General features: G+C 41.0%; 5 protein-coding genes across 13 annotated transcripts; 3 read left to right on the top strand and 2 right to left on the bottom strand.

Annotated features, from left to right (window-relative positions):
* The first annotated feature begins 509 nt into the window (after positions 1-509).
* LOC132781115 (protein FAM228B-like) lies at positions 510-30,165 on the top strand. Of its 4 annotated transcripts, none has more exons than XM_060785093.2 (11): positions 510-732; positions 6,852-6,968; positions 7,823-7,921; positions 11,147-11,251; positions 12,538-12,657; positions 13,830-13,901; positions 17,884-18,081; positions 25,615-25,632; positions 27,586-27,673; positions 28,000-28,144; positions 29,972-30,165. In XM_060785093.2, the coding sequence occupies exons 1-11, from the start codon at positions 607-609 to the stop codon at positions 30,162-30,164; spliced, it is 1,281 nt and encodes a 426-aa protein (XP_060641076.2). In that variant the 5' UTR covers positions 510-606; the 3' UTR covers position 30,165. The 4 variants fall into 4 exon arrangements, with proteins under 4 accessions (XP_060641076.2, XP_060641069.2, XP_060641084.2 ...); XM_060785086.2 differs by having other exon boundaries at positions 25,558-25,632; XM_060785101.2 differs by lacking the exon at positions 13,830-13,901 and having other exon boundaries at positions 25,558-25,632.
* Positions 30,166-32,810: 2,645 nt separating this feature from the next.
* Positions 32,811-120,876, bottom strand: ITSN2 (intersectin 2). 6 transcript variants are annotated; one of them, XM_060785196.2, is made up of 40 exons: positions 120,780-120,876; positions 106,123-106,193; positions 103,250-103,342; positions 99,330-99,393; positions 95,626-95,789; positions 94,110-94,310; positions 92,230-92,326; positions 91,884-92,026; positions 90,385-90,448; positions 88,045-88,182; positions 87,865-87,950; positions 84,979-85,241; positions 83,814-83,963; positions 82,434-82,574; positions 80,290-80,377; positions 78,384-78,523; positions 76,390-76,470; positions 72,970-73,106; positions 72,136-72,590; positions 70,304-70,425; positions 69,905-70,083; positions 68,798-68,939; positions 67,872-68,077; positions 64,248-64,312; positions 62,571-62,737; positions 60,338-60,383; positions 60,129-60,250; positions 59,234-59,330; positions 58,198-58,389; positions 49,326-49,447; positions 48,199-48,305; positions 47,044-47,227; positions 45,114-45,212; positions 43,859-44,026; positions 42,330-42,542; positions 41,661-41,782; positions 39,053-39,135; positions 37,363-37,446; positions 36,859-37,032; positions 32,811-34,909 (listed from the first exon to the last, which is right to left on the bottom strand). In XM_060785196.2, exons 2-40 carry the CDS (start codon positions 106,151-106,153, stop codon positions 34,752-34,754), a joined length of 5,388 nt encoding a protein of 1,795 aa, XP_060641179.2. In that variant the 5' UTR covers positions 106,154-106,193; positions 120,780-120,876; the 3' UTR covers positions 32,811-34,751. The 6 variants fall into 6 exon arrangements, with proteins under 6 accessions (XP_060641179.2, XP_060641171.2, XP_060641187.2 ...); XM_060785188.2 differs by lacking the exon at positions 120,780-120,876 and adding an exon at positions 119,730-120,025; XM_060785204.2 differs by lacking the exon at positions 120,780-120,876 and adding an exon at positions 119,265-119,287.
* Positions 120,877-126,207: 5,331 nt separating this feature from the next.
* On the bottom strand, positions 126,208-134,478 carry MRPL19 (mitochondrial ribosomal protein L19). Its single transcript, XM_067469262.1, has 6 exons — positions 134,370-134,478; positions 131,774-131,891; positions 131,561-131,679; positions 129,487-129,621; positions 128,476-128,657; positions 126,208-126,602 (listed from the first exon to the last, which is right to left on the bottom strand). The coding sequence occupies exons 1-6, from the start codon at positions 134,461-134,463 to the stop codon at positions 126,375-126,377; spliced, it is 876 nt and encodes a 291-aa protein (XP_067325363.1). The 5' UTR covers positions 134,464-134,478; the 3' UTR covers positions 126,208-126,374.
* A 12,096-nt stretch (positions 134,479-146,574) lies between these two features.
* On the top strand, positions 146,575-203,913 carry EVA1A (eva-1 homolog A, regulator of programmed cell death). The gene is made up of 3 exons (XM_060785123.2): positions 146,575-147,428; positions 194,165-194,333; positions 202,846-203,913. Exons 2-3 carry the CDS (start codon positions 194,261-194,263, stop codon positions 203,208-203,210), a joined length of 438 nt encoding a protein of 145 aa, XP_060641106.1. The 5' UTR covers positions 146,575-147,428; positions 194,165-194,260; the 3' UTR covers positions 203,211-203,913.
* Positions 203,914-209,096: 5,183 nt separating this feature from the next.
* Positions 209,097-231,826, top strand: SPATS1 (spermatogenesis associated serine rich 1). Its single transcript, XM_067463208.1, has 6 exons — positions 209,097-209,393; positions 214,053-214,188; positions 214,283-214,410; positions 214,640-214,801; positions 221,347-221,409; positions 231,175-231,826. The coding sequence occupies exons 1-6, from the start codon at positions 209,348-209,350 to the stop codon at positions 231,210-231,212; spliced, it is 573 nt and encodes a 190-aa protein (XP_067319309.1). The 5' UTR covers positions 209,097-209,347; the 3' UTR covers positions 231,213-231,826.
* The last annotated feature ends 9,444 nt before the right edge of the window (positions 231,827-241,270 follow it).

The following is a 241,270-nucleotide window of genomic DNA, read 5'->3' as shown; positions in this document are numbered from 1 at the left end:
AGCCCGAAAAAACCCACAAGAACCTAGTGATTCCAGCCATGAAAGCCTTCGACAATACAATACATCAGATATTTACATTACAATTGACAATAGCAAAATGACAGTTATGAAGTAGCATATGGTTTTGGGGGGGGGGGCAGCACAACATGAGGAACTCTCTCAAGGGGTCGTGGCAATAGGAAGGTTGAGAACCACTGGCTTAGAAGAAGCAGGCTGGGCTTGCGCGCGCGAGCGGCTCCCTGAGGGTAGGTCAAGGCCTCAGTGAGGCGGCGCGGAGGGATACAGCAAGCTTCTCCCTTCCTTGTGCTGAACTGTAAGAGAATGAGGGCGAGGAAGAAGTGTTTACATTTCACAGCACGTTTTGGAAGAGGGAACCTTGTGGGGTCAGCTCAGCTTTCCTAAGCGAATGAAAGGAAAGAGGAGGGGGACTTTTTTCCTTGTCCTGGCGGAGGGACACGGGGAAGGGTCTGTGCTGCGTCCCTGAAGTGAGCGGCTGAGCGCGCGGCGGAGGCAGAGGGAGGGCGGAAGGGGAGGAGGGCGGAGGGCAGGAGAGGAGGAAGAGGAGGAAGGCGGCCAGGAAGATCTGCCTCCCGCCCCGAGTGGGCCATGGAGGCCTCGGGGGACGACGGCTGCGGCGGCGACGAAGCGGCCGAGCTCCCCGAGGGGCCGCTGACCTCCACGCCCAAAGAGTCCCTGCCTTCCTCCGAGCCCCCTTCGGAGCCCCCCCGGCGGGTGAGTGGCAGGCAGGTAGAGAGAGAGAGAGAGGAGGGGGTAGGGAAGCAGGCAGGCAGGAAGGCTCTCTGTTGCAGGCCACACGCTGCAGGGTGAGCCCAGCTTGGCCCCCACATCCACCGCCATAGTGAATCCTGGGCTTTGTGAGGTACATGCAGTCCCCGAGTTACACACACCCCACTAACAAACGACTCACAGTTAAGAACAGGGCTGAGACAACAGGAAGGGAGAGAAATCTACCCCTAGGGAGGGACATTTACTCCTGGAGGAAAATATGTCTCCACTGAAGCTTTCTCACCAATCCTTGTTTCTGCAACAAGCCATGTTTTTCAAGATCCAGTTATCATGGGAACAAAACAGTGTGGTGAGATCTTCTGAACAGGGGCACACACAGAAAAATAAACACCACATGGGTGTTAACCCTTCCCTATGCTATCCAAAGCTATCTATCTAATTTGGAGTTGCACTTTAAAATGTACCTGTTTTGATTATTGTTATTATTAAACTTTATCTGTACCCCACTAGCATCTCCCGAAGGACTCGATGTGGCTTACAAAGGCCAAGGCCTCAACACAACAACATAACAAATACAACTCAAAGCAAATCAAAAAACATAAAGCAGTAACAACAAAACATTACACCATAACACGGTAAAAACTAGGGCCGGGCCAAGTAATGGGTACAGATTAAAAAGTGCGGGGTGTGACAGGTGGTATGTTGAATTTCAGGGCAAGTGCAATGTACAAAGAATTTTAAAACTCTAATAAAAGTGCTTCTGCCATTTACTCCTGGAAGAGTTATCAAAAGGAAAAGATGTCTCCACTGAAGCTTTCTCACCAATCCTTGTTTCTGCAACAAGCCATGTTTTTCAAGATCCAGTTATCATGGGAACAAGACAGTGTGGTGAGATTTTCTGAACAGGGGCACACACAGCAAAACAAACACCACATGGGTGTTAACCCTTCCCTATGCTATCCAAAGCTATCTTTCTAATCTGGAGTTGCACTTAAAAATGTACCTGTTTTGACTTCCATACCAATTCATCTTAAAAACAAACCTACAGAACCTACCTTGTTCGCAACATGGGAACTGCCTGTATTATAGATGCTTCTAAATGGATTGAATATATTCCTTTAAAATTTGCCCTTAAAAGAGTTATTATTATGGGAAAAGGTGTCTCCAATGAAGCTTCCTCGAAAAGTCAGTCATAGTCATAGAATCAGAGTTGGAAGGGACCTCATGGGCCATCCAGTCCCTTGCCAAGAAGCAGGAATATTGCATTCAAATCACCCCTGACAGATGGCCATCCAGCCTCTGTTTAAAAGCCTCCAAAGAAGGAGTCTCCACCACACTCCGGGGCAGAGAGTTCCACTGCTGAACGGCTCTCACAGGAAGTTCTTCCTCATGTTCAGATGGAATCTCCTTTCTTGTAGTTTGAAGCCATTGTTCCGCGTCCTAGTCTCCAGGGAAGCAGAAAACAAGCTTGCTCTCTCCTCCCTGTGGCTTCCTCTCACATATTTATACATGGCTATAATATCTCCTCTCAGCCTTCACATGCCCAGCTCTTTAAGCCGCTCGCCATAGTGCTTGTTCTCCAGACCCTTGATCATTTTAGTCGCCCTCCTCTGGACACATTCCAGCTTCTCAGTATGAGAGCTCCGAGCGTTATGCACATAAATGATGCTCCGAGCGTTATGCACATTCCGCAACAGTGGTTGTGAATAAAGGAAGGGGAGAGTGGTACATTGAGGGTGGGAATATAATAACAACAACAAAAACAACAAATAACAAACGGTAGAAGAAGAGAAACATGCACTGGTAAATTATGTGAAAGGCAGTCAGGAACCAACATTGAGGGTAGTCAATAGCAGTAAATTGCTTCAAGTGCAAAAGTCAAAGAGTGAATACCATTTCAAAGTGCCCTTTTTGAGCGGTGATGGCAGGAAAGTGAGGTGAAATATGAACACTGGCATAGATGGTAAAACAAACCACAGTGGTATTAACTCTTCCCTATATTACCCAAAATATAGGGAAGAAACATTAACAACCTCAGATATGCAGATGACACCACTCTGATGGCCGAAAGCGAGGAGGAGCTGAGGAGCCTTCTAATCAAGGTGAAAGAAGAAAGCGCAAAAGCCGGGTTGCAGCTAAACATAAAAAAAACCAAGATTATGGCAACAAGAATGATTGACAACTGGGAAATAGAGGGAGAAAACGTGGAGGCCGTGACAGACTTTGTATTTCTCGGTACAAAGATTACTGCAGATGCAGACTGTGGCCAGGAAATCAGAAGACGCTTACTTCTTGGGAGGAGAGCAATGTCCAGTCTCGATAAAATAGTAAAGAGTAGAGACATCACACTGGCAACAAAGATCCGCATAGTCAAAGCCATGGTATTCCCTGTAGTCACCTACGGATGTGAGAGCTGGACCTTAGGGAAGGCTGAGCGAAGGAAGATCGATGCTTTTGAGCTGTGGTGCTGGAGGAAAGTGCTGAGAGTGCCTTGGACTGCGAGAAGATCCAACCAGTCCATCCTCCAGGAAATAAAGCCCGACTGCTCATTGGAGGGAAGGATACTAGAGACAAAGTTGAAGTACTTTGGCTACATCATGAGGAGACAGGAAAGCCTAGAGAAGACAATTATGCTGGGGAAAGTGGAAGGCAAAAGGAAGAGGGGCCGACCAAGGGCAAGATGGAGGGATGGCATTCTTGAAGTGACTGGACTGACCTTGAAGGAGCTGGGGGTGGTGACGGCCGACAGGGAGCTCTGGCGTGGGCTGGTCCACGAGGTCACGAAGAGTCGGAGACGACTGAACGAATGAACAACAACAGCAATATTACCCAAAGCTCATATATACTGTGATATCTTGACAAGAGTTTGCTTCATTCAGTGTTTGAGCTCTTATCGCAAACACATTTATCTCCAAGTTAATTTTCTCCCTGAAGTGCTATTAACCCATTCCGACCCCTAAACACCCTCTCCCATTTTTGTTTACATGTTTTTAAATAGGAACATGTGCTTTATAAATGACAAATTTATTGTTGGACTGGATGACCCACAAGATCTCTTCCAACTCTATGATATAATGTATTTCATAAAATCAAGGAACAATAAATGCACATGGAACAATAAAGAAAGATGGAATTGGAAATGGTAGAAGCAGAAAGTTGTGGCAAGGAAGCACATTTGAGGCAACAAAACGTGTGTTCGCCAATGTAACAGCAAGGCAAAACCTGCACATTCACATGGAACGATTAAAAAAAGAAAGATCAACTTTTAAATGGAAGCACAAAGTTATGTCAAGGAAGCACAAAGCAGAGGTTAAAGCATAATTTTCATCATACAGAACTTATTCCAGCCTCTCTCTCTTCCTCTCTCTCCCTCTCCATGAAGCCAATCGTATCAGGAATAAAAACCACACAAAATCAACTAGCCCCGAGTTCTTCAAAGCAGAGAGACAAAGGCACGAGGCACAGAGGCTGCTTCCTTGAAGCCCTAAAGCCCTGTACCCTCGTACTAGCGCTCCCTCTGTCACTATAGCTCTTAACTCAAATGCTGCTCTTATGCTGAGCAACAGCTCATAATTCAAAGTGCTGTTCTTATGTCAAAGCAAAACACAGACCTAGCGACAGCTCTTAATTGAAAACACCATTCTTACGTCAAAGCAATAGTTCTAAATTCAAAATGCTCTTAAATTAGGATGCTCTTGAGTTTCCACTGTGTGTGTGTGTGCAGAGTAACACTGAAAAAAATGTCCCTGTTTCAACTTACAAACAAGTTCAGCTTAAGAACAAACCTACAGAACTGACCTTGTTCATAACTTGGGGACTGCCTGTCTTGAGCCTCCCTCCACGTCTGAGAGCCTTGGGGCCACAGCAAGCTACATATCACAGGATCCCAAATGGGGGAGAGAGCCATGGCAGTTGTGCAACAGCTGTCAAACTGCATTCGTTCTGCGCTCAGTCTGTCCATGCTTGGTATTTGGCTGTAACTTTGAACCAGGTTGAAGTGAACGCAACATGGTGTACTCCAGAGTCACTTTGCATCGCTTCAGGCTAGAAAAGATGACAGAAAAAGAGCAGAGCATTCCAGATATTTCATGTTGATAGCACACTTTTTAGTCAGGCATTTCGCAACACAGTGATTCAGAGGGGTTCCTTATAAGAGATATGGACACATACATAAACTGCCATGACATGGGGGCACAACATATCTCATGAAAAAACTTAGTTTGTATTTTTAAAAATATACAATTTGTAATATAGCATTTCCAAGATTTTTGTCATTTCGTTTCTGCATAACACACCTATAGATGGCAGCCAAAAGCTTTGCTCTAGCTTCTGCCAATTCTTTCGAATGTATACAGTGCCTGTTAAGAATTGCTCATCAACAATAATAATGACTTTCCAATAGTTTTTTTTCCTATTGAGAATTCTGAAAGTTATCTGGAAATGTCAAACATAGTGAAGGAAGTGTGTATGACTTGCCATTGCCCCTTCTGAGAGTTCAGAATATAAAATTCAAGTAGGATTATCAATCTTTCCATATAGCACCTTTTGCCAATGCCAAGGCATTACATATAATGGGATATATGTTGACACTTGGGGTCCCTCCACGTAGCCATATAACCCAGAATATCAAGGCAGAAAATCCCACAATATCCGCTTTGAACTGGGTTATCTGAGTCCACACTGCCATATATTCCGGTTCAAAGCCAAAAATGTGGGATTTTATTCAGCTGTGTGGAAGAGACCTTGATTGCAAGTAAGCGACATACTTACATTTTTTTAAAAAGCACAAAATAATACAATATTTATATTAATTGGTTACTTTAACAATTGAAGCATAGTCATTGCTAACCAAATATTTGATCATGTACTCCACATGTTCTTTCTTCTACAATACTTTTCTCTTTTAGTGAAATCAAGTCAGCTCTTTCTGGCTCTCACTTATTATGATCATCATATTCCTCACTTTAGTTGAAATCCTACCACAAGATAAATTCAGTTACCAAAGTATCACACTTATATGGCAAATCTGAATTAATGCTTAGAGAGCACAGCCCCAAATATTCAACTGTCAGATATTGAAATCCATCAAAGATTGAAGGGTCAAAAGATTTTGCCATTTTTGAAGCAGAAATTGGATAGTATGCAGTTGCCGATATCCTAGTCTCATTCACTCAATTATTTTTACCATTTTGAAAGCTGAAGCATTGCTGTTGCCCTCTCGCCCCTTTCCTTGACATTTCAACAGGAAGTATCCATCATATCTGTAGCTAAATCTATTGTTATTCTTAACTAGAATAGTTCCACTGAAATGAATATAACTTAATTATGATGAATCAATTCCATTCATTTCAATGGATTACCTCTAGTCATGTATTTATGACAATATTTCTACCCTGTCCTCCCTCCCCATATAAGAAAAGATATCTGAATGGCATTTGAGTGAAGTGTAAAAAAATTAGGTTGGGTTTGTCCGAGTGATGGGAATCATGAGACTTGCTCAGTGTTGGTTGACAGCATAAGCTATGGTGAAGACTTGACTGGTTTAGTTCATGGTGATTCACTTATGAGGGCTTTTACATCAAATTAGCATTTGAGAAGAAGCCAGTTCAACTACATCAATCTGAATATTTTCCACATCCTGCAGCATTAACAAGCACTTAGTGGTATAAGGAAGTATGGAAATTGGCAATAAATGATAAGCTGACATGTATATTAAAAGTTAAAAGAGGTATATGGAAACAAAGTGATTTTGATGGTGTATGGAGAAAAATTATTGAAAAGGGATTAAAAAAGAAAGAAGGAAAGCTACCTTTACAAGAAGAATTGAAATTTTGGACAGATGATATGTAAAAGCTGTGGCTTGGGAGGAGGTAGGGGAGCACAGCGGTGAGGGATAGATAATATGTATGAGCAGAAAAATAACATTAGATGCCAAAAGTTAAAGTATGGTAGGTTGTATTGAATAATATGTATCTGCTGTAAAATAAACAATATATAACAAATGTATTGAACCATGATAAAATAATAAAAATATTTTTAAAAAAACAAGCACTTAGTACTCTGAATTATTATTACTTAATTTTGGTTGTATTAATGTTTTTCAGACCGATTCATCAACATCCTTAAGTAGCAGTAGTGAGAGTTCGGGAGAAGAATGGCTTATAAAGGTTTGCTGTCCAGGAGCACGGCATCGATATCGCAGATATGCTAAAAACAAAAAAGTAAATATTGTTTCACTAAGTCCAAAACTAGATAAGAGTGGGCAGTCTGTGTGAATGCCTAATGGGCTACACAACTATTTAACTATAACTGTTTGCTAAATTGTCCAAACATATTTAGCATATAGTGTGCTTCCAGGTTGTCTGCATCTCTCCTGTCCTATGTCCATTTCACTGATACAAGAGACTTTAACATCTAGTAATGCTTGTGCACACAGTCAAGAAACATAAACAGATGAAACCACCATCTTATTTTGTTGCAAGAATCACACTTGAACATCTCCTTAATAGCATCTTCAACTCACACAAATGGTCATGCCTATGTGCAGAGCTATGAATCTGAAACATTCTAGACTGAGCTATGAGATTTTCATAAGAGACGTACACTCCTTTCCACAGCACCTGAATGTGTGTGCCTGAATACATTTCCCTAAAGTTCCTGCATGTCTACTAGCAAAATGATTGTAGATGTAGTGAACAATGATCTTTCTCACATCTTTCTCACATATTTTTGCATTTGGAATCACCCAGTGGAGTTGAATGATTAAAGATCCAGTACAGATTAAATAAATGTCTGCTTGCATAATGTATAGTTAAACTGTAAATTGCTACAAAATATAACGATGGATATCTGTAAAAATGGATTGTAGGTAGATTCCTGAAGGATAAGACTACTAAAGATGTCCAGAAATTTTGGGAGCTGAAGTCCAAAACACTTGGAGGACCAGAATTTGGGAATCACTGTTGTTAAAACCATTTCTGATGCACATTGTTGTCCCTGAAGCATGTTGATCAGACAGAGATGGCAATGAGACATAGTTTCAGATGAATTTTTTTCTTACTTCACCTTGATACAGCGAATGCCATCACATCAAAAGGCGGGATTACCAGACAGTTTAGATGTAGCAGATGCTTTAACAAAAGCGAGAGAATGGATGCCTATTACATCTTACAAGGTACACAGTCAAACCTTTTCTTGAAGTTTTGTATTTAAAGGTGAGGCGTTCTGTTTAGTGGTCATATGGATCTTAAGGAGATGCTGCTGGATTTTATGTGAATAGTAATATTTATTTGTAACCTCTTATCTTGCAAATTTAAAGATACACAGGTTTCCTTTTTTCCTAGCAATTCCTTTGACAATTCTTAGCATTTTTCAGCGTGTTCTTTACCCCAAGAATATTGAATGAAATTGATTTAGTTGGAGGGTTAGTGTCGAATCTTGATAGAAATTACAGGGTTAATTTTCCTTTACAGTGCTTTTCAACCTGTGGGTTTCCAGGTGTTTTGGCCTTCAACTTCCAGAAATCCTAACAGGTGGTAAACTGGCTGGGATTTCTGAGAGTTGTAGGTCAAAACACCTGGGACCCACAGGTTGAGAACCACTGCTTTAGGACAAAGCATAGTTAGTTAATCTGTCAGTCTTTATACTCCCTGCGTTGGGCCATTGTGTGGTCCTCTGTTAGGCTGAATTTTTTAAAAAATTAAGCAAATGAAAAAAAATGTGAATGTTTTGTATTGGACATCTCTTGGTGGGTAGAGAATCAATACATTTTATAAATAGAAATTTTAAAAAATCAACATTAACTCTGAAAACAGATGTCAAGAAGGAATTTGAAACCATCTTAACTAAAATATAATCTACAATTCATTCATTATTCCACTTGTGTTTTGTGAAGATAAATTGAAGTGAACATGTGGCATAGGTGACTTGAAAAATGCATTCATGTATGAGGGTGTACAGTACTAATTCCTTTTTTCAGTTCTGTTAGGTAAATTTCCTTAGAGTTTGCTTTGATAGAGACATATAGAACTGTGTGGATAAATTGCAGCTCCTTAGATGTTTTGAGGGTGCAACTTATATCAGCACCACAGCACAAGTGTGGAATGCTCATGTCACCTGGAGTAGGGTTAGTTCATGTCCCTAATTATAAGGGGGATCCCTTCATGAGAGCTGGAAAGTTTGTCCCATATAGGATGGGAAATTCCCCATTTTTAAGATTGAAAAGTGTTTCCTTTTAGACAGACTGAAGTTTAGACAGGATCTTCAAGTTTTGGGATCCTTCTAAAGACAGAATTGAATGCATTGTGCAATTTATAAATGTAGATGATGCGTCAGATTTACATGGCCAAGTGAACTGAAATTGATTTGGTATTTAGTGACCTTCTGATTGTTAACTCTGTATGACATGACTAGTTGTTTCTTATTGCTATTTGGAAATCTGCAACACTAATATGGAGGATTGCACTTTGCTCATCTCTGGTTTAGAACATCTGTTTGCCCAAAGATAATAGTTCAACTAAGAAAATATGGGGAATCAGGTGAAATCCTGCACTTTCCCTTCCTACTTGAAGGTCTCTTAAATACTATTTGAATTTTAAATTGCTAAAAATATTTGTTCCTCCTTTGGTGTAAAATAAAATCCAGAAAATAGTAAATAATAACAGGTACAGTTGGCCCTCAACTTTGTCAGTCTCTTTGTCAGTGTTGATGAGGAGGTTGTCTGGTTTGCCTACTCTGGAACATGCAACATATAATTGTCCTTCTTTAGGGTCCCTTTCAAATCTATTATACTATATTTGTGTGTGTATGTGAATCATAAATATCTATGCCTATGGCTGGATGGCTCTTTGTCAAAAGGGCTTTGATGATGTTTTCTTGCCCTGGTGAAGGGAATTGGACTGGATGGCCTTAAGTATTTGCTCTTTGATTGTAGGTGAACTATAAATCCCAGTAACTAAAACTCCCAAATGTCAAGGTCTATTTTCCCCAAACTCCATCTCTGTTCATATTTGGGCAAATGGAATATTCGTGGCAAGTTTGGTCCAGATCCATCATTGTTTGAGTCCACAGTGCTCTCTGGATGTAGGTGAACTACAAGTCCCAAACTCAAGGTCAATGCCCGCCAAACACTTTTAGTGTTTTCTGTTGGTTATGGGAGTCCTGTGTGCCACGTTGGTTCAATTACATTGTTGGTGGAGTTCAGAATGATCTTTGATTGTATGTTAACTATAAATCCCAGCCACTACAACTCCCAAGTGACAAAATCAATTTTATTAGTGATAGTCACTCCTTGAGTTAGTAGCTGTCTTGTGGCTAAATTTGGCATCCAGTGGTTTTTGAGTTATGTTAATCTCACAAATGAACATTACATTTTTATTTATATAAATGATCAAACTTCTTATTTTGTTCAGTGAGACATGTATTTATGGACATGCGAGCATGGCAAGCATAGATAGCAAAACTGCCCAGAATGAGTGGTTTGCTGGTTCAGTCACTTACTATCTTTTAGGGTTTATTGTGATTGTTACAGATAAGCAAAATTAGTATGCTTTCTCAGTTTATGGGATGTTTCTGCGTAATTAAGGACTTGTTTTGCCCCAATTTATCTACCTTGCTGTAGAAGATAAGAATTGCTGAGAATGAGTAAACAACATTATGACCTCAATATGTTTATTTCTTGGAGAAAATACTTCAAAATTCTAAAACACCCTGTTCAACATATATCTTTAAAGACTTTTTTTTCTGATTTCTTCATCTTAAGCTTTTGTTTAAATCATAGCTTCCTATGTATTTACTGCTGTTGTGCCACCTTCTCTAGTGCAGAACACATCATTAGTCCCATTTAAAAGCAAGTATAGTTGCCAGTTTTTACCCATTGATTCTGCATCTACTGAGTCAACCACCCACACCTTGAAAATATCCCACCCCCCTTAAAAAATCCAAAAAGTAACCCTGGATCTTGCCATTTTATAGAAGAAAAACAATTTTACTCTCCTATTGTATATGATGGGACTGGAGCATCCATACATTTTGGTATCCATGGCGGGCAGGGGGTCTTGGAACCAGATTCCAGCAGATATCAAGGGCCCTCTGTGAAGCAAAACTGGCAGGTTGGAAATAACAGAGCATGTTGGAACTGAGAACAGTTACCATAGTTCCTATTATGATGTAACACTAGAACTGTTGTGTTCTGATGTACAACATCTAACTGTTGGCTAACCATTCCACTTGGTAGAAAAGACAAGACACTGCGTTATTAGGAATCTGATAGTTGGTTTTAGCAAACTGTAGTCTGAAAGTGTGTCATTGATGGTTTTTATTCATCTCGGTTCTTATTTTTGTACATTCTCAACTATTGTAGTGTGGTTTTGTTTTTCAAATTTAAACATCCTTTTACTAGGTGCACCCGGGAGTGTCAAAAAAAGAGAGTTTAGATTTGCAGTGGCTTATAAGACTTCGTTGTCCAAGGGCCCTAATGGAAGAGATGACGCCGGAGGCAAAAGAAGTAAGTGCCAAGGGTGGAAAAATATTAATTGTTTGGCAGTATCACAAAATATAATGTAATATATTTTTTTATTAAAACCTCAAGTGAAATGAATTGATTCATACATATAGCAAAGTTTCTGACAGATAACTAGATTTTCAGCATTTGAAAAGTTAGAAAAGTTTTCTGGCTTCAGTCACCTTTAGGATTAATATTTCAGAAACCTGATCTTTATTTTTTTTTAAGATGGTTAAGTGTAGAGAGTAAGATTACTATATCAAGTTGTGTTGGTATTTTGAAATTACCTTGTTTACTTTGTGCCTAATTGGTGGGATATAAATTATATGAATGAGTTATCTGGAAATTGGACTCGGTTGAACTTACTGCTGAACAGATGTAAGCTGTAATAACTTATTATGATATTATGTTTTTAGATGTATTTGTGTATTGACTTTCTGCTGTTAGCCGACCTGACTCCCTCTGTGGAGGTCGAGAAGACCGGGGTATAAAAGTTTTAAATAAATAACATAAAATATATGATCCATAAACCATAAATAAAGAAATTGGTATATTAGTGATTTGTTAGATCAAACCCCTTGGTTGTTTTAGTTTGAATAGTGAAAGGTATGTGTGCCAAGTTTGGTTGAGATCCATCAAGCCATGGAGGATCCTTTGTGGTACAAACCAAACTACCAACTGACATATATACATACATACATTGACTTTTTTTAGGCTGAAAAAGCCCCCCTTGGCTTATAGTGGAGTCAAAGTTATTTATTATTTTACTCTCTTATTATTATTATTTGTATTACATTTATTATTTTATTCTATTTGTTGTTATTATTACATTTATTATTTTACTCTATTATATTTTTACTCTATTATTACATTTCCATTATTTTACTCAACTACTATTAATTTTTATATTTATTATTTTGCTCTCTTTATTATTATTCGAAGGATACGTAAGTACATTTACATTGAAGAAGCTTAGAACAATGGTTTAATCAGAGTTTAACAGTCTTATCTTAAATATTTTATGTAAATATTCAGAAACATTTAACCTACAGATGCCTCAATTAATGTAATTTTATTGGTGTCTATTATTATTTTTGAAATTTACCAGTAGCTGCTTCCTGCCCTCGGCTTATACTCGAATCAAAATGTTTTCCCAGTTTTTGTTTTTTAATAAAAGTAGGTGTCTCGGCTTATATTTGGGTCAGCTTATACTTGGGTATATATGGTATGCAGTTTTTAAATTGGGATATAGAATATGAAGCATTCATTGTACCCCCTCCCCTTCCAAGTCTCTTCCATCAGCCTCTACATCCTTAAGCAAATCACCAAGCAAGACAAGAAGTTCTCCGCCTGAAAAGTATAAAATTTCAGAGAATTGGCTGACTCAGAAACGTTTTTCCATTGCGCAGGTAAAACTGACTTGGGAACTGGGGTAAAAGTAAATGGTTAATACCGTCAACTTATGGGGAGAGAGAAAGCCATCTTGACAATGTTTTTCTTTGAGTGAAAACCCCAATCCACACATTCTTAAAGGGCTGATGACCACCTCATCGTTATGAAGGCATAAATTTTTTGAGTTCCATGCAATTTATTGATTGTGTTTTGATTTTAAAAGAAACCTAGTTCCTCTTTGCTCTGCATAGGGGTTTTTCATACTGCAGTTGTTTTTTTTAATAATATATAATTAAAATATAGTTTTATAAATCATTTGGGCTAAATGTGTATGCATGTAGGACTGATAGCTGTTCTACCACTCAGAGAAAGAAAGGAGCTTTATAAGTGAGAGGGACTCCATCCTGGAAGTCCCAACCACACTTATTGAAGATATCGTAAATGTGAATCTGAAGCCAATGATAGCTGGCACAGACCAGCAGAAATGCTGGAAAAACCACCATAGTTCTTTTCCTACCACTATTCTACCTGGCAAAATAGGGTTGGTAGCATGGCTTCAGAATATGAGCAATAGTAGGGGTTTTTAAACCTTGTTTTGTTTTTGATTTGATGATTTTGTGTATTTGTACATCTGTTTAGTTACACTGATGCAGCTTTAATAATAATAATAATAATAATAATAATAATTATTATTATTATTATTATTATTTTCTAATCTGAGTTACTTAACTTTGTATGTGGTCAGAGCCTAGCAAAGTACTTAGGTATGCTCACAGGGATTATACTGTGCTGTACTAAAATTTAAAACTTGAAATTGGGATATGCAAGTTGTTTAAGAGTATTCTACATATTAATTAATTTTAAATTAATTAAATATTTCTTGAAGCATGTTGACATGATCCCCCATCAAAACAATTTTCTTTTAGTCTTCTAGGTAGACATTTCACTTCCCATTTAAATGTTTCCCATTTATGTTTTACCATGAGATAATTATCTAGATGTTATGCCATCCCAAGTTGTGCCATCCCAAGACCCATTATTCTGTATCAAAGAATGCTTTAAACCCTATTTTATTTTCAGCTACTTCTTCTCAGTCATGGAACTTACTATATCATAGAGTGCAGATCTGCTTATTAAAATAATTCTGTTTTTATTAACCAGTTTACAGATTTTATTGGTATTTTATTAGGCTCTAGTTAATGAAAGACAGGATATGGGTTCTACTCAATCCCAATTGGATAGAGGAAACTGCTTTGTCAGGGTAAGAAAACATAACATTTATTTGCAGTATGCCTTTCTGAACATTAAGAAAGTATAGATATATTTTAAATGATAAATGTCTTTTCCTTTTCTATTTCATTTTTCTTTACAAATTTTCTTTTGCTAGTGCTGTCATAAATTTGGAGTAAATTCACTACTTGTTAGCCCATTATGGGATAAAATAGGCATAATATTAAATTCTCAAAAGCATTTCATATGCCTGATTTTTAGTAATCAGGTAACCATGGAGGCTTCTTCCTTCAGGCTAATAAAAGCGGGGAGAGAAATCAGGACCAATTCCAACTCTCATCATGATTTTTCTACTGTATTAATTGTAGCTCCCTGCCTCCCAGATGCTGTTTAAAGAACAAAAATTGGCACATAAACTCTTAGGACCAGAATGAGACATTTTGTGTCTTCCCCCTGATATAGGTTTTGTGGCAAAGTCCACAACACCTAGACTTGTAATATAGGCATTCTTTCCCGTTTTCACCCGAATAGTTGTAAACCATTTTCTCAAATGGTGGAAAGGATTGTTTGCTTTTAACCATTGTAGTGGAGCCCCTGGTGGTGCAATGGGTTGGACTGCTGACCAAAAGGTTGGTGGTTCAAATCCAGGGAGCGGGGTGAGCTCCCGTCTGTCAGCTCCAGCTTCTCATGCAGGGACATGAGAGAACCTTCCACAGGATGGTAACACATCCAGGCGTCCTCTGGGCAACGTCTCCAAGTCACTCCTGAACAGAAAAAAATTGTAGTATTATTTAGTTTTACCCAGTGTGATGGGTTAAAAATATCTAATAAGTTTTCAACAAACCTGAAACCATGTCCTTTGGTTGTAGTAGGTTAATCCCATGGGATGGGGATGAGAATTCGTATTGGGACCATGAAATATCCACAATTTACTAAATACAAATTTTAAAATTCTCATACATGGCGATTAAACAAAGTGTCTTTTGACACCTTCAATATGAAAATGTTTTATTTTGGTGAACCATCATGGATTGCATCCCACTTCTCTGGTGCATGCAGTGTTGCCTTCCTGGGCAGATTATTACTGTGTCCATGTTTAGAGGGTTGCTAAGGGAGCATGTAGCAGATATAATCAATGGAGAGGGAGGTCCTTGTAATGCACAGCCTAGCAACAATGATGAACAAACAAGAGTGTGCTGGGAACATCTAACAGCACTGGTATGGGCACCCCCTTGAAAAATTATTGTCATTTCCAATTATGCCCTTCTGTAATTGTAGTTAACAAATCATCCAATTTTTGTAGAGCTTGGAAACATTACTCTAAAATCTAACTGATCACCGCCAGCATTATTTAAACTAAAGTGATTTTTGAAGCAGCTCCCAATTTCAAAAACAGTGAATCATGCAGGATATTTCTGGAAGCATTGGAGGTAGTGTTACTTCTTGCCCTTCATTGGAATTAAGTGGGCATGTAAGCATTAAAGAGGGATTGCAGAGCTTTTCACCCAAATTCTCTGCTATCTGAAGATTCTGTGCCACGACTCTGCACAGGCGTGGACACTCTGTATGTGAGTGCACAGATTGCCATTCCAAGAATATCTGTATCAAAGAATGCTTCAAATAATATCTGTATCAAAGAGGCGAGCTATCAAGTGGCTGGAATTGTTTTGTCTATTTTCAAATAAGGGTCCCACATTGTGCTAGGATTCTGCTGCTTCCAGTTCCCAATTATTATATTTATTTAAATTTTGATATCCTACCTTATATCCAAGGATCTCAGAACCAATTTAAACAAATTAAAGAAATTTAAAAGCGCAATAAATAATTTAAACCAACAAAAAGTTTATTAATTAATTTGACAGTTTAAAACCACATTCACCTTGCCTAGGCCACTCTTGCTCCCCCTGGAGCCTCCTCACCCCCCCCCCCACAAACAAAATTGTGCTTTTTGAAGCTCTAACCTACAACTCTATGATTCTGTGATTCTATCTATTACATATTCAAATCCCCAATAACTAAATTTAGTTGGTATTTGGATTATATGGCAGTGTGGACTCAGATAATCCAGTTCAAAGCAGATATTGTGGATTATCTGCCTTGATATTCTGGGTTATATGGGTGTATGGAAGGGCCCTTAGTTCTGTTACATCATGCTGCATTATATTCCAGGGCCCTTCCACACAGCCCTATATCTCAGAGAATATCAAGGTAGAAAATTCCACAATATCTGCTTTGAACTGGGTTTTCTAAGTCCACACTCAAATAATGTGGGATTTTCTGCCTTGATATTCTGGGATATAGGGCTGTGTGGAAGGGCCCCCAGAGAGATCTTCTGTTATTGAGCAGAGTGTAAAATAGATAATACTGCTTGGATTCTGACCAGTTAGTGGGACAGTGCTCTCCAGTTGTCATCCCAATCCAAAATCTCAAGCGTCATCTAGCCTCTGAAATCACCACCATCATCATTCTTATGTGATAATGGTGCATCCTAAAAACCAAGTTGTCCATACTTTCTGTACAACTATGACACGAAAGATATTTTAACGTCAAGGTATAAATATTAGAGTCTCTTAAGTTGAAGTAGAATTTTGCATTATTTGAAGATTCTATTGTTTGCTATTATAATGTTCCCTTTTCGGCAAGGTGGCTTTCCTGATATATCATTTGTTTCTCGTTAAGAACACTCAGTCTTGTATTAGAGATGCATTGCATGTTGGAAATGTCCTTTGAAAGCTGTTTCTATGTAGCAAATAATGTTTGCTCTGTAAAAATCATATCATTGTTACCATGTAGTAAATAATGGTTACGTAATTTATAAAAATATTTCTATAATTCTGCTTTATGTCACTGGATCTCAGGAAACGTAAAAGTTCAATCTACAGTTGGTTCAAAGATCTGCTAACGGGAGCCAGTTACAGGGAGCAGTCAACCCCCCTGTTTAAACAGCTTCACTGGCTTCCAATAAGTTTCTGGTCCCAATTCAAGGTGCAGGTGATCACCCACAAATCCCTAAATGGTTTGGGACCTGCCTACCTTCGCGATCGCATCTCCCCTTATGAACCTGGGATCATCTGGGGAGGCTCTGCTCTCGCTTCCATCACCGTCTCAAGTGCGGTTGGTGGGGATGAGGGAGAGAGCCGTCTCGGTGGTGGCCCCCCGGCTTTGGAACTGCTTCCCTAGGGAGATAAGACAGGCCCTAACCTTGTTCTCCTTCCAGAGAGAATTAAAAACCTGGATGTTCCGTTGTGCCTTTGATTAGGCAGCTTCATTAGAGCATTATCTTGACCTATTCTAAATCCTGCACTTTATTCCGGCCCTCCTGTTGTTCCTCGTCATTTATTTAGGTTACATTTGATCCCTAGTCCCTGTATATCTGATCTCTGCACTTTCCATTGGCTCTTTTAAGGAATTATTGCATTCATTGAGCCTGATCCCAGCTATGACTTAACCTCAGCCACCTTGTTTTTATGTAGTTTATGATTGGGTTTTGTTTTATTATTTTATTGATTGGTTTTAATGTGTTTTATTTTATTTGTGATTTTGGGCTTGTCCCCTTGTAAGCCGCCCCGAGCCCGTGGGGAGATGGTGGTGGGGTATAAAAATAAAGTTACTTACCTACTTTAAACCAGGCAAGTTTACCCATGCCTAGTTTAAACACATGATATTTAGATTTTGTTACAAATACTTTAAAAACTAACACATATTTAAATATTGAACAAGAAAAGATTTTGAGTCTACAGTTTCTGCCATTATACTGTCCAAATAGGTATCTATTTCATCTTTTCATTTCCCTCTCTCCATTTTATGGTGAAACAAACCTAACATTGCTGTCTCTTTGAAAACATTTTGTTCATGCAAACGTCTTACATATAGGAATGTTATTATGAGTTAACCATTGCTTCATTTTATTGATTAATAGTCTGCCTTTTTAATCCTCTGCAACAACCAGTGATACTGATTGTTTCATTTGTTCATCAGCTCCCTGTCTTTATAATAGTCTCTCTGTCAATTAGGAAGTAGACAGGTATTTGAAGCACAGCGATTTCTTAGCCTTAAGGAGGAAGGAAATGCTGTACAAGAAATGGTTTGAGAATGTTTCGAAACCACTACACCAGAAAATTCAGGACAAAATTGACAAGAAGTCAAGTGAAGAAATAGAGGAAAGAAAACGAAAACAGCTCTCCCATTACTTAAACCACTGTAATAAGAAGGTATTGGTGAAAGAAACGTTTACTACTCAAATACATTTGGAGGGCTCTTAGGAAAATACTGGGCTCTTTATTCTTGGTCAAGATTAGGACCAGTGTTAATTATTTGCAAGATTGATAATTATGTCAAAAGCAAAGATTTCACAAATTAATTGTTACTGTCTGGATCATAGGGACTAATGCATATGTTTGTGTGCATGTATGTGAAAAAAGTGACTTCTAGGGTCTAGTCAAGAATTTGATTTGCTTTCATGAGTCCTGACATAAAAGATCAATTTGCACCCTCCCAAAAATATTGTGCTTATCTAGCTATGATAAAAAAAAAACAACAACATCCATTGTGTATTGTCATGTAGCAATCTATTCAGTAGGAAACTAGATAGGTTTGTACGCTTCTTTGGAGTATTTTAAACAGAGACTGTATGACTGTCTTTTGGGGATAATTTGTGCTTATTCTGCATAGCAGGGGATTGGACTCAATGTCCCATGTGGTTTCTTCCAACTCTATGATTCTAGGTCATCATTTATCAAATCTTGTAAACCATCTTCATCCTCTATGCTAAAATTGAAAAACAATCTTGTAGTCATCGTTCAATAAGAAAATATAGCTATAGTTTTAGAGACGGTAACATCACAGATCCTATTTGGTATTATAATTAATGTTTGCATTATACTTAACTTTGGGGCCTTTTTAATTTTTGAGATTAAATTCATTGTCTGTAGCAATGGTAGAAACAACTGGTTATTTAACCATTTACAGGCATTGGCTGATAGACCATCTGGTCCAGGGACCTTCCCTACTTTAGTTTTCTTAATAGTTTTCACTATTTTGCAACATTAAGGGCATATCTACACTCATCTCTTAGGCCAATGTGTGATTTGATAAATCCTCCAAGGACTAATCGTTGCACAGGGCTCATCCGGGTTCACATGAGCCAGAGCTGCTTCTTACCCTGGATTAACCTAATTCGAAGGTAACCCCAAATTGTGAAGTAGGATTCAGGTTGTCCCCTCAGGAACAGGACAGTCCAGACAGCTGAGACTGCTTCCTAAGTAGAACTGACTACAGTTGTTTTGACAGCCATCCTGCACTCCCTGGCTCATGTGACCCGAGGGAATAACTCTCCCCTCCTCTCCCCTTCCCCATTTCACTGCTGGTTACAGCAGTGACTGGGGCATCTGTCTTACTCTCTAGAATCATAGAATCAAAGAGTTGGAAGAAACCTCGTGGGCCATCCAGTCCAACCCCCTGCCAAGAAGCAGGAATATTGCATTCAAATCACCCCTGACAGATGGCCATCCAGCCTCTGTTTAAAAGCTTACAAAGAAGGAGCCTCCACCACACTCCCGGGCAGAGAGTTCCACTGCTGAACAGCTCTCACAGTCAGGAAGTTCTTCTTCATGTTCAGATGGAATCTCCTCTCTTGTAGTTTGAAGCCATTGTTCACAAGCCTTGTAGTAGTTCCCATTATATATGAAGGAGGCAGAGGAGGGAGGTGGGAAATCCCCTCCTCTCCCTTGTCCTAGCCTCCTTAGTAAGTCATGGAACCCACCAGGTGGTTCCATTGCCTCACATCACCTCTGATCAAGCCTCTATCCTCTGTTCCAGCACTCTACACAAGAGTTTCTCAAACTGTGTTCCTCCAGATGTTTTGGACTTCAGCTCCCACAATTCCTAACAGCTGGTAAGCTGGCACCTGGAGGAGCAAAGTTTGAAAACACTGCTCTACATAGGGTTGTTGTGCGTTTTTTTGGGCTGTATGGACGTGTTCCCACACCTACCTCCAACAAATGAGTTATTTCCTCGACCTTGGACATTCCTTAGATATATAAACTCCATTTTCCTAGTTTCCAACAAACCTCACAACCTCTGAGAATGCCTGCCATAGATGCAGGCGAAACATCAGGAGAAAATGCTTCTGAAGCATGGCCATACAGTTTACAACAACCCAGTGATTCCAGCCATGAAAGCCTTTAACAATACACTGCTTTGCATAGTTTTTTAGAGGCTGTGCAAAAACATTGTAATTTTACTTCTATAATTATTCTCACTAGAAGCCCAAATAATTGAACTGGCTATTGTATTTTAGACATATATGAGACAACATGATTCATAGGAAAATATAATGATGGTCAACAAAGTAGAAGGAAAAGAGGAAGAAAGGTCTAAGGCCCCGTCCACACAGCTGAATAAAATCCCATATTTTCTGCTTTGAACTGGAATATATGGCAGTGTGGACTCAGATAACCCAGTTCAAAGCAGATATTGTGGGATTTTCTGCTTTGATATTCTGGGTTATATGGCTGTGTGGAAGGGCCCTAAGCATTGCTGTTGGGGACTGTGGTTTATAGGGGTCTTTCACTGATGGTAGTTAATAACAGATAGAAAGCAGTGTCTTAATTCCTGCTCTCTTGTAATGAAAATGCATTGGATTTTTCTTGCCTTTGTGATTAGTGGGGAAGAAATAACCCTTCCTTTCTTCCATATGCCTTTATTATGCCACCCTGAAGTAAATATTCATGGTAAGTTCTAATATGGGTTGTGTTCTACTTGGTAAAGGTAATGTGTGGCCCAAGCAGTTGAATAAGTCATTGGAGATTGAGGCACTGCATGTGTGTGTTTATGTTCCTGTCAATACAGTCTGTGAACCAGGGAGTGTGCTCATTATACTCTGAGAAAAAAAAATAGGTCAGTGCCACAATTTAACAAAATACTTCAGCATTATCTGAGTTTGAATTGAGCATTTGAGGGCAATACATCTGATCTGAAATAAATCAAAAATGTTTCTTTCATGGAAGTTTGAGTCAGATTTTCATCATATGGAATGAAAGGTGGTTGCAATTGGTGAATTGGGGGACACTGTCATACCCCACCCCAGCCCCGTTACACCCTTAATTCATATTGGTTCTGAACATTTTTTTTTCTAAAATCATGTTATGAGAGTAAAGAGCTTACATAAATTTATTTATTTCTTCAAATGATTTGTCTACTTCTGTAGCAATGGGTTGTGAATATGACTGTGATAGCCACAAGCCATCTGTGAACAATTGGAAAGCAAACCTGCATATTTATATTAAATGAGATGGAAATGTTAGTGTGCATGCAGAGCAAACAGTTGGACTATAAGATCTCACTTGCATCCTCAGTGAAGTGCATGGAACTGGATAAGTGAAAGATGGGGAAAAACCCACACAATATTTGACCAGCGTATACATGGTTGGAGTTGGAACATGAATATTTGGTTTCTTTTTTTAAAAAAACTTTTTATTATTATTTTATCATGGTTCAATACATTTGTTATACATAGTTTGTTTTACAGCAGATACATATTATATATTATGGATATTTGTTTTCAAGTTCATTGTGCATCTCAGAGGAGATTGCTATTCCACAGCCCAACTTCCTGCATGTAAAACGGGAATAATGCCTCACACGACTGGTAGAAAAGTACTCTTTTACTAATGCTGATAGTGAGATTATAGATATGTGAGTTTTTCAGTCTGAGAGGGCAATGAATATATAATTGGTATTTGTTTTAGGAATGAGGCAAGAATTTGAAGTATGAGGATTATGAGAGTAACTGCTCAAATGCTTGCAATGGGAAATGATACGAACACAGAGAAAGTGAAAAAGAATCCCAGTCTTTTTAATTATTATATCTATTTATGATTATATTTATGATTAATAATAATTTATTATTAATAATATATTTTTATTATTTTTATTATTTTATTTTAAATTATGCTTGCATTCTCAAATTCTGTTCTGGATGCTATATTTTATCACATTAGATACCATACTCAAATTGTGTAGAATGCAATATGACCCTTGTACCTACAGGACCAGTACTTGGAGTTGCACCTACTCATATCTGACCTAATAAAATGGTTGAGTTGAAAGGTTTTAAATGGAATATAGTTTGGTTAGAGTTAAATAATTCAACTGACAGGAAAAGAAAGGAGTCCAAACATCAATTGTTTATTGGCAAACAGGGATTAATGTATTCATGGGTGGGTTGCTCCTCCTGCCATCCCAGAATTATAATTCACAATACATTCCAACCTTCTCACATGTAATAATCCCAAATTCTGAGTTGGTGTAGACCTGTGGTGTTCGGAATGAGTCATGTTTCCAAACATGTTTCCAGTGTGAGGATGTACTTCATGCATCTTTTCCTTTGCTACCTTTTGTAATAAGGGAAGGGTGTACAAACCATTATTGTCTTTCATGCATAAGCTGTCCTATATTGGACCTCATTTTGTACTTTTCTATTCATGTATTTGTTTTCTATTTTCACTGTCTCTTTCCTTCCATTAGGCTCCTTCTGGATCTCCATTCTCACTTTGTGTGCTCCTTCCTCCATTTCACTCACCCTTTTCCTGTCCTTCTCAAAGCTCTTTTTTCCCCTCTTTTCTCCCTCCATTTCCATTTTCTCTCCTTTCTGTCTCCCCGTCCACATATCCACCAGTGGTAGTTCTCCCTGCAGTCATGCTTCCTCCTTCTGTTCCGTGTCACTTCTTTCACTTGCTTCCCCCATTTCCCCCTTACCTCTTCACGCCTTCCCTTTTCTTTCATTCCCCCTTCTTACAACTGTCCCCTTCAGCTCCCTGTGAGCCCCCAACTGCTCTGCCAGACCTCTCCCCTTCTCCCCCGCAATCCCCTCCTCACCCCTCTGCCTCTTACCCTTCCGCTCCTCACCCTTCTTTGGCTGACTTTTCTCGGGACTCAAAAGAACCTCCAGCTTCTGAAGAGGAGCCTTCTCGTGATTTCAGTGCTTACTTTTCCCATAATCCCTTCTTCCTTCCTGTACCTACACCGATCCAGTCCTTCAGAAGGTATCAAGCTCGGGAGAAGAATAGTGACAGCGTTAAATACCCCTGAAGACACAAGATGCTTTGATTTCCTTCAGTGCCTTAACCCATAAACAAGGATCAGCTTTTCTACAGTACAGACAAGGTTCAGGTGCTCATTATAGTGGTTCTCAAGTACTCAGTGAATGTTACTGTTGACTTGGAGGAAAGATCTTCAGGGTCCAGTGCTTCCTGCACCCTGTTGTGCCAGCTCCACTGGCTGCCGGTTCAATTCCGAGCACAATTCAAGGTGCTGGTCTTAACCTACAAAACCCTATACGGTTCTGGTCCAGTGTATCTGTCCGAACGTATCTCCCTCTACGTCCCACCTCGGAGTTTGAGATCATCTGGGGAGGCCCTGCTCTCGACCCCACCACTCTCACAAGTGAGGCTGGTGGGGACGAGAAGCAGAGCCTTCTCAGTGGTGGCCCCCCACCTGTGGAATTCACTCCCGGGGGAAATCAGAACAGCACCAACCCTCCTCTCCTTCAGGAGGAGGGTGAAGACATGGCTGTGGAACCAGGCCTTTGGGCAACCAGGCAATTAGACAATGACAACCAAATAAGACAATCAGATGTGTAAGATCGGCAGGATTGTCGAAATAGAACCAAAACAGACCTTTGAGTTAATTGTACACTGATGGGTAGGAGGAAGATCCAGGTTTGTATTGTTTTTACTGATTTTATCATTTTACTGATTTTATTGGATAATGTTGAATTGTGGGAATTTGTACTGTTATATTTTTTGTGATGATTGTTTGTGTAGCAGGCGTCTAAGTGCGCCTTGCAGCTGTAAGCCGCCCTGGGTCCCCTTCGGGGTGAGAAGGGCGGGGTACAAGAACCCCAAATAAATAAAATAAATAAATAAATAAATAAATAAAAGGGGATGTTCTTGTTGTAGACTTTGCATATTGACTTTCTAGTGCAATATTTTGATTCCCCTTCAACCCTGGGAAAGATGTACACTTCATAAGACCACTTCTGAGAAAGTGTATTTAGTCAGTGAAAGCTTGTGCTACCAACTTCTTTCCATCTTTAAGATGCTGCAATGTCGCTTTTCATATTGATATTTCAGATCAACGCAACTATGTCTTTTGACTTTATAAAACTATAAGCTTTTTGGAGGAAGAACACCACCATTTTTGCTGTCATTTGGGGTTCACTCCTTGTAATTGTATATTTAATGTAAGAGAAATAAAAAGCAAATTAGAATTTCCAGACCTTGGACTGAAATACCCCCTCCTATATTGAAGATGTCTACACCTGCAAGTACATCTGGTTTCAATGTTGTTCTTAATATAAATGCCAAGGACAAGAGAAACCTGTGAATTGTAGTTTACCGGGGTGGGGGATAATTTGTTGCTGGAAACTAGCTCACTCCATTTAACTGCTTTTCACACAGTTTGTTAATTCCAAATGACAGATGATCAGAGAATAGGTAAAGATAAAGGTTGTCCCCTGACATTAAGTCCAGTCGTTTCCGACTCTGGGGTGTGGTGCTCATCTCCATTTCTAAGCCGAAGAGCCAGCGTTGTCCGCAGACACCTCCAAGGTCATGTGGCCAGCATGATTGCATGTACTCTATCAGAGGATAGAGTTGATATAAAAGCATACTATATTTTCTCAAATAGCATGTTACAAATTATAGATTTCTTTTACTGTGCATACATCAGCTGTGTCCCATTCTTGGGGATGTCAATCTGGCTAAAGTAATACGTGCTTTGGATCGCAAATGAATTTGGCATGTGGCTGATTTTGGAAACTGTTCAGAAACGTCTGGAATCCAAAAGGCTGTGTCAGACTGCTGGTTGCGGTTCCTTTAAGGAAATGTGTAATTTCACAGTTGTCGAAGGCTGTCATGGATGGAATCACTGGGTTGCTGTGAGTTTTCTGGGCTGTATGACCATGTTCCAGAAGCATTTTCTCCTGAAGTTTTATCCACATCTATGGCAGGAACCTCAGAGGTTGTGATGTCTGTAGGAAACTAGGCAATTGGGTGCCATAGATGTGGGCAAAATGTCAGGAGAGAATGCTTCTGGAACATGGCCATACAGCCCAGAAAACTCACAGCAATCCAGAATATAAATAAATTAGGCACTTACCCTTGAGTAGTGTGCATATTTAGCATTCAGAATGTCAAACCTTTTTACCTATGCTTTTTCTTCTGGAAAATTTCTTCTGAAAAATCTGACAACTGACACTGTTTCAAATCCTTATTGCAATATGTAAGCTGGACCACATTGTTCCCAACTTCAGCTTTTAATAACTGAGCATATGTCTTTAAAGGCTCATAACCTAATTTGGGACTTATTGCCCTCAAAATTGCAACCTCAATAATGCTGAAAGTAATAAGTTGATTTGTGGCTTGATTGTGGGATTTTCCTTTTTAGTAACAGTTGTTTAGCAATTTGAATTATCTTTTCTCTTCAGTGCTTCCCCAAGAAGTAGTTTAAATACCCTGCATTAAGGCATTGTGGGGATAAAATACAGTTTCACTAAATTTGAGATTGGCAAATGTTTGTGTGTTGACTATTCATTTAGGATGTTATGTACAGATACGAAACATTTATTTGTTAAATATTGTTAAATTGCACTTTTTCTTGATTTGTCACTTTTTCTCCTTAACCAGGGTGTTGTATCTTTAGAAAATTATAATCCTTCTTCTTACGATCCTTTCTTCCTTAAGACTCCAGATATTTCGAAGGTAGGAAAGCCAGTGTGCTCTTTCTGGACTAAATATTATTGTTGTTAATTGTTAATTGCTTATATTATTTTCTGTATTTGTTGCCAGTTGTAAGCCGCCCCGAGTCCCCTTTGGGAGAAGGAGCGGGGTATAAATAAAGCTTGTTGTTATTACTGTTGTTGTTAATACAGCAAGAATTGTATTGTTTGCTTAGCCATGTAGACAGAGCATGCAAAGGGATGAGTTTGAGTTAACAGTTTTTTAAAAATTAGATAGCAAAGACACTGGATTAATTGGTGCTTCAGAGATTTCCCACTGACCAACAAACCCTTTTGTTGCCACCCCATCAGCGCACAGGAAACCACACCAAGGATAGAATATCACTCAACAGCTTTGCAGAATGGGGCCAACTGAGGTCACCCTCGAAAGTCCAGTCAACCAAAGCTTATATGTTGAACATTATATTTATAATACAAAGTTTTCCCTTTGTTAGCATTCAAAGATCTTGATCAGTTGTATGCAAAATGATTAATATTACAATCTGTACATTATAAATCAGGATCTGTGCATACTTATTGTAGATACTCAGGTAACAAAAATTAATGTCCAATCATAATAGCAGAGGTGGGAACATCCTTATAGAAATGAAGCCCTTTCATCTATATATCAGGGTTCCCCCCCCCCCCCCCCAGCTCTTTCACTGTCATATTTCTCCGGGGTTTGGGAATGCATGTGGTTCCATATCTCTAAGAGTATATTCCTTTCCTCTGCGTGGTCCTGTGAAATGCATACATATGGGTTTTCTGCACCTGCGCAGACAGTTTCGGAACTCTCTAGAATCTTAAAAGGGATACTTTTTGGCGGTAACTCCGCCCATGCTCCTCAAGAGTATATATATAGGCGAGGCTGCCACTCCAGTTCCTTCTTTCCGCCGCAATAGCAGCAGTTAGGAACCTCTCTTGTTAGTTAGTGACTAGCTCTTCTCTATTTTGGCCTACTTCTCTAAATTTTGGACTTGACTCGGAACGATTAGACTACTCGTTGACTCCCGCTTTGGACTTGCCTCTTCCAGTCTCACCAGTTGATTTCGGATTGTCGGACCTACTCTATCAGGCCTGTTATCCCCTTCTTTGGGGCTTTAAGAAGTGCTCAAAATGTGGTGGCAACTACCCCGACACTGCTGGCCATTCATTCTGTCTCCTATGTTTGGGAGAGGGCCATGCGGTGCGCTCCTGCACCATCTACCAGGCATTCACCCCTCAAGCACGTAAACATAGGGAGATAAGGCTTAAAACCCTCCTCTACGAGCAGGCTTTGCTTCCCCCACCACCCAAGATTGCTAAGAGGGCGACTTCTGAGCTTCCTCCTGCCGCGGCGTTTTCCCTGACCATTCCCGATGCAATGGGGCCCAACTTACCTTTGTTAACAGCAGCAAGAGCAACATGGCGTGGAGGCGTCTAAGGCCCCGAAACCCAAGAAGACTAGGCCGTGCGCTTCTTTCTCCGCCCAAGGAAAGGCTGCCCAGTGCACAAAAAAAGCTGGAAAAGGAAAGAAAGGCGCTCCATCGAGCCCTTATAGGCAAGGAACTCGCAACCCCCCTCCAGAAAACCCATATGTGTGGATTTCACAGGTACCACTAGAGGAAAAATGGTTACAGGTAAGCAACCCATCTTTTCTGTACCTCATTGTTTGAAACTGGAATGCCAAGGGGCTCTTTTGCTTCTGGCCTTGGCTGGTCAAAAATTAACACAGAAACATGCCCCCCTGTGTGTGTATGGTATTTTCAGCCTAGTTCTAGCAGTATCATATTCCTCTTCATGGAGTCTGTGAAAGATGCACATACCTGCAAATGTTTTTGGCCCTCAAAGTATAACTTTTTTCATTTCCATATATTGTATCTAAGATTTCTTGCTAATTTGATGTTTCGATGGGATTTTGATTGCAAAAGCATAAACTTATGTTATATTTTAATAGGTATCAGTTCCTCCTTTATGCGATCCATTGTTAAAGGAAATACAAGACAGATACCTTGAAGCCGGCATTATCCAGCAATGTGAGACAGGTAGTCTGTAATGCTTACTGCTTTCTACAATTGCATCAGTGAAGCATTTAGTATCCCAGAATTCGTATGTGATTGCCTGGGAACCTTTGCATTTCTTTCTTTTTTTTCCCCCCTTCTCTACTTAGTGTGAACAAAAGCATGAGCATGCAAACCCTGCTTATGAAAGGGCATTACTCAAAATGCTATAAAGTGCCAGTGATGTGATGGATGGGTGGAGTGGATCCAACTGGGAGGAGTGGATTTGGGGGTTGCCTTTAATTCATCATCAGATCACCTGCTTTAGTTTTTGAAAAGACTTCTGTTTTCATTGTTTCCACTTCTTGCAGGAAGAATATTATCTGCCAAAGAGATGAACGAACTCCGTAAGGCTGAGCTGCCATTGCTTCCCATGAGCCGACAGCTTATGAGTCCAATAGAGTGGCTGAAAATTCCCGCTAGATATATGGATAGTGAAATTCGTCTGAGAAGCCAGTAAGACATGATAATCTTTTAAAAGGAAGTTTCTCCTTTACGTGGTATTTCTCAGAGGGGGTGGCGGCATAGATAAATGTGTGTGTCTTTTGTGAATGGCTGCTTTCCTGATCATGGAAGAAGAGTTTATTGATGGCAGATGAAAATCTGAGATGTTTGTCTGTGAAGATCAGAAGCATAATTGTATGAATCCAAGCAGTTTGCCTAAGCCCAACACTAACTAGTATCAGGCTGACAACTCCTTTGCAAAACTGGTATATCAGTATGGAAAGTGGCAAAGGCTTTCATGGCTGGAATCACTGGGTTGTTGTGAGTTTCCTGGGCTGTATGGCCATGTTGCAGAAGCATTCTCTCCTGACATTTGACCCACATCTATGGCAGGCGTCCTCAGAGGTTGTGAGGTCTGTTGGAAACTAGACAAGTGAGGTTTATATATCTGTGGAATAATGTCCAGGGTGGAAGAAAGAACTCTTGTCTGCTTGAGGCCAGTGTGAATGTTGCAATTGGCCACCTTGATTAGCATTTAATGGACTTGTAGCTTCAAAGCCTGACTGGTTGCTGCCTGGGGGGGAGTCCATTTTTGGGAGGTGTTAGCTGGCTTTCAGCAAGGAATGCGGAAATTCCAACCAATGGCCTGCGTGCAATCCCCAGGATTTCCTAGGTGTTTTTTAGGGAGTTCTCTTAAACTCGTCCAGTTTCTCCTCATTGCAAATACAGGATGAATGTTACTGCCAAGAGAGGGAAGAGAGGAGAGATTGTATTGGTAGTCTGGATTATTCTTCTCTGAGCAGTGTATTATTTCAAATGGGTTATGACTGGCATCCTGTTCGGGACAGAGGCATGCCTAAGCTTCCCTTATACCTGCTCATGATATATTATGGTTCCGTTTTGTTTTATAAAGTTTACTCTGTATGTTTTTATGCTGGTAATCACAGTGTTTTACCTTGTTTGAAACCTCCCTGAGTCCCCTCGGGGAGATAGAGCAGTATACAAATAAATTATTATTATGATTATTATTGTTATTATTGTTATTGTTGTTGTTGTTATTATTATTATTATTATTATTATTATTATTATTATTATTATTATTATAAACACAACAAGATGAGTCCACAGCAGACAAGATCACTCTGCTGGCTGTTGTATTGGATCACACGTCAGACACTTCCCAAGTGTCTAGGACTGTGTGATGTATCGGCGAATAATGTGTGCAGATCCCAGTAAGGTGGCCTTCTGCAGCTGGCAGATGGTAATTTTCTTGGCGCTGATTGTGTTTAAGTGCAGGCCAAGGTCTTTAGGCACTGTACCCAGTGTGCCAATCACCACTGGGACCACCTTGACTGGTTTGTGCCATTTATTTATTTATTTATTTATTTATTTATTTATTTCTGGGTTGTGTCACATGGGGAATGGACAACAGCAATGAGATCTCCAAATGACCCAGCACATCTCAGCACTGCTGTCATATGTTTCCATCTGGCTATGAGGAGATGCAACTCCCTTTGCTTTTGATTATCTACCAAGCAGATTTGACACATGTTCTAGGACAGGCTTCTTGCTTTTGCCAGAGAAGAAACATTCTGCAGGAGAGAACTTCTCTTACCCATCCACACATAGTGTGTAGTTTAACTTGCTTTATAATACAAAAATGAAAAAAGGTTTTGTTTGATGTAAAATGGGAACTGAAAGTTAATGTTCGAATCTCGACCAGCTGCCATTTAGTTTTGTCTTTTACTTTTAGTGTTAACACAGTATCAACACATGTGCAACACTGATGCCTGGCATTACTAGGCAGCATTCACCATTTGGTTTTTATTCTTTTCAAAGGCGAAAAATGGTCCCAACAAGAAACCAATGTTCTATGGATTTCAGAAGCTGGGGCGATCCATCCTGGGCTTCAGCAACCAAAAGAAGGATATCTGTCAGGAAACCAGACGGTGGCCGTGCATCCACTCCTATGACAAAACAAATACTGCTTGGTTCATCGGGTCGGAAACCACCAATAAAATCCGCTTCCTAATTGTCTTTGTCCTGAATTCTTTACATAAGTCATAAAGCTAAATAAATCTAATAACTCTAGATTATTCAGAATGGTGCACTGCGTAAGTACAGGCAACCCTTTTTCAACCCTGTACTTTTATTTAATCAAGAACAGAAGATTGAGATATTGTAAACTTTTGCACCAAATTATTTTGTATGTTTAACAGCTTCCTTGGCTGCAGTAGTGTGACTATTCAAACTGATTAGCAGTTACTTTCCCTGTGTGTTCATGTGCAAATAGTATCACAAACCTACTCAAACCAAAGAAAGCAAGCCACCAAGTCCTATTGGTTCATGATGAAGAAGACTTATTAATCTAGAAAGTTGTCAATTATGAATGCAACACTTATGTCTCGGAATACTGAGAGAAGAAAAATTACCTACAAAAAAAGTTATTGTCCCTGGAGTACACTTCCCCCCTTGTATGAAGACCTTTTTACAACCTCATTTCTTTATGAGCTCTCCCTCGCAAATCTACTCCTCTTTTATCTCACCCCGAGTTTTAACATTTTATCTTGCACATGCATCTCGCTCATTGTCATTGTGATTGTGGATATTGCATTTGTATATTGCTTATTGTATTCATATGTTTTATGTATTTTACTGTGTTGTTGCTTGTGTTTTAGTTTTTATTTTATTGTAATTTGCTGTTAGGGCTTGGCCTCATGTAAGCTGCCCTGAGACCCCGTTGGGGAGATGGTGGCGGGGTATAAATAAAGACACATTATTATTATTATTATTATTATTATTATTGACACAAAAACACTGTGTGTCACAGCAAACGAGATCTGTATGTTGGATTTTGTATCACAAAATCACAAGTCGAACACTACCCAAGTGTCTAGGACTGTGTGATGTATTTTCGAATGATGCGCACAGATCCAAGTAAGGATTTTGCAGTTGACAGATCGTGATTTTGTCGATGTTTATTGTTTCCAAATGCCGGCTGACATCTTTTGGCACGGGAACGGGTGCGCCAATGATGACTGGGACCACCTGTACTGGTTTATGCCAGAGCCTTTGCAGTTCGATTTTGAGGTCTTGATAGCAGCTGAGTTTTTCCTGTTGCTTTTCCTCAATGCGACTGTCACCCGGTATGGCAACATCAATAATCCAGACTTTTTTCTTTTCCACAATCGTGATGTCTGGTGTATTGTGTTCCAAAACTTTGTCAATCTGGATTCGAAAGTCCCACAGTATTTTTGCATGTTCATTTTCCATGACCTTTGCAGGTTTATGATCCCACCAATTCTTTACTGCTGGCAGGTGGTACTTGTGACATAAGTTCCAGTGAATCATTTGGACCACTGAGTTGTGCCTCTGTTTGTAGTCCCTCTGTGCAATTTTCTTGCAACGGTTGAGAAGATGATCCATGGTTTCATCAGCTTCCTTCACAGTCTGCATTTTGGGTAATCTGCTGATTTTTCAATCCTGGCCTTAATTGCATTGGTTCCAATGGCTTGCTCCTGGGCTGCAAGAATCAGGCCTTCTGTCTCCTTTTTCAGGGTTCCATTTGTGAGCCATAACCAGGTCTTCTCCTTGTCAACTTTTCCTTCAATCTTCTCAAGAAACTGCCCATGTAAGGCTTTGTTGTGCCAGCTGTCAGCTCTGGTTTGGAGTGTAATTTTCTTGTACTGACTCGTTGTTGTTGTTATTAGAAAACCTACCCATTTAGGTCTGAACTTGTGTACATTATATATATTCAGACAAAACCCATGACACAATTTGGTTAAGGCTAAACTTTCCTCTGAAATAGTATCTCCACAGCGAGAACAGAACTCGTATAGAAAATGCCCGATGCATTCATCCAGTTAGCCTAACATCTGCACTTCAGTTATTGACCACAGCCCTCTATCAGAGAGTGAGTACAATTCATGGCAATCAAAACAAGGTCCTAGTATGTTACTGATTTTGAAGCAAGATGTCAAGGACAAGCGGTACATTTCCGAGTAAAAAACTTCTATCTTAAATTGCAGTACTTAGATGACAGCTACACATAAAAGTGGAATCCAAAGGCATCGGCTGAAATGAAAGGAGATTCCAAGTCAGTTTTGCAATACATGTTGTTTTACATCTTTTCCCCTATTTAAAGCAACTAATACATTCTTCCTATTAATCTGCCACCAAATGAACTTTTCAAGCTTTCACGTGTATGACATGGCTCTTGATCCTTTAATAGTACAGTTGCGCTGCTGAGCTACTGGCAGCTGTGGTCCAAGCAATAATGGCAATGCCAGATAAACCACCATGCATTTGTAAGGGTCAAAAGAGAAAAGCTATAAGGGAAGACTGTTACCTGCTAAATTAAAAACAATCCGGTTGAACTTTGGAGTGATAAAAACCCACAATGGCTGTGCACTGTTTCTCAGGAAAGCAACTGGACTACCCTTTTCTCTCTGGTTCCGAAGCTGTCTGCTCAGGCACACAAACTACCATATGTGCAATTCACAGTTGACCACAATGGGAAATCTAACTTTGCCACATGTTGTAGACCTCTGGGAGCAAACATTCTCCTCTTCCATGATGTGTCAGTAACTGTGCCAGTTGCAATGAGGAAAAACAAAATACACAACTCTACTGTCCTTCAGGAATTGTGAAGCTATATTCACTCTGATCTGCCTTGTGATACTTGGATTTCTCTACACACACTTTATTCTGTAGTTGTCTTCAGTTGACACACAGATGTAAATAATCATGTCTTGTGAAAACAGTAATAAAAGCAGCCTTTAACATTGGCAAATTGAAGCAAGCCAGTTCTTGCTTGAGAAATAGATTAAAGTTTTATTGAGATTCCGTCCTAACCATTGTCTCAAACAACTGAGTCATCTCTTACCAAGAATGTGGCAGTTCAGAGAATGGACGATCTTAATTCTGATTAAAAATAAAAATCATTTTCAATTAGTATTAGAAACATGAATCATACAACACACGTTTCCATCCCAGTTGGTTTTGTAATCCTGTTAAAACATACTAGGTATGATAGCTCTTTAGGGACACATTGGCGCATCTGCGGTTTTAAATTAAAAGCAGCTCTTAATATTTGAGAAGCAAGTCCAACATGCACATATTTGGGAGCTTTCTGACTTAACCGCAACAATGACTGTTTTCAACACATTTCACCTAAGATGCTTCTTTTGGAAATTTTGCTTAAATAAGTAGCTGCACATAAATAAGCATTTGCACTGGATATATTTGGGGCTTTTACACAGGAGTTTCTGACTTTTTGACTTGAAGAGGAAGATCTGGCTTGTTTCATATTCACTTCTATAAGATCCCATGAGACAAACATGGTAATATATATTTCTCTTTTCTTACTTCTTGTATTCGAATGATTTCATATTTAGCATACAAAAAACCCTGTAGAAAATCATTGATATGGATCTTTAAACAAATTACATCAATACGCTTATTTTGTCTGCTATACAAACCTAAGTGCAACTTTCTGTATTCAAGGGTCTTTGCCTATGAAAGGCTTTCAAGGTGCGCGTTTTATGGGTATTAACAAAATCTAGAATTGTTTAAGTTTTTTGTACATATATTTTACAAATAATGTGAAAAAATACTCATATCATTGCAGATCACATCTCCTTATTTAAAGTCACCCCCCTTATTCCTTCTCTCCATAACCAGGAAGTGATTATAAAATAGTTAAATGAACTTTGAGGGGAGAAGGAAAGATTAAAGGTGCAGCCATTTGGTTGTGGGATAATGTCCCAGTAGGGGCCAGAGATTAAACTGGACCAGAGGGAGATGGTGGGATCAGACGAAGATCTCTTGGGGAAAACGTGTTCCCTCCTGATGTCCGATCAAAGTGGATGGAACAAATGGGCTCCGGAGCCCTCTTGCCCATAACAGAACCCCTGTGATCCCAGGGAAGAGTCTGTTCAGCCCCTGGAAGGAGAGTGGGGCAAGCAAAGCTTCATCCCTCCCTTCTGCAAGTATCCAGCAGGACTTTGGAAATGTGAGAGCATTCCCACTGAATGACAGGGTTTGCTGGCCTGCTGTGTTTTCTCTACCAGTCCAAAAAGAACTGTAGTTTCTTTTCCTCAAAATAACATAGCAGTGTTTCATAGAACCCGAAGTGCTAAGATTTCAGTATTTATTCCCCACAATTAATATCCTGAGATCAGAGTCAAACAGATTATTTTTTTTCCAGGCAGCAGAGGAAATAATTCTAGCCCTGAGTAAAACCTATTATTCAGTAATCAAAATAATAACACTTTAAACATTCTTAAATGCCAGCTTCCCAATACTCCCTAACACATCTGCAACTGGAAACATTGGCATCTGCATTTGAAAATTCCAATATCAACATGGAAAGGCAGTGTACTACACTCTCATATATACAGTACAGTACATTTTACATTGCATAGTTTGTCACCAACATAAGCACACGCGTCAAAGAAGTACGGGACAAGTGACCAGGCAAAGCAATTATGTGACAGGAATCACACTTGGATATCCGCCTGATAGGAAGAATTGTTTGTAGAATGGTTTCCGCTGGAATGAGAGCAATCTGGTCCATTTTTGTGGGTTCCAATGGAGACAAAGCAGTTTTTCTTCTTCTTCAAAGGAGAGTTTTCTGGTCAAACAGCTGCAGATCAAAGCGCACCCAAACTTCTCCAGTTGGAACCTCATGAAGGAGTAAACGTTTAGTTGTAGGACCCTTGCTTTCTTGCTCTGTTCTGATTTTGGCTACTGGAACTTCTGTGCGACCCAAGAAGTCTATTTAACAAAGAAAACCCATGAATTAAATCAATAACAGCACAACCATTGGTCTGATTTCTATTGCTAGTCTTACACCTGAAGTAGAGCCAGGATTAATGCATCACCCTTATGCATTCTGGTTCTAGCTGATTTGAAAGGAGTGATTATCTTATGTTATGGTTAAAAAAAAGCTCACTCTAAGTGATACAATCTAATTGTCTTCTTTCAGTTTTCTTCCTTTTCTTAAAACAAAATAATTGAGTTGAAAGAGACCCCAAGGGCCATCTAGTCCAAACACAGTCTAAGTACCTCCAAAAAATGCCAATCCAGTCTCGTTTTAGAAAACTACAGAGCTGAAATCTTCAATGACTGCTCTCAATCTTTATATAAATAAAAATGTAATGTTCGTTTGTGGGTTTAACAGAACTCAAAAACCACCAGAAGAATTGACACCAAATTTGGACAGCATACACCTAACAACCCAATGTATGTCTTTCACTCAAAAAATGATTTTGTCATTTGGGAGTTGTAGTTGCTGGGATTTATAGTTCACCTACAATTAAAGAGCATTCTGAATCCCTACCAACGATGGAATTGAACCAAACTTGGCGCACAGTTCTCCCATGACCAACAGAAAACACTAGAAGGGTTTGGTGGCCATTGACCTTGAGTTTGGAAGTTGTAGTTCACCTACATCCAGACAGCACTGTGGACTCAAACTGATGGATCTGGACCAAACTTTCCATGAATACTCCATATGCCCAAATATGAACACTGATGGGGTTTGGGGAAATAGACCTTGACATTTGGGAGTTGTAGTTACTGGGATTTATAGTTCACCTACAATCAAAGAGCATTCTGAACCGGGATTGTGGCGCAGCTGGCTGAGTGTCAGCTGCAGTAAGATCACTCTGACGAAAAGGTAATGAGTTTGAAGCCAGCCCGGGTTGGAGTGGGTTTCCAACCAATTGTGTAGCCTGTTGTCGACCTTAGCAATCCGAAAGACAGTTGCATCTGTCAAGTAGGAAAATTAGGTACCACCTTAAAGTGTAGGGAGGCTAAATTAACTAATTTATGAGGCCATAAAAAAGACTCCAGCAAGCACTCCAGCAAAAAGCATGCGGGGAATGCGGAAGTACTTCATCAGTGTTGTAGATGGACCGATGAAAGCGACAGCTTCCCTGGTGGCCAGAAAAAGTTAAATAGCCTATGTCTATGTCTATGTCTGTATATGTTGTATGTCAAAATTGGCATTGAGTGTTTGCCATATATGTGTACATTGTAATCCGCCCTGAGTCCTCTGCGGGGTGAGAAGGGCGGAATATAAAAGCTGTAAATAAATAAATAAATAAACCCCACCAATGACAGAATTAGGGCAAACTTCCCACACAGAATCGCCATGACCAAGAGAAAATACTCAAGGCCATCCAGTCCAACTCTCTTCACCAGGGCAAGAAAACGTAATCAAAGCCCTCCTGACAAAGAGCCATCCAGCCATAGATATAGATAGATAGATAGATAGATAGATAGATATGATTCACACACAGAGAGACATATAGTATCATACATTTGAAAGGGAGCCCTAAAGGGCAATTCTATGTTGCATGTTCCAGAGTAGACAAACCAGACAATCTCCACATTAACACTGACAAAGAAACAGCGAGAAATGTTGTTTACCACAAACATAAAGACATTACATATATTAGAAACCCAACACTTTCCTATTACTTTATTTTCCAGATCAGCATACTGGGCCACCGCAATGCATGGCAGGGGATAGCTAGTCTCTGATATATTTCTAATCAGAAAGATTACAGTAATGGTGGTAAGAAATATGGGATTTTATGTCCCTGATTTCTCCCAAAATTGACAATTAACATTGGTAGATTTTTGCTATTGATTTCCAGTTACCAGCTTGGGTCAAAGAGTGATAATGTTCATCGTCATTGACAAAATGCTGCACATACCATCAGGTGAGAACTGATCCCTGTCGAAGACGGTGATGCACAGCACATCTTGATAAAGATCCTTGATGAAGAATTGGCAGTTAAAGTTCCATTTTGGGTTCAAAGTGTCTGGCAGTGTTCTCGTGGTATAGCTTTGCGATCCCATGCTGATTTCACAGTATGGGTTGCTTTTTCCTTAACATAAAAAAGGGAAATTGATATATGAAACCTTTATTTTAAAAGAAAATAATACAAGCAAACCAACTTATCAGTAAAAATGCTCAATTTCCAACAGAGTTATTTATTTTTTTTAGCGTTCACTTTACATAGTGTTAACTCTACCTTCAGTCTATTCACAATACAATGAGAACTATTTTGTTAGTTGTATGGCTGCTCGTTATATATCTTTTTCTCACAAAATTGTTCTTGACATCGGCTATTTATAACTTGAAATTCTGTATCTCTCGGTTAGTTGAAATTGAATTATTTTGCTAAACCTATGAAGATCCATCCGAAAATTATTACCATTTGATTTGCATGCTTTTAACTCAGTTGCTTCAATTACATTCACCATCAAGCGTCCTATTCCTGAACTCTTCTGTGTGCGAGCTGAAAAAGAAAGTTGGAACTAATTAAAAGCTTGGAATAAAGATGGAAGCTGGCAGGAAAATACGCAGCTCAGGGCTTCTTAAACTTTCCCACTGGGATCCCTTTTGGTCAGAGAAATTTTTACGTAACCCCAGGTATATCTATATAAATAAAAATGTAATGTTCGTTTGTGGGATTAACATAAATCAAAAACCACTGGACAAATTGACACCAAATTTGGACAGCTTATACCTAACAACCCAATGTATGTCCTTCACTCAAAGAAATTGATGTTGCATTTGGGAGTTGTAGTTACTGGGATTTATAGTTCACCTACAATCAAAGGGCATTCTGAACTCCACCAATTATGGAATTTAACCAAACTTAGCACAAAGGACTCCCATGACCAACAGAAAACACTAGAAGGGTTTGGTGGGCATTGACCTTGAGTTTGGGAGTTGTAGTTCACCTACATCCAGAGAGCACTGTGGACTGAATATTCCATATGCCCAAATATGAACACAGATGGAGTTTGGGGGGGGGGGGGGAATAGACCTTGACATTTGGGAGTTGTAGACACTGAGATTTATAGTTCACCTACAATCAAAGAGCATTCTGAACCACACCAACAATAGAATTGGGCCAAACTTCCCACAGAGAATTCCCATGACCAACAGAAATGCTGCCTTAAGGCCATCCAGTCCAACTCCCTTCACCAGGGCAAGAAAACGTAATCAAAGCCCTCCTGATAAAGAGCCACCCAGCCATAGATATAGATAGATATATATTATTCACACACACAGAGATATAGTATCATAGATTTGAAAGGGACCCTAAAGAAGGACAATTCTATGTTGCATGTTCCAGAGTACACAAACCAGACAATCTCCCCATCAACACTGACAAAGAAACAACAAGAAATACTGTTTACCCACAAGCATAAAAAAATTACATATATTAGAAACCAACACTTTCTCATTACTTTATTTTCCAGATCACCAAACTCTAAAATTACAACAGCAAAACAACAGAAGGGAAACAATCAGGGACATCTAACCACCTCTCAACAAAAGATTGTCCCAGGCACTAACAAGCCACAAAAAAGGCACACCAAACAACTGCCAGGGCATCAAATGCTAATCAAGGTGGTCAGTTGAAATATTCACACCTAACTCCAACAGACAAGAGTTCTTTGTCCCACCCTGGTCATTCCACAGATATATAAACCTATTTTCCTAGTTCCAACAGACCTCACTACCTCTGAGGATGCTTGCCATAGATGCAGGCAAAACGTCAGGAGAGAATGCCTCTAGAACATGGCCATATAGCCCGAAAAAACCTACAAAAACCCAGTGATTCCAGCCATGAAAGCCTTCGACAATACCTCCTGTTTATATCATTAGTTTTACTTTCTCTGGATTAAGTGGGAAAAAAAGAATTCAGCAAGAATCCAGGGTTTCTTTACAAGTCAGAAAATGTAATTGTGAGTCAGAGTATCTGGCAGTTTGGATTCAGACAAGAAGCAGTGCTAAGAAACCACTGATGGATCTTTCCATGAAGACTGGGATTCTAGCAGTGTTTGTGGTAATCTAGTTTTAATACCAAGCAAATAATAATAAATCAGCACCTTGATAAGCCTTTTCATGTTTCTTCTTTTCAGTTTCAATATAGTGTTCAGATGCTCCTTTAATTTTCTGGACCCAGGCAGTTCTGCAAAAGTCAGGAGTCGTGTTAATAACAAAACACAACACACACAACAGATTTATATCCATTAATTAACCATTTAAATTAGACAAGGCCGCCAAAAAGATTGGAATGCTCCCAAGATAAATACAAAACACAATGGAAAGTACTCCGTACACTATTTTGAACAATGAGTCAGCGTTAAGTGCAAATTGCAAAAGGTAACTAGGAAATCCAGTAACAATTTAAAACAATTTAGAAATGCATGAGTGGCTCAGGAAGCTGGGTGTGTTTAGCTTGCAGAATAGAAGGTTAAGTGGGAACATGATAAGCCATGTTTAAATATCTGGAAAAAATATCAAACTAAATATGGAACTGGCTTGTTTTCTGCCTCTCCAGAGACTAGGGGTACATCTACACTGTAGAAGTAATGCAGTTTGACGTCACTTTAACTACCATAGATCGAGCAAACCTTTATTTGGCCATCTATATTAATAAAAATGTAATATTCATTTGTGGGATTAACAGAACTCAAAAACCACCAGATTTGGACACAATACACCTAACAACCCAATGTATGTCCTACACTCATAAAAACACTGAAAAGCACAGTAGAAGGGACTTAAAAAGTCCCAAAAAGCAAAATGATGAAAAGCTAAATGACAATACAGAAAAAGGGAAGAAAGACGGAGGGAAAGGGAGAAAGAAAAGAAAGAAAGAAAGAAAGAAAGAAAGAAAAGAAAAGAAAAGAGGGAGGGAAAGAAAGAAGGAAAGGTAAAAGGAAGCATGGAAGCAAAGAGAGAAGGAAGGAAGGAAAGAGGTAGAGAAGGAAGAAAGGAGGGAAAGAGGGAGGCAAAGAAAAGGGAGGAAGGAAGGAAAGTTAGAGAAAAAAGGAGGGAGGAGAAAAGAAAAAGGAAAGAAGGAAAGAGGGAGCGAAGGAAGGGGAAGATGTAGAGAAAGAGGGAGGGAAGGAAAGAAGGAAAGAGAGAAGGAAGGAAAGAGAGACAGTGGAAGAGAAAGAAAAGGGGGGAAGGAAGGAAAGAGATAGAGAAGGAAGGAAGAAGAGAAGGAAAGGAAAAAGGGAAAGAAGGAAGGAAAGAGGGAGCGAAGGAAGGGGGGAAGATGTAGAGAAAGAGGGAGGGAAGGAAAGGAAAGCGAGAAGGAAGAAAAGAGAGACAGCAGAAGAGAAAGAAAAGGGGGGAAGGAAGGAAAGAGAGGAGGAAGGAAGAAGAGAAGGAAAGATGGGAAGGAAGGAAGGGACTTAAAAAGCCCCAAAAAGCTAAATGATGAAAAGCTAAATGACAATACAGAAAAAGGGAAGAAAGAGGGAGGAAAGGGGAGAAAAAGAAAGAAAGAAAGAAAGAAAGAAAGAAAGAAAAGAAAAGAAAGAGGGAAAGAAAGAAGGAAAGAAGCATGGAAGTAAAGAGAGAAGAAGGAAGGAAAGAGGTAGAGAAGGAAGAAAGGAGAGTAAGAGGGAGCGAAAGAAAAAGGGGGAAGGAAGGAAAGTTAGAGAAGGAAGGAAGGAAGGAAGGCGAGAGGAAAGAAAAAAGGGAAAGAAGGAAGGAAAGAGGGAGCGAAGGAAGGGGGAAGATGTAGAGAAAGCGGGAGGGAAGGAAAGAAGGAAAGAGAAAAAGGAAAGAGAGACAGTGGAAGAGAAAGAAAAAAGGGGAAGGAAGGAAAGAGATAGAGAAGGAAGGAAGAAGAGAAGGAAAGACGGGAAAGATGGGAAGGAAGGAAAGAGGGAATGAAGGAAAGAGGGAAAAAAGGAGAGAAAGAGGGGAGGTTGGCCACAGCAACGCGTGGCAGGTACAGCTAGTTTTAAATAAGATACATCATTTTACTACGCAATGATATGTAACAGAACTTGAGCATCCATGGATTTTGGTTTCCACAGGGAGTCCTGGAACCAAACCCCAGCAGATAACAAAGGTCCACTGTAATATATGATGTATTTCATCTCATAATAGTCGCACCCCTATTTTTTCTCAGTTGCATATTTTCTTTTTATTCACTCTTCCTTTCTTTTACTTGTACTGTTTTCAGTATTTAAAGATTCCTCGTATAATAGTTGCACTCTTGATTTTCTGGGAGGGACCCACAGTTTAAGAAGCAGTGCTCTTGCCTAACAACATGCACTCCCACCCAGTTTATTGACTTACTCATTTTAGATGGCACTGGACACCACTATGTGCCATGCCTTCATCTGGATTATAAGATTATTTCAATTTGTCATATTTTTAAATACTGGAAAAGCTAGCAACTTGGTGGCCACTACGGGAGACTTCTGTGGGCACGCTGCCCTGAGAATCCCAGCTATAATAAAATCCAGTTCTATGATAATTGGAATCTATGGGAAAATACCATTTTGTCCTTTAATATAAACTCATTATGACACAATGTGGAGTTCTGATGGCCACTTCTATGACCAGGTTGCATAGGAACCTTCCAAAATACACTTCTGGGCTTCAACCCATGTTCCTCAGACACCTGTTTTTCTAAGCCGTCACCCCAAGCTCCCCAAACATCTTTTCGACAACAATATTTGGGCTCACCTCTCATTGATGCTGTCTGTTTTGAGCGTGTATACTCTATCAATGTGGGAGATGTGGAAAACTGGTTCGTCACTAGAAGGGTCAGTTGGCAGTTTTACTAAGACTTCATTTAGAAAAACAGGCTAGAAGAAACAAAGAAGAATTTGAATAAACTGAGCCACAATGATGATTACATGAACTGTTTCTCAAATGGGCAAGAATGGGGCAAGAGTGAAGGAAGCAACAGAAACAATACAACTTATATGATTTAAGGTGATTCTCTAAGCAAAACTTAAAAAATAAGAGGGGATGAAATCCAAAAATTACTCATCAAATCCAAAAATTATTCATAAAATAGTTGTTAAAGTGTTTTGATACGGCTGATGGGCTAATCAATAAAACATACTACTACTAGTAGTCACGTTTAAACATTAGTTGTCAAAGATTTTTGTTGTTCATTCATTCAGTTGTTTCCGACTCTTCGTGACCTCATGGACCAGCCCACACCAGAGCTCCCTGTCGGCCGTCACCACCCCCAGCTCCTTCAAGGTCAATCCAGTCACTTCAAAGATGCCATCCACCCATCTTGCCCTTGGTCAGCCCCTCTTCCTTTTTCCTTCCATTTTCCTCAGCAAAGATTAATGGCTGTCTATTACTTGGCAGTCTTATTTGACTGTTTACTTCACTCACCCCTTTATACATTTTGAATTGCGAATTGGATTTTGGGCTGAAAAGTTTGTCTGATCCAGTAGAGACAAATAGCTTGACCATATAGGTGAGTAGCAGGAAGTCGTTGAAGAGGAAGCCATAGAGTTCCTTGTTGCTCTTTGTCTTATACAGTTTGCCACTGTACAACAGTTTCCGTGGCCCCAAGCAGTTGGTCAGGGAGTTGAAAACCAGTTGCTAAATGGGAGAGAAAACCAGCACACTGGTGTCACCTTGCCATTGCAAACCATTCTACTCAAAAACAAAGTTAGGCCCAAATGCAATTGTTCATCCCAACTAGAGTAGACGCATCACATTATCAAGAAATTGAAAAGCCAACTTTTAAGTAAGTTTAATTCACTATGGCTAAAGCTTTTAGTCAGATTTAACTATTGGCTTTGATCCTAAGGCACGTGAGTAGGGCAACACTCCTCCTTTCACTTCTCCGTTCTATTGCTTTATAAAAATTCAGCTCTTTTAATTAGATTCCTACTGATATCAAAATGTTAAACCTTCCAGCTGTTGTTTGCACTATTGGCAGACTTTGAGCTTCACGGCTGGCTAATAATAATAATAATAATAATAATAATAATAATAATAATAATATATGTATAACCTGCCCTATCTCCCCAAGGGGACTCAGGGAGGCTTCCAACATGATAACAAGCAAACATTCAATGTCTATATAAACAAAAGCAAAAATTTAAACAGAAAAACAGTACAATACGTCACACAGTGGATTAAAATAAGCAGGTGCATCAAATAATTATCATTAAATAATCATTAAAACAATTAAAACTCAATTGAGGTAGGATGTCAACACGTTCCCTTTCCGGATACTTTGAAGCAAGAGAAGAACCTCTGACTTTTGTTTGTCTGGGACTGGATCTACACTGCCAAGTAAAATCCAGATTGTCTGTTTTGAACTGGATTACATGGCAGTGTAGACTGAGGGCCTTTCCACACAGCCCTATATCCAATAATATCAAGGTAGAAAATCCCACAATATCTGCTTTGAACTGGGTTATCTGAGTCCACACACAGAAAATGTGGGATTTTCTCCCTTGATATTCTGGGATATTGGGCTGTGTGGAAGAACCCTGATATAATCTAGTTCAAAGCTGAGAATGTGGACTATCTGCATTGATAATATGGATTATATGGCAGTGTAGAAGGGGCCTGAGAGAGAAGTTAAAATATGCAGAAGATTGTAAACAACCCCTTAAAACAATTACTAAATCTTTCCCAGTTTTAAATATGATTTGTTGGCACACTTTGGGCTGTTATGGCACACAGATTTAAACAGTATACCTATGTGAGCCTAGAACAAATTGTGAGACGTCAGCTATTCCTTATAATTAATTGCATTTCTCATATTAAAATTACCAACTGGGGAAAAATATACAGACTGTGTTGGTGTCATTTAGTGCTTTTAAAACAAAAGCAATGAAAGCCATAACCATAGAATGATCATAGAGCGAGAGGGTCTCAGCCAGTGCCCAGCCACACTTTACCTCCACAAGGCCTTCACATTGCACATGGGACTGCAGCCACTCGAGTCGGTCAGAATTTTCCTTTTCACGCACCCCTTCATTAACCTGAGAGCAAAGTTCTTCAGCACAGTCAAGGGCTAGCTTCAGATTATTGTGATCTGGATGTGTTTCAGATGAATTTTCCAGAATCTTGTTTGGAAAAAAGAGCAAATGAAGGTTGTAATAAGTCTATATAAATAAAAATTTAATGTTCGTTTGTGGGATTAACAGAACTCAAAAACCACTGGACAAATTGACACCAAATTTGGCCACAAGACACCTACTAACCCACGGAGTGACCATCACTCAAAAAACTTGATTTTGTCATTTGGGAGTTGTAGTTGCTGGGATTTATAGTACACCTACAATCAAAGAGCATTCTGAACTCCACCAATGATGGAATTGAACTGAAGGTGGCACACAGAACTCCCCTAACCAACAGAAAACACTAGAAGGGTTTGGTGGGCACTGACCTTGAATTTGGGCGTTGTAGTTCACCTACATCCAGAAAACACTGTGGATTTGGACCAAACGTGCCACCAATATGCCATATTCCCAAATATGAACACAGATGGAGTTTGGGGGAAATAGACCTTGACATTTGGGAGTTGTAGTTACTAGGATTTATAGTTCACCTACAATCAAAGAGCATTCTAACCCCACCAACGACAGAACTGGGGAAAACTTCCCACACAGAACCCCCCTGACCAACAGAAAATACTTAAGGCCATCCAGTCCAACTCCCTTCGCTGGGGCAAGAAAACGTTATCAAAGCCCTCCAATCACAGATATAAATAGATATGATTCACACACAGATGTGAATATATATATATATATATACACACATACACACACACACGCAAACACACATATAAACAAATATACACACACAGCATTATAGCTTTGAAGCATTATAGCTTTGAAAGGGACCCCTAAAGAAGGACAATAATATATTGCATGTTCCAGAGTAGGCAAACCAGACAATCTCCACATCAACACTTTATCGTCTTTATGTTACCCACAAACATACATTACATATATTAGAAATCAACACTTTCCCATTATTTTCCAGATCACCATACTGGGTCACAGCAACGCATGTCAGGGGACGGCTAGTATAGTATAATTCTAAAGAAAACCCACTATTTAAATGTTCTTAAGTATAATTACAGTTCTCTGCGCACCTTAGTTTCTTATTTCAGTTAGCATTTTAAAGAGCAAGCAACTGGATACTCACGCTCTTAATGAGAAGTGGATACCGAGTAATTCTCTGCATAGGTTTCAACAAGAAGCTGGAGAGTGGCATTCCTTTGCAACGAGGATCTGATGCCAGTTTCTGCAAGTTAAAGCAGGATTTTTAAATGACACGGTGGCATTATTTGTACTGATGTCGAATTCTTAAAGGAATGGATATTGGATGCCTGTCATATCTATAGGGAACATGACACTTGAGAGAGAAGGGTGCATTATTAGATGGATGAAACAAACACTTTGTTTTTTCAAGATGTGAAGCAAGGCTCCATTAGATCCAGAACGTCCTGGATCTATACACACACATACAGTTGGAATACAGACCAAAGAAATTCCTCACAAGGAGCTCCTTCCCAACATGACTCCTTAAAAACCATTCAAATGCTAGGGAAGTGATATAATAATAATAATAATAATAATAATCTATATAAATAAAAATGTAATGTTCGTTTGTGCGATTAACATAACTCAAAAACCACTGGATGAATTGACACCAAATTTGGACACAAGACACCTCTCAGGCCAACAGTTGACCATAGCTCATAAAAACACAGCAGAAGAGACTTCAAAAGCTAAAAAACAAAAAAAATACATTACAATGCATGCACAAAACCACACATATATATATATATATATATATACACACACACACACACACACACACACACACGCAAACACACATATAAACAAATATACACACACATATATACACACAAAAACATATATACACAGACTAGGCCACAGCAACGCATGGCACGGGATGGCTAATCTATATAAATAAAAATGTAATGTTTGTTTGTGGGATTAACATAACTCAAAAACTACTGGGCAAATTGACATGAAATTTGGACTCTACACCCCCAACAGACCAATGAGTGACCATCACTCATAAACCTCTCCCAAAAAACAGCAGAAAGTACCTAAAAATCCAAAAATGATAAATGACGATACAGCGCATATACGAAAACATCCCAATCTGTCCATATTTCCTATTTCCTATTTTTAGACTGCAACTCCCAGCAATTCTCCAGATAGATAAGATATATATATATATATTAGATAGATATAGTTAGTAGGTAGATAGATCAATCAGGAGGACTGCTGGGAGTTACAGTCCAAGAATAGGTAGAGAAGGAAGAAAGAAGAAAAAGAAAAAGGGAGGGGAAGGAAGGAAAGAGGTAGAGAAGGAAGGAAGGAAGGAAGGAGAGAAGGAAAGAAAAAAAGGGAAGGAAGGAAGGAAGGAAAGAGGGAAGGATTGAGAGAAATAAAGGAGAGAAAGAGGGGGGGAAGGTTGGCCACAGCAACGCGTGGCGGGTACAGCTAATAATAATAATAATAATAATAATCTTTATTTATAGCCCACCACCATCTCCCCAAGGGGACTCGGGGCGGCTTACATGAGGCCAAGCAATACAATACATCAATATACAAAGAACACAGCAATAAAATATCAAGAAATAAAAGTCCAATACAAAAACCATTACAAATAACACATCAAACAAAATAAACTCGCAGCAATTAAAACACAGTAATAAAAATTGCAAGCACATCTTTAATATATGGGAGCACATATTCCCAAGTCTTGGTTTCCAATTTAATAACGGTGATTATCAGAGATATTGGAGCCGGCAGGACTGCTGACTGAAAGGTCGGCGGTTCAAATCTGGGGAGCGGGGTGAACTCCTGTCTGTCAGCTCCAGCTTCTCATGTAGGGACATGAGCAAAGCCCACAGGATGTTAAAACATCCGGGTGTCCCCTAGGGAATGTCCTTGCAGACTGGCAATTCTCTCACACAAGAAGCGACTTGCAGTTTCTCAAGTCGCTCCTGACATGGAAAACAAAAACAAAAACAAAACAGAGATATCTGCACCCACCCCTTTAAGAGAAAGGTTTAAGAAGGAACAGAATAGCATACTTTCATATACTCTTTGAATTCTGGTTCTTCGTCTGTCTTTTGCTGCAACAGGGTGGCCCCGTTAAGCTGGCAGCTGCAGAAGCGGACATAGGCTTGCATGTGGGACAGTTCAGCAGCCAGGATGTCCCCAATCATCTGCACAGGCATCTTTTCCCCTCCTGTTTTCTTACGAACTCGAAGGGCTCTACAAGTAAAATAAAACAAATACAGGCATAGTGGCTCAATTCAAGGGCTTTCAAAAGAATCAGTAAAGAAACAATGTATTGTCAAAGGCTTTCATGGCCAGAATCACTGGGTTGTTGTAGGTTTTTCGGGCTATATGGCCATGTTCTAGAGGCATTCTCTCCTGACATTTCGCCTGCATCTATGGCAAGCATCCTCAGAGGTTGTGAGGTCTCAGACAGCTTCCTCAGATCTACAGAGATACTTGCAGGAATACCCCAGCAAGCAAGAGTCCAAAAGTGGCAGGCAAAAATCCAGAACCTCAATCCACGGCTGATACCGGATGAGAAACTCTCCCCAGGGAACAGAAGAATGGGCGACTTGGAAGGCACTGAACAGACTGTGCTTTGAGACTATGAGCTGCAGAGCCAATCTTAAGTAATGGAGCTACAAACTGGAATTTGCAACATGCAAGTGCAGAGAAGATCAAACCACAGACCACCTACTGCAATGCGGTCTGAGCGCTGCCACATGCACAATGGAGGACCTTCTTGTAGCAAAACCAGAGGCACTCCAAGTGGCCAGCTACTGGTCAAAGGACATTTAGGATGATGCCAAGTTTATAACTTTCTTTGTGTTCTTAAATTTGCTTCTGACACAATAAATAAATAAATAAATAAATAAATAAATCATTTTAATGGCTGCATTTCACAGAAGCTATAATTTCTCGATGTTATTCAAGTATGGCCCTGGAAATCTCTAGTGTAGTCCCACATAAAGAACATTTTTCCAAGTCGAGCTGATTTAGGAAAAGTAACAGCTGATGCAGAGGCGCTTGTCATCTCCACTGCCATGCAGGAATCCAGAGATATCAAAAGATCAGGTCAGTCCAGGTTCCCAGATTCTACTTCTGATCTTTCACAGGGAGTGCAACCTTTTTTGGATTGAGAGAGCTAATGGGACAAAATATAATGCAACAACGGCAGCACTTACTTCAGCAGTTTTGTATTTGACATGATGAGCTCCTTCCAGTTGACAAAGATTAACCCCATTTCAGCTTCTGAGAGACAGCCTGATTCAGTCATTTGTTTCTGAAAAACCTACAAAGCAGAAAGACATAGAAGAGATGGAACCCTAGCAGGAGACGGACAAAAGCAGAATCTCCCAACTCATAACCCAGTTTTCTCCCATAATGGAAATGATGCGCAACCAGGCATGCATAGATTTTTTTCAAGAATACATCATGAAAAACCAATTGCTCTCTCCACTACTCTCTCTTTCTACACTGCCTGCAGCAGCAAAATAATCGTGTTCAGATGTGCAGCAATTGTATCACTACCTCACCCACAGCACTGACATTTACAAGATATTTTTGATGAACTAGAAAGCATCTAGGGCAGTGATTCTCAACCTGTGGGTCTGTGGATGTTTTGGCCTTCCACTCCCAGAAATCCAAACAGGTGGAAAACTGACTGGGATTTCTGGGAGTTGTAGGCCAAAACACCTGGAGACCCACAGGGTGAGAATCACTGCTGCAGATGAAGATGAGAACTGGAGACAATGTGAGGAAGATTTTGAAGTGACTGGATTGACCTTGAAGGAGCTGGGGGTGGTGACGACCGACAGGGAGGTGTGGCGTGGACTGGCCCATGAAGTCACGAAGAGTTGAAAACGACTGAACGAATGAACAACAACATTCTTCATACCTTAAACGCCTGGGAAAGATCAAACAAGAATGTGAAGGAGATCTTAAAAAACAAAAAAAGTAGCTCAGAGGGTCAATACTATAAAGATTTTTTTCCTTGTCACAAATATTGTCAGAACCGAAAATGTATCTTTTGTTTGGCCACATCTTGTTACTTTCTGTGTGGCAGCAAATGAGAATTCCTACAAAGTTACTTTAACAATTGTATGTTTTTAAAAATCAGTGAGTGGTGACCTAATTTGTCCTTTGCTTAAGACATTTGGTAAGTCTTAGAATTAAAAAAATATTCTAAATTCTATGCATTTTTGTAAAAGATTGCCTTGCATAGATTATCTCTGAATAAAAGATTTCAATACTCAAAAAGGGATGACAGGTCATATTTTATAAATAACTTTTTTGTCCCCTCAAATCTCACCTCGACAACAAGTTGAAGGTCATCCATGTATTTCTCCTCTGTTTGGATCAATTCATGTATGTAACCCTGTCTTTTCCTTTCCATGGGTTGCATTGTGTCGAGGCTTTGGAGATCAGCACACCCTACAAAACAGTACAAACAAAACATGTCATAACATGTCACCGAGTTGCTGACTTAATGCTAAAAATATAGGCTAAAAAGATATCATATCCTTTGATGAATACCGGGAAAGACGCTGATTTGTATTGTCTTTGTTCATATTTGCAGCAGACAGAGTACATACTTCATGAAGCTCATAGGAAGGGCAACCAGAAATGTAGAAAATGTGGGTGTGATAAGTGCAATGCTATGATACAAGAACTTTATGGGAAGTGTTTATTAAAATCTTCTTTATATCATGTTAGTATAGGATGCTAGTTTAATAAACTGTCAACTGACTACTGCAACGCGCTCTAGGTGAGGTTGCCTTTGAAGACTGTTTGGAAGCTTCAAATGGTCTAATGCGTGGCAGCCAGATTGCTAACGGGAGCGGTGCTCCTCTGTTGCGCCAACTCCACTGGCTGCCAGTTTGCTACCGGGCACAATTCAAAGTGCTGGCGTTAGCCTATAAAGCCCTAAACGGTTCTGGCCCAACTTACCTGTCCGAACGCAACTCCCCTTATGAACCATCTATACGTTAAGATCGTCTGGGGAGGCCCTGCTCTCGACTCTGTGTCACAAATACGTTTGGCGGAGACAAGAGACAGGGCCTTTTCAGTGGTGGCCCCTCGCCTATGAAACACCCTTCCCAGGGACATTAGATCATTAGATTTTTTCCCAAACAAAAGTCAAAACCTGGCTCTTCAAGCAGGTGTTTGAAAAGGTAGTGTAACAGACATAGGATTATGGAACAATTGGACTATGAGATCGGATTATATTTTTATCTAGGAGACGAAATGATTTTTTTTTTACTATTGTTATGGTTTTAATTGATATGTTAATGTTTTTAAATGTTTTAAATGTTTCTTATGATGCTGCTGGCATTGAATTATTGCCTTGTGAACCGCCTCGAGTTGCCTGCGGCAAATAAATAAATGTAGCAAATAAATAAATAAATAAATAAACATTATCAGTCCAACAAAAGACTGACTTGTTTTCCCATTTGAAGAGCAGTCTTTCACTGAGGCACCTATAAGACAAGTGGCCTTTTTAGTGGTGGCACCATGGCTGTGGAATACCCCCTCCAGAGAGGTTTGCCCATTCTTATTTTCACCTTCCAAAAAGAGCTTAAAATTGCTGTTTTATTTAATACAGCTGGAGGCGTATTAAATAAAATAGCAATATGTTTGAAACTGTTATTTTCTGCTTTCCTCTGGGTGACAGAGGAGGAAAAGATCAGAAAGAAGGGGGAAAGGCAGGTGTCTTGGTAACAGGAGAGAAAACATAGCGGTGCGAGCTTATAGGCTCTATCTACACTACATTATATGGTCAGTTTATACTCATATAATTCAGTTTTACTGCATCAAACTGCATTATATGACAGTGTAGAAGGGCCATAGCTGCCAACTTCTCAAATGTCCAGCTTCCATGGATGACTGAGAACTGGCAGCCCCCTCCTCCTGTCATTTCTGACTCCTCTTTGTGCAAACACTGTGGAAGTTGCATGAGTTTAGTTGGCTTTTATGTAAGTCACGTGTAATATAGGATCCTGGACAGAGTTCTAGGCTATACCATTTGAAATTAATATTTTTAGAATAGTAAACCTCCATAGTCATGGGGGATATGTTCCTGAACTTTGCATGGGTACATGAAACCATGGATAATAGCAAACCTTACTATTTTTCAATGGGACAAACAACAGAGTTATCAAGAAGGGGATGTAGTTTATATAGGAGGCCCTGAGCGAATAAGTGAAATCACAGGGAAGCGAAACCACGTTCTGCATAAACAGGGATTATATTATGTATCAGTAGTATAGTAAAGGTAAAGGTTTTCCTTGACATTAAGTCTAGTCAAGTCTGACTCTGGGGGTGGTGCTTATCCTCCATTTCTAAGCCAAAGAGCCGGCTTTGTTCATTGACACCTCCTAGGTCATGTGGCTAGCATGACTGCATGGAGCACCGTTACCTTCCTGTCAAAGCAGTACCTATTGATCTACTCACATTAGCATTTTTTTGAACTGCTAAGTTGGCAGAAGCTGGAGCTAACAACAGGAGCTCATCCCACCCCGCAGATTTGAACTGCCGATCACCACGACGTTCTTCGCGCAAACATGCATCTGCCCTTGGACTTTCCAATCGTTTTGTGAGGAGAATTCTTCATTATGATCTTCATTTCCATCCTTACAAGATGACAATTGTGCAGGAATTTTCCGAACGTGACTTCAATTCTCGGAGGAACTTCAAGGTTCTTCTCAAAGTCGTTCCTGAGGACGCTATTGTTTTTTTAGTGATGAAGCCCATTTTCATTTCTGTGGATCCATCAACAAACAAAACGTGCGCTACTGGGCTGACAACAATCCTTGAGAATTGCATCAAAGGCCTTTGCATTCACCTAAAATCACAGTGTGGTGTGCAATTTCCTCAGCTGGAATTATTGGTCCCTGGTTCTTTGAGGAAATTGAAGTCGCAGTGACAGTGAATTCGGACCGGTATGTAAACATGTTACAGGAATTTTTTCCCCATGGCTAGATGGGTTGGACTTAGGGGACATTTGGTTCCAACAAGATGGTGCAACTGCACACACTTCAAGAGCATTGATGGCTATTTTGAGGGACCACTTCCCAGAGCGCCTCATCTCAATTAAGGGCGATTTGGAGTGGCCGGCCCGCTCTCAAGATTTGGCCCCTTGTGATTTTTTTCTATGGGGTTTTTCCCTACAAGATTTGAATACCAACATCCAGGAAGAAATTGCCAACATAACGCCTGCTATGCTGGCATGAGTCATGACAAATGCCAGAAATCGGTTTACTCAGTGTATGGAGAATGGGGGACGTCACCTACCTAATTTGATCTTCAAAACTACGTAAAACAAAACTTTAGGTATGCGCCTACATTATAAAAAAAAAATCTGATTCATAAAATGGGTTTTATTAAGTTTTGAAAAAAGAAAGTTATGCTGCTGCACCGTGTAAAATCAGCATTGAATGTTTGCCATATATGTGTTCTGTGACGTGCCCTAAGGTCCCTTCGGGGTGAGAAGGGCGAAATATAAGCACTGTAAATAAATAAGTAAAAAAATAATTTCTCCTCCCGAGAAGGTCTCAAACTGTCTTGAAGAGCTTTGGGCTTTGTTTGAATCTGAATGTATGAAATTACTCCCAGAGATAAACCCAATTAGGCTAATCATGATGGAAAAGAAATCACACACACATATATTCTTCTGTGTGACCTTTTAATAAAATACGTTTGCATAGTTATTTCCAGTTTTTTTAAAAAACAACAATGACCTCATGCGCAGCATTTGCTGTGTTTGCATGACGAAACACTGATGATTATTTCCAAACGTTTAATAAGAGAAAGCCCTAAAACAAAATGTAGATTAAGGCAACATTCAACACTATGATATGTGAAGAGTTAAATTTCAATTACATTAAAGCAGCATTATGCTGTAGCAGCCCAAATCACCCACTACAACGAGAGGTCTGTCAGCATTCATGTAACAGATGGATCAAAAGCAGCTCACAGCTGAACTGGATAGAAAAGTAATATAAGCCACAAGATACTGTTTGGCAAATACTGTGATATAATAAAGCAATCAGCAAATCACAATTTGTTGGTGTGATTCACTATATTTTTTTTTATAAAAATCAACAAAATTTAATTGTTACATTTCTACTTGTAAAGAAAATAGTTTAGTATTTTCTTTTTGCTGTTTTCATGACTTAAATATCACACAGTCCCAAGCAAGCTTATGTGTTCCTTAGAATGCTTAATCACATTAGATGTTAATTTCTAGGTTCATCTAAAGAACCGAATGCCTAATTTCCCCCTACTCTTGTGAGAGTCTCATGACTATCATTCTAGAAAAATAATCCTATTTCTGGAATGGGGAGCAATTTCTCCCCCCAAATGATTGTGTTAAATTGCCTCGATTATATACTGTAATTCTCTGTAGTTGCATGAAAATGAGTCTTAACCGCACACAAAAAGCTGCAAGAGCAAAGCCATTCGTATTTAAAGCTAAAAACCACAATTCAGAGAGGCAACATATGCACACCTGAAGTCTTAGGATCATATACTTTTGGCTTCTTGTTTTGGACAAGCAGACATTCATGCCAAACAGGAAACAATTTTCGGGGCTTGCAGAACTGCTTGGGATGTGTGCCATACATAGAGGCAATTGTTGGGATGCTCTGATTTGGGGCTTGGCGGGGAAGGAAGGAATATCCCACAGGGAGCTGGTTTAGTTGTGTGCACACTTTTCTGGAACTTGCCTTATGATACAAACATATTCTCTAAGTTGGGACAGAACTTTTTTTATAATTTTGCCTTGAAATACAACAAGCATGCCCTCTCAACAACCAGTGTATCATCTAAAAATGTTTAGCTGGTTGCTGCCCAGGGGATCCTTTGTTGGAAGGTGTTAGCTGGTCCTGAACAATACTCCAAAAACAGGGGAATTCCAGACAAGAATCAATCAGGGGCAGCTAACACCTCCCAACAAAGGACCCCCCAGGCAGCAACCAGCCAGGCCTTGACGGTACAAGGTCATTAAATGCTAATCAAGGTGGCCAATTGCAACATGAATACTTGCCTCCAGCAGACAAGAGTTCTTTCTCCCACCCTGGACTTTCCACAGATATGTTAAGCCCAGTTGTCTAGTCTCCAACAGACCTCACAAACTCTGAGGGTGCCTGCCATAGATATGGGTGGTACGTCAGGAGAGAATGCTTCTGGAACATGGCCATATATCCTGGAAAACTCACAGCAACTCACTATTTCAGATTTTATTTGTGCAATATTGTAAAACGTAAAAATAAAAGGTGTGGGCCCAGATGGTGTTTTTTTAGTGGCAAAGCAATACTGATGCCACGGTATTAACAAAAAGTAAAGATATTTTGTTAATATCCTTATTTCCAGCACATTATAACTATATGAGTTTTGTAGTTGTCCAAACCTAGATTATTACGGGATTTCATAAAGATTTAGTTTACATGTCACATCTAAAACTTATTTTGCTCACCACATTGGAGCCCTTGTTTAATGCAAACAATGTGATTTGCTACTTTGTGCATATATTAACTTTTCAGAGGAAATTTTTAAAATTTTGTTTTCCATCCAATATTTTTCAGAGAAGAATGCACTAAAAGGATCACTGAATAAAGGATGCAATGATATTATTTTTTTAAATTGAGTTATAATGGAAATACGTTGCGACAAATCCAGGCCAATAAACCAATAAACAAAAACAAATTAGGTAAAGTTTTTCTGGTTATTGATGATGTACAATGTTTTAAAATGATTGTGAGTTGTAGTTTTTATGGTATTTATGGTATTTATGTTGTTAGCATCCTCTGATGCTCATGTGAGGCCGCACTGAGTCCCCCTTGTGGGGAGAAGGGTGGAATATAAATATATGGAATAAAATAATAATAAATACCAAAACTCTAGTAATGGGCTAATTTCAGTTTTGAATAATGTGCAACTCACTCATGTAATGTTCTGTTTTCACATTACTGTCCCAAACATTGGATTGTCAATTTTTTTTGTTAAGATGGTACATCACAATGGCAGTCAATGACAACAGACTAGCAGACTAGTTTTTGTACTGATGTAGCATCCTGGCATCAGCTAAAAGTCCTATTATGTGCAAAAAGAAGAAAAAGAAAAGAAGTGTGGGGGGGGGGGGGGGCGGTACTGTCAGGTGAAGGTTGAGCTATTCACTAATACTGGTCATATATTATTTTTTGAGAAATGATCACAGTAAAATACAAAGAAGTTTAAAACTTCATTCTTAGCATGATGTAGGCACATAATCATTCTGTATTGCACAATCCATTAGATAAAGCAATCCATTCAAATACACATACATCCATCTTATTTAGGTGACAATCTCAAATACTAGCAGGTAAGTGCCAAGGACCACAGTGGGATTTACCACCGAGTAACGTGTATAGGATTGAATTGTGGTCCTATACACATTTGGTAGAAGATAAAGCCCCATGAAAATGTGACTGAAGAAACATTGTGCCTGGGATTGTATGCGACGCAAGAGGCTGAACAAAGTGTTTCATTGGGAGCACAGTGTGGCCTAGACTCTGCTTTCTATGAGTTGGGAAGGCCTCTCTTTCTGAAGGATCAGGGCTCACGGGAAGGGACTGGGCATTAGAGGAGGAAGGGATCAAACTGTCACAATCTGAAAGATGGACAGCAAGGTGTAGGGGACTTTCAGACTTTTCCATACACAGCTTTGACCACAAAAAGCTTGCCACAAAACCAGATTTGGCTTGCATCTGTTCCGTTTTAACACACATCTGTAGATGATCTAAAACCCAGAAGACACAGTGGCAGCATAAAGTGCATAAAAAGCACATAGGATTTGATTTTATCTCTGCACACCTCTCCCCCCGCCCCCCGCCCAATTACTGCCACTGTGGTTGTAATCATAAATGAAGTGCATTGTGAGAGATAGATATATAATAAATCAGCAAAATAAACATATGGTGCAACATCACGAGAACAGAACTGTCCATGTAAAAAGTACCAATAGTAGGTCTTTGTGTGTCTACAGTTGCACCATGTCAAGAGATAACTTGACAAGGACACTAATCATTCATCACTGTTCCTAATAAAGGGAATAGAAGAAACCGTAATGGAAAGTGCAGAAAGCCACACAAAGACCCACTAAGCAGTTTGCAGAAATTGACTGTAAATTTACAGCACAGAACCAAATTTGAAGTCTTGAGTGGATTTAATATTGAAGCGAAGCCAATGATTTTTTTCAGAGAGGTCTGAACAGGCTGTCCACCCTGCCTCCATGTTATAGTCAAACTTGGGTAGTGGGTCTCTGAGGTGCTTTCACCCAGGAAGACAACATTGGATCCTTAAAAAAAGAAAAGAAAAAGAAAAAAGACAAAGAAAATTAGGAATAAACGACACAAAGAGGAAATGTAAGACAGTAAACTTCTTATTAACAGGTTTTCTTGAGAAATCTTGATGCGAGAAATTCTAAAATCCCTGGTTCCAAAAGGAGGACTTAAATTTTTTGTATCATTGGCTGCTGTGACATGTATTCTCTCCATTGGGAGTTGGCAAATAGGCTGAGCATGCCAAAAAAAGAAGTGGGGTGGTACATTTCAGTGTGTTATCAAGGTTGCTTTGCTCTTTCTCAGTGTTTGACTTTATTTGTGAAAAAGGCAGGTCCCTGCACTTGAAGAGTTCCTTATAATGCGATGCTGTAGTCCAACACAAAGTAGAACTTTCCACATTTTCTTGTATGACCTGTTGTTTTCCCCCCCAGTACAGATTGTTGGAAATATCCACTTGGAAGTGAGAATGTACCGATCACAAATATGCTAGCAGAACCTGCACACTCAGGATCCTGACACATTGAAGTGTTTATAGTAAAAATTCTAATTGTAGCTCTTTGCTACCTGAGTAGCAATTTGCTTTTCAGTGCCTTAAAGGCTGGCATACAATAACTGATCACAGGCCATAAAGCAGAAATGTGGGGAGACAGTTTCCAACAGACCCCTCAACCTCTGAGGATGCCTGTCATAGGTATGGATGAAACGTCAGGAGAGAATGCTACTGGAACATGGCCATACAGCCCAGAAAACTCACAACAACCCCGTGGGAAGACTGTTTCGAATGATTTCAATGTTTATTTAATGGAAAGAGAACACTAGGAAAGTAATTAGTGGAAGTTACTGTTTAAACATCCAATTAGTCATTGCAACAGTTACAGCTTTTATTAAAGGAATGATTTTTTGTTTTTGTTTTTGAAAAGTATCTAAAATTGTTCGATTATTTGAAAATTTCTGTGGGCTTGTAGTACAAAACATATTGTTTTTCAATTGTGTGTTTTTTGCCTCAACACTAAAAACAGAGCACAGGGCAGCAGCATGAGATTCAGCATGAAGAAGCACTTAAATCACACAATATATCTCCTCCACACCTCAGTGATTATAAAAAGAGTTATATAAGGAAGACTGATTCTTATTATTCCTTTTCTCTAAAAGAAAGAACACAGTACAGCTCTAGTAAGAAGTTAGCAGCCAATCTGGGAAACATCAGATGTATTTAGGCTTTGTGTGCTACTTTTTAAAGAAATACCAATGTTCAAAGGGGTAAGTATCATGTCTACAGATCAGGATTTAGTGCTACATCTCTGCTTAATCAATATTTTTTAACACAAATAGTGATTTCTCTTTCCGCCTGCGACCTGTTGTAACTCAGGGAAACTCTCAGAAGGGAAAGAATCCTTACCATTAGGATAGAGGAGTATGCTTTTGGTCATGAAAATTAAGGACATGGAAAAAAGCCAAGAGAAATCTTTTGTCTCAAAAATGTTCACATATATCTGGTTCTAGAGTGTTCAAGTGTGTTAAACATGTCACAAGATTGCAAGTCCTTATGCCAGGTTGTGCTGCTCAAGAGTGATAAACATGTTGCAATTTGGGAAATACTATCAACATCTAAGGAAAGCTGCAAGGTCCAACTAGAATACAGATACATTTCATTTTACTGAACACGTGAAACATGTTAAGATATTTTTAGTGATCCAGTGGCCACCTTGACTTTTTTAGTTGAAAAAGTGGGAAAATCTATGGATTGAGACACTTGCAAATATTCAAAGGGTAAATTCAAGCGATGGAATTCTACTATACCAAAACCAAAAGGTGCAAGAGGAAAAAATTAATTAATATTTGACTTAAAGCCTTTTCACTTACATTGCTGGCTTGGATCAGAGTCTGTGGTCATCTTCACGTAATTGGAAGGAAAGAGGCCAGAAACGCCATTGATTTCCCCTTGCCACCAATCCAGATCATCTTTGTTTAAGACATTAATAAGCTGTCCCTTGGAGAAGCTGAGCTCATCCTCATTGTTTGCCAAGTAGTCATACATTGCTATCACTTGACATACTGGAAAATAAGGAAATTGTCACATTACATTGCATTATTTAGTAGCACCAACATGCCAAACATTGCTTCACAACTAGAGCTGATTCAGGAAAAATGGGTGCCATTTCTAATTATCGCTTTCCCAATTCCAGTGCTGTAACTGGTTAGAATCATATAACATTATGTAACAAAATATGAAAAATGTTCTGCTCCTGGTTTGAAAGTGTTATTTCTTGTATAATTGTGTGATACTTAATTTGAAAGTAGTTGTTATACTGCAGAAACTTCATTTCTCTGGCTGCCACAAACTATGTAGAATTGGTTGACATTTGATGAGATATTAATTGAGAAACAATACCAAAATGTGCTGCAGAATGTTCCGCAAAATGTTTTTGCAGTTCCATATACTTTTTCCATATTTATATGATAGAACAATCATAAAATGACATTTATACCCCAGGAACAAAAATCATGTTACATAGTGTAATGAATGACTAGCTTGCTCCAGGTGGAGATTGCCTTTTGAAAACCTGCTTATTGTTTATATATACATGGTAAAAGTTTCCCCTTGATGTTAAGTCTAGTTGTGTCTGACTCTGGGGGAGGGGGGGGGGGGTGCTAATCTCCATTGCTAAGCCAAAGAGCTAGTGCTGTTCGTAAAGATCATGTGGTTGGCATGACTGCATGGAGCACTCTATATATGTAGGCAGAGAGGAAAGGGTCTTTTACAAGTTCTACATTGAAAATAATCTACTTCTTTTGTTAAAAGTAGCTATTGGGGTAGATTTGTATAATGTATACAAATGTATATAATGTATTTTCCCCTAAATCTAAGGAAAATATAAGTAAGCTTTCAGATACTCACCTGGGACAGCAGCAGGAGGAGTCTTTTCACTGCTTGGACCTAAAAGTTTCACATGAGTAGCAGGAAACCATCCTTTTTGTCTTTTTTTCCCTCTAGCCTGCAAAAAGAATTTAAAACTGTCATTAATCAAAATGCAAATAATGAGCAATCCTCATTAAAACACTAAAATAAACTTACATTCCTTACTACTACTATGTTGAATTATATTAGGTGATAATCCACACAACACAATTATAGTGCTTTGATTCCACGTCAACAGCCATAGCTCTGTTCTCCTTTCCCTGTCGTGAGAATGGATTACAGACATCTCAGTATCTCACCAAATTAATAAACCAAGGAAACAATAGGGCAGAGCTATGGAAATCAAACTGGCATTAAACTGTGGATATAGCCTGAACTGCAAACTGTAAGTGACATTGAGAGGACTAGATATTTAATAAGAATGTACAAACTCATTTGAAGGCAAACTTTCTATATATAGTATCATGAAATTGGACACTGGACAACAAAAGATACTGAATGTCGTTGTAGAAAATCTACATCTGCAAAATGGTAGCATATATAGAGATCATTCTTTCCAACCTTGAATGTGTTCTAGTAAATATAAATCCTTCAAATCTGCAGTTAACTAAACCTGATCGTGAGGTGGGTCTGCAGAAAGCTATTATATTGAAAGGTAGGTGTAAAAGGATTAAAATGTTTGTTTTTTGCGAGTAACATTAACGATTTTTGAACTTTATTTCAAAATGCCAACAAACACTTCCTTTTAAAAACTGTCTTGTTTTTACCCAGTAAAACAACCACAGAAAGCCACAAAGACATATTATTTTGTTAATGTGGAGATATAAAATGTTTATGAATATGTTACCAATAAGTAAGAATCGATCTCTGTTACCTGCAATTCTCCTTGCCACCACCCACTAGAGTTTTTTTTCAAAATTAGTATCAGCTGTCCGGGGGCAAGGCTCAGTTGCTCTGCTCCTGATGCAGTATAGGCTGTGGTAACCTGAGCAATTTCTAAAATAAAACATATAACAGTGAAAAATTAATCATTGCCAAAGACAAGCATACATACATACACACAATGAAATGTTCAATACTCACCAGGTTTTCTACTTAACGTTCCTGTTTTGCTAGCAGTAGCAGAACTCTACAACAAGGAAAAGAAAAATCAAAAAGAAATGTCAGAAGAGGTATAAAGTAAAGGTAAAGGTTTCCCCTGACATTAGAAAGGGTGCTAGTTTGAAGCCCTGGGTCAGCATGAGCTGCCGACTATCAAGCCCAGCTTACTGTTGACCTAAGCAGTTCGAAAACAGCTTGTGCTGTAATTAGAAAAAATAGGTACCATTAAAACAAGTAGGGGAGATATTTTATTACACCATAAAAAAAGAAAAAAGACCAAAAAATGCTGGTGACCAAAAAGGAAGGAGGACGTCCTGATGGCTCTCTGTCATAGAGAATGGAACGACAGCACCCCCTTTGGCTGGATTTTGAGCACAACCTTCCAAGGCGCTGATGACAACACTATATAACATGCCTCCTTTCTGTCTGTTCTGTCCTTGTCTGTCCAAGCAGCATTGCATGTTTGCTGTATATGTGTACTGTGATCCGCCCTGAGTCCCCTTGGGGAGCTAGGGAAGAATATAAATAAAGTGTTGTTGTTGTTGTTGTTGTTGTTGTTATTATTATTATTATTATTATTATTATTATTATTATTATTATTAGAAACAACAAGATGAGTCCACAGCAGACAAGATCACTCTGCTGGCTGTTGTATTGGATCACACGTCGGACACTTCCCAAGTGTCTAGGACTGTATGATGTATCGGCAAATAATGCGTGCAGATCTCAGTAAGGTGGCCTTGGTAATTTTGCAGCTGGCAGATGGTAATTTTGTCAGCGCCAATTGTGTTTAAGTGCAGGCCAAAGCCTTTAGGCACTGCACCCAGTGTGCCGATCACCACTGGGGCCACCTTAACTGGCTTGTGCCAGAGTCTTTGCAGTTCGATCTTTAAATCCTCATATTGTGTTAGCTTTTCCAGTTGTTTCTCTTCAATCCTCCTGTCACCTGGGATGGCAACATCGACGATCCATGTTTTGTTTTTTAACACGATCATAAGGTTAGGAGTGTTGTGCTCCAAAACTCTGTCAGTCTGAATTTGGAAGTCCTAGAGGAGTTTGACGTGTTCATTTTCTGTAACTTTTTCCGACTTGTGAACCCACCAGTCCTTTGTCGCAGGCAGATGGTATTTGTGGCACAAGTTCCAATGAATCATCTGAGCAACGGTGTTGTGCCTCTGCTTATAGTCTGTCTGCGTGATCTTCTTGCAACAGCTCAGGATGTGATCTATTGTTTCATCTGCTTCCTTGCAGTCTTCATTTGGGATCTGTCATAGACTTTTCAATTCTGGCGTTGATGGCATTGGTTCTAATGGCTTGTTCTTGGGCTGCCAGAATCAGGCCCTCCGTCTCCTTTTTCAAAGTTCCATTTGTGAGCCACAACCATATTTTTTCTTTGTCAATTTGGCTCTCAATTTTTCCCAGGAACTGTCCATGGAGAGCCTTCTTTCGCCAGTTTTCTCTTCTGCTCTGGATTGTTTTTACAGCATTCACTCTTTGTCTTTTGCACTTGAAGCAATTTACTGCTATTGACTTCCCTCAATGTTGGTTCTTGACTACCTTTCACACAATCTGCTGGTGCGTGTTTCTCTTCTTCTCTCGTTTGTTTCACTTGCACAAGCCCTCTGCCTCCTGATTTTCTGGGCAGGTAAAGTCTGTCGGCATCACTATGCAGGTGTAATGAGTAGTGGATTGTCATCGGTTTTCCTGGTTTTCTGTCCAGATCATCCAGCTTTGCTTGTGTCCTGTTCACAATCCCAGGAGTGTATCTAATGACTGGGATGGCCCAAGTGCTGATAGCCTTGATCGTATTTCCGCCATTAAATTTGCTCTTCAAAACCTTTTTGACTCTTTGGATATATTTTTTGCTGACCACATTTTCACATGCCGAAGCTTGATATTATTATTATTATTATTATTATTATTATTATTATGGAAAAGCAACTTTCCTTTTAAATTTTGTTCCTGTTTTCAAGGTGCTACCCCAGAGAGTTTCCCTTTTTTAGAGGATAGAGTTTCCCTGCATAGATCCTGTTCCACTCTCTGCAAGACTAGCAGTCCTATTGGAGCTGACTGCACTAACCACCTGAAGCAAAGGAAAGCTGTTCCAGTCTAGTGTCACATGCAGGTCTATCTAGAAAAGAGGCCCATTTCTGTTTTGGGATACTGCACCTCCCCTCTCTGTCCCCCTCCCCCCCAAAAAGCAGGAAAAACGTACATCCTGATCCTTTGGTTTGACATAGTTTGAAGGAAAGATCCCAGTTCTATCACCAATGCTTCCAGTCCACCATTCTCCATCTTTCTGAAGGACTAGAATTTCTTCACCTTCAGCGAATGTTAAATCACCTGGTTCAGAACTTGTGTATGAATATAGTGCTATATACTCTGAAAAAGTAAAAAAGTAAAAACAATTTCAGCCACCTAGCAGAACTACTGTATATATGATCGCTTTTACCCTTGAAGTGCCTTTTAAATCCTCAAACTCAAACCCATCAGTTTTTTCAGGAAAAAAATAATGAAAAGAATTGCTTTATTTTTTACTATCTTGAATAAAAGCAATGTCAAATATTGTAGCCATCTACAATTTTTTCCTTTGTAATTACTTAAAGTCAGACTCTGGAAGATCTTGGAATAAAATCAAACTCACACAACTGGACACATGTGGATTATTCCTTCTTTCCACAATCCTATAAAGACAGTTCTAAAGTTTTCCTACTCAAACCTCCTGAATGCATCAGCCCCAACTCCCATCCGCCCCCTAGTGGCCAAACACTGTGCCCATACTCTATTAACTGCAGTTTCAATTTCTCTCACAAAACAGATGTCTTATCTACACTACCTTCCCCAACTGTACCAAGCCTCCCTCCCCCCACCTCCCTTCTTTATGGCAGAGAATCAAAGCAGCCAATCCCTGGCTGATATGGATGATCCTGACATTTAAATAAGTTTAATAGATATGTAAACCAGGATATGTGTTAAGAATGCATGCAAAATTGCACTATCGTGTGGCTTTTGGTGCAGGTATTATCAGAAAGATACGCAAGATTCTGTGTACTATACTATGCTTCACACCTACAAAACTGACATTTTTAAAGAAGTTTTATTTCCTACTCAAGCTGCCTTAAGGTTGTCAAAAGCCACTAAAGAATTCCACTAGAACTGGTAAGTTTGGGATTATGTGATATATTGCTCTCTTTTCCTTGATTGAGATGCCACATTCCTTCTATCTGTGGCCAGTATTTTCCAATCATTCATACTTTTTCACCATTTCTTCTCCAAACTCTAGGCCGTTCCAGACAGGCCCTATATCCCAGGATATGAGTATATGTCCTCCCCCCCCCCCCCTTTGTGTGAAAGCTTGATTCCACAACCCCCGCTATAATGAGCCCTCTTCCGCAAATAACCTGCTTCTAATTTATCTCACCCGAGTTTTTAATTAGTTTTTCTTTTAATTATTACATGTAGCCCGCCCATTGTTACTGTGTTTGTGCTTATTGTAATTTTATATTGTTATGCATTCACATGTTTTATGTAATTATGATGTTGTCGTTTATTGTTTGCGTTTTCGGTTCGCGTTTTTGGTTTTACTCTGTTGTAATTTGTTGTTTGGGCTTGGCTTCATGTAAGCCGCCCTGAGTCCCCATCAGAGAGATGGTGATGGGGTATAAATAAAGATGATGATGATGATGATTATTATTATATGATCCCAGGTTTTCTGTTTGAACTGGATTATATGAATCCACACTGCCAGATAATCTGGGATAAAGAGATAATCTGGGATCATATCCTGGGACAGAGTGCCTATCTGGAAGGACTCTATTTTATTAAAAACTTAGGGGAAAAACTCCAAACAATGCAAAGGTTAGGGCAAAGATTCTATAAATATAATTCTTACCTTCTCCTAAAGTATATGATGGCTTTGTAAGTTTCTTATTTATAGCTGCATAAACAGCTTCTGGCCTGCAGATTAAAAAAAAAGTTATTTTGGCCATTGCAAGATACAGTGTTTGCTATTCAGTGATATGTGATTCAAAACTTACAAAACACAATCAATCCACAGAAACAATAACAAAACAAAACCAACACAATTTGCGGTTTATGGCTATCAACAATCAACCCTAGTGTCTTCCCACACTCATCTGCTAATTCTTCTCCTGATGTGCATATATGTAGGATACTGAAATTTCCCACTTCTAATTAACATGAGCCACAGTTTAGTATGTTATTCAAAACCCAATCTATGATTAATCTTGGTTTGTTGAAACAAGCTAGTTTTATAGCCCAAGAAAATCAGAATTAAGATCAACTGAAGACTATAGTAGGGGGATTCCGCACTGGTTCCACTGAAAAAGAATTTCACATGAGGGTGCTTAGTTTGTAAACTCTCCTCCCTCTCCAGTGGCTCCTATAGACACTATTTTGTTAGCTGAATTCTTCCTAAAAGATAAGAGGATCTTCCAAATGTCCTCTAATATCTCAGTTATCAAATCCACTGTTATTCAGCTTCCAAACTATTAGCTAGAAGACCTCTAGTCTAGAATGAACTAAGCCAGTGGTTCTCAACCTGTGGGTCCCCAGGTGTTTTGGCCTATGATTCTCAGAAATCCCAGCCAGTTTGCCAGCTGTTAGGATTTCTGGGAGTTGAAGGCCAAAACATCTGGGGACCCACAGGTTGAAGACCACTGAATTAAGCAGTCTGCAACATGGCTGGAATGAGAGGCCATGAGTAGCGAGCCAATCTGGAACTAGTGGGGGGCTCCTGTTTCGACATTCTTGACCTTCTGGATGACTCTGGGGATCAATAGAAGAGGAAAAGGGAAACCAAAGAGGTCTTGCATTACTTTTTAAATAGTATGTTCTACTCAAGTGCCAGTATGCATGTCACAAGCATCAATATTGATAGAAGTGGCAAAAACACTCATGAAGGAGGAAATAGTCTAAAGAAGCATCTGCTGATACTGTAGACCTGTCAGGAGAAGAAAAAACAAGGGAGGCCACTATGTGCCTCACTTGGCCTTGCCTCAAGACACACCAAAGGATCCCTGCTAGAGAAATGCTTGAAAGACTCAGAAGATGACCTAGGAGACTGGAATATAAGCACCCCATTCCTTCTATTACAACCCCAGAGTACTGCTGCTGCATTTTTCCATTTCGGAAGGAGAGTTAGCATAGGCTGTGTTTCTACACTGGGGCGCATGCTCTTTGATCTCAACTTAAATTATGTGACAACACAGGAATACTATATGCTCCTGTCAAAGCTAAAGTCAAGTAAGGGAGAGGAATTCTGTGTGTGCTCTTACTTGTGGAGCTAGATTTTCCCAGAGATGTCACCTCTACTGCCTCTTAAGGAATGAATAGCACATATGAGGGGAAAAACAGCCCCTACCTGAACCCTGGTTGCAGGAAGAAGATATAAATGATATTGGGCCCCAAAAAAGAGAGGGGGGTGGGTGACTGTGGGATGCCTGGGTTCTTACCATCCCCATACTGGTGTTAGTACCAGTGAACTCAGTTCTCTATCTGCCAATAACAGTGGGAGGGCAGGATCACTGCTGTCCTACCCTCCCGTCTTCATAGTCCTCAGTGTACAATAAAGATTAGAGTGGAAAGTCATCTTTCTATTGCTGTAATAGCTACTGGACCCAAACAGATGTGATACCTTGACTTACGAGTTTAGTTTGTTCTGTGACCGAGCTCTCAACTCAAATTAATCTTATGTCAAAGCAGACATTGAAATCAATTGAAATGCTATTACTCAATTCCAACCCCACAAAAACCATAACATTTCTGATATTTATTTTTAAAGAAAAATGTACTTTATAAATACCAAATAATGTATACAAATTAATAATAATGCATAATAAAAGAGAATGTAAAGAAATAAGCTGGATTTATTAAGACTTCACTTAAACTTCTTCTTGTGTGCCACTTTAATAAGCTTCATGGGATGTGCTTGAATGCTAACAGGCACTTGGTTCAATGTCTTGACTTCATGATTTATTTTCAGGAAAGGTAAGGGAAGCTCTCTCGGGATAGGAGCAGGCAGAACTGGAAGGATAAAGGCCAATAACTTAAGTTTCCTTTTCCTGTTATGAGTGGGAAACTTCAGTAAAATTCTCCTGCAATGATCAATTAGACTGACAGGTATCTGTGTAACTTGCCTATTTTAATCAGGATACAAGTTTACTGATGACAGACTCCTGGCCCCTTGGCTTTCCTACAATCTCCCAAAGCCCTGGGATTGCAGCCAGACCACTATTTTTAGGCAAGGAAGGCTAACTTTATTTATTTACAGCATTTATATACCGCTTTTCTCACCCCGAGGGGGACTCAAAGCGGTTTTTGATTGTATTAATCTTTTAATTATTGATTTAATTATTTTAATTATTGATTGTATTAATATTTTAATGATTGACTATTGCCATATTTTATTGATTTTATTGCTCTTGTTACCTTTATATGTTTGGGTTTTTAAGTATTACTGGTTTTAAGGTTGTTATGTTGTATTTTATATGTTGTATGGCACCATCATGTGCTTGTGTAAGTTGCCCTGAGTCCCAATGGGAGATGGTGGTGTGGTATAAATAAAAGATTATAATTGTTTTGTCGAAGGCTTTCATGGCTTGAATCACTAGGTTCTTGTGGGTTTTTTCGGGCTATAGGGCCATGTTCTAGAGGCATTTCTCCTGACGTTTCTCCTGCACCTAGCTCTAGCAGAGAAGAGCTCTTTGCCCCACCTCAGCCATTCCACAGATATATAAACCCATTGTCCTATTTTCAACAGACCTCACTACCTCTGAGGATGCTTGCCATAGATGCAGGCGAAACGTCAGGAGAAATGCCTCTAGAACATGGCCCTATAGCCCGAAAAAACCCCACAAGAACCTATTATAATTGTTGTTGTTGTTGTTACAGAAATAACAGGAAGAAGTTTCCTGGCTGCTCCCTTAAAGCCCTGTTGAGGATGGTGGGTGGCATACTCTTATGCAAGCTCTTAACTCAAACATTGGATTGCAATTAAAAAAAAACATAGATCAAGCAACAGCTCGTATGTCAAAAATGCATAAGTTGGTTAACTTGTAAGTCAAGGTTTCATTGTATACTTAGATAGGGTGTCGGGCTTTGCCCCAAAAAACCTGCCTATATTTTCTTCTATAATGTTCTGTTGTTCTCTAAGTTGTGTTGGGTGGGAGGTGTGAACATAGCTAAAAATCTTGCAAGACAGTTCTCTGACTGCCAGAGAGCTCAACTCAACTCTACAACACTGACATTAGGCTGGGGAAGTCTGGGAAATTAGGGTAGCTCCTCCTCCTCCTCCAGTCCCCTGAAGAGGAAGAAACTATGAGACCCAGCTTATTGGTTTGAATGCAAGACTAATCCCCTAAGTATGGAATGCCCTCTGAAAGACAGAATAAATGGCCGCACCTCTGAACCAGCCTCAGTGTTCAATTTATATTCTACACTCTCAGACATACTTTAAAAAATGTATTCACTACCAAATTTCCACAGCCTTACTTACTCCTCCCTTTGGCATTCATTTCCAGGCAAGATCTTTACATAGGATTTGGGAAACCATCCTCTTCCTTCGTTTACTTCTCCAAACCACCAATTTTCTTGTTGCTCCAATACTGTTATGATATCATTTTTTGAAAAATTCAAGTGGTTATCTTTCTTTGCAGTCCAGGAACAAAGTGCTTGCGCTTTTACGTTTTCTACAACTTGGCCCTAGCAAAACACAGCCAATGAACAAAACATTAAACATTATCTCTGCAATTTTCTGAATACATCCAGCTTTGTCTTCTCAGCTAGGATGATGTTGCTGCTCCTCCACATTTTCTCTATAAAAGACTACAATCTTTCCCTCCGTATATCTCAAGCTGTCTCTACACTTCTGCCACTATCTTACGAACATGGGAACCGTAGTTCCCCATATAATATGGATAGTTGACAACTATTTTCAATATTAGATATCCTTTAGAAAACAGAATTTCCAGTGTACTATCTGTGCACTGTTCTCCCACTTTCCATGTGAAAACATATAACCTTCTATACATTTTTTCTTTCTCCTTAACTATATTTTATTTTTGTCTGTTTATATTAATCAATAAAAATTATTTAAAAAAACAAAACATAATTTCCAGAAACTCCATTTTATATTCAAAGGTAATGTTTTCTCCACTGTTTCGCGTATTTGTTTAAGCTAATAAAATATTGGCAGCTAATAAAAGGAAAAACTGGTACAGTTCTGTTGTAATCTGTCTGAATAAGAGCAGGGGGAAAATCGTTCCCATGCACTAATAATGGTTAGCCAGTTTTAGAGCTGTAGACTGTAGGTCTTTATATGAAAGCTCAACAATTGATTTCTTATGGAATACATTTTGAGGTAAGAAGAACAAATTACAAGGGTACAGAACCATAACATGCTTTCCTCTCAGTAGAACATACCTGTCCATGGATGGGAGAAACAGATCCTGGGGATGCTGTGCGAGTAAAGGCAGATTTTTTCTGCCATGTGTTAACATTTAAACTTGAGAAAGGTATATTTTGATAATCAGTTTCTTCTGTCGGCTTACTTGGTGAAGTCGATCTGCAAGTTAAACAGACATAGAAGTAAAACTATATCTTCTAATATCAAAGAGTGCTGTGTAGAAGATGAAGTAAGCTTGTTTCCTACTTTCCTACAAGAAACCTTCTTAAGATTCTGAGTAAACACTAGGAAGAACTGCCAAACAGCAAGTGAACAGGACTACTTCAGAAAGTGATAGATTCTTTGTTGAATGTTTTCAACCACTGGTTGAATGTGCATCTATTAGAGATCCCTTATCTGTGGATTCCTGCACTGGCAAGAGTTCAACTACCTGACTTTTTGGGATCCCAGTGATACTCAAATGCTGGCATGATTGTGCTTCATGAGTTTATAGCCTCTCCATCCCTTTGAGTAATTTCAGATCAATCCCTGGCTTTTAACCACAGTATTATATCATTTCATATGGAAAGGAACACAAACTCTATCAATGTGCAGGTGAGTCATGAGAATCATGGATTTTACTTCTTAGTATACAAAATATAACTAGAATACAATTAAAATACTTCCTCATTTTTAAAATTACATAGCTGCTGTATAGCTATTACAGGGCCCCTGGTGACGCAGCAGGTTAAACAGCTGAGCTGCTGAACTTGCTAACCGAAAGGTTGGCGGTTCAAATTTGGGGAGCAAGGTGATCTTCTGCAGTTAGGCCCAGCTTCTGTCAACCTAGCAATTCAAAAACATGCAAATGTGAGTAGATCAATAGGTACCGCTTCTGCGGGAAGGTAACAGGGCTCCATGCAGTCATGCTGGCCACATGACCTTGGAGGCATCTACAAACAACTCTGAGTCTTTAGCTTAGAAATGGAGATGAGCACCACCCCACAGAGTGGGACATGGCTAGACTTAATGTCAGGGAAAACCTTTACCTTTACTTATAGTTATTACAAAGTATTCTCTAAAAAAACACCAAACTGTATATAATTTATGTTCAGAACGGTATTGGAGGTCTAAGCATTACTTACGCCACGCGAACTGAGGCAGCAGGTAAAGATACTGTTGGAGGAAGTAAAGCTTTCTTAGCCGGTGAAACATTTTTTCCTTTTTCAGATACTTTTTCTACATAATTACTGGGAAACCAGCCAAAACGCTCCTGGAAACTCCCATACAACCAACCAGGTTCTCCTTCAGTTTTCTCAGTAACCTGGGGAAAAGCAAGACATTATATACATATAGTCAATGAGAAACCATGGATTTGTTAACAAACAAAACGTTATCAATTCTTTTTACATTAATCGTTGTTCTAATTCTTTATTTTAGTCTATGTCACTTCAGGTATATTGTAGAGAAGAAACACAGCTTCTTTTCAAAATAAATACCCTGTTTATTTTTCAGAAACAATCATCCCATCACCTGTTTCTTACCTGAATTATATCTCCAGTATTGAAACTGATCTCATCATGATTCCTTGCTTCAAATGGATACAATGCTCTGTAATTCACAAAGCCACCCGATTTCCCAGATTCTGAGGCATGAACAGGATGACCTGTAAGGTTGAGGAAGAATAATGGCTAGATATTCATTCTACTTGTGTTAGCGAGATTTTTGTATTTTATGATGCTTTAATTTTTTGTTATTTTGTTTATTAAGTTAAATTAGGTTGCTTTTTCCATACTGTCTATGTGTTTGTCTTGATGTAATTTGTCTGTTTTTCTTTCTGGCAATTGAATGTTTGCCCTGAGTCCCTTCAGGGAGACAGGGCGGTATACAAATGAAGTTGTATTATTATTATTATTATTATTATTATTATTATTATTATGAAATAAAGCAACAGTAACATATTTAGGATTTGCACATGTGGATAATCCTGGTTAATACAAAGGCTGACTTGACCAAATACATCAACTCAGTGCACATTATCTGCTTTGAATCGAATTACATGAGTCTACACTGCCATATAATCCAGTTCAAAGCAGACAATCTGGATTTTTATGGAAGTAGAAGGGGCCCAATTTATGGCCATATGTAATAATTACTGTATGAACTCCTGTAAAAGTCTAACATTTTTCATCAGAAGATTCACAGAAGACTGGGCAACTTGGAAGGTGCTGAACAGGCGCTCTGGCACCATGAGAAGCAGAGCCAACCTTAAGAAATGGGTCCACAAAGTGGAGTCCATGACATGTGATTGTGGAGAAGTGCAAACCACAGACCACCTACTACAATGTAGTCTGAGCCCTGCTACATGCACAATTGAGGACTTCTTATAGCAACACCAGAGGCACTCCAAGTGGCCAGCTACTGGTCAAAGGACATTTAGTATAATGCCAAGCTTTTAACCTTGTTTGTGTTTTAAAATACACTAGAACTGTACCCCCAATTCGTTTCCGACATGATAAATAAATATATCAGAAGATGGACCCAGAAAACTTGGATGAATGTATCCATGGATTAATGTAAGTACTATATCTAAACTTTTTTTTTTTTCGAAAAAGGAGCCCTATGTAAAGATGAGAATGTAATCCATTCCAGGACAACCTACGAGAACCACTAACCCACTGAATTCCATGTCTGGACTTTTAGAGTATTTGGGTGGGAAAATGGCAGCAGCCCATAAAAGGAGTACTGAGAGAGTATAGGGCATTAGTACTACTTTTAGATTCTCTCAAGATGGACAAAGCTTTGCCTTTTGCCACTGTACTCAGACAAGGGGATTGTTCCTTTTTTTGGTAAGAGTTAATATTCTACCTTTATTTTTATGAATTTAGGATCCATTCCCTCCTTTGAGTAGTGGCAAAAGGCTTTTTTGAATGTCTGGGAGTGGAAATGGCAGCAGTCAGGAGTAGCCTCTCCTCTTAGGGTAGCATTGGTGCTTTCCTCTCTCCATGGAGTGACTCTCAACTTATCCAGTGGTTATATCCATATTCTAGCCCCTAACCCTGATTTATATGAGGATGACTTATACCCGAGTATATACGAGTAACTAGAAACACCTAGCAACACATTATAGACACAATGCAATGTATCTCAGCCAGGCATCTGTAAAAGAAAGACTAAGAGGCAGTGCAGGATCCCACTGGTGAAGGTAGTAGGGAGAGGGGTATATATTATTTATACCTATGCTTCCTCCCTTTTTGAAACTCCAATAGCAGGAGCAGAAATCCATTTAATGAAGGCTCTGTCAGGGAGTCTGAACCCGGGATTCTGCATGACATTTAAAAGTAACCATATGTAAACAAAAACATGGGTGCAATACCTTCATGCTTAAATGGTGATTTAAGCAATTGATTCTTAGTCTCTGTGAGGATGTCTGTATTTCTTTCAAGTAAGTTTGACTGAGAAATAGCCTTTTCCGACTCTCGCAAATTGGCTGAATCTTTTCTTTTCTTCTCTTCATCAAAGTGCTTATGCCTTTCCTCGACTTCTTTCGCAATCTTTTCCTGTCTTCTTTTGTCTTCTTTTTGTTTCTGCTTTTGCTGTTCAGAATCTCTCAGAATTTCGGCTTCTTTGTTCCTTCTTCCCACTTCAGGTTTCTCCTCTGCCAGTTTTTGCTGCTGGACCTCTCGTTGTTGGGCAGTTGCATCCTCAGCTTTTTGTTTTTCCTCCTGGAGTTTTTCTTGGATGCGCTCTTCCTGTAATCGCTTTCTTTTTTCTTCTTCTTCTTTCCGGATATTCTCCTGCCACAAGTTCTCCTTGTCCCGTTTTGCTTTTCTTAAAGAAGAAAATGGAGAAAACACTCAGTATATCAGAGCTTCATGATATCAAAGCTTAAAAGGAAGGCTGAATAGTAAAATTTGATAAGTACTATATAGATTTACTGTGAAGAGGTTCCATTTATTTATCTTTCCATTGGCATTGTAATGTAAAAGGAAGAAATCCCCCTATTAGTCTCGATCGAAGATCTGACATGTATTTCCTTCATCTGAGGTACACTAATTTGTATTTCCCAGTTTGAATTTTGTAGATTCCCAGCACAGTGGAAAGTCTGTAATATCCCATGTACCTAAGGATATCCTCCCAAGAATTTAAATGGGATCAGAGAGTGCAATGAAAGGGTCATTTCCAAGCCCACAATAGTTTAGCATATTACCGTGCAGCCTCATCCTCTATTCTTCTTTTCCGTGCAAGTTCATTTTTCTTTCTTTCTAACTCTTGGATTTTTTCTTGTTTGATCCTGTGAAGCTGCTCAAAGGCTAACTGCTGTGTGTTATAGGTTTCTCTCAGCTCCTTTTTTTATTTCAAAAAACAAAAAACAAAATAAAGTGAGTTTAAGGCAGACTGTTGCTCTGAGAAGCAAGTTTTATTATGCTTAGTAATCCAAGCTTTACTACAAGTCAATGATACAGTAAGACATGTAATGATTTAGGTAAACGGATTCAAAAATAAAAGATTTTCAGATATTTCAAAATTTCCATTTTTAATCATGACAATTACTACTAGTACAACTACAACTACTTTCTTTTAGTGGCTAAAGCTAAAGAAATATGGTGTAAATAATGAAATAAATTAGTAAACTTTCAGAATTTAAGAAGAAAAATACTAGAGGCAGGTTTTCTTAATCAGTCCTGGATTAAGCAAGATTGTTTTGGGAGTATCACAGTGAAACTATTTAAACATTTGAATAGACTTGATACTATTGATTCCTACTAGACTGAATGAATTCAAAAAATTTGCTTTCTTGAATATTTTGGAAAAATGCTTTGTAAATGTTTCCTTTCATTTATTTTTCTTCTTCTCTCGCTTGCTTGGTTTTTGCCCCTTTATCTAAAGCAGTGGTTCCCAACCTGTGGTCCGTGAACCGCCAGTGGTCCATAAGAATGAAAATATGGTTTGCGGCCTCATAATTACTACATTGTTGCCTCAAAACCATGTGGCAGCGAGAGCAACTGGTTTTGCGAAACCCTCTTATAGTGCTGAGGCAACAAGGATGTTGGGGGGCGGGGCGGGGGGGGGGGGATAGGCTGACTACCCACAAAAAATTACTACTACCACATCAGCTCTAGATTATTAAATATGGTTTTCTGTGGACAAGTATATGTTCTCTATTAGAAACTAGACCTGATGTGGTCTAGCCAATGCAATTTTATGAATTATTTTCTAGGATATAAATGCTGTAGTTTTCTTTATAAAAGCAGAGCCTGGAGTCTTTATGTGCATAATAATAGATTGAAACTGCTATTTAAACAAAAAAAAATTAAACTGAACACTTTAAAATAGCTCTCCTTTTATCAACATAACTTATTCTATTTATGGATTTTCTAAACCAATCTTCTTTTTATTGTTTGAATACATGTCATGACTGGACAGGACTTTGTAGATGGTCAAAAGAAATAACAACTGGCTACTGAATCAACAACTGATTCAAGTTTGCCTGAACACAGAAATTACCTGAATGCAAGCAGTTGGTCCACTTCTCCATAATAAAATAGCTCTATCATGTACTGGTTCATGTTATGCTATTATACTGCAAACATTTTCAGTAATCATGTAATAAATACTATATTATTATCAACAAGAAACATTTTCAAAACCATGTTATACAATAATTTCACATGATAACATTACATTTGTCTTCTGAAACACAGCAGGTACAAACTGCCCTTTCGTTTCAAGTCTAGGGATCTCCAATGCACTATGCCTATAGGGACCTCCTTTGAGAGCTGTCCAATCTCCTTCAATTGTTTTATTTCACATTTTAAAACAAATTCAGGAGCCAGATCATCTGAAAATTGCCATGTTTATTTATTCAGATTGGCATTGGATATTAACATGGGCCTATATGCTTGGAAAATGAAAATATTGGGCATCCACCTCCCAGAGGGGAAATTTATATATAAAGGTAGTGGGGGAAGAAGACAGTGGGAACTGAAGCTGGAAAGAGGGCAATGGGTGTGTACATGTAGAGCAACCCCTGCTCCAAAGCAAACAGTCAACAAGGGGTCCTAATATAAATGTAAACCCTTTGTCTCGACTTTGCAGTCTTGATTCTGTCCCTCCTCTTCCCGATCCAGTACCTGCAATTGGCACTGGAAAACAGAACCTGATTTTGTTTCAATGGAGCCCTCTCCTGCAAAGCAAAATGTCAGGCAGGAATCATAGCTAAATCCTGATCCAGATGGGGAGGCCCACACTGGGGAGAGTGGACATCCTGGAAAGCAAGTGGGGAGACCAGCAGAGTGGTTCAATAGGAAAAGAAAGTAGGATGCTTATGTATGTGTTTTGTGACAAGAATAATGGGTTTTCCAGTTGGGATGTGGATTCAAAAGAATGTTTGTTTCTGGCTAATATTCAGCCAAGAGCCCAAATGCACCTTCCCGTATTCAGGTTCTTGGCTGAATATTAATCCTTTAATTTCACCAACATGCTTTCTGTGAAAAGTTTTTCTTTCAACCTGTCGAACTTATCACATGAACTGATTTGGATATACTTTGTCCTAGCCAAAAATAGTAGCGATAGAGATTTATCCACAGATGAAATATGTTGAGGCTAAAACAATAAAAGCACAACAAAAACGAATTGTGGCAAAAACATAGCTTCAAGCTGATGTTCCAAATATTTAAAACCATATTACAGATCTGGCAATTGACAGGCACACAGAAAATATTGTCTTGGGTGTCCATAGAGAGGCATATTTAGTCTTAGGCCAGATAAATATTTCAAGCCCATTATGTTAACAAATGCTTTCCTTAACAAATGCTAAAGTTTTCATTAGGACATCAGTACTATCTGATCAAAATCTGCACCATAACCTTACTATTCATAGAATTCTAGAGATCACAAGGGCCATCCGGTCCAACCCCACCATGCAGGACACATACTGTCAAAGAACACACACTGTCAAAGCTCCAGCCGTTCTTTAAAAAACCTCCAAAGAACAGACTCCACCGTACATTTCATTTTTTTCTGTCTAAGTGTAGTATCCTACATTTCTCCCTCTTGAAATTCATTTTGTCTCTTGTTTTTGTCCCACCCTGGTCATTCCACAGATATATAAACCCTTTTCCTAGTTCCAACAGACCTCACTACCTCTGAGGATGCTGGCCACAGATGCAGGCAAAACGTCAGGTGAGAATGCCTCTAGAACGTGGCCATATAGCCCGAAAAAACCTACAACAATCCAGTGATTCCGGCCATGAAAGCCTTCGACAGTCTTGATTTCAGTTGAAATAGTAAATTGTTAAAGATGGATGAAAATCTTTGTGTAGCATGAGGAATTTTTAAAAAATATCTAAAACTGATAACAATTAAATACCTAAGAAATGTTAATAACTTTTATATTATTCTTTTTATTCCTGCTTCATTAGCGAATTTAAAGCATTCAGTAAGCAAACAGAGTTCAAGAGCAAGCAGAAAGGCAAAAAAAAAAAAAAAAAAAGAGCATGCTGTTCAGTAATGATTATTGCATTAGGGAAGTTTTAAAGTTAAGCGCCAAAGATTTTGTTTAAAAACACAGACTCAGAGAAAACAATGAAATTATTAGAAGCAAAAAGGTCAAAGATTAGAAAATAACCTTAAGTAAGAGGAAGAGGTTGTTGAGACAGCTTAGCAGACACAAAAGGCACTGAAGAACAGAAGCATCCATTGTCTCACACTGTAAGATAAGTCAGACAAAAAGCTGTTAAACTTTGTACTACATTTGTTATACATGTCGGGAATCTATGATACTGCACTGGATCATTTTGAAATGAAGAACTGGCATGTCACATATTAATCATGCTAGCCCACTTTTAATAAAAGAACAATCAAATCTTCCATCTTACTTTATCAGGTATATAGGCTAAAAATTATATCTTTTCTAGATAGAACTGGCCTTCGTATTATAGGTTAGGTCTTCTTTCTCCTAAAATGCATTGAAGGGGTGGCAGTGTTGCAATACCTGAAAATTGGAGGGGAAGGAGAAAGAGGCCAGGACTCCAAGTAAATCCAGCCACCTGAGCCTACTGAAACATTCCTCTTGTGCTATTTTGTCTTATACTGTGTTATTGAACCTCTATGTAACACTGCCCAAAAAATCACTTTCTCATCAAACAGCATTTCAAGTTTCATTGGTCTCCAGAGAAAAGACAAGAGCAGTCACCGCACACTTTCCCACTTGCCCCAAAGCAGCAGATCTCAAGAGAAAGGGGTGCTGTGCCTGCCTAGCTGATAATCCATGGGTGTTTTGAAGGGCTAGGCTCCCCTTGCCCCCCTGGCATTTCAAGATCAGGGGAAAAGCAGTTAGCTCAGGCTGCCAGTCACCTTGCAAGGTGCTCAGATCTTGGAGCAAAGCAAAGAGCTTCCCTTTCAGCTACACTGAGAGGCTACTTACACATTAGTAAAAGGTGTTGGTGATTTGGATGCAAAAGAGAGAATGAGAGGCAAGGCAAAAACACACAGGCAGGCAAACCTACATTTGCTCATTTAGGTTCATAGTTGCAAATTTAGAGATACCACAGTTTAAAGTGAAATATAATACATTTCACCATAGTAGACTGTGAGAATTGGCTTTTTTCTCAGTTTGCTCTCCATGTCCATCAACATGTATTGCATGTTGATGGACAGTTTCAAGCCCTGTCTGTCTTTTGTTATGGTTCATCATCTTTGAAAAAGTAGCCCCTGGTGGCGCAATGGGTGAAACCCTTGCACAGGCAGAACTGCTGTCTGACAGGTCAGGGGTACAAATCCGGGGAAAGCGGGTTGAGCTCCCTCTGTCAGCTCCAGCTCCCCATGCAGGGACATGAGAGAAGCCTCCCACAAGCATGGTAAGACATTAAGCATCTGGGCATCCCCTGGGCAACGTCTCTGCAGACGACCAATTCTCTCACACCAGAAGCGACTTGCAGTTTCTCAAGTTACTCCTGACACGAAAAACAAATCTTTGAAAAACACTTGGACTGGGCAGTCCTTTTAATAAACACACCAGATTATCTCTATGTATCTATTTTTGTTCTGAGCGAGGGAAGAAATTATTAAGAGGATAGGACATTTCGACCAGCTTCCTAAGTGATAGGATTCTTTCCTCTAGACTGGAAGTAAGAGTGTGAGAGATGGAGATAGTCCTGGGCAAAATGTGTAAGCCATAAAGAAAAAAGCACAGCTGCCCTGATTTTTGTTAAGTGGTAAAGATGGTGAGAGAAATAGATAGCTTTGCTTTACGTATTACTATTATAGTGGTTAACTTTCATGAAATAAAGGTGCTTAAATATATATAAATAACCAGGATTATTTCTGCATATCCCACAATTCGTTTCGCTTCAGAGACACAATATACATTAATACTTACTTAACATATAAAACGTCGCCCAGACACTGCCTTTCAAATTGCAAAATAGTGACAGAAACCACTCTTTATACTTTTTTTAAAACATCAGTTAAGGGGAACATTGGCTTAGCCTCTGAACAGCATGAATGAAAAGATGTGGGAGGCAAGAAATGCTCTTTCATGGAGGTTCACTTGCAGAAGCTACTGAAAAAGATCTCATAATTTGAAACTTGATAAGTTGGAAATATGAATCAAGACTTTACCTTGAGCTGGCTATTAAAAGTATCCATTTCGGAGAGCTTGGAAGCCGTTTCTTTTTCTAGGGCATCGAGTTGCTCCCTAAGTCTTTGGCATAATTCTTCTTTCTCTGAAGACTTCTTGTGCAGTGAGTTAAGATCTGTTCCTGAAGATGAAAGACACATTGTTCAATGACCACATTTGCATACAAATCTATTTTTTCTTCAATGCTCTTTTGCAAAAAATAACAATGTTTTAGATCCCAGCTCATGAATTCCTGAAGCAATCATGTCAGCTAAGCACTATAATTGATCAGGGACTCTAGACTAAAAGTTGGGATTTGGCTAAATACACTCAATTAATCCAAGAGTGAACAGGGATTCTAATAGAGATCATAGTTAAATACAAATGAACAAACCCTAAAACATGGAGGTGAGGAACAGTATTCAAACCAAAAGGACTGAACTGTTTTTTTTTCTAGATCCCAAAATGAGTAGAACAATCCCACTGCTAGCATGTATTTCCAGGCAGGAAGCAGCAAGGCTTTGAAGCTGCAAGGATATTCAATGCTAATCAAGGTAGCCAACTGCAACATTCACACTTGCCTCAAACAGACAAGAGTTCTTTCTCCCACCCTGGACATTCCACAGTTAAATAAACCCCACCTGTCTAGTCTCCAACAGACCCCTCAACTTCTGAGGCTGCATGCCAAGGTGTGGGCAAAACGTCAGGAGATAATGCTTCTGGAACATGGCCATACAGCCCAGAAAACTCACAACAACCAGTGATTCCAGCCATGAAAGCCTTCGACAACATATTTCCAAATAGATTACCAAGACCCAATTTGCAAAGGGACATATGAATACGTTAACACAGGCACATGTGCAAGCTCACACATACACAAACATGCACACATAACACACATATACCTCTTTCTTAGGCCCCAGCTAAATTGCAATATATTGCGGTTTGCAATTAAACTGCATTATGAGTCAAACTACACTATTATGGAAGTGCAGGTGGGACTTTACACACAGTCTCCTGTTGGGATTTTTTTCCTTCCAGAAGCCTGTCAGTGAAGACTTATCTTCTATCACAGTCTCTGTTTTGGGAAGATGGACACCATAGAACAAGACTTTCCCCACTTCTATACGATGGTCCTTCAAGCATTTAAAGAATGCCTCCTCCTAATCTGTTTTCCAAGAGGTCATTCTACAGTTTTGGGGCAGCCAATGAAAAGGTCCTCTGGGTGACGGTTGCCAGTCAGGTTCTGGCTGGTTGGAGTAAATGCCCCTCATAAGACCTACATGTTCTAAGGCAGGGGTCCTCAAACTAAGGCCCGGGGGCCGGATGCGGCCCTCCAAGGTAATTTACCCGGCCCTCGCTCAGGGTCAACCTAAGTGTGAAATGACTTGAAAGCACACAACAATAACAACAATCCTATCTCATCAGCCAAAAGTAGGCCCACATTGCCCCATTGAAATACTAATAATTTTATATTTGTTGGAATTGTTCTTCATTTCAATTATTGTATTGTTTTTAAGTGTTTTTGCACTACAAATAAGATATGTGCAGTGTGCATAGGAATTCTTTCATGTTTTTTTCAAATTATAATCCGGCCCTCCAACAGTTCAAGGGACTGTTACCTGGCCCTCTGTTTTAAAAGTTTGTTCTAAGGGATGGACTAGATGGGAGAAGGTCCAACCTCAGAGCTTTCTTTTCTATATTCAGATAACTATTTCACGGTTCAGCAAACTAGTTATCCACTTTGCTCTTCTGATATTCCCACAATTGTAAACTCCAACCCTTCCTTACTCTTTCTCAACCTTTTATCTTCTTTTCTCCTTCCTATGCTCTCATGATTGCTTAAGTTTCATTCCAGTGAACAGAAGAAAACTTGGGAAAACAAAACAAAAATGTATATGTACATACTAGAGGAGTTGTCGAGTTGCATGTGATTTAATTTCTCATTTAGCTGCTGTTTTTCAGGAATAAGGAGGATCAACTTGTTCTGATATTCCTGCAGAGTTGGAAGATAAATTTAAAAGGTACATGAGCATAATTTGTATATGGTATCACTAAACTAATTGTATAATGCAATCTGAAGTATAATAATAATAATCATCATCATCATCATCATCCCCATCATCATCATCATCATCTTCTATTTGTATACCACTCTATCTCCCCAAGGGGACTCAGGGCGGTTTCTAGCATAGGTCAAACATTGCAATTACAGACATAAAAATATATAAGTAATCATTATAAACAAAAACATAATACTATAAAACAGTCATACATATTTAAAATTAAAAATCAGTTCAGTCCTAATTACACTGGGCAAGCTCAGTTTCCTATGGCCAAGATTTGAGAGTGGGCCTCGATAACTATGGGAGGGCTGGGCTAATATAACGAAGTGAACTAGGGCCAGGGGAGTGGATAAAGTGCAAGCATGATCCTGCATGATGGTCAGGGTGGGACCTAGAGATATTTATTTCCAAGGCCTGAGGCACAGATATGAAAGGGCTGGGCCAATAGGAAACTTAGGGCCGGGGAAGTGAGTAAAGTGCAGAACAGGACCTTAAGTAATGGTCAAGCTAGTGCTTGGGGCTATTTTTTTCCAGGGCCTGCTGAATAGCTATAATAGAGCTAGACCAGGTCAAGGTCAATGACATAGCAGAGGGCCAGGGAATTGGATAGAGTGCAGAGCGGGAACCTAACTGTTGGCCAGGGTAGGACCTGGGGCTAATCATTATCAAAACTCTGCTGGAACCACCAGGCCTTTAAGTCCTTTCGGAGCTTGCCTTAGCTCTCTGGGGAGGGCCACCACCGAGAAAGCCCTTTCCCTCATTCCCACCAACTGCACTTGAGACGGTGGAGGGAGCAAGAGCAGGGCCTCCTCGGAAGATCTAAAAGTCCGTGCCAGTTCATAGGGGGAAATGCGATCGTGGGGATAGGCGCAATTGCACAGCAGTTCCTCCCTTAACAACAAAAATGGTATATATATATCTGTTTGTATGGTGGAGGGGCTTAAGCAGGGAGACTTTAGAGCAGTGGTTCCCAACCTTTTTTTTTTTTTACCAGGTCCACTTGACCAGGGACCAGTTGACTGGAGACTACTTTGACCAGAGACCACTCTCCACCATTAGTACCAAAAGGGTTACGAATCAGTTTTTGGTCAACTTTAGATTCGGTTTGGTTATTTGAGGTGCTGATTCATAAAATTGCATTGGATAGACCACATCTGCTTTAGTTTCTGATACAGATCATATGCCAACCAGCCCACAGAAAACCATATTTAGTACGTCTTGGCACTATAAGAGGGTTTCACGAGACCAGTTGCTCTCATTGCAACGGTGTAGTAACAGTGAGTCTGTGGACCATATTTTAGTTCTTCCACTGGTGGTCCACAGACCACAGATTGGGAACCAATGATTTAGTTTGGGCTCTTACATTTTTCATCATGAAGGATGAAAAATGCTTCTTTCAAATGTTAGAAATTTTATAAAAGCAATTATAGACTTTCAGATCTTTCAAACACAACACTCACATACTAGTTATACTACAGTTGAAAAACAACACATATACAAAAAAGACTGAATTTGGGTGCTCTCTTTGGGTATTCTGCTGTATTTACATTTTTATGTGGATGTTTTAACAGAAGTAATGTTTCAAAAATCTGAAAAATATTTTTATAGCACAGACAGCACAAAGATCTGATTCATGGGCCAGTGATACCTAAAAAGGCTTTAGATCCTACGAATGTTTTGAACGTGTACTTGGTACCTTTATTGCATGTATTTCACTACTGCGACAGGATGCATCTTTTTACACAAGCTTTCAGAAATTGATTAATAATATAAGAAAGTTAAATTCCCCTCATGAAGTTGTGGTCTCAATTAAGCTGTAATGTTAATTGTGTCCTGTTTTCATGATACGTATCTGCCCTGCCCTGGAATCATAACCGGAAGAGTAAGCTATATATTAAATAAATACATACAGTTAGTTATATATATTAAATAAATCCATACAGTCCTTTACTCTCTGCCTAGATGTCTAACGTAATTATGACATACCTGAAGTTGTTGCTGTAGTTCTTTGATTTCAATAATTCCCAAATCATATTTCTTATCCAAAAGATCCAGCTCATTTTTATGGTTTTGCTTTCTGATTCGTACATCTTTCAGTCTCCCAGAGATCTGCTGGTGTTTATCACTCTACCGAGAGAAAAAAATCGGAAATATCAAACATCTAATCTCATAACATAAAAGTAATTCTCTATGGGAGCTATCACATCATCTTGTTATAGCACTATATGGTACTGCAACTGCCAAGGTGACAACCTGAGGGATTCTAAGATTTATAATTTAGGAAGGCACAAGAGCTTTGTGAGACTCTGAAAGCCCCATCTGCAAACTGCAAATCCCATGATTCCAAAGTGACTTGTTTTGACTCTCAGGGGAGACCTCTAAAGGTAAGATGACAAAACTCATGACTTATAGCTTCAAAAGAGAGCATTTTTTTCTGAATCAAAAGGAAACTAGATCCCAGTAGTTACAGCATAATAACTGCAGGAAAATAAGGGTGATGTCTGGAACAATCTTGCTGTAGTTGTGTGTTGTGTACATCTATTTATCCTTTTAAAACACTTATATCCTGCAGATGTCAATAAAAGCAAGTTTCTGGAAGTATTTGGAAGTGTTTTGGCTGAGGAAAAAGGAAAGGATAACCTTGCACTTATTCCCACACTTGGCTTAAATTGATATGTTTCCTATCCTTCAAATACTTAGTGAATAGTTAATGTATAATCATATCTCATAACTTTTTTTATCAAACTACCCCTACTTTTTCAATTTTCATAAGGCATGATTTTCATAGGCTTCAGTTTCGTTTGTCTCTCTTTTCTGGGTACAATTTGAGCTTATTAAGGTCTTTCTGAAACTCTGGTGCCCAGAAATGGGCACAATGTCCTGGTGAGGCCTAACCAGAGCAGAATAGAGAAATGGTTAGTCTTTGGTTTACTAAGGGCCCGAGATCCCTTGGACACACACTGCAGGCAAAGCATGTGGCACTCATCTTATATACGCACAGCTGTTATTCTCCTGACTAAACAATACTTTACATCTATCCTTACTGAAATGTATAGTTTGTGCTGTATCATTTCTCCAATCAAAGACATCTTGAATTTATTTGTGCCTTCTGTTAGCTACAAAAGAACTTACAGTCTGAACTACAAAAAACGGAGGAAGTGATGACCCAATTAGAAGAAGTATAAAAATAGATGTACAAGAATATTTAGTTGTTTTTTTTTTTTGGCCTGCAAAAGGATGAGCAAAATAATACATTTTTAAGTTCAATTATGCCGTCACATGGAAACTTTGAACACAGAGGAAGATATTCTAGCTGTGTGAAACCACAGTTCAGAACTGTGGTTCTTTATGTTCTTTATGACTTACCAATGCATCTAAATCAAGATTAAGACTTTTCTTCTTTGAGGTCAGTTTCACAATTTCTTCTTGTTCTCTGTTACGTTGATTAAGAAGATCTTGACGGCGAATCCTTTCCCATTCCAGACGCCGCTGGCGTTCAAGTTCCTGCTTTGCTGCCTAAAGAATAATAAGTACAAATATGACCATTAAGAAGTTAATATAAAAGCATAAAACTCATGCAACGTAAAACATAAAGATAAAAAATTAAACAAAATGTAGAATGAATGCAGTTTGACCCCACTTGAACTGCCATGGCTGAATGCTATGGAATCATGGAAGTTGTAGTTTTACAAGGCCTTCTTTGCCAAACTGTCCTATTGGCTCATCAAAATTCAACTCCCATGATTCCACAGCACTGAGCCATGGCAGTTCAAGTCAGGTCAAACCGCATTAATTCTTCAGCTTAAAAGCACCCTTGGTGTTAAAAAGCAGAATCGCAAGTGCCAAGCCAATGTCTCTTGGAAAATCTCTTGGATTTATACTTTTACTCAGTAGTTTCCAACCTTTGGGCCTCCAGGTGTTTTGGACTTCAGATCCCACAGTTCCTAACAGTTGATAAGCTGGCTGGGATTTCTGGGAGTTGAAGTCCAAAACACATGGAGGCCCAAAGGTTGGGGACCACTATAATTTACATGTTAAATATGAGGTAGCAAAATATTTACGAAATTTTTATAGGGGGGGGGGGGGGGGCTTTTGCATTCTGTTTGCTATGAGCTCCAGATGCAAACAAACAAAAAACATCCTTCTATATTAAATTTTTAAAAATTAAAAATGAATTTATTTTCATACACACTTTATTTTACATTTTTTGAACTTTAAATATAATTTTACATTCTATTTCAAAAATCAAGATGAATGAAACCACAATTATTTCCTCCGGGCCAGATTATTATTGATATTAAGATGATGCAGTATTGTTCCTGAATTGCTCAAAATGAAATCAAAGCTAAAAAACATCCACAAATCCCAATTTCTCCGTTACAATTCAAACAATTGGAGCAGTGAGCATATCTTATCTGAAAGCATGTATTTGCCAGGGCCCCAGCATATCTGAGCCAACAGCATCATCACATAGCAAACTGGATACAGACTTGCCCAATTTAAAGAAAGGACAAACACTGAGCAGACCAACCTCCCGTCTTTCAATTTCTTTCCTTCTTTCTTCTTCTCTTTGCCTTTCCAGCTCACGCTGTTTTTCCAAGTGCCTTTCCAGTTCTAGTTGCTTTTTTCGCTCCTGCTCCTGTTTCTCCCTCTCCCTCCGCTCCCTCTCTTCTCTTTCCTTCTGAGCTTTACGCTCCAACTCTCGTTGCTGCTGCTCCAGAAGTACTTGCCGTCGTTTCTCAAGCTCCATGTTCCCTCTCTCATAGTTTGCTTTTCTCTTATCCTCAAATGTAGCTGAATTTTGAAAAAGCAAATGGCATCCACAAAAACAGGTCAAACACAGGTTCTCCTTAGAAACACAACGATGTACAGAACATGGCTGTTTGCTTAAAATAGCTACTGTATATACCCATGCATAAATGGAGACATTTTAATTAAACATTGCCTCAAATACCTTGGGCAACTTATCTATGGGTCAATGGGAATACTGTACCATAACTCTCACCAAAAAGGAACTATCCCTATGTATGTATGTGTGTGTATTATACACACACACACACACACACATATACAGTTACCCGACATTTAAGAGATTTTAGACAATTGATGTCTTAGCACCTCCCAAGTAGATTTGTATTGTGTTGTCAAAGGCTTTCATGGCCAGAATCAGTGGGTTGTTGTGAATCCCTCTGTTTTCTGAGTGGTCTTCTTTATTTAGAGAAACCATTGAAATCCACAAGCATGTGGGCAATTTCAACAGAAAGGAGGAAACCATGAAAGTGAACAAAATCTGATTACCAGTATTAAAAAACTCTAAAATCAGGCCAGTAAATAAAGAACACCACTCAGAAAACAGAGGAATTCCAGACATGAATCAATCAGGGCCAGCTAACACCTCCTAACAAAGGTAGTAAGCAGCCAGACCTTGAAGTTGAAAGGCTATTCAATGCTAATCAAGGTAGCCAATTGCAACAGTCACACATGCCTCCAGCAGACAAGAGTTCTTTCTCCCACACTGGGCATTCCACAGATATATAAACCTCCCTTGCCTAGTTTCCAACAGACCTCACAACCTCTGAGGATGCCTGCCATAGATGTGGAGGGAAACTTCAGGAGAGAACGCTTCAGGAACATGGCCATACAGCCTGGAAAGCTCACAGCAACCCAGTGATTCCAGCCATGAAAACCTTCGACAACACAAAATGAGAAATGTTCAATAAAAACATTATTTAAAAAAAACAATTATCCCCTTCTTTGAGTAAAGTTGAGAAAAGTGGGAGTTTATTATCTCATGGGAGAACTAAAAGAAGCACTGTTTCTCCCTCTACTCTGTCTGGCCTGGCACTGCTTTTGCTTTTCTGAATGCCTCTGAATGCCTCTGCTGGTCAAGGATGGCTGGCCTGCCAGAAGTGGTGCTGCTTATTTCCTGTCTTCACAGAATGACTCTGAATTTATCAATGGGTCATATCAAAATTGAGAATTTTGGCTCCAAAACTTGTCCTTGACTTATAAATGAGATCAACTTATACATGAGTATATATGGTAACATTCATGAAAGATGACCAACCAAAGAAGGCAAGATGTGTAAAACCTGATGCTGTTTTTTAAAATCAATAATAGGCATTTAAAAATTTAAATTGGGATTTTTGTTTTTTAAATCATGAATAAACTACTATATTTATCTCTTTTAAAAATTGTTTTGTTGGTTTTCCCCCCTCCCCCCCTCCTTGTACATGCAATTTATGCATCAAACTACAGAAGTTACATTTGAAATATCAGTCTCAGTCTTAATGTTTCTACTCCACATCTTAGCACATTCTCTAAATAATTACTAACTGGTTCCCACATCCTCTTGTTTATTGTAACCTTTTCAATTTCATCTATATGATTCCATTTGCAATTTGTTATTTCCACATTTAACATCTGAACTATATAGTTATACCAATTAATCAGTGTCCGTTTTGTTTTATCTTCCCAACCCCTCACTAAAACAATTTGTGCACACGCTATTAATTTGTCAACCAATTTTTCCTTTTGTATATTCTTTACTCCTGTTATCCGTGCATGTAGTACATTTCTATTAACTATTACTATTTGTAAATTTAACATTCTATTGATTTCCCCTTCAATCATTTTCCAGTATTCTTGCACTTGATCACATTAGAGAACAGGATAGTCCATTTGAGAAGGTGATTAGGAAATGTTTGAGAGGGGAGAAGAACGTGGCAGGAGATCTGTACGACCAAATCATAACAGTAAAAGAAGAGACAATAGAGGAAATTTCCCAAACATGGAGAATGGACATGGAAATTGAGAGGGAAGACATCCAAAGGGAAATAAATAATATAGCAGAAGAAAAGTTTAAGGTATTAAGGGAAGCAAGAAGGAAAATGTTACAGAAATGGTACTGAACTCCTGCACAACTTTCACTCTTTGTACCAGGGATAAAGGATAGGTGTTGGCATGGCTGTGAACAAAGAAGGGTGTTTAATCATATGATATGGGAATGTGATCAACTATATTTCTCTCTTGACTCTCTTCTAGAAATAATCGTTAAAACAAAGCTCAGTCAGAGATACGTCAACTGAATATATACTACATTCACACAATTAAATATGGGCATCATTTAAACATTTTTCTCTAAAGAAAACTCGTTTGTAAAGCACTGAACAGCAGTTATCAATCATGGCTTCAAGTTTGGGACTCTGTTTTTTCAGCAAACTGCAAATTTACATGAGAAAAATGGCATATGCAAAGTGAGACAATCTCCATTGGAGTGGAGCCAGGCCAAGCAAGACAGAGAAGTGAGTTAAGGCAGAGGGGCAATACAGGGAAGGAAGACAGTGATACCTGCACCCTTAGCCACATTTAAAAGTGAACGTTACTTTTTACTCTTAACATATAACCCCACAGTTACCTGGAGCTTTTTGGGGAGGTTCTTCTTCTTGCACTTTCTGGTATGTTGGCAGAACACAATTAATTTTTTCAACACTTTTTTCACTTCTGGAGGGAAGAAACAGTGTATTTGTTTTTTACATTTTAGATCATTTAGCATTCATAATAGAATTTTAATAACATGTCACCTTGTGTTATGCACCTCAAAGAAGGTGGCACTAATTCGGGAGGGAGAGTTAATGGGAGAGGTTGCCCAGCTTTGGCCACATCAGTTAGGTGCATGGCTAATATGAACTCTTCTGCTTTCAGCTGTCCATTACCATCAATGTCAGCAAGTGACCTAGGAAAGATAGAACAATGTGCTGCATTAATAAAGCTAAGAGATCAAGAGGCAGCAATACCTGCTTGGTGCAATATCATCCAAGAGACACAATCAAATGGACCAATTTTGAAAAAGTCAATTTTGCAAATCAATATAGGAAGGGTTTAAACCAGTGGTTCCCAACCTTTTTTTGACTAGGGACCACCCTCCAACATTAATACCAAAAGGGTTATGAATCAGTTTTTTGTCAACTTTAGATTCAGTTTGCTTATTTGGTGTGTTGATTCAGAAAGTTGCATTAATAATAATAATAATAATTTATTTATTTATTTATTTATTTATACCCTGCCACCATCTCCCCGACGGGGACTCGGAGCGGCTTACATGGGGCCAAGCCCAAACAACAAGCCACAATATAAAAATACAAATTGCAGTATAATAAACAACATAACAAAAGGTTTAAAACATCAAAACATAAAAAACAATATACACAGAACATAAGAACCAAACATAATGACAGAGAGCGGGCTGCATGTACATAAAATGATTTTAAAAACTCCGGGTGAGATAAGGGGGCAGAACTAACCTAAGGGATAACTCACATAGAGACAGGAAGATAAACAAACCTCCTGGGACAAGAACATTGAGGGAGCAATAGCATTGGACAGACCCCATCAACTCTAGTTTCTAATACATAACATATGCCATCCAGTAGTCACCATCTGCTCGCCCAAAGAAAACCATATTTAAAAATCTAGAGCTTATATGGTAATAGTACAACAACAACAACAACAGAACTTTATTTATATACCGCTCTATCTCCCGGAGGGGACTCAGAGCAGTTTCCAAATAACATCATCAATACATACAGAGTAAACAACATAAACATAAAATTAACAAAGCAATATAAGCATAAAAAATCACAACAGCACATATATATTTAAAATAATCCTGCATTTCAAGGCAATTTAAAAAGGCCGGGCCGAGGCTAGTGCCATTTCTAGTCATCTTTTGTGAGTAGTCAGCTTCTCCCCTCCCGAAATCCCTGCTGCCTCAGCACTATAAGAGGGTTTCGCGAGACCAGTTGCTCTTGTTGCTACGTGGTTTCGAAGTAATGGTGTAGTAAGGGTGAGGCCGCAGACCATATTTTCGTTCTTGCGGACCATGGTGGTCCATGGACCACAGGATAGAAACCACTGCTTTAAACCTTGTATGTGATACTTGGAGGAAGTGAGAACATTAACCATGCTATGTCCTCTTACATTTTGCTCATTTTAACTGGAGAATTAAACCCATGCTTCTTGAATGGCAAAATGTTCTTAGGGTTTCCCTTGAGAATAGGAAATCTTTCACCTATTTACTTTATCAGATATTCTTTATTCTAAAAATTAATTATTTTTATAATTATTGGAGATTTGTATTTTTATTATGTGGCACCGAATTGTTGCCAATTGGAAGCTGCTCTGGGTCGTCCCCCCGGGGGGGGGGGGGGGTTGAGAAGGACAGAGTAAAAGTATTTGAAATAACTGAAACAGCAAAAATTTGAAAAGAAATGAAATAAATATAATATCCTTTTGCCACAAATCTGCTTTCTAAGGATATAAATATAAAATTAAAAATACTACATTACTGATTACACAATATGGATATCTTTATTTGCAGTACAACAAAAACAACATTTTATTAAGGTCCAAAGAGCCTTATTGCACCGTAGGTATACAAGGTATGCAGTTTACTGGGATTAACAACATCCAGTTGATTAAACACACAAATAGGTAAAATTTACAACAGTAAAAAACTGCTTAAAACACACGTTGGGAGGAGCTCCATATGTTGCTTGCTAACAGATAAGACTTTTAATAGACATTTAACGTATTCCATGAAAGTATTTTCTCAGCTGTCCCATTATAGATATTAAGAGTGTAGGAAACTTTCAAGTTGCTGATAAGAGCTCCTTTGCTAGTTGAACATGGGGCGAAAGAAACGCATGCGAGATGTGGAGGCTAACACTCTCCCAACATCTCCTCCAACAGCCAAGCAAAAGAGGATTGCTGACTTCTACGCACATAGTTTTTCAGCTCTTGCCGAAAATGATAATGTGGATACTTACAGTATTTTATTTATATCTCTTTAGAACCTACCCTATGTTTGGTAACATTTTAATTCTATTACAAATACTACAAAAGTATAAGGGTCGTATCAATACACATGTCAACTTACCAAATAGTAGCTAACTGGGTCTGGGATAGGTTTGATTGCAGTAGGGCACTTTTTGCCTGGAATCCTTAGAAAATCAAATATTAAATTGTATTATGTATGTTAACATGAAAATCTATTTCATATTAGAAGTGATGCGAACTATAGAAAATAAAGCAAGAAACTCATTCGTTCAAATCTCAAAAACAAGCCCTCCAGGATATATTTCCTGCACAATTCTGTATAGATCAGATACAATCCTATTCTCTGAATTCAAGTTCCACTTCAATCAGTAGGACACATTCCCAAATAAATGAGTAGAGGATAGCAGCCCAATTTACTGTAATGAACACCCACAGACATAAACATAATTTCAATCGTATATCTAAAATGGAATTCCACTTCCTTATTTTAGGTTGACGAATTAAAAGTTCATTTGAGAAAATTACACAACATATAACAAAGGGATTCTATAAGCAATTTCTTTTCTTTAAAATTATGACCCTCTTAGGGCCCTTCCATATGACCACATAACTCAGAATATCAAGGCGGAAAATCCCACAATATATACTTTGAATGGGGGGGGGGGGCGGCGGCTTCCAGACAGGTCCTATATCCAAGGATTTGATCCCAGATTTTCTGCTTTAAACTGAATTATATGAGTGCGCACTGCCAGATAATCTGGGATAAACAGAAAACATTGGATCACATCCTGGGATATAAGAGCTGTCTGGAAAGGCTCCCAGTTCAAAGCATATATTGTGGGATTTTCTGCCAGTTCAAAGCAGATAATGTGGGATTTTATTCAGCTGGGTAGAAAAGGCATTAGAGTTTCTTGTTATTAGGAAAGCATGGAAATGTTTTATGAAACAGCTCAAAAAGAGTCAAGAGTGGTGCCTTCAAGTTACCTGGTAATCAATTATTGGGATTTATGTTTCAGTTTTTAAGGATTTTATTAGTTAACTGTACATTTAATTTTATATTGCAAGTAGCCCACCATCTCTAATTTTTATATTGTTCTCAGACCCCTTCTACATTGCCATATAAAATCCAGATAATCTCCTTTGAACTGGATTATATGGCAGTGTAGACTCATATAATCTAGTTCAAAGCACTTAATCTGGATTATGATATTTGATAATCTAGATGAGTGGTTCTCAACCTGTGGATCTCCAGGTGTTTTGGCCTACAAGTCCCAGAAATCCCAGCAAGTTTACCATCTGTTAGGATTTCTGGGGGTTGAAGGCCAAAACATCTGGGGACCCACAGGTTGAGAACCACTGCTCTAGAACATAAACTTCTCTATCTCAACAAGAGGGAAATTATAATCTTACCACAAGAAGACTCTAGACTTGATAATTTCTTTTGGTGACAGTGAATAAGCCTGAACAGACAAATAGTGTCTTGCAGTCGTATCCTACCTCATGCAATCAGAAATGTAGACATAAGCAATTCATGCATTCCACAAATACTAATTTGCCTTACTAGTCGGCATGACAATGAATGTGTATGTGAATACTTACCTGACAAATATCCACTCATTCCTTTATCAAGGCTATTAAATTTTTGCCTGTATTTTAGCCGGGAAGCCTGAGGAACTGCCCAATCTGAAGATCCAGTCTTCGGTGAATTCCCAGTTAGTGAGGTAGTTGAAGAAGAATTTGAACTGCAATATGCAAAAAGGCAACAAATTGGACATGATTATTTTGCACATTAACATGTTCAATACATATATATAATAGCTTCTGCATTTCCAAGCATACTCTTTTCAGTGAAACTACTTAGATTACAAAGATTAACAGAATGGTGGTTCTATTGAAAAAATATAAGTCTATAACTAAGCAATATCTTGTGCCTGAATATCCATACCTACTGGATCCTAAATCGATCAAGGACTGTGTCTTCTGAATATTGGCACCACCAAATCCTCCCATCATGGGACTATATGAACTGGAATGAGGCAAAGCTAAAATAAGAGGAAATTGATACAAATTAATAGCAAGTTAACTTCATATACTCAGGGGCGGCTCAACCCATTACACAAAGTAAGCATTTGCAGTATAGTTGATTTTGCCCAGGGGCGCTCTTGAGGTGCTCTTGGGGGAAAATAGACCGTGACATATGCGAGTTGTAGTTACTGGGATGTATAGTTCACCTACAATCAAAGAGCATTCTGAACTCCACCAATGATGGAATTGAACCAAATATGGCACACAGAACTCCCACAATGAACAGAAAATATTTATCAGTGATTGGTTGGGGGGGGGGGTGCCAAAATACTGTTTGCTTACCATTGAAAATTACCTAGGGCCGCCTCTGCATATACTACACCATGGCATACATTTGATTCCATGCCAAATAGAATTGGGGCAGTTTTGAAAGAATTCTCAGTGTGGTGTGCTAATGATCTATTGTATGGAGCCAACTGCCCTTTCCCATTTATTCTATACACTTCTCCACTTCCACCACAACTCCTAGGAGCCCCCGGTGGCGCAGTGGATTAAACCCCTGTGCCGGCAGGACTGAAGACCCACAGGTTGCATATTTGAATCCGGGGAGAGGTGGATGAGCTCCCTCTATCAGCTCCAGCTCCTCATGCGGGGACATGAGAGAAGCCTCCCACAAGGATGATAAAAACATCAAAAATCATCCAGGCGTCCCTTGGGCAATGTCCTTGCAGATGGCCAATTCTCTCACACCAGAAGCGACTTGCAGTTTCTCAAGTCGCTCCTGACACAACAAAAAAACAAAACAACCCCCCCTCCAAAACTCCTGTCCAGCCCCCTCAAAAGAGGCCTCTTGTTAATCCCAGTGAGGTAATAACTTTAAGTCAGAGGAGGACAATTACAAATTTTACACTCATTCTGCCCTGACAGGCCCATGCCACCCACCCCTATCTTCACCACCAGTGGGGAGGATGTGCCTACTGGAAACACAGCAGTGACTACCCCATTCCCCACTGTAAAACCATCCTTTGGTAGGGTGGTCCACTCTCCGGAGTGTTGTGTGGTCCTCTGAAGATCCTTCAGATCCTCTGGAGATGCCAGCCACAAATGCAGGCAAAATGTCAGGAGAAAATGCTGCTAGAACATGGCCAGACAGCCCGGAAACCACACAAAACTCCAGTAATTCCGGCCGTGAAACCCTTCGACAGTGATCTCCCCATTTGCTTTCCTCTTTGCCTTCTTTACTGTGAGGAGGGAGTGTGGGCATCATCACCACTACATTAACTCATATAACACTCCTACCACAGTTTGCTTTGTTTTATTTAATGAAAAAATGACTATTTAACATTAGCAAATTCATTTTCTAATTAAGTTACTTTTTAGCATTTTTCCAATTTCTTATATATTCCATCTAAAGACAAGGATTCCTGTTCCTACTCATTTGGGGAAAAGCAATTTCCATATTTGTCTGAATGGGAAAACAGAATCAGGAAAGCAATTAATCACCTCGCAGCAATATTCTTAAAGCTTTTTTGTTTTACTCTCCTAGACTGGTCTTGATTTTAACAAATCCTAAAGACTTGGTTTTAGCAGGGGAAATGACACTTGTTTAAGTCCCATTAATACAACCCATTGCATCAATAATAATGATAACACTTTATTTGTATTCTGTCCTATCTCCCCGAGAGGATTCAGGGCGGATTCCAGCATATGCAGACACAAGGCAAACATTCAATGCCTCTAAACAATGAAACACAGATACACACAGATAAAGGTAAACAAATACAGAGTGACTATACTTACTTGAAGAGTAGGACATGGGTAATGGCTGAAGGAGGCTGGCTGTCCCATTTGGCAATGACGTTGTGCTGACAGAAGGCAGCAGGGGAGCAGAAATGACCAAGGGTGGGATGGAAGTTACAGAAGCAAAAGATGACATGGGAGCTAATGGTGTGATTGTTGGAACAGACGCTGGAACAGACAGGTTCGGCATGCTTCCCATCCCTGAAAGAAGAATTGAATCGTCAGCTTCCTTATGGGTGGCTCCTACCATATGGGACTCTCTCCTAAGGGATACACAGCTGAGCAAACCTAGGAGCCGCACATAAGAGCACTGCAAACACTTCCCCTGGGATTTCCTTTAAGTTATAGTATTTGCAATTGAGAGACATTTACAATGACATTTTATGAAATATTTAAAATGGTTTTTATATCTGATCTGTCCTTACGAGTATGCATTCTATATTATATTGTATTCTTTTTATGATAATACTATATGATGAAACATTAACTAAAAAACAATGTTCGCAAAATAGCTGTTAAGATGCTGACGTTCTAACAAACTAATTTTCAATAACAATCCTTTGCCCACAAATGATTGTGTTTTATTCATGCCGCTACATGACCACAGGGTTCCCCTTCCTCCACTCCACAAAACCATACAATACATCCCGGACATTGTAGAGTAACAGGAGAGATAAGAATAGAAACTAAATTAATATAAGCAAGATACTCTTTTTAACAATGGATGGCCTCTGGTTAAAAAAAGGAAAACAAATATTTGACCATGTACCTCTGCTGAAAGGCCAGGGGAATATTACATTTCTTTTCCTCAAAATAGTTGACCTTCCTGTCTTAACATTGTTTTTCAAAATCCTCTTCGTGTAAAAAGAAGTTCTGTAAGAGGCATTAAAAGCCAAACAGCAACAAAACCAACACCAAGATCTCTTGGACACATCAAACAGGCCATTGCTGTTACTTGATTTCTGATCATCATCATCATCATCATCATCATCATCACCATCATCATCATATGCCAAAAAAGCTCATGAGAACCAATGCAATACCACTCCTTATTGTATTCATAAGATTTATATTGAAGTGTGGTGACACATCAAAATGATATTTAGCCATAGTCACATTCACTGAGGTTTGGGGCACAAGATCCTTGTGAAAGTAAAAACCATGAATTTAAAAAACTTTTTTTAATCTGAGAGAACACTGATCTAGGAGTCTCCAGATCTTGCAGTCCAACTCAACTTCCACCAGAATCGAACTGGAAGATCTAGACATTCCTACAGAAATGTTCTCTTTAGGAATCTTTAGTCCTCTACAGTCAAACATCTGGCTAAAGCTGACCACAGAGTTGCACTGGAGGACCTAGAGATTCCTAAAGTGAACATTTTAATCAAATCCATGACTAATAACATCCACAAAAGTCAAACTCACAAATGCAGAGGAATGACTCTACTTCAAACATATATTTTTCACAAGTATAACAATTTACTTTCACCAAATATTTACTGGATTTCGTCATTACCAAAACGAGCAGACATCAAGGGAGAGAATACTGGTGCCTGCTTCATGACTGGAGGGAGAACCACAGGAAGAGGCTGGCCTTGTAGTTTTAACTTGATGAGTTTCATAGCTATGGAAAATTCCTGTTTGTCCATTTTCCCATCTTTGTTCAGATCGGAGAGAGCCCTTTAGAAACAAAAAAATATATATGCACACCAAGTGAGTCTAAATCTTACTGCATTTCCAGAGCTGGCGAATAAAGAGTGTTTTGGAGGATTGTTTTAGTTGTATGATCTCAATGAATTTATTTTTCCTGTATTTTATTTTTTTATTATTGATGTACACCACACTAGGAGAGGTTTGGTCTAGAATTCACACAGAAAGGCTGAAAGTGAAATAAATACATTTGGTAGCAGAGGTCCCAGTAGCCTTTTTCCATTGCATAGAACTGATTTTAAGAGGTATGAGGTGAAATCACAAGGTGGGAGTTAATCCTCTGGTGATGGTTTTAGTTCCCAAAATAACATTTTTGACCTCAGAATTCCTTGTAAAATTACTAAAATTACTCTTCGGAGGATGGGCACTGGCTTTCTATGGAATATCCAAGTTCCATAAATGACACAAATGAATCTGGAGTGATCCCAAGCAATCAATCCTATTCCCACCCCCATCTCAATTTCCACCTTTTCTCCCTGTCTCCAAAGGGCTTGGTGGGAATTCCAGAACTAGTGAGGTGCCAGTTCAGTTGCTAGAAGGATCTATTATCAGGGATCTGCTCCAGATAAGAGGCCTATTAGGAAAAAAGGGTATGCTCAAGATGATGAAAACACTCAACTATGGGCAACGAACCATCAAAGAATCTGAAAGAGGAGAGGATGGTAGCATATATACGAGGGGTATTTTTTAAGGTCCGTTTTGTTGTAGACAGTAGTAGTTCGCACGCATACCGCAACGAGCGCGTGCGTCGTGTACCGGCATGCCTTGGGAACAACTGTGCTCAGTTTCCGCTCTGTAGCTAACCTGTACGGTTCTGTTCTGTGCTTTAAAAATGTTTAAGACTATCAACCCACCCTCCGCATGTGAGGTTCGCTCAGTGATACGGTTTTTGTCAGCAAGGAACCTGCCTGCTGCAGAAATTCATCGACAGATTTGTGAAGTGAACGGTGATACTGTTATGAGTGAAAGTGCGTAAGTGGGTACAACAATTCAAAGATGGCCGTGACATCCGGTCGCCCTTCTTTGATTACAGACGATTTGGTGGCTTTTGGTGGTGGCAAGTTTTTATGAAGAGGGTATTTTAAAATTGGTTCAGAGGTATGATAAGTGTTTGAACAAACTTGGCAACTATGTCGAAAAATAGAGTGAAGTATGTACTTTCTGAAAATAAATTTACTTTCTTGAAATAAACTTTCGTTGTGTACTTATGTTCAAACGGACCTTACTTAAAAAATACCCCTCGTAAATAAAGCCTCTAGTCTCCTCAGAACTTTTGCTTGGTTAACTGTTCTTCAAATTAATAAAAAGGATGGGCAGAGAGCGTATTTTAAAAATTTAATATTATTGAGTGGATTACTATCTATCACAATGACATTAGCAGATTTGAAAAAAACAATGTTAATGGAAGGGACAAAATACTTCAGAAGAGGTAATCTGAAGTGTGCTGCACCAAAGACAGGTGGTATACATAATTTTTTAGAGAGGGCAATGAATTATCATGTTATCGACTGCATATAATGTGTGCTTAGAAAGGCAATGTACAATATTTTGTTACACAAATGTTTGGGAACTAATGAATATCAACCACAACTGTTACAGAAGCACACCCATCCAGGAAGACAAAATGGGGAAGTCAGGGGAGAAGCTGCAGAGAAGAAAACAGTGTTTTCTATTTATGACTGAGTAAAAATACAAAGTCATAAGGGAAACTCGGAAGAGGGAAACATGCTTCCAAGAGAGCCAATAGCAGTTTGAAGATTTTAAAGTAGGCATGTGATTCTCCCTGATAATATGGGACAAAAAGGCTACAGAGTGGGCCAAAAAGTCACAAAGAGCTCTGATGCCATAATAACTTTTTGAAAATTATTTCTTTAAAGATTTTATATGTCATGTAATGTCATCCCCCACTATATATAACACTATGCTATTGTAAATTAAAACAAAAAATAAAGGTTACTAAACCCTTATGTGACTATTGGCCCACCCTGTATTTAAGATTTTCTCTGGGCAAGTGAGTGAGAAAAGGCATGATGTACACCATGGCTTCCTTAAATATTTTGAAAAAGGATTATAATTTAGGTCCTGCAATATAATCAGCAGAAACCATGAATCTTGTGATGTAAAGTTCGCTCATTCCCTGAGTTACAAACATTCAACTTACAAACAACTCATAATTAACATGGGGAGTTAGAGGAATCTACCCCTTGGAAGGGAAATTAATTCCTGAAAGGGTTACCATGGGGAAAAGGTGTCCCCGATTAAGCTTTATCACCAATCCTTTTTTTCATAACAAGCCAAAATTTTCAAAATCCAATTATCACAAGCACATAAAGTAAGGTGAAATCCTCTGAACAGGGGCACAGAAAGCAAAACAAACATCAAAGTTAAAAGAAAATAATTTTTGGCTGGAGTTACACTTAAAAATGTGCCTGTTCCAACTTATATACAAATTCAACTTGGGAACAAACCTACATAATCTATTTTGTTCGTAACTTGGGGATTGCCTGTACTTCATTGTGACCCACTGCTTAAGGACAAGAAGTAACTCTACAAAACAATGTCCTACTTTTATTTTTATTTTTTGCTTTTTTCCAATTCTGATTTTAAGAACATTTTTATAAATTTAATTGAAGGGTAAGTTCTTCAGCTGAAACAATTTAGCTCATTTTTAGATTTTTTTTGTGTGTCAGAAGCAATCTGCAAGTCACTTCTGGATTGAGAGAATTGGTTGTCTGCAAGGACGTTGCCCAGGGGATGCCCAGATGTTTTGATATTTTACTATCCTTGTGGGAGGCTGCTCTCATGTCCCTACATGTGGAGCTGGAGCTGACACAGGGAGCTCAACCTGCTCTCTCCAGATTTGAACCGCTGACCTGTTGGTCAGCAGTCCTGCTGGTACAAGGGTTTAACCCACAGCACTACTGGGGGCTCCTATATTTTAAAAATAGCACCCAGCTAGGACTATCTAACCATATTTGGCATTCAATATATTTTGTGTTGGTTGAAATCTGTATTCATAAAAGAGAACAGGTGCAGGTGTGCATGCATGGATGCTTGCATATGCAACTGGCTCCAAGATCACCTGAAACTTGGCATGGACAGTAAAGGGACTTCTGGAAATGCAGACTGTTTTGCTTTTTTAAAAGAATAACAATTCGTTAATTAAATTTTAATAGCTTGCAGTACTGTCTTTATCTATTTTATGGTCAAGGACACAGGCAAGCCTGGGAAATCTGAAAAAGACCTCTGGATGGGACATAGTAGAAAAGTGTGTGAGAGAATGCTAGCAAACTTGCAGGGAGGGTTAAAGGGTTTATAACTCAAGCAAAGCTAGTATTTCAGCTACTTTTAATGCAAGTGTATTCCTTTTACAGATTTTGATAGATTTAGCTGACAGTAAGCACTACTGAGCACAGTGGGCCTTACTGTAAGAACAACAGTATTTTTAAGAACTACATCATCAATCTCACAATATCAATTATCTACATACTTAAATCTATATATATTTACCATATTTCAGCCAAGATTGTAGATGGTAAACCTGACTGCAGGAAAAACGTACGAGCTTGATCACCTATATGAAAACAAAAGAGGAAAAGACAGGGAGAGGCATCACAATACAATTCTGTAATAATAATAATAATAATAATAATAATAATAATAATAATAATGTTTATTTATACTCCACTTTACTCTCCAACAAGGAAGTGGCTTACATTAAAGCTTTTCAGTACAATGTATTGTCAAGGCTTTCATGGCCGGAATCACTGGGTTGTTGTAGGTTTTTTTCTGGCTATATGGCCATGTTCTAGAGGCATTCTCTCCTGACATTTCACCTGCATCTATGGCAAGCATCCTCACTACCTCTGAGGTAGATGCAGGCGAAACGTCAGGAGAGAATGCCTCTAGAACATGGCCATATAGTCCGAAAAAACCTACAACAACCCACTCTTCAGTACAGTTTAAAACAACAACAACAACAACAACAACTTTATTCTTATATCCCGTCACCATCTTCCCGAAGGGATTCGGGGAAGCTTACATGGGGATCAGGCCTATTCAACAGAACTAAAATATAGCACAGTAAAATAAATTAAAACAAAAACCATACAAAAATCCTAGAAACATTAAGCATCAATGACCAACAACCAGTAGCCGAGCACAATGGGTGTGTTGAGAGGGTGGGGCAAGTGCTTGTGCAATACAACTGCAGAGCAAGGCTGGCAGTAAAGTGCAAAAGCCAGATAATTAAATTAGGGCTAGAAGGGCCATGTCAATTGATGAACCGATTAATCAAAAGAACATTGGAACATCCAAGTTTTCAAGTCTTTACAGAGGGTGGACAGGGTGGGCGCTAAAATCTACAAATATATAAGCAATAGAACAGAATTAAATGATGTTGGTAGTTTAAAAAATCAATTACAAACCAAAACTGAACTAAAAATCAAAACTAAGAATTCACAACTAAAAATCACAGCAGCCTCTGACAGAATCTAAAAGCCTGGTGATTTTCCCCCTTCCCCAAAGCACACCATTAAAAAAATCACTTTTTTGTGTCCTTTCTTTCTTTTCTATGGTGTATGCAGTTAGGCACCTGCATGGGTATTTCCAGAGAGTGGCTGGCATCCTGTTAGCAGAATACAGGTATAAGTCAACTCTTCCTCCCTCCACAATAACCGAAGTCACTCTGTTGGACTAACTGTAAAACTGCAGTCCACACCCCCCTCCCCGATCACTCTGTGCCTGGTGAGGAGGGGGCAGGACCAGAAGAACAGCTGGCTACATTTCTGTCATCAGATCCAAAATAGCTATATTATAAGATCCTCCACCCCAGAGGGCCTTGGCAGACTCACTTTCCACTGAATAAGGAAGAGTCATGGGGGAGATGCAGCAGTTTTACAACAAGCCTGTCATTTAGTTAACAGCACATGAAACTGTTTGTAGAACTATTATGCAAAGGTATAATTTGCATCATGTTCTTCCTGAATAGTTCAGGAGTTTATAACAAGAGGAAGACAAATGTAAACATAATGAAATGAAAAATGTCAGCTAAAAGCAGTACAGCTGCTCTGCAATAAACTGAATTTTTAAATTGAAAGAGCTCTGACACCAGGAATTGCAAAATACAGGTAACATGCTTTATGTCTATTCTACTGTTCAAATTATACTAGTGGACGAGACTTAGTTGTGTAGATGAAGAAGATAACGATCCAATATATACAAACAACATGTGTTTAACAATTTCTCTCCAAACATTTTCTAAAAAATTATCCACTGCAGTGTAGGACCTTTTTATTTTCACAGTGCTGAGGTCTGGCTCTGCATCTATTAATTATCCAGGAGGCTTTAAGTATGAAAAGGTGGATCTGAGAAGAAATTCTGTTTGATTGATGGAAAATTCCTGTAGGCTACTGGGTGGGGGTAGAGGTAAAAGCCGAAATACGCAACTGAGAGTAGGGCTGGGGCAGCCACGTGTGAAACCCTTCTCTCAGTAGAATGACACAGCTTGCAGCTGAGTCCTCCTGTGAAAAAGACAGTCTGGGCAGTCACACGCAGCTGCCCAAGGCTTTCACAAGAGCCCTGGGCAGCTATGTATGAATTCCTCCTCTCAGCAGTAGGGCATGGTGGGTGAACACACCCTCCTGCAGAGAGGAGGGCACTGCAGCCATACATATCTGCGGAGGGCTCTTTTGTGAGAGCCCTAAGATGTTGTGTGTCAAACTCTCCTCTCGTAGGAGGTGACAGGCCCTGGGCAGCTGTATGTGAAATCCTCTTCTCAGTAGGAGGGTTTGGCGGGTCACTGCTCTTTCCTGCCAAGAGGAGGGCCCTGCAGTTATATGCATCTGTGCAGGGCTCTCCAGAGAGGCTTTTCTAGCAGGGCCTTTCTAGCAAGATTATATGATGGGGTTACACAACAGGAAAACTGTGACAGGTTGATAAATATCAGCGGTTATATATGCAAGGGAATACATCCCCTCTCTTAAAACCCATCTTGGCATTAACCAGGGGAAACACATTACAATTCATATGTTCCTTTAAAATGGCATAAAAACAAGAACAATCCTCTTCCATGATGTTGGAGAATATATAGACAAAAGATTCCTTATTTGTTGGGTGCTCTCACCTGAGCTCTTGGTGTCATGATCTGTCAACTGCAAAAGGCCACCTTACTTAGATCTGCATGCATCATTCGAAAATACATCACACAGTCCTAGACACTTGGGAAGTGTTCAACTTGTGATTTTGTTCTAGGAGGATCAGTCTTAACTATCTCACTGTGGATTTCTTTGGTCCTGGATAAGACTTTTCTTTAATTCCGACAGTTTTGTCTCTGATCAGCTGAACTGAGGAGCCGCGGTGGTGCAGTGAGTTAAACCCTTTTGCTGGCAGGACTGCTGACCAATAGGTCAGCGGTTTGAGTCTGGGGAGAGCGGGTTGAGCTTCCTCTGTCAACTCCCCATGTGGGGACATGAGAGAAGCCTCCCACAAGGACGGCAAAACATCAAACATCTGGGCATCCCCTGGACAACGTAGATGGCTAATTCTCCCACACCAGAAGTAACTTGCAGTTTCTCAAGTCGTCCTGACATGAAAATAAAGTTGCACTGAGCCAGTGGGCTTCTACAGAAGGATTGATGTGCTGGTGAGCTAGAATTGACCTTTTATTTTTTCTTACAGATAAGCTCTCTCAGGAGCCTTGCACAGCTGTGGGTCAGGAAGTCCCACGCCTGTGCCAATCATCCCCTTGGCCTCCCCTTCCCCATGCCAACCTTTCCCTGCGCCAACTGTCCTCCTGTCCTTCTGCCTCCCCCTCCCGCTCCAAACATTGGCCTCCTCCCCTCTCTCCCGGCCTGCCCTGCCTGGCCAAACAGTTTGCCCATGCCTGCCTTAGAGAGTGGAGGGAAGAGGAGCTGTTTTATATGCTATTTTCCAATAATAATCATAATAAGAACAATAATAACACCACATAGGAATTAAAAATGAAGAATAACAGAAATGTTTCTCTTTCTAACTATAACAAGGGGCAACAAGATTTTTTTCAATAATGAAATAACTTTGAAAGTAACTTTTTAACCCTGGTCTGTCATGAGGACCTGGAGAGTTGCTTACCTCTCAAAGTTATTTTTAAGGATGAATTTTGAATGCATAGGTCAGTAGTCCCTTGCCCTATCACTTCCCTATGTTGTGCTCAATAGTACAGATGAAAATTGGCATGATGAAAACACACAGAATTGTATCATATTCTCCAGTGTTAATGTTGCACGTAGAACTTGCAGAAGAGCAATAACTGGAGAGTGATGGGTGCTGCCAAATCTGAAGCACCTCCCATTTGTATTTCTAGTGGTATGTTATAGCAAATTTGAGCCAAAGCCAAATGTGTGAAACTGTTCTAAAAAGGAAGGCCATTGATTGCAGGAGCATATACCAACCTGTAACATAACCCCCAATTGGTTTAAGGCTGTCAAACTGCTTGTCATACTTCATTCTTTCTTCAGGAGTGATCGCCCACATGTTTGGGCCTCCTGAAAGACAAAAGGAAATTACACCTTGAAAAACAATGTTGGCACATGGAGGGTCAGTTGAAGGAAAATGTTTGGAAACAGTTCCCTAAAAGATACCATTATACAGTATCAATAACTTTGTATTAAAGCACAATAACAATTAATTTTAAAAAAAGAAAAACCTTCAGATTTGCTAACTATGCTAACCACAGAGTCAGCAGAGATCCCTGCGGTGAAACTAGCACTCCTGGGGGCGACTGCACCGCATTCCCTTTTGTTCTATGCTGACGGTGTGTTTTGCCAAGGCAAGAGATAGACTGGAGTTGCGGCCAATCTTATGCTTTCAGAAATGAGGACCAGGCACTGCTTCTTTACACTGTAAGATGAAATCCGTTTGTGCCTACTCAGTCTCAGAGTTTCTATCTTGAGAAATGCAGACTTTATAGTTATAACATTTGGCCTATTTTTTTTAATATTTCTGGATTTTTTTCTGTGTACATTTTTGTTGGACTACATGCCCATTTTGAAGGTTTAATTCCAGGAATCAAGTTAAAAACAAATTAGAGAAGAAACAAAAGTGGTGCTTCTGAAGTTGAAAATTCTCTGTTATGTTATGATTACTAACAAAACCCAATATTTATTTTTTTCTGAAAAGGTCCCACAATCACAAGAAGAAACCTTGCAGCACACTACCTTGCTACAGGCATCTGATACAACTCTAAAATTAGGGAAATTGATTCTGATCAAATATAGAAATCCACTGAATGTTCTGCCTGCCTGTTGTTGCCACAGAGAAATGCAACGGGACTGAAAGGAAAAAGGGGAGGAAACAGATTGTGCCACCCAGTCAAGTTACCGTTAACATTAATGGTGCCAGGAAGGAGAGGACAGACCAATATTTCGCAGTCAAGGTGTCCTTCTCTGGGGAGGGGAGGGAGAACAGGCTTTGTTGGTAGTTCAGTTGCCTCAGCAAGAAAATGCCACTGAGCACCAGGGCTTTCTAAACTTTTTCCTATTTGCAACCCCATTCAGCACAAGATTTTTTTTTTGTGCCCTCGGGAATGTAGGTGTATAAAAATAAAACATATACTGATAACAAATCAGCATTTGCAAGGCTTGCTAAACAGGCTGATTTTCCTTTTGGTGGAGTACAGCGGAAACATTTTCTGCAGAGTCCACTGTAAACACTGCTAACAGGTTTGTGCAAATGGGTGGTGTTCAGAAAACTTTTATTGTTGCCAATTTTTTGTGACCCCAATTTGAGCTGTTGGGACCCACAGTTTAAGAAGCAGTGGAGTAGACTATAATTATTCAGCCTTTATGTTAATTAACAGTTAATTTTGTAAATGAAAACCAAAGTGGCATTTTAACCTTCTAAACTAAGTGTTATTTTAATTCATTAGCAAATAAAAAGAGCTAGTTATGTGTGTTTTACAAGTGATAAAGCAGCAGTACTATACAACATAGCACTGAAGATGGGGGAGGGGGATATGTGGAAAGAATGTGCCTCACCTTTTTGACTTACTTGAAGGAAAAACGTGTTCTACTTATCTCACATAGGAAACACAAGCATGCAGTTTGCCATTTGTCCAATAATTTAATGTTGCCTTGCTCACGTGCAGGAAAGCAAAATTTTCTATCAGCTGGTAAACATGTTCATATTTAATCTAACTCTATGCCTATTCATTTCAATACTAAACATCTGCAATGAAATAAAATTATTTGTTTTGAGAATATATGTGCATTTTAAATTCCTGGCAGCGCACTGCAGATACTAGGGATATAAGACTACTGTCCTTGTGAGTAGCCAGCATTCCTTTTATAACAAAACAGTGAGATGATAAAATAGTAGAAAATTTTCAAAACTGATTTCCAAAGTAATAAAGTTCTAAACTAGCATTTGGATAAATAGCAGCCATGAGATGGACTTGCAATGAGTGCTGTAAAAGGAATTTTCTTGGTGAACCAAACAGAAACAGAACTTATGACAGTAAAAATTTTAAGGAGCCTTCCAGGCTGCGATTTAATACAGGAAATCCCCAAGTTACAAACAAGAAAGGTTAGTATGTAAGTTGGAACAGGTACATTTTTTAAACTCCAGCCATATGTATGTGTGTACACACACATCCATATAAGATTTGGATAGCATGGGAAAGGGTCAACATTCCTGTGGAGTTTGTTTTCCTGTCTGTGCCCCTGTTCAGAAGATTTCACCTTGCTTTTTGTCCCTTTGATCATTGGATTTTGAAAAAAGGGCTTGTTGTGGAAACAAGGATTGGTGATAAAGCTTTAGTGAAGATATCTTTTCCCCATGATAACTCTTTGAGAGTAAATTTCCTTTCCTAGGGATATATTTCTCTTACATCCTGTTGTCTCAGTCCCATTCTTAACTATGAATTACTTCTAAATCAGATGTTTGTAACTTGGGAAATGCCTGTATATATTTATTAGGACTGCCTTCAAGAAAATAGGAGGGCTGACTTCTCAGCAAGCATTTACATCAGCTGTCCTGCACATGCTGTCCTCTCTTAGTGTGATATGAATTAACAAGGACTACAGTAGATTCACTGTATCAAAATACCCCAAATTTCAACTGGTCTGATTAACAAGGGCACAGATTGCCTTTCACAGCTGAAGTACTGAAAGAGCTGTCACATTGTTTATAGTGTATGTTATAATCTTTCAATACAGGGGAATTAGCAGCTGCTAGAGGCAGATTATGTTACAGTGGATGTTTGTGTTGAAAACCCACAGAAAACATGTGCCTTACCTTTGGAACATATTCTAAGCAAGCTACTTACCATTTATGCCTGTAAGAATCTGAGCCATCATGATCCTGAGTGTTTCGTGCTAGCTGTCAGCCATCTGCAACCTAACAAACATTATACCATTAATAATGCAACAAGGGTTGAATATAGCTCAGCTCCAATAAAACAAAAGGAAGTGCCATCCTCCTCAGTCAACAGGCTTGACAACAAGCAATACAAATCTTCAAACCTCTGTTGAAAACACTCGATTCATTTTGGATGGAAGGCAACATTTTTACTGGGTATAAGATACAGTTTTGAAACAGACAGTATTTTCAAACTCACAGCAGAATAGTAATGCTGTTTCCAGTCCCTTGGCAGAGTGACCCCTTCCCACCGCCCACCAATATGGATCATCAGAATCCCAGCCTCCTCTCACTCTGGTCCTAACTGGAAAGTTTCTGTGTCTGCAAGTTAGAAGAAAATGTTCATGTAAAGGCAAGTCAAAAAAGGAAGGGTTAAAAGTGATAGAGTTGATGCCTTAGACCAGAGGTATGAGTAAACCAAGTGTCACCATTCCAGTGTAATACCATTGTGAAAGCTGTCTAAGTATTTCAAAATCTGAAACATCCTCTCTACAAAGTAAATTACCAACTCTTAGAGGAGTAATTTCTGCTGAAACTACCAACAGATGAGGAAACTTCATTTAATCCTAAACAGTGATTTAAGCCCAATGCAATTACATTTGATAAAGTATTATAGAAATTGCTTCTCCCTCAGCTGAGATTTAAGCTAGTACTGTGTATAATTGTGGATGGGGAGGGCGAGAGGATAAAATAATTCATTTAAAATTATCTAGAAAATAGGAAGATGTAAGGTCCTTTAGGAAAAAAATACACAGAAATTATTTAAAGCATTCAGCAAGATTTTAAATAAGAACTATTTAAAATTATGGGAGGAATTAACAGAGATAGAAAATCTCTCTACAGGCATTTTTAAGACTGCATTACACAGTCTGCTGAAGTCTAAAATAATGTAATGACCATGTAGTGTTTTTGCATCAATTCGGGTTTCTAGTTTTTAAAAAGGGCCTTCATAGGTCTAACTTCAGTCCATCTCAGAAAATAGCTCCAAATATCCTATTGTGTGATCTAAATGACAATATTGACTGTTTCTGATCCCACCTCCCAACATTTGGGTGGGTTCCACAGGAATGCAAATGAAGGCCCCATCCCTCTACAAGTTACTTAAATGGGCACACTGTCTTCTTTTGCAAACCATACTGCCCTCTCCTGTGTCCCCTTGCTTTCCACAGGCTGATATACCAACTTTATATTAGGAAAAAACAACCGTCTTTTGTTCATTGGCTAGCAGTAAATAAATACGTAAAATGTATGCACCATGCAAAAAGGAATATGGCTGTCATAAGCCAAACATTCCATTCTCAGTATCATGATCTATTTTGCCTTGCTGGCTCATGACTTCATCACATGAAAGCAGGGAAAGCAGAGAATTGTCTTCTTTTCATAAAATCATAGAGTTGTAAGAGATCTTGTGGGCCATCCAGTCCAAGCCCCTACCAACAACGAGGAAAAATGTTGCTGAATTTACTACACAGGACTTCAAACGGTTTCCAAAGTACCAAAAATAAGATAATGTGGAGGTTTTTCTTGCCAGTTTTGAAAGGACTTGCCAGGAGTTGGGAGTGTCTGAGGCAAAAAAAGATGGCACATTTGAGACCACTGCTCTGTGGTGAATTAAGTGAAACATGTGCAGACTTGAGGGATGAGGAGATCTCTGATTATAATTTGTTTAAAGAAAGAGAGAAACTAAGGTTTGGGATGACTGCAGAATAAAGCCGAAAAACCTTCAGAGAAATAAAACGCAAGGCAGGTGAAACACATTCACAACTGGGCTGTAGGTTAGACAAAGCGTTGGACAGGATTGAAGGATTGAATCCTTGAAGGCTTCAAGGATTGAAGGAAATAAAGTGAAGACTTTTGAGGAGTTGAAGCAGCTTGTTAGTTTGGAACAATTTTACATATTGGTACCACTCCAAATGAGATGGTACATAAAAGATAAAATAATTAAAATCATAGTAGGAGTTGTCACCCTGTTAGGTGAATTTGAAGGAGATTTTGAAGGAGGACATTTTTCAGTTCCCTACAAGAAGCTGAGATAATGGCATCCTAAAGGGAAGGCTGAAAGTGTGAACGCTAACCCTATGAGATGGGACACTCTTCCTTTTAAGACCACCACAAGTGTAATCTGTTTCAATTGCCAACAAGATGGTCATATAAAATCAGTATGCCCAAGCACAGCTTTTACGACCCCTCCTAAGTCTGTCAAGGTAGTTCAACAGGCAAAACAGGCCAGGATGAAGAAAGATATCATTTTGTGGGAAGAGAGAAAACAGCTAGTTGTCCCACTACTGCCTCAATATCTTGAAATTAGCTCACAATGTTCCCTTCAGTGGTCACCCAGGCATTAATAAGACCAGGGACAGAATACAAACTAGGTTTTACTGGCCGAACATGGGGAAAGACATCAGGAGCTTACTGTAGAACTTGTGAAGTATGCCAGCTAGTTGGCAAAGTGAGGGATAAGATCAAGGGACTTCTGCAAACTATCCCTGTGGTGACCACCCCATTCAATAAGGTGGGGGTAGATGTTGTGGAACCCATCTGCAGGTCACTCAAGGTGGTCATTGTTACGTCCTCACAACAGTGGTTATGCAACCCAGTATCAGGAAGCCCTCATGTATTTCAGGAATATTATTTCATTTGCCTAATATTGCCTGGCATAGTGCTGATGTAAAAATGATGTTTCCTTTACATTTCATGCCATAACAACCATACCATAACAATCTTATTCAATTTATGACTGCAAAATTCCTATCATTCCAGATATCCTACAACTTTTGCCATGTTGCCAAAACTGGCAATCAAATGGTGACAAAGAGTACACAGTACAAACTGCAAGGAAAATCTTGATATAAAATGACTTATACATTTTTCTTTTAAGCTAGGGGTCAACATAACAGTAGCTATTGCATTTAGCCTTGCAGAATTGTTGTCTGTGTACATCTTTCTTTTTGTTCTAATTACATAGAAATGGAATCACATGTTCACCCTTCAACTTGGAAATGTATGTTTTGCACTTTATTTGAAAGCAACAGAAGCATAGCTTTAGAAATTTAAAAACACCCACAGTACAAATTCCTTAAAAACAGAACTGTGTTTTGAAGGGTGAGCCACAATGTCACCAGGAATCTGGTGAACATAGAACCACAGACTTTAAAGAATACCAAGGCCCATCCAGTTTAACTCCTTGTCATGCAGGAACACAAATGATCATCCAGCATCTATTTAAAAACCTCCAAGAAGGGGACTTCATCCCACTCTGAGGCAGCATATTTCATTGGAGCACAGCTTTTACAACCAGGAAGTTATTCCCAATGTTTAGGTGGAATCTCTATTGCTATAGATGGAATTTATTGATCCGTATTTGAGGGTGAATTCAATGGAATAATGGGAGTTGTAATTCAGTGAGCACCAGAACTATTTGGCAGAGAAAGCCAGAGACTTCATAAAACTACATCTCGCATGATTACGTAATACTGAGCCATGATAAGGTGCATCCCTAGGTTCCAGAGCAGTAGAAATGAACACAGTATTTCAAGTGGTTTGACCAAAGTAGAATAAAGTTGTTTTATTACTTCCTTGCTCACACGTTCATTTTATAATCTACTAAGACTTCTAGATCCCTATCTCATGTACTGTTGTCAAACCAGATGTTACTATCTGTGTATTTTGTTTTTTTTCTGGCTAGTAACTTACAGTTCTCCCTGATTAAATTCATTTTGTTAGTCTTGCTCCAGCTCTTTAATCTGTTGAGATCTCATGCTGTCTTCTGGGGTATTAACTATCCCTCCTAATTTGGTGTCATTTGCAAATTTGATAAGCATGCCCTCTATTCCATCATCCAAGTCATTGACAAGGATGTTGGATAGTATTGGGCCCAGGACTGAACACTGTGGCACCCACTGGTCACTTCTCTCCAGGATGACAAGAAGCCATAGGTAAGCACCCTTTGGATTTGGCCAATTAACCAGTCCCCAAGCCACCTAACACTAGAATTATGTACCCCACATTTGACTAGCTTCTTCATGTGAATATTATGAGGGAATTTGTCAAAGGCCATACTGAAATCAAAATATGCTACATCCATTCTTTTATCTACTAAACTTGTAGCTTTACCAAAAGGGGAAAAATAGATCAGTCTAGACTTGCTTTTGAGAAATCCATGTTAACTTTTAGTGAGCATGGTATTCCTTACTAAGAGCTTAGAAATTTTCTGTTTAAAGATATGTTGTACACCGCCGCGAGTCGCCCTAGGGCTGAGAGCGGCGGTTAACAAATGCAGCAAATAAATAAATAAATAAATAAATTTAAAGATATGCCCTATCATCCTTCCTGGTATTGATGCCAGGCTGACTGGGCAGTAATTAGGTTCTTTTTTTTACCTCTGTTTAAAGACGGGAACATTTGCCTTCCTCCTGCTGGAACTTCTACTGTTCTCCAGGGAATTCTCAAAATTATTACCAGTGGTTCTGAGATTAACTCTGCCTGTTTTTTTAAGGCAAGTGGATGGTGACAGTCTAAACCAGAAGGACAGTATTGAAAAGTAACTCCTTGTCTGGGTGGATCTCAGAAATCTCCTGTTGTCGGAATGAAAAGGTATATGCCAACAGGCTTTCAGAAATCTAGATAGCCCCTACTGCGAATGCTTTCTAGCATTATGCAAAAAATCTCCATGTGTAACTTCAATTTCTTAACAAAATTAATTACTTTTAGCAAATTTAGTACAGCACAACAAATGTTGCTTCTGGGGACCAGGAACAGTTCTACCTAAAAGTCTGAGAATGTCTCCGTATGTGGCACTGGTTTTATGGCCCCCATATGAACTGGATATTCTAATGCTTGGAGCAAGTGTTGGTTTTGGGGCATGACTTGAATTGTGGGACCGAACAAATTGGCCTGAAGAGTCTGTAGCCAGAACCCAGACATCTGAGAAAGTTTGCTCTCAGAGGTGTGTTAACTCCGGAAGGTATGCTCACTCTGGGAGCTGCTTGGCGTCACAGTGACTGATAGCCTGCAATTATTCTTAGTGCCTATGGCACCAATGTCATGTAGCAAGATATACAGACTCAAGGGTTTCTTCTACTGGCATTTTCTGTATGTGCACTACAACTCTTATCATCCCCAGACATTATAGCCCATTACCGATTAAGGACACCATGAGAAGTGAAGCGACAGTGGCAAGCCAGGATGCATGTAGTCAGAAATGGCCAGATATATATAAGACTTACATATACATAAAGATCAGGAATAATACCTCAGGTACTAGTATGGCAAGTCTGATTAAGAGGGCTTTAGACTAAATTCTTGTGACTAAAGAGGATATTCTAAATAACACCCCAAACGCAAGATCTAAATACAAGGATGTGAATTGTAGAGGAGGGAGAAAATGGGATCCACAGTAAAACTAACAATAAATTAATAAGTGAAAATAAACATGGTTTTCCATATGTCTATATGCCAACACACAGAGTTTCAGAAACAAACAAGATGAGCTTGAAGTTCTAGAGCGGAAATGTTTGTGCAGTAAGTTCTGCTATAATACAATAGTTACAGCTCCTTAAAAATGAGTGTTATAAAAAAATCACATTCTAAAAATAATAGGACTAACGAGAAAAATAGGGTTAGGTGCAATTTTCAAAATGTATCACTAGTAGGTAAAATGTTTAGTTTGTCACAGGTTTTAACTAATATACTTTAATTATAAGCATAAATGGTGACTTTTATCCTTGGAAAAACATGAGAATAAATATTTATTGCAGGTTGCGGCAAAGTACCCCCAGCCTCTGGAACCCTGCTGAAAAGGGATCCCCAATACTTTAAGCAGCTAATAATATTTGTTATGCCTTATCACTGATGAGCCTCGACTTGCTACAGCAGTCAAATGTTGTGCGAATGATCCCTCTCTCCCCCTTCCTCATGCCTATTCTGGCTTAAAATCTCATTCCTGGCTTGTAAGTGCTCCCTCCCACTCCTTCCATCTACCTCACTTCAGCCTCTCACTTCTTAAGCCTATAAGACGTGGGTAGGTTGGGTTGCTGTTTAACAATTCAGAGAAGAGATGCACCAATTTTGGATGCTCAACATGGAGTCACATTATAGTCAATTAGGAGTTTGTGTTATGCAGATGGTATTTCTCTAATAACTGTGTTAACTGTGTAAAAACATGCATTACAGAAGAGCTTACTGTATGGCTTTACAGTTGTAACGAACACCTGGTGTTATGGCTCCTATGATTAGATTATATTAATTGAAGGATGACATAACTGTTTCAAGAAGAATAGATGTAGCAAAGAAGTAGGAAATCTACAAAAACAGATAAATCAAAAACATTTGGGTAAAAATAAATGGAGAATCAAGTAAATACAAACAATATTGTGGTTAGATCCTATACAGGTCACCAAACCAAAATAAGTAATGGGTGATGCTTTTCAGAAACAAATATCATTAATTTCAAAGATGCAACAATTAGTAATTACAAGGGACTGCAATTAACCTTAAATTTGCAAGGAGACTAGATCTGCCATGCATAGGCTCGCCAACAAATTTCTGATGGGCAAGCCGTGCAGATAATATCCTCTTTAAAACAGTAGAGGAAGGAACAAGGGGGTCAGCAACCATGGACTTGGTCCTTACCAATATGGAGAAGTTAGTCACTAGATTCAAAGTAGAAGGAAGTGACCACGTAAAACTAGAATTCATAGATGTGGGACAGGGCAAAGAAGCATACAGTCAAGCACTGATTTTTCATTTCAAAAAAGCTAATTTTCTCAAACTCCCAGAAATACTGGATGAAATACCCAGGCTTGAAACACTAGAAGAAAAAGACATCCAGCAAGGAAGTGAATTAATGAAAGAACTGCTAACCATAATCACAAACAATCCCACAGAAGAAGAAAAATTGAAAATTTTTGAAACCGCCAAAAAGCGCAGCAATAGCAAAAAGAAAATGAAAAAGAACATTTATAAATAAGGGAAGGAATGTTAAATCATCAAAGAGTATGGATGCATAGCCCAAGCTTGCAGAAATAGTATGAAGAAAGCTAAAGCTCAGAATGAGCCGACTGCCTAGGCAAGCAGAGGGCAACAACAAGCAGGCAAACTATAACGGAAACAGACGGACGCTGATCAGTAAGGATGCTAAAATGTCAACCGAGCACAGCAAAAAGGCGGAACGGCTTAACACCTATTTTGCATGATGTTTTCTTTTCCTAGAAAAAAAACAAAAACTTTGTGTATACATACAGCAGAAGAGACTTTGTTATAAGGGATACAGGTTGCAAAACAAGATTGACAAGGAGGTAATCAAGAACCACCTAGTTAACCTATATGAGATCACATCTGCAAGACTAGATGGATAGCATCCCAAAGTACTGAAGGAACTTGCTAATGCACTCTCTGATGTACCACCTTCCAACACTTTTGAGAAATATTGTAGAACAGGTGAGATGCCAGAAAACTAGTGAAGAAGAAACACTGTGCCTCTCTTCAGAGAACAAAAATGAAGGTCTGGGAAATTACAGGCTAACCAGCCTGACCTAAATACCAGGAAAAATATTAGAACAGATTACAAAGGATCTATTTGCGAGCATCTGGATGACAATGCAGTGATTAATAGGAGCCAGCACTGGTTTGTCAAGAAGAAATCCTGCCAAACTAAGCTTAGATCTTTTGGTTAAATCAGGTCAAAAGTTTAGTAGATGGGTTGAATGCTGTTGATGTCATTTATCTGAACTTCAGCTTCTCATTATATTTTGATTAGCAAACTGATTTAATGTGGAATAGATAGATCCATAACTGGTTGGAAAACTGTTTTCAAAGGGTTACCATCAATGGCTGCACTTCAAAATAGAGCTTTCCTCTCATGAAACACACTTCCAATATTTTATCAATGATTTAAATAAGTGGTACACCATCTGTTGCTCTCCAGGTGTTTTGGAGTTGAATTTCTGACCACTGGACAAGCTGGCTAGGGCTTCTGGGAGCTGGAGGCCCAAATATCAGTTTTCAAGTCAAGGGAAGTAATTATTCCACTACACTCTGCACTCATCATTCATTGTAAGAAGGATATAGACAAGTTTGCTACCAAGCACAATTCAAAGTGTTGGCTTTGGCCTATAAAGCCCAAAATGGTTCCGGCCCACCTTACCTGTCCAAAAGTATCTCCCTCTATGATTCACCACAGAGGTTAAGATTGTCAGGGCAGGCCCTGCTCTCGGTCCCACCTCCTTCGCAGATACGGTTGGTGAGGACGAGAGACAGGGACTTCTCTGTGGTGGCCTCTCATCTATGGAACCCCCTTTCCAGCGAAATTAGATCAGCCCCCTCCCTCCTGACCTTCAGGAGAAAACTAAAAATGTAGTTGTGGGATCAAGCTTTTGGTCAGTAACTTTGAGCAGTGCAGTAAGTGACTATGAAACTAATACAATGATGAATGGAACGGCCCTGGATAAGGATCTGGATTGCGTGATTTTAGTGATTTTCAATGTTTAATGTTTTAGTTGTTTGGATTTTAATGTATTTGCGTGTTTTATTGATATGTATCTGTGTGGCATTGAATCGTTGTCTTTTGTAAGGCTGCTCTGAGTCCCCTTCGGGGTGAGAGGGTGTGATACAAATACAATAAATAAATAAATAAATAAGTTGGAGCAGGTTCAGAGAAGGGCAACAAAAATAACAATGAGGCCTAGAGAACAAAACATAGAAGAATAAGGGAGCTGGGCACATTCAGCTTGGTGAAAAAATAACTAAGGGGCAACATGATTGCACTCTTTAAATATCTAAAGGGCTGTCACAAAGAGGACGGGGCAGGTTTGTTCTCTGCTTCTAGGATCAGGTTGAATGGAGGGTGCATTTCAACTAAACATTAGAGAGAACCACTGGGTAGCAAGAGTGTTTGATGATGGATCCAGTTTCCCAGAAAGGTGGTGGGGTTTCCTTCTCTGGCTATATTCAAAAAGAAGCTGGGCAGCTACCTGCTAAGGTCTTCTAGCTAGGTTCCATGCATTGCGTAGGGGGCTGGATTTGATGCCCTGTGCAACCCTTTACAACTCTATATCTCTTCTAGAATGTTCAGCATGAGGCAAAAAAAAAGGATTCTATACAAAGAATAATGATTCACAAGCCAACTTAGAATGAAAAGGAATTCATAGAAGCTGAAGAGACAGAGATGAGTGGTTGTCCTGTTGTAATACCAAGCCTATATGAAAAACACCACATACGAGTCAAATTTTGCAATCAATGTTGCTCAATTTATCTTCCGTTAAATCAGTTAGGATTACTCTATTAATGCAGAATATATAAAGTTTATATGTATGTATAAGCCAGCCTCAAATATAAATCAAGGGCAGGTTTGGGGGCCAAAATTACGGCTTATTCAATGACCTGCTGAACCTGGGGGTGTGTAACAAATACATCTTAAAATGCATAAAAGCAACATACTTAGCAAGAGCTAAAAATAAGAAAAGGATGTATTTATCTGAAAGATTAGAAGGAGTGTGTATAGAAACAGTATTTATTGCTGGTCTTAAAATGTCTACATCTGTATAAATAAAGATAAGGACAGGAATAGAAATGCGGAAAAAGAATAAGAATGTGATCTGAAAATAGGGACGGGGAGAAGAGCAAGGAAAGCAACATGTGTATATAAGAGTAAAGACTCTAATCCTTCGTTTACTACCCATTACATATGTATAAAATAACATGCCTCACTGAATACAGAGTAAACTACTTCTAAAGAAACATATACAGCATTACATTGTAAAAGACTTTATATCCTCCTAATTTGGGTAATATGGCATGGTTGCTTACTATAAAGCATTTGAACACTAGCAATACTGTATTTCATTTTTCAAAAATTAATTTCTATGCTTCTCGGTTTCAGGTGACATTGAAAATTCCTTGTTTTTGCTGTTTTGTTTCAAAATGTGTTTCTTGATAATTTTTCAGCACAGTTGCATTTTGAACACTGACAAGGAGCTTCCCGTACCCTTGAAGCTATTAATAGTTACATTCAAGTGAAAACTTGGACAGTATCTTCTTCCATACACTGTTTAGCAGTCGCTTGCACAACAGTCACCTATTTCAGGTACAGCCATGGTAAGAAAAATGTGGATGTCACTGACAAGGAGGTCCTTTTATCTCCTTTCAGTACATCAGAACTTCCATGATCATTAAGATAAAACTATTCTGCTAATGCTAATTATTATTTTCTATACTGATAGCACAGTAATTTAATTAACTCAGACCACAATCTACTTCTGGTTTGACAAGTAATTATACATTTTGATGCTGGCTTTGACAATCAGAAACTTCATGAACCTTTCCCTTTATGTTCTAGTGCAATTCATGGCATTAAACTATAGAGCTCCTCTTTTTACTCTTCTGTTACCTACAACTGCACAAGATTCTCCTTGTTTGCAAGACTCTTAATTGGCCCTGCATTCATTACCAAGCAGGAACAACAGTTCCCACAGAAACATGTTCAGGAACTGTGGGGTTTTACCCCTCTTTTCATCCTTCATCTCATAGATGGAATTTATTTTGTTATGATGTATTTTTGCTGTTTTGTGTCTAATTATGTTGTATTATTTTGGGCTTAGCCTCATGTTAGCCGCCCTCAGTCCCCTTTTGGGTGATGGTGGCGAATTATAAAGTGGTGCCCAGAATTGTGTCCGATTCTGGGCACCTCAATTCATGAGAGATATTGACAAGCTGGAATGTGTCCAGAGGAGGCCGACTAAAATGATAAAGGGTCTGGAGAACAAGCCCTATGAGGAGTGGCTTAAGGAGCTGGGCATGTTTATCCCGAAGAGGGGAAGGCTGAGAGGAGATATGATAGCCATGTATAAATATGTGAGAGGAAGCCACAGGGAGGAGGGAGCAAGCTTGTTTTCTGCTTCCCTGGAGACTAGGACGCGAAACAATGGCTTCAAACTACAAGAAAGGAGATTCCATTCAGCAGTGGAACTCTCTGCCCCGGAGTGTGGTAGAGGCTCCTTTTTTGGAAGCTTTTAAACAGAGGCTGGATGGCCATCTGTCAGGGGTAATTTGAATGCAATTTTCCTGCTTCTTGGCAGGGGGTTGGACTGGATGGCCCATGAGGTCTCTTCCAACTCTACGATTCTATGATTCTAAAGTTTATTATTATTATTATTATTATTATTATTATTATTATTATTACTAGCTGTCCCCTGCCATGTGTTGCTGTGGCCCAGTCTGTGTATGTGTGTGTGTGGTTGTTTTTTGGCATTTTATGTCTCTTCTGCTGTTTTTACGAGTGATGGTCACTCACTGGAGTCCCCGGTGGCGCAGAGAGTTAAACTCCTATGCTGGCAGGACTGAAGACCGACAGGTCGCAGGTTTGAATCCGGGGAGAGGCGGATGAGCTCCCTCTATCAACTCCAGCTCCTCATGCGGGGACATGAGAGAAGTCTCCCACAAAGATGATAAAAGCATCAAATCATCCGGGCGTCCCCTGGGCAACGTCCTTGCAGACGGCCAATTCTCTCACACCAGAAGCGACTTGCAATTTCACAGGTTGCTCCTGACACAACAAAAAAAAAAATTACTACTAGCTGTCCCCTGCCATGTGTTGCTGTGGCCCAGTCTGTGTATGTGTGTGTTTGCATATGTGTGTGTGTGTGTGTGGTTATGCGCATGCATTGTAATGTAATTTTTGTTTTTTGGCATTTTAAGTCTCTTCTGCTGTGTTTTTACGAGTGATGGTCACTCACTGGCCTGATAGATGTCTTGTGTCCAGGGGCGGCTCGTCCATTACGTGAAGTAAGTGGTCGCAGAACACTTTTTTTTTGCCAGGGGCGCAGAGGCGCCTCTGTAAATGCCCCTCGACTGCCACTTGAGGAGCGCCCCCTCAGCTCAGAACAGTCCTAGCAGTTCAGGGGGAGCCTCGGCTTTCTTGCCTTGCTGCCGGGCGATCCTCTTCCCAAAGGCCCTTGAGCATCGCCTAGCCCCTCTCGTTCCTGCTCCATCCGGCCACCAGGTGCGCGAGCAGAGCCGGCGCTCAATCGTTCTCCATGTTCAAACACTTCCCCATAATCGGCTCCCTTTCCCGATCCCCCAGCGCTCCACACACCTCCTCTCCTCTCCCCAATCCGCGGGTGGGCCAAGGGGCGGAGCCGCTGCGCCTGGCCCGCTTCGGGTCCGGAGGCGTGTCTGAAGACCCCAGCGTGCGCACCAAAAGCCGCCTCTTCTCCTGACTTTCTCATCAGCCATTGGGACAGACAGAGAGAGAGAGAGAGAGAGAGAGAGCCCCTCCGGCTGGAGGTCTCCCACCTCCGCTCCCTCCTTGGTTTTGCGCCTAGCTTCAGGAAAGGTGGGCATCTCCACCTCTCTCTCTCTCTCTCTCGGTCCCAATGGCTGAGGAGAAAGTCAGGAGAAGAGGTGACTTTTGGTGCGCACACTGGGGTCTTCAGACCCTAGCCCTAACCCTTGGCCCACCCACGGATTGGGGAGAGGAGAAGAGGCGGGTGGAGAGCCGGGGGTTCGGGAAAGGGAGCCGGTCATGGGGAAGGGATTGAACGTGGAGAACGATCGAGCGCCGGCTCTGCTCACACGCCTGGTGACCAGGTGGAGCAGGACCGAGAGGGGCTAGGCGAGGCTCAAGGGCCTGGCCCCTTTGGGAAGAGGATCGCCCGGCAGCGAGGCAAGAAAGTGGTGCTCACGTCGGGGTCTTCAGGCACGCCTCCAGACCCAAAGCGGGCCAGGCAAGGGAGCAAGTGCAGCAAGTGTAGTTACTGGGATGTATAGTTCACCTACAATCAAAGAGCATTCTGAACTCCACCAATGATGGAAGTGAACCAAATATGGCACACAGAACTCCCACAACGAACAGAAAATATATATCAATGATTGGTTTGGGGGGGGGGGGGGCGCCAAAATACTGTTTGCTTACCGTTGAAAATTACCTAGGGCCGCCTCTGCTTGTGTCCAAATTTGATGTCAATTCCCCCAGTGGTTTTTGAGTTCTGTCAATCCCACAAACGAACATTACATTTTTATTTATATAGATTATCTTGTTCGTAACTTGGGGACTACCTGTAGGAGGCAACCAGGCGCTTTGACAGATGGGCAGATCATCATCATAATCAGTAGCTGCAATAGCCCCTTCTCCCCATCCAGCCCGTCCAGCAAGGCCTCTTTCTCCTCGCCCCCGCCCCCCAACCAGTCCCAGGCAGGCCGGGAGGAGGAGGAGGAGGAAATGGCAGCACTCTCCGCCTCGCTCTGCACCTGCGCCGCCGAGGCTGACAGCAGGCGGAAGGGAGAGAGAGAGAGAGAGGGAGGGAGGAGGCGAGGCCCGGCTCTGCCTCGGAAGCGGGCCTCCCCGCACAGCCCTCCCTCCCTCCCTCTTGTTGAGGGCGACCCCCCAGGGCCTTCCTTTCAGTGGCCGCACTCCCCCCCTCAGCGCCTTCCTTCGGGGAGCTAGGCCTCCCTTCTCCCCCAATTGGCAGTCCTCGAGGCCAACGCCAAGGCTGAGGGAGAAGCCCCTCTCCCTGCTCCTACCTGTTGCGCCGTCCGCCTGTCAGCCCCTGCCTGGCTTCCTCCTCCTTCCCTCCCTCTTCCGAGCCCAGAGAACGGAGGGCGGGCTCTTCCTGGCGCCTCTGCTCCGCCCCTCTCTCTCTCTCTCTCTCGAGGGCGGCTGCGTCAAAGCCAGAACATGGCGCCGGCCACTGAGAGGACTAGCACCCACTCACTCGCCTTCAAGGCCCGAGTTTCCCCATGTCTTTCCTCTCCTGAAGCGTCCGAGAAGCCCGCTCTGAGGCGGGGGCCTTCTCTCTCTCACACACACACCCGCCTTACAGCAGGCGTGGGCGAAGTTTAGCCCTTCAGGCGCTTTGGACTTCAACTCCCAGAAATCTCCGCCAGTGTCCCGGCTGCGAGGAATTGTGGGAGTTGAAGTCCAAAACACCTGCAGGGCGGAAGTTAATTTGGCAACGAGAGAAGGAGGCCTATCCCTATGCCGGCTCTTCTTCGCCCACTTAGAATCAAAGAGTTGGAAGAGACCTCATGGGCCATCCAGTCCAACCCCCTGCCAAGAAGCAGGAATATTGCATTCAAATCACCCCTGACAGATGGCCATCCAGCCTCTGTTTAAAAGCCTCCAAAGAAGGAGCTTCCACCACGCTCCGGGGCAGAGAGTTCCACTGCTGAACGGCTCTCACAGTCAGGAAGTTCTTCCTCATGTTCAGATGGAATCTCCTCTCTTGAAGCTTGAAGCCATTGTTTCGCATCCTAGTCTCCAAGGAAGCAGAAAACAAGCTTGCTCCCTCCTCCTCCCTGTGACTTCCTCTCACATATTTATACATGGCTATCATATCTCCTCTCAGCCTTCCCTTCTTCAGGCTAAACATGCCCAGCTCTTTAATCCGCTCCTCATAGAGCTTGTTCTCCAGACCCTTGATCATTTTAGTCGCCCTCCTCTGGACACATTCCAGCTTGTCAATATCTCTCTTGAATTGTGGTGCCCAGAATTGGGCACCTATTCATCTCCCAGGCGCCCCCCTCCCTCCTCCGCCTCTTTGACCCCAAAATGCACCGCGCGCAAAATCGCACCTTTGGAGAAGATCCTCGCCTCCTCCTCCTCCTTCTTCCTGTTGCTGCTCCTCCAGCTAACCCCGCCCCGTGGGAATAAGGGGCGGGGCTTGCCTGGGAGGAGGCGGTGCCCAAGCTGTCACTCACTTGGCTGCAAGGGGAGCGCCAACCAGAGCGGAGCCGAGCAGAACGGAGGCGTGGTGAAAGCCAAGAGACCTGGAAGGAGGGGGAGGGGCCAGATGACCCCCACCCACCTGCTCACCCCTCCCGCCCCCTCCCACCTGGATGCCACTTGGAGAAGTCAGGGGCGCCCAGGAGCATGGGCAGAGTCAGGCCCATAGCCAGGATTTTGATTGGGGGGCGAGTCTGAGTGAGAGAGGATCTATGTATTTATTTCTGGCACTTATACCCCGTCTCTTGAGAGACTTATTTTGCATAGAATTACGGAAAAAATAGACCCTTGTCTGATCCCATAGCAAGCTGGCTGCAGAAAAGGCAAAAACTGCACATCGCAAGTGCTGAACCTGAGTCAGCACATAGAAGATGGCTTTGAAAGGCAGCAGATCACAGGAGCTGTCTTCATAGACCTGTCAGCGGCTTATGATACTGTGAAGCACCGCCTCCTCCTGAGAAAAATGTATAATATCACAAAGGACTACCACCTCACAAGCGCCTCATAGGAAACCTGCTACAAAACAGGAGCTTTTTTGTTGAGTTCCAGGGCCAGAGAAGCAGATGGCAGAGACAGAAGAACGGCCTGCCTCAGGGGAGCGTGCTTGCTCCATCCATGTTCAACATTTACACAAATGTCCCAGAAGGGACAGAGAGCTTCATCTATGCTGATGATTGTGCCATTAGTGGTCAAGCAGGGAGTTTTGAGATGGTTGAACAGAAGCTTTCCGAAGTTCTAGGTGCTCTTACTGCCTATTAGAGGGAAAACCAGCTGATCCCCAACCCATCTAAAACACAGACATGTGCCTTTCATCTCAAGAACAGACAAGCACCCCAAGCTCTGAAGATCACCTGGGAAGGAATCCCATTGGAGCATTGCAGCGCACCCAAATACATGGGAGTCACTCTGGACCGTGCTCTTACCTACAAGAAGCACTGCCTGAACATCAAGCAAAAAGTGGGTGCCAGAAACAATATCATATGAAAGCTGACTGGCACAACCTGGGGATCACAACCACATACAGTGAAGACAGCTGCCCTTGCGCTGTGCTACTCTGCTGCTGAGTATGCATGCCCAGTGTGAAACACATCTCACCACACTAAAACAGTGGATGTGGCTCTTAATGAGACATACTGCATTATCACGGGGTGTCTGTGCCCTACACCACTGGAGAAATTACACTGCTTAGCCGGTATTGCACCACCTGACATCCGCCGGGAAGTAGCAGCCAATAGTGAAAGGACCAAGGCAGAGACATCTCCAGCTCACCCCCTGTTTGGGTATCAGCCAGCACATCAATGACTTAAATCTAGAAATAGTTTTCTAAGATCTACAGAGACACTCGCTGGAACACCTCAGCAAGCGAGAGTCCAAAAGTGGCAGGCTCAAACCCAGAACCTCAACCAACGGCTGATACCAAATGAGAGACTCCCCCCTGGGCACACAGAAAACTGGGCGACTTGGAAGGCACTGAACAGTCTGCGCTCTGGCACCATGAGATGCAGAGCCAACCTTCAGAAATGGAGCTACAAAGTGGAATCCTCGACATGCGAGTGTGGAGAAGAGCAAACCACTGACCACCTGCTGCAATGCAACCTGAGCCCTGCCACATGCACCATGGAGGACCTTCTTGCAGCAACACCAGAAGCACTCCAAGTGGCCAGATACTGGTCAAAGGACATTGAATCAACTACCAAACTCACAAATTTTGTATTTTGTCTGTTTGTTTGCTTTGTTCTGTTAGAAATGTAATATAATTGACTGGTTGCCCTGACATGACAAATAAATAACCAGAGCAGAACCGAGCAGAACAGAGGCATGGTCAAAGCCAAGAGACCTGGAAGGAGGGGGAGGAGCCAGATGAGCCCACACCCACCTGCTCACCCCTCCCTCCCCCGCACTTGGATGCCACTTGGAATCGCGGCGCCCGCTGGACCATCCTCCAGAAAATCGGGTGCTCTAACAGTGGTTCTCAACCTGTGGGTCCCCAGATGTTTTGGCCCTCAACTCCCAGAAATCCTAACAGCTGGTAAACTGGCTGGAATTTCTGGGAGTTGTAGGCCAAAACACCTGGGGACCCACAGGTTGAGAACCACTGCGGGCTTGAAACAAATTTGTGAACATCCTGCGGCTCCTCCATGATGACAACAGTCTTGGACAGCAATGGCTCCCAGAGTGACCCATTTAAGGTGGAATCAGGTGTCAAACAGGGATGTGTTTTTGCCCCAAATTTATTTTCCATCTTTATCACTATGATACTTCACCTTGTTGACGGGAAGCTTCCCACCGGAGTGGAAATCACCTACCGGACAGATGGCAAGCTGTTTAACCTCAGCAGACTGAAAGCCAAAACCAAGGTTACAGCAACATGTTATAGAACTCCAGTATGCTGGTGACAATGCTGTCTGTGTGCATTCAGAAGACCTACAAGCCACTCTAAACACCTTTGCAGAAGTATTCAGGAAGCTTGGCCTGTCATTAAACATCAAGAAAACCAAAGTGCTCTTCCAGCTGTCACCAGCCAATCCCTCGCCAGTGCCAGTGATATAGCTTAATGGTGTAACATTAGAAACTGTTGATCATTTCCGCTACCTTGGCAGCCACCTCTCCACCAAAGTCAACATTGGCACCAAAATACAACACCGCCTGAGCTCTGCGAGTGCATTTTTCCCGAATGAAGCAGAGTGTTTGAGGACTGGGACATCCGTAGGGATACCAAGGGGCTTGTTTATAAAGCTATTGTCCTTCCAACCCTGCTCTATGCCTGCGAAACGTGGACAGTCTATAGACGTCACATGCAACTCTTGGAATGATTCCATCAGAGCTGCCTCCGGAAAATCCTGCAAATCTCTTGGGAAGGCAGGGAGACAAACGTCAGCGTGCTGGAAGAAGCCACCTTAGACATTAAGCTTTCACTTGGTATGTGGTAAAAATCTTTGGGTACATAAACACTGTAGAATTAATACAATTTGACATTACTTTAACTGCTATAACTCAATGCTATGGCATGCTGGGATTTGTAGTTTGGTGAGGCACCAGCAACCTGGCAGAAAAGGTTAAAGATCTTGGAAAACTACAAGTAACCATGAGCCATGGCAGTTACAGTCATGTAGAATTTTGAGCACTTACATGGTGACTGCAATACCTTGCGTCCCCTTTCTTTTGAACTAGAATACATATTAAACATTTCCAATTTCAGATTTTTGTTAGAACTACAGCGGATTATGTTTCTGTAGTTTGAAACAATGTATTGGGGTGCAATCTAGTCCTGGTGATTTACCTCTCTCTAGTGCAGCTTCCATATCACTTTCTAATACTGGAAGTTCATCTTCAAATGGTTCTTCCTTGAATGAATTTGCCATCATGTCATCTTTATATAGTACTCTGAGTATGCTTTCTATTGTCTTTTTATTTCTACTTGGTCATTTACAAGTTCCCCTGTTGGTCGTACAGCATTCCCACTCTTGGTTTAAATTTTCTTCTTACATGGTGAGAAATAGATCTCTTGTTTTTCCTTTTTTGTTGCCATCTTCAATTTCTATGTATTGATTCTTATAGTAGTTATCTTTTCCCCTTTGCAGAAGTCACTTGTTTTCTGTCCTTAATTACGTGAAGAGTTTTATCTGTCACCTACTGAGGCGTCTCTTTCTTTATGGCTGCAGTGTCTTTCTGCATCCCTCCTGACAATGCCTGGTTTCAGTCCAACAATCAGATTTAATAATACAAATCTGACTTTTAACATCATCTTTAATCTGTTTTTACACCATATTCTTCAGGTGGCATTTTTTCTGTTCTTTAGCTTTATTCTATTTCCTGATATTGGTGGTTCATGGTTTACGGCAGTGTTTCTCAACCTGGGGGTTGGGAACCCTGGGGGGGTCGTGAGAGGGTGCCAGAGGGGTCGCCAAAGACCACCAGAAAACACAGTATTTTCTGTTGCTCGTGGGCATTCTCTGTGGGAATTTTGGACCAATTCTGTCATTGGTGAGGTTCAGAATATTCTTTGATTGTGGGTGAACTATAAATCCCATCAACTACAACTCCCAAATGTCAAGGTCTATTTTCCCCAAAATCCGCCAGTGTTCACAATTGGGCATAGTGAGTACCTGTGCCAAGTTTGGTCCAGGTCCATCATTGTTTGAGTCTACAGAGCTCTCTGGATGTAGGTGAACTACAACTCCCAAACTCAAGGTCAATGCCCACTAAACCTTTCCAGTATTTTCTGTTGGTCATGGGACTTCTGTGTGCCAAGTTTGGTTCAATTCCATTGTTTGTGGAGTTCAGAATGCTCTTTGATTGTAGTTGAATTATAAATCCCAGCAACTACAACTCCCAAATGACAAACTCTATCCCTACCCCCCCCCCCCCACCCAACCTCACCAGTATTCAAATGTGGGTGTATCGGGTATTTGTGCCCAATTTGGTCCAGTGAATAAAAACACATTCTGCATCTCAGATATTTACATTAAGATTCATAACAATAGCAGAATTACAGTTACGACGTAGCAATGAAAATAATGTTATGGTTGGGGGTCAACACAACATGAGGAACTGGATTAAGAGGTTGAGGCATTAGGAAGGTTGAGAAACACTGGTCTGTGGCATAATCAGCTCCTGGTCTTGTTCTTGAAAAGAATGGAGCTTTTCCTTCTACCACTTCCAATTATGTAGTCTTACTTGATTTCTATTGTATATTGGCCATATTTGCTTGCTTGAAGCATGTCTGTGATGAATAAAGTGTTGGTATCCCTTAATCCAGACAATCACTCTGTTCCATTTCTTGACCCTAGGCCAAATTTTCCTACAATTTTTGATAATGTTCTTTTTTTTACTCCTATTGCATTCCAATCCCCTGTGATTAACAAATAGTGCCATTTTAGTGAATTATAAATTTCTTCATAGACTCTAGCATAGGATCATATAATTTCTTCATCTTCTAACTTTGTAGTAGGCGCATAGACCTGAACTATAATTATATTGATTTCCCCTCCCCTCCCCTCCCCCCTTGAAATCTTATTGATATTATTCACTCAGTCTGCATTGTATCCTTTGACTGTTTTGGGCAACATCTCTCTCTCATTATTAATGTCACATTTCTTCTTAGACTTTCATTTCCTATGTAAAGCACTGTTATTATATGATTCAAATGCCCTGTTCCCTTTAGCATACTCAACCCAAGGATTGCAATTTCTGGATGTTCCATTTCTTGTGTTACAATGTCCCTATATATTGGATAATAAATGTAAAATATAATAAATACAAAATGAACCCACAAAATAATATAAATAAGCATTCATTATTTGAAGTCAACAGTTATAGCTGACATAGAAACAACTGTTTCAATATACTTCATATACATACATATTTTCAAGAGTTGATAATTGAAGAAACAATAAAGCAAAATTAACAGCATTGACCTTCCTAGATCAAGTCTTCAGTGATTTCTATACTTTCCCCTCCAGCTCTTTGTTCACTTCTTCCCAGATTTTCTTTTCAATTTTTGATGTATCATACTCTTTCATCATATCGAATTCTCTCCAAGGCATTTTCCATTTTTCTACTTTTTCTTTGGCTTTTTCGTTGAGATATAAGTCAAAATCGATGCTTTGGATATTGAACTTTGGATGCTCCCAGCGTTTTGACCAGGGTCTTGGTTTCATTTTGACCTTCATCTAATGTAATGAAAAGTAAAGTATATTAGGTTATGCATTTTGCTGTTTTAGTTTGTCTTTTATTAACGTATATTATATTGTATTATATTATGCAGACTTGTAATTGTTTCTCATACTAAATAATCACTGAAATTGCCACTGGGCTTTCCTTTTTACAATTTGGAATTAATTATGGATTTATCATCCAGAAAATGTTTAGCACTGATAATAGGTTTACAACTATGTTTTTGTCAGAGCTGAGAAATTAATATGCACTATATTGTTTTATGAGCCCCTGGTGGTGCGGCGGGTTAAACCACTGAGCCACTGAACTTGCTGACCAAAAGGCTGGTGGTTCAAATCTGGAGAGCAGGAGTGAGCTCCCACTTCAGCTAACCTAGCAGTTCGAAAACATACAAATGGAAGGAACCTTCTTCCATCTCTGGTGGACGTGTGAGAAGTCTAAAAAATTTTGGCGGAAGGTACCTGAAATACTAAGTAAGATATTAGACTTAAAAATTGAAATGAAACCTGAATACTATCTTTTGGGGATGCTGGATTTTGATATAGATAAAAACAAAGATAGATAATTTTTTCACATGGCCACGGTGGCGAGAATGGTTCTAGCCAGAAAATGGAAGAATAAAGAGCCACCAACCATAGATGAATGGACGCTTAAGCTACTAGACATAATGAATATGGACAATCTCACTCAACTCCTAAAAATTAAACAAAACGCTGATTCAATAACTACGAATATGTCTCCAATAAAAAAAATACTTCAATATCAACTAATTGTAGCCCTGAGAGGTGAAGAACTAGACAACCTGTTATCACTACTAATGCAGTCATAAGGGGGAAAGTAAGTAATTAAAAATAATACTAACCTTCCTTCACTCTAACCCTCAACCACCCCCTTCCCTTTTTTTTATTCTTCTCCCTCCCCCCTCCCTCTTCTCTACCCTAATCCACAATACTTTTAATATTAAAATATAGCATGCTGATGAATAACAACCCTCAGATGTACCCTTGAAAACCCATAATAAAAATCATCATCATCATCATCATCATCATCATCATAAAAAAAGAAAACATACAAATGTGAGTAGATCAATAGGTGCAGTTATAACTCCATGCAGTTATTCTGGCCACGTGACCTTGAAGGTGTCTAAGGGCAACACTGGCTTTTTGGCTTAGAAATGGAGAAGAGCATCACCCCCCAGAGCCAGACACAACTAGGCTTAATGTCAGAGGAAAAATTTTATTCTTTTATGGTTTATCATAAAGATTTAGAGCTGTATTTAAAATTTAATTTTGGTTGTAACAGAATGTAAACACAGAGAGATAGTTAATAATAGAACAAAGGCAACAGCCCAAAAGATCTTATTATAGAACTTCCTACAGATGCTAATTAGTTTTTCTTCTCAAACTGGAAATACTCAAGTGGTGATCTTCAAGAAGCCATACTTAGAAAATTTGCAGTCTTTGTAGTGAGTGGAAATAATAATTATAATTTTTTTTCAAAGCATTGTTTTCTTCTGTCAAAAAAGTCACTGCCCATGCACAATGGGAGATACTGACTAAATGGCTCAAAGTTACTTGGTTCAGTGGTTAGAACAGTGGTTCTCAACCTGTGGGTCCCCAGATGTTTTGGCTTTCAACTCCCAGAAATCCTAACAGCTGGTTAACTGTGTGGGATTTCTGGGAATTGTAGGCCAAAACACCTGGGGACCCACAGGTTGAGAACCACTGGGTTAGAATTTATTAAAGAGCCATTGTCAGTATAGCAGCCTCAAAGCAAGTAGGTCTGCTAGGAGCTAGGTTCACAATGCAAGTTTCTCTTCTAATACAGCTAACATTTAGCCCCATTAGTCAGTTACCCCCTTGATATTACCTTGTTCACAGGAACATCTTCATTCATTGGAACTGGTATAGGTTTCATATTAACATCAACAGTGCTGTACTCCGGAAGAGCGTCTCGTAAATACATCAGGTTATCATCCAATCTTTTCTCTAGTTTCAGAACCTTGATTTCTTGGATTAAAGGGTTGTACAGTTCATAGCAAATTTCAATACCTGAAACAAAAAGGTGTTTTTACTAAGTATTGCTTCTGTACCAGAGAATGAATTTATTAAAGTGGATAACAGCAATAACTGTTGCAGGACAATTTTGCCTGGAGAAAGAAATCTGGAACTATACAAATTTTGGCAAGAAGATTGAATTTATAAATAAGTAGCTAACTCTATATGAAAATGTTGACTGCACACCAGCTAACAGATTAGGCTTTCCATAGAATTTATTTGTAATGGTCTACACCAGGGATCCTCAAACTTTTTAAACAGAGGGCCAGGTCATAGTCCCTCAAGCTGTTGGAGGGCCAGATTATAAATTGAAAAAAAAAGAATGAATTACAATGCACACTGCATATATCTTTTTTGTAGTACAAAACCACCTAAAAACAATGCAATAATTAAAATAAAGAACAATTTTAAGAAATATAAATTTATTAGTATTTCAATGGGAAGTGTGGGCCTGCTTTTGGCTCATGAGATAGGATTGTTGTTACGTGCTTTCAGGTGGTTTCAGAATTAGATTGACCCCGCGCGAGGGCCGGGTAAATGACCTTGGAGGGCTGTATCCTGGTCCCCGGGCCTTAGTTTGAGGACCCCTGCTCTAATTGAATGTTTAAATATCCAGATCTGTGCTCAGCACCAACTTGATATAAACAGAATCACTCAATCACAACATCTAATTTATTCGCATAAACGAGAATGACTTCAGATTGTAGTAATCTGAAATGTATTTCTATCATGGCTACATAATGTACCTACAGAGCAATCTGAGACAATGTTACTCTCCTCTGCCCATAAAAGAAAGCCACCTAGTAAAACAACATGTACTTACCCTGTCCTTCTATGACATTTCGAAGTATGAAGGTTCCACCAAGTCCTTTTCCTGATCGCTGAACACAAATTCCTACAAAAGTGCTGGTCTTTCCATTGGCATAGGGATCTGCTGCAGTAACAGCAAGTATGCTTCCTGCAAGCAATAAAGAGAAACTATGCAATATTGAGAAAAAACATTCAAAGATCAGACCCAGCAAGGTTAATTCTCCTTAAGTAGAACTCCAAGAAAGTAATCTGAGCTCAGTGATATTTTATCATTGTTTACCACGTTGCTGCTTTGTCATGAGACCAGTGATCATGCCTACTTGAAATTATGAGAGTTATGTTTTGTTAAGCATGTATTGGAACTGCAGCTGAAATATAGTATTACAATTTGAATTAGCAATTAATCTTAAATACCTTGTGATCTGGAATATTCTACTTTGACTTGAGTCCTTAAAACAATTTGTGTAACAGTAATAAAAAGAGTGAACATGTTTTCATTTGTTCCAGAGTTTAAGAACAACAGATTCAAATTACAAGAAAACATATTCTAATTAGAAAGAACTGCTGTTCAGTGGTGAAACAGATTCCCTCAGAAGGTAGTGGGCTGTTCTACTTTATGGAAGATTTTAAACAGGTTGGATGCCAACCTCTCAGAGGTACTTTAGTGGTAGATTTCTGAGCTCACAAGAGATTAAACCAGATGGCCCTGGTGTCCTTTCCAACTTTAGCACCGGGATTGTGGTGCAGCTTGCTGGGTGTCCGCTGCATTAAGATCACTACTGTCTGAAAGGTCATGAGTTCGAAGCCAACCCGGGTCAGAGTGAGTTTCCGGCCAATTTGTGTAGCTTGTTGTTGGCCTTTGCAACCCGAAAGACAGTTGCATCTGTCAAGTAGGAAATTTAGGTACCACCTATGTGTGGGGAGGCTAATTTAACAAATTTACGAGGCCATTAAAAATCTCCAGCAAAAGCATGTGGGGAATGTGGAAAGTACTTCTTCAGTGTCGCAGATGGACGGTGAAGCGACAGCTCCCCTGGTGGCCAGAAAATTGGAATGTTATATAGCCTCTGACTGTCTGTCTATATGTGTTGTGTGTCTATGGCATTGAATGTTTGCCACGTATGTGTACATTGTAATCCACCCTGAGTCCCCTGCAGGGTGAGAAGGGCGGAATATAAATACTGTAAATAAAAATAAATAAATTTATCATTTTAGTGTTCACTATTTTAAAATCTATCAGTATTTTAGATCCATTTGTTTGTGTTGATATTTAAATTAATACATTCATTTTGTTATGTCCAAACCAATTCCAAATAATGAGTTGTAATCGGCCTAGAATACCAATGCAGAAAGGGCAGACTACATATTATAAAATTAAAATAACTTGAGCAACATCAGTGAAAGGTTTTGCATGTGTGCTTTTGGTATGAATATACTGAAAACGAACCTGTTTTAAAATTACATCCAATTTGATAACGTAATGTATTAATCCAAAGTAACAGAACTTTCTCCTGGAGGATTGGGGGCCCTTCCACACAGCCATATAACCCAGAATATCAAGGCAGAAAATCCCACAATATCTGCTTTGAACTGGGTTATCTGAGTCCACACTGCCATATATTCCAGTTCAAAGCAGATAATGCAGGATTTTATTCAGCTGGGTGGAAGGGGCCTTGGAAAGTACTATATTGATTTATAGTACAAATTGCCAAGTCTGGAATACTGTTGACTCAACATTTGTTTTAGGGTATTTGGGAATTTCTCTTATTCAAGGTACATTGACACTACTATCAAATTCACTCCAATTTTTGTGATATATATATATATATATATATATACACAGAGAACCAGTCAGGTTGAGTGGTTTGAATACTGCACTATGATTCTGGAGATCTGCTCAGCCTTCAAAACCTATGGGGTAAACTTGGGCAAGTCATACTCTCTCTGCCTCAGATGAACGCAAAGGCCCCCTCTGAACAAATCTTGCTGGAAAAAAAAACCCAGAGATAGATTTCCCTTAGGGTTGCCATAAGTTGGGAGTCATTTGAAGGCACACAACCACCACCATCCCATGAAAGGCTACTGACCAGCATAGAATTCTGGAATATTCATTACTTTCCTCCTTTGCACCATGTCTCTCCTTTCAATGTGGAATTTCAAAGGATTATATCTCCCCCGAGGAGGGATAAATTCAGGACTGAGAAACCTGTTAAACACAAAAAGAGATTGGTAAAAATGGAAACACTGCTTTATATGAAAGAAATGTGGCATAACTAAATGTGAAATAAAAATAATTTTACTTTCTGTCTGTTGCACGAAGTTTTGACTCATCCACAATGACTGGTTTTGGAGGCGGCTTAAATTTTGTTGGTTTTTCATCATTAGAGCTGAGGCGTTCAAAAGAAAGAGAAAGGCACCCTTCAAAAGAAAGGCCTGCGTTAATACTGGATTACATTTTAGTACAAAGCCCCTTTTATATTCGAACCAAGTATTCTCTGCAATCAAACTCTCTTTTATATTTGAATCAACTCTTCTCTGTAATGCAACTCTATTCAAATTTACCTAGAAAGCTATTAAAATGCAAGAAAGTTATGCTTAGTCCAGCTTGTGGCTGCAGCCTTACAGACACACCCAGGATCAGAACTTTTTATGTTAGGCCCCTTCCACAAAGTTGTATAAAATCCACATTGAACTGGATTATATGGCAGTGTGGACTCAGATAATCCAGTTCAAGCAGATATTGTGGATTATCTGCCTTGATATTCTGGGTTATCTGGCTGTGTGGAAGGACCCTGAGTAATCCTTGGTAAAGAGGAGAAAAACCTACAAAATTCATCACCAGATGACTTGAAGGCACGTGAACTCATACATGTACACATCTGTGGAACAATGTTTTTGCTACAAAATGCCCTTTTCCAAGCCCTGTACCAAAGTGGTTTGATATATTGTGATAGCTTCAATCTGCACATAATATTCTACTCCTAGCAAACAATGTGCTGCCAGCTATAAATCATTTTTTCCAATTTCCATTTATATCCTGAGTGTGTGTCTATGGCCCCTTCCACACAACTGTATGAAATCCACATTGAACTGGATTATGTGGCAGTGTGGATTCTGATAACCCAGTTCAAAGCAGATACTGTGGATGATCTGCCTTGATAATCTAAGTTTTATGGCTGTATGAAAGGGCCCTGAAATATCTGCTCCTAGTGGGTGCTTGATACTAAAATTAATAGCACAGACATTATGCAAGACTTGATTTATAGTCTAGTTTATTTGCTTTTATTGACTACAGTCTACTTCATCAAATCTGCCAAGTGTGAGTGTAGCCAAATGAGAATAGCAGGGTCAGGAAGAAATCTAATAGCAAAAAAGCCACAACCTTGTTTTCACTAAGGGATAAATGGATCCAAAATAGTAAGAGTGCTCCACTTAATTACTGAATAAAATACAGGGCACAAGGATTACGTTTGGATATAAAATCAATCACCGTTTAGCATTACAAGGTAAAGTGTGACTAAGGCCCCTTCCACACAGCTGCATAAAACCCCACATTATGTGCTTTGAACTAGATTATATGGCAGTGTGGACTCAGATAACCCTGTTCAAAGCAGATAGTGTGGATTATCTGCCTTGATATTCTGGGTTATATGACTGAGTGGAAGGGTCCTAAGGGTGAGTCTCCACTGTAGAATCAAGGTAGCAGGACACCACTTTGACTGCTTCACGGTGTGGGATCTTGGGATCTGTAGTTTGGAGAGGTTCCAGCACTCCTTAGCTTAGATGTAAAACTACATCTTCAAGGAGCCCTTACACACAACTATACAGGGTGAGGCAGCATAATTTCATTTTTTTTAAATGCACGCCATTCAGTCGGTTGAAGACGTAGCGGAGCGCTAGTGGTCTCATTTGAGAGGCAGGAGTATAAAGTTTTGTCCTGACATAGTTCAGTTGCCATCATGCGTTGGAACAGTGAGGAGCCTGCTTTTGCCGTGGAGGCCTACTTTTGAAGTGGATTTGGAGTGGCCGGCCTGCTCTCCAGATTTGGCCCCTTGTGATTTTTTCTATGTTTTTTTTTTTAAATCCTGTGTTTATGTGAACCGTCCAAGGACCCTACAAGATTTGAAGACCTACATCCAGGAAGAAATTGCCAACATAACGCCTGCTATGCTGGCAAGAGTCATGACAAACGCCAGAAATTGGTTTACTTAGTGTATGGAGAATGGAGGACGTCACCTACCTAATTTGATCTTCAAAACTACGTAAAACAAAACTTTAGGTATGCGCCTACATTATATATATATATATTTGATTCATACAATGGGTTTTATTAAGTTTTGAAAAAAGGAAGTTATGCTGCCTCACCCTGTATAAATCCAGAATATCAAGGCAGAACATCCCACAATGTCTGCTTTGAACTGGGTTATTTGAGGGCCCTTCCACACAGCCCTATATCCGAGAATATCAAGGCAGAAAATCCCACATTATCTGAGTGTGGACTCAGATTACCCAGTCCAAAGCAGATATTGTGGGCTTTTCTGTCTTGACCTTCTGGGCTGTAGGGCTGTGTGGAAGGGCCCTGAGTCATCTGTGGGATTTCATACAGCTGTATTGAAGGGACCCAGGACTCAATGTCTTTGAGCCATGGCAATTAATGCGAAATCAAACCGTCCTCATTCTACAAAGTAGACGCACACTGAGGCTGATGCGCTGCAACTTATGGGCGCCAATTCCCACTCCAACCTCTTTAGTACAGTACTTCCGCCTCCCCTTCCAAAGCATGACCGCATTTTTTATTTATCTTGGGTGGTGGGAAGACTTCCACTTCGCTAAGAGCGACGAAGGGCATTCCAGAATACGGAGACCGAGGCGCATTGGCCAAAAAGTTATACTTACTGCCGCGGGGGACTCCTGGCAGAGCACAGGTCCTGTTCCAAACAGCCGCCATGATTGTTAGGGAATGGGCGCTTCTCCAACAGCTGAGGCGCATGCGCAGAAATGGATAGTTACGGTAGCCTCTTGGGGACAAAAGGAATGCAAACGCGGCTTGGGAGAAAAGCGTGCTGCTGACTGTCGCTTGCAGCTAGAGGGGCTTGTTTTCCGAGAGGCACGGTCCTTGCATAGAATCATAGAGTTGGAGGAGACCTCATGGTCCATCCAGTCCAACCCCCTGCCAAGGAGCAGGAAAATTGCATTCAAAGCACCCCCGACAGATGGCCATCCAGCTTCTGTTTAAAAGCTTCCAAAGAAGGAGCCTCCACCACATTCCGGGGCAGAGAGTTCCACTGCTGAACGGCTCTCACAGTCAGGAAGTTCTTCCTAATGTTCAGATGCAATCTCCTTTCTTGTAATTTGAAGCCATTGTTCTGCTTCTTAGTCTCCAGGGCAGCAGAAAACAAGCTTGCTCCCTCCTCCCTGTGGCTTCCTCTCACGTATTTATACATGGCTATCATGTCTCCTCTCAGCCTTCTCTTCCTCAGGCTAAACAAGCCGCTCCTCATAGGGCTTGTTCTCCAGACCCTTGATCATTTTAGTCGCCCTCCTCTGGACACATTCCAGCTTGTCAATATCTCTCTTGAATTGTGGTGCCCAGAATTGGACACAATATTCCAGGTGTGGCCTAACCAAGGCAGAATAGAGGGGTAGCATTACTTCCCTAGATCTAGACACTATGCTCCTATTGATACAGGCCAAAATCCCATTGGCTTTTTTTGCCGCCACATCACATTGTTGGCTCATGTTTACCTTGTTGTCCACAAGGACTCCAAAATCTTTTTCACACGTACTGCTCTCGAGCCAGGCATTGTCCCCCATTCTGTATCTTTTGTTGTTGTTCATTCGTTCAGTCATCTCCAACTCTTTGTGACCTCATGGACCAGCCCACGCCAGAGCTCCCTGTCGGTCGTCACCACCCCCAGCTCCTTCAAGGTCAGTCCAGTCACTTCAAGGATGCCATCCATCTATCTGGCCCTTGGTCGGCCCCTCTTCCTTTGGCCTTCCACTTTCCCCAGCATCATTGTCTTCTCTAGGCTTTGCCGTCTCCTCATGATGTGGCCAAAGTACTTCAACTTTGTCTCTAGTATCCTTCCCTCCAGTGAGGCATTTCGTTTTTCCTGCCAAAGTGGAGGATCTTGCATTTGTCACTGTTGAATTTCATTTTGTTAATTTTGGCCAATCATCTCTCTAATCTGTCAAGATCGTTTTGAATCCTGCTCCTGTCCTCTGGAGTATTGGCTATCCCTCCCAATTTGGTGTTGTCTGCAAACTTGATGATCATGCCTTCCAACCCTTCATCCAAGTCATTAATAAAGATGTTGAACAGGACCGGGCCCAGGACGGAACCCTGCTTGTGGCACTCCGCTCGTCACTTTCCAGGATGAAGAGGAAGAATTGGTGAGCACCCTCTGGGTTTGTCCGATTAACTAATTACAGATCCACCTAACTGTGGTTTTGCCTAGCCCACATTGGACTAGTTTGTCTTCTTCTTGGGTTGATTATTAAATCCATCCCATCCCTATGGAGTGGTCTACTAATAATCCTCCATGATAGTATGATTCTCATGGAAGTATCTCATGGAAAACTCAGGCTACCAGTGCAATAATATTTCATCATATTCATCCTGCCACTATTCTTAATCCAGAACAAGACCAGGTCATTGCATTGACTTTGGACCTTAATCCTAGTTTTAATATTTAATATTTATTCCTGGACTTTGGGTGCCTGCAAAGGATAAGGTATAACCAAGAAATAATGGGTTGCTGTCAGTTTTCCGGTCTGTGTGGCCATGTTCCAGAAGCAATCTCTCCTGACGTTTCACCCACATCTCTGGCAGGCATCCTTAGAGGTTGTGAGGTTTGCTGGAAACTAGGCAGGTGGGGTTTATATATCTGTGGAATGTCCAGAGTAGGAGAAAGAACTCTTGCCTGTTGGAGGCAAGTGTGAATGTTGCAATTAGCCAGATTGATTAATATTGAATAGCCTTGCAGTTTCAAAGCCTGGTTGCTTCCTGCCTGGGGATCCTTTGTTGGGAGGTGTTTACTGGCCCTGATTATTTCCTGTCTGGAATTCCCCTGTTTTCTGAATGGTGTTCTTTATTTACTGTCCTGATTTTACAGGTTTTTCTTTTTTAAAGAAATAATTAATCAATAATTTTCTTGTATTGTCGAAGGCTTTCATAGCCGGAATCACTGGGTTGTTGTAGGTTTTTTCGGGCTATAAAATACAATACTTGCATGCTGAGGATGCTTGCTATAGATGCAGGCAAAACGTCAGGAGAGAATGCCTCTAGAACATGGCCATATAGCCTGAAAAAACCTACAACAACCCAATAATTTTCTTTTCTGTCCAATAGTGCTTTGCAACCAGAGGGACTAATGTCATGTTTGAGAACCTGGGCCTATATCTTTGTTATGTTAGTTGTTAGGCTGCTTAAACTCACGTTAACATCTGGTAAGTGCCTCTATTATGTATATACTGGGAGATAATGTGGAACAGTGAAATAGCCTGAGCTGGGGCTCATTTCTTACTCTGGAGTGACCCCTAGTGTTCATTGTGGGGCCTTATTCTTGAAATGTGAACAAGGGGCTGGATGTAATCTGACACAATGACAGCGTGAAACTATTGATCCTGGAAACTTGCAGCCTGGAGAAGAGTTGCCTCAGAGTTGAACACAAAGATGCACAAACATGCAGGATAGAATGACATGTTGTGCTTTCTGAGGGGGGCAAGACTGCAACATCAGGGTTTTTTTTTTCTTTAGCAAGTGATATAGGTTGCTGTGGGCTCTTGTAAGCATGCAAGTATTGTATTTTATTTATTACTAGCCGTCCCCTGCCACACGTTGCTGTGGCCCAGTCTGGTGATCTGGAAAAAAAAGTAATGAGAAAGTGTTGGTTTCTAATATATGTAATTTTTTTCTGCTTGTGGGTAAACAGTATTTCTTGTTGTTTCTTTATCAGTGTTGATGTGGAGAGTGTGTGGTTTGCCTCCTCTGGAATATGCAACATATCATTGTCCTTCTTTAGAGGTCCCTTTCAAATCTAGGATACTATATCTGAGTCTCTGTGTGAATCATATCTATCTATATCTATGGCTGGATGGCTCTTTGTCAGGAGGGCTTTGATTATGTTTTATTGCCCTGGTGAAGGGAGTTGGACTGGATGACCTTGAGTATTTTCTGTTTGTCATGGGGGTTCTGCGTGGGAAGTTTGCCCCAATTCTGTCATTGGTGGGGTTCGGAATGCTCTTTTAATGTAGGTGAACTATAAATCCCAGTAACTACTAATCCCAAATGTCAAAGTCTATTTCCCCTAAACTCCATCTGTGTTCATATTTGGGCATATGGAATATTTGTGCCAAGTTTGGCCCAGATCCATCATTGTTTGAGTCCACAGTGCTCTTTGGATGTAGGTGAACTACAACTCCAAAATTCAAGGTCAATGGCCACCAAACCCTTCTAGTGTTTTCTGTTGGTCATGGGAGTCCTGTGTGCCACGTTTGGTTCAATTCTATCATTGGTGGAGTTCAGAGTGCTATTTGTTTGTAGGTGAACTATAAATCCCAGCAACTACAACTCCCAAAAGACAAAATCATTTTTTTTGAGTGAAGGACATACATTGGGTTGCTAGGGGTATGCTGTCCAAATTTGGTGTCAATTCGTCCAGTGGTTTATGAGTTTTGTTAATCCCACAAATGAACATTACATTTTTATTTATATAGACTAGCCGTCCCCTGCCACACGTTGCTGTGGTCCACTCTGTTGGTCATGGAGGTTCTGTGTTGGAGGTTTGGAGTTCAGAATCCTCTGTGATTGTAGGTGAACTACAAATCCCAGCAACTACAACTCCCAAATGTCAAGATTCTACTTTCCATCAATGTTCACATTTAGGCATATTGAGTACTCGTGTAGAGTTTGGTCCAGATCCATCATTGTTTGAGTCCACAGTGCTCTCTGGATGTAGGTGAACTACAACTCCAAAACCAAAGGACACTGCTCACCAAACCCTTCCAGTATTTTGTTGGTCATGGGAGAACCGTGTGCCAAGTTTGGTTCAATTCCATCGTTGGTGGGTTCAGAACGCTCTTTGATTGTAGGTGAACTATAAATCCCAGCAACTACAACTCCCAAATGACAAAATCAATTTTTTGAGTGAAGGACATACATTGGGTTGTTAAGTGTCTTGTGTCCAAATTTGGTGTCAATTCGCCCAGTGGTTTATGAATTTCCACAAACGAGCATTACATTTTTATTTATATAGATTATTTATTTAAAACATTTGTATCCCGTTCTTCTCTATCTCCGTAGAAGGACTCAGAACAGCTCACAACAAGAATTCAATGCTAACAATAGTCAACTTTTAAAACATCATACATAAACAGAACATTAAAAGTACATATAAGATAAAAACATATAAACCATTCGCCAGGATAAAAACATCGCCCAACTCAGTCCGCACATTGTGGTCAATAATTTTGGTCATTTACCGGTCCCAGCCATCACTCCGCAAATCCCTCGTTCCACAGCCAGGATTTCACTTGCTTCCTGAAGGTCAGGAGGGAGGGGGCAGATCTAACTTCATTTGGGGGAGAGTTCTATAGCCGGGGGGCCACCACAGAAAAGGCTCTGTCTCTCGTCCCCACCAGACGCGACTGCTAAAGTGGCAGGACCGAGAGCAGGACCTCTTCGGAAGATCTTAACGCCCTTGATGGTTTGTAGGGGAGAATATGTTTGGACAGGTAAATTGAGCCGGAACCATACAGGGTTTTGTAGGTTAAAACCAGAATTTTGAATTGTGCTCAGAAGCTAATTGGCAGCCAGTGGAGCTGGTGTAGCAAGGGAGTTATGTGCTACCTGTACCCCGCTCCTGTGAGTAACCTGGCTGCTGAGCATTGGATTAGTTGGAGTTTCTGGGCAGTCTTCAGAGGCAACCCCACGTAGAGTACATTGTAGTAGTCTATACGGGATGTAACCAAAGTATGGACCACCATGGCCAAGTCAGACTTCCCAAGGTACAGGCGCAGCTGGCGCACAAGCTTTGACTGTGCAAATGCTTCCTTGGCCACCGCCGAAACCTGGGTAGAGGAGCAAGTGTATTGTAAGGGAGCGAGTGTATTCAGTGTTCTTACTTACTTAGGCGATCTCTCGTAGTCCGAGGATGATGGTCCTCCAAGCTCAGTGTTCTGGTGGTGGGTCCATAGGCGACTGTGGAGCCCTATTCTTGATCTGCATCTTCTCCCACAGTCAGTTTCCAGGTGGAAGGCAGTCCCAGTCGGGGTTGGCTTGACGCGCCTTCCTCTTGGCACATTTCTCTTTCACCCTCCATTTGTGCTTCTTCAAATTCTACAGCACTGCTGGTCACAGCTGACCTCCAACTGGAGTGCTCAAGGGCCAGGGCTTCCCAGTTCTCAGTGTCTATGCCAGAGTAACTTGCCCCATGATTATCTCTAAACTTTTTGGAACCTTCTAGGAATAAGTCAAGCCAGGCCAACCTCCCGTGGCTTGCCCTCTGGAAAGAGTTACTAGTTTGCCATAAGTAATTTAAATTGATTTAATCCAAACATTATTAGACAGCTTTCCATTACATCATTATTGATAATACAGTAAAATATAGGCTGGCTGAGCAAGTGCACATGAGCTCATGAATGGCTCAGGATCCCCCGGAGGGAAGTGTGCAGGTCCAAAAGTCGATGTTATTTGGCATTTGCATAAGTGATCTGGAGGGAATGGGGTTGCTTATAACGAGGGTTATCCGGAAAGTAAGGTTACAAGATTTTTTTTTAAAATACAAAGAATGAATATATTTTAATAAAACTTACATGGATTGTAGCATAGGTATTACATTATTTTTCCACATAATCACCATTCAGTCCAATACATTTTGTCATCCATGGGACGAGTCTTTGATGCCTGTGTCATAGAAGTTTCCCTCTGCCTTTTTCAGCCAGTTCGTCATTTCGATTTCCACCTCGTCATCGTCAGAAAAGCGTTTTCCACCAAAGTGTTCCTTCAATTTAGTGAACAGATGATAGTCAATGGGTGTGAGATCAGGGCTGTGAGAGGGGTATACACCGTATACTTAAAACACAAAAACACTCAAACTTTTTGTGGGCATTTGCCAAGAAAGCAAAACATTTTGTCTCAGGCTTTACCCCTCCTTTTTTCTTGCACAAAGCTTCTTGCAGGAAGGATCTTGGCAGCTTGGGCCTTAGTCTTCCTCCCCTACGCATATGCCCATTATCCCAAGCCAGGAATGATAAACAGCCTCTCTTCCCAGCATCACCAGTTGTGTAGCTCATCCCATCATCCTGCATTACAGGAGCCCCTGGTGGCACAGTGGGCTAAACCCTTGTGCCGGCAGGACTGAAGACTGACAGGTTGCAGGTTCGAAACCGGGGAGAGCGCGGATGAGCTCCCTCTATCAGCTCCAGCTTCTCATGTGGAGGCATGAGAGAAGCCTCCCACAAGGATGATAAAACATCAAATCACCCTGGGCAACATCCTTGCAGACAGCCAATTCTCTCACACCAGAAGCAACTTGCAGTTTCTCAAGTTGCTCCTGACATGACAAAAATCCTGCATTACAAAGCATTTGCAAAAGCCTGACAAGCCAGCATAGCAGGATCTATGATCCTGAGAAGAAGACTTGAGTTCCACATGCTTTACGAGGAGTTTCAGAAAAAAATGGCAAGAGGAAAGATACCCCAACTCCTTTCCCTAATGAAAATTTTCATAGAGTGGGGCTCTTGTTTCTGACTGGCGAGATCCCAGAACAAGGGCCATTGTAATCAGGGATGGAGGTACACTGGAGCGTTTAGGTGTGCGTCCTAAATTGTGCCTTTTATTACCAAGCCTGGCAGTTCTGAACATGTTAGTTTGGCACTTAAATGGGACCACCCACTGAGAAGCTTTGGACTGCCGGTGTAGTTGAGGGGCTTCCTTGGAATGCAGAAATAGATTTGCTTATGAATCATGAGGTTTCAGCTTTCCCGGGAGCCTGGAACATTGAAAGCGTCTGTCCAAGAAACACACACGCATACATGAGAGGAATTGACTTGCTTGAACCCCTAAGAGTTTTTAGTATTCTCAAAGGGATAAACCTAGATGATGAGGGCACATGTGTTTAAAATAACAGCAACCATCTTCAACAATGCTTGGGGCACATTTCAGAAATGTATAATACTGTAGGAAGATTTCAGAAGGCTGGGAATGAAAGGGGAGACAAGTGTCCCCTATTTTTCCCCCCCTGCAAATACAAAATACCATTGCAAAATTCTTTTTCCTGGTCTTCAACAACTTATTTTGCAAAATATAGTCCTCTGTCTGAAAACATCATCTATCATGTTTTCTTGAGTCTAACCCTCACCTTTTTGGGGCTTATCCAGAAAGTAATGTCATAATGGATTGTTTTAAATTGTTTCAACTACTGTTTATATATGTTTTATTTTTTACCTTGTTGTTGTGCTGGCATCGAATTGTTCCTTTTGTAAGCCGCCGTGAGTCCCCCCTCGGGAGTTGAGAAGGGCGGGGTAGAAGTACGAGAAATAAATAAATAAATACATAAGATTTTTAAAAATACAAATAATGAATATATTTTAATAAAACTTACATGGATTGTAACATAGGTATTACATTATTTTTCCAGACTATTACATTATTTTTCCATTCAGTTCAATACATTTTGTCATCCATGGGATGGGTTTTTGATGCCTTTGTCATTTATTTATTTACAGTATTATTTATTGACAGTATTTATATTCTGTCCTTCTCACCCCGCAGGGGACTCAGGGCGGATTACAATGTACATATACATGGCAAACATTCAATGCCATAGACACACAACATATATAGACAGACATACAGAGGCTATTTAACATTCCAGCTTTTTCATGAGGGTATCCTGGCCACCAGGGGAGCTGTCGCTTCACCGTCCATTTGTGACACTGATGAAGCACTTCTTCATTCTTTGCATACTTGCTGGAGAGTTTTATGGCGTTGTAAATTAGTTAAATTAGCCTCCCCAAATATGTGGTACCTAAATTTTCTACTTGACAGGTGCAACTGTCTTTTGGGCTGCAAAAGTTGACAGCAAGCTACACAAATTGGTCGGAAGCTCACTCCGACCTGGGCTGGCTTCGAACTCATGACCTTTTGGTCAGTTGTGATCTTAATGCAGCTGACTCCCAGCCAGCTGTGCCACAGTCCCAGTCCCAGAAGTTTCCCTCTGCTTTTTTCAGTCAGTTTGTCACTTCAATTTTCACTTCATTGTTGTCGGAAAAGTGTTTTCCACCCAGGTGTTCCTTCAATTTAGTAAACAGATGATAGTCACTGGGTGCAAGATCAGTGCTGTGAGAGGGGTGCGGACACGCATTGTCATGAAGGAGACAGACTCCAGCCATCAGCATCCCACGTTTGTTTTGGATGACTCTACAAAGTTTCTTCATAGTCTCACAATGTATTCCAAACCCATTTTATTCACATGCTGTCTTGACATTAAATCATCTTCATAAACTGAAACGATTTCATGATGAATCGCAGTGGTATTCATGCCCTTAGCACTTAGGTAGTGTATTACAGCACAAACTTTGCACTTGGAGGGAAATGGAATGAGGACACTCATCTCTAACCTTCACCACAACACCAGTTGATGAGCTACTGATGACCGGCACTGCTCGTTTGCTTCTGCTGGGTTTCTGCTACATGGCAATGATACCAACTTCCCCTGAAAAACTTTCCTGCAAGAGCTATGTGTCTTGTAACCTTGCTTGCAGTCATGCTGGCCACATGACCTTGGAGGTGTCTGTGGACAACTCTTCGGCTTAGAAATAGAGATGAGCACCAACCCCCAGAGTTGGACACGACTGGACTTAATATCAGGGGAAAACCTTCACTTTTATCTTGGAGGCAATGCTGATGGAATTGTTCCAGAAGTTAAGTATGACAACTCACAACCTCTGAGGATGCTTGCCATAGATGTGGAAGAAACATCAGGAAAGAATGCCTCTAGGATATGGCCATATAGCCCGAAAAAACCTACAACAACCCAGTGATTCCGGCCATGAAAGCCTTTGACAACACAGTTAAGTATGACGTCTGTAGATGGTCCACATTTTGTAGGACTATTACAGATTTGGGAGGACAATAGCTTTATAGCAAGCATCTTGGTTTCCCCACAGATGTCCCAATCCTCAAACACTGCTTCATGCAGAAAAATGCTGCACTCGCAGAGCTCAGGCGGTGTTGTATTTCAATGTCAGTGTTGACTTTTGTGGAGAGATGGCTGACAAGGTAGCGGAAATGATCAACATTTTCTAATGTTACACCATTAATCTGTATTTCTGGCATTGCAGAGGGATTGGCTGGTGACTGCTGAAAGCGCACTTTGGTTTTTTTCAATGTTCAGTGAAAGGTCAAGCTTTTCGTATGCTTCTGCAAAGGCGTTTAGAGTGGCTTGTAGGTCTTGTTATGAACGAGCACAGACCACATTATCATCAGCATATTGAAGTTCTATAATATACATTGTTGTAACCTTGGTTTTGACTTTGTTTGCTTAGCTTAAATGTTTTTTATGTTTTGTTTTAGGCAATCCCTCGTTGTCCGAGTAGGATAGTCTTCCAAGATCAGTGTACTGGTGGGTCCGTAGGTGACTGTGGAGCCCTCTTCTTGATCTGCAGCTTCTCCCGCAGTGAGGGCATTGGTTTCTAGGTGGTTATATTTTCTTTGGAAGATGCCTGTGCGTGATTTTTTTAAATATGTGAAGGTTAGTGCACAACTAATCAAAACATAGTCTTCACAGAGTGACGTTCCACTGGTGGCATAGTTTAACAGGACGACCGTGGCTTCTCAATCTGTTGCAGCCTTCTTCTGCCTTCACAGCCATTGTAACATGTTCCATGTTATCCTCCGCCATTGAGTTCTTCGGGTGTTCAGACCGTGCTTGTGTTTGAGACCCTAAATTGGGTCTTCTTAGGTCCACATCACGGGAACACGTAAGGAAGGAGACAGTCCCAAAAAAGTCAGTCAGTCAGTCAGTCAGTCAGTCAGTCAGTCAGTAGCCTTTATTTCGGTCAACAAACCTTCGGCTAAGTCAAGTGAAAGCAGAATAATGAAATACAACATTTGAGTAATTAATAACATCACATTTGGCTTATGATGAATAAAAGCAAGTATCACCATTCACTCTTGGTTGAATGACTGAAAAAAGATCAAAAAACAAGGTTTATTTTAGTTTCTTCATGAAGAAGACAGACAGCCTGGCAGCATACGCAGATGCTACCCTTCAAGTGACTGCTGCGCCCCTTCTCTTTTTCTACTGACTTTTATACTCAAGTAATAGGTCATGGAAAGTACTCTCTTTCCAGCCCCCTTCCCTGGACCTTTTGATGGAAAGTACCTTCTTGTACCTGCAGACTCTGCGCTTAACCACAACCTTTGAATTTAACCACAACACAACTACTTCCTATGTAGGCTTGAACTTTGTATGACCTCTACATGTCGCATCTTGTTTCTTAAAAACATTTTCTTCCGTGTTGCTCTTTTTCTACAGAGAAAGGGTATATTTCTCTTTTGCTGTTAATTTCATTCAAAGCCCTTTGCTTAGCATTTGCAAATTTCACTCAAAGACCCTTTCACTTGTTCTGGAACCTCCCCGGCGGCCATTCCTGGGAGAGCACAACTCCAGTTGTTGTGCCCGCAGGTTCATTGGAAAACGCAAGTCCCCTCACCATGACAAGGTGACAGTCCATGTAGGGCAGCGGTTCACAATCTGGGGGTCGCGACCCCTCGGGGGGTCGTTTGGCCATTTTCTGGGGGTCGCGAAGCCGCATTGGCTGGCCACGCCCCCTCCAAAACGGCGGCCGGCTCCCTGAGACACTGCCACTCCCGCGCACGAAGCCATCTGCCTGTCCCTCATCTCCTTCTGATGGCAGAAGGAGGCGAGGAACGGGCAAGTGGCTCCGTGAGCACCCCTCGCCTGCTTCGCTCTCCCGCCGGCCGGCAGGGGTGCGGAGCAGGCGGGGCCCTTTGGTGCAAGGCCTTGCGCCAGGCGCCCTCGCCTGCTTCGCTCTCCCGCCAGCCAGCAGGGGTGCGGAGTAGGCGGGGCCCTTTGGTGCAAGGCCTTGCGCCAGGCGCCCTCGCCTGCTTCGCTCTCCCGCCGGCCGGCAGGGGTGCAGAGCAGGCGGGAGCCCTTTGGTGCAAGGCCTTGCGCCAGGCGCCCTCGCCTGCTTCGCTCTCCCGCCAGCCGGCAAGCATGCGGAGCAGGCGAGGGCTCTTCGTTGCAGGTGAACTATAAATCCCAGCAACTGCATCTCCCAAATGTCAAGGTCTATTTTCCCCAAACTCCACCAGTGTTCACATTGGGGCATATTGAGTATCTGTGCCAAGTGTGGTCCAGATCCATCATTGTTTGAGTCTGCAATGCTCTCTGGATGCAGGTGAACTATAACTCCCAAACTCAAGGTCAGTGCTCACCAAACCCTTCCAGTATTTTTCGTTAGTTGTGGGAGTTCTGTGTGCCAAGTTTGGTCCAATTCCATCATTGGTGGAGTTCATAATGCTCTTTAATTGTAGGTGGACTATAAATCCCAGCAACTACAACTCCCAAATGACATAATCAATTTTCCCGCCAACCCCACCAGTATTCAAATTTGGGCATATTGGGTAACGTAAGGTAAAAGTTTTCCCCTGACATTAAGTCCAGTCGTGTCCAACTCTGGGAGTTGGTGCTCAATTTCTAGGCCAAAGAGCTGGTGTTGTCCATAGACACCTGCAAAGTCATGTGGCTGACATGACGGCATGGAGCACTGTTGTTGGGTATTTGTGTCAAAATTTGGTCCAGTGAATGAAAATACATCCTGCATTTCAGATTTTTACATTATGATTCATAATAGTAACACAATTATAATTAGGAAGTAGCAATAATAATAATTTTATGGTTGGGGGTCACCACAACGTGAGGCACTGTATTAAGGGGTCGCGGCATTACGAAGGTTGAGAACCACTGATCTACAGGTTAAATAGCTTGCCATCTGTCCGGTAGATGATTTCCATGGTGGTGACTGGGGCCTTGAAAAGAAGACTCTTGTTTGAAGAAGGGATGGTGGGGATCTAGGTTGGACTGTAACTCTCAGCAGGTCTAGACAGCATAGCTAATAAAGAATAACGTAGGGAAGTGTTGTCTGACCAAGACTGTATACTTCCTCCACCTGGCTGGGGGAATGCTGCCACATCTTGTAGATTCCTACTCGTGCCTTCAAGAAGGGCAGAACTTTTATTAAAAACATCTTGTTTCCAAGATGTTTAAGGTTCACAAAAGGGGGAGTGCTCTATTCTTTCTTTTTTTTCTTCCGAAGTCTGTCTGTGAGTAATAACCGACCAGAGTCCTTCCTGTCTTGGCACCACCCCTATGAATGTTTTGGGGAGGAGAAGACCAAGCGGGAGATGAAGGAAAGGTTTGTCCTTTCTTCAACTCGGGCTCCCACCATTTTAAAAAATGCTTTCCCAGACTGCCTGGGATCCTTTCTCTGTGTGCAGAGTTCAGTGAATCAGTTTAACAGGCTAGTCTGAACAGTAGTGCAGCCTGTGTCGTGTCGCTGTAGGCAATTTGTTCCAGCGTGTCTGTGTCTGTGTGTGCTTTTCCAAAGTAAGCCACTCATCTTTGGGGAGGCTGATGTTCAGAGAACATTGAAAGCCATTGTTTCCTGGCAAAACTGAGAAGACAGGTGTAGTATTCGTGGAGAATTGGTTCCCAGCGACCACCTTTTGTGTTGTCCTGTCTGCTTGCTCCACCACACTTCAGGAAAGCAGCGAGCCCGCTGGAAGGCAATTGCTCTGGCGAGCGCAAAAGAGAGACAGCATGCCCTGCTTCTGCCCGGAATATGCAAGGACCTCTTGCCTAAACTATGTTAACCGAGAAATCCATCAGAGAGAGGCCGGGGGAATTCTCTCTTGAGAATTGGAAGGTAAGATCTATATCTTAAATGATGGGTTTTGGGCGGCTTTTTCTGTCTCACCTTGCATCTAATTAAATTAAATCAGATCTTTGTATTCTGATCCCTTTAAAAATCTTCTTCAAGGTAAAGTGAGTCGTGTAATGTGATTTCAGGAACTGAGTTCAGAAGGAATGCATTACCTCCATGGGGAAGGGGCCCTTCCAGGTGCACCAAAGTTCCCACACTGCATGGCATCCATTCTCTTCGGCAGGGAGACACAGGGAGTGCCCCATGGCATTCCTTGACTGTGGCGGCTACTTTTGATCTTTGCTGACTGTAATCTTTTGCTTCTCAGTAAATTGCCCGTTTCTTTCCCTGCCTTTGTTTGCCTTGAAAGGTTCTTTTCTTTCACTCTGAAAAGTTACTTCACTTTTGTGTTGTCAAACACTTTGATGGCCAGAATCACTGGCTTTTCTGTGATTTTTCCGGGCTGTATGGCCATGTTCCAGAAGCATTCTCTCCTGATGTTTCACCCACATCTATGATAGGCATCCTCAGAAGTTGTGAGGTCTGTTGGAAACTAGGCCTGTGAGGTTTATATATTTGTGGAATGTCCAGGGTGGGAGAAAGAACTCTTGTCTGTTGGAATTTTGCAATTAGCATTGAATGGCCATGCAGCTTCAAAGCCTGGCTGCTTCCTGCATGGGGGAATCTTTTGTTGGATGGTGTTAGCTGATTGTTTCTTCTCTGGAATCCCTGTTTTTTTTTTAGTGTAGTTCTTTATTTACTGTCCTGATTTTGTAGTTTTTAAAATACTGGTAACCAGATTTTGCTCATTTTCAAGGTTTCCTCCTTTCTCTTGAAATTGTCCACATGCTTGTGGATTTCAATGGCTTCTCTGTGTAGTCTGACATGGTGGTGAACATAGCCATACAGCCCAGAAAACTCACAGCAACCCAGTACTTCACTTTTTATTGTCAAAGGTTTCATGGCCGGAATCACTGGGTTGTTGTAGGTTTTTTCTGGCTATATGGCCATGTTCTAGAGGCATTCTATCCTGATGTTTTGCCTGCATCTATGGCAAGCATCCTCAGAGGTAGTGAGGACCTCAGTACCGCTGAGGATACTTGCCATAGATGCAGGCAAAATGTCAGGAGAAAATGCCTCTAGAACATGACCATATAGCCTGAAAAAACCTACAACAACCCTACTTCACTTTTGTTTAACGTTTTCTCTCCTTGGATAGCAAAACATATTTCTGGCAATCAAGTGTTTAATTGGTGAGACGGCTTTCATGCCAGCCTATGGAATAAATTGATAAATTTTTCTATAGAACAAAATGGGCTTTCTGAAGTTGTTTGCCTGTCTCCTATTGTCCCCAATACCTGGTTTTGCAGTTAAGAGTACCGACTTCTTCATGTGGGAAATCTTTCCATTTCAGCAGTGTTTCCTCCATAAACTGGTTTGAAAGAAACAGTTTTCTATTACGTCATATTTCTTCTTGTTGCATAATACAAAGCCAGACATTCCTAGAACTTGTTCATATGTGATGACCAAACTGGGAAACTACAAACATGAGCAGTTCACATTCTTCAGGGAAGTACACACTGAAAGAACATGCAAGAAAACCACGGGGCCATGTGAACCAACTGCTACTAAAGGTAGTAGATAAGGAAAGAGGTTGTTTTCAAAATGCTTCACTGACATGCCTTTTGGGTGACTTAACTTTACATTCTCCAGGATTGCAAAACAACAATGAGCTCTGTGAGCAAATAATTTTTCTCAGGAAGTATTTTAGAAGCAGCATTTTGAATTCTTTGATTTAAAAATATTTCTGTACATTATAATTGCTCAAGATAGGAGATACCATTCTGGGCATACTGCCATTCTTTCAAGAACTCTGTGAAGAACTGAAATTTTGTATCATATATTTATTTGTATTGTTATTTTAGGCTACGCATGTTTGTTTGCACCAGATTAGCATTCCAAAATTGCAGTTATGATGATAATAATCAAAAGGGAGTGTTGGAACAATAACTTTAATAACTGGTTAGAACAGTGGTTTCCAACCTTATTTTGGCCAGGGACCACTCTCCAACATTAGTACCAAAAAGGTTGCTAATTCGTTTTTGGTCAACTTTAGATTCAGTTTGGTTAATTGGGGTGCTGATTCAGAATATTGTATTGGATAGACCACATCAGCTCTAGTTTCTGATATACAACATATGCCATGGTCAGTGACAGGGAAAGAGTAGCAGGCGATGTGAAAGGAGTGGAAATAAATAAAATAAAGAGGAAGGAGGCTTGTGGACCAGATTTTTGTCCTTGTGGCACACTGGTGCTCCACGGCCCACAGATTAAGAACCACTGGGTTAGAAGAAACTGTCTAAGCCAGGGGTCCACAAACTTTTTAAACAGAGGGCCAGGTCACAGTCCCTCAAACTGTTGGAGGGCCGGATTATAATTTGAAAAAAAGCATGAATGTATTCCTATGCGCACTGCGCATATCTTATTTGTAGTCAAAAAACACTTAAAAACAATACAATAATTAAAATGAAGAACAATTTTAACAAATATAAACTTATTCGTATTTCAATGGGAAGCGTGGGCCTGCTTTTGGCTGATGAGATAGGACTGTTGTTGTTGTTGTGTGCTTTCAAGTCATTTCAGACTTAGGTTGACCCTGAGTGAGGGCCGGGTAAATGACCTTGGAGGGCCGTATTCAGCCCCCAGTCCATAGTTTGAGGACCCCATGTCTAAGCTCTGCAATTTATTCCTAACTAGCGTAGGACTAAATATAATTGAAAGCAACAAAGCCCATCTTGGACTTAATAGTACTGATAAAAGAGGTATTTGGTTTGGGCCACATATGCCTTTTCTTTCTCAGTAATGCATAAATTGACTCTGTTCACCCAAGCTATAAAACCGAAAGACTTGACAGGGATCTAAAAATCTTGGTTTTTTATATCGAAGAATAGAATTTAACTCAAATAAGCCCCTGGTGGTGCAGCAAGTTAAACCACTGAGCTGCAGAACTTGCTGACCAAAAGGTTGTGGTTCAGATCTGGGGAGTGGGGTGAGCTCCCGCTGTTAGCCCCAGCTTCTGCCAATCTATCAGTTCGAAAACATGCAAATGTGAATAGATCAGTAGATACCGCGTTGGCTGACATCATAGCCATATTAGGAAGGTCCTATTGCATATTCTCATTTCCCCAACCATATTTTCTGATGAGATTCTTGTTAAGCATGGAGGGTAGGTGCCCATGCAACCCTCTTGCAGGCACAAAGTAGTGTAAAGTCCACCTCCTGCTTCTTCCCACCATGACCTCTGCTGAAAATAGGAATTGTCTTCAAGCCTCCAGTTGTTTTTTTGTTACATATATAATTTAGATTACTTACTGTATTGTATATGTGTGTGTTGGTATGCAGTTTTCCTTAACTCTATGTTGTGGGAGGGGCTGCAGACCATGTGATCAGATCTGGGCTTGTTCAGGACTCAGGCTCAATTTTAGAAACAGCATGCTTTCAGAAGCCATTAGACTTTCAATGTAGAAACAGTACAGTTTAGAAGTAAGTAGAAACAGTATGCTTTTAGAAGACAGTAGAAAGAGTATGCTTTAGAGAACTGACTACATTGGACTTTCAGACTCTATTAGACTTTCAGATCAGAGAAATGCTTTCATTTATGGACTGTTGATTATAAAAAAGATGCCCTGTGTTATCTGCACAGAGAAACTACTTCAAATCCTATATGTAACTGGATTGATATATAATGCACCTGTATGATGAATACATGAAATTTGTGAGTAAACCAACAACAGAGAGAGGCAGCATAACTTCCTTTTTTAAAATGCGCGCCATTCAGTCGGTTGAAGACGTAGCGGAGCGCTAGTAGTCTCGTTCGAGAGGTGGGAGTATAAAGTTTTGTACTGACACAGTTCAGTCGCCATCATGCGTTGGAACAGTGAGGAGCGTGCTTTTGCCATTGAGGCCTACTTTTCGAGTGTATTTGGAGTGGCCGGCCCGCTCTCCAGATTTGGCCCCTTGTGATTTTTTTCTATGGGGTTTTTTGAAATCCTGTGTTTATGTCAACCGTCCAAGGACCCTACAAGATTTGAAGACAAACATCCAGGAAAAAATTGCCTACATAACGCCTGCTGTACTGGCAAGAATCATGACAAACACCAGAAATCGGTTTACTCAGTGTATGGCGAATGGGGGACATCACCTACCTAATTTGATCTTCAAAACTAAGTAAAACAAAACTTTAGGTATGCACCTACATTATAAATTTTTTTAAAAAATTCTTATTCATACAATGCATTTTATTAAGTTTTGAAAAAAGGAAGTCATGCTGCCTCACCCTGTATGTTATTTTAACAAAGACTGCTTTATTTTTGGTCTCATGATTTAAACCAAGATGTTTTAAGGAAGAATATATGCTTTTTGGGCAACTGAAAGAACACTTCTGAAACTCTGCTATATATGTGTGTTTTTTGTGCGTTGGCATATCTTTGTCCCTTACAGTTCAAAGAGATATCTAGGTATATCGATTTAACAGCTGAGAAACCTAGTTGCCTTGCATGAGTGCTAGTAAATATTTACCATTAAGGAGAAGGTTGGCTCAAATGAGTTTATAACTTCTCAGGGAGATTCCTGATTTTCCCAAATGGTCATTAATGCCATTTTCTAAAGGTTATGGAGATGTCCATTTCCCAAAAAGTTATGGCATCATTTTTTCCAAAAACCTCATCACTTGCTCTCTCCGCCTGTCTTGCCATACCCTTTCCCATTTCTGCTGGAAAAATGGCTGCAAACACTCTCCTCCTCATCTCCTGATGTTGGGATGGTGGGCAGCGCTGCAAAATACAGAGGGACCATATTGCTGGGTACAGTCGCTGGAGAGCTCAAGGAAGAAGCACCCCGGGGCACTCTCTCTCGTGTAGCTCCCCATCTGTTGTGTTCCTGGAGGCTGCTGGTTTGGCTTGGACAAATGGAGCAGGGTAGACCAAAGGCTGGCTGCGCTCCATGCAGTGGTCTTTGCTCTTGGACAGCCACAGGGCAAAGATGCTTCCATGGAGGTTTATGGCATCTGCTCCTCTCTATTAAATCACCTTTCGGTGCTACTAGAAGTTACATCTGTCTGTTTTATGTTACACAACTCTTCCTAGCTCTCTGAAGCACCCATGGCCTATCATCTTGTCTTAAAACATTATGAGCATTCATTAGATTATCTCTCAGATATTATTTCCAAGATTCCCCATAGTAAATCATAATAAATATTGTGTTGTTATTGGAAAGCTTGGGTAGACCTCATTTCACATTGGTCTTATTTCCCGATTCCAGATAAGTATGGGAATTTGTGTGTTAGAGAGAAGGGCATTTACTTCCTTGGGGATCTCCCTTCTCTCCAGGGCGAGGGCTCTTTTTCTCTGGCTGAAATCTCAGATTGGCTTCTTGAAGGTGGAATAGGTATGCTTTTTTTTTTGTCGTGTCAGGCGCAACCTGAGAAACTGCAAGTCGCTTCTGGTGTGAGAGAATTGGCCATCTGCAAGGATGTTGCTCAGGGGACACCTGGATGATTTTATGTATTATCACCCTTGTGGGATGCTTCTCTCATGTCCCCGCATGAGGAGCTGGAGCTGATAGAGGGAGCTCATCCACCTCTCCCCGGATTCAAACCTGCGACCTGTCGGTCTTCAGTCCTGCCTGCACAGAGGTTTAACCCACTGTGTCACCGGGGGCTCCAATAGGTATGCTGAGCAACTTCCTTCTCACCCCAAAAGAAAGGTACAGAAAGGGAAATTTGAGGAAAGGAGTACTGTATCATAAGTTGAAACAAAGTCTGGTAGGAACAGCAGATCCCCTCCCTGAGCAATCCTACAAAGCCAACCCATGCTTTCTGATCCAGTGAACATTAAACAAAATGCCAAAGAGGTGGATTAATTGTGTAAATGTGTGCAATGTATACTCCACTACAACAAAAGAGATATTCACTTTCCCTATTGATACAAAGTGGCTGAACATCTAGACCAGTGGTTCTCAACCTGTGGGTCCCCAGATGTTTTGGCCTTCAACTCCCAGAAATCCAAACAGCTGGGAAACTGATTGGGATTTCTGGGAGTTGTAGGACAAAACACCTGGGGACCCACAGGTTGAGAACCACTGAGCTAGACAAAGATGGGGAAGGCAATGTCTACAGTTGGGAAAGGAATGTACAATATGGACATCCACAGGGTCATCAAACTTTGAATCTGGGTCAAAGGATAGTCCAAACAAGCACTGACAGATAGGCTTAGATTCTAGGCAAAATCCAAATATCTGCACACTATGGCAACCCTAGCCTTCTAAAAATCGAATCAGCCTTACATGGGGAAAGAGGAACTGTCAATGTGTGCTCATCAAACACATTCAGTCTTACCCCATGAATTCCTATAGTTCCCAGGTGTCAAATAGGTGGCCAGGTAAAGGTAGCAGCATACAGACAACAACTGCAGTAATCTAGAGAAAAAAAATTGCTATACCCGAGCTGGATATAGGTCCCGGTAGAATAAATTGGGGCTTATGTCTCTTGTCAAGGGTAAGGCTGAAACCGCTACTCAGTTCATAGAATTCTAGAGTTAGAAGTGACCACAGGAGCCATCTCACCCAATCCCCTGCTATGCAGAAATACACAACTTAGAGCCTTTCTACACAGCCATATAATAATAATAATAATAATAATAATAATAATAATAATGACAACAAGAACAAGCCATTAGAACCAATGCCATCAAAGCCAGAATTGAAAAGTCGACAACAGATCCCAGATGTAGACTCTTCAAGGAAGCAGATGAAACAATAGATCACATCCTCAGCTGCTGCAAGAAGATCACACAGGCAGACTACAAGCAGAGGCACAACACTGTTGCTCAGATGATTCATTGGAACTTGTGCCACAAATACCATCTGCCTGCGACAGGCATGTAGCCGGGGGGGGGGGGGGGGGGGGGGCTTGAGGGGCTTCAGCCCCCCCCCCCGAAATTCTCATGCTGGTTCGCGAAAAGGCCTAACTGGTGCATTATTTAAACTGTTATGTTTATTCATATCATGATCTGATCACCATACTCAATATATCCCATATGCATGGGGGTATTGGGGTAATGATACAAAAGGTTTGCTAGGCTAGACCCTCTTTCACTCAGACTCAGCCCCCCCCCTGAAACTCAGCCCCCCTTGACCCCCATGAAAAAAATTCAGCCCCCGCCCGAATCAAAATCCTGGCTAAGGGCCTGGCCTGAGACAAAGAACTGGTGGGATCACAAGCTGGAAAAAGTTACAGAGAATGAACATGCCAAACTCCTCTGGGAGTTCAGACAGATAGAGTTTTGGAGCACAGTACTCCTGACCTCACAATCGTGTTAAAAAACAAAATATGGATCGTCGATGTCGCAATCCCAGGTGACAGCAGGATTGAAGAGAAACAACTGGAAAAGCTGACACAATATGAAGATTTAAAAATCGAACTGCAAAGACTCTGGCACAAATCAGTAAAGGTGGGCCCAGTGATAATCGGCACACTGGGTGCAGTGCCTAAAGACCTTGGCCTGCACTTAAACACAATTGGCGCTGACAAAATTACCAAAATTACTACTGGTCAAAGGAAAGTTAATAGAATATCAAGCTTGCAAACTTTGTGTTTTGTTGGTTTGTTTGTTAAAAATGCAATACAATTGTTTGGCTTGCTCCTGACACAATAAATAAATAAATATTTCAGTAAGTGTGATAGAGGGAAGGTTATTGTAGATCCCGAAGAAACATTGTTGTTTCTCATTCCTTTAACCTTTACTTAGAAGCTCTTGATGTGTTTTCCATGCTTTTGAGTAATGGATCTCTGCATGGATGTACACATCTTTGCCATACATTACTATCCATCTTTCTTTCTGGTTTGGGTAGGGAAGGGCAGGCACACCCTTCAGAGTGATCACAAAGGATTATGCGCTCATACACACCCAACCAATCCTACTTTGAGGTTATGGAGACAGACTGAAAAGAGTGCATGAAAAGTTAGAAGCCAGAAATGGTAAAATTTCAAGGAGTAATGCAAATCGCTTCATTAATTTTGCACAGGACAGGGTTGCTGAAGCTTTTGTGAGTCCAGGAAGTGTATATTTCTATGTAGATTCATACAGTTTTTCAGGAAGAGGCAAGAGAAGTGTCATAGGGGTGGGACAGTGTCACCCCTGCCCCTTTTATTGTCCTACCTCTGCTGTACCCATCTATCAGATCTACACTCAAGCATCTTCCTCTGCGGGAAACATGCTTTTCAACAATTCACCCAAAATATATGAAAAGGGAGAGGCCACATGGTGGTCACTTCCTACTTCAGTCACTGTACATTTCTAAGGCTTTCGATACATTTAAAAAAGCAAAATTGCACAAAATCATTCATATGTTTTTAAAATAGACTAAAAATCAGGGTATTTGAAAAAACCTACAAGGACAAAGAGTCAGTGTCAACATATTTGTGTGTATGTATATAAATAAAAATGTAATGTTTGTTTGAGGGATTGACATAACTCAAAAACCACTGGATGAATTGACACCAAATTTGGACACAATACACCCATCAGGCCAATGAGTGACCATCACTCATAAAACACTGAAAAACACAGCAGAAGAGACTTAAAAAGCCAAAAAATAAAAAAAATACATTACAACACACGTGCAAACCCACAAATATATACACATGCATATATACACACAAAACACATATACGCAGACTGGGCCACAGCAATGCGTGGCAGGGGATGGCATATATAAATATATATATATATCACTTGCCGTCCCCTGCCACACGTTGCTGTGACCCACATGGGGGTTCTGTGTGGGAGGTTTGGTCCAATTCTATTGTTGGTGGGGTTCAGAATGCTCTGTGATTGCAGGAGAACTATAAACCCCAGCAACTACAACTTCCAAATGTCAAGATTCTATTTTCCCCAAACTCCACCAGTGTTCACATTTGGGCATATTGAGTATTCGTGTAGAGTTTGGTCCAGATCCATCATTGTTTGAGTCCACAGTGATATCTGGATGTAGGTGAACTACAACTCCAAAACCAAAGGACACTGCCCATCAAACCTTTCCAGTATTTTCTGTTGGTCATGGGAGAACTGTGTGCCAGGTTTGGTTCAATTCCATCATTGGTGGGGTTCAGAATGCTCTTTGATTGTAGGTGGACTATAAATCCCAGCAACTACAACTCCCGAATGACAAAATTATTTTTTTTGAGCGGAGGACATACATTGGGTTGTTAGGTGTCCAAATTTGGTGTCATTTCATCCAGTGGTTTTTGAGTTCTGTTAATCCCACAAACGAATATTACACACACACACACACACACACACACACACATGAATGTATATATTGAAGAAAGTACACACATACACACACAATATACAATTATTTTCCTTTTGCATGCGAAAACCTTAAAATGGAATACAGAAATGAAACAAGATGAGAATGTCAGTAGTTAGAAAAGTAATATGACAGGAATGAGATGGATAGATTATAAAATCCCTACCTACGACTGAAAACAAAGTTATATATTGCCATGAAAAGTAGTCCATTTAAGTAATACAGCACTTAGATAACTGTTGGACTCTCTATTCTAAATCTTTTAGAATAGTGTACCACGTTTTAAGTTGTTTAGCTTTAACAGTGTTGTGGGGAAGTACCGATGAATGTACTTTTAGCACTCAACTGTGAAGCTAATACTTGTGATAATTCACTACATGTAATAGAAACAAAGATCGGTCTCCCTTGTGTTAATACTCTGTCCCATTGAACTTATTGGCAAATTTTCACTTCTTGCATTCCTGGCTAAAAGTGAATGTTGAGATATTATTATATTGTTGCACTTAGAAGTCTCTGAAATGTTTCTTTTTCTGTTGGAATGGCACTTTTTGCGCTACAGCACTTGTTACGGGTTTGGGCAGTGAGCTATGGGGAAAAGATGGGAAAACACTGGTGCCTGTATTCCTACCCCTTAGAGAAAGTATTTTTTTTAATATATATACAGTAGAGTCTCACTTATCCGACATAAACGGGTCAGCAGAATATTGGATAAAGGAAAATGTTGGATAATACAGAGTCTCCTGCTGTTACCTGTCCAATGCAGCTCTAGACACTTAGAATACTAACAACAAGGACTCAAAGGTGTCAAGGCAAGGCAACACCTCAGAGTTAGAGCAGCCCAGCAGGAAGTGTCCGAGTGCGGAAGTGGAGTATGGAAATCACCAAGGGAAAGAGGAAGGACCCTTAAGCTTCCGGTCCTCCTCCTCCTCCTCCTTGTCTAGCCGTTCCCTGCCATGTGTTGCTGTGGCCCAGTCTGATAATCTGGAAAATAAAGTAATGACAAAGTGTTGGTTTCTAATATATGCAATTTCTTTATGCTTAAACAGCACTTCTTGCTGTTTCTTTGTCACTATTGATGTGGAGATTGTCTGGTTTGCCTACTCTGGAACATGCAACATCTAATTGTCCTTCTTTAGGGGTCCCTTTCAAATCTATGATACTATATCTGTGTGTGTGTGTGAATCTTATATATCTATGTATATATCTATGGCTGGATGGCTCTTTGTCAGGAGGGCTTTGATTACGTTTTCTTGCCCTGGTGAAGGGAGTTGGACTGGGTGGCCTTAAGTATTTTCTGTTGGTCATGGAGGTTCTGTGTGGGAAATTTGCCCCAATTCTGTCGTTGGTGTGGTTCAGAATGCTCTTTGATCATATGTAGGTGATCTATACATCCCAGTAACTACAACTCCCAAATGTCAAGGTCTATTTCCCCCCAAACTCCATCTGAGTTCACATTTGGGCATATGGAGTATTTGTGCCAAGTATGGTCCAGATCCATCCTTGTTTGAGACCACAACAACGCTCAAACTCAAGGTCAGTGTCCACCAAACCCTTCCAGAATTTTCTGTTGGTCATGGGAGTCCAATGTGCCATGTTTGGTTCAATTCCATCGTTGGTGGGGTTCGGTTCAGAATGCTCTTTGATTGTAGGTTAACTGTAAATCCCAGCAACTACAACTCCCAAATGACAAAATAAATTTTTTGAGTGATGGTCACTCCTTTGGTTAGTAGGTGTCTTGTGGCCAAATTTGGCGGCTATTCGTCCAGTGGTTTTTGAGTTATGTTAATCCCACAAACGAACATTACATTTTTATTTATATAGATGGAGAGAGAAAGTTGGGGAGTGCTCCTTTAACTGAAGGGGAAATGCTGGAGGAAAAGGGTGTGTGTGTTGGATAAGAGCATCGGATAAGACGGAATACTGGATAAGCGAAGTGAGACTCTATTGTAATCCTTATATGCAATGCATTAAATTACTCACAGATACTTTCTGTCCTTCTTTAGCTGATTCCTCTGCCCAGTTCCACTGGTACTAGATCAGTGGTTCTCAACCTGTGGGTCCCCAGATGTTTTGGCCTTCAACTCCCAGAAATCCTAACAGCTGGTAAACTGGCTGGGATTTCTGAGTGTTGTAGGCCAAAACACCTGAGGACTCACAGGCTGAGAACCACTGTACTAGAGGAATTTGAAATATCTCATTTTGGATTATGTTTTCAGGCATCACTCGGTCAGTGGAATCTCCACCTTTCCCTTATTATTTATTATTATTATTATTTGCTTTATTTTTATACCGCATTTTTCAGCCTAAATCGGCGACTCAATGCGGTTTACAATACAATTTATATGACAGTCACAATTAGTTAAAACACAACATACACGACAAACAATACAAGACAAACAACGTAGTCATCAACGCCTCAGTAAAATCAGATTCCGTTCTCATAATCCTTCTACCATTCCTTTGTTCATTTATACCGTCTTCATGAGTTCAGTTGCCTTGTTGACCGAACGCCTGTTCATAGAGCCATGTCTTGACCTTCCTCCGGAACTCCAGCAACGAAGGGGCCTGCCTGATGTCTATGGGTAGGGCATTCCATAGCTGAGGGGCCACCACCGAGAAGGCCCTGTCTCTCGTTCCCGCCAGCCGCGCCTGTGACGCAGGCGGGACCGAGAGCAGGGCCTTCTGCCAACCTCATGCTCCCTTCTGCCAACCTCATCACAGTTTTTCTTCCAAGGCCTCAAACTTTGTAATGTCTTCTTATTCGCTATACCTGGTTGTGCAGTCACAAATGCCATGTAATGTAATTCCCACCCACGTGCCCAGATGGGTGGGGATGACATGATTGAATATGCCAATCAATAATAGCAGAATAATCTTGCTCAAGTTTCACAGTGTCTGCCTTCCCTTCCCCTGTTAAATGTTGTGTTATTCTGGTTAAGATCGATTCAGTTTCCATTTTTTATAGCAAAGTTACATATGCTAGCAAAGATTAAAGAAACTATGTTGGTGTAGTTTCTGCTACAAACCTAAAGAAGTTAAGAGACAAAGCAAACCTAGCCAGCGGAGCTAGATCCCTCTGAAAAATGTGGATTTTAAGCTCCATATTACAGTGAATTAGAGCCTGCGAAACCCATTTTGCAAATTCAGTCATGCCCATCAGAGCACACTGCACTGGTTTGACTGCTTTGTTTAGACAGAACTGATTAACATAAAGGCTTCCCTGCGGCATGCTGGCTCTTCAGCAAATGTTCTCTTTAGTCTATACCTAAATCAGTGTGTCATCCTTCAAATGACAAGAGTTATATGAGAGTAGGATCTTGGCAAGAGAATACCTCACCTGGAAGAATTTCTCCCTTTTCTAAGTTCTTGTTTATATTTGCCAAGACTTCCTCATCCTTACATTTACCAAAGCAAAACTTTTGGCTTGTAAATCCTCTTCCCTTCCTCGTCCACTTTTTTATCATTTCATTATTTTCAATTTTTAGGAAAGAGAAACTGATTTTTGCAGGGCAATATTTTAGGAAAATAATATCGTCATAGGCTATCCCTTGTGGCCTGATATGATTGCCTTCCAAGTGTAGGGTCTTGGTGGTGGCTCCATGGGTGACGGAGAGACCTCTTCTTGATCTGCATGTTCTTCCGCAGTGAGGGCATTGATTTCCAGGTGGAAGGCAGTCCCAACAAGAATTGGCTTGATGTGCCTTCTTCCTTTTGACACATTTCTCCCTTTTGCTCTCTATTCGTGCCTATTGGTCACAACTGACTTCCAGATATAACACTCAAGGGCAGGGCTTCCCAGTTCTCAGTGTCTATGCCACAGGTTATTTGTTATTTCAAACATTTGTACCCATCCTTCTCAACACCCGAGGGGGGACTCAGTGCGGCTTACAATCAGCAGCAATCCGATTCCAACACATACAACATAACAATATAACACAGATTCAACACTAATTAAAACATCTATATATATAAAAATGTTCTGTTCATTTTTAGTGACATCATAACTCAAAATCTGAGGTCATAAAGGGGTGTCAGAGGGGTCATCTAAACCATCAGAAATAAACAGTATTTTCTGTTGGTCATGGGGGTTCTGTGTGGAAAGTTTGGTTCAATTCTATCGTTGGTGAGGTTCAGAATGCTCTTTGATTGTAGGTGAACTATACATCCCAGCAAGTACAACTCCCAAATGTCAAGGTCTTTTCCCCCCCAAACTCCTTCTGTGTTAATATTTGGGCATATGGAGTATTCGTGCCAAATTTGGTCCAGATCGATAATTGTTTGAGTCAACAGTGCTGTCTGAGTGTAGGTAAACTATAAGTCCAAAACTCAAGGTCAATGCCCACCAAACCCTTCTACTGTTTTCTTTTGGTCTTGGAAGTCCTGTGTGCCAAGTTTGGTTCAATTCCATCATTGGCGGAGTTCAGAATGCTCTTTGATTATAGGTGAACTATAAATCCCAGCAACTACAACTCCCAAACGACAAAATCATTTTTTTTAGTAATAGTCACTTGTTGGCCTAATAGGTGTCTTGTGTCCAAATTTGGTGTCAATTCGTCCAGTGGTTTTTGAGTTATGTTAATCCCACAAATGAACATTACATTTTTATTTATATACTAGCTGTACCCGCCACGCGTTTCTGTGGCCAACCTTCCCTCCCTCTTTCTCTCCTCCCTTCCCTCTTTCCTTCCTTTCCTCTTTTTCTTTCCCTATCTCTCATCTTTCTTTCATCTCTACCTGTTTGTTTCCTCCCTTTCTTTGCTCTTTGGTTACATCCTTCCTTCCTTCCTTCCTTCCTTCCTTCCTTCCTTCCTTCCTTCCTTCCCTATCTTTTGTTCCTTCTCTCCTTCCTTCCCTCTCTTTTTCCTTTCACTTTTTTATTTCCTTCTCTCCTTCCTTGCTTCTCTCTTTCTTTCTTTCCCTCCCTCCTTCTCTCCTTCCCTCTTTCCCTCCTTCTCTCATTGCTTCTTGACTGTCCCTTCCATTTAATATTGTATTTATATCTTACATAGAAAGAAGGAAAGGAAGAAGGAAGGAAGGAGGGACATGAAGGAAGGAAAAAGGAAGGGAGGGAGGGAAAGAAGGGAATGAAGGAAAAGAAAGAAGGAGGGACAGAGAGGGAGGGAGGAGAAGGAAGGAAGTAGGAAGGAAGGAGGGAAAGAAAGGAGGGGGTGAAGAAAGGAGGGAGGGAAGGAAATGAAGGGGAAGGAAATGAAGAAAGGGAAAGAAGAAGGAAAGGGAGGGAGGGAGGAAAAGAAGGAAACGAAGAAGGAAGGAGGGATAGGAAGGAAGGGAAGGAGGGAAAGAAGGAAAGGAAGGAGAAGGAAAGAAGAAAAGGAAAGAAAGGAAGGAAGGAAAGGGAGGAAAGAAGGGAAGGGAGGGAGAGAAGGAAGGTCCTTCATTCAAGCACCGTGGACCTTCCTTGCCTCCTCCTGTCTTGACCCAAGCAATATACCATCCTCACAGAAAACACACAGTCTGTCAGGAGTCACGGAGTGAAGGGCCAAAGAGTCAAAGGAAGGCTGGAGACTGAGCCAAGCTAGTTTACCACGTCAGCAAAAGTGTATGGTTTGCCGTTCTTTCCTTCTTTTTGCCACAGGCAGAAGCCAGAAGAAGCACTCATGGTTTATGCAGAAATCTGTTTGCTGGACCTTGGAAGCAAGTGTTGCTGCTGGTTCTTAGCTTTGCCCACACAATGCTTCTGCCAGAAGTCCAAGATTGATGCATCTTGACAGAACAAGAAATGGTCACTGTCCAATCTGCAGATGCCCAGTGAAAGAAAATCTACAAATAGAGAACGGTTTATATGGTTGACCATAACATTGCCTGCTTTTCCCCCATCATTTTCTGTCCAGGTGGGATCATGAAGGTGGAGAATTATTTTGGTTTCTTAACCAGTATTTAGGGGTGGCAAGGACAATTGCCTTGGGCTGCTTTGGGCATAGTGTTTTTTGTTCCTTTGCTCCACTTACACAAAATAAGATAAGCTAATGGTGATGCGGCAGAGTGGAAAAGCTGTGATTTTGACTCTGTAACCAGCGCTGTGCTGCTGTGTGCTTTGAGGGTTTTTTGGGGGGTTTTCTAAGAGGGTCGGGGGCACTCTCGCACATGCCCCCTTGGTGATCCATGCCGATGATTATTTTGTTTCCGCCTGGTTGACCTGCTCTCCACTGCTCTCCCTGAAGGAGGGAAATGAAGCAGAAAGAAATTTTACCAGACATCTCAGGTTTTGTGGGAAAGTATGACTTTTGTTGTGAGAATAGATTTTTACAGCTAGTCAGCTCTGCTTTGCTTTCTGGGGCATGATGAGAGTATGAAGGGATGGGGAATTGAGGCACTGAGATGCGATAGACTATGGTGGCATGAAAAGTGGTAAAAAGGGAATTCTAGAATTAAAGACAACCGCAATGCTTTGGTTAAGAAAAATATCTCAGACGGTGCTAACCACATCTAATGTACCAAAAAAATAGATCATACAGCTATCTTGAATGTCTACACCTCTTGAAGCCTCCCATTGTATTTCCTTGCATATTAGCCTCTATACATCTACAATCTCCCTTGATTTGTCCATTTCAATCTAAGATTATGATTCTTCCTAAATTTGTATTCCTCGTCCAAGCATTACCATTCAATATACCAAAATAATTTATAAATGGAACACCTCAATAAAAACCTGGGTGGGAATAATCACTAAAATCAGAATACAATTTTTTAAAGAATTTTTTTATTGTAATGGTATCCATCTGATCTATCGAAATAAACTTACTTTATATACATCCATAAACCATTACATTTTTGCCCCTTTTTTCCCTCCCTCCCCCCTCCCTCCGACTTTACAACAAAGCATTTTTTAAGTGCAGCCATATAAGATTCTGTCCATTTTTTCCTTTATCTGATCATTAGCTTTCCGTTCTTCAACCCATTTCACATATCTTAACCAGTTTTCTTTAATTCTTTGTATTTTTATAGACCACTAGCTGTCCCCTGCCATACATTGCTGTGGCCCAGTCTGTTGATCTGGAAAATAAAGTAATGAGAAAGTGTTGGTTTCTAATATACGTAATTTCTTTATACTTGTGGGTAAGCAGTATTTCTTGCTGGTTTTTTTTTGTCAGTGTTGATGTGGAGAGTGTCTGGTTTGTCCACTCTGGAACATGTAACATATCATTGTCCTTCTTTAAGGGTCCCTTTCAAATCTATGATACTATATCTCTCTGTGTGTGAATCATATCTATCTATCTATCTATCTATCTATCTATCTATCTATATCTATGGCTGGATGGCTCGTTGTCAGGAGGACTTTGATTACGTTTTCTTGCCTTGATGAAGGGAGTTGGACTGGATGGCCTTAAGTATTTTCTGTTGGTCATGGGGGTTCTGTGTGGGAAGTTTGCCCCGATTCTGTCGTTTGTGGGGTTCAGAATGCTCTTTGATTGTAGGTGAACTGTGAATCCCAGTGACTACAACTCCCAAATGTCAAGGTCTATTTCCCCCAAACTCCATCTGTGTTCATATTTGGGCGTATTGAGTGCTTGTGCCAAGTTTGGTCCAGATCCATCCTTGTTTGAGTCCACAGTGCTCTCTGGATGTAGGTGAACTACAACTCCCAAACTCAAGGTCAATGACCACCAAACCCTTCTAGTGTTTTCTGTTGGTCGGGGGAATCCTGTGTGCCAAGTTTGGTTTAATTCCATCGTTGGTGGAGTTCAGAATGCTCTTTCATTATAGGTGAACTATAAATCCCAGCAACTACAAATCCCAAATGACAAAATCATAATTTTTTGAGTGATGGTCAATCCTTGTGTTGTGAGACTTTTGTTGCCAAATTTGGTGTGATTTCGTTCATTGGTTCTTTTGTTTTTAAGGTTCTCATTACGCACAGAGCATTTATATATATATAGATAGATGGTATCTCTTGATGTATTATTCCCATAATATCCGATTGTATTTCTTCATAAGTGTATTCGTTCCATCTATTCATTGTCCATTTTTTCTTATCCTTCCATCCCAATGCTATTACAGCTTGAGCAGCTTTAACCATCGCCATCAAACTTTGTTGGTCTTCTTTCTTCAGCGTTTGTAGGCCCAGCGTTCCAATTTCCAACAGTCCCGGCCCAATATACAAATTTACCTTGAATAACCCATTTATTTGTTTTAATACCCTCTTGCAGAATCTCTGCACTTCCTCACATTCCCACCACATATGTGTAAACCATCCCTTCCCCTTTTTACAATGCCAACAGTTTGAGCTGGACCCTTTTATCATATATGCTAGCTGAGCTGGGGTTCTTTATCACTTTAGATAAATCTTTTTTTTAACTAATTCTTGAAACTTTTCCATTTTAATGGTATTTACCCCCTTCATTATCTTTTCCACCCTTTTCTCTGAAAGTATGCTTTCCTTACTCCATTTTTGTATTATCGTTCTAAGCATTGTTTCTTTTGCTTCCACTATCATTTTGTATATCACTCCTGCTCCCCCCCATTTTACCTTCTTCCCTTTGTCTGATCAGGGAATCCAACTTATTTTCCTCTCTTTTTACTCCATTCTTAACCATTTCCCATAGTCCTCTCAATTTCAACCAATTTTCTCTTTCACCTTTTCCCACCAACTCTATAAAATCCATCAATTCTCCTCCATTATTATATAAATCCTTCACTCTTACAAATCCTGCTCTATTCAACTTCTTCCGCCAGCTCTCCTCTTCATCCTCAAACAAGCTATATAATGGTGACCATTTAGATAATGTGGAGATCCATTGCATTTGCCATTTCCCCCATATTATAAAAGCTAATCTTCTAGGACCCTCTGTTCCTTTTATATTTCCTTTTATATTCTTACTAAAAATACCAGCTATTCCTTTACACCCATTTATTTCATTTTCTATTCTAATCCATTTCTGATTTCCCTTATCTATTTCTTTTTTTTTTTTTTGTCGTGTCAGGAGTTGCTCCTGTTGTGAGAGAATTGGCCGTCTGCAAGGACGTTGCCCAGGGGACGCCCAGATGATTTGATGTTTTTATCATCCTTGTCCCTGCATGAGGAGCTGGAGCTGATAGAGGGAGCTCATCCGCCTCTCCCTGGATTCGAACTTGCGACCTGTCGGTCTTCAGTTTAACCCACTGCGCCACCGGGAGCTTCCGATCTATTTCTATGAAATACTTCAACTGAAAAGCTTCATAATATGCTTGTAGGTTTGGGACTCTCCAGCCCAGTTGATCACTTCTTGCATAGACTATTTGCAGAATACCAAATTTGTCATTTGAGGTCACAACCTCTGAGGATACTTGCCATAGATGCAGGCGAAACGTCAGGAGAGAATGCCTCAAGAACGTGGCCATATAGCCCAAAAAAACCTACAACAACCCAGTGATTCTGGCCATGAAAGCCTTCAACAATCTCTCTTTTGTTAAATTGTTAACATATATACAGTATAACATATAAGTCGCCTATGTTATTTTCTAAACTTCCTCATGAGGAAAAATGGTTATGTTATACTCTACTTGTTTGACCCAAATAAATAAACTGTTTTTAAAAGTTTGTCTGTTTCAGACTTTTCTCTCCATAGGGTATAGTAGGCAGTGCAAAACTGAAGTGTGGTTCATTGATATAAGAAAGACAAGTGGGACTTGCAACAAAAAAGTTGTCATATATGCCTAACTTGTGAGATTTAATGGTCCTGTTTGGGGCTTTATCCAGAATGGCATGACAACTTTGTAATCAGTGCTGTCACTGGGATAGATGTCGCCCAGTGCTGTAACTCAAGAGGTCATCTCCATGAATCTCCACGAATCTCCTCCTGTATCAAACCATACCACAATATTATAACTATTGTAACTAAAATACAAGAATATTTGTTAAAATCAACAATTCTAATGTAACGGCAGCAATTTAAAAAACCCAGATTAAGCAGACAAAGTTATGTGATTTGAAGCATCATTGTAATTGGCTAAGAAAGACAGTTTTGACCAGAGCATATCCACATTAGAAGGTTCAAAAAGTGAATTTGCAGAGAGTTTTAGTATTGTGAGTACTGTATATGGTTCAACTGGTAGTGGCTCTGCACCAGTAGAGGGAAACATGATAGCTGGGATGATGGCGTTGAAACCCTTGGGAACTAGATCCCCTAGAAAGCGCATAATTGCCTTTTCTTGAGGGTACTTATGGATCACTCATCACTACTTCCACCCTCAGCTACTCTAGTCACCAAAACTCTGCGACATGGTGGCTTGGTGTCCCAGATGCTTTAGATCTAACTAACAGGTTGCCCTAGAATCCCAAGATTCCTGTGAGAGGGCATACCTTTGACTTTAAATAACATGCTAGAGGTCATATCTCATTTGTAAGGTGAATAGGGCTGGCTGATAAGGGTCTTCCATTTGCTTCCTCCTTTAACAGCTGAGGCCTCATCTACACTGCCATATAATACAGTTTGAACTGCATTATAATGGTCAGGATTATATGAGTCCACACTGCCATATTGTTATGTGATTTCAGTTCTGCTGAATTGCGGGTTCAGTGGCCCAAGGTGTTTAGCTTCCCAGAGGCCAAATGAGACACAAACTGGTTGACACAGAAGCTTTATTCTCAATGGCCAGAGAGGATGTCAGCAGAGATAGCCCTCCAAAGAAGTGACATACTGCAGTTGCAAATGCAGAGCATTTTTATTTCATTTGACAGATATTCAAGAAATCTGTTTCTTAAGATTAAGCCAGTGGTTGCTGTGGTTTTTAGTTTGAATATGTATTTATTATTTTTAACTTATTTCTAAAATACCCAAGGCCTTCTCAGCGGTGGCCCCTCGGTTGTGGAATGCCCTTCCCATGGACATTAGATCGGCCCCCACCCTCTTAACGTTTTGCAAAAAAGTCAAACCTGGCTATATGAGCAGGCTTTTCCAAACGCAGTGTAGCTCTTAAACTCAGATCACGGAACGGTTGGACAACGTGACTGGATAATGATTGGTAATGAAATGCGGAGGACGTATGGTTTTTTATTATGTTTGATTGATGTTTTATTGATGTTATTGATGTTATTTGTAATGAATTTTTATCTATGTTAAATGTTTTTAATGTTTAATTATCTTTGTATTGCTGTGGGCATCGAATTGTGCCATTTTGTAAACCGCCATGAGTCACCCTTGGGCAGAGAATGGTGGTATAGAAGTATAGTAAATAAAATAAATAAATAATATTTAATCTGTTTTAATGTTTATATTTTTGTAGATTTTAAACTGAACTTAAATTTTTTAATGTCTCCTTGTCCTTGTGGAATGAAAAGCGGGGTATAAATAATAGTAGTAACAACAATAATAATGACAAAATTAGCATCTGTCTGCATGTATTATTTGTCGATACATCATATAGTCCTAGACATTTGGGAAGTGTCAGGTGTGTGATCCACTACAACAGCCAGCACAGTGATCTTGTTTGCTGTGTAATAATAATAATAATAATAATAATAATAATAGGGTAAAGGTAAAGGTTTTCCCCTGACATGAAGTCCAGTCGTGTCCGACTCTGGGGTGTGGTGCTCATCTCCATTTCTAAGTCGAAGAGCCGGCGTTGTCCGTACACACCTCCAAGATATGGCTGGCATGACTGCATGGAGTGCCGTTACCTTCCCGCCGGAGCGGTACCTATTGATCTACTCACATTTGCATGTTTTCGAACTGCTAGGTTGGCAGAAGCTGGGGCTGACAGCAGAAGCTCACGCCACTGCTCAGATTCGAACCTGTGACCTTTCGGTCAACAAGCTCAGAAGCTCAGTGCTTTGACCCTCTGCGCCACCGGGAGCTCCAACAACAACAACAACAACAACAACAACAACAACCTGCACCAGCTCCTGTTCGGTGCAGCTAGGATCCACATCCTGAATGGCTCAGGACTCAATCGGACATCATTGCCGGTTGGCCCTCTGTGTGGTGGGAAATTGAATAAATTGTAATTAGAGCATTTGAAGTGTCAGTCCATTTCTTGATCCATTTCTTGATCTGCCTCTGAGATGGGTGCAATCTGAAAGGAATGTGGTGTGCACTGGGAAAACATACCATTTCTCTCTCATCCTGGCTATGCACTAGTTTAATCTTCGCTGTTTGCTTTCTTCCCTCTTAGATGAAGTAAAACTTAGATGTGTCTGTTGTTTATAAATTATTAAACTTAACAAATGTATGGATTTGTGAGTTTAATGCTTAATCCATTATGACAGAGATGGGCAACTCTACCTGTTTTGGACTAACTCCTATTATAACCATTTACTATACTGCATAAGACTGCAGAGAGTTGTAAGTGAAAAATGGCTGGAGAGCCACGTGCCCGCACCATGAAAGCAGAAAAGATGGCCATCACTTGCATATTGAAGGGATCAGCAGTGCAGATAGTAGAAATTGTTAATCAACATGAGTCTTTCAATCTCAAATTCTTAGGTAGGTTGTCAGTGATAGTACATTTTTTCTAATTCTTTTGCCTACCCATTTTCTGAAACCTCCAGACTCTTTTCTATATTTTATGCCTCAGTTACTTATGAGATCAGTAAATAGGGATGGAAGCTATTTGTGAGTGAACTAATGAAGTTAATTACATTTCAGACGTATTGGTTAAAGTGTGTATGTAGTGATATCACAATTATTGATTTTTAAGTACAGTACTTCCATAGGAAAGGCCGAGCAAAGGAAGATAGATACTTTTGAACTGTGGTGTTAGAGGAAAGTTCTGAGAGTGCCTTGGACAACGAGAAGATCCAACCAGTCCATACTTCAGGAAATAAAGCCCGACTGCTCATTGGAGGGAAGGATAGTAGAGGCCAAGATGAAGTACTTTGGCCACATCATGAGAAGAAAGGAAAGCTTAGAAAAGAGTATGATGCTGGGGAAAATGGAAGGAAAAAGGAAGAGGGGCCAACCAAGGGCAAGATGGATGGATGGCATCCTTGAAGTGACTGGGTTGACCTTGAAGGAGCTGGGGGTGGTGATGACCGACAGGGAACTTTGGCGTGGGCTGGTCCATGAGGTCACGAAGAGTCGGAAACGACTGAATGAATGAACAAACTTAAGTTTTCCGATTGGCTTTATACTTCTAAAATTCATAGTGTTTTAAATTGAGAGCTTGTGCAATTGTGTTTTAACTTTTCTATCAACAGAATTTAGCTCAACCTTTTTGTCAGCCACCTTGGGTCCCATATCAGGGGGATTTTCTGTTTACCATTAGCTTTTCAATTTAACACGTAACATTGGAGTCTAATGTTAGGATTACTGTTTAATGTGAATATAATGCTGTCTTTCACACTAATGTTTCCAGGCTTGATGTATAGCTAAGCTTCTTAGTGGGGTTAATTAGCCACATATCTCCAATAGAGTTCCCACAATCAGACTGGAGTAATTTTTCTGCGCTATATTCAGTCAGGCTGTTTGTACCCCAGCTTCCTCTCCCCTCCTCCGGTCCATCTCCGCTTTTTCTTAGCTTCACCCAGATTCACAGTGCAGGGTTTGTGTATGAGCAGTGTGCTGCCAGAGTGGGTTAGAGTGGGGTTTTGGAGTGCTGTATTGGAGTTAACCCTCTAAAGACCTAGATGCTCGCATTGCGGGTCTTGACCAGACTATTGACTATGGGGCGAGGGATGGAGAGCTTATAGTAGGTTCTTCTTTCCTTTTGATCTTCTGCCTCTGAGGATTAAAATAATTTTGACCATTTATTTATTTATTTAGTATAATTATATACTGTCCTTCTCAGCCTGTAGGCAACTCAGGGCGGTTTACAATTGGTGCCAAGACCATAAAATACAATTTCAATACAATAAAAACAATCGGAGTAGAGCAACTGCTTTGGGAGACGGTGGTCAGGCATCCAGACACCGTGGCCGGTCCAGCGGAATTGATGGCGGAGGACCATCGCTTCAATGCTGGTGGTCTTTGCTTCTTCCAACACGCTGACGTTTGTCCGCCTGTCTTCCCAAGAGATTTGCAGGATTTTCTGGAGGCAGCGCTGATGGAATCGTCCTAGGAGTTGCATGTGATATCTGTAGACAGTCCATGTTTCGCAGGCATATAGCAGGGTTGGGAGGACAATAGCTTTATAGACAAGCACCTTGGTATCCCTACAGATGTCCCGGTCCTCAAACACTCTCTGCTTCATTCGGAAAAATGCTGCACCCGCAGAGCTCAGGTGGTGTTGTATTTCGGTGTCGATGTTGACTTTGGTGGAGAGGTGGCTGCCAAGGTAGCAGAAATGGTTAACATTTTCTAATGTTACACCATTAAGCTGTATTTCTGGCATTGGAGAGGGATTGGGTGGTTACTGCTGGAATAGCACTTTGGTTTTCTCCATGTTCAATGACAGGCTGAGCTTATCATATGCTTCTGCGACGGTGTTTAGAGAGGCTTGTAGATCTTCTGAATACGCACAGATGACATTGTCATCAGCATACTGGAATTCTATAACAGATGTTGTTGTAACCTTAGTTTTGGCTTTCAGTCTGCTGAGGTTATACAGCTTATCATCTGTCCGATAGATGATTTCTTCTCCGGTGGGAAGCTTCCCATCAACAAGGTGCAGTATCATAGTGATGAAGATGGAGAATAAAGTTGGGGCAATAACAAATCCCTGTTTGACACCTGGTTCCACCTTAAATGGGTCACTTTGGGAGCCACTGCTGTCCAAGACTGTTGCCATCATGTCATCATGGAAGAGCCGCAGAATGTTCACAAATTTGTTAGGGCACCCGATTTTTTGGAGGATGGTCCAGAAAGCGCTGCGATTCACTGCGTCAAATGCCTTTGCAAAGTCAATGAATGCCATGTACAGAGGTTGATTTTGTTCCCTGCATTTTTTCTTGGAGCTGTATACAAAGGGGCCACCTCATGAGAACCAACCAGGCATATTCAGGCAGACCAATAATATGTGCAGGTGGGGGTTAAGCATTACCTTCAAAATGGGTAGATGAGGATTAAGCAACTATCTCACTAGGCAATACAAGCAAAGCCCACTGGTTCATGGGGGAGGAAGGATGTAAGTGCCATCCTTTATGTTTCCTTGCCCTCTCTTAATGCTTGCTGGCTGGGAGAGAAAAGCTCCCCTGTCTAGCCAGCATAAACAGCATTTTGGCCTCTTTTAGAGGCTAATCAAAGCGACCCCCCTCGCCCCGGGTTTAATGTTTGAGGCAGCAGCTCCAGGATTGTGGATTGTTTTTCAGGTCAAGCAGCTTCCTGCACAGCCATTCTCAATTATTGTCAAATGAATGATCCCATCCTACCAAAAAAACCCTCCCTAAAACAACAAAAAGAAAGGACTAAATATAGGAAATCTCAGTGCAAGCACTACAGACCTTACCCCACTCCACCTGAATGCGTACATTTTAACTCCTCAAGAAACCCCAGTGTCCCAGTTGGATCTGTCATAAACCATTTCTGTCCTTGTCGCCATGCTCTGGGATGGTTTGCCAGTGCCAGCCGTGGTTAAGCATGCATGGCTGCATCACTAGATGTGCTGGAAGAATCGTTCCAAGCACACGGAAAGAATCGTCTTGTCGTTAACTGCACAGAATGCCTTCTCTGCCCCCAAGGATTTACATGCAGAAGTATTTCAAGAGAGGAGGAAACATTGTCCTCCTCAGATCCTTTGCCATTGTTCTTTTAATTCCAGTGACCCGTATTTTTCGTAGGATGAAACCAATAGCTAATTGTTAGGAATAATGCTTCCAGCAGATGAGGAGTGTAGTCCCATCTATTGCTTAAGACATAATGCAGACCCCCTTCTTTCAACCAGTACTTTTACACTTGCTTGAATTGAGGCCATCAGTCAGGCCATTGGCTCACCACCAAAATTATTCTGAGTATATAATGGAACTTTAGCCATTCCTATCCTGGGAAGGGAGGATCAACAACATCTTCGGGATGGGAGGGGAAGAGGTGGGCGATGTTGCACCCTAGCTCTGGAACACCCTTTCCCCTAGCACCACAGCAAAGTCCAGTGATCCAATATAAGAATGCTTATTAAAGAAAGAATCCACCCAAGCCAGTACAAATATAAAATTCAATTCTCAAAAGAAGCTAGAAGTCAATAGCAGTAATCAAAAAATGCCAGGATAAAACACAAAGCCAAAGAATCTCCAAAAAACACAGAGTTAATCCAAAAGTATATCCATGAACATGAAAACGGAAACTTCTCCAGGGTAAATTCTCTAAAGAAACAGGAACGTGAAACAGGAATCTTGACAATACAGGAACCATGAACTTGGAATCACGAACAGGAGACTGATCTTCTATAACAACATTGTCTCCTCTGAAATGCCTGAAACCAAATCACTTAATTTATGCCCTCTAAGACACCCATGACATCATACCCAACACATCTGGACTTCAAGGTCTTATCTCAGATCTTCTGAGAATATCTAGTTTGCTGGCTTTTCACTCTCTCTGTTCTCAAGTCTAATCTATTCTACCTGGAAAACTCCCCACCTCCCAAGGCCTTTTCTCAAAGGAACTTTCACTTCCCTCTGTTGCCTGGGAACAAGCCAAAGAATCCAAAATATCAGCCTCACCTGCCTGCAATTCTCTTCAATCAATGACAGACTCCTCACTTTGAAACCCATCACCTCCCTCATGCTCTGATCATTCAGAAAAATCCTCTGATGCTTGCCAGACTGCAGCCCTATGAAGAGCGGCTTAAAGAGCTGGGCATGTTTAGCCTGAAGAAGAGAAGGCTGAGAGGAGATATGATAGCCATGTATAAATATGTGAGAGGAAGTCACAGGGAGGAGGGAGCAAACTTGTTTTCTGCTTCCTTGGAGACTAGGACACGGAACAATGGCTTCAAAGTACAAGAAAGGAGATTCCATCTGAACATGAAGAAGAACTTCCTGACTGTGAGAGCTGTTTAGCAGTGGAACTCTCTGCCCCTGAGTGTGGTGGAGGCTCCTTCTTTGGAAGCTTTTAAACAGAGGCTGGATGGCCATCTGTCAGGGGTGCTTTGAATGCAATATTCCTGCTTCTAGGTAGGGGGTTGGACTGGATGGCCCATGAGGTCTCATCCAACTCTAGGATTCTATGATTCTATGAACAGGTGAAAGGCAGTGACAACTACAGCTACCTTTCTCCCATATGCCAAGCTCACAGTTAACTCATTCATGGACTCCCTGGAGCAGATATCTACTGATTCCTGGCAAGGGCCAAAAGCCAATGTGACGTTTTCCCATCCTTAAAGTAATGTGGCTTTTTCATGTGTAAGAAAATCAGTCAGTGCAATGTGGTGCAGTTCTGTCTTGGAAGGAGGCTCCAATGGCAATGTGCCCCTGAATGCACCCCATCTGCTCTTTGCCCTCGGAGGTGGAAAGGACACTGTTGGGGGAAATTGGGGCCCAGGGATCCAGGAAGGAAAATTGGGCCTCTGTGCAGGTCAGGAGCACTGAACCAAACTGAAATTCCACAACGTTTATTTTCCGTAAAAATAGCAGTAAAGTCAAAGTACTGAGCATACCTATATGGTGTTTGTTCTATACATTATTTTACTTCATATAATTCAGTGCAGGGCATAAAAAAATCTCAGCAAAGCACAAAGCTTGAGGAAAATACGGGGAGAGGGGGGAAAGCAAGGGTAAAATAAACCAGAGCCTTGGGCTGTTGTTGAGATGCAAGAATGCGCAATATTTCTGTGACATTTGAGTCTGCTCAGTGAAAAAGGCTTCTTGGGCTGTGTTTGTTGTTTTAAACCGATGGATATTCGGGTAAAGGATGACCTTCCAAATTAGCTTCAGCCACACATTCTGATTTGCTCACATCAACTTTTCATTTCTGAGGAAAGGCCTTATCATTTGGCATGTGGTATCAGAGGCGGCCCTAGGTAATTGCCAACGGTAAGCAAACAGTATTTTGCCCCCCCCCCCCCCAACCAATCACTGATATATATTTTCTGTTCGTCGTGGGAGTTCTGTGTGCCATATTTGGTTCAATTCCATCATTGGTGGAGTTCAGAATGCTCTTTGATTGTAGGTGAACTATACATCCCAGTAACTACAACTCGCATATGTCAAGGTCTATTTTCCCCCAAGAGCACCTCAAGAGCACCCCTGGGCAAAATCAACTATACTGCAAATGCTTACTTTGCGTAATGGGTTGAGCCGCCCCTGCGTGGTATCCTGGAATCCTGGTGGAAACCAATTGTGTTTTATTTGTACGTTTGCTTCTAGGAGGATGAAGAAATCCCCTCATGTGCATTTTACCCCAAAATATGCCTTGGGAATTATGTACCTTTGCTGCTTAGAGTGGGTAGTGTAGGCTGTTCTGTCTCAGGCAGCAAAATGTCTCAAGTCAGCCCTGAGGTCTCCCTGCATACTAGTTGGAAGATGTGGCTTATCATGCCTTTTAGAGTCCTGCCAGATCATGCATTTACAATAATTCAGATCTCACCTACACTGCCATATAAAATCCAGATTATTTGCTTTGATCTGGAATATATGACAATGTAGACTAATTTAATCCAGTTCAAAGCAGATAACCTGGATTTTATATAACAGTATAGATGAGGCCTCAGTGTGTGATTTCATTGCTCACACACTTTTGAATAATGCTCTCTCATTCAATTACTGGCGGTTGTGATAGTTCCATGATGAAATCTTGAGGCATAAATAGAAATTTAGAAACTACGCAACTATTATGGGCAAGTTTATCCTATCAAGATTTTTCCAATTTCCCCATTTATTGAAAGACTTTTATGTTAAGAGGACAAAGTCTTTATTTCAGCCCTCAGATCAAATAATCATGCATTAAAAAACAAACTGAAGTACTTCAAAGCTTATCTATAATGTACAAAACAATATAAAAAAAACAATAGTGGTATATCATAAAACTACCGTATATTCTGGTGTATAAGACTACGTTTTAACCCTAAAAAAAATCTTCTCAAAAGTCAGGGGTCATCTTATATGCGGGAGTGGTCTTATACACAGGAATCGTCTTATATGCTGGAGTAGCCTTATGCATGGGAGTCGTCTTATATGCGGGAGTAGTCTTATACGCCGGGAGTCGTCTTATAGAGCGGGTGCTGAAACTTCCAATCCGGATTGGGGAATCTGTGGTTGCTGCATATTGTGGGGGGAGCTCAAAAATGGCAGTGGCCACGTCCCTGCCATATGCAGTGACTGTATGAAAGCATTAAGGCCAACATTGTACAAGTACGGTACAAGAAAATCCATTCATTAGGATTAGTGGGCTTAATGCAGTCCCAGTGGTGAGATGAAGGGGCGCCTCACCGGGAAGGTGTAAGTGAAGAGCGGAGCAAGCTGCACGCGTCCAGGGTGCCTGGGGTATGGAAAAAAAAGAGATAGAGTGACCCTGGGCCCAGAAAAACACAACTCTTTTACCTGTCTGGCCAGCCCTTGTGTCCTATTACCGGACCTCCTCCTCTGCCTCTCAGATCTCGCTCCTGAAGACTGCAGTGAAGCGGTGCAGGTGCGCATGTGCGAGATCTGAGAGGCAGAGAAGGAGGTACAGTAATAGGAAAATTACTATATTGAAATCAAATCTGATGCTTTTTAATTATTTATTTGGTGTGTGTTGGAAAAGGGGTAGTCTTATACGGCAAGTATAACCCAAACTCTATATTTTAACTGGAAAAGTTGGGGTCGTCTTATACACCCAGTCGTTTTATATGCCAGAATATACAGTATCTAAAATTACAAATAATTGGCTGGATAATATTTGTATTATATAAAATATTGGAGCCCCGGTGGCACAATGGGTTAGACTTTTGTGCCAGCAGTACTGATGACAGACAGGTTGGAGGTTCGAATCTGGGGAGAGTGCAGACAGGGGCGGCTCACCCATTATGCAAAAAGTAAACCTTTGCAGTATAGTTGATTTTGCCCAGGGGCGCTCTTGGGGGAAAATAGACCTTGACATATGCGAGTTGTAGTTACTAGGATGTATAGTTCACCTACAATCAAAGAGCATTCTGAACTCCACCAATGATGGAATTGAACCAAATATGGCACACAGAACTCCCACGGCGAACAGAAAATATATATCAGTGATTGGTTGGGGGGGGGGGGGGCAAAATACTGTTTGTTTACCATTGAAAATTACCTAGGGCCGCCTCTGAGTGCGGATGAGCTTCTTCTGTCAGCTCCAGCTCCCCATGCGGGGACATGAAAGAAGCGTCTCCCAAGGATGGTAAAACATCAAAACATCCAGGCACCTCCCGGGCAATGTCCTTGCACACAGTCAATTATCTCACACCAGAAGCGACTTGCGGTTTCTCAAGTTGCTCCTGACATGAAATAAATTTAGAAAATATTAGTATTATTTCGGATGATTAGTGACCTATCAAAGATTCTCTAAATTACTGCAATAATCTACCTAGTGCCTAATAAATAATAAAATCGCAAAAGAAAACAAATAGAAAATCAAGATACAGGAGATGATGTCGATGTTATTAGCATTATGAGGGTAGACATTGTTATGACTAAGAAAAGGAAATTTCTTCTAACAATCTTAACTGCAAAAGAGTACATTCTGAACAGATTTAAATAAGGAAACGAACCAATGAACAATGTCAGAGGCAAACACTGATTGAAAAACTATCTGCTTCAGAGAAAAGCTTTCAATGTCTTATTTTGGGGCAGGAGGGTTGTAATGGGAAGCAAATTCAGTGTATGGAGTACTTTGTGTTACATCAGAGCAAGGTCAAATTATTTATTAATGGTACCTTATGAGTAAATGGTTGCTTAAAGAGAGCAATACTTCACGGTTGTCCTCTCTCATCAATGCTGTTTGCCATCTTTATATGCCAGCTGCTGCGCAAGGTTGCAAAATAAATTCCTTTCCCAGCTTGATTGGCTTTCCTATATAGATAACTGATTTCCTTCAAATGTTGAGAAAAAAGTTGTAAAGCAGATTCTTGAGAGCAATAAGACCTTTTGGGAATTGCACTCCAGCAAGATTTGGAGAGGTGTTTTATTTTAAATGGCCAAGACAATGAAGATTTATTAATAACTTAACAATGCTGGGTTAGAGATTGTGTACTACTATTTATTAGGAACAGTGATTTCTTGATTTTGGGTGTTAGGAATGGTCCCATTTGAAAATGTATCAGTATGTAGGTAAAATATAACTCCCATCATCCCAGGTCAATTCCCCCAAACTTCGTCAGTAGTTAAAGTTGGTAATGGTGGGTATGTGTGCCAAGTTTGGTCCAGATGGATTGTTGGTGGGGTTCACAATACACTTTGAATATGAATGAAATACAATTCCCAACATCGTGGGTGAATTCCCACCAAAAAGTGCCAGAATTCAAAGTTGGTCATGGTGGACATGTGTGCCTAGTGTGGTCCAGGTCTATCATCAATTGGGCTTAGAGTGCTCTCTGGATGCAGGTGAACTACAACTTCCAACACCAGGGGTCAATTCCCACCAAAACTTGCTAGTATTCAAAGTTGGTCTTGTTGGGTATGCATGCCAGGTTTGGGCCAAATCTATAATTGGTTGGATTCACAGTGCTCTCTGGATGTAGGTGAACTATATCTCTGGTCCAATTGATCCTCTCCAAAACTCACCAGTGTGTAAAGTTGATCATGATAGACATATGTGCCAAGTTTGGTCCAGATCCATCATCAATGGGGTTCACAGTGCTCACTGGATGTGGGTGAACTACAACTCCCATTGTCTTCCAAATACCTCTAATACTTTCTGTTGAACATAGGGGGTCTGTATGCAGGTTTGGTTGAGATCCATCATAGGTGGGAATCACAGGGTTCTCTGGATGTAGCCACATACATACATACATATTTTCACTTTTATTATACACTAGCTTAGGTACCTGGTGATGTACAGTTTAGGTCTTTTATAAGAATAAACATTAGAAATAACCGTTGTTTGTTTTTGGATTTTATGAATGGTCCCATTGGAAAATACATAAATATGTGAGTGAACTACAACTTCCATCATCTCAGGTCAACCCCTCCCCCCCAAATCCCGCAAGCAGTTAAAGTTGGTCATGATGGGTATGTGTGCCAAATTTGGTGGAGAAGTAGTGTGAAGTTCACACTACTCTCTGGATGTGGGTGAACTACAGCTCCCATCATTTGGGTCCAAACCTCACCAGTATTTAAAGTTGGTCATGATATAATAATAATAATAATAATAATAATAATAATAATAATAATATAAAACTTTATTTATATACCGTTCTATCTCCCTGAGGGGACTCGGAGCGGTTCCCAGGTAAAAATCACAGAACATACAAAGTAAAAACATAACCATAAGATTAACAAAACAAAATATGCATAAAAATGCATAAAAATGATGGGTATATATGCCAGGTTTCATCTATATCCATCATTGGTGGGGTTCACAATGCTCTTTGCACATGGATGAACTATAACTCCCATCGTCCTCTGTCATTGCCCCCCAAGTCCCACCAGTACTTCAAGTTGGTCATGGGTGGTATGTGTGCCAAGTTTGTCCAGATCCGTTGGTGGTGAGAGCTCTCTCGATGTAGGAACTATCTTGGAAAATACATACATAGATACATACATAGAGACATACAAACATATTATCACTTTTGTTATATACAGTACATAGGTGTAGATGTATCCTGCTATAGATACTTTTCAAACACATAGCCATGTTAACCTGTTTCATCTTAAGAGATATCATGTAGCATTATTGTGACTAGCCAAGAAAACTAACTTCCTAGTATAAAGATTTGCGGAGTCTAGTCTCCTTGCAAATGGAGTCTTCATCTAACTATTTGAACTGAAATCCATGAAAGCTTCTGCTAGAGAAGTATTTTTTTCAGTTAATCTCAAAGGTGTTACAGGATTCCTTTATTTTCTCAATGCTATTGCTGTGCCAGTTTCACTATGGAATCTAATTCATGTTTTTTAAAAATAAGAACCACCAATTTGAATTCTCTCAAAGCCTTTCACTCACGCAAGTTGTATTCCATTGTGTTTGTCACATGACCTGTATGGTTATTGACTGCAAGTGAGGACTACCCTTGAGGGCATTATCACCCTTGCTTTTTTATGTCATCCTCCAGATGATTTCTATTTTCTAGTATCATCCTTTTGTGCAGAAGGCGTTACTACATTCTCATTCTATAATACGTTATTTTAAGAAGAGTTGGAAACACTGACTTCAGATTTTCATTTATGTCTAGAATTAGAAGACTGTGACAAATTTATTTATTTAAAACTTTTTTATCCCGATCTTCTCACCTCCGCAGAGGGACTCAGACCAGCTCACAGCAAAGATTTAATGCTAATAATACAAACTAAAATATCATCCAACAATACAAGATTAAAATACATATACAGTAAAATACATATAAGCCAAATCGCCAGGATAAAATCAAATCCAACTCCGTTCGCATATGTGGTCGCTCACTTTGGTCTGTAACCTGTCTCAGCTATTATTCTGGGAATGCTTTGTTCCATAGTCAGGATTTCAATAGCCTCCTGAAGGACAGGAGGGAGGGGGCAAACCTGATCTCACTCGGGAGAGAGTTCCATAGCCGAGGGGCCACCACAGAAAAGGCCCTGTCTCTCGTCCCCGAAGGTGGCAGGATCGAGAGCAGGGCCTCTCTGGAAGATCTTAATGCCCTTGATGGTTCATAGGGGAGAATACGTTCGGACAGGTAAACTGGGCCGGAACCATATATGCCATGGACTCAAAAGTTCCCAGTAAAAGTTATATATTTAAAAACAAAAGAATGTACAAAAATACTGTATTTTTGAAGGCTTTCATGGCCAGAATCACTGGGTTGTTGTAGGTTTTTCCGGGCTATATGGCCATGGTCTAGAGACATTTTCTCCTGACGTTTCACCTGCATCTATGGAGAGCATCCTCACTACCTCTGAGGATGCTTGCCATAGATGCAGGCGAAACGTCAGGAGAGAATGCCTCTAGACCATGGCCATATAGCCCGAAAACCCCCCACAACAACCCAATACTGTATTTTATGAATTTTTTTACATATTTAGACACTCATAAGTTGCTACCAGGTTGTTTTAATTATTTTCTCAGTGGATTTTCTTGTTCTTGTGTTTTGATAGTGAATCAAAGTCTGACTAACATTTCTACAATTTCTTCCAGGCTAATTGAATATGTATGTGTAATCCCTTTGGGTTGGTTGTAGGCTTGTTAAATATAATCTAAGCCAGTTGGCAAGGGTGATGTCCAGACTTCCAAGGGTGATGTCCAGACATCCTGCCTCCTTTTTCCACCAGGACTTCCCCCAAATCTATTTGGCTCATTTCTAAACCTTCTGGAGAAATGTTTAGTGCAGACGGAACTCATTTTGCCAACAATCTCTGTGCACAGTAGGTATTACCCATAATGCTGTAATTCCATTTTTAATTGTCATCCGTGCAGTAATTCTGTGCTTCTCTTTTCAGTCTCCAATAAGATTTTTCCTGAAACACACGTGAACCTTACCAGATACTAAGGAGTTCTGACACATTTCTCACACGAGAGCATGATTCTAGATTTGTCTGTCTCAGTGGTTCCCAACCGGTGGTCCATGGATCACAAGTGGTCCGCAGGAAACAGAAAAGTGGTCTATGGGGGTCTGTCACAGAAAGCTTGAGTCAATACAGCATGGCTGTGGAGGAAGGGACCCACACACAAACAATTCTTCTCCTGCTGGACCTTCCCTTCTCCTCCTGTGAGCACTTTGGCTCCTCCTCTCCCACTCGCTCAGCCAAAGGGAGACAAGAGGGCCCATGTGCTTCCTTTCCTTTCTTTGCTCTCCTCATGAGGAGACAGTGATGATAGAGCTATCTCTGTCCCCTGCCTTTACTGACCTGTGGGCTTCAGCTGGTGTCTACTTCTTGTAATCCAATCTGCGAACAGGGATTCCTTTCTTGCCTCAAGAGTAGGTAGGAATGAAGGATACATCCACGTCTTTGATTCCTTACAGAATGTGGATAGGGAGGGTGCCAGCCTAATCTCCCTGGGGAGGGAGTTCCAGAGACAAGGGGCCACCACTGAGAATGCCCTTTTTCTCGTCCCCATCAACTGTGCCTGAGACGGAGGTGGAAGTGAGAGAAGAGCATTCCCGGAAAATCTTAAAGACTGTGTGGGCTCATAGGGGAGGATGCAGTCACAAAGATAGGCAGATCCTGAACTGTTTAGAGCTTTATAGGTAATAACCTGCACCTTGAATTGGGACCAGAAACTTACTGGCAGCCATTGGAGCTGTTTAAACAGGGGGGTTGACTGCTCCCTGTAACTTGCTCCAGTTAACAATCTGGCTGCCGACCTTTGCACCCGCTGTATTTTCCAAACCATCTTCAAGGGCAGCCCTACGTAGAGTGTATTACAGTAGTCCAATCTTGAGGTAACTAAGACATGGACCACCAAGGTCAAGTCAGACTTCTCGAGGTAGGGTCACAGCTGGCGCATAAGTTTTAACTGTGCAAAGGCCCTCCCAACCACCCAACCACACCTGAGCATCAAGAGTCAGTGCTGAGTCTAGGAGGACCCCCCAAACTGCGGACCTGTGTCTTCAAGGGGAGTGTAACCCTGTCAAACACAGGTTGCCACCCTATACCCCCGTTTGACTGAGAGACTTACCTGGAGGACCTCTGTCTTGTCAGGATTCAATTTCAGCCTGTTGGCCCTCATCCAGCCCATCACAGCGGCCAAGCACTGATCCAGGACCCGAGGGGCTTCCTTGGATTTTGGTGGAAAGGAGTAATAGAGTTGCGTGTCATCTGCATAGAGATGACAACGAACTCCAAGTAGCAGCTTTCTCAAAAGCAGATAAGGAAGAAAGGGTCCAACACTGGTCAGGGTGGGGGGCAGGAATAGTAGCATTGGATCCTTCATTCCTTACTTTTGAGGCAAGCAAGGAAGCCTGTTTACAGGCTGGATTGCAAGGAAGAGGTGGCAGCCAAAGCCAATGGGTCAGTGAAGGCAGAGGCTAAGGGAAACTCCGTCAGTGGTTCGTGAGGAAGGGAGAGAAGGAAGCACATGATCTCTCTCTCTCTCTCTCTCTCTCTCTTTCTGAGCCAGTGGAAGAGGAGCTCTTGCATCCCAATCTCCAAGACTGGCTCTGTATTAACAGGAGCCTGGACTCTGGGTTGTTGTAGGTTTTTCCAGGCAATATGACCATGTTCTAGAGGCATTTTCTCCTGACGTTTCGCCTGCATCTATGGCAAGTATCCTCAGAGGTAGTGGAGCTGTTGGAAGTAGAAAAATGGGTTTATATATCTGTGGAATGACCAGGGTGAGACAAAGGACTTTTGTCTGCTGCAGTTAGGTGTGAATGTTTCAACTGACCACCTTGATTAGCATTTGATGGCTTGAAAGTGCCTGGGGGGAATCATTTGTTGAGAGTGATTTGATGTGCCTGATTTTTTACTCTCTGTTGTTTTGCTGTTGTAATTTTTGAGTTTTTTTAATACTGGTAGCCAGATTTTGTTCATTCTCATGGTTTCTTCCTTTCTTTTGAAATTGTCCACATGATTGTGGATTTCAATGGCTTCTCTGTGTAGTCTGACATGGTGGTTGTGAGAGTGGTCCAGCATTTCTGTGTTCTCAAATAATATGCTGTGGTCTCAAATAATATGCTCAAATAATATGCCTGGGCTCTTTTTGGGAGGAAGGAGGAGGGGAGGAGGCTGCTGAACCAGAAGGAGGAGTGGATAGCTGCGTGAGTCAGGAAAGGCCAGGGATGAAAGTGAGGTCTGGTTTCTCCTGGTTTTCCTGTCCTCCTTGAGTCTAATGTGCACCCTAATTTTGGTAAAGTAATTTAGCCAAAAAGATACATATTAAACTTGAATAAATATGATAAAAGGGCAGAGTCTAGTTGAAGTATGTGGCACAGGGAAAATCGTATACAAAAATTGTATGATAGAAAGTCACATATTTTTGTTGTGTGTGAAAATGTTCCAACAATTCCGTAGTGTTTTTGTTTTTTGAATGTTGTCTTTCAAAAAACAGCACAAAAGAGAAAACACGATAGCAGTTATATCAAGTTCGAATTCATTTCAATGGAAATAAATCATGAGATGACATGTGATATATGCCACTGTTCTCAGCAACAGTGCATGAAAACCTGCAAAGTTGGAATGTCATTTAAAGCCTGTGCATCCTAATTTGCATGATCAATCGTAGGAAAATTAGAGAAGCTGAAGAAAACGAAGCTTGGAACAAGTGGTGCAAGATATGCATCACCGTCTTTATCGTCTTTGTACTCGTATGTTGTATGTATTTTCCTGTGTTGTTATTGTGTTTTGGTTTTACTTTATTGTAATACTAGCTGTACCCTCCATGCGTTGCTGTGGCCAACCTTCCCTCTCCCTTTCTCTCCTCCTTCTTTCTCTCCTTCCTTCCTTCCTTCCTTCCTTCCTTCCTTCCTTCCTTCCTTCCTTCCTTCCTTCCTTCCCTCCCTCCCTCCCTCCCTCCCTCCCTCCATTTTTTTCTTTCATTTTCTCCTTCCTTCCCTTCCTCTTCTCTTGCTCCCCCCTTTCCTTTCCTCTTTCTCTCCGTTATCCCTTCTCTATCTATTCTTGGACTGCAACTCCCAGCAGTCCTTCTGATCAAGCTATCCTACCTATCTATCTTATCTAGCTATCTTATCTATCTGGAGGATTGCTGGGAGTTGCAGTCCAGGAATAGGAAATTGGAAATATGCAGGGATTGGGATGCTCTCAAAAAAAATCCAAGGAGAAGAAAGCTTGTGTCTTTGAAGCAGTGCATTCTGATGTGTTTTTTGGTGTTTTGATGAGTGATGGTCACTTGTTGGCCTGATAGGTATATTGTGTTCAAATTTGGTGTCAATCCGTCCAGTGGTTTTTAGTTATGTTAATCCCACAAACTAACATTACATTTTTATTTATATAGATTCTATTATTATTGTTGTATTATTTATATTATTATATATTTATTATCTATGTTATATTATTATTATTCTTACTATTATTATTATTATTGCTTTTAATGTATTTTTATTTTTTGGCTTTTGAAGTCCCTTCTGCTGCGTTTTCCAGTATTTTTTATGAGTGACGATCACTCATTGGCCTGAGAGGTGCCTTGTGTCCAAATCTGGTGTCAATTTGTCCAGTGGTTTTGGAGTTCTGTTAATCCCACAAACGAACATTACATTTTTATTTATATAGATGCTGTTGGGGTTGGCCTCATTTAAGCTGCCCCGAGTCCCCATTGGGGAGATGGTGGCGGGGTATTAAATAAAGATTATTATTATTATTATTATTATTATTATTATTATTATCCGAGAAAGCCCTGTTTTCATCCTTTGAAATAACTAATTGCAAAATCAAGAAAACCGCACATGATCGGTGAAACATTAGTCAAGCCTTGTTTACTGAAAGCCGTGGAAGTAGTTTAAGTGAGGAAGCCAAACAGAAAATTCAAGAAATTGCCTGTCGAATAATATTGTGAAGTCATGAATTGGGAAAATGTCACAAGATATCAAAGACCAGCTTCTCATTCAGATTAAAAAGTCATCTTATTTTGCTTTGCAGTGCGATGAGACTCCCAATGTGGTGCAATGTTGCCAGTTACTCACTTTTGTTCAGTTTCTTTGCCAGAGCTGGAAATTACATTGAAAGTAATAGATGTCATGAATAATCAGCAATTATTTTGAGAGGCATGACATTTCCTGGGAAAAGCTTGCAGGTTTGTTTACAGACAGAACAGAGCTCCAGCTATGCTAGGCTTACTCTCGGGTCTAGCAATGTTGGTGAAAGAGAAGAATTGTTGGATGATGACAATGCACTGCATCATTCATCGCCAAACATTAGCTTCCAAAACAGTGCCGGAAGACTTAGGTGATACTGTGAAACTGTCCATATAAGTGGTAAATACTCGGAACACAAAATCCTCCTTTTCCACACCAATATTAATTGGGTTTCAAAAGGAAATATGGTGGGGAGAGGAGTTGATTGATGTTGACGGTCCACGATATACCCAATTTTGCCTCAGTTGTCCATAGTCTCTTGGGAACCACTGGTCTATCACATCTAATCTAGTGTAAAGCTTCTAAATCTGTTCAGAAAGAGAAAGTAATGTACTACTAAAAATTCCTTCTATCTCAGTGGATTGTGTCACAGTGATAAACACACAATTCAAAATTCAAACACTGAAAATGAACTAATTTCGAAGGAGAATATTATTTACATATCAAAGACTCCTCTATTCTTACTACTGCATGCTTAGAAAATGAAAATATTTATACAAATTCATTAAAGAGAGAGAATCAAGGCTTCAAGCCTTAAACAGAGTCTGGATGGCCATCTATCGGGGGAGCTTTGAATGTGATTTTCCTGCTTCTTGGCAGGGGGTTGGACCTTCCAGACCCAATTCAAGGTGCAAGGTGCAGGTTATTACCTACAAAGCCCTAAACGGTTTGGGACCTGCCTACCTTTGTGACCGTATTTCTCTCCATGAACCAACCCGGGCCCTTCGATCTTTGGGGGAGGCTCTCCTTTTGCCCCTGCCAATCTCACAGGCTCATCTTGTGAGCAAAAGGGAGAGAGCCTTCTCCTCTGTGGCCCCCCGACTCTGGAACTCATTACCTGGAGAGATCAGGAAAGCTCCTACACTAGAAACATTTAAAAAGAACCTTAAAACCTGGCTCTTCTGCTGCGCCTTTGGCAAGTAGGTGTACAACATGATACTATTGCTCCCATCAACGCTTCTGTCACTGGAGTACACCCCCCCCCCCCAAATGGGAAGTTTAGTTTCACAACCCTGTGTATCTTTATGAGCTCCCTGCAAATAACAATTCGGTCGCGCGCTGTGAAGCATTTGCTCGGTTCTTCGCAGACAAAGTCGCCTTGATCCGTTCTGGGCTGGACGCCGCGTTAGATGCAGACTCTGTGGATGTAACGAGAGCACCTGCTTGTCCTATTTTGTTGGATTCTTTTCAGTTTGTGAAACCCGAGGATGTGGACAAGATACTTGGAGGAATGAGGCCCACCACGTCCATCCTAGACCCCTGCCCATCCTGGCTTCTGAGAGAGGCCAGAGGGGGATTGGCCGAGTGGGTAACAGTGGTGGTGAATGCCTCCCTTCGGGAAGGCAAGATTCCAGCGAGCCTAAAACAGGCTATTATAAAGCCGCTGTTGAAGAAGCCATCACTGGACCCCACTAAATTGGACAACTTTCGGCCTGTTTCCAATCTCCCCTTTTTGGGCAAAGTCATGGAAAGCGTGGTGGCCTCACAACTCCAGGTATTCTTGAGAGACACGGATTATCTGGATCCGGCACAGTCTGGTTTCAGACCGGGGCATGGTACCGAGACGGTCTTGGTCGCCTTAGTGGATGATCTGCGCCGGGAGCTAGACAGGGGGAGTGTGTCCCTGTTGGTGCTCCTGGACCTCTCAGCGGCCTTCGATACCGTCGACCACGGTATCCTTCTGGGGCGCCTTGCGGAAATGGGTCTTGGAGGCATTGCTTTGCGGTGGCTCCGGTCATTTCTGGAGGGTCGCACCCAGAAGGTGTCATTGGGGGACTCCTGTTCCGCACCACAACCTTTGACTTGTGGGGTGCCACAGGGTTCCATACTGTCCCCCATGCTGTTTAACATCTACATGAAGCTGCTGGGTGAGATCATCCGGAGTTTCGGGGTGCGGTGTCATCTGTACGCAGATGATGTCCAACTCTGTCACTCCTTCCCACCTGCTACTAAGGAGGCTGTCGAGGTCCTGAACCGGTGCCTGGCCGCTGTAACGGTCTGGATGAGGGCGAACAAACTGAAACTAAATCCAGACAAGACAGAGGTACTCCTGGTCAGTCGCAAGGCCGAACGGGATATAGGGTTACAGCCTGTGCTGGACGAGGTCGCACTCCCCTTGAAGGCGCAGGTTCGCAGCTTGGGTGTGACCCTGGACTCATCGTTGAGCCTGGATCCCCAGGTTTCAGCGGTGACCAGGGGAGCATTTGCACAGCTTAGGCTCGTGCGCCAGCTGCGCCCGTATCTCGGGAAGTCTGACTTGGCCACGGTGGTACACGCTCTTGTCACATCCCGCCTGGATTACTGCAACGCTCTCTACGTGGGGCTGCCCTTGAAGACGGCCCGGAAGCTTCAGCTGGTCCAGCGTGCGGCAGCCATGTTACTAACTGGAGCGGGTAGCAGGGAGCACACAACGCCCTTGTTGTCCCAGCTTCACTGGCTGCCGATTTGCTACCGGACCCAATTCAAGGTGCTGGTCTTGGCCTACAAAGCCCTAAACGGTTCCGGCCCAAAATACCTTTCTGACCGCATCTTGGCCTACGAGCCCACGAGGACCTTGAGATCGTCTGGGGAGGCCCTTCTCTCGATCCCGCCTGCATCACAGGCACGGCTGGCGGGGACGAGGGAGAGGGCCTTCTCGGTGGTGGCCCCCCAGCTGTGGAACACTCTCCCGGCACACATCAGACAGGCGCCCTCCCTCATGTCCTTTCGAAAAAGCCTTAAGACCTGACTGTTCGAGAGGGCATTTAATTAAGTGCTAAGCAACAACATTACGGTAATGAGAACTGGAATGGTATAAGGAAAATGAGACTGGCTATGATTCTACTAAGAGACGAAGCGGATTTTTATGTAGTTTGTAGTTTGTATTTGTTGTATAGTCATATGTTGTTGATACTGGCCTCTGTAACTGTCTTTTTATGTGTACTGTACACCGCCATGAGTCGCCCGTAAGGGCTGAGAATGGCGGTCAATAAGTGCATCTAATAAATAAATAAATAAATAAAACTTGCTCCTATTTTTATCTCATTAGAGTTTTTAACATTAATAAATAAATAAATAAAGATGATGATGATGATGATGATTATTATGTTGAAGGCATATACACTCTAACTGAAGAGCAAGAAATGGGGCCAAGTTTGTAAGATTTGTCCAGCAGATATCCTGCTTCTGGAACTATCTTTCTCTTATTCAATGATGTATGCATCAAAATCACTAGACAGTGGGAAACAGGGGGTTTCATCTTGCACAGTTGGTTAGACAAGTCAGGTCAACTGCAAAATTCTAGAAACTGACACATAAAGTGAGGGAAGAAAAAGGCAAGTGTAAAGAGATGCTTACTCTGCAGCGTGGTCTCTTCAATTTATTTATGAACAAAGCCTCATCCTCCTCTGTGCATCATGTGAAATTCTGGAAACATGTTGATCCTTTCTTCTCTTTTGTGTACATGTAAGCAGAGTTTTTCTTCTATGAACAACGAGCCATCCCTTGCCACGTGTTGCTGTGGCCCACATGGGGGTTCTGTGTGGGAGGTTTGGCCCGATTCTATCATTGGTGGGGTTCAGAATGCTGTGTGATTGTAGGTGAACTACAAATCCCAGCAACTGCAACTCCCAAATGTCAAGATTCCATTTCCCCCAAACTCCACCAGTGTTCACATTTGGGCATATTGAGTATTCGTGTAGAGTTTGGTCCAGATCCATCATGGTTTGAGTCCACAGTGGTCTCTGGATGTAGGGGAACTACAACTCCAAAACCAAAGGACACTGCCCACCAAACCCTTTCAGTATTTTCCGTTGGTCATGGGAGTCCTGTGTGCCAAGATTGGTTCAATTCCATCGTTAATGGAGTTCAGAGTGCTATTTGATTGTAGGTGAACTGTAAATCCCAGCAACTACAACTCCCAAATGACAAACTCAATTTTTTGAGTGATGGTCTCTCTGTGGGTTAGTAGGTGTATTGTGTCAATTCGTCTAGTGGTTTTTGAGTTATATTAATCCCACAAACTAAAATTATATTTCTATTTATATAGATGGCCATTGTGTATTGACTGCATGGTTTTATGTTCTCCACCTCCCTTTCAAATGTATTGTTATTAAAAAAACTTTTTTAAATAAAAAGGAGTATGTTCAGCTCTTGGTAAAAACAACAATTGAAATGTTGATGTAATCTAAGCTGCCAAGGTCTCCAGAAAACTTGAACAGGCACAAATGGAATAGGAACAGCTACAACAGTTTCCATCAGAATTTTCTGGTATTTTGGCATGATTATATATAATCAAAACAAAACAGAAGTATTAGTGTCCAGGAGACCAGTTTCACAAAGAAGATCCTCCATGTAAGATATTCTGTTTATAAGACAAATTGGTCAGAGTGTATAGTGTATAGTGAGCCAAATCTCCAGACTTTGCAATGGGAGAGAACATTAAATGGGACATTCATTTTAATTTTAGAGTGAATCCTACAACTCCGTCATAACAAAACTACCAAGTCCCATATGCATCAGTTAGGATGTTCACTGTTATGGAAGGACTGTTGGAACCAGCCTTGAGGTATTCAGTGTGACACACGTTTCCATGTATCATCCTCCAAGACCAGACATGCTTCTTTCTGTCCCTCCCTTTCCCACATGTCTGCCTTGTGGTTCATATTCTAAGGCACTACTCATATGGGGTACATATAAATTTCCAGACACATGCATAGGCAAGTCTATGCAGGTATGCTAGCAAGTACGAGGTATTATTTTTTGCATTAAATTGTGTTAATTTTAAAATTATTATTATTATTTTGCTTAAAGGTGAAAAACATTTTAAAGAATTACAGTGCATGTAGAATGCCACCCACTGTGATCTGTCATCTCTCTCCTTTTTTGAGACATTATTTGAGATTTCTACCACCATAGCCGGATATTTAGTAATGTATTGTCGAAGGCTTTCATGGCCAGAATCACTAGGTGGTTGTAGGTTTTTTCGGGCTATATGGCCATGTTCTAGAGGCAATTAGTAATGTTCGTAATCTATATAATCTATATAAATAAAAATGTAATGTTCGTTTGTGGGATTAACATAACTCAAAAACCACTGGGCGAATTGACACCAAATTTGGACACAATACACGTATCAGGCCAACGAGTGACCATCACTCATAAAAACACAGCAGAAGAGACTTCAAAAGACAAAAAAACAAAAATTACATTACAACGCATGCACAAAACCACATACACATACATGCAAACACACAAATGTCACATATTCAAATCCGGGGAGCAGGGTGAACTCTGGCTGTTAGCCCCAGCTTCTGCCAACCTAGCAGTTAAAAAACATGCAAATGTGAGTAGATCAATAGGTATCACTCCGGCAGGAAGGTAACAGCACTCCATGCAGTCATGCTTTCCAGATGACCTTGGAGGTGTCTACGGACAATGCCGGCTCTTCGGCTTAGAAATGGAGAGTCGGACATGACTTGGACTTAATGTCAGGGGAAAATCTTTACCTTTACACAAATATATATACACACAAAACTCATATACACAGACTGGGCCACAGCAACACGTGGCAGGGGACGGCTAGTCTATATAAATAAAAATGTAATGTTCATTTGTGGGATTAACATAACTCAAAAACCATGCGGCGAATTGACACAAAATTAAGGCATAATATGCCTATCAGGTCAACAAGTGACCATCACTTGAAAAAACTCTAAAAAACACATCAGAAGAGACTTAAAAAGCCAATAAATAAATAAAAAATACACTACAATGCATGCACAAAACCACATATATACACAAATGTATACACACACATATACACAGACTGGGCCACAGCAACGCATGGCAGGGAATGGCTAGTGACAGATAATATCAGGAATGCCATTCTATCTCTTTCTCATAGAAATAATGCCTGCTGAAAAGTACTGGGAGAAGCCTTCCATGTGCTAAAAATCTTATACTTTAATCTCTCATTTTATTGATAACTCTTTATTGATAACTCGGTAATCTTACCATGCCCCTAGGGATGTGAAATCACAGAAAAAATGTTACTTGGAGGGGGACAAGTGTATTGAATGAAAAGAACTGAATTCACTTCGCCTTGTCACTTTCTCAGGGTTAATATTTGTGGATAAGTGTGAGCAAAATGAAACTGTGCTTAGTCTGATGTCATATCAAAGTTGGAGAAGGGGGTTTGAATAAAGATGGAAAATCCTGGAAAAAAGTGGAAAAATGGGGGGGGGGGGAGTTTCCTCCCATTTCCCCCCAAAGCCACCCCCCCCCCGAAAAATCAAAAAGTGTGCAGACTATGTTATTTTCCAATGATAAACAATATATCTATGACATGGTATTCAAACTATATAACATGAAGACCATAACAACAACAACAAACAAACAACAGGAAAAACTCATTATCAAGACCTCAAAATCGAACTGCAAAGGCTCTGGCATAAACTGGTAGAGGTGGTCCTAGTGGTCATTGGCTCATTGGGAGCTATCCCAAAAGATTTCAGCCGGCATTTGAAAACAATAAACATTGACAAAATCACAATCTGTCAACTGCAGATATAGGAGCCCCTGGTGGCGCAGTAGGTTAAACCCCTGTGCCAACAGGACTGAAGACCGACAGGTCACAGGTTTGAATCCGGGGAGAGGCGGATGAGCTCCCTCTATCAGCTCCAGCTCCTCATGCGGGGACATGAGAGAAGCCTCCCACAAGGATGATAAAACATCAAAAAATCATCCGGGCGTCCCCTGGGCAACGTCCTTGCAGACGGCCAATTCTCTCACAACAAAATGCTCCTGACACAACAAAAAAAATAAAATAAAAAAAAACAAAACAAAAAACCCCAACCCCCCCCCCCCCAAAAAAAAAAAACAAACTGCAGATATGAGTGCATCATTCCAAAATACATCACAGTCCTAAATGCTTGGGAAGTGTTCAACTTGTGATTTTGTGATACGAAATCCAGCATATAGATCTCGTTTGCTGTGACATGCTGTGTTTTTGTGTCAGTAGAATATTATTATTTATTTATTTACAGTATTTGTATACCGCTTTTCTCACCCCAAGGGGGACTCAAATGATGATGATGATGATGCTTTATTTATAGTCTGCCCTATCTCCCTGAAGGAATTCAGAGCGGTTTCCAGTAATATAAATCACAGTAGCAAACACCCGGTGGAGCAGTAGGTTAAACCCCTGTGCCGGGAGGTCTGAAGACCAACAGGTCGCAGGTTCGAATCCGGGGAGAGGTGGATGAGCTCCCTCTATCAGCTCCAGCTCCTCATACGGGGACATGAGAGAAGCCTCCCATAAGGATGATAAAAAACATTAAATCATCCAGGTGTCCCCTGGGCAACGTCCTTACAGACAGCCAATTCTCTCACACCAGAAGCGACTTGCAGTTTCTCACGTCGCTCCTGACACGACAAAAAAAAGTGGCAAACAAACATTCAATGCCTTAATGATGTATTTCTGAGACTTTTTGTTTCTACACATCCCCCCCCCCCCCCAATTTTTACGGCTTAGAGAAGACAATGATGCTGAGGAAAAAGGAAGGAAAAAGGAAGAGGGGCCGACCAAGGGCAAGATGGATGGGTGGCATCCTTGAAGTGACTGGATGGACCTTGAAGGAGCTGGGGGTGGTGACGGCCGACAGGGAGCTTTGGCGTGGGCTGGTCCATGAGGTCACAAAGAGTCGGAAATGACTGAACAAATGAACAACAACAACCTCTGAGGATGTTTGCCATAGATGCAGGCGAAACGTCAGAGAGAATGCCTCTAGAACATGGTCCTATAGCCCAAAAAAACCTACAACAACCCAACACCAATTTTTCTGGGGGAAAATGGCTTTGGAAAGAAACAGAAAAAAGAAGAAGAAAAAAGAGCAAAATTTCCCCGTTTTTTTTCTAGACCTTCCGAGCTCTAGTTTTGAAGCCACTAGTCAAACATTTGACAATTTCACATGTTACTGAGACTGATTGTCTCCCAGGGGTTTCAAACTATTGATGCCTTCAGACAGGTCAAGGTGCAATCTGCTCTTGGTACTGAACCGATAAGGTTTGAAAGGGTCCCTTGAAGGCTCAAGAAATTAATTGTCTCCTCACTTACAAGACTTCAACAAATAAAATGCAATCATTAACTCGGGTTCACGTTTCTTTGCTATTGGGGGAGCTTTAAGAATGCAGACTCTTCGAGGAGTCATAAAGGGAAACACAGATCTTACCTGTGTTTAATAAAGGCTGGAGGGAACGAGAACTGTTTGCCAGGTGTTCATCAGAAACCATAGAATTACAGATGGGCTGCTGGTTGTTTGCTGATTTTTTTTTAGCAGCCCTGAGTTATTACAAGTTCACTGGGACTCAGCCCTTATACCTTTGATTTCAAAATGGGGAGGGAAGAAAAATGGCGTCTGATTATACAGTTGCGATAAATCATCTGGGTGTGTCTAACCAGTGACTAGAAAGTGCAGGAAACTTAGGAAAGACAGACTCGGCTTGCAAGCAAGCACAGTAGTTGCCTGGAGTGTTTTCAAGCAGTCAGCTAAAGTCAAAAGCAAATTTCATGCCAAAATGTTTCACTGAGATTTTGGTCCCCAGGCTGCAGTTTCCAAGTGCAGAAGGAAGGCTGTGCTTGAATGCTGGACCTAGGATCCAAGGTGTTTCATTTGTTGCTCGCTTGTGTTTCAAAACAGGGAAGAAGAAAAGGACATCTGTCCCGTTTGATCCGTTCAGCATCCACCTTGGCTTCTTCCCTTGGATGAGGCAGTTGGAGGGACTTCAGCGGGGCGATGGAGCCTGGGAGTGCCAGCACGGAAATGGCGTTGCTCAGCAGTATCCTAGCAGCATATTCATTTATCACAGGTAGACTTCCCCCTTGGATGATTAACCCAGACACTTATCTGTGTATCTCAAGTTGACATTCCTTTCTGACTTTCTTGTAATGATTTTTTAGTTTCCTTTTTCCCCCAGAGGCTGGTAAAAGAGAGAAGACCATATTTATAATTGCATGTGATTTTGATGTTCTTTTTCTGTGTAAGATCTGGCCGGACTTGAGGTATAATAATAATAATAATAATAATAATAATAATAATACTTTATTTATATACCCGTCTATCTCCCCGAGGGGACTCAGAGCGGTTCCCAGGTAAAAATCACAGAACATACAAAGTAAAAACAACATAACCATAAGATTAACAAAACAAAATATGCATAAAATTGTTGCCATAACACACATATATTAAAAGTAATAAATCCATGATAAAGACCAAATCAAAATCAAGAAAGGAAAGCAGTATAATATTTTTTTTTCCCAATCCATATTTGATCAATATCCAGGTTAGGCCAAGTACCGATTGTGTCACTAAATCTTATATTTATTAGGGGTGTGTGAAACTGCATTTTTATTGAGGACAGGCCCATAGCCAGGATTTTGATTCGGGGGGGGGGGGGAGCTGAGTTTGATTCGGTGGGGTGCTGAGTTTGATTCGGGAGAGGGGGCTCAGGATCTACCCTAGCAAACCTTTTGTATCATTATCCCAATACCCCCATGCATATGGGATATATTGAGCATGGTGATCAGATCATGATATGAATAAACATAACAGTTTAAATAATGTACCAGTAAGGCCTTCTCGCGGACCACCATGAGAATTATAGAACACATTTACCACTGTTAGCCCATCAAGTTTCAGAATGTTTCACTCATTCAATCAGGCTACGGGCCTGATTGAGGAAGTTGTATCTAATTCTTAAGTTTTGTATGTATGAACAGATATTAAGAAACACTCGGGGGGGGGGGGGCACCCACGCAAAATCTTAAGAATCAAAACTTACTCAATACCTTTTTGTTAGAATTCTGTAATGCTTGGAAGCCTATCAAAGTTCATTTCATTTTCAGCACAAGCGAGGCAAAGCCAAAAAGGCTGCCATTCCTCTTTAAATTAATGGCCACTTGCCATGAGGAGAGGAAAGCAGCTGAGTGAGCAGGGAAAGAGCCAGAGAGCACAGAATTCTGGGAAATGTAGTTTGGGAAGGTGAGGAGCCCTATGGTAGGGAATTCAAAAGCCTTGCCCTAAACTGCATTTCCCAGAATTCTGCTCAGCATCAGAAAGCTCAAATAGGATAGGGGAGATATTTTTTCTTTCTCCTACGAGCAGCCATGGTTCCAATAAATTGTTGAATCTGCAAAGAGGAGAACTGATGGATGCTTCAATACTAGTAAGTAAATAAGTGCGGGGCTGGGAAGAAATCCCTAAATTGAAGTTCTGTTTGGTTAATATGAAAGATATTTAATGAGATAGCTAATGTGGCTTAAAAAAACAAACCATTTTTTTTGTCAAACCTTTTTTTTAAAAAAATCTCAAAAATCAGTAGATGTTTGAATATTTCTGAAACTTGGGGGAATGATCCTCTGTTATCTTGTGTCATTGTATAGAAAATTCAAGGAGATAGTTTTAAAAACTTTGAAAATTCCCCAAAAATCCATGGAAGAGTGAAACATTCTGAAACTTGATGGGCTAACAGTGGTAAATGTGTTCTATAATTGTAGCAGGTTTCATGCCAATTGCTCTAACAATGAGCCTATTGACACAATTAATTACTTAATGAAAAGTAATGAAAAAATAGTTAACTCATTATAGTTACGATACAGACCCCGTCCAATTTCGGAAACACTTTATAAACTACCCCCCCCCCCCCCAATTTCTTAATGAATATTGAAATATGTTTTTCACTGACCATACAGGTCTAACGTTATGCAGGATTTTCATTATTCACTCCCAGCCTTACAAGACCATCAGTAGAGCAGGTCAGTGCTATTGAGGCTGTATTTCAGACGGCAGACTGAAGCACAGTGGGGGCGATTTACTTAAAGATCTGATTAAGGAGAGATTTTAAGTGAGACTTCCCAATATACCCCATCCTTGGATGTTTGAGAGTAATTTGCCTGTTGGGCTACTAGCATTAGAATTGTCTCCACATGTTTCAAGACTTCATTGTGCTCATAACTGGATTTGCTTTCATCATCTGGAGCTCAGAGCCCCATAAACATAATACTCCTTTTTACTCTTTAGATCAAAGTCTTCCTGGCTGTCAAGGCCCTGTAATTTGGAGAATTAATGATATGTGTGTGTGTTTATGCTGTTAGGTATTTTGTATTTCTGTGTCTGAAGTGTTAAAATTAAGCAGCTTTAGAGGTCGTGGTCCTGTTTTGAATAAATCTATCCTCAGGTTACAGTTTTTAATCTGTTCTTGTGTTGGGTTTGCTGCATGAAAACTTCCAGTTATCCCTCAGACATGTTTACTTGTGAAGCATCTTTTTCAACACAAGAAATAGATATAGTTAAATAAAAAGGTATTGTTTAACTTATGGTAGTCGTATTTACTGTTGGTTGCACTTTACGGCATTGAATATTTACCACTGTATGTTGTTAACTGCCCCGAGTCTCCATTGGGGAGATACGGCGGGAATAAATAATAATAATAATAATAATAATAATAGTTTTACTATCACTGATTAAATTTGTTATAACTGGATTGTATAGAAGTGATCTCTGTTATGCTTTGCATTTCACTCAAGTGTCTTCTGGCAGGAAAAGGAAAAACAAAACAAAACAAAAAGACAGCCTTGCAAACAAAAGTTTATTCCCCTTAGGTTTTCTAGGGAATGCTCATATTAGGGTCCAGATACCCAAAAGGCACCAGTTCTCATGTGAGCTTGGAAGCCAAGCAGGGTCAGCCCTGGTTAGTGCTTGGATGGGAGACTGCCAAGGAATACTAAGTGCTGTAAGCAAGCCCGTAGACAGGTTGGGGGGGGGGCGCGGGCTTGAGGGGCTTACCCCCCCCCCCAAATTCTCAGGGTGGTCCGCAAGAAGGCTTTACTGGTACATTATTTAAACTGTTATGGTTATTCATATCATGATCTGAACACCGTGTTCAATATATCCCATATGCATGGGGGTATTGGGATAATGATACAAAAGGTTTGCTAGGGTATTATTATTATTATTATTATTATTATTATTAAACTTTATTTGTACCCCGCTAGCATCTCCCAAGGGATTCGATGCGGCTTACAACAGGCCGAAGCCCAGCACAACACAATACAACAATACAATACATAGCAAAATAAAACAGTTAAAGCAGAAAAACAATAGCAATAACAATACAACAGGACGTTATTAAAAACTGAGCCAGCTGAGGTGGGGTACAGGGTTAAAAGTGCTGAAAAAAAAAAGTGTCAGAGGGATATAAGATTAAAGTATAAGTGCGGTGTGCGTTGAGAGTGATCTTGGCTCTACTAAAGTGCTTCTGGGCTTTGGTAGTGGGGATTATTAATCTGAGAAGGCACGTTGGAATAGCCAGGTTTTCAGGTTTTTTCTAAAGACCGCCAAGGTGGGGGCCTGTCTGAGATTTTTCGGGAGGGCATTCCAGAGGCGGGGGGCCACCACAGAGAAAGCCCTGTCCCGCGTCCCCACCAAACGCGCCTGTGAGGCGGGTGGGATCACGAGCAGGGCCTCTCCTGATGACCGGAGCGAGCGTGTGGGTTCATAGACTGTGATGCGGTCTCGTAGGTAGGATGGTCCCAAACCGTTCAGGGCTTTGTAGGTAAGCACCTGCACCTTAAATTGGGCTCGGAAGATAAACGGCAGACAGTGGAGCTCCTTGAACAGGAGGGTTGACCTCTCTCTGTAAGGGGCCCCCGTTCGCATCCTGGCTGCTGCCCGTTGGGCCAGTTGGAATTTCCGAGCCGTTTTTAAGGGCAGCCCTACGTAGAGCGCATTGCAGTAGTCCAGTCTAGAGGTGACTAAGGCATGGACCACCCTGGCCAGATCAGCCTTCGCGAGGTACGGGCACAGCTGGCGCACAAGTCTCAGTTGTGCAAAAGCCCCCCCGGTCACCGCCGACGCCTGAGCCTCAAGCGTGAGCGATGAATCCAGGAGGACTCCCAAGCTGCGGACCTGTGGTTTCAGGGGGAGTGTAACCCCGTCCAACACAGGTTGCCACCCTATACCCCGGTCTGGTTTGCGATCAACCAGGAGGACCTCTGTCTTGTCGGGATTGATCTTCAGCTTGTTCGTCCTCATCCAGATGGACACAGCGGCCAGGCACTCGTCCAGCACCCGAGAGGCCTCCTTGGAATTAGGTGGAAAAGAGTAGTAGAGTTGTGTGTCATCTGCGTAGAGATGGCACCCAACTCCAAAACTCCGGATGACCTCTCCCAGAGGTTTCATGTAGATGTTAAAAAGCATGGGAGATAGAATGGAGCCTTGCGGGACCCCACAGGTCAAAGGCCAGGGGTCCGAGCAGGCATCTCCCAGCTTCACCATCTGGGTTCGTCCCTCCAGGAAGGACTGGAGCCACGACAGAACCGTGCCCCCAAGGCCCATCCCAGAGAGCCGACCCAGAAGGATACCATGATCGATGGTATCGAAAGCCGCTGAGATGTCCAAGAGGACCAGCAGGTTTACACTCCCCCGGTCTAGTCCTCTACGGAGGTCATCCACCAAGCGACCAAGGCTGTCTCGGTGCCATGACCAGGCCTGAAACCGGACTGTGCCCGATCCAGGTAATTGATGTCATCCAGGAAGCTCTGGAGCTGGAGGGCAACCACCCGCTCCAGCACCTTACCCAAATAAGGGAGGTTGGAAATCGGTCTGTAATTGTTCAGCACCGTAGAGTCAAGGGATGACTTCTTTAGGAGTGGACGAACCACAGCCTGTTTCAAACTAGATGGAAAAATCCCTTGCTCCAACGATGCGTTAATGATCAACACAAACCAATCAACCAACCCCTCCTTGGCAGATTTGATAAGCCAGGATGGGCAAGGGTCAAGAGCCGAAGTGGTCGCCCTCACAGCCCCAAGAACCTCCTCCACGGTCTCAGGAAGAACAAGCCGAAAAGAATCCCACAAAATTGGACAAGCAGATGCCTCGGTCACCTCCCCTGGCACTGCGATAAGATTGGAGTCGAGCTCAAGACGTATCTGGGCAACCTTGCCTGCAAAGTGGTGTGCGAAATCGCAACACCGAGTTGTTGGGTCGTCAGGGGTCCCCTCCACCACAGGTGGGTGAAGGAGCTCCCCGACAACCCGAAACAGCTCTGATGACCTATTTGCTGCAGACGCTATCCGGGCGGTCGTGAAAGATTTCCTGGCCGCCTGTATAGCCACGGAATATGCCTTAAGAGAGGCCTTAGCCCGTGCTTGATCAGATGCGTCCCGAGATTTCCTCCACTTGCGCTCTAGCCCCCTTCTCGTATGCTTCATCACAGCCAACTCCTCGGTAAACCAAGGGGACGGCCTATCATGACGCAATGAGACGGGGCGTTCGGGAGCGATCGTGTCTATCGCCCTGGACATCTCCCTGTTGTAAAGGTCGACCAAGGCGTCGACAGGATCGCCAGGTTCCATGGCAGGAAGAACCCCAAGATTCCTCAGGAATCCATCCGGATCCATCAGTCTCCTGGGGCGGACCATCTTAATTTGTCCTCCACCCCTGCGAAGGTTGGGGGTCGCAGCAAGCCTAAAGCTGACCAGATAATGATCAGACCATGACAAGACCATGACACTGGAAGGATGTTTTGTTCTTCCACTCTGATCATTACACTGTCCGCTACAAAGACTAGGTAGATCCTGAGCCCCCCCTGAATCAAACTCAGCCCCCCCGAATCAAACTCAGCCCCACCCCCCCATCCCCCCAAATCAAAATCCTGGCTACTGGCCTGGCCGTAAGATATATATATCACAGAAAGGAACTGGCAAAACCACTTTTGAGTATTGCTTGTCAATGTATTGCTTTCCCCACAACTGCTTAAGGATATCAATACAGTCCTGTAATTCTCATCTCGGGCGTCACTGTCACTAGCTCACATGGTTCAGTTCAAGACTACAACAAGATCATCTATGTGAATGGCTTTCAAAATCCTACAGCATTGTATACAGCCTAAGCATTACTATTCTTGCAAAATAGCTTAGCCTCTATTTAAAAAAAACAGGCACTGTTTTGAAATTGAACCATTGTCAGCCTGTGTCCTAGTTTATACATAGCACTAACCCAAAGTCTGTTCGTTTAAACTGTAGTTTGTTTATAGACTCAAATCCTATTTTGCTTGGGGCTGACATGAAGGATATGAAGTTAATATTTGTCAACAAATGGAAGTCAAACATTGTGAATTTCAGCTTGTCCTTCCATTTGTTCCACTCCGTTCCATTTTCTTTGCCTGCCTCCAGAGATGTGATGAAAGAGCATTTTGAAAGCATAACTATTCACATGATAATGTTATTTTATGATGTATTTTCCTTAACTTGAAATTGAAACAGCATTATTGGAGCCGGATCATTTGTATTTAATCCTATCACTATGGTAGTATTTCAGTAAGATCTCAGACTAATTCATAATCCATTTTTAGTTAAAATTGCTGGAAGAAACATTAACAAGCTTTGATATGCAGATGACACCACTTTGGTGGTTGAAAGCGAGGAGGAGCTGAGGTGAAAGAAGGAAGCGCAAAAGCTGGATTGCAGCTAAACATTAAAAAAACCAAGATCATGGCAACAGGAACGATTGACAACTGGGAAATAGAGGGAGAAAGCGTGGGGGCTGTGACAGACTTTGTATTTCTAGGTCCAAAGATTACTGCAGACACAGACTGCAGTCAGGAAATCAGGAGACGCTTACTTCTTGGGAGGAGAGAGCAATGTCCAATCTCAATAAAATAGTGAAGAGTAGAGACATCACACTGGCAACAAAGATCCGTATAGTTAAAGCAATGGTGTTCCCCATAGTCACCTACAGATGTGAGAGCTGGATGATAGGGAAGGCTGAGCAAAGGAAGATAGAGCTTTTGAACTGTGGTGTTGGAGGAAAGTTCTGAGAGTGCCTTGGACTGTGAGAAGATCCAACCAGTCCATACTTCAGGAAATAAAGCCTGACTGCTCATTGAAGGGAAGGATAGTAGAGGCCAAGATGAAGTACTTTAGCCACATCCTGAGAAGACAGGAAAGCTTAGAGAAGACAACGATGCTGGGGAAAATGGAAGGAAAAAAGAAGAGGGGCCGACCAAGGGCAAGATGGATGGATGGCATCCTTGAAGTGACTGGATTGACCTTGAAGGAGCTGGGGGTGGTGACAGCCGACAGGGAGCTCTGGCGTGGGCTGGTCCATGAGGTCACGAAGAGTCGGAAATGACTGAACGAATGAACAACAACAGCATAAGAACACCTTATAATCTCTCTTCGGACATGTGTGTATGAATGACATAAGGATTTTAAAGAAAATTATTGTCTACTCAAACATTACATTCATATTTGTATGTCTATCAGCAACATCTTTCATCTGTAAATACATGGAGTTTTGAAAAGATGCATTAGTGCCACTACTTAAAAGGCAATAATTTGAACTGCTACTTTTCAAAACTGATGTTGTAACATATTAAAAATTGGATATTTTACACTAGGCATTTTTGTCATATTGGTCATTTGGAATGCCACCAGGATGTTGCAAAACATATGTAACTTACGTTGCAATATATGTAACTTAAAACCTTCTTTATTCTCCCACCCCATTTAATTCTCATATCATCCCTGGAAGATCGTTTTGACTGACTGATGTTCTATCCTAGAGTAGCACAACCTAAGGTCCCTGGTGGTGCAGTGGGTTATACCACTGAGCTGCTGAACTTTCTGACTGAATCTGGGGAGCAGGGTGTTTTCCCGCTGTTAGCCTGAGCTTTTGTCAACCTAGCAGTTCAAAAAAAGTTAGTAGATCAATAGGTATCACTTCGGCAGGAAGAGAATGCCGTTCCATGCAGTCATGCTGGCCACATGACCTTGGAGGCATCTACAAACAATGGCAGCTCTTTGGCTTAGAAATGGAGATGAGCACCACCCCGCAGAGTTGGACTCGACTAGACTTAATGTCAGAAGAAACCTTTACCTTTACTTAGCACAACCTATCTACTGTTGTTAAGATAATTGCCAATATATATATTTCACCTCCTTCCCCCCTTTGGTATGTATATCTGCCAAAAATTATATGTCCTAATTTTTAAGGCAGTGGGCTGAAGACCAGGAAGGCTTATGCCAAATAAAACTTGGTACTCTTCAAGGTGCCACTAGTCTCGTTTTCACTACAGATTAATGCCTCTTCAATCTCTCATCTGTTCTCTCAGTATCAGTTATAAAGCCTCCTTCTTCCATCTTGAAGCTTAAAATTAGAGTGTTGTTATTTGTCACCCGTTCAGCTTCAACTTATATTGACCCCAAATTACAAGACGGCTATTAAACCAGATGTTCTGAGCTTATTAGCTAGAGCATGCAGACATTGTATGTTATTTGCCTCCTTGCTCATACCATTTCTCTTCCATTTTTTTCCAGAAAACCCCGAGCGTGCAGCTCTGTATTTTGTGTCTGGCATTTGTATTGGACTCCTTTTGACCTTGGCAGCGTTGGTGCTCCGAATTTCCTGTCGAACTGATTGCAAAAAATCATCTACGAAAAAGCCGACATGGGAGGCAGACAGTGACAGTAGTGGTAGCGACAATGATTCAGACACTACATCTGACCTGTCTGCACGAAGGCACCGCAGGTTTGAAAGGACTTTGAACATGAACATTTTTACCTCATCCGAGGAGCTCGAGAGAGCTCAGAGACTGGAAGAAAGGGAGCGCATCATCCGGGAGATATGGATGAATGGGCAGCCGGATATTCCAGGGACCAGAAGTTTAAACCGCTATTACTAATGGCTGGCTAATGATGCCATCTGGCAATGCAGCCGTAGTGTCTTCTCCGCCTGCTGGGAATTGTGGGCAGGCAGGGGGCGGGTGAGCAAACAAGAACGGCTCTGCAATGTCTTCCTTCCTTATGCAAAGCACTTACTAAGGCATACTGACACTGTCAAGCAGGGACAATGTGCATCTTGGCTCATTTCATTCCCCTATGCAAACGCAAAAATGTCTACGCTATCTTCCTAATCTTTCAAGAGTTTTATGCATTTTTCGATTCTTTTCCAATTTCAGGACTTCTTGGTAAAATATCTGTTTGTGCAATGAACAGCTTATGATGCACAAAATACTAGTAAAACAAATTCTGTACAAAATTTTAATGCAAAACTCACTGCAAAAATCCTTTTTGCACAAGGTTCTGAGACATGATAAATGATGAGGGGCTGATCATTTAGTTTTGTATATGTCTAGGATCAGGAAATTTGAAGTTTTCTTTAAATCAAGGTGTGAAACATTCCAACAGTTACATTCACCCCAGTGATTGCCAGCTTTCCAATGCACAGTATATTTTGGCATATAAGACTACTTTTTAACCCAAGAAAATCTTCTCAAAAGTCAGGGGTCGTCTTATACGCGGGAGTCGTCATATATGCCAGGAGTCATCTTATAGAGCGGGTGCTGAAACTTCTAATCCGGATTGAAGAAATCTGTGGTTGCTGCATATGGTGGGGGGGGGGGGGGGGAGCTCAAAAATGGCAGTGGCCATGTCCTTTCCATATGCAGCGACTGTATGAATGCATTACACATATTACTGCTGTACAAGTACAGTAGAAGAAAATCCATTCATCAGGATTCGTGGACTTAATGTGGTCCAGATGGTGAGGAGAAGGAGCGCCTCACCAGGAAGGTGTAAGTGAAGGACGGAGCAAGCTGCAGGTGTCCGGAGTGCCTGGGGTAAGGAAAAAAGAGATAGAGTGGCTCTGGGCCCAAAAAAATACAACTCTTTTACCTGTCTGGCCGCCCTTGTATCCTATTACCTTACCTCCTTCTCTGCTTCTCAGATCTCGCTCCTGAAGACTGCAGTGCACATGTGCGAGATCTGAGAGGCAGAGGAGGTACAATAATAGGAAAGTTACCATATTTAAATTAAATGTGATGCTTTTAAAATTTGTATTTGGTGTGAGTTGGAAGAGGGGTAGTCTTATACGGCGAGTATATCCCAAACTCTATATTTTAACTGGAAACGTTGGGGGTTGTCTTATACTCCCAGTCGTCTTATATGCCGGAATATACGGTAAGTACCAGGGAGTATTTTATTCACAAGTTCTCCCTGACTTATCTTTGGTATTTGTTGTGGAGTAGAAAAGACCTTCAAATATAAAAGCTTCACTGAATACATGGGTCCCCTCCCCATGTGAGAAGAATGACTTTTGCTCACCTAATGTTTCAGTGAGGAATCTACTACAGATTAGTAAAATAAAATAATATTGATGAGGAAGGAGAGGATGTAGAAAGGCATGACGAGGAACTGTCTTGTGATTCCGAAAGGCATGGGTTGACCTAGTTATGAAAAAAGGAAAAACAACAGAGGAGGCAAACAAGAAAAAAGAAAAGCTGTTTCATAACCGGGGCTTCACACATCTCATGCTTGGATGTTCGATATTATATTTTGTTGTTTCAGACCATGTGCTTCAAAATGCTTCAGTGGCAGCATTTCTTTTCCCGACACCTCAGGGATCAAATTCTTTCCCCGACACAAATTCATGGATTTCCCGTTGCCTGTACTTGCTCTTAACCCCAGCCTTCCTCCAACAGGAACCCTGTGTTACTATGGGAGTTGTGTCAGTGATGAATAAACTATTAACAACCTCAAGGAGGTTTCAAGGGTGTGCGTGTGTGCGTGCGCATGTGTGTGTGCCTACACACACAATGTTCAAAATTCTGCACTGTTTATTTTAGAATATATGTATTCTAAAAAAGAGGGGGAGGAAATCGTCCAAATAAGGATCTTAATCTACAATACGTTTGCCTCAAGCATGGAATATTACAGACATCATTGTTATCCATAGGTCATACTCATGTATTATTTCAGTGTTTTCCCCCAATATTTTTCTCTTGCTAAAAAAAAAATCAGGTAAAGGAGAAGAGAGAATGGCTACATATCCCTATTCATTGGTGTTACTATAAGCTGTCCTTCTGGAAATAGCCCAGGAAAGGTCAAAACAGCATGCAAGGATAAAATAAATGTTAAATACACTCAACTGTCTTCATATTTCTTTTAATTCCTTCAGTTTGGAATAGAGTCTTACTTGGAGTAAACACAAATGACTGCTCCGCTCAATAATCCTGTTACTGAATAATGACTGCCTCAATATGTCAATTTTTTTTTACTAATCCAAGCAGCTCTAAGGAAGAATTCCCTAGACTTAAACTGGACTCCCTTACTTTTAAACTTATAAAATATGTATGCAATTGGAAGAAGGAATTCCTTCTCAAAGCCAGTTTTTGCACTCTTTCTCTCGGTTCACTGCTTCAAGGTGATGCAGTGCTTACGGCCTCTCTTCTGTCCACCCGGGCATTAATAATCTGACCAAAAATCCAGTGAATTAATGAGGCATGTTTCCCCTTCCTGAAACTACAAGACTGAACATTAACCCTTAAATGGCCTGGATTCCAACAGTGAAGGAGATTCCACAAAGTAAATCCTGAAGGTCACTCTATACGGGGCTGCCCCGCTTTCAATTTTTCACTTAGATGTTTACTCATCACTAAAGCTTATCCTAATGATTGTAGTGTTTCAATTTTTTTTATTCACAGATATTTCAATGCTTTCACATTGTGCCTTTTGTGGCTTTAGATTAGTAACACTGAAATATTGATAATATCGGGCTCAGCTTTTGTTTTTAATATTTATAGGACCCATATACCTCACTGTTTCGGTGAAATTACGACACTGTTTCGGAGAAATTACGACACATGACAACAAGTGGGCTTTTTAAAGTATGTATGTTTCCTAACAGTAAATGTAAGCAGTATCACTGTCTTCTTGCTTTTCTAGTTAGGAAAAGCCTAATCAACAAAGTAGCCCTGATTTTTTTTAATGTCACACACAATTATGTAGTAAAGACTGAAACAAGATGCCTAGTATAACGTCGCAGCAAGGTTGTAGAGTAGAGAGAAAATATTTTAAATTAAAATTCTTATACGGGGAAATATTACATAAAATAATTTCAACGCTGCTACACCCAATTATAACGATGACACCAAAATATAGAGGGAGAATGGTTGCTGAACCAACTGAATATTTAAAAGTTAGGAACTAGGAACCACTGGAACTGAGAGACTTAAAATGACTCTTCAAAAGATTTCCGCTGCCACCATATTAATAATAAACAGGCAGAGGTATTGTAGAGAGGTTGTTCAGTAACACACTCTGTGTCACTATAGTTTTCTTAGAGGCTGTTAAAAGCTGACTTGAATAACACTTTGACCACAGAGGTATTCACACTGAGACTAGTATAAGTTGAATAAAATAACAAGAACATTTATTGAACAGGCTTGAAATATTCAGGTACAAATGGTTGATGCTTTCAGTAAAATACTTGTGGTTGCATTTGAGTAAAGATCTTAGAAACTTCTGGGTTACAAATCTTAAAATTCCAACACAGAAAATTACTTCAGGAAATGAATCTCTGAAAGTAACTCCCACAAATATCCCCCTTAGGAATCTAGCCAAAACCCTGAACTAGACTTCCTTAGGAAATGGACAGACCACTAACGGTGTTCTGGTCCACACAGTATTCTAGCTATAACCTCAATAGCTATTCTGAATACTACACAAAAGACTGACCCAAACTACTTCTTCAAAACCCAAACTGCTCTCACTAACATCCACACTTCTTCTCTTTACCCTTTCCAAACTCCAACCCGCCAACTGGGACCGCAAATCTCAGTTTAAAAGTCACTTTTCCCCTTTAGATCATTTAGGCTCTGCCCCGATCTTTCTAACCAATCCTAGCCATCTAACTTTCCCTCCTAGATTTGAACACGCCCTCTTAAGGCAAACCTAACCTAAGATGGCATGTCCCTGTCTCCCTTTCCTAAAATGCATACCGTGGCTTCGCCAGACCCACTCCCTTAAGCTATCAGGCAGCTAGCTAAGGTAAGGGATTCATTACATCTAGTTACTTGGAAATATGTCCAACTGAACTCAGGTCTCAACTACACCTATAATAAAATCCGCAGCTAGTCTGGAATAGCACGTAGGCTTGTGCATTTCCGCTGAACCTTGATCCATTTCTGCTGGCTGAATTCTGGTAGGCCTCCATATCCGTTTTGTGCACCTCCTGAAAATGGGCAGGTAGCTGAATAGCTGTTTTCAGTCCACAGCCGGCTAGATCCGGCCCATTGGTAGTAATGGGGAAATTATGAGGCTCCCCTTTCTGATCCTGGGATCCTCTCCTTTACTTCCTTTCAAGGGGACCTGAGTTTCAGCAATAGGGTCAAGAAAGCACCTTTTCTGGAACCCTTTCCTTTCTTCTCTACAAGGGAACCTTGGTTTCAGCAACGGGATTAAGGAAGCAGACACATAAGACACATCATGGCATACTTCTTTTCCAGTTGGCCCAACAGGCAGGGGTCACAGGAATACTCCTGCGAGAGGAGCATGCACAGCCTCTTTGTGCACCGCATGCTCCAGAAAAGGGGAGGAGGAGCCATGATCGGCTGCCACATGGTCCCGTTACGGATGAAGAAACATGACTGCTGAGCCCTTACCGTTACGGCCTTTCTACCAAGCCGGGGAAGTTGAAGAAGATGAAGGAAAATGGCTAAAATAGACCCGTGCACAAGTATAGTAGCATGTCCATCCTGCAGCACTGCTGAGGGGGAGTCCAGATGGTCAAAACCTTCCCTTAGCAGAAACTCCGGAGCATTCCTTGGCTTTACTTAATAATAATAATAATAATAATAATAATAATAATAATAATACTTTATTTATACCCCACTCCATCTCCCCCAAGGGTACTTGGTGCGGCTTACATGAGGCCACGCTCATCAGTACAATACATAACAATATAACACAAGAACATAACAAAACCAAAAAATCAAAAAATAAAATACATGAAATGCAAAACAATGTAATAAACAACACAACAATATAAAATCAGACATTAAAACACAAAAGATTTTGCTGGGCAGGGCCAAATTCAGGATAAAATTTTAACACACTAGGAGATAGGACAATGTCAAACATCGGGAGGAGGATCCAAGATGAGGAAGGATTTAATTGCACGAACCATAAGATAGAGTGCTATTGAGGTCATTTTGTGAAGAGTTTTTGGTCAGGGAGTATCTTATGTTCAATCACTCAAGGAATAACCAGGTTTTCAGATTCCTCCTGAAGATTGCTAGCATGGGGGCTTGCCTAATATCTCTGGGGAGTGAGTTCCAGATCTGAGGGGCCACCACAGAGAAGGCCCTCTCTCTCATCCCCACAAGCCGCACTTGTGATGCGGGCGGGAGCGAGAGAAGAGCCTCTCCGGAAGATCGAAGGGATCGTGTGGGTTCGGAAATGGAAATGCGGTCGCGAAGGAGTTAACATGGAGTTAAACAGCATTTGGGGTCATGTACAGCTGAAAATTGGTATTTTTGGGAAAGTCTGGCTTATGTGGGTGAGTGTCAAAGGAAAAAATTGTCCACATCTCCCTTTTCTTTACTATCTAGGGTTCAAATAAGCTATTATGTCTTATGACTTTATTTGGGAACAAGGAATTTAAGAACATGTTGACATTTGCTAGTTCCATTTGATCTGTAGTTTTCTAGTTTTGTCTCATCACTTTAAAAAATGAACATTACATCTACTTTTGTAAATCCATGCGTTTATATAAGAAGATTCTTTAAGAAGATTCTTAAGGTAAGGACCAGACGGATTTATAAGAATCCGACAACTCCCCCTCCCCTTGTTTGCTGTCCCTTGTTTCCTTGGCACCCAAAGGACAACAGAACAGCCGATCCAATGGCAGAGTTAGTACAGAAACTCCATTTTGTAAAGATGTACAGTAACATAAGCTTACTATTCAGAGGCTGAGTGGTGCTGGTAATGCCGTCTTCTTGGAACTGAACCCAGCCTTTTGAAATCTAGACTATTATCTCTGATGAAAGCAGAAGGAAGGGCAGAGTCACCCGAGGATGATGAAAAAGGTAGGAGGGCTTATACGCCAGAGTTTGGAGGAAAAAAAATGAAATTCCCAATACAGAACAATGGTTGATTAAAATACTAGAAATAAAAATATTGGATAGACTGACATATCTAATGTCAAAGTAATAAAGAAACAGACTGGAGCCTAATGCAAGAATATATATCAAAAGAAAACAAGAAGTAAATAAATAAACAAGAAAAAATATTCCAAGAGGTAGATTGAAAAGGAAGGGAGAAAATGTGTTAAGAAAGAAGAACAGAAAGAAAAAGATGTATTGAGGATAACCGGAAATCACAAATTTGGGTTGTTGTAGGTTTTTCCGGGCTATATGGCCATGTTCTAGAGGCATTTTCTCCTGACGTTTCGCCTGCACCTATGGCAAGCATCCTCAGAGGTAGTGAGGTCACTACCTCTAGGATGCTTGCCATAGATGCAGGTGAAACGTCAGGAGAAAATGCCTCTAGAACATGGCCATATAGCCCGGAAAAACCTACAACAACCCAAGAACATGGCCATATAGCCTGGAAAAACCTACAATAACCCAGTGATTCCGGCTATGAAAGCCTTCGACAATACATAGTGACACATTTTCTTTTCTTTCTTTTCTCTCTTCTTCTCTCATTCTACCCCATTTTCTTTTTCAGTTTTACTCTCTTTTTTATTTATTTTACCCCTTCTACTTAAATTTTTAATTATGTAAGCTAAAATAACAATTAAGATTTTTTTAAAAAAAGGTAGGGAGGCTTGGCAAAGAATTGGCAAAGGATGCTCTTGTTGTCTTCCATTAGTTTGTATCTGGTGGGTTAACGTTAATTGGTTAAATGTTAACTTAGATTGCCTTATCCTGGTTGCATCTGCACTCTAGGATTAATGTAGCTTGACTTCATTTTAACTGCTATGGCTCAATGTCTTTGAATCGTTGGGATTATATTTTTACAAGGGTTTTAGCTTTCAGTGTGAAAGACTGCTAGTGCCTCTCCAAACTACTATGATTCCATAGTGCAATGGTTCCCAAGCTTTGGTCCTCCAGATGTTTTGGACTGCAGCTCCCACAATTCCTAACAGGGGAGCCCCCGGTGGCACAGTGGGTTAAACCCCTGTGCCGGCAGGACTGAAGACCGACAGGTCGCAGGTTCGAATCCAGGGAGAGGCGGATGAGCTCCCTCTATCAGCTCCAGCTCCTCATGCGGGGACATGAGAGAAGCCTCCCACAAGGATGATAAAAACATCAAATCATCCGGGCATCCCCTGGGCAACGTCCTTGCAGGCGGCCAATTCTCTCACACCAGAAGCAACTTGCAGTTTCTCAAGTCGCTCTTGACACAACAAAACAAAAATTCCTAACAACTGGTAAGATGTCTGGGATTTCTTGGACCTGAAGTCTGAAACACCTACAGGAGCAGAGTTTGGGAGTTAAAGTGGTATCAAACTGCATTCTACAGTTTAGATGCACCCCTTGTGGTAGTAAAGGGATACTGAACATAATCCTTGAACAAGGGACTGCAGGACGTTGAATTTATGCAATTGCAGTTGAAAAGCAGGACTCAAACCCCATGATCAGAGGACCCTGATGTATGATATCAATGTTATCAAGAAATCGTAACCCTCCCCAAATATGAATTATACCAAATCATATAAAGCATGAACTGGTAAAGCCACAGCCTTGCAATGCCAAGTGGGCTGCTTCTTCTGTCATCAAAACTCACCCTGGGAAGCAGACTGGCTATCCAGTCCAACCCCCTGCCAAGATGCAGGAAAACTGCATTCCAAGCACACCTGACAGATGGCCATCCAGCCTCTGTTTAAAAGCTTCCAAAGAAGGAGCCTCCACCATACTCCGGGGCAGAGTGTTCCACCACTGAATGGCTCTCACAGTCAGGAAATTCTTCCTAATGTTCAGATGGAATCTCCTCTCTTGTAGTTTGAAGCCATTGTTCCGCATCCTAGTCTCCAGGGAAGCAGAAAACAAGTTTGCTCCCCCCTCCGTATGACTTCCTCTCACATATTTATACATGGCTATCATGTCTCCTCCCAGCCTTCTCTTCTTCAGCCTAAACATGCCCAGCTCTTTAAGCCGCTCCTCATAGGGCTTGTTCTCCAGACCCTTGAACATTTTAGTCACCCTCCTCTGGACACCTTCCAGCTTGTCAATATCTATCTTGAACTGTGGTGCCCAGAATTGGACACAATATTCCTGGTGTGGCCTACCCAAGGCGGAATAGAGGGATAGCATAACTTCCCTGGATCTAGACACTAGACTCCTATTGATGCAGGTCAAAATCCCATTGTCTTTTTTGCTGCCGCATCACATTGTTGGCTCATGTTTAGCTTGTTGTCCATGAATTTGCATAATGTCTTTATGAAACATATCACCTTGGGGAAGTCAGCCTAGAAGGATAGCTAAGCACCCTCAATCTCCTTGAGACAATCAGATATGAGCCAAACCCATTCATAGGTTTCCCCCATTCACGAACCTCTAAAGTCCGCCTCACTCCCCAGCATTCATTCATAAATTCTAGGGGTTCATTCATAAATTTCTATTTAATATTTTTCTCACAATTTCACAATGTCAGAATACTGTCTTTCCAGATCCCACAACCCTAAAGACGTCAAATAGGTGGTGTCTCCCCCCTTTCTTTCTAAATCTGTAGCCTGGAATGTTTGTCTAGCTCAGTGATTCTCAACCTTCCTAATGCCACGACGCCGTAATACAGTTCCTTATGTTGTGGTGACCCCTAACCATAAAATTATTTTCATTGCTACTTCAGAATTGTCATTTTGCTACAGTTATGAATTGTGATATAAATATCTGATATGCAGGATGTATTTTCATTCCGTGGACCAAATTTGGCACAAATACCCAATACGCCCAAATTTGAATACTGGTGGGGTTGGGAGGGATTGATTTTGTCATTTGGGGGTTGTAGTTGCTGGGATTTATAGTTCACCTACAATCGACGTTGGAATTGAACCAAACCAACATTGGAATTGAACCAAACCTGGCACACAGAACTCCCATGATCAACAAAAAGTACTGGAAGGGTTTAGTGGGCATTGACCTTGAGTTTTGGAGTTGTAGTTCAGCTACATCCAGTGAGCACTCTGGACTCAAACAATGATGGATCTGGACCAGACTTGGCACAAATAGTCAATATGCCTAAATGTGCACACTGGTGGAATTTGAGGAAAATAGACCTTCACATTTGGGAGTTGTAGTTGCTGGGATTTATAGTTCACTTACAATTAAGGGCATTCTGAACCCCGCCAATGATAGAATTGGGCCAAACTTCCCACACAGAACCCCCATGACCAACATAAAATACTATTTTTTCTAATGGTCTTTGGCGATCCTTCTGACACCTCCTTGTGACCCCCTCAGGGGTCCCAACCCCTAGGTTGAGAAACACTGGTCTAGCTGCAGTTGGATGTGTGTACCCAGTTTGTATAATGTCTTCACAATAAGAGGGGGGCGAGAAGAAGAGGTGCTTAATGCATACACTCAAAAGCATACACTCAAAAGTAGTCCCCATTCCCATGGATGAGACATGTACTAACTCCACTGACTGACTCTCTTCCCATTGATAAATTCCCATTTCATTGATATATTTCCTGCGGTCCTTGAGAAGTTTTTCTGACACCCATTGGCAATTGCTGATGAGGATCAGTGCACAAGTTGTGGGAGAGGTTTATAACCAAACTAAATAGTTATATCAACCAGGAACTCATTGACATGTGTCCACAACACATTCCTAGGGTTTACGCTCCTATTGTGGGCAGAACAATGAATGGACTAAGACTTTGAATTCAACAAATAGCAGCTGTTTATTTTTTCTGCCACTGGAGAACACCAACGTGATTTTTTTTGTCGTGTCAGGAACGACCTGAGAAACTGCAAGTTGCTTCTGTTGTGAAAGAATTGGCCGTTTGCAAGGACGTTGGCCAGGGGATGCCCGGATGATTTGATGTTTTATCATCCTTGTGGGAGGCTTCTCTCATGTCCCGCATGAGGAGCTGGAGCTGATAGAGGGAGCTCATCCACCTCTTCCCGGATTCGAATCTGCGACCTGTCGGTCTTCAGGCCTGTCGGCACAGGGGTTTAACCCACTGATGACATCAGAGGGAATTCCTAGCCGATTGGAGCCTGGATCCTAGCAGGGCCGCTTCTCAGGCAATCAAGGGCTGGCATGGGTATTCCAAATGGCTGTAAAAATGAATAAATATGTTCTATATTTCACAACATGGTATATCAGATCTTTAAGAGCACAGACTCTATTCTGGCATCCTTTTGGACCTGTTCTTTTTGCCTTCATCTCAGTTCGTGTCCTGATTTAACCTTTGGGGAAGCGTGACATGCCAGGCTCCAGACCCACGATTTTAGTAGTTGCTGAAATCAGTTAACTGCAAGATGGCCAGTCAGCCTCAATGTGTGGTAGTAGAGCCCCCTCTATGGACAGTAGCATTCATGTCAAAGGAGAAAAGAAGCCATTTAACTTGCAACTAAACGATCAAGTAAAATAATTGGTCATGTATGCTTTCATAAAAGCACGTTACAGAAAGCAAATCATACCAGAAAATAACCACACAGGGCACGCGTTAAAAAAATCAATATTGTTATGTTTCTAGGCATCTTCAGCACTTTTCAAATGTCTTTGTCTTCCAGAACCAAGCAACAATAAAATAAAATCTAATGGACTTCAGGAACAAGACTCAACGTTAGATGCCTTCCTCGGTAACAATGGTAGTCAAGAAAACCCAGACCCACCGAGTAAGACCTCCAGAGAGTGCAGTCCTTCAGAGTATGTGCCAGATACATAAGCAGTCAGCAAGAATTTGTTCATTCAGATGAGTAATAAGTAGGTAATTTCCCCCTTCATTTTTATTTTTTGTCAGGCATAATTCTTCACTGAAATCAAGTTCTGGTCCTGTGGCTTCTCCTCAACAACCTAGTATTCCTTCCCATGAAACAAATGTGGTAGAAGAAAGCAGTCAGTTAGTTAAACATCAGACTACCTCCCGATGTGAGTAAAGTCACATAAGTATTCAGATGCAAAGGCCCTGTCTCTCGTTCCCACCAGCCATGCTTGTGAGGAAGGTGGGACTGAGAGAGGGGCCTCCTCAGATGATCTTACTCTCCGAGCTGGTTCGTAGGGGAGATACATTGGGACAAGGAAACTGGGAAGGTTTTCTAAATTCAGCGTTTTCACAGTTTATTTCCTTTTCCTCCCCCACTTTCCCTCTCTTCTTTAGATAAAAATGAAAACTCAACCTTAGAATGGACATTTTATCCACCGTTTGGTAATCATACCTATCATACAGGAAAGAAGTGTATCTTTGATGGTATCTACATGCGAAATAAAACCACGTCAACTGAAAAGACAGTGGAGATGTGTACAGGAAAGAAGAGATTTGGTAAAGCCCCCCCCCCCCCCAAATTGTGTTATACTTAAGCTTATTATCGTAAACCACAGCTTTCCAAACTCTGTATTGCACCATGTTAGGGTGCTGACTGCAATGTGTAAATGTGACACGAAACCCCTGGGTGTATGCGAAATAAGCAATAAATCGTTTTTAAAAAACATTAGCTGTCCCCTGCCACGCATTGTCTGTTGATCTGGAAAATAATGAGAAAGTGTTGGTTTCTAATATATGTAATTTCTTTATGCTTGTGGGTAAACAGTATTTCTTGCTGTTTCTTTGTCAGTGTTGATGTGGAGAGTGTCTGGTTTGCCTACTCTGGAATATGCAACATATCATAGTCCTTCTTTAAGGGTCTCTTTCAAATCTATGATACTATATCTCTGTGTGTGAATCATATATATATCTATCTATATCTATGGCTGGATGGCTCTTGGTCAGGAGGGCTTTCATTACGTTTTCTTGCCCTGGTGAAGGGAGTTGGACTGGATGGCCTTGAGTATTTTCTGTTGGTCATGGGGGTTCTGTGTGGGAAGTTTGGCCCAATTTTGTCGTTTGTGGGGTTCAGAACACTCTTTGATTGCAAGTGAACTAGAAATCCCAGTAACTACAACTCCCAAATGTCAAGGTCTATTTCCCCCAAACCATCTGGGTTCATATTTAGGCATATGGCATATTCATGCCAAGTTTGGTCCAGATCCATCATTGTTTGAGTCCATGGTAGTCTCTGGATGTAGGTGAACTACAACTCCCATAGTCAAGGTCAATGGTCACCAAACTCTTCTAGCGTTTTCTGTTGGTCATGGGAGTCCTGTATGCCCCGGTTGGTTCAATTCTATCATGCTATTTGATTGTAGGTGAACTATAAATCCCAGAAACTACAATTCCCTATCTATCTATCTATCTATCTATCTATCTATCTATACTTGTGGCTGGATGGCTCTTTGTCAGGAGGACTTTGATTACATTTTCTTGCCCCGATGAAGGGAGTTGGATTGGATGGCCTTAAGTGTTTTCTGTTGGTCATGGGGTTCTGTGTGGGAAGTTTGCCCCGATTCTGTCGTTCGTGGGGTTCAGAATGCTCTTTGATTGTAGGTGAACTGTGAATCCCAGTGACTGCAACTCCCAAATGTCAAGGTCTATTCCCCCCAAACGCCATCTGTGTTCATATTTGGGCGTATTGAGTGCTTGTGCCAAGTTTGGTCCAGATCCATCATTGTTTGAGTCCACAGTGCTCTCAGGATATAGGTGAACTAGAACTCCCAAACTCAAGACCAATGCCCACCAAACCCTTCCCATAATTTCTGTGGGTCATGGAAGTTCTGTGTGCCAAGTTTAGTTCAATTCCATTGTTGCTGGAGTTCAGAATGCTCTTTGATTGCAGGTGAACTATAAATCCTAGCAACTACAACTCCCAAATGACAAAATCATATTTTTTTGAGTGATGGTCACTCCTTGTATTGTGAGACGTTTTGTTGCCAAATTTGGTGTGATTTCGTACATTGGTTCTTTTGTTTTTAAGGTACTCATTATGCACAGAGCATTTTAGATAGGTAGATAGATAGATAGATAGATAGATAGATAGATAGATAGATAGATGGATGAAAGGTTTTCATAAGAGATCTTGTGTTCTCATACATTTTGTTATTATAATTTATGTATGTACCTGTATCTCTTATAAGGGATTGGTTTAACCCCCAGTTTGTAGTGAAACTGAATTGCTGTGTTGCAAAATGATGCATGTCTAAAAAGTGTGTCGCCAACATGAAATGTTTGGAATGCTGTCTTAAAGCATTGATGGCATTTCAAATCTTGGATTTAAGGTTTTGGATATTTACATTCAGATTTTCTACTGGGAATTCATACATTCAAATTGTACCATTTACAACATTTCTAAACATATAGATTAGTATTTCCTTCCAGCTCTGTAGCCAGCTCTTAAAAGATTACATGAAGGGCTACTTTAAAGGGTTGTTGTAGGGTTTTTTTCAGGCTATATGACCATGGTCTAGAGGCATTCTCTCCTGACATTTTGCCTGCATCTATGGCAAGCATCCTCAGAGGTAGTGAGGTCCTCTGAGGATACTTGCCATAGATGCAGGCGAAACGTCAGGAGAGAATGCCTCTAGACCATGGCCATATAGCCCGAAAAAAACCTACAACAACCCAGTGATTCCGGCCATGAAAGCCTTCGACAATACATTGGCTACTTTAATCTTTCAGGTTTTAATTGATCGCATTAGGGGTTTTTTTTGTTTTTTGGGGGGGTTTTTTCTGTTGCTCATTCTTTTTTTTTAAAGTCATGGTAGGTTACCATATTTGATGTTAAGTATTTTAATGAGAATGAGGTAAATGAGAATGAGGTAAAGATTACATTTTAGTTTTTCCATAAAAACTAAAATGTAATCTTTATGTTGAAGGTTTGTTTTGGGAAATTTGTTACTAATGAGATCCTGCATTAGAAGAGAGGCTGTAAATCAACTGGAATGGCAAGATAATGAATCTAATAGGCATTAATGCTACAAATAATGAGAAACCAACTTTTTATTAAAATTTATTATGAAAGACATCAGTATTTTCCATTGGTCATGGGAGTTCTGTGTGCAAAGTTTGGTTCAATTCCATAGTTGGTGGAGTTCAGAATGCTCTTTGATTGTAGGTGAACTATAAATCCCAGCAACTACAACTCCCAAAGAAAAAAATAAATCTCCCCAACCCCACCAGTATTCAAATTTGGGTGTATCGGATATTTGTGCCAAATTTGGTCCAGTGAATGAAAATACATCCTGCATATCAGATATTTACATTACGATTCATAACAGTAGCAAAATCAGTTATGAAGTAGCAACAACAATAATTTTATGGTTGGGGGTCATCACAACACGAGCAACTGTATTAAGGGGTCGCGTCATTAGGAAGGTTGAGAATCTCTGCGTCTAATGCACAATATCACCCCTGGGTTCTTGTGGGTTTTTTCGGGTTATAGGGCCATGTTCTAGAGGTATTTCTCCTGACGTTTCGCCTGCATCTATGGCAAGCATCCTCAGAGGTAGTGAGGTCTGTTGGAAATAGGACAATGGGTTTATATATCTGTGGAATGGCTGAGGTGGGGCAAGGAGCTCTTCTCTGCTGCAGCTAGGTGTGAATGTTTCAACTGATCACCTTCATTAGCATTTGAAGGCCTGCCTGAGCCTGGGAAAATCTTTTGTTGAGAGGTGTTAAGATGTGCCTGGTTGTTTCCTCTCTGCTGCCATAGATGCAGGCGAAACGTCAGGAGAAATGCCTCTAGAACATGGCCCTATAGCCCGAAAAAACCCACAAGAACCTAGTGATTCCAGCCATGAAAGCCTTTGACAATACAATATCACCCCTATTCTCCACCAACCTGACCATTTACTAACTGGTGGAGAAAAGGGATGGAGTGGAGATGGAAAAGTATCTTGCTGTTTGCCTGTAGCTGGAATCAAAATGATGACATGATTACTTGAAGTCCCAAAAAACCACCAGGAGGTCCTGGAGATGATTTGTCACTTTGTGTCCAAAAACTTAATGAGATTGAATGGGCATAGATCCAATGAGAATAGATTATGACTGAACACTGGAAGAAACTCTTTAATAGTATGAGTAGTTGGAAGAGGAGCCAATTGGCTTGGTAGGACCTATATGGATATCTTTAAACAGAAGGTGGATTGTCCTAGCTTTGGATTCTCTACAGTAGGGGGTTGGAACAGCTACTCCTTCTAAGGTGCTATGGCCAATTGAATACGTGATATTGCAACCTCAAGGTAAATTTAAAGGAAATAGTGTTGAAATTATACCCCAGAGGTGAAATATCAAAGGAGGCATTCTTTCTGAAGTTATCTACCAGGGACCACCTGCCTGTAGTGGACAGGGCCAAAGCCAGTGGGCACCTGCTTAGACAATAAGTGTGAAAACTACTATGGAAAGGACAAAATATATGAGAAACCTTAAAGAAGGCCACAGAGAAATGATTATACTGTTTGGACATTAAATAAGTACGTTTTGGTTTAGATGAGTGTTTCTCAACCTTCCTAATGCCGTGACCCCTTAATACAGTTCCTCATGTTGTGGTGACCCCCAACCATAAAATTATTTTTGTTGCTACTTCACAACTCCTGTTTTGCTACTGTTATGAATTGCCATGTAAATATCATATGCAGGATGTATTCTCATTTAATGGACCGAATTTGGCACAAATACCCAATATGCCCAAATTTGTATACTAGCAGGGTTGGGGGGTTGATTTAGTGATTTGGAATTTGTAGTTGCTGGGATTTATAGTTCACCTATAATCAAAGAGCATTCTGAATTCCAGCAACGATGGAATTGAACTAAACTTGGCACACAGAACTTCCATGACCCACAGAAAATACGGGAAGAGTTTGGTGGGCATTGGCCTTGAGTTTGGGAGTTGTAGTTCACCTATATCCTGAAAGCACTGTGGACTCAAACAATGATGGATCTGGACCAAACTTGGCATGGATACTCAACATGTGCAAATGTGAACACTGGTGGAGTTTTGGGAAAACATACCTTGACATTTGGGAGTTGTAGTTGCTGGGATTTATAGTTCACCTACAATTGAAGAGCATTCTGAACCCCACCAACGATAGAATTGGGTCAAACTTCTCACACAGAACCACTATGACCAACAGATAATACTGTGTTTTCTGGTGGTCTTTAGCGACCCCTCTGACATCCCTTTGCAACCCCCACAGGGGTCCCGACCCCCAGGTTGAGAAACGCTGGTTTAGATCATAATGCCTATATTTGAATTAATATTTTGGAATGTATGTCCATGCAGCTTCTTTTGGAGGAGGACAGATTTCTAAATACAAATGGGCCCAGATTTATTATTTAAATATGCCTTTCTTTGCAACCATAGTGGATGAAATTGATTCCAGAAATGGCATTCCGTTCGTGACACCAGGTGACCACTCGTACGCTAGTCCAGAGGAAAGTCCAGACTTTCATAAAAAAGGGTCGACAAGATCACCTGTGTTTTTTGGGAGGCAAGTATGAATTTTTTTCCTTTATTTTCCAAATTTATATTTGCCTTTCTGTTAAGGATGACTAAATATATATATAAAGAAACTAACATAAAAAAGCACACAATGAAAACGATCGGAAAGTCAGTCAGTACCCAAGCAGTTACAGCCTTAGGGGCGGGTATCACACTAGACAGAGCTTAAAGAGCAGGCGAAGAGTATGCATCCCATCTGCCTCCTGAAGAATCTTGGGGCTTGTTGTTTGGGGACTGCTCAGCTGGAGATATCCTAGGTCTCACTAAACTACGACTCCCAGAATTCTGCAGGAGGCGGCCATAGGATTTCAGATGGTATACATTCTCTTTACCTATTATTTAAGCTCTAGTGCAGCGTTTCTCAACCTGGGGGTTGGGACCCCTGGGGGGGGGGGGTCGCGAGGGGGTGTCAAAGGGGTCGCCAAAGAGCATCAGAAAAACACAGTATTTTCTGTTGGTTATGGGGGTTCTGTGTGGGAAGTTTGGCCTAATTCTATCTTTGATGCAATTCAGAGTGCTCTTTGATTATAGGTGAACTATAAATCCCAGCAACTATAACTCCCAAATGTCAAGGTCTATTTTCCCCAAACTCCACCAGTGTCCACATTTGGGCATATTGAGTATCTGTGCCAGGTTTGGTCCAGCTCCATCCTAGCTTGACTCTCTGGATGTAGGTGAACTACAACTTCCAAACTCAACGTCAATGCCCACCAAACTCTTCCAGTATTTTCTGTTGGTCATAGGAGTTCTGTGTGCCAAGTTTGGTTCAATTCCATCACTGGTGGAGTTCAGAATGCTCTTTGATTGGTGGGGTTGGGGAGGGGGTTGATCTTGTCATTTGGGAGTTGTAGTTGCTGGGATTCATAGTTCACCTACAATCAAAGAGCTGTCTGAACCCCACCAACAACAGAATTGGGCCAAACTTCCCACACAGAACTTCCATAACTAACAGAAAATACTGGAAGAGTTTGGTGGGCACAGACCTTGAGTTTTGGAGTTGTAGTTCAGCTACATCCAGTGAGCACTGTGGACTCAAACAATGATGAATCTGGACCAAACTTGGCACAAATACTTAATATTCCAAAATGTAAACACTCGTAGAGTTTTGGGGAAATAGACCTTGACATGCTGATGGTCTTTGGCAACCCCTCTGACACCCCCTTGCGACCCCTCCAGGGGTCCCGACCCCCCGGTTGAGAAACGATGCTCTAACATACAAGAAAGGCACACACACACACACTTATTTACTTACTTACTTCAAGGAAAGATTGTCATTGAGATTTCTCCCACTCATCCTGGAAACTAGAGAGTGCCAGGCCTTGAGAAATGGTAGCCCCATTCCACCTAGTATGGAAAGAGAGACAAGGATTTGATTATTGAAAGAACTTCAACACATAGACAGCTTTCACTGTAAACCATACTGGGATATGCAAACATGCCTACAGAAGAAGTATAATGATGATTCTTTAGCTTTTGTTTTTTTTTCTCTTCATAGTGCTATGTACAAAAAAAAGTCAGACACATTCATACCACTTCAACGCTTGCCAGGAACTCCTAGGTATGTATGTAGTATTTTATATATGCATACACATATTTATACTCAAATTAGTAGTTTTACGCTATTGTAATTTATTTCCAGAATTTACGTACACTCAAGGGGCTTTAGATTAATCTAGTACATTTAGGACCTCATCACGTTGCCTTTAGGAAGTGTCCTAGGATGCTGCCAGCACGCTTCCTTGATGGGACCCACTGAAGCACATCAAGGCTACCTCCAGTGGGGTTTCATATAGGAAGTATCCTGGCAGCATCCTAAGATGCTGTACAGACAACACAGGAGTCTTCCCATGTTCTCATTAGTTAGAATGGGAGAGAACCTGGCAGTGATGCTTTCCACCATGTGATGGGGAAAACGGCATAGCGGGGAAAGAATTGTTGCCAAAACTGTGAACCACCCTGAGTCCCCTTCGGAGTTGAGAAGGATGGTATACAAATACCACAAATAATTAGGTGGTCCCAGTGATGATCGGCACACTGGGTGCAGTGCCTAAAGACTTTGGCTTGCACTTAAACATAACCGGCATTGACAAAATTACCATCTGCCAGCTGCAAAAGGCCACCTTTCTGGGATCTTCACACGTTATCCGCCGATGCATCACACAGTCCTAGACACTTGGGAAGTGTCCGATGTGTGATCCAATACAACAGCCAGCAGAGTGTCTGCTGTGGACTCATCTTGTTGTGTTTCTAATAAATAAGAAGAAGAAGAAAGGAGGAGACCATGAAAATGAACAAAATCTGGCTACTAGTATTAAAAAACTCTACAACAGCAAAACAGCAGAGAGGAAACAACCAGGCACATCTTAACACCTCTCAACAAAACATTTTCCCAGGCTCAGCCAGGCCTTCAAATGCTAATGAAGGTGGTCAGCTGAAACATTCACACCTAGCTTTAGCAGAGAAGAGCTCTGTGCCCCACCCCAGTCATTCCACAGATATATAAACCCATTTTCCTATTTCCAACAGACCTCACTACCTCTGAGGATGCTTGCCATAGATGCAGGCGAAACATCAGGAAACATGCCTCTAGAACATGGCCATATAGCCCGAAAAAACCCACAAGAACCTAGTGATTCCAGCCATGAAAGCCTTCGACAATAATAATAATAATTTTATTTATTTATTTCAAACATTTTTACTCTGCCCTTCTCAACTCCTAGGGCAATGATGGGCAACCTTTTGAGTTTGGTGTGTCAATACTCACCAAAAAAACGAGCATAACTCGAGTGGGGTGTCACTTCGAGAAAAACCCATAATTTCATGATATTTATAGTTTAATAACAAAAATATATTATTGTAATATAGAACTGTATTTAATAAACCAAAAACTAATTATTTAAGTTACCTGCTTTTTCTATAATGCCATATATCTCAGCATTATAGAAAAATGCTGGTGTAGGAGTCGAGGATGAAATGTCCTTCTTGGGATGCGGCCCCATGCGGCTGTGTGTCATCGAAAATGTCTACGCGTGTCAGTGCTGACACACGTGTCATAGGTTCGCCATCATGGCCCTAGGGGGACTCAGGGCAGCTTCCCATTGGCAACAATTCAATGCCGCATAATAAAATACAAAACAGCAATTATAACAGTTAAAAGCATAAACATTAAGACATAAAGATCAAAACAGTATACTTACAGTCCATTGTGCTATTACCAGTCTGGTGGTCTAGCCATATACGATTGAGTACTCCGCTTAACTTATCCAAATCCACTTCCAAGCCATAGTCAACATTATCAATTGTCCTTTAACCTAACTGCCCGAAGGCCTGGTCCCACATCCACATTTTACCTTTTTTCTAAAGGTGAGGAGGGATGATGATGACCTAATTTCTCCGAAAGTGGATAATGATGATGATGTGGGGGCAATGGTTTTCCCCGCTGTCCCATGGATTCACCATGTTGCCTGGCAAATCCCCTGCTGTCGCCTGGCTTCGGGATCTCAATGTGATGAGGTCCTTAGTCTTGCAATAGATTGAAACATAAGCACCATCATAAGGTCATAGTTCAAACTTGCTTTGAGGATCTGACTTGGAAAAAGTGTGAGCTCACATTAAAGAATTGCTGTTTATAGGATCCTGTTATAAACAAATACAATGACATGAAGAGAGAATAAGCTGTTTTCAGGCTGGCAGAAACCGCACACAGACATCCATTCAGTTTGTCATCTGTTATCTAGTTATGTTATAAAACAGAATTTACCATGTTCTGACTGTTCTTCATTTTTAAGTCCTTCTGAAAGCAAAGCTGTATTCACTTCATTGTTTGTCCTCACATGAATCTACCTCATATTCATGTTCAGATGACAATACGTTTGCAAATGGTCACAAAAGTACAAGTTGTTCTGTGTCACTATGAAGGAGGCTGTCTTTACAACCAACTTAAATTGGCCAGGATTTCCCACTTACTAGTGGATTGTTCTTATCAGAAGTACTTATGTAACATTGCTTTAAGTTGAAAGCAATCTATTGTGAGAAAAATCAGACTTTTTCAGTGAAACTGTGCCAATATGTTGCAGTGAAATCCATTCTGTGATACCATCTGAATTAAATCAGGAGTGGGAACCACAAGTGCTGGTACTCTAAGGAAAACCTTTGGCTATTAATTATCAATTAATTATGTTCGCACAAATTTAACCTACGCTGTGTTCCGAAACCTAAAAGCTTCTTCATACAAAATGTTCACTTCCATCTAGGGCAGGATTAGCCATGTGTGAGGAATGTGTGTGTTTGTTTTGATGCCTTATACAAATCATAGGAAGGTACAGATGTTGAGAGATTTTCTGATAGAAGTACATACTGTATAGCACAGCATGTTAGCTACAGATGAGTAACTAATGCTAGCTGCACAGAATTTCATCCAGGGAAATAACATCCATGCAGGCAATTTAGTTTTATACGAAAGGATAGTATGAGATTCTTTCCCAGAGCTAAAACAGCTAAACAAAAAAGAACTGGGGGCCTGGAAAAAAAATCTGGAAAGGTGATCAACATATAAAAAGCACAAAATCTTTAAAAAAGCATATAACCTTTAATTAGTGATTCATTAGCAGCTCCCAGAATTTACATAGAATAAATGTAATTTTTTTTCTTCATGTCAGGAGCGACTTGAGAAAAGGCATGAGAGAACTGGTGTGAGAGAATTGACCATCTGCAGGGACATTGCCAAGGGGATGTTTTGATGTTTTACCATCCTTGTGGGAGGCTTCTCTCATGTCCCTGCATGGGGAGCTGGAGCTGACAGAGGGAGCTCATCCGTGCTCTCCCTGGATTCGAACCTCCGACCTGTCGGTCTTCAGTCCTGCCAGCACAAGTGATCAACGTTGCACCACTGGGTGCTCCAATGTAAATGGTTCACCAATGGCACCCATTTTCTACAGTGGTGGGACTGTGAGATAAGAAGCCATTGCTGATAGTGGTACTGCTGGTAGGGCTGTCCAAATCAGATAGGTGTTTCCTGAGAAGTCAAGCTAAATGTGGCCCCCCGACTCTGGAAGTCATTGCCCGGAGAGATTAGGAAAGTTCCTACCTTAGAAACTTTTAAAAAAAATCTCAAGACCTGGCTCTGCCGTTGCGCTTTTGGAGAGTAGTCACATAATCTTAAGCTATTGCTCCCCTCAACGTTTTTGTCCTAGAAGTACACCCACCCCCCCCCCCTTGTACGAAGGTCAGTCTATCACCCTGTCTCTCTACGAGTTCTCCCTTACAAATAATTCTGCTCCTTTATCTCATCCTGAGTTTTTAAATCATTTTATGTACATGCGGCCCGCTCACTGTCATTATGTTTGGTTTACTGCGGTGGTGCAGTGGGTTAAAGCGCTGAGCTGCTGAGCTCATTGACTGAAAGGTCACAGGTTCAAATCTGGGGAGCGGTGTGAGCTTCTGCTGTCAGCCCCAGCTTCTGCCAATCTAGCAGTTCGAAAACATGCAAATGTGAGATGCGGGAGGGTAATGGTGCTCCATGCAGTCATGCCGGTCACATGACCTTGGAGGTGTCTACGGACAACGCCGGCTCTTCGGCTTAGAAATGGAGATGAGCACCAACCCCCAGAGTCGGACACGACTGGACCATGTCAGAGGAAAACCTTTACCTTTACCTATATCTATATCTATGCATGGTCTGGCTAGCATAGGGAAGAGTGAACACCCCTGTGGTGTTTGTTTTGCTGTCTGTGCCCATTCAGAATAATTCACCTCACTTTCTGTCCCTGTGATAATTGGATTTTGAAAATAATTATTTGTTGTGGAAATAAGGACTGGTGAGAAAGCTTCATTTAAGACACCTCCCCACCCCCCTGCCCCATGAAAATTATTCCAGGACTGAATTTCCTTTCCAAGGACTAGATTCACTTTCTATTGTCTCACCCCTATTCTTAACTATGAGTCGTTTGTAAGTTCAGGGTCTTTGTAACTCGGGGACTACTTGTACTTTGTATTATTTTATATACTGATGTGTATTGGGGAAGATTATAATGGATAAAATTATAGCCTAAAGACTTTAAAAAAAAATCAGGGTTGAATCTGATCTTTTCGAAAGCAGGGATTCTACAACCTTAATTTGAATTTTTCCTGTGCTTTGAAGCAGGCTGCAATACTGTGTGGCTTTAACTCCCCCCTGTGGTGACTAAGCCTTTCCCAGATCAAGGGAAAGAGACCGTACAATGAAATCATATCCACAAAACCCTGAGGTTTAGGGAAGGCAACAATATTCTAATATTTCTTAAGCCTTTTTAATTAACTTCAGTATGTAACACACAATTTTAATGCAATATATGTTCAACTCAATGCAAAATCCTGTTTTTAAAGCAGCTTCTTAAATGTGTGCGACATTAGACATTGTGCAGAGTCTTCTGCAACTTCATAGAATCATGGGCCATCCAGCCCAACCCCATTCTGCCAAGAAGCAGGAAATTTGCATTCAAAGCACACCCGACAGATGGCCATCCAGCCTTTGTTTAAAAGCTTCCAGAGATGGAGCCTCACCACACTCCGGGGCAGAGAATTCCACTACTGAATGGCTCTCACAGTCAGGAAGTTCTTCTTAATGTTCAGATAATAATAATAATAATAATAATAATAATAATAATCTTTATTTATACCCCGCCACCATCTCCCCAATGGGGACTTGGTGTGGCTTACATGAGGCCAAGCCCAAACACAAATTACAGCTGCATAAACCGAAAGCGCAACCCGAAGTAAACAATAACATCGTAATTACATAACACATGTGAAAATATAACAGTATAAAATTACAATAAACACAATCACAGTGACAATGGGCGGGCTACATGTAAAATTTAAAAGAGAAAACTGATTAAAACTAATTAAAACTCGAGTCAGATAAAGAAGAAGCCGGTTATTTGCAGAGGAGGCCTCATTATAGTGGATGGAATCTCCTTTCTTGTAGTTTGAAGCCATTGTTCTGCGTCCTAGTCTCCAGGGCAGCAGAAAACAATTTTGCTCCCTCCTCCGTATGACTTTCTCTCACATATTTATACATGGCTATCATGTCTCCTCTCAGCCTTCTCTTCTTCAGCCTAAATATGCCCAGCTCTTTAAGCCGCTCTTCATAGGGCTTGTTCTCCAGACCCTTGAACATTTTAGTCGCCCTCCTCTGGACACCTTCCAGCTTGTCAATATCTCTCTTCAATTGTGGTGCCCAGAAATGGACACAATATTCCAGGTGTGGTCTAACCAAGGCACAATAGCGGGGTAGCATGACTTCCCTGGATCTAGATACTCTATTCCTATTGATGCAGTCCAAAATCCCATTGGCTTTTTTTGCCGCCACATCACATTGTTGGCTCATATTTAACTTGCTGTCCACGAGGACTCCAAGATCTTTTTCACACATACTGCTCTCGAGGCACACGTCCCCCATTCTGTATCTTTGCATTTCGTTTTTTCTGCCTAAGTGGAGTATCTTGCATTTGTCACGGTTGGACTTCATTTTGTTAGTTTTGGCCCATCTCTCTAATCTGTCAAGATCGTTTTTGAATTCTGCTCCTGTCCTCTGTAGTATTGGCTATCCCAAACTTGATGGTCATGCCTTTTAAGCATTCATCTAAGTCATTTATAAAGATGTTGAACTTCTTTCATGTTGACTTACATATGCTTACAGGTCATGTGAAGAAACCATACAGGTAAAGGTGTTTTAATCTTCAGCGCCCTTGCAATTCGGTTGTCTTCTGCCCGTCATTTAAGCAGGAAAGGGGAGTTTAGCCTTTGCCTCTCCTGCTGTTCCAAGGAAAATCACTCTCCACATCTGTTGCTTTTTAAAACAGCTGTCGGAGGGGGATTTTCATCAGCATTTCAGGCAAAAGGGCTGACCTGCTTCCATCCTCTGACAGTCTGTGAACTGAAAGAGGGAACAGCTGAGCAGCAGAAGGATCAGATAAAATGAAGGAGTGGGGCACCCCCCCCCCCCCCCCGCAAATACACAGTGCACATTCTGAACTAGCAATAAAACAATGACTGTGTTTCTTGGGGACATCCTATTTGGTAGCTACAAATCGTAAACTGGATTCATGATATTGTTACTGTTGAGTATTATTAACAAGCCAACATGAGCCAACCGTTTCAGCCTGGCAGCACCCCAACTAAAGGGAATCTGAAACATTACCGACCAGGGGGTTGGGAAGTCACATCTGTGATGTATTTCTGACACACTGAGAGAAGTAGTTGTGGCTGAATCCTGGAAAGCCTCTCCAACTGCCTATCTCTGTGACCTGAAAAGCATGGAAGATAAACTCTCTCACTATCCCAGACCCCTTTTACACAATCCCAGGATCTAATCCCAGATTAACTGATTTAAACTGGATTATATGAGTCTCCACTGGAACCCCTGCCAAGCTAGCAGTTCGAAAATATGCAAATGTAAATAGATCAATAGGTACCACTCCTGCGGGAAGGTAACGGCACTCTGTTCAGTCATGCCGGCCACATGACCTTGGAGGTGTCTACGGACAACACCGGTTCTTCAGCTTAGAAATGGAGATAAGCACCAATCCCCAGAGTCGGACACGGCTGGACTTAATGTCAGGGGAAAACCTTTACCTTTGCCTATATGAGACTCCACTGCCATATAAACTGAGATAAGAAGATAGACTGGGATCAGATCATAAGACATAGGAGCAGTGTGGAAGGGGTCCCACTCTACAGTGCTCTGACTTCAGCAGGGAGAGCTGTATAACTGAATAATAATAAATAATAACAAATAATAATAAACTTTATTTATGGAGCCCCCGGTGGCGCAATGGGTTAAATCCCTGTGCGGGCAAGACTGAAGACTAACAGGTCACAGGTTCGAATCCGGGGAGAGGCGGATGAGCTCCCTCTATCAACTCCAGATCCTCATGCGAGGACATGAGAGAAGCCTCCCACAAGCATGATAAAAAAAAAAACATCGAAAAATCATCCAGGCGTCCCCGGACGGCCAATTCTCTCACACCAGAAGTGACTTGCAGTTTCTCAAGTTGCTCCTGACATGACAAAAAACCCAACAACAACGACTTTATTTATACCCCGCCACCATCTCCCCAAAGGGGACTCGGGGGCAGCTTACATGAGGCCACGCCCATCAATACAGAAAACACAATATAAAACACAACAGAAAATCAGAAAAGAAAATAACACAAAATACAAAACCAATGTAAATATGCAGCACAACCAGGCCCGTAGCCAGGATTTTGATTCGGGGAGGGGGACTGAGTTTTTTTCAGGGGGAGTTTCGGGGGGGCTGAGTTTCGGGGCAGGCTGAGTTTGAGTGAAAGAGGGTCTACCCTAGCAAACCTTTTGTATCATTACCCCAATACCCCCATGCATATGGGATATATTATGGTGATCAGATCATGATATGAATAAACATAACAGTTTAAATAATGCACCAGTAAGGCCTTTTCGCGAACCACCATGAGAATTTCGGGGGGGGGGGGGACTGAAGCCCCTCAAGCCCCCCCCCTCCCCTTCCTGGCTACATGCCTGAGCACAACAATATAAAATCAAAACATTAAACCACTAAAAATGATCACAGTGGGCAGGGCCAGTTCAAAGATTAACATTTCAAAACACTGGGAGATAGGGCAGTGTAAAAGGTAGGTAACTGAAAAGCTTGGTTTTTGGTGATTGCATCATCAGATGTAAGTATGGAGACAAAGCTCTATTGTTAAACCTGATGGTGCAGAATCTCAATGTAGTTACAGCCAGCCTTCCACATTTGGGGGGAGGGGGGGTGGTGGTGTTACAAATGGAGAACTCCTGCAAATATGAAAAAGGTGAATACTTGAAAAAAAACTCAGCTCTACAGGAATCTCTCAAGGCCCTTCTACACTACTGTATAAAATCCAGATTATCTGCTTTGAACAGGATTATGTGCAGTGTAAACTCAGATAAGCCAGTTCAAAGCCGATAATGTGAAGTATCTGCTTTGATAATCTGGATTATATGGCAGTGTAGAAGGGGCCTCGGGCTGGATCTACACTGTCCTATATCCTGGGACCTGATCTCAGTTTATCTGCTTTGAATGGATTATATGAGTCTATACTGCCAGATTTATTTATCGTGTCAGGAGCAGACCAAACAGTTGCATTGCATGTTTTAACAAACAAACAAAACACAAAGTTTGCAAGCTTGTTAGTTGATTAAATGTCTTTTGACCAGTAGCTGGCCACTTGGAGTGCCTGTGATGTTGCTGCAAGAAGGTCCTCCATTGTGCATGTGGCAGGGCTCAGGTTGCATTGCAGCAGGTGGTCAGTGGTTTGCTCTTCTCCACACTCGCATGTCGTGGATTCCACTTTGTAGCCCCATTTCTTAAGGTTGGCTCTGCATCTTGTGGTGCCAGAGCGCAGTCTGTTCAGCACCTTCCAAGTCGCCCAGTCTTCTCTGTGTCCAGGGGGGAGCCATTGATTGAGGTTCTGGGTTTGAGCCTGCCACTTTTGGACTCTCGCTTGCTGAGGTGTTCCAGCGAGTGTCTCTGTAGATCCTAGAAAACTATTTCTTGATTTAAGTCATTGACATGCTGGCTGATATCCAAACAGGGGATGAGCTGGACATGTCACTGCCTTGGTCCTTTCATCATTAGTTGCTACTTCCCGGCGGATGTCAGGTGGTGCAAAACTGGCTAAACAGTGTAATTTCTCCAGTGGTGTAGGGCACAGACACCCGTGATAATGCGGCATGTCCCATTAAGGGTCACTTCTACTGTTTTAGCATGGTGAGATGTGTTCCACTACACTGCCAGATAACTTGGGATAATCGGATAATCTGGGATCAGATCCTGAGATATAGGGCAGTATGGAATGGACCTCAGTCCTCCAGAACTACTCTATGATCAACTTGTGGCAAATGCTGACCAAAGACTTGCACTGAAGGACCAAGAGATTCCTAGGACAGAACAAATAATCCAATCCGTGGACAACCGGATCCTCAAAAGTGAAACCCACGCATATGGAAGGTCGACTGTGTAATAATTGGGAAATATGTGTACTTTCTAGAGAACATATAAAATACAGTCAAAATAGGGACATTCTCTAAATATATATTAACTGACCAGGCATGTATTGTGTATATTTCCTTCTGCATGTTTTGCATATGGTCGGGTGAATGTGTGGGCTGGTGCTATTTAGCTGATCAGCTCACATTCTGCCTACTTAAATTTCAAATATATTCTGATCTGGATAAATCCTCCTTTTGTGAACCTAAAAAGGCTTGTGATTGTCACTTTGCAATACTGTTGTTTGATTTTTCTTCACTACTCTGTTCCCACCAGTATACCTTTCCGTATCAAGGAGAAGCAGCAAGAATTAGAAAGAGAGAAGCTGGAAGTGAGAAACCTGGACTACTGGAAGCCTGCTCCAACGTTGCAGTGTTCTTTTTTTGCAAGTTCACTAAACAGAAGATTAACTTATCAATAGTTTGAGATAAGCCATTCTTTATGCTGCATTTCACAGGGCCTAAAACATGTAACAGGTTATTTGTTATAAACTGCTCCCTCCATTCCCAAACCTGACCTGCCAACTGTCTTCCATGTGATCTGCAATAAAGATTTTGTGTAGGAAGGATTTTATTGATTCATACCACTTGAGGGATAAAGTTAACAAAAGTTCCTGCTTGGTTACTTTTACTGTCGTTCAGAAAAGGATGAAACAGATGTTGTTGGCATAGTGGGTTAAACCACTGAGATTCTAAGCTTGTTGACCGAAAGGTCACAGGTTCAAATCCAGGGAGCAGCGTGAGCTTCCACTGTCAGCCCCAGCTTCTGCCAGCATAGCAGTTCGAAAACATGCAAATGTGAGTAGATCAATAGGTACTGCTCCAGCGGGAAGGTAACGGCACTCCATGCAGTCATGCCAGCCACATGATCTTGGAGGTGTCTATGGACAACGCCAGCTCTTTGGCTTAAAAATGGAGATGAGCACCACCTACCAGAGTGTCAGGGGAAAACCTTTACCTTTTATATACATAAAAATGTAAATGTTCGTTTGTTCAAAATCTTAAATCTCCGGACATTCTTCACTGATGGCTTTAAAATGTTGGCAAAATGCTGCATTGAAAAAGGTGAATGTTTTTATGTTTTTACCTACCTACTATTATATAGATGTCCCACCTGTGACAGGTAAAATATGCTTTTTTAGGAAAAACAGCACCATCTGTTGGATGTCAAAGCAACACACACTATACTACATATTTTACAATTCTTTTTCAATGTTTCCAAATGCATTGTTACATTGAATTTCCATAGATTTCGATTTAGTTTCATTTTTATTTAATTATTTCATGTGACATTGCATTGGAATTGAGATGTGTCTTTTACCATAGTGCTCACTCTGCCAAGACGGGGATGGGATTATGTGTGGGGGCAAATGGTGGGGGTGGGCCTTGGGGGTATGCCTTCGCTTTCCCCCCTCAATGCTACTTCTCTGTCTCAGTCTGAAGTTGTGCTCGAGGAGGGATGCTTGGCCACTCGCCCAGGCCTCTTTGGGCAGGTAAGGCAGGGCTCACCTCTTGGGCTCTCTGTGTTTATTTGGCTCCATGGGCATGCACATCACACCCCTCCCTAAACTTCAAAGCCCCCCTTTAAAAAAGTCCCCACTGTCAATCATTGCCTCATTTGAGGGGGTGGGCCTTCTTCCCTCCTCCAGTGCCACCCCCACCCTCAGGAATGCCACTGTAAGTTTATTATGGACTTCATTGGGGCTCCTTTGAGCATCCTGTGTCTTTTTTTACCCCCCTTCCACACAGCTGTATGCGATCCACATTGTACTGGGTTACATGGCAGCCTGGATTCAGACAATCCAGTTCAAAGCAGACATGGTGGAAGATCTACCTTGATGTTTTGGTTTATATGGTTGTAAGGAAGGGCCCTAAGTCTATACTGACATATAATCCAGTACAAAGCAGACATTGTGGATTATCTGCCTTGATATTCTGGGTTGAAGATGTCCTCATTCCTCACATTGCTCTGATTCCAATGGATATGCCATTTCAAGAGATTGCAATTCCCAATTTGATTGGCATTTGCAATCACCATCAACAAAGCTCAGGGCCAATCTTTAGAATTGTGCAGTTCTGATCTAGACATGGTAAGCAACCCTGCTGCTGCTGCAGCAGTAGATAGGGAGATATTACCAAGAGTGATCCTTTGTTTGTAGGTCAGAAAAGTACGTTATTTCCATCTGGGACTTTGGCGTGGACTCTCACCCGAAAACAAACCAGAGTGAGGATAAAAGCATTGATTTTGCCTTTTATACCTCTTCAAATGCAGGCAAACAAAAAAAAAACAACCCATGCTTCTTGTGCTGTCGCGCGCTGGGCCTATAGCAATTGGCTTTTGAACAGGACATGCTCTTTGTGCCCAGCAGGAAGCCGGGGTGCCTCGAGTGAGAGGCCCTAAGGATTTTCCTATAGAGTCTTTAAAAGCTCGAAAAGTTTAACAAAATCCTTTATTATTTCTTAGGTCTTCAACAAAACAATCAAATACTTCTCAGATCTTCAACAGGTAAAACAAATACTTCAAGGCTTTGAATCAACTGGTGGCTTTCTTAATCTTGTCCACAAGGGACAGGCAACTGGCTTCATTAACTGTTTCTTTTCTTTAAGAGGAAAACCCTTTTTAACCCCTCCTTGGGCAATCTACTTTCTAAACTCTGCTGGTGTGGGCTCTACTCCCGGCTCCAAACTGCTTCTTGGGTCCTGAGTAGACCTACCAGTCAAGGCTTTGTAGATTCTCCAGCTGGAGTCCTTTGGAACTGTTTTCTCCCGGAATTTCGTAAGAAATGAAGCTTCTCTACAGGTGGAGCTGATTCATGTCCTGTAGCTAAGCTTTCAACTGTAAGACTGAACTAAAATGGCTCCCTTTCCTTCCTGAACCCTCGGGAAAGGGGCAGAACTAAAAAATCCAACGATGATAGGCAGGTGGCTGCAAATGAGGGGAAGCTACCTTATTGCAAAATGCATGGAACTTTGGAATACATGCAAATACTCAAAGAAAGAAAAGGAATTTGGAGCTCCTGGTACAGCCGTACCAGCTCACTTCTACATACATTAACATCATCAGTGCGTAACTTTAGCATCATAGAAATATCAAATTCTATCTTCCAACATGCAAGAGGCATGTTTCTATATTTTTTTCCTAAGAGCACTTTACAGCTTGCACCAACCCATCAAGACCTGTCAGGAGGGAGTGGGGATAGGCCCCTTACTTTTTGCTTATATCTGTTTGTACCAGGACTTTCTTATCTCTCCCCACACTGGAATGTTCAACCCCCCCCCCCCTTGCTGTGCCTGGACACAGATACTTCATTATTTTTTCTGGCCTGTCAGCTCGGCTTTCTAATACAGAGAAAGCCTGATTTTTCTTACATTTCAGTGCCTCTAATGTACATACAATTTATGTATAAATAAATATCTATATTTCCAATATCTCCCCATCAATTCCTGTTGGATTGTTTGAAGCTTCTGAACAGTCTTCAAAGGCAACCCCACGTAGAGCCTGTTGCAGTAGTCTGTTCGAGATGTAACCAGAGCATGGACTACCATGGCCAAGTCTGACTTGCCAAGGTACAGGCGGAACTGGCACACAAGTTTTAATTGTGCGAAACCTCCCCTATAGCCACCGCCAAAATGGATCGATTCCTGTCTGGAATTCCCCTGTTTTTTGAGTGTTCCTCTTTCTTTACTGTCCTGACTTTAGAGGATTTAGCCAGATTTTGTTCATTTTTATTGTTTCCTCCTTTCTGTTGAAATTGTCAACATGCTTGTGGATTTCAGTATTTAAAAAGCTACCAGTATTTTAAAAATGCTAAAAGCAGGACAGTAAATAAAGAGCACTAAACACAACAACCAATAAACAGCTTTGTTTCTTTTGGTAAAAATGAGGCCTCCAAAAAAGAATGGGGATATGAAGGGATTCTGTAACCAAATGTTTCTGGCTGCCTTAGACTTCTTCTCCACTGCATACATTAAAAATGTCCACTTTTCAAAACCAGGAGTGAACTAGAATTAGAGCCTGCATAGCTGCCAGTTCTTGCAATTTGGGAGAGATGGCCCTGATTCATTTTTTTCAACTGCTTACATCACCACTGGGATGAATTCCCTACCTTTTTAGGCCAGGGAAAGTCCAGGAAGTAGGCCCAGGAAGTTCAGCAGCCATTTTAAGGAGATGGTGCAAGAAGGCAGCCATCTTAGAGAACCCAGTTCCTAGAGGGGGTGGAGCTTAGGAGCAGCCTAGAGGGAAATGTGGGAAGCTGTGTAATTGGCTGAGAGAGAGTAGGTGGAGCTTAGCTGGAGGGAAGAGAAAAAAAGCCTTGAAGTAGGCGTGTTTTAAAATCTGTTAGTTTAGTTGGAGACTGGTGTCTGAAGAGTTAGGTTTTGGGAGTGTTTGAAGAAGAAGAGTTAGTGAAGCCAGGAGTTGGTCAGTTATTATAGATAGATATCTATTAGGGAGAATAGCTAGTCTAGAGAAGACAGATCCAAAGGAAAGGACTGTCTGAAGTTTAAGGAAGTCTAGTCAGAGGGAAGTCTGCTAGATTGTGAGGGAGTGGAGAGTTATTGTTGAAACTCAGTCTTGAACTGTTCTTTGAAGTAACTACATGTTTTCATTCATTACTGCAATCATTAAGCTTAAATGCCTGTATTGTTAAAGTCTCCCAAATAAACAACTTTGTTACTTGTTAAATAACATCTGTCTCAAGAGTGCTTCTATGTGACACAGTTCCCTAGCAGTATAGGAATGCCACTTTTATGAGTGTGGACCTTTTTTAAAAAATAGCTTAAGCACTTTTGTTCTGTGTTTTAAATTATACCATTTTAAGAAAAGATGGCAGGAGTTATTTAAACGAATCTCAGTGTTTTACCTCAGAGAACAAAGCCCTGAGTGCAAATCCAGCACAGCACAGCTTGCTTAAAGCCTCTTGCCAAACCAGAAGTTTAATATTCCCTAAATTGTGGTGGTTGCCAGTGATCACAGAACTTTACCTCAGAAAATAGTGTGTTGGTGGCAGAGTCTCAGCAGCCCCAAACACTTAACTGAATTTATTTAATAATCCTTTATATTTTTGGTGGCATATCGGTGGGATCGCATTATATTTTTGGTTGGCAGCGTTTGGGATCGTATATAAAGCATTTCATTACAGCATCCTTTGCTCACTTCAACGTGCAAAAGTAGTTCAATTCCCTTGGCAGGGGGTTTAGAAAATAAGGGGGATAGAGTTTTTCCCTTCCCTGTAGGCTCATGCAAAGCAAACTGCTGGAGCCCCTTCTAGCCTGTGTATTTTTCCTCAAAAATAACTTTTGCCACACTCTTTTTTTACAGATTTTCCTCTGTTGAATGGCCTGCCACCCATCGGAGAGAGAGAATACACTGGATTCAATATTTGTTATGTGCCTCAACAGCAACTGAGACTCAGCCCTCACGTGGAGGGGATGATTTAGGAGGTCTCCAAAATATATGATAGACATCATATGGTGATTCCATTAATATCATAGGGTTTTTTAGGCAATGAATATTCAGAGATGGTTTTGCCAGTTCCTTCCACTGAAATATAATCTAACAGCACCTGGTATTCATTGTTGGTTTCCCATCTAACCAGGGCTGCCCCTGCTCGGTTTCTAAGATCAGATGGGATCTGGTGTAGAAACTAATTCAAATGGAGCATATTGATTTTTTCAGCTGATGATATATTATAGGGAATCTCTATGGTGGAACCATTTCAATGTGGTTGTGGCCCTGAACATAGTTCCATCACCTCATGAAAAAGCAGAGAGAAATGTAATACAAGTAGGCCAGGAATACATGCATTTACAAAACTGGATTGATTGCTTCAACTGATTAATGCAAAACTGAATACATATAACAGTCCTTGGAGAGAAACAAAGCAAAAGCTGCAGCTGAATAGAGAGTAATTTAACTGGCTTATTTGCTCAAGCATCGCCCAAAGCCATCCACTCTCCTTGTAAGTAGCTGTGCCATCTGGTGCCTGTGAAGTATTTCTGCAGCAGACCAGATGCATCCTCAATCTCTTTTTTCCAACTTCATAATTCACATTCTTGGCTCCTTTAGTAGCAGGAGCTATGAATATTTTGCTTCAGAGTAGCAGTGGTGGATTATTGCCATTGCCCGCATCTTGGCAGGGAGGGGCTGGGTATCGCAAATCTACCAACTCTTGACTGACTCTGTCTCGTTCCCAATAATTTGGTAATGGGACACAATGTCAGAGATATAAAGGCTCCTTAAACACTGGCCTTCTCATAACTAACCCATGTTTGTAAAGTGCAGTGAAAAGGATTTATTTATTTATTTATTTATTTAGCAGTTTTGTATACCGGTCTTCTCACCTCCGTTCGAGGGACTCAGGCCGGTTTCCAACATCAATATTACAGACAGTCATTAAAACATCATATTCTAAATCACACTAAAACATTAAAATAGCAAAATACAATCATATAATTACAGTGGTCAGTCGTAATCAAAAATCATTATTCGTCGTCATCCATCCATATCACAGGATCATGGCTCATTCGTCGAATGCCAATCCCCAAAGCCAAGTTTTCACCTGTTTCCTGAACGTTAAGATAGAAGGGGCAGTTCTGATCTCCAGTGGAAGGGAGTTCCAGAGTCAAGGGGCCACCACCGAGAAGGCCCTGTTTCTCGTCCCCACCAGCCGCGCCTGTGAGGCCGGTGGGATCGAGAGCAGGGCCCCTCCAGACGATCTTAGCAATCTTGATGGTTCATAGGGGAGGATACGTTCGGACAGGTAAATTGGACCGGAGTCGTTTAGGGCTTTATAGGTTAAGACCAGAACTTTGAATTGTGCTCAGAAGCTGACTGGCAGCCAGTGGAGCTGGCACAACAGAGGAGTAGTATGCTCCCTGTACCCCGCTCCCGTTAGTAGTCTGGCTGCCGCACGTTGGACTAATTGAAGCTTCCGGGCAGTCTTCAAAGGCAACTCCACATAGAGAGCGTTGCAGTAATCTAAACGGGATGTAACCAAAGTGTGGACCACCGTGGCCAAGTCAGACTTCCCAAGGTACGGGCACAGCTGGTGCACAAGTTTTAATTGTGCAAAAGCTCTCCTGACCACCGCTGAAACCTGGGGCTCCAGGCTCAGCGATGAGTCCAGGATCACTCCCAAGCTGTGAACCTGCACCTTCAGGGGGAGTGTAACCCCGTCAAGCACAGGCTGTAACCCTATGGGATTCCTCTGACCCCACACTCCCAAAGAACTTCTTAATTATCTATTCCCCCATTGGAATGTTTTGGGAGTAGAAGCTTCTTTCCTATGTACAATTTCATGGCAGAATGGGGTTGGACTGGATGGCCCTTGTGGTCTCAGAAGAGACTCTATCTAGACTCTAGGATTGTTGCACCTTAGAGTAGATCCACCTTGCTGAAGACACCAAACCACACACAGCCAGAAGTCTTTATAGTTTATTAAAAATAAAAGGTAAAAAGCTCGTAAAAGCAAAGGTTAATATTCCAACAGATCAATATTCAAAAACACTTGAAGCTTAATCCAAAAAGACACTAGCAAAGCAAAAACCCAAGAGAACATGACAAGGCCCTGAAATCATGAACACAAAAACTGTAAGTCCAATCCAGACAAGCATAGGCAAACTTCTTAGTAGAACACAAAGTTGCTTTCACAAAGATTTGATCTCACATGCATGCCTTAATATCCTTTGCAAAACATGAAGGCTTTTCTTTAGCCCCTAGCCTCCTTGGCCTCCCTCTTGTTAGCTATCTTTTCACTCCTTTGGACTCAAAATTCTAAACTGTCAGCCCGATCTAAGGTTCCCATTTCGTAAAGGTCAGTCTGTTTTCCTGCTTGCTGTCACGTTGCCAGGGCTCTACCTTGTTTAGGTAGAGATGAACCAAACTCCCAGTTTTATCAAACAGATTAATTAAAACAGCACTTACTTGCTGGCTGTTTTAATAGACCAAAACATAAAACATAAAGATAGCACCCAGCCACAGAATAAACAAAAATTGATAGCAAAAACAACTCCATAGTCAAAAGGGTCCAGTCCAGTGGTCAAATGCCAAGAGTTCAATAAACAAAGTCCAGGGATCAAGAGTCTATACCGTAGTAAAAAACCAGTCCAAAGGTTCAAGTTTCCAGGATTACAGGAGACGGGTCAGGATACCGAGAAATCCAACAGACCTGGGGGAAAAACCAGCAGCATCCACCACCAAAATCCAACAAATACTTTTCTCCCAAAGATCAGTCTCAAGGTTAGCTCCTTAAATCCAGTAACACCCAGCTGCAACCCATCTCCAGTACACCTCCACCCCTAATTGCTTTCACCCATGAACTCCCACTTACAGATTACCAAACCCTCTAGAACTAATACTCACATTAACTCTTCCATCACCAACCACCATCAACTGCAGAACACATGACACTTGCTCATTATCAGGCTGAGAATTATCTTCCTTCTCTGAATCTATCTGCACCTGGCTATTTTCAGTATCAACGCTCTCATGCCTTGCTGTGGGAAACTGCACTTCTTCATCGTCTATAATAGGGACACCTTGAACCAAACTGTGAACCTGAGTCCTATCATCCTCATCAGAGACAGTCTGTGCTTCTAGCTGAGTCACAACAAGGATTCTATTACTTTTGTATCATGGAAATGTTGAGTGATTTCAGCTCTGCTAAAATCGTTGGGTTCAGGAGCCTGGGGTGACAAACAGCCTAAAGGTCAAATCAGGACACAGATGGGTATGAAGACAAAAGCAGATGTCTTCATTCTTCCTGGCCAGAAAGGATATCAGCAGAGCTAGTGCTCCAAGTATTGAGACAAAGTACTGGAAAATACAAAGCATTCTTATTCACTTTGACAGCCATTTGGAACACCTGTGCCAGCCCTGATTGGGTGAGAAACAGCCCTGTTAGGATCTGGGCTTCCATTGATTGGGGATTCCCTCTGATGTCATCACTGGTTGGTATTCACCAGTTGCAGAAAAAATAAACACTTGTCATTCATTGATTCAAAGTTTGTGTCCATTCATTATTCTGTCACCTAGAGAGGTGTGAACCCCAAGAATCTGGTGTGGCAACATGTAAATGAGTCCTTGATTGACTTCAATGGTCCAGTTCAGATAAACACATTTTGTGTATACCGAGGGTATTTACAAATGTTTAAACAGCTTAATGGGTGAAGCTTGCCCAAAAACTGTGTACTGAACCCCATCAGCAAAAATCAATGTCAATGAAAGCTGGAAACCCCTCTCAGTGACAACAGGAAATAACTAAATGAAATGAGAACCAACCAATGGCAAAAGTTTCAATCAATGGTGTTAGTAAGGACATCATCAATGGGGACAGGGAGCATTTTGAGCACACACATTAAACAGTTCTTCCACCCATCCCTGGTCTATTGTGAAGAGATTATGTAAATAGGAGAACTCATCCAGGTGTAGCTAGCCAGACATTCGAGGGGTAATTTCAGTTGATATGATCTTGAGAGGGGGAAGTTGTAGCCTGCTTGACTTTGTCAGAATTGCGAAACATGGAAATGCAGTCTGCTGGCATTGTGAGACTGCGGGGAAAATATTTAATATAAATTTATGAATGAACCTCTGTGATTTATGGATTAGGCAAGGGATGTGAGAAGCAGACACTGAGAGTACTCTGTAGCCTGCCCTGCTGGCAGGGGCGGCTCAACCCATTACGCAAAGTAAGCATTTGCAGTATAGTTGATTTTGCCCAGGGGCGCTCTTGAGGCGCTCTTGGGGGAAAATAGACTTTGACATATGTGGGCTGTAGTTACTGGGATGTATAGTTCACCTACAATCAAAGAGCATTCTGAACTCCACCAATGATGGAATTGAACCAAATATGGCACACAGAACTCCCACGACGAACAGAAAATATATATCAGTGATTGGTTGGGGTGGGGGGCACCAAAATACTGTTTCCTTACCGTTGAAAATTACCTCAGGCTGCCTCTGCTCAGGCAGATGTAGTTCCTTAGATATATTTTGAATTACCTGAAACTCAAGATATGCCTGTGTGATCTTCCTTTCATACAAGATTTGTGAGTAAACAGTTTTGTTTTGATATTCTGGTTTTCATGAGTTGGTTATTTTTGTATTGGGGAGTTGGTTATTTCTGTATTGAGGAGGCTGTGTATGTTTTTATCAGTAGGCTGGCCTAGAGGTTTAAAAACCTTTCCTTGTGTTTGTTGTTCATTCGTTCAGTCATGGACCACCCCACACCAGAGGTCCCTGTTGGCCGTCACCACCTCCAGCTCCTTCAAGGTCAAGCCAGTCACTTCAAGGATACCATCCATCCATCTTGCCCTTTGTCAGCCCCTCTTCCTTTTCCCTTCCATTTTCCCCAGCAACATTGTCTTCTCTAAGC

The sequence above is a fragment of the Anolis sagrei genome, chromosome 1 (assembly GCF_037176765.1).
Source record: "Anolis sagrei isolate rAnoSag1 chromosome 1, rAnoSag1.mat, whole genome shotgun sequence".
Taxonomy (NCBI): domain Eukaryota; kingdom Metazoa; phylum Chordata; class Lepidosauria; order Squamata; family Dactyloidae; genus Anolis; species Anolis sagrei.
This window is presented reverse-complemented; position numbering and strand designations above follow the sequence as displayed.

Excerpts from the sequence above, each read along its gene's own strand:
- LOC132781115 (XM_060785086.2), top strand. The coding sequence starts at position 607 with ATGGAGGCCTCGGGGGACGACGGCTGCGGCGGCGACGAAGCGGCCGAG. Across the intron at positions 13,902-17,883 it reads GAGGAAACTGCTTTGTCAGG|GAAGTAGACAGGTATTTGAA; the intron begins GTAAGAAAACAT and ends TCTGTCAATTAG. Across the intron at positions 27,674-27,999 it reads TATCCAGCAATGTGAGACAG|GAAGAATATTATCTGCCAAA; the intron begins GTAGTCTGTAAT and ends CACTTCTTGCAG.
- ITSN2 (XM_060785196.2), bottom strand. The coding sequence starts at position 106,153 with ATGATGGCTCAGATTCTTACAGGCATAAATG. Across the intron at positions 58,390-59,233 it reads TCCTCCTGCTGCTGTCCCAG|TATGTCAAGTGATAGCAATG; the intron begins GTGAGTATCTGA and ends CTTATTTTCCAG. Across the intron at positions 49,448-58,197 it reads CTCTGATCCAAGCCAGCAAT|GGTGTGCTGATCTCCAAAGC; the intron begins GTAAGTGAAAAG and ends ACTGTTTTGTAG.
- MRPL19 (XM_067469262.1), bottom strand. The coding sequence starts at position 134,463 with ATGCGCCTCAGCTGTTGGAGAAGCGCCCATTCCCTAACAATCATGGCG. Across the intron at positions 131,680-131,773 it reads CTTCGTGCAACAGACAGAAA|GTTTCTCAGTCCTGAATTTA; the intron begins GTAAAATTATTT and ends TGTGTTTAACAG. Across the intron at positions 129,622-131,560 it reads TATTCCAGAATTCTATGCTG|GAAGCATACTTGCTGTTACT; the intron begins GTCAGTAGCCTT and ends TATTGCTTGCAG.
- EVA1A (XM_060785123.2), top strand. The coding sequence starts at position 194,261 with ATGGAGCCTGGGAGTGCCAGCACGGAAATGGCGTTGCTCAGCAGTATC. Across the intron at positions 194,334-202,845 it reads AGCATATTCATTTATCACAG|AAAACCCCGAGCGTGCAGCT; the intron begins GTAGACTTCCCC and ends ATTTTTTTCCAG.
- SPATS1 (XM_067463208.1), top strand. The coding sequence starts at position 209,348 with ATGAAAGCAGAAGGAAGGGCAGAGTCACCCGAGGATGATGAAAAAG. Across the intron at positions 209,394-214,052 it reads ACCCGAGGATGATGAAAAAG|AACCAAGCAACAATAAAATA; the intron begins GTAGGAGGGCTT and ends TTTGTCTTCCAG. Across the intron at positions 221,410-231,174 it reads CGCTTGCCAGGAACTCCTAG|TATACCTTTCCGTATCAAGG; the intron begins GTATGTATGTAG and ends TGTTCCCACCAG.